At 37.4% G+C, this 232,109-nt stretch overlaps 13 protein-coding genes and 1 long non-coding RNA gene across 30 annotated transcripts; 7 read left to right on the top strand and 7 right to left on the bottom strand.

The window, feature by feature from the left end:
* Nucleotides 1-4,841: 4,841 nt before the first annotated feature.
* On the bottom strand, nucleotides 4,842-23,038 carry LOC125138327 (MORC family CW-type zinc finger protein 3-like). Its single transcript, XM_027141876.2, has 19 exons — nucleotides 22,882-23,038; nucleotides 21,027-21,099; nucleotides 19,308-19,440; nucleotides 18,889-19,112; nucleotides 18,476-18,632; nucleotides 17,997-18,141; nucleotides 17,754-17,882; nucleotides 17,499-17,618; nucleotides 16,901-16,998; nucleotides 15,709-15,810; nucleotides 15,153-15,281; nucleotides 14,430-14,501; nucleotides 14,293-14,335; nucleotides 13,807-13,917; nucleotides 12,255-12,315; nucleotides 12,113-12,140; nucleotides 11,399-12,032; nucleotides 5,538-5,752; nucleotides 4,842-5,365 (listed from the first exon to the last, which is right to left on the bottom strand). Exons 1-19 carry the CDS (start codon nucleotides 22,918-22,920, stop codon nucleotides 5,308-5,310), a joined length of 2,571 nt encoding a protein of 856 aa, XP_026997677.2. The 5' UTR covers nucleotides 22,921-23,038; the 3' UTR covers nucleotides 4,842-5,307.
* Nucleotides 23,039-27,661: 4,623 nt separating this feature from the next.
* LOC113639782 (MORC family CW-type zinc finger protein 3-like) lies at nucleotides 27,662-41,227 on the bottom strand. 4 transcript variants are annotated; one of them, XM_047814995.1, is made up of 19 exons: nucleotides 39,218-39,307; nucleotides 38,965-39,037; nucleotides 37,571-37,703; nucleotides 37,156-37,379; nucleotides 36,768-36,924; nucleotides 36,287-36,431; nucleotides 36,044-36,172; nucleotides 35,790-35,909; nucleotides 35,194-35,291; nucleotides 34,062-34,163; nucleotides 33,712-33,840; nucleotides 33,007-33,078; nucleotides 32,879-32,921; nucleotides 32,183-32,293; nucleotides 31,525-31,582; nucleotides 31,383-31,410; nucleotides 30,366-31,308; nucleotides 28,449-28,726; nucleotides 27,662-28,271 (listed from the first exon to the last, which is right to left on the bottom strand). In XM_047814995.1, exons 1-19 carry the CDS (start codon nucleotides 39,296-39,298, stop codon nucleotides 28,112-28,114), a joined length of 3,084 nt encoding a protein of 1,027 aa, XP_047670951.1. In that variant the 5' UTR covers nucleotides 39,299-39,307; the 3' UTR covers nucleotides 27,662-28,111. The 4 variants fall into 4 exon arrangements, with proteins under 4 accessions (XP_047670951.1, XP_026997700.2, XP_047670950.1 ...); XM_027141899.2 differs by lacking the exon at nucleotides 39,218-39,307 and adding an exon at nucleotides 41,042-41,227 and having other exon boundaries at nucleotides 31,383-31,582; XM_047814994.1 differs by having other exon boundaries at nucleotides 31,383-31,582.
* Nucleotides 41,228-41,858: 631 nt separating this feature from the next.
* LOC113636633 (MORC family CW-type zinc finger protein 3-like) lies at nucleotides 41,859-61,934 on the bottom strand. Of its 2 annotated transcripts, none has more exons than XM_047814997.1 (18): nucleotides 61,819-61,934; nucleotides 55,738-55,810; nucleotides 54,155-54,287; nucleotides 52,766-52,989; nucleotides 52,407-52,563; nucleotides 51,930-52,074; nucleotides 51,687-51,815; nucleotides 51,435-51,554; nucleotides 50,977-51,074; nucleotides 48,641-48,742; nucleotides 47,647-47,775; nucleotides 46,953-47,027; nucleotides 46,823-46,865; nucleotides 46,039-46,048; nucleotides 45,878-45,923; nucleotides 44,850-45,798; nucleotides 42,934-43,211; nucleotides 41,859-42,781 (listed from the first exon to the last, which is right to left on the bottom strand). In XM_047814997.1, the coding sequence occupies exons 1-18, from the start codon at nucleotides 61,855-61,857 to the stop codon at nucleotides 42,622-42,624; spliced, it is 2,910 nt and encodes a 969-aa protein (XP_047670953.1). In that variant the 5' UTR covers nucleotides 61,858-61,934; the 3' UTR covers nucleotides 41,859-42,621. The 2 variants fall into 2 exon arrangements, with proteins under 2 accessions (XP_047670953.1, XP_047670952.1); XM_047814996.1 differs by having other exon boundaries at nucleotides 46,039-46,096; nucleotides 61,819-61,933.
* Nucleotides 61,935-64,170: 2,236 nt separating this feature from the next.
* On the bottom strand, nucleotides 64,171-90,762 carry dop1b (DOP1 leucine zipper like protein B). 5 transcript variants are annotated; one of them, XM_047814989.1, is made up of 41 exons: nucleotides 90,572-90,760; nucleotides 89,749-89,795; nucleotides 85,993-86,059; nucleotides 85,147-85,321; nucleotides 82,891-83,072; nucleotides 82,157-82,327; nucleotides 81,439-81,628; nucleotides 81,189-81,287; nucleotides 80,950-81,073; nucleotides 80,736-80,845; nucleotides 80,353-80,464; nucleotides 79,060-79,177; nucleotides 78,613-78,732; nucleotides 78,418-78,526; nucleotides 78,024-78,233; nucleotides 77,582-77,901; nucleotides 76,682-77,088; nucleotides 76,519-76,592; nucleotides 76,182-76,379; nucleotides 75,166-75,318; nucleotides 74,598-74,698; nucleotides 74,320-74,510; nucleotides 72,352-73,987; nucleotides 72,155-72,254; nucleotides 71,869-72,036; nucleotides 71,635-71,760; nucleotides 71,413-71,547; nucleotides 71,280-71,338; nucleotides 71,009-71,113; nucleotides 70,186-70,252; nucleotides 69,862-70,015; nucleotides 69,585-69,667; nucleotides 69,399-69,508; nucleotides 69,161-69,310; nucleotides 67,906-67,967; nucleotides 67,453-67,581; nucleotides 67,187-67,323; nucleotides 66,958-67,013; nucleotides 66,488-66,622; nucleotides 66,266-66,398; nucleotides 64,171-66,131 (listed from the first exon to the last, which is right to left on the bottom strand). In XM_047814989.1, the coding sequence occupies exons 4-41, from the start codon at nucleotides 85,285-85,287 to the stop codon at nucleotides 65,889-65,891; spliced, it is 6,918 nt and encodes a 2,305-aa protein (XP_047670945.1). In that variant the 5' UTR covers nucleotides 85,288-85,321; nucleotides 85,993-86,059; nucleotides 89,749-89,795; nucleotides 90,572-90,760; the 3' UTR covers nucleotides 64,171-65,888. The 5 variants fall into 5 exon arrangements, with proteins under 5 accessions (XP_047670945.1, XP_026997846.1, XP_026997841.1 ...); XM_027142045.2 differs by lacking the exon at nucleotides 85,993-86,059 and having other exon boundaries at nucleotides 72,155-72,251; nucleotides 90,572-90,762; XM_027142040.2 differs by lacking the exon at nucleotides 85,993-86,059.
* A 1,836-nt stretch (nucleotides 90,763-92,598) lies between these two features.
* Nucleotides 92,599-106,407, top strand: LOC113639761 (dynein regulatory complex protein 1). 3 transcript variants are annotated; one of them, XR_007140805.1, is made up of 17 exons: nucleotides 92,605-92,669; nucleotides 92,753-92,864; nucleotides 94,599-94,686; nucleotides 94,761-94,873; nucleotides 97,362-97,545; nucleotides 97,629-97,766; nucleotides 98,255-98,341; nucleotides 98,538-98,660; nucleotides 100,200-100,339; nucleotides 100,450-100,584; nucleotides 100,713-101,070; nucleotides 102,314-102,403; nucleotides 102,541-102,621; nucleotides 102,746-102,852; nucleotides 104,806-104,969; nucleotides 105,116-105,218; nucleotides 105,303-105,322. XR_007140805.1 is itself a non-coding variant. In XM_027141852.2 (17 exons), the coding sequence occupies exons 1-17, from the start codon at nucleotides 92,639-92,641 to the stop codon at nucleotides 105,345-105,347; spliced, it is 2,085 nt and encodes a 694-aa protein (XP_026997653.1). In that variant the 5' UTR covers nucleotides 92,605-92,638; the 3' UTR covers nucleotides 105,348-106,407. The 3 variants fall into 3 exon arrangements, 2 of the variants coding, with proteins under 2 accessions (XP_026997654.1, XP_026997653.1); XM_027141852.2 differs by having other exon boundaries at nucleotides 104,806-104,955; nucleotides 105,303-106,407; XM_027141853.2 differs by having other exon boundaries at nucleotides 92,599-92,864; nucleotides 104,806-104,955; nucleotides 105,303-106,407.
* Nucleotides 106,408-107,040: 633 nt separating this feature from the next.
* Nucleotides 107,041-117,878, top strand: LOC113639956 (dynein regulatory complex protein 1-like). 2 transcript variants are annotated; one of them, XM_027142241.2, is made up of 16 exons: nucleotides 107,041-107,279; nucleotides 108,418-108,487; nucleotides 108,583-108,695; nucleotides 109,067-109,250; nucleotides 109,332-109,469; nucleotides 110,012-110,098; nucleotides 110,341-110,463; nucleotides 114,254-114,393; nucleotides 114,513-114,647; nucleotides 114,758-115,088; nucleotides 116,427-116,516; nucleotides 116,626-116,712; nucleotides 116,837-116,928; nucleotides 117,266-117,415; nucleotides 117,626-117,726; nucleotides 117,822-117,878. In XM_027142241.2, the coding sequence occupies exons 1-16, from the start codon at nucleotides 107,176-107,178 to the stop codon at nucleotides 117,854-117,856; spliced, it is 1,980 nt and encodes a 659-aa protein (XP_026998042.2). In that variant the 5' UTR covers nucleotides 107,041-107,175; the 3' UTR covers nucleotides 117,857-117,878. The 2 variants fall into 2 exon arrangements, with proteins under 2 accessions (XP_026998042.2, XP_026998041.2); XM_027142240.2 differs by having other exon boundaries at nucleotides 107,042-107,279; nucleotides 116,834-116,928.
* Nucleotides 117,879-118,780: 902 nt separating this feature from the next.
* On the bottom strand, nucleotides 118,781-122,423 carry atp5po (ATP synthase peripheral stalk subunit OSCP). Of its 2 annotated transcripts, none has more exons than XM_027142243.2 (7): nucleotides 122,315-122,423; nucleotides 121,753-121,803; nucleotides 120,721-120,831; nucleotides 120,470-120,599; nucleotides 119,709-119,821; nucleotides 119,508-119,594; nucleotides 118,781-119,012 (listed from the first exon to the last, which is right to left on the bottom strand). In XM_027142243.2, the coding sequence occupies exons 1-7, from the start codon at nucleotides 122,336-122,338 to the stop codon at nucleotides 118,902-118,904; spliced, it is 627 nt and encodes a 208-aa protein (XP_026998044.1). In that variant the 5' UTR covers nucleotides 122,339-122,423; the 3' UTR covers nucleotides 118,781-118,901. The 2 variants fall into 2 exon arrangements, with proteins under 2 accessions (XP_026998044.1, XP_047670979.1); XM_047815023.1 differs by having other exon boundaries at nucleotides 121,753-121,809; nucleotides 122,318-122,393.
* Nucleotides 122,424-124,386: 1,963 nt separating this feature from the next.
* LOC113639831 (sodium/myo-inositol cotransporter-like) lies at nucleotides 124,387-144,759 on the top strand. 2 transcript variants are annotated; one of them, XM_047815001.1, is made up of 3 exons: nucleotides 124,387-124,424; nucleotides 125,986-126,084; nucleotides 140,429-144,759. In XM_047815001.1, exon 3 carries the CDS (start codon nucleotides 140,689-140,691, stop codon nucleotides 142,828-142,830), a length of 2,142 nt encoding a protein of 713 aa, XP_047670957.1. In that variant the 5' UTR covers nucleotides 124,387-124,424; nucleotides 125,986-126,084; nucleotides 140,429-140,688; the 3' UTR covers nucleotides 142,831-144,759. The 2 variants fall into 2 exon arrangements, with proteins under 2 accessions (XP_047670957.1, XP_026997772.2); XM_027141971.2 differs by lacking the exons at nucleotides 124,387-124,424; nucleotides 125,986-126,084 and adding an exon at nucleotides 138,194-138,490.
* On the top strand, nucleotides 126,083-129,816 carry LOC113639832 (sodium/myo-inositol cotransporter-like). Its single transcript, XM_047815002.1, has one exon. It carries the CDS (start codon nucleotides 126,241-126,243, stop codon nucleotides 128,374-128,376), a length of 2,136 nt encoding a protein of 711 aa, XP_047670958.1. The 5' UTR covers nucleotides 126,083-126,240; the 3' UTR covers nucleotides 128,377-129,816.
* Nucleotides 144,760-181,981: 37,222 nt separating the features above from the next.
* On the top strand, nucleotides 181,982-182,849 carry LOC113639796 (potassium voltage-gated channel subfamily E member 2). The gene is made up of 2 exons (XM_027141918.2): nucleotides 181,982-182,053; nucleotides 182,475-182,849. The coding sequence occupies exons 1-2, from the start codon at nucleotides 181,982-181,984 to the stop codon at nucleotides 182,847-182,849; spliced, it is 447 nt and encodes a 148-aa protein (XP_026997719.2).
* A 2,157-nt stretch (nucleotides 182,850-185,006) lies between these two features.
* On the top strand, nucleotides 185,007-194,076 carry casq2 (calsequestrin 2). Of its 2 annotated transcripts, XM_047815015.1 has the most exons (12): nucleotides 185,007-185,153; nucleotides 185,239-185,556; nucleotides 187,057-187,141; nucleotides 187,526-187,626; nucleotides 187,744-187,855; nucleotides 188,335-188,408; nucleotides 188,681-188,811; nucleotides 189,006-189,051; nucleotides 189,774-189,828; nucleotides 189,915-190,015; nucleotides 190,124-190,198; nucleotides 191,430-194,076. In XM_047815015.1, exons 2-12 carry the CDS (start codon nucleotides 185,320-185,322, stop codon nucleotides 191,652-191,654), a joined length of 1,242 nt encoding a protein of 413 aa, XP_047670971.1. In that variant the 5' UTR covers nucleotides 185,007-185,153; nucleotides 185,239-185,319; the 3' UTR covers nucleotides 191,655-194,076. The 2 variants fall into 2 exon arrangements, with proteins under 2 accessions (XP_047670971.1, XP_026997716.2); XM_027141915.2 differs by having other exon boundaries at nucleotides 185,039-185,556.
* vangl1 (VANGL planar cell polarity protein 1) lies at nucleotides 193,202-213,726 on the bottom strand. 3 transcript variants are annotated; one of them, XM_027141888.2, is made up of 9 exons: nucleotides 213,592-213,726; nucleotides 208,216-208,403; nucleotides 206,432-206,564; nucleotides 200,234-200,668; nucleotides 199,148-199,323; nucleotides 198,247-198,380; nucleotides 195,429-195,564; nucleotides 194,975-195,209; nucleotides 193,202-194,459 (listed from the first exon to the last, which is right to left on the bottom strand). In XM_027141888.2, the coding sequence occupies exons 2-9, from the start codon at nucleotides 208,275-208,277 to the stop codon at nucleotides 194,199-194,201; spliced, it is 1,572 nt and encodes a 523-aa protein (XP_026997689.1). In that variant the 5' UTR covers nucleotides 208,278-208,403; nucleotides 213,592-213,726; the 3' UTR covers nucleotides 193,202-194,198. The 3 variants fall into 3 exon arrangements, with proteins under 3 accessions (XP_026997689.1, XP_026997690.1, XP_026997691.1); XM_027141889.2 differs by lacking the exon at nucleotides 213,592-213,726 and adding an exon at nucleotides 212,833-213,025; XM_027141890.2 differs by lacking the exon at nucleotides 213,592-213,726 and adding an exon at nucleotides 212,827-212,939.
* A 5,599-nt stretch (nucleotides 213,727-219,325) lies between these two features.
* On the bottom strand, nucleotides 219,326-222,840 carry nhlh2 (nescient helix loop helix 2). The gene is made up of 2 exons (XM_027141868.2): nucleotides 222,369-222,840; nucleotides 219,326-220,701 (listed from the first exon to the last, which is right to left on the bottom strand). Exon 2 carries the CDS (start codon nucleotides 220,682-220,684, stop codon nucleotides 220,310-220,312), a length of 375 nt encoding a protein of 124 aa, XP_026997669.1. The 5' UTR covers nucleotides 220,685-220,701; nucleotides 222,369-222,840; the 3' UTR covers nucleotides 219,326-220,309.
* A 124-nt stretch (nucleotides 222,841-222,964) lies between these two features.
* Nucleotides 222,965-231,811, top strand: LOC113639771. Its single transcript, XR_003439897.2, has 3 exons — nucleotides 222,965-223,214; nucleotides 223,407-223,519; nucleotides 231,663-231,811. It is a non-coding gene; the product is annotated as an uncharacterized LOC113639771 (long non-coding RNA).
* The last annotated feature ends 298 nt before the right edge of the window (nucleotides 231,812-232,109 follow it).

Genomic DNA, 232,109 nt, shown 5'->3' with positions numbered 1-232,109 from the left:
AAGTAATATTTAAACAAAGTAATAACCACAAGTTTTAAATATTCAGTGAGATCTGCAAGTTATATAAATTTTACATAGTTTGTTTAAGGTGCATTTTAAATTCTGTATATTTCATGTGTATGACTATTTTATCTGTTTACATACAAGCACCACATAGTGTTTCCCCTAGGAGTGATTATTCAATTCAATTCAATTTATTTGTATAGCGCTTTTAACAATTCCCACTGTCTCAAAGCAGCTTTACAGAATTATGGAAACAGAAGACAGAGAAAAAAGAAATAAATATATAATAATGAAGAAATTAATTTGAAAAGTATTAACTGCAAATTTAAAATACTATATATATATATCCTTAATGAGCAAGCAGGAGGCAACGGAGGCAAGGAAAATCTCCCTGAGATGATATGAGGAAGAAACCTTGAGAGGAACCAGGCTCAGAAGGTTAGTAATCCTCATTTGGGTGACACTCTACAGTAAATAATGTCCATGTAAATAATGTCCTTTTTAAAACTTTATAAAAAATATATAATATTATATTATATGTATTTTATAATGGTGCAACCTAGCGATCCTGAGGAACTAATGGGTCATCGAAAATTCTGAGTTCAGGGCAGACCTGATTGCTGATAAAGACCAGACCATACAGATGACTGACACAACATTGGTTCAAAGAAAGCATGACCGTCTCAGTGCGTCTCCATCCACAACAATCCATTGAGACACTGGCTGACCAGGCAGATCAATCCCTGGCAGGGTGACCACCGAGCGCAAGACTCCAACCAAGAGTAGAATGATTGTAATCAGGTGATGGACAATGTAAATTAGTGCAAAATTGTTTAAGCTCCTACTGGTACATCGAGACAATAAAGCATTACAACCTAAAGGTAACATATCCAACCTAGAGGTAACAAATGGATGTGACTAGTCTTTCTGCATCATGTATTGACATCATATTTCTTATCGGCAATATTTCTGAGATGAAAGAAGGCTACCCTTGTGACATTATTTATGTGAGCTTCAAATGTGAGACCAGTATCAATAATCACACCAAGGTCTTTTACTGCTGCACATGACGGAATAAAATGACCATCCGGATTAACTCAGTAATCAGAAAGCTTACTTCTGGATACCTGTGGTCCTAGTAAAAGCACTTCTGTCTTGTCAGAGTTAAGCAGGAGGAAGTTAGAAGCATCCACTGTCTAATGTCCTTCACACAATCTTCCTCACATCTGACTTAGCTGTGTGTTATCAACATATAGCTGTGTGTTATCAGCATAACAGTGGAAGCCAATACCATGTTTATGAATAATTACACCAAGAGGTAGCATATATAGGGAGAAAAGTAATGGGACAAAAACAGAACCTTGCGGAACACCGAACATTACCTTAGCTTGTTTAGAGAGTCGCCATTTAGATCTACAAACTGATATCCATCTGTTAAAGCACCTTGAATTGACTTGACTTGAAATGTAGTTCAACTTTAGATCACTTACATCTGAAGCACTTACTGTTAATGAAACTTACTTATCAGGAGATTAATGTACTGTTTAACAGAAATGTGGATTAATGAGTATGAGTAATGAGTAATGAGTAATGAGTACCTAATGAGTATGTATTATTAAATTAATCTAGTCCTTTGAGTACAGCAGTCCATCCTAGATTTAGTATGGTTAATTTAGAATAAAATAGTACTCATTCATAACAGTGGTCACTGAGCATACAGATTAAATATAGAAAATATAATCACATTACTATAGTCAAGCTCACTCAGACCATTATTTCCTCTCATTTAAAATGTGTTATAGACGAATAATATTTGCACTTTACCACATTATCAGGTCAAACCATTCATTTATCCCTGATTGAATCACCATCTGGCCCCACAGAACTTGATCAGGCGAATCAAAGTTTCATACCTAGATAATGTAATTCCAATTCAGGGAGGAAACCTAGCACCCTTGTATAGTGATCCCATGTGCACTTTAAAACAGATCACCAGAAAATTAGAACATTAATGGTGTCAAAGCAAATTTGTAGTATTATAGCATAAGTGACTTCATTAATTATTTTAACTATCAGGCAAAAATTTTATTTAAAATCAGATAATATCCTGCAAGGGAATAACATTCATGCAATTTATTCTCCTTAATAAGCTACAACATATTGTTGGGGTTAAAGAAACAGCACTCCCCTGGCTCAGGTCTAATTTGACTGATTGCTATGAGTCTATGTAATGTAGATGTAAATGATAATAAGGTGCATAAGCAAGCTCCAGTTATTCCAGAAAGCTGCAGTTACGATCCTAACAAGAACCAGAAGATACTGTATGAACACATCACTCCTATCCTACAGTGCATTGACTTCCAGTCAAATTTCACATTAACTATAAAATTATACTACTGACCTATAAAGCACTTAATGGTCTTAAACCACAGTAGGTCACAAGCAGATTGAGGTCTTTTTTTACACTTCTGTGATGGTGCACAAGCAAACAGGAAGTCAGCAACCATAGTGAAGGAAACCACAACAAATAGTTTCCAGGAAAAAAAAAGAAGTAAAACAATAAATAAAAACTAAAGTTTCTTTTTGTTTTATTTAAACATTACATGTGTACTGAATCCTCATTTATGAATAGACAATTACAAAAACAGACCAGGAGGATAATAATATAAGAAAAAGAAAAAATAAAATGATGAATAAATTAGGCATTACAAAAAAAAAAATAGATTTGTAAAGTTCGTCGCAACAAATATTGATGTTGGCTTTGACGGTGCAAGTATTCGCAAGTGGACATAAGGGTTAGTGTTGCTTTTGGAGGCAAGTGGACAGAAAGTAGAGACAAGCATGTCACATCATCCAAACACTCTTGAGGAAGTTCCCCTCATTTGGCTGAGTGTTTTGATATGTCACATGTCCATGTTGTGCTCATTTTTGATTTTCATGTGACATCACATGACATCATGTGACGTGAGCAGAATCGACATGAGGTAGTTCCCCCATTGTGCTGTGTGTTTTGATATGTCACATTTCCATATTGTGCTAATTTTTGATTTTCACGTGACGTCATCAGAATCAGGGCCGGCCCTGTGCATAGGCAGAATAGGCAAATGCTAAGGGTACCGCCCACCACTAGGGGCATTCAAAATTATTATTTATATATTTTTATCTATTTGTCTATATATTTTATTACCAATACAACTTAAATATTATGGATTAAAAAAAGCGATCGTCCCACAAAGACAAAACTCCACCCCGGTCCGACTGAGTGAGTGACGCATCAATCTCCCCCGCCCTGCTGAAAAAAGACATCAGTTGGATGGATGGCCGAATTCACTGAAACTGATAATTAAGTGATAATTATGTCAAAAAGACAGAAGCCATCTGGTGCCCAGGGAAGAAAAAAAAAGAAGAGAAGAGGAAGAAAAACACTAATTTAAATTAGCTTATGACATAATTAGTTCAGCTTGTATTTTATGGTATATTTATTTGAATTGGCTAAATTAGTATTGTTTTATATATATATATATATATATATATATATATATATATATATATATATATATATATATATAAACAATACTAATTTAGCCAATATATATATATATATATATATATATATATATATATATATATATATATATATCTTTATTTAAAATGAGTTCTACTGTACATAAAATGTTGCTACAGAAACGTAAATCTTTATTTAAAATTAGTTCTACATAAAATGTTGCTATAGAAACGTAAATCTTTATTTAAAATGAGTTCTACATAAATTGTTGCTATAAAACTTAAATCTTTATTTAAAATGAGTTCTACATAAAATGTTGCTATATAAACGTAAATCTTTATTTAAAATAAGTTCTACATAAAATGTTGCTATATAAACATAAATCTTTATTTAAAATAAGTTCTACATAAAATGTTGCTATATAAACGTAAATCTTTATTTAAAATGAGTTCTACATAAAATGTTGTTTATATATATATATATATATATATATATATATATATATATATATATATATATATATACGCTCCTCGTCAAGTGTCTGCCCTGCCTTCCTCTGCTCCTACCTGTCTACACACCTGTTTCCTATTGTGATTACCCTGTGTATTTAACTGTGCCGCGTTGCCTTGTGCAGCGCGGAATCTACTGTTGTCTTGTCCTGTCTTCAGTCCGTGTCCTGTTTAGTGTTTTTGTTATTAAACCTCGTTTGTTTTGCTATCCTGCGTTTGGGTCCGTATATATATTCTGTGTAAGTTTATGAACAAAATGATCGGAACACAATTGTCTGTTATTCAAGGTGAAATCTTGCCTAGGGCAGCAAATTGGCCAGGGCCGGCCCTGATCAGAATACCCGCAAGGCAGTTCCCCTCATTGTGCTGAGTGTTTTGATATATCAAATGCCCATGTTGTGCACATCTTTTATTTTCATGTGGCATAATGTGACATTATCAGAATACACGTGAGGAAGTTCCCCTCATTGTTCTGAGTGTTTTGATATGTCACATGTCCATGTTGTAAAAAGTTTTTTGATTTTGCATATTTTGTGGGCGGGGCTACAGCACAACCAAAAGGCCAGTCGGTACACCAATTAAAAACTTTGTTCAGAATATCACCAAAAAGGAGTTGGCCGAGTTTGGTGTAGATAGTTCGAAAGCTTGCCAAGTTATAAACCTCCAAAATTATTCTGGGAGTCTATGGGGAAAAGCTCACTTTGAGACCCGGTACCGGAAGTACCGGTACTCAGATCACTTAGAAAAGTAATAGCAACAAACTTCAGACCAGGGTCTACAACATATCCCAATTTCATGGTTCATGTGGCTCGAAAGCCCTAGGAGGAGTTTCTCTTGATATATTTTTGTCTAAGTTTAAATAGGAAAACAGAATGTTGGCTTCTACAAAGCCAACATAATTAACCTTTTTTTTTAATTCCTAATTTTGAATCTTTAAGAAAACATTTATAACAAGATCACTTGTTTTGCTTGATTGTATGGACAGAGGAATTAATTATATAAACACAATTAAATGTTATTAATGGTAAACTTGGGTCCAAATCAATTTCTAACAGTCCTCTGGCTGCACAATATGCAATAGCTTCCTATCCACTTAATCAAGGCAAGTAATAAAAATCTTCATGTTTTGTCAAAAACAACAGTGTATGCAGTTATTTATGCATTAAAACAACCAAATGATTAATGTGACTTAAAAGATTTTGCTCTTCTGGTCACCATCTTTTCTATGTAGAGGCTGTCTCTGCAGGGGAGATCTCATTTACAACCTGAACGAGAATCTCATCAATGGCATCAATGGTAATTCACCTGCTGACGGTCCAGATCAGGGGTGAGTTCTCTTAATTTGAGCCTAAAAGAGGAGAACCTCTATTTGAGTTATTTGTGTTAAGTCAAGGCTATGGGTTCTGTCTGAAAAGCCACATAATTACAGTTACCATTTTGAACTGCACAAATTGTATATTCATACAGCTATATAATACAGATATTATTTGTAATGTACTGCTATAGAGTAGAACTCTTACTTCTGCTGTATACCAAGATCTGTCCCTCTTTCTGAGTTGGAGGCTTCTGCTGATGTTGCTGTAATTTCTTCATCGAAGGAAGTAGGGAAATCTGGCTGGACAACTTGATCTTCTGTACGTACCTTGACCTTTTCACTTTCTCTCTTCATCTCCTCTAAATCTTTCTTCAGGCTCTCACAGGAGGTCGACAAAGAGCAGTTCAAATTTTCTAGACTCTTTTGTACAAAGACAGAAGAAAAAAACTGTAGTTAGAGGACATGACATGTTCATTTTTATTATTGCCACTGTTAATTATTTATTTGGAAATATTTACTTTAATTTGGTTAACAATTTGCTGAGGCTAGTGCTTTCATGCATGAATTATTAAAGACTTTTTTCTCTGTGTTTTTACTGTTCTTTAGGCATGAGAAAATTATTTGTTTCGCTTTTACATACATTTTTCAACATGTCATTGAAATGTCCACTTCAGTAGACTGCATGCATTAATTGTGTTCAAATACAAGTATTGCTTGAAAAAATTGCTAAAAATTGTTTAAAGAACCACAAAAAGCTGCATGCGAATGTACTTGGTTCTTCATGTGCAAGAAGCATCCTTTGCCATTTTTTGCATTTAGTGATTTGGGGCCAGTGGCTTCCAGGGCCAACCTGAATTCAGTGCCATAGTTTATAATCTATCAACTGATTGAAATTCTTCAGGATCTATCAAGATAAGTTTTATCAAGAGTATCTAACTGATTTTAAATAACTTGTTATTGTTTCCTGGGCCATGAGAATAATTATCAGGCATGGCATTTGCTCTCAAATCAAGACAAAGGCATTCATCTGATGACAAGCACATTCGTGATCTTGGGTACCTGAGATATGACAATCATATCTATTCCAAGAGATGTCTTGAGTTTTTCATTTGTTAGGTCAGATGTTTTGGTGTACATACAGACTGGTGTTTACTGTAATATATAACAGGTGACTTGAAAATGTGTAAGTCTATTTGATCCACTCCCTCAACATTCAGAGTACACCCTCCTAACAAAGGGGGCATGTTGTGAAAAATCTTAGTAAAAAAAATTAAGGTATTATTCCTTACAATACTATAACCAAAGTAAAGTATTAAGCCTTGCAAAATATTACAAGTGGTGTCATATGACATATGTAGGCGATGTTGTAGGCCAGATGTAAACAAGAAAAGATGTTTATTGTAATCATAAACTTAGTAAAAGTAACCAGACTCAGTGCTGTCAGGCCTAGTCAGTCTGAGCTCTCTGATCAACAATGTGTGAGGAAATGAAAATCAAGAGTTCAGCTGACACAGGCCTCATGAAGGGAGTAGGGCGAGACAGCTGAATCAGGCGACCAGCTGGACAGACCTGCTGAATCTAAGATTGAGGGTCTAAGGGGAACCTGACATTTAGTGGAAATAGAGAAACTATGGCTTAAAATATGCATGTGCGTGCAAGCCCAGTCTGGACAGGGACAGACTGAGATCATAACAATGTTCAGCTCATAGGTTTCGTAAGCTTAAGGAGTCAACATAGAACTCCACTTATATGCAAAGCAACATTATAACAGCAAAGGCTTAGCAAAAACAGCAATACAACATAACCAATATAATCAAGAACTTTTATCATAATTCAAACTCATAAAGCTAACATATAATCAATCAATTATATAATCAGTAGAAATCATATAGATAGACTAATAGACTTACACATTTTCAAAAACCCTTTATGAAGAAAATTATAACAAGGTCCGTGACGTCGCCCGGTATGGCGCAACCGGGGCCCCACCCTGGAGCCAGGCCCGGGGTTGGGGCTCGCATGCGAGCGCCTGGTGGCCGGGTCTTACCCCACGGGGCCCGGCCGGGCTCAGCCCGAAGGAGCGACGTGGGGCCGATCTCCTGTGGGCCCACCACCTGCAGGAGAAACCGTAAGGGGCTGGTGCAATGTGGATTGGGTGGCAGTCGAAGGCGGGAGCCTCGGCGACCCAATCTCCGGATACGGAATCTGACTCTAGGGACATGGAATGTCACCTCGCTGGGGGGGAAGGAGCCTGAGCTGGTGCGGGAGGTTGAGAGATACCGACTAGAGATAGTTGGGCTCGCCTCCACGCACAGCTTGGGCTCTGGAACCCAACTCCTCGAGAGAGGCTGGACTCTCTACTACTCTGGAGTTGCCCGCGGTGAGAGGCGGCGGGCTGGTATGGGCTTGCTCATAGCCCCCCAGCTCAGCAGCCATGTGTTGGAGTTCACCCCGGTGAACGAGAGGGTCGTTTCCCTGCGCCTTCGGGTCGGGGAGAGGTCTCTCACTGTTATTTGTGCTTATGGGCCAAATGGCAGTGTAGAGTACCCGACCTTCTTGGCGTCTCTGGGAGGGGTGCTAGAAAGTGCCTCGACTGGGGACTCCGTCGTTCTACTGGGGGACTTCAACGCTCACGTGGGCAGCGACAGTGACACCTGGAGGGGCGTGATTGGGAGGAACGGCCCCCCCGAACTGAACCCGAGTGGTGTTTTGTTATTGGACTTCTGTGCTAGTCACAGTTTGTCCATAACAAACACCATGTTCAAGCATAAGGGTGTCCATCAGTACACATGGCACCAGGACACCCTAGGTCGGAAGTCGATGATCGACTTTGTGGTTGTTTCATCTGACCTCCGGCCGTATGTCTTGGACACTCGGGTAAAGAGAGGGGCGGAGCTGTCAACTGATCACCACCTGGTGGTGAGTTGGATCCGATGGCAGGGGAGGAAGTTGGACAGACTTGGCAGACCCAAACGTATTGTGAGGGTCCGTTGGGAACGTTTGGCAGAGTCTCCTGTCAGAGAGATCTTCAACTCTCACCTCCGGCAGAGCTTCAACCAGATCCCGAGGGAGGTTGGAGACATTGAGTCCGAGTGGACCATGTTCTCCACCTCCATTGTTGATGCAGCCGCACGGAGCTGTGGCCGTAAGGTCTCCGGTGCCTGTCGTGGCGGCAATCCTCGAACCCGGTGGTGGACCCCGGAAGTAAGGGATGCCGTCAAGCTGAAGAAGGAGTCCTATCGAGCCTGGTTGGCTCGGGGGACTCCGGAGGCAGCTGATAGTTACCGGAGGGCCAAGCGAGCTTCAGCCCGGGTGGTTGCAGAGGCAAAAACTCGGGTCTGGGAGGAGTTCGGTGAGGCCATGGAGAAGGACTATCGGTTGGCCTCGAAGAAATTCTGGCAAACCGTCCGGCGTCTCAGGAGGGGGAAGCAGTGCCCTGCTCACACTGTTTACAGTGGGAGTGGGAATCTGCTGACTTCGACTGGTGACATCCTGAGACGGTGGAAGGAGTACTTCGAGGATCTCCTCAACCCCACCAACATGTCTTCCATTGAGGAAGCAGAGGCGGAGGGCTCGGTAGTGGACTCGTCGATCCCCCAAGCTGAGGTCACTGAGGTAGTTGAGAAGCTCCTCAGTGGCAAGGCACCGGGGGTGGATGAGATCCGCCCTGAGTACCTTAAGTCTCTGGATGTTGTGGGGCTGTCTTGGCTGACACGCCTCTGCAACATCGCGTGGCGGTTGGGGACAGTGCCTCTGGACTGGCAGACTGGGGTGGTGGTCCCTCTGTTTAAGAAGGGGGACCGGAGGGTGTGTTCCAAAAGTCTATGCCAGGGTACTGGAGAGGAGAATTCGGCCGATAGTCGAACCTTGGATTCAGGAGGAACAATGCGGGTTTCGTCCTGGTCGTGGAACACTGGACCATCTCCATACCCTCACCAGGTTGTTGGAGGGTTCATGGGAGTTTGCCCAACCAGTCCACATGTGTTTTGTAGATCTGGAGAAGGCATTTGACTGTGTCCCTCGTGATGGCCTGTTGGGGGTGCTCTGGGAGTATGGGGTCCGGGGCCCTCTGTTAAGGGCTGTCCGGTCCCTATATGACCGGAGCAGGAGTTTGGTTCGCATTGCCGGGTGTAAGTCAGACTTGTTCCCGGTGCATGTTGGACTCCGGCAGGGCTGCCCTTTGTCACCGGTCCTGTTCATTATTTATATGGACAGGATTTCTAGGCGCAGTCGGGGGCCGGAGGGAGTCAGGTTTGGGGACCACAGGATTTCGTCTCTGCTTTTTGCAGATGATGTTGTCCCGTTGGCTTCTTCAAATCAGGACCTTCAGCATGCACTGGGACGGTTTGCAGCCGAGTGTTAAGCGGCGGGGATGAGAATCAGCACCTCCAAGTCCGAGGCCATGGTTCTCAGCCGGAAAAGGGTGGCTTGCCCTCTTCAGGTTGGTGGAGAGTTCCTGCCCCAAGTGGAGGAGTTTAAGTATCTTGGGGTCCTGTTCACGAGTGAGGGAAGGATGGAGCGGGAGATTGACAGGCGGATCGGTGCATCTTCCACAGTGATGCGGTCGATATACCGATCTGTTGTGGTGAAGACCAGTCGATCTACGTTCCTACGATCTATTTACCAGTCGATCTACGTTCCTACCCTCACCTATGGCCATGAGCTTTGGGTCATGACCGAAAGGACAAGATCCCGGATACAGGCGGCCGAAATGAGTTTCCTCCGCAGAGTGGCTGGGCGCACCCTTAGAGATAGGGTGAGGAGCTCAGTCACTCGGGAGGAGCTCAGAGTAGAGCCGCTGCTCCTCCACATTGAGAGGGGTCAGCTGAGGTGGCTCGGGCATCTGTTTCGGATGCCTCCTGGACGCCTCCCTGGGGAGGTGTTCCGGGCATGTCCAACCGGGAGGAGGCCCCGGGGAAGACCTAGGACACGCTGGAGGGACTATGTCTCTCGGCTGGCCTGGGAACGCCTCGGTATTCCCCCGGAAGAGCTGGAGGAAGTGTCTGGGGAGAGGGAAGTCTGGGCATCCCTGCTTAGACTGCTGCCCCCGCGACCCGGCCCCGGATAAGCGGTAGAAAATGGATGGATGGATGGATGGATAGAAATCATATACAATAGCAAGAAATGAAATGAGGAAACTTGCTCATTGTAGCTGTAAAAGAGGATTAATACACAAGACATCTGTGTTACGGAAGATTGAGTTGCAAAATAACTCAAGAATAAGAAGAGACAAGAAGATCTCTGGAGCACATTTTTAACAACATTACTTAACAGTGAAGCATATTTTTTTTTAATAGCAATGCAGAAGTAAGGCAGGAAAAACAACAGGGCAGACTTGTTTTTCTGATAAATTAAAAGGGCAAAAGGGCAGACTTGTTTTTCTGGGAAATAAGGGGAGGTCTTACTGAGTATTTTGCAAAATAAGGGGAATTTAGAAAGGAGGGATTACCTGAATGTATAATAGGCACAGAGGTGCCAGGGTATATATTGAGGAGATTTCCTTTGGAGGGGGCTCTTGCTTGCTTGCTTTTTTTGTGCTCGTACTTTTTTTGGGTGGCAAGGGGATGCTCGCTTGGGTTTTTTCATTTGATTACTTTTGACTTAGAAATTTTTCCTTGAGCTCAATGGAATTGTTGGCTGATTGGCGGCAATAAAGAAGTTTGCTCATTCTCATCCAGGTTTGGAAAGTCTTCTTATTGTTTAATTCGTATCAATTATAGTGTAACAGTAAAATTTAGTTTACATAAATTGTTTAATAGTTAATTTAAATAGTATTCAATATTCAATATTCAATTCAATATACAATATAAAGTCTAAAAGTGTGGTTCACCCTGCGATGTGACCACTCGGAGGCGGGCTCTGAGTTCCGACAGGCAGGCTTGCCTTAAATCATATGTTTTTAGTTTTCTGCTATTGAGCATCCTTTTTAAGTCAATTAAGAAGCTTTTATTGTCACAGCTGACAATAAAACAGCTAACGCAGTTCATACTGAAACGAAGCAATGTTCCTCTATGACCCTGGTCTCTGTCAATCATTATTCTGATCACCACAATAGGCTTCACCCACCTTAACCTGTAGCTCTTCTCGCTCCTTGTTTCTGTGATCAATTTCCCTTAACAGAATGTCCATTTGACAAGCCAGATCATCATCACACTCTAACATAGATTGCTGGCCTTTTCTCTCCCTCTCTTTTTTTCCCATCTTCAGCCGACTAAGCTCTTCTTGGAGCAGCTTTATATCTTCTTTTCCCTGCAAGTAGAGCATTTTGTAGTCTTGTGCCTCCTCTGGGCTGGTCTGTGTGTAATTGTGGCTTTGTTTCTTCTTCACAATGCTTTGGTTGAGCTCCAGAATCTTGCTCCTCAGCTTATCCACTTGTGAGTTGGAGACAAGCAACTGAGCGCGGCTCTCATCTCTCTCCTTTTTCACTTCCTCCAGGAGTTCCAGCAGGTTATCCTGTTGCTTCTTGTCCTCCAACACATCAAGAACTGTGTTTTCCAGTTTTGTTGAAGTCTGACCTTCTTGCCTTATATCATCATGATCACAAACATCAACAGAATTGTCTAGGATTTTTGGGGAACAGAACTCAGGTGAGGCTGTGGATGTTGATGGCCTGTTTGGTGAGTTTCTTCCAAAACTGTCTCCTTTTCTGGCTCTCTTCCTTTCTCCATTCTCTGGGCTTGGGCCCATGGGTCTCTTCTTCCTGAAATTAAGCATAAATGCCATGTAATTGTGAAGGAGCAGGAGACAGGGTATGTGATGGAGAGATGTCTTGAGAGATACCTTGTTGAAATAGGTGAGGGAGCGGGATCTTGATGAGACCAGAAACATGTACAGTTAATGATAGATTCACACTGATAATACTTGAATCCAATAAATAAAGAGACATACTGTATATACACACACATGAAAAATTGGTCCTCACCTGCATGTCTCTGGGGATGGGAGTTAGGTGTCGGGGAGTCAGGTGTTGCTTGGACAGGGCTCTGTTGAGACAGTGAGTGTGGCATAAAAGCGGTTCCTACACTGTGGGGTAGGTTCTAGGATAGGGCTGGGCGATAAAACGATAACGATATGTATCGCGATAGACACGTAATCGATATCCATAAAAAATGTGTTTGATAAAATGTTCAATATTTTTTATTCTTCGTCGGAAGAAAACAGGTTGCGAAGCACGTTTGGGTGCATTACCAAAAGCACTCATTCTCTGGTAACCTAGCAATGTATTGAGTGAGACGCTAACAGCCAATCATGTAACAGTATCAAGTTTGGTTGCGCCATGTCGTTGTCTCGTGCTGGTCTGCTGGATTCCTCTTCAGTATCCGGTGACTGATAAGCAAAATGAGTGCCGATGAGTTACTTTTTCATTTTTCTGCAGGTTTTATATTTCAAACAATGTTACTGTACTGTATCAGGTTTGTTTTTTATATTACAGATGTATCTCAGTCTACCTTAGTTTTATTTATGTTTACAAAACACTGCACATATTTTAAAACACTTTATTCACCAGAAGGTGAACAGCTACTGAACTTCCTAGCACTAAACTTGCACTAAATTCTTAAGTTTCTCTATGTTTATGATTAACACTTTGCACTATTTTATTACACTTTATTAAGCATTTCTTACATTTTCTTTCATTTTACACCTTAAATGTTAAGAGATAATTGTTAAGTGTTCATTGTGACTTTAGACTTATGTTTACATTTTAATTATTTGAGTTTTCCTGGTTGTTGACATTTCTGTCTTAATAACTGAGGGGATTATGATCAGAGGAAGTTTAAAATAAAAATGTTTAAATGTAATATATTTTTCTCCTGGTCCTTATTTTAAATGGGTCATAAAAAATATCAATAATTATCTATATCGACCGATATGAAACACTGATATCGTGATACAGTTTTCAGTCATATCGCTCAGCCTTATTCTAGGATATTTGCATATAGTTGCATTAGCCTGTGTTTTGTGATTTTTGCCTGTTAATCCATCAGTACTTTTACTTTTCATCATAAGCAGTCCTCAGCATAGCCTAGAACAAACTAAATTTATTAGACAAACTTACTGCCTAGGCAATGCAATGTGTTTGTTCAGTTTTTCTTCTGACAATGATGTGCACATTCAACTTATGTCCTAGGAATTAAGGCCACTTGATCACTATGAACCCTTTATATTGACAAATATGACAAACACACAGACTACAGCCTACACAGTGTATCTGATTTGTGTGATGTTTAACTGAACTTATTTCTAGCAAGTGAGTGAAGCTTCTGTAATTTTGGACAATGCTAGATTTTTAAAATTGTAAAATGTAAAATTCATTTTTATCCTCTCATTTAAAGTAAAAAGAGCTCTTATTGCAATGTGTGTGCAATTATCATGAACTGCAATACAAGGTTTCTGAAATGGTGTATAATACAATATAATACAAGTCTTGGAAATGCTGCATTAATTAAAAAAAATTCTAAAATAAAAGTTCTCACGCCACGTTTGTGCTGGCACATAAGGTCCTTTTGTGTCTTTGAGACATCAGCTGTATCTTTGGTCAAAGCTAACATCAACTTCTCATTTGCCTCTTTCTGCTCCAGCTCTATCTGTAACAGACATCACACTACTCAGTTTATGGTGCATTTAACACAGACAATATAATAAAAAAGTAATCAAACTGATTCTCAAAACCAGAGTGGTGAAGTAATGGTGACGCTTTCAGTTCTGCTTAATGGTAGCAGTTATCTGCTATATTCTGATAAACATCCTTGTGGATCTGAAGATTATACTGAGAACAATGGGGGTGAGGTAAGAATACACAATGGATGGGTTCTCAGTCCATTTGTGTATGATACCATGCACACATGCATTCACACAGAGCTCCTATTTCATTGTACCAACTCTTCCATTTTAGCAATCCCAAAATGTGAAGTGCACTGAGCACAAAGACACTTAACAAATCAAGTTAAAACATAACCCACTTGCTGTCTTTTGTGTTCCATCTGCAACTTCAGATTTTTCTCACTGTTTTGATACACATATGCAAGATTTTATATATATTACATTATATGAGCATTATATATTTATTGTAAACAACAGGATGTACAGTATTACTTACTCCTGTTTGTAAGTTTTCTGGTATCTGGGTTCATCATCCTCATCCTCTGGCTCCTCTTCAGCTGTACAAATCCTGAGGGAATCACAATTCATTTTGAACAAATTATTGCAGTGCACACTATCCTTGTGACTTAATCACAGTTTTTAATATATTATGTATTTCAGATTTATTCCCCTCTTTGTGTTGTAATAACCCCCACACTGAAATAGATTTCCACTATATTTTGGAGAATGGCTATGATTCTCATTCAGCCCAAAAAAGCATTAGTAAGTTTAGGCCTGACTTGCAGTCAGCTTTCAAATTCATCCAAAACAGTTCTGTGGAAGGCCAACCATGTCTTCATGGATTTATGCCTTATGAACAGGGGCATTGTCATGCTGGAACAGGTTTGGGCTAGACTCCTTAGTTCCAGTCAAGGGAAACCTTAATGTTACAGCATACAAAGACATTCAAGACATTCTAGACAATTCAGTGCTTCTTCGTGGGAAAGTTTGGGGAAGAATCGCATACTGTATGACTGTGATTTTAAGGTGTCCAAATAGTTTTGGTCATGTATTGTCAACCATGATCAAAATGTACAGTATTATAATCTTTTTTCCCTTCTACATTATATAATATTATGCACACACAGACACACAAACATAAAAAGACAGAAACACTCACATGGAAACAGGGAAACACACAAAAATAGACATACACAGACTTATGCAGACACATACACACCTGAACTGGGGATCAGGGTTCAAGTTGCAGAACCACTGATCTGGAAGCTTAGACAAATCAATGCCATCAGGAAGTTTTCGCCAATTCATACAATGGTCACACTGCACCCAGTTTTGATCTGGATTCTCCCTGCAAGTCCACACATACACACAGATTTTTATGCAGCAACTCATGTTCTCATAAACCTCAACCATCCTTTTATCAGTCTTCCACTGATCTATTTCAGAAGACCTGTGCCCAAATAGACCTATCAGCACAGTGCTTGCATAACATTGGGTAAATCAGGTAAGATTACAGTTTATGTGCACTAGATTACTACATGTCTTTTTCATGTTCACCAAGAACACTGAATGTGAAGGGGAAAAGCACCCAGAATAGGAACATACAGACATTGCAACTACTGGCACACTGTGTGTGTGTGGTGTGTGTGTGTGTGTGTGTGTGTGTGTGTGTGTGTGTGTGTGTGTGTGTGTGTGTGTGTGTGTGTGTGTGTGTGTGTGTGTGTGTGTGTGTGTGTGTGTGTGTGTGTGTGTGTGTGTGTGTTTTAATTACTCACACATCTTCTTCAACAGGTACACTACAATTGGATTTCTGACGTCTGTAGCGGACTTCCTTCCAATATTCCTCAAGCTTAATACTTACATTTTGTATAGTTTTTCTGCAGAGAATAAAAAACATTAATTACACCAGATTCACTCCCATACACAAAACACCTATAAATCACATTAATAAGCTAGGAATTTGTGCCAAAACTACAGTTTCACAAACTGCATCCAAGACTCTGTATGTGTGTAACTGGAGACTCCACCAATGAATGCTATAATACAGTACTATAGTTGTACACTTGAAGGCAGAACAGAAACCAGTGTAAACGGCTGGTTTGTAACAGCAGGACCTGAACATAATCCCCAAACCGGCAGAGTGAACTACTATTTAGAGTTAACAACTATTTGTAATTAATGCAACCTGCTCCAACTTAGTGAATTTGAGCTAGGCCATGGGATTGAGAGATGTTGAGGTATTGACCAATAGAATAAGAGAACAATCCATAAATCATCACAAGTACAGTATAAGAAGTAGAGCATCTGAAAAATTGCATTGTGTGCAGGGCAGGTGTTACATCCTGTCAAGCCCAAACTCAGTCTGGGTGCTCTGATACTTCACCTCGCCAATATAGATAAGATAAGATAAGATAAGATATACATTTATTCGTCCCACAATGGGGAAATCTCTCTGTTACAACAGCTATATATATATATATATATATATATATATATATATATATATATATATATATATACATATATATATGTATATATATATATACATATATATATATATATATATATATATATATATATATATATATATATATATATATATATATATATATATATATATATATGAAGAATAAAGACATAATATAATATACATAATATACAAAAAACAAAAATGTATAAAAAGAGTAGTGGTCACACTGAAGACATATTGCACATTTTTCAAAATTGCACATGTTTAAAATACTTTGTTATTGTTTATTATTGCATAGTAAATCCTGTCTAGACAAAAATGTCAATTTACCTCACGATTACTTGTATACTATTACAAAATGTGATTCTATTCAATACTTAGTCTTTTCTCAGTGGACAATGTTATAAGTACTGTTGCTTTTTAATTATTATGGCCTCTTTTGTGACTTTGATTGTGGACCACAAAAACTACACACCTGAAACAATAACTATACACACCTGTATTCTTCTGTCATCTCAAAGTCCTGCTTGTTGTGCATTGGCGTAAGGTAGTCACACTCTATCACCCCAATAACTCGCACTCCTGTTTTGTTGGCCTGGTCACAGAACACAATAAACATTGTAAACCTTATGTGGATTATGTGGTATTATTAGTCTAGTGAAAAATTATCAATATTTTTATTGATAAAGACTTTTGTAAATATGAATGTAAATGTGCCTATATATAAAGGATAAAATAACCTAGATATATCCTTTCTTAGAACCTAAGTCATCAAATATCTCTAGAATGTGGTGCATAATGGGTAAAAACATGGTTTACCGCTGACTGCTAGGGTCCCTATTTGGATCCTGTCTACTCCCATGTCATTGGTGGTAGGTGGATTTGCTAGCGTCTTGCTGTTGATAAGTGTGTGCATGGTGGCTATTCATACAGTACAACCATTAAAATGTACCATCATTCAATATAGTTAGCTTTCTTTTTTCTTCCCAACTTAAGAAAGTACTCCAGATATCTTCAGATGTTAATCTGGCACAATTCAAATATAGAGTGCTGCTGAAAGTTCCTGTTAGGAACCAAAAGCTCTATTATCCTCACCTTACGCTGGCAGGCAGCAGGTTCATAGGCTTTGATGAGGCGGTTTTTGTGGTACATCATCAATCCATAATGTTCTTTACTTTTAGTGTTGTAGCCAAAGGTGATTTTAATTCCCTTTTTCTGAGACAAAGACTTAAGAATCATGCCGTAAAAATATTAAATCTGTTTCATTATACAGTAATAATATCTTAGTCATTCAAGAGATATCATATAACACACACTATATATTATACCAAATATTTGGCAAAAGGATACGAGAAATGTGGGTTTGTACGTGTCCTTAATGCTATATGCTAGGCTTCTGGAGATGAGCTGAGTTTTTACCTTCTGCCCACGTATAATAATCTGCATTCTAGGCTTTAGGTACAAGATACTGCTGTATGCCTGAATTAAAAGAAAAATAAACACAAATGTGACTATGCGGTCAGCACTGATATTTCAGTGAGCTGGCAAACGAGGAAAATGAATGATTTTAATATTCAGTGGTTTAAATCTCACCCGCAGTGAATATTCACTCTCAGGTGGTGATATTTGGCTCTCTGGCCCGTTGTTTGGCTCTTTGCTGACTTCATCAACATCAACAGGGAGCCGAATATCATAACGATCCTTCAAGAAGTCAAATTCCAATTCACTTGAGGACATTCTAAGGCACAACAAAGGTAATTATCAGAAAATCCAGTAAAGAGCACCTGACATTTACAGAGCACCTGACAACCAATTACAAACATATAATAAACATATCTGAACTATAAATGGAATGATGATATAAAAAAATAATGGTGTGATAAATGTATAATTTAACCCAGAATCTTCTTACTGCTCATTACTCTTTATCAATCAGTGTGGTCTACAATGTATTCAACATTACTTTTGTAAACTAAACATGACAAAGATCTAAACTACAGTGCTTCTGTACTTTCTATTCAATTTTCTGTGTTTTATCCCCTATTTCTTTCTCTCTCTTTCATCATGGTTACTTGCGAAGGTTCCAGATGATGATGCGAGTTCCAGTGGAGTTGGTGCCGCATGGGCCATTAATGGCACTGAACTCAGTTAGCAGTTCTTCCTTAGTGCTAAACAAAGAATGGGTGAGAATATCATGGAGACACTCTTCATACTTCCGTGGACCACCGAGTGAGCAAAAAGGTTAAGGACCAAACTATACAGAAGAACATTTAAACTCTCAGAAAGCATTTAAATATTCATAAGTGATACCATGATATTAGTGCATGATGTGAAAACCTTGTTATATGCAGTTACTGTTTTCTATTCATTACTTCATTCTTCTGTAGTAGTAAACATTTCTGCTTTATGAAATTTTTGTTCAATGCACATATCCACTCACATCACCAATCAAAAGTTCTCTTTAATCTCTCTATAAATAGGATATCAGTCTCTCCAGCTTTTGTGAATGCGACAATAGGCACTATGACATTCTGTGCTCCTGTCCTCTCGAGGTAAGTCTGTGATAGAAGACCCACACACATGGTGTTGTCTTTCTTCGAGAACACGATGGCATCCTTTCCCAAGCGCATGGAGCCGGACTTAAACCCGTTACCATAAAGACCAACTGGAACATGGCCTTTTACCACTTGTTTATCACTGAAGCCAAAACTGAGTGAGAGAAAGAGAGAGAGAAAGAGAGAATATGAATGATTGATATGTATACCTGTAATTAAAAAAACAGCAGTTAAAGGAAAAACTTTATACATATGAACAAACTGCATCTTCAGATAAAGTTTATTACTTATGTAGATTATCTAAAAGACCTCTAAAGGATAATGTAGGCTTTAAAAAAGACTCTCCTACCTGAGCATTTTGTGCATCTTGTCATAATCCATGCCTTTTCCATTATCCATGAAGCTGAGGCAATCCTGGTCTTTGATTGCTGTTTTATCTATCCAGATATGCTTTGCACTGACATCAGGGTCATAAGCATTGTCTGTCAATATAGAAGAAATACAGAATAAATCAAGTACTATCACTGATACTTGACTGTTCACCACTTCTCAAGAGTAGATTCCTAGTTAGCTGTAAAAAGCATTTGAAAAATGCAAACAAATCCCAAAACAAACAAATCCTGGTCCCTCTGGAGTCTGACTGGATCGACTCAGTTGTTGCTTCTAATTTCCATAAGAACTTTTATTCACCATGCTGCAAATTAGTTTCTTGACACACAGCATCTCAGAATCCATTGCATATTTTTATGACTACTATTACTGTTAAATGAAAATAAATGGGTGCAAAATATTGGATAGTGAATATACTGTATGTTCAGTGTATAGGTAATGCTGCAAACGTGTTCAGAATTACAGATACACAGAAATACCAGAATAGAATTCCAATTAAGTCCTGATATTGATGGGCATTTAGAGGAGAAAAAAAAATACACAGCATTATTTTTCTGTAATGGATGAATTGAATGTGTAAAGCCATCAATAAAGCTAAAGCAGGAAGTAATGAATCGAAGGGGGGAAGGCAATTTACAAAATCCAAAAACATTTGCTTAAAAAGTTTATAAGTTAGATTGTTTGCTTTTATGTTAATATTACAATTGGTCATCTTTAACATAAATATTTTTAACTCTCAGTTGAGCCCCGTAGAGTATATTAAATTTCAATTCAACATGAATTGATGGGCATTTAGAATAGAAAAAATGCACAGTATTATTTTACTGTTAAATGAGAGTTTTGATGTCAATCATGCCCTCTCATGTAGTTTGCTCTCGTGCCTTTTTTGTTCTTCTGATGTTAACACTTGTTTTTTACTATATTTTCATGTCTCTGAAAGCACTCCAAGGACAAATACCAATGTAATTAAATCAACACCAATGTCAACCATCCGGGGAAACAAATCAACTCAAGACCACAACCCTGGCAGCTGCTTAATGTTTGGCTGCCCACATATCTTGAGAAAAACAACATATCTGCAGAGAGAGATAGTATTTTACATTTCAACAGAAAAATAAAAATGTCATCAAATGGGAGTCAATGCCTTTTCTAGAAAATAATATAATAGCATAGTATTTGTACATTTACTACTTTTAAAGGTTATACAACAACACTGAAAGGCTACATATTAAAATAAAAATCAAACAAAATATTTATAGTTAAATTATAGGCTAATAATAATAACAGAATACTGGAAAAAATGTAAATGTAAATATGAATAAGGAAAGAGAAACCAAGTATTTACATTAGGAATGTTTGGTGGAAATGCATGCATGATATAGAGAGGTAAAATGTAGATCTATTTATTATCATAAAAATATTGTTTAAAATTCTCATTTAAGCCCTGTACTGTATCTGAAATTTTAATTGATTAAATGTCTTTTGATTAGAAGATTATATTAATGCATCAGGATAAAAAGGGGAATTGGAGTATTTACAAAAAGGCAGGTCTCTCTTTCAGAAAATACCAAAGTTATATGACTTATTAACATGCAGGCCAATTATAGTTTTGTAAGAGTAAGAAATTCCTCAAACAGACATTTAAAGAGTAATAAAACTTGAATGAATGGTGACTCACCAATCAGCTCTGCTATAGCGCTGAAGGGCCCAGTGTGGCTTGTAGAGTTTGTATGCAAATAACGTGGACTAACCTTTAATCAGGGAAACATAACATGTCAATGAAGAAGCTATAATTACACTCCTAGACTTATAATGTTAAAAATATAACATAATACAGATGAAGAAAACACATGAAGCATGTATCAATGTCTGTAAAGTTAACCCCTTTAAAAAAAAAACGGTTTTAGTTATCACGCTTAATATACTTTGCTTTCCTTTTGGTATTCGAAATACAAAAAAGACTTCAGAAAAAAAAAACCAATTAAAAAAACAGAGATCTGTTTCATTTTCATTTACACTGGAACAATTTTCTGGTCCACCTTAAAACAACAAAGTCTCTTCATCAGAAATGAAACTGTTCTCTAGAGAGTAATGAACAGAAACTTAATAGCAGAAACTGTTAGAGCTTCTGTACATGAAATATAAGGATTTTGGATTTCTTTTATGCTTGTTGAAACAGAAATGCTCCTTAGAGAAAACACCTTGAGAAAATGTGTCTTACATAAAAAAACTTCTAAAAATCTAAAAAATCTATTAAAATTATTAATATTACTGATGTACATCTGCTTCTTACTTATAAAACCTGAAAACTGACTTTATAAACTGTCTTTATTCTTTGTAAAAGTTAGAAGAAAGAATATGCTCTCCAGATTTAGACATTTAGAATTTATAAATCCCACTGTTAGATTGTTAAATTTATAAGTATAAAGATGCAAACCAATAAGAAAATAAAGGTAAAGGCTGAAATGCAAACGTATAAGTTATTTCAACTGGAAATGAAAAATGAGGATACTGCATCATCAACTTTTGTTCTCCGTCATTAAGATATCTCTTGGTGAGGGCATATCCTCATATGGGTTTTGATACCATTGTTACCATTGCTAACACTCAACTGAACTGTTGTTCAATCCATTTAGTTGCATAAAAATGAATATTTCTCCTTTGCAACAAAGATTTGTCTATTTCTAACCAAACATGCCACACAGGTGCTTGTTCGCTTATCTTTTTGAGACTGTACTACTGCAACATGACATGGTCTACCTGTACATGGCATTAAACCACTGAAACTGACCCAGAACACAGACGAATGACTGGTTTTCAACTTTCTTATGTTCTCCCACACCATCTCAAAACTAAACTCCCCAAATGGCTTCATGTGATTTAAAACACATCTAAATGCTGTAAATGTAAACGTAAATACTATATTGTTATAATAACAACAACAACAACAACAACAATAATAATAATACTAATGCTAATAATAATTATAATAATAATAATAATAATAATAATAATAATAATAATAATAATAATAATAATAATAATAATAATAACAATTTGTGAAATAATATTTCTCAGCAGTTCTTTTATTATTTTATATAAGAACTGAACATATACAAATTATGCCTTTGCATTACAGAAAGTATAGCAATATTTCTATTTTGAGCACTCACAGTGTTTATTATACACTAACTATAGCCATCTACAGGTGACACACTGCTACTTCATTTGCATTTTAAGGTGGATTAGAAATATTTCACAAACAAACCAGACAATTTCAGGTGCACAGTGTTATACCAAGAATGTTCATCTGTTGTTCAACAATGTCCTTTAACAACATTATGTCACTGACACCTTTACTTGATGCTTGCCAAATAAGGACAAATAAAGACTGTGTGTATCACCCAAATATGTATACTCAGGGACGTATGAACATGGACTACACATCGCTTTGGTATTGTTTTGCACTTCTCGGCCACAGTATATATGTTTTATAGTTTGCTGCGTAAAGTTATAACATGAAGTTTACTTACTGCGCTTATAGGTATTCCTCCCTCTTTCTGTGCTGCCATGGTTGTAAGGGAATGAAGCAGGTCTGAGTGGGTGGAGCCAGCATCCGTTTCATTTCATGTACGTTCGTTGTGCAAACACCCCCATCACCTGTGAGGCCTGGCACATTTGCATTTGTTCACTCAGAGTAACTCAGATCCAAGGCAGGCCAAACCTGTGTTTGTGACATGGAAACCTTCAGAATTCCAATCTATACAAGCCTATCTAGACATGGAAACCTTCATGGCCTATCTATGCAAGGAGATGCATTGCAGACATACTTGGTCTCCAAATCCGTGGCAATCCAGAACTCGATCCCAAATTTGTCTGACTTGGTTGCGATATACTGTGTGAATGGACAACGAACCTTGGTAGGGAACAGCTGTTCATCTATGGTCATGTGTTTTCCTGGAGTGAAACTCTCAGCACAGTTCTTGTTGAAGCGTGTCCAGATGTCAGAGATAGCAGCAAAGAGATTGTCTCTTAGAAGGTGTTGCATAATTGAAATGAATCTATCTCGGGGCATTGTCTCTTTGAAAGCCAGGAGATTGGATAAGGGTGTCTGCCAAATGCTGTAAATGTAAATGTAAAAAATTGTTTTGAAACCATTTTGACCATTTTTAATGTCAGTAAATAATAAAACCTGTTTTTTTCCGGGTCAAATTGATTTGAATGCTTATAAATCAAAAATTCTACAATGATCACCGTTCTGTGTGATCAACTTACATTTGTGAACATTTTACACTTATGTCTATTTTGCCTAACGATGCCATCTGATCACCCAAAAACGGGCTACACACACACACACACACACACACACACACACACACACACACACACACACACACACACCACACAAAAACATGGCATAATTTATTGTGAATAAAACTTCCTTTACACCTCTTATGCTTTTTATTATATTTAATTTATAAACAATAAAATTCATGAAATTATTAAATATTATTTTGGATAACCACTGGCTGTGTATGCTGACTGAAGCAACTAAATTCATAAATAAGAGAGAGAAAACAAATATGATTTGAATATGAAAAGACAACATGTGTGTGTGTGTGTGGCATCATTTCGGTAGATCATATTTTGCCCTCTGCTAGGCAAAGGCATATCAAAAGTGTGAAATATTTACAAATGTGTAGCTTTTTTTTTCTGGAGGCCTAACGAAATGCAATGCTCAATTTGTGTGTAGGTGTGTGTGTGCGCATGTGTGTGTGTTAGTGCAGTGGTCCCCTTTTTTTCGCCAGGGACCGGTCAATGTTTGATAATTTTACCGTGGCCCGCTGGGGGTGGGGGCTATACAATTAAATTAAAATTAATAATTTTAATTTAATTGTATTTAAACATGCGTTTTAACTCACTACAACACTAAATCAATGAGAACCCTGAGCATGTTTCTTTACAACGAGACGGTTCCACACCCTAAAGACTTCTGGGTTGAAAACAACCCAATTTGTTATTTTAACGCAGCTAGTTGGGTTATCGTGTTTAACCCAGCATGCTGGGTTGTGATTTTAATCCAACTATTAGTTAAAAATGACTACACTGCTGGGTTGAATTTAACCCAAAATGGGTGAGAAATTTAAGTGATTAAAATAATGAATCTACAGCAATACTTACTTCGGGACTCCAACCCTGCCCAAGGGAAACAAGACTTCAATTACTTCCAATTAAATGTGTGAAATATGAAAAGTTAAAGAACATGGAATCCAATGAAGCAATCAGGTCACATTAATAATAATAATAATAATAATAATAATAATAATAATAATAATAATAATAATAATAATAATAATAAAAGTTTATTAACTATACACAGTTTAATTAATAATAAAAAAATAAAATAAAAAATAAGTTACAGTTTGTCTGCAAAAATGAATGCAGGCAGAACTCTTACTGCTGGTGTCTCCTCCCCAGGAAGTCCATTCATCAAACTGCCACACCAGGGAACACTGCTTGCTGCCATCGTCTAATTACATAGAAAATATTAATGTCAGTCAAAAGGCATTTTATCAAATAATTGCTCCTAAATTATCCTGGGTGTGTCACAAATAAAATGGCGGTCGAACATGTTTAGTTTCAAACCTTAACTTTATTTAGCCTGAGCTGACCTCAGACATAAACTTCGCCATATCAAAACCGTATCTAACACAGAAATCATTTATAATAAAGTAGATTTAACATGTACAAAAGTAATATTTAAAAAGAATTTACCTTTTTCCTTCCAAGCTCTGATGAAGATGCCGCACGCTCTCCTGTTCACTGATCTGGGATCTGGTGTGAGTCGGAGCACGGCTGTCACCTGGCAATCTGTTTAACTGACTGAAAGCCTAAATTGCACATATAACATTAGTTTGCACAGTAAAGCAGATTTTTTTATGGCTATGAACATCGTTAAATACATATTGAATAACGTAGGTTTCAGACAGAATTTCACTCACTTTTATCAGAAGACGCAAAGATGGCAGCTTCTCGCACTTGTGTCGTCCGATTTTCACGTTGACGTGCATGCTCTCTTTAACGTCCGTGTTCCCAACCCAGCGCCGCTGGGTTAGAGCTCAAGACAATTTTCAACCCAAACGGGTTAAAACGGCCCAAAGTCCTACACAGTGGCCTCAAACCAGCATTTGAGTTGAAAAAACAACCCAACGTTTTTTAAAGTGCATCTGGGGTAATAGGAGACAATGACACCCGAAGTGTGTTGCTTATGTCCAGTTTATTCCATTTTTTTGTTTTGGTTGCTGTCACTGCAAAAACCCCCGCTTCAAACAGATAGCATGTAGGAAATGGCAATAGGGATTTAAGTGCTGTGGTGGCAATCTCAGGGTATTCCGCCATGACTTTAATCCAGAACACCGGCAGAGTTTCTAACTTTCTAACGATGTCTGTTTCGTACTCATTGTTGCTAATTTGTGGGTTCAATCTGAGCAAACAGAATATACACGTACACCAAGCACTGTTAAACATGACAAAGTACCGGTGAACAGAGAGAAGAGCGATACACACCTTCTCTCCACCAAAGCCACTGCCGCTTGCAGCCGCTCAGCTCCAGACGTCACCTAATCCTGGCCCGATATCATGATATTTTGCGCATGCGCGGTATTGGTGCGGCTTTAGGTGACGTCTCTCAGCTCCCGGTTAACCTCTCGTCCATGGAAAGTTGCACAAACCCGAGAGAAATACAGCACGTTAATAAAATGGAAATAATTGAATGTTCCTTGGGCGGCCCGGTACCATTTGGTTGCGTGTTAGTGTGTTAGTGGACATTTTATGTGTGCATTTTTGTGTCTGTATGTATGTTCATTGCGCTGAAAAGGGCAAAGGTGTGACCTATTGCCCCACTAAATGTGGCCGGGTGAAATTGACTCAGGAGGACTTGAGGAGGAAAGTATTTATTTTACGAACACATAGTTCAACAAAAATAGACAAAATTAATTTTATATGCAAATTTCTTAATTTGGAACGGTCCTGGAAATTTTCAGGCAAATATGTGGAAGGAAACCCAAGTTATGACACATTAAACTTTCCAGATGAGTCAAATAGATCCCAGGTCTGCACAAGGGTTATATAAATATGATATGTACTATGGCAATGACAAACCTTAGCACACAATTTTTTATAAATAAAACAGACTATTTTGTATAGATAGGCCGTGAAGGTTTCCATGTCTAGATATGTTATAGATGTTTCCATGTCACACACACAGGTTTGGCCTGCCTTGGATCTGAGCTACTCTGAGTGAACAAATGCAAATGAGCCAGGCCTCACAGGTGATGGGGGTGTTTGCACAACAAAAGCAGCGCTGAAGAACTGTGAAAATCTCAACGGGGGGAATCACACCTCGGGACCCGCACCAGAAAATAAAAAAGTCAGTAAATCTAGTGATGAATGATTTATTTCAGGTGCACAAATCTTATTCTACAAATCACAAATTAAGAAAGTCTTACTTTCACATTTCTTTCGCAAGAGCTGCTTTGAATATGGTGCAAAACATTCACAAGCAAATGTGAAGCTAAAGTAACCTAAAGTTAGCTTTTACCTTTCGGAAAGCATGAGGAACTAACCTAATTACAAAACGCCTATTAAATTGTGCTAGGTTTATGCATGATCAAAACAGCAAACACATCACTCCTATCCTACAGTGCACTGACTCCCATTCAAATATCACATTAACTGTAAAATTCTATTACTGACCTATAAAACTCTAAATGGACTTGCGCCACAGTATGAGGTCACAAGAATCAATATTGAGGTCACAAGAGGCAAATACTTTTAGCAAAGACCACAGACAGGGGCTATATGACTAAAGATAGGATGAGGTCTTCCTTGGCATTGAATGCCTGTGGATTTGGATACAGATGTCCTTCAGTTTGGTGGATCTCAAACATGAGATGATGAACGAATACATATTGGTCAAAATGTTTTTTTTCTTTTTCAAACATGAACAACAAATCATTTAAAAATTTAAATAGGTATAATTTTTCTTGATGGAAATAGTCTTAAGAAATTATGCATCTCAATAGAAGTGGCTATAGTTGTTGATAATATTTTGCACAAAAATGATTAGTATTTAGAATGTTTGTAGACATTACACGAAACTTTTGAATGATAATAGGATATATTCTACACTGATGTGCATAACAAGGGACACTACTGTGATGGTGCACAAGCATACAGGTGCAAACAGGAAACCATAATGAAGAAAACCACAACAAATAGTTTCCTGGAAAAAGTAAAACAATAAATAAAAACTTAAGTTTAATTTTGTTTTATTTAAACATTACATGTGTACCAAGCCCTCATTTATGAATAGACAATTACAAAAACCAGGAGGATAATAACATAAAAAAAATGAAACAATGAAAAAATTAGCCATTACAAAAAAATGTATCTTTAATAAACCACTTATAATAAGATAATTTGTTTGTATACACACAGGAATTAATTATATAAATATAATTATATGTTATTAATGGTAAACTTACTTTTAAACATCCCTCAGGCAGTACAAGTTGCAATAGCTCCCTATCCACTTAATCAAACATAAGGCAAGCAATAAAAATCTTCATGTTTTGTATAGTTAAATTTAAAAATGTTAAGAAAACAATGTTGTTTATGTAGTGTATGTAGTTATTTATGCATTAAAACAACCAAATGATTAATGTGACTTAAAGGTTTGTGCTCTTCCGGTCACCATTTTTTCTATGTAGAGGCTGTCTCTGCAGGGGAGATCTCATTTACAACCTGAACGAGAATCTCATCAATGGCATCGCTATCGTAATTCACCTGCTGAAGGTCCAGATCAGGGGCGAGGGTGACCAGGAGACGGGCCAATGTTTGTCTGAGTTCTCTTAATTTGAGTCTAAAAGAAGAGAAACTCTATTTGAGTTATTGTGTTACAAGTCAGGGCTTTGGGTTCTGTTTCAAAAGCCACATAATTACAGTTTTATATCAATTTGAAATGCACAAATTGTATATTCATACAGCTATATAATACAGATATTATTGGTAATGTACCATTTTAGAGTGGAACTCTTACTTGTATGTCTGTTGGTTATTGTTGTCTTGTCCAATCTCTGGTCTGTCCTGTGTCTCATGCTGCTGTATACCAAGGTCTGTTCCTCTTCCTGAGTTGGAGGCTTCTGCTGAATTTGTTGTACTTTCTTCATGGGAACCTGTAGGAAAATCTGTCTGGACACCATGATCTTCTGTATGTACCTTGACCTTTTCACTCTCTTTCTTCATATCCTCTAAATTTCTCTTCAGGCTCTCACAGGAGGTCGACAAAGAGCAGTTCTCATGTTCTAGACTCTCCACCTGTGTGTGTGTGTGTGTGTGTGTGTGTGTGTGTGTGTGTGTGTGTGTGTGTGTGTGTGTGTGTGTGTGTGTGTGTGTTAGAGAGAGGATTAAGAAAATGTTTTTAAAAACTCCATTGAAGTGTCCACTTCAGTATTAATCATGTTCAAACAAAGGAGCTGCTGCTAAATAGTAGAACAGATATAACAGTCAATTATGTAAATAATATAAATATTGTGTACTGTAACGGTAAGGATATGAAGAACAGAGTATTAAATATTAACGTTGATTTTTTTTTTTTTGTATTTAATTTTTTTGAGTGCTACAAAGAGAGTCTAAAAAAAGTTAAAAAATTATATATACAAACAAAGAAAACTATTTTATTACATTTTCAGAGTTTCCATAATGATGTATATTAGTTTATTTTTTAATTTAGGAAAGTATCCAGGGAACAAAGCCACAGGAAGCAGGAAGCATCCGTTAGCATTGTTTGCATTCAGTGACCTGACTTTATTGGGAGTCTGTTAATTCTGCATATTCTAGTGCCACAGATTACAATCTATTTATCAACTGATTGAAATCTATCATTGAAGAATAAGTTTTCTGAAGAGTATCTGACACTGATCTGATTTTATAGAGCCTGTCTGTGTTTCCAGGGTCATGAGAGTAATTATCTACAAAGTGAAGGTATGTAAGGATTTGTATAAACTTTGTATTGGAAACCCATTTAAAAGTCCTTAGCTCAACTCTCACTTGATCGTTCTTTACCCACATACACACACACACGTATCGTGTTAATCGTATTAGAATATCGTATTAGAGTCCATCCCAACAATGGACTCTTATTTGTTGAGTTCAGGGAAACGCTTTCGCTCCTTGAAAGCGAACACAGAGAGAATGCGGAGAAGCTTCTTCCTGGAGGCCATTCAGAGTTTTAACCAGGAAACACCCAGGATCTAGTACTGGTCCTCTCCCTCCATCTTCACTTTTTTCTGCACAACCTTTTTTTTGCACTATGACACTTTAAATGAATAGGTTTTAATGATATATGTATATATTATGTATCTTTATTTATCTACCTTCTTTTGGTTTTATCTATCTATCCATCCATCCATCCATCCATCCCTCCCTATTGCATTCCTTTAATACTTGAACTCTGTATGTATGTGTACGTGACAAATATAATTTGTTCTGATTTAATTTGATTGGAAAATATTTTTATAAGTTGATAGTAAATAGTTTCATAAGTTGACTGGGTCATGATGTCTAGGTAATACATGACTAATAATACTGTAGGTTTCTTTGAAATCTTTAAAAATACTGAAAAATATTCTGTCCGAAGAAATATTGGTCATTTCTTATTGATTGAAGTAGAATAGAAGTGTAGTGCAGATATTCCTGAGGCAGATGAGTTTGCTGATGTTTTGTTGGACATCATGGGATTTTTTTGTGGTAATTATAAGTAGTACTGAATTAGCATCCTCTCTAGTAGCATTTATAAATCTATACTATTGAAACCCTTTCAAAAGGCTGTAAATGTATTTTGCGTAGTCTCCACTGTGCATGAAACGGATAACTATGCAAACTATTTTTTCTATAGTATTTTACAAAGCAATGTGAATGAAAACTAAACTTCATACAGCAAAAAAAAAATACCCACCTTAAGCTGTAGCTCTTCTCGCTCCTTGTTTCTCTGGTCAATTTCCCTTAACAGAATGTCCACTCGACAAGCCAGATCATCATCACACTCTAACAGAGATTGCTGGCCTTTTCTCTCCCTCTCTTCTTTTTCCATCTTCAGCCCACTAAGCTCTTCTTGGAGCAGCTTTATCTCCTCTTTTCCCTGCAAGTACAGCACTTTGTAGTCTTGTGCCTCCTCTGGGCTGGTCTGTGTGTATGTTCTGTGGCTTTGTTTCTTCTTCACCATGCTTTGGTCGAGCTCCAGCAACTTGCTCCTCAGCTCATCCACTTGTGAGTTGAGGACAAGCAACTGAACGCGGCTCTCATCTCTCTCCTTTGTCACCTCCTTCAGGAGTTCCAGCAGGTTGTCCTGTTGCTTCTGGGCCTCCAACACATCAAGAACTGAGTTTTGCAGTTTTGATGAAGTCTTACCCCCTTGACTTATATCATCTGAGACCTCCATATGCTTTAGTTCTTCTTCTGACTCAACTGAACTTGGAGATAATTTTGAGCTTGGTACACTATTCTCTTGAACTCTTATTTCCTTATTTCTTATCTGTTGTTTGTTTGTATTCCTCTTGAGATTATTTTCAGATTCAGAACAATTGATAACATTTTCTCCATCTGTGCTCCCATTTTTTTTTCCCATCCTTTCTGTATCCCCCTCTTCCTCCGTTACCTGTTGAGTCTGGGTTGCAATGCTGGTATCTCTGGAAGATACAGGGGGCAAAGTTGTTTGATTATACAGACGTGTTACTTGATCACAAACAGCAACAGAATTGTTTAGGATTGGTGGGGAACAGGATTCAGGTGAGGCTGTGGATGTTGATGGCCTGCTTGGTGAGTTGCTTCCAAAACTGTCTCCTATTCTGGCTCTCTTTATTCCTCCATTCTCTCTGCTTGGCTCGGTGGGTCTCGTCTTCCTAAAATTGAGAATAGATGGCATGTAATTGTGAAGGAGAAGGAGACAGGGTATGTGATAGAGAGATGTCAATACCTTGTTGAAATAGGTGAGCGAGCGGGATCTTGATGTGACCAGAAACGTGTACAGTTAATGACAGATTCACACTGGTAATACTTGAATTCAATAAATAAAGAGACATACTGTATATACACACACATGAAAAATAGGTCCTCACCTGCACGTCTCTGGGGACGTGAGTTGAGGGGGGAGTCAGGTGTTCCTTGGACAGGGCTCTGGTGAGTGTGGTATAGTGAGTGAGACAGTGAGTGTGGTATAAAAGCGGTTCCTACACTGTGGGGTAGGTTCTAGGATATTTGCATATAGTTGCATTAGCCTGTGTATTGTGATTTTTGCCTGTTAATCCATCAGTGCTTTTACTTTTCATCATAAGCAGTCCTCAGCATAGTCTAGAACAAACTAAATTTATTAGACAAACTTACTGCCTAGGCAATGCAATGTGTTTGTTCCCATTTTCTTCTGATAATGATGTGCACATTCTATTTAAGTACTAGGAATTAAGGCCACTTGATCACTATGAACTTGTTTTTCTCTTGTCAAGTTACCCTTTATATTGAAAAATGTGACAAACACACTGACTACACCTACACAGTGTATGTGCTTTGTGTAACGTTTAACTGAACTTATTTCTAGCAAGTAAGGGAAGCTTCTGTAATATGTGGACAATACATATGTAAAATTCACTTTTATGAATTTGTGTGTGCAATTATCATGAACTGCAGAAAGAGGTTTCTGAAATGGTGCATAATAAAATACAATACAAGTCTTGTAAATGATGCATTAGTTCTAAAAAATTCTGAAATAAAAGTTCTTACACCACGTTTGAGCTGGCGCATAAGGCCCTTTTGTGTCTTTAAGAGATCAGCTGCATCTTTGTTCAAAGCTAACATCAGCTTCTCATGTGCCTCTTTCTGCTGCAGCTCTATCTGTAACAGACACCACACTACTCAGTTTATGGTACATTTAACACAGACAATTTAATAAAAGAGTAATCATTTTAGTATTCATATTAATTTACTGTCACATTATCATTATTATACAACTGATTATCAAAACCAGAGTGGTGAAGTAATGGTGACGTATTTCAGTTCTGCTTAATGCTAGCAGTAATCTGCTTTATTCTAATAAATATCCATGTGGATCTGAAGATTATACTGAGAACAATGGGGGTGAGGTGAGAATACACCATGGATGGGTTCTCAGTCCATTTGTGTATGATACCATGCACACACACATTCACACAGAGTTTCTATTTCATTGCACTTTTCCATTTTAGCAATCCCAAAATCTGAATGCACTGAGCACAAAATAACAAAATATACACCACCAATTCCTGAAAACAACAACTTATGCAACTGTAATAATAAGCCAATTTTTATAATCACTCTGATTGCTATAGGTGTTATGTGGCTCAGATTGAATACAAATGCCAGATAGAAAAAGTTTTTACTGAATCTATACAGGGAGAGAACAAAAAGACACTTAACAAATCAAGTTAAAACATAACACACTTGCTGTCTGTTGTTATCCATCTGTATCTTCTGATTTTTCTCACTGTTTTGATACACATATGCAAAATTATATACAACATTATATGAGCATTATATATTTATTGTAAACAACAGGATGTATTACTTACTCCTGTTTGTAAGTTTTCTGGTATCTGGGTTCATCATCCTCATCCTCTGGCTCCTCTTCAACTGTACAAATCCTGAGGGAATCACAATTAATTTTGAACAAATTATTGCAGTGCACTTTCCTTGTGACAATCCCAGTTTTTAATATATTCTGTATTTCAGATTTATACCCCTCTTTCTGTTGTAATAACCCCCACACGGGAATAAATTTCCACTATATTTTTGAGCACAGCTATGATTCTCATTCAGCCCAAAATAGCATTAGGAAGTGTAGGACTGGCTTACAGTCAGCTTTCCAATTCATCCAAAAAATTGGGAGTTCTGTGCTTTTACAGTTCTGTGGAAGGCCAAGCATGTCTTCATGGATTTATGCCGTATGCACAGGGGCATTGTCATGCTGGAACAGGTTTGGGCTAGACTCCTTAGTTACAGTCAAGAGAAACCTTAATGTTACAGCATACAAAGACATTCTAGATAATTCTGTGCTTCTTCGTGGGAAAGTTTGGGGAAGAATCGCATATGACTGTGATTTTAAGGTGTCCAAATAGTTTTGGCCATGTATTGTCAACCATGATCAAAATGTACACTATTATAAGCTTTTTTTTGCACACACAGACACACAAACACAAAAAGACAGAAACACTCACATGGGAACAGGTAAACACACAAAAATAGACATACACCGGCTTTTTCAGACACAAACACACCTGAACTGGGGATCAGGGTTCATGTAGCAGAACCACTGAGTAGGGAGCTGCGACAAATCAATGCCATCAGGAAGTTTTCGCCAATTCAGACACTCATCACACTGCACCCAGTTTTGATCTGGTTTCTCCCTGCAAATCCACACATACACACAGATTTTTATTCACCAACTCATATTCTCATAAACCTCACCCATCCTTTTATCAGTCTTAGGACTGATTATAGAAACATACAGACATTGCAACTACTGGCATACTGTGTGTGTGTGTGTGTGTGTGTGTGTGTGTGTGTGTGTGTGTGTGTGTGTGTGTGTGTGTGTGTGTGTGTGTGTGTGTGTGTTTTAATTACTCACACATCTTCTTCAACAGGTACACTACAATTGGATTTCTGACGTCTGTAGCGGACTTCCTTCCAATATTCCTCAAGCTTAGTACTTACATTTTGCATAGTTTTCCTGCAGAGAATAAAAAACATTAATTACACCAGATTCACTCCCATACACAAAACACCTATCAATCACATTAATAAGCTAGGAATTTGTGCCAAAACTACAGTTTCACAAACTGCATCCAAGACTCTGTATGTGTGTAACTGGAGACTCCGCCAATGAATGCTATAATACAGTACTATAGTTGTACACTTGAAGGAAGAACAGAAACCAGTGTAAACAGCTGGTTTGTAACAGCAGGACCTGAACATAATCCCCAAACCGGCAGAGTGAACTACTATTTAGAGTTAACAACTATTTGCAATTAATGCAAAATTCTCCAACTTAGAGAATTTAAACTAGGCCATGGGATTGAGAGATATTTAGATATTGACCACTAGAATAAGAGAACAATGCATAAATCATCACAAGTATAAGAAGTAGAGCATCTGAAAAATTGCATTGTGTACAGGGCAGGTGTTACATCCTGTCAAGCCCAAACTCAGTCTGGGTGGTCTGATACTTCATCTTGCCAATATAGATAAGATAAGATAAGATAAGATAAGATAAGATAAGATAAGATAAGATAAGATAAGATAAGATATACCTTTATTCGTCCCACAATGGGGAAATTTCTCTGTTACAGCAGTAATATATATATATATATATATATATATATATATATATATATATATATATATATATATATATATAATGTATAAATAAATATATATATAATGTATAAAAAGAGTAGTGGTCACACTGAAGACATATTGCACATAGGTAATATTGCACATTTTACAAAATTTCTGTTATTGTACATGTTTAAAATACTTTGTTATTGTTTATTATTGCATAGTAAATCCTGTCTAGACAAAAATGTCAATTTACCTCACCATTACTTGTATACTATTACAAAATGTGATTCTATGCAATACTTAGTCTTTTCTCTGTGGACAATGTTATAAGTACTGTTGTTTTTTAATTATTATGGCCTCTGTTGTGACTTTGATTGTGGACCACAAAACTACACACCTGAAACAATAACTATACACACCTGTATTCTTCTGTCATCTCAAAGTCCTGCTTGTTGTGCATTGGCGTAAGGTAGTCACACTCTATCACCCCAATAACTCGCACTCCTGTTTTGTTGGCCTGGTCACAGAACACAATAAACATTGTAAACCTTATGTGAATTATGTGGTATTATTAGTCTAGTGAAAAATTATCAATGTTTTTAATTGATAAAGACTTTTGGAAATATGAATGTAAATGTGCCTATATATAAAGGATAAAATAACCTAGATATATCCTTTCTTAGAATCTAAGTCATCAAATATCTCTAGAATGTGGTGCATAATGGGTAAAAACATGGTTTACTGCTGACTGCTAGGGTCCCTATTTAGATCCTGTCTACTATGTCATTGGTGGTAGGTGGATTTGCTAGCGTCTTGCTGTTGATAAGTGTGTGCATGGTGGCTATGCATACAGTACAACCATTAAAATGTACCATCATTCAATATAGTTAGCTTTCTTTTTTCTTCCCAACTTAAGAAACTACTCCAGATATCTTCAGATGTTAATCTGGCACAATTCAAATATAGAGTGCTGCTGAAAGTTCCTGTTAGGAACTAAAAGCTCTATTATTCTTACCTTACGCTGGCAGGCAGCAGGTTCATAGGCTTTGATGAGGCGGTTTTTGTGGTACATCATCAATCCATAATGTTCTTTACTTTTTGTGTTGTAGCCAAAGGTGATTTTAATTCCCTTGTTCTGAGACAAAGACTTAAGAATCATGCCATAAAAATATTAAATCTGTTTCATTATACAGTAACAATATCTTAGTTATTCAACAGATATCATATAACACACACAATATATTATACCGAATATTTGGAAAAGGATACGAGAAATGTGGGTTTGTATGTGTCCTTAATGCTATATGCTAGGCTTTTGGAGATGAGCTGAGTTTTCACCTTCTGCCCACGTATAATGATCTGCATTTTAGGCTTTAGGTACAAGATACTGCTGTATGCCTGAATTAAAAGAAAAATAAACACAAATTTGACCATGCGGTCAGCACTGATATCTCAGTGAGCTGTCAAATGAGGAAAATGAATGATTTTAATATTTAGTGGTTTAAATCTCACCCGCAGTGAATATTCACTCTCAGGTGGTGATATTTGGCTCTCGGGGCCCTTGTTTGGCTCTTTGCTGCCTTCATTAATATCAACAGGGAGCCGAATATCATAGCGATCCTTCAAGAAGTCAAATTCCAATTCACCCGAGGACATTCTAAGGCACAACAAAGGTAATTATCAGAAAATCCAGTAAAAAGCACCTGACATTTACAGAGCACCTGACAACCAATTACAAACATATAATAAACATATCTGAACTGTAAATGGAATGATGATATAAAAAAAAATAATGGTGTGATAAATGTATAATTTAACCCAGAATCTTCTTACTGCTCATTACTCTTTATCAATCAGTGTGGTCCTCAATATATTCAACATTACATTTGTAAAATAAACATGACAAAGATCTAAACTACAGAGCTTCTGTACTTTCTATGCACTTTTCTGTGTTTTATCCCCTTTTTCTTTCTCTCTCTTTAATCATGGTTACTTGCGAAGGTTCCAGATGATGATGCGAGTTCCAGTGGAGTTGGTGCCGTGTGGGCCATTAATGGCTCTGAACTCAGTTAGCAGTTCTTCCTTAGTGCTAAACAAAGAATGGGTGAGAATATCATGGAGACACTCTTCATACTTCCGTGGACCACCGAGTGAGCAAAAAGGTTAAGGACCAACCTGTACAGAAGAACATTTAAATTCTCAAAAAGATTAGTGCATGATGTGAAAACCTTGTTATATGCAGTCACTGTTTTCTAGTCATTACTTCTTTCTTCTGTAGTAGTAAACATTTCTGCTTTATGAAATTCTTGCTCAATGCACATACAGTACACACTCACATCACCAATCAAAAGTTCTCTTTAATCTCTCTACAAATAGGATATCAGTCTCTCCAGCTTCTGTGAATGCGACAATAGGCACTATGACATTCTGTGCTCCTTTACTCTTGAGGTAAGTCTGTGACAGAAGACCCACACACATGGTGTTGTCTTTCTTTGAGAACACGATGGCATCCTTTCCCAAGCGCATGGAGCCGGACTTAAACCCGTTACCATAAAGACCAACTGGAACATGGCCTTTTACCGCTTTCTTATCACTGAAGCCAAAACTGAGTGAGAGAAAGAGAAAGAAAGAGATAATATGCATGATTGATATGTGTACCTGTAATTAAAAAACAGCAGTTAAATGAAAAACTTTATACATATGAACAAACTGCATCTTCAGATAAAGTGTATTACTTATGTAGATTATCTAAAAGACCTCTAAAGGATAATGTAGGCTTCATGAACACTCTCCTACCTGAGCATTTTGTGCATCTTGTCATAATCCATGCCTTTTCCATTATCCATGAAGATGAGGCAATCCTGGTCTTTGATCGCTGTTTTATCTATCCAGATATGCTTTGCACTGACATCTGGGTCATAAGCATTGTCTGTCAATATAGAAGAAATACAGAATAAATCAAATACTATCACTGATACTTGACTGTTCACCACTTCCCAGGAGTGTTTGGATTCCTAGTTAGCTGTAAAAAGCATTTGAAAAATGCAAACAAATCCCAAAACAAACAAATCCTGGTCCCTCTGGAGTCTGACTGGATCGACTCAACTGTTGCTTCTAATTTCCATAAGAACTTTTATTCACCATGCTGCAAATTAGTTTCTTGACACACAGCATCTCAGAATCCCTTCCATATTTTTATGACTACTATTACTGGTAAATGAAAATAAATGAGTGCAAAATATTGGCTAGTGAATATACTGTATGTTCAGTGTATATGTACAGGTAATGCTGCAAACGTGTTCAGAATTACAGTTATACAGAAATACCAGAATAGAATTCCAAATGAGTCCTGATATTGATGGGCATTTAGAGAAGAAAAAATACACAGCATTATTTTACTGTTAAATGAGAGTTTTGATTTCAATCATGCCCTCTCATGTAGTTTGCTCTCGTGCCTTTTTTTTGTTCTTCTGATGTTAACACTTGTTTTTTTTTACTATATTTTCATGTCTCTGAAAGCACCCCAAGGACAAATACCAATGTAATTAAATCAACACCAATGTTAACCATCTGGGGGAAACAAATCAACTCAAGACCACAACCCTGGCAGCTGCTTAATGTTTGGCTGCCCACATATCTTGAGAAAAACAAAATATCAGTAGAGAGAGCTAATATTTTACATTTCAACAGAAAAATAAAAATGTCATCAAATGGTAGTCAATGCCTTTTCCAGAAAATAATATAATAGCATAGCATTTGTACATTTACTACTTTTAAAGGTTATACAACAACACTGAAAGGCTACATATTAAAATAAAAATCAAATAAAATGTGTATATTTAAATTCTAGGCTAATAATAACAAAAGAAGACTGGAGAAAATGTAAATATGAATCAGGAAAGCAAGTATTTACATTAGGAAATCATAATAAAAATATTGTTCAAAACTCTCATTTAAGCCCTGTACTGTATATGAAATTTTAATTGATTAAATGTCTTTTGATTAGAAGATGATGTTAATGCATTAGGATAAAAAGGGGAATTGGAGTATTTACAAAAAGGCAGGTCTCTCTTTCAGAAAATACCAAAGTTATATTACTCATTAATATGCAGGCCAATTATAGTTTTGTAAGAGTAAGAAATTCCTCAGACTTTTAAAGAGTAATAAAACTGGAATGAATGGTGACTCACCAATCAGCTCTGCTATAGCGCTGAAGGGCCCAGTGTGGCTTGTAGAGTTTGTATGCAAATAACGTGGACTAACCTTTAGTCAGGGAAACATAACATGTCAATGAAGAAGCTATAATCACACTCCTAGACTTATGTTATGATATGTTAAAAATATAAAATAATACAGATGAAGAAAACGCATGAAGCATGTTTCAATGTCTCTAAAGTTAACCCGTTTAAAAAAAAACGGTTTTAGTTATCACACTTAATAGACCTTGCTTTGCTTTTGGCATTCGAAATACAAAAAAGACTTCAGAAAAAAAAGAAAACTTTCAGAGATCTGTTTCATTTTCATTTACACTGGAACATCCAGTTTTATTCTAGAATTTTCTGATCCACCTTAAAACAACAAAGTCTCTTCATCAGAAATGAAACTTGAAATACATGAAATACAAGGATTTTGGATTTCTTTTATGCTTGTTTAAACAAGAGAAAACACCTTGAGCAAATGTGTCTTACAAAAAAAAATTCTAAAAATCTATATATATATTACTGATTATTTTATAGCATGAGAGAAAACCAACAAGCACAGAACATATTAATTATTTAGTTATCTATTTATACAAGACATATGATGCCAGCCACCCGAGGATCCTGAGAATGTTTTTATATTGTACCACTTGGGAACACCTTTTTTTAAATTGTCCAGGAAATTGAACAGACCGTGTCTACTTTTACAGACACTTTTACAAAAGATAGAAGAAAGAATATGCTCTTCAGATTTAGACATTTAGAATTTATAAATCCCACTGTTAAATCGTTAAATTTATATTTAGCCTCAAAATTCTACACGAATAAGTATAGTGATGCAAACCAATAAGAAAATGAAGGCAAAGGCCGAAATGCAAACGTATAAGTTATATCAACTGGAAATGAAAAATGAGGATACTGCATCATCAACTTTTGTTCTCCATCATTAAACTATCTCTTGGTGAGGGCATATCTTCATATGGGTTTTGATATCATTGTTACCATTGCTAACACTCAACTGAACTGCTTTTCAATCCATTTAGTTGCATAAACATGAATATTTCTCCTGTGCAACATAAAGATTTGTCTATTTCTAACCAAACATGCCACACAGGTGCTTGTTCAGTCGCTTATCTTTTTGAGACTGTAGTACTGCAACATGACATGGTCTACCTGTACATGGCATTAAACCACTGAAACTGACCCAGAACACAGACGAATGACTGGTTTTCAACTTTTTTATGTTCTCCCACACCATCTCAAAACTAAACTCCCCAAATGGCTTCCTGTGATTTAAAACACATCTAAATGCTGTAAATGTAAACGTAAATACTGCAAGGCAGAATACACTTTTATGCCACTAAAATATTTAATAGCATACAAAACTAACAGTAATAAAACTAAAAAGAAAACAAACAACAAACACTGATAATAAAAGCAATACTAATACTACCTCTTGTACTACTACTATTACTACTACTACTACTACTAATAATAATAATAATAATAACAATTTGTGAAATAATATTTCTCAGCAATTCTTTTATTCTTTTATACAAGAACTGAACATATACAGATTATGCCTTTGCGTTACGGAAAGTATAGCAATATTTCTATTTTGAGCACTCACGGTGTTTATTATACACTAACCATCGCCATCTACAGGCGACACACTGCTACTTCATTAGCGTTTTAAGGTGGATTAGAAATATTTCACGAACAAACCGGACAATTTCAGGTGCGCAGTGTTTTACCCAGAAGGTTCATCTGTTGTTCAACAATGTCCTTTAACAACATTAAGTCACTGATGGTTGCCAAATAAGGACAAATAATGACTGTGTGTATCACCCAAATATGTATACTCACGTTTATCACCCAAATTTGTATACTCACGTTTATCACCCAAATTTGTATACTCACGTTTATCACCCAAATATGTATACTCACGTGAAAGTTTATTTAATCTCACATGGACTACACATCGCTTTGGTATTGTTTTGCACTTCTCGGCCACAGTATATATGCTTTACAGTTTGCTGCGTAAAGTTATAACATGAAGTTTACTTACTGCGCTTATAGGTATTCCTCCCTCTGTCTGTGCTGCCATGGTTGTAAGGAAATGAGCAGGTCTGAGTGGGCGGAGCCAGCATCCGTTTCATTTCATGTACGTCCGAATTTGACAGCTACTAGAAATCAGTGTAAAACAATTGCGCCAAGTACAGAGGTTTTGATGGTGCGAGACAATTGAGCACGTGACAATACGCAGAATGTGCAGTTGCGCATCAGGACATTTGAAGTCACAGAAAAAAAATGTAGTACTTTTCTCGCCCACAAACAAGACCACAATCACACCTTCTTAAATGATTTATTTCAGGTGCACAAGTCCTATTCTACAAATCACAAATGAAGAAACTCTTACTTTCACATATCTTTTGCAAGAGTTGCTTTGAATATGGTGCAAAACATTCACAAGCAAATGTGAAGCTAAAGTAACCTAAAGTTAGCTTTTACCTTTCGGAAAGCATGAGTAACTAACCTAATTACAAAACGCCAATTAAATTGTGCAAGGTTTATGCATGCTCAAAACAGCAAACACATCACTCCTATCCTACAGTGCACTGACTCCCATTCAAATATCACATTAACTGTAAAATTCTATTACTGACCTATAAACCACTAAATGGACTTACGCCACAGTATGAGGTCACAAGAAGCAATATTGAGGTCACAAGAGGCAAATACTTTTAGCAAAGACCACAGACAGGGGCTACTGTATATGCCTAAAGATAGGATGAGGTCTTCCTTGGCATTGAATGCCTGTGGATTTTGGATACAGATGTCCTTCAGTTTGGTGGATCTCAAACATGCGATGATGAACGAATACATATTGGTCAAAATGTTTTTTTATTTATTTTTCAAACATGAACAACAAATCATTTAAAAAATTAAATAGGTATACATTTTCTTGATGGAAATAGTCTTAAGAAATTATGCATCTCAATAGAAGTTGCTATAGTTGTTGATAATATTTTGCACAGAAATGATTAGTATAGAACATTTGTAGACATTACACCAAACTTTTGAATGATAATAGGATATATTCTAAACTGATGTGCATAAGAAGGGACACTACTGTGATGGTGCACAGCATACAGGTGCAAACAGGAAACCATAATGAAGGAAACCACAACAAATAGGTTCATTTTATAGGTTCAACAAATAGGTTCAAGTTTCATTTTGTTTTATTTAAACATTACATGTGTACCAAGCCCTCATTTATGAATGACAGTTACAAAAACAGACCAGGAGGATAATAATATAAAAAAAAAAACTTAAAAATTAGGCATTACAAAAAAAATAAAATAATCTTTAAGAAAACACTTATAATAAGATCATTTGTTTGTATAGACACAGGAATTAATTTTAATGTTATTAATGGTAATTGTATACATTCCTCAGGCAGTACAAGTTGCACTAGCTCCCTATTCACTTAAACATAAGGCAAGCAATAAAAATCTTCATGTTTTGTATAGGTAAATTTAAAAATGTTAAAAAAACAACAACAGTGTATGCAGTTATTTATGCATTAAAACAACCAAATGATTAATGTGACTTAAAGGTTTGTGCTCTTCCGGTCACCATTTTTTTCTATGTAGAGGCTGTCTCTGCAGGGGAGATCTCATTTACAAACTGAACGAGAATCTCATCAATGGCATCGCAATCGTAATTCACCTGCTGAAGGTCCAGATCAGGGGCGAGGGTGACCAGGAGACGGGCCATTGTTTGTCTGAGTTCTCTTAATTTGAGTCTAAAAGAAGAGAAACTCTATTTGAGTTATTGTGTTACAAGTCAGGGCTTTGGGTTCTGTCTCAAAAGCCAGATGATTACAGTTTTATATCATTTTGAACTATATAATACAGATATTATTGGTAATGTACCATTTTAGAGTGGAACACTTACCTGTATGTCTGTTGGCTATTGTTGTCTTGTCCAATCTCTGGTCTGTCCTGTGTCTCATGCTGCTGTATACCAAGGTCTGTTCCTCTTCCTGAGTTGGAGGCTTCTGCTGAATTTGTTGTACTTTCTTCATGGGAACATGTAGGAAAATCTGTCTGGACACCATGATCTTCTGTATGTACCTTGACCTTTTCACTCTCTCTCTTCATATCCTCTAAATTTCTCTTCAGGCTCTCACAGGAGGTCGATAAAGAGCAGTTATCATGTTCTAGACTCTTCACCTGTGTGTGTGTGTGTGTGTGTGTGTGTGTGTGTGTTAGAGAGATGATTAAGAAAATGTTTTTAAAAACTCCATTGAAGTGTCCACTTCAGTATTAATCATGTTCAAACAAAGGTACTGCTGCTAAATAGTAGAACAGATATAACAGTCAATTATGTAAATAATATAAATATTGTGTAACGGAAAGGATATGAAGAACAGAGTATTAAATATTAACATTGATTTTTTTTGTATTTAATTTGAGTGCTACAGAGAGAGTCTCTAAAAAAGAGCTAAAAAATTATATATATTGAAGGCATTGTTTGCATTCATTGATTTGGGGCCAGTGGCTTCCAGAGCCAAACCTGACTTTATTGGGAGTCTGTTAATTCTGCATATTCTAGTGCCACAGATTACAATCTACTTATCAACTGATTGAAATCTATCATTGAAGAATAAGATTTCTCAAGAGTATCTGACACTGGTCATGAGGGTAATTATTATTTCCAGGGTCATGAGAGTAATTATCTACAAAGTGAAGGTATGTAAGGATTTGTATAAACTTTGTATTGGAAACCTATTTAAAAGTCCTTAGCTCAACTCTTTCTTGTTGATCATTCTTTACCTACACACACATTATATATATATATAATATAATATATATATAAGTTAGCTAATCACATTAGAATGTCGTATTTGAGTCCATCCCAAAATGGACTCTTTTAATTGTTGCGTTCAGGGAAACTCTTTCGCTCCTTGAAATCGAACACAGAGAGAAGCTTCTTCCTGGAGGCCATTCGGAGTTTAAACCAGGAAACAACCAGTATCTAGTACTGGACCTCTCCCTCCTCTTCACTTTTTTTTTGCACAGCCTTTTTTTTGCACTATGACACGTTAACTCACTCTAACTCTGGACTGTCATGTTATTTTTCACATATATTTTCATATTTTATATAGTTTGTATATAGTTTATACTTTTTATTTATATACCTCCTTTTGGTTTTATTTATTTATTTATTTATTTATTTGTTTGTTTGTTTGTTTGTTTGTTTGTTTGTTTGTTTATTATCCCTATCGCATTCCTTTTATACTTCAATACCGGACAGATGTAAAAAGCATTTCCCTGCATGTCGTACAGTACTCTGTATTTATGTGTATGTGACAAATAAAATTGGTTTTGATTTGATTTGAATGGAAAATCGGGCAATTGGTAAATCCGTAAAAAATAAATATTAAGTTGACTGTGTCACGATGTCCCCTTTAGGTAATACATGACTAATAATACTGTAGGTTTCTTTGAAATCTTTAAAACAATACTGAAAAATATTCGGTCTGAAGAAATATATGTAATTTCTTATTGATTGAAGTAGAATAGAAGTGTAGTGTAGATATTCCTGACGTGGATGAGTTTTCTGATGTTATGTTGGACATCATGGGATTCTTTTTGTGGTAATTATAAGTAGGATGGTGTACTGAATTAGCATCCTGTCTAGTAACATTTATAAATCTATACTATTGAAACCCTTTCAAAAGACTGAAAATATATTTTGCGTAGTCTCCACTGTGCATGAAACAGATAACTATGCAAACTATTTTTTCTATAGTATTTTACTAAGCAATGTGAATGAAAACTAAACTTCATACAGCAAAAAATACCCACCTTAACCTGTAGCTCTTCTTGCTCCTTGTTTCTCTCATCAATTGTCCTTAACAGAAGTTCCATTTGACAAGCCAGATCATCATTACACTCTAACAGAGATTGCTGGCCTTTTCTCTCCCTCTCTTCTTTTTCCATCTTCAGCCCACGAAGTTCTTCTTGGAGCAGCTTTATCTCCTCCTTCCTCTGCAAGTACAGCACTTTGTAGTCTTGTGCCTCCTCTGGGCTGGTCTGTGTGTAATTGTGGCTTTGTTCCTTCTTCACCATGCTTTGGTTGAGCTCCAGCAACTTGCTCTTCAGCTCATCCACTTGTGAGTTGAGGGAAAGCAACTGATCGCGGCTCTCATCTCTCTCCTTTGTCACCTCCTTCAGGAGTTCCAGCACGTTGTCTTGCTGCTTCTGGGGCCCCAACACATCAAGAACAGAGTTTTCCAGTTTTGATAAAGTCTGACCTCCTTGCCTTATATCATCTGAGACCTCCATATGGTTTTGTTCTTCTTCTGTCTCAACTGTACTTGGAGATAGTTTTGAGCTTGGTAAACTCTTCTGTTGGACTCTCATTTCCTCATTTCTTATCAGTTGTTTGTTTGTATTGCTCACCAGTGGAGGGAGATTATTTTCAGATTCAAAACAATTCATAACATTTTCTCCACTTTTGCTCCCATTTTCTTTTCCCATCCTTTCTGTATCCCCCTCTTCCTCCTTTACCTGTTGAGTCTGGGTTGCAATGCTGGTATCTCTGGAAGATACAGGGGGCAAAGTTGTTTGATTATACAGACGTGTTACTTGATCACAAACAGCAACAGAATTGTTTAGGATTGGTGGGGAACAGGACTCAGGTGAGGCTGTGGATGTTGATGGCCTGCTTGGGGAGTTGCTTCCAAAACTGTCTCCTATTCTGGCTCTCTTTATTCCTCCATTCTCTCTGATCGGCCCCGTGGGTCTCGTCTTCCTAAAATTGAGAATACTGTAAATGGCATGTAATTGTGAAGGCGCAGGAGACAGGGTATGTGATAAAGAGATGTCAATACCTTGTTGAAATAGGTGAGGGAGCGGAAACTTGTGGAGACCCAAAGCCTGTACAGTTAATGACAGATTCACACTGGTAATACTTGAATTAGGTACTGACATACATACATACATACATACGAGACATACTGTATATACACACACATGAAAAATTGATCCTCACCTGCATGTCTCTGGGGACGGGAGTTTAGGGGTGAGTAAGGTGCTCTTTGGACAGTGCTCTGTTGAGACAGTGAGTGTGGTATAAAAGCGGTTCCTACACTGTGGGGTAGGTTCTAGGATATTTGCATATATTTGCATTTCTGTGTATTGTGATTTTTGCCTGTTAAGCCATCAGTGCTTCTACTTTTCATCGTAAGAGGTCCTCAGCATAGCCTGGACAAACTTACTAGCCTAGGCAATGCAATGTGTTTGTTCCTAATAGTAATGTGCACATTCTACTTAATTCCTATGAATTAAGGCCACTTGATCACTATGAACTTGTTTTTCTCTTGTCAAGTTGCCATTCATATTGACAAATGTGACAAACACACTGACTACAGCCTACACAGTGTATCTGCTTTGTGTAACGTTTAACTGAACTTATTTCTAGCAAGTGAGGGAAGCTTCTGTAATATTTGGACAATGCTAGTTTTTTAAAATTGTAAAATGAAAAAAAAATCACTTTTATCTTCTCATTTAAAGTTAAAAGAGCTTTTATTGTGATATCTGTGCAATTACCATGAACTGCAATAAGAGGTTTCTGAAATGGTGTACAATACTAAGGCTTGGAAATGTGCATTAGTCCTGAAAAATCTGAAATACTATTATATATTATTATCATTGCTTCAGGTGCTATGTGGCTCAGATTGAACCCAAATGCCAGATAGAAAATGAAGTGTTTTACTGTATCTATACAGGGAGAGAACAAAAAGACACTTGACAAATCAAGTTAAATAATAAACCACCTGATTTCTGTTCTTCTCCTTCTGCAACTTCTGATTTTTCTCACTGTTTCAAAACACATATGCAAGATTATATATATATAACATTATATGAAACTTATGTTTATTGTAAACAACAGGTTGTATTACTCACTCCTGTTTGTACGTTTTCTGGTTTCTGGGTTGTTCATCATCTGAATCCTCTAGCTCCTCTGCAACTGTACAACTCCTGGTAGAATTACGCACTCACATGAGTAAGCTGATACACTGCATATTACTGCATATACCCTATAAATATCAAATTCATTCATTTTCTACCGCTTATCCGAACTATACTCAGGTCACGGGGAGCCTGTGCCTATCATCGGGCATCAAGGCAGGATACGCCTCGTGTGTGTGGAGTTTGCATGTTCTCCCCGTGCCTCGGGGTTTCCTCCGGGTACTCCGGTTTCCTCCCTGGTCCAAAGACATGCATGGTAGGTTGATTGGCATCTCTGGAAAATTGTCCGTAGTGTGTGTGTGAGTGAATGAGAGTGTGTGTGTGTCCTGTGATAGGTTGGCACTCCGTCCAGGGTGTATCCTGCCTCGATGCCCGATGACGCCTTAGATAGGCACAGGCTCCCCATGACCCGAGGTAGTTCGGATAAGCGGTAGAAAATGAATGAATGAATGAATGATTGCAGTGCAATCTTTCCTTGTGACTTAAACTTAGCTTTTAATATATTCTACATTCCAGTAACGCCTATGCACACACAGACACACAAACACAAAAAGACAGAAACACTCACATGGGAACAGGGAAACACACAAAAATAGACATACACAGACTTATGCAGACACAAACACACCTGAACTGGGGATCAGGGTTCATGTAGCAGAACCACTGAGCAGGAAGCTGCGACAAATCAATGCCATCAGGAAGTTTTCGCCAATTACTACAATCGTCACACTGCACCCAGTTTTGATCTGGTTTATCCCTGCAAGTCCACACATACACACAGATACTTATGCACTTATATTTTCATAAACCTCACCCTTCCTTATCAATCTTCCACTGCTCTATTTCAGAGAATATATGCCCATATATTCCTATCAGCACAGTGCTTGCATATAATTGGACAAATCATGTAAGATAATAGTTTATGTTCATTCCATTACTACATGTCTTTTTCATGTTCATAAAGAACACTGAATGTGGGGTGGGAAAGCAGTCGGAATAGGAACATACAGACATTGCAACTACTGGCATTCTGACATCCCACTTCTCCAACTGGCATATATTGAGAGGTGAAGGGAAACCAGCCAACTTGGAGAAAACTTCTCTTCTCTGTTCTGGTACCAAGGTGGTGGAATGAACTTCCCCTAGAGGTCTGGACAGCTGAGTCACTGGATATTTTCAGCTGAAGACCTACTTATTCAGGAAGCACTTCAACTAGCACTTTTTTCCCTATCTTTTGCATTTATTTAAAAAAAGAAAAGAAAAAAAAGACACTTTTGTAACTTGAACAATGTTTTAAACTCATGGTATCTTAAGTATGTAACCTAGTGAGCCAGCATTAATGTATCCAATGATAGAGATTTAAGCACTTATGTACGTTGCTCTGGATAAGGGCGTCTGCCAGATGCTGTAAATGTAAATGTAAAACTTATGCGAACAGAAGGAGAAAATGCAAAACAATGGAGGACCCTGGAGCTGTGTTCACTATTAACAATTTTCTCCACAACGAATAATATATGCAAATAAAGCACCTGTGCACAGATTTTTTGGTGACAAGTAGATTTGACAAAGTCACAATTGCGTGTGTGTGTGTGTGTGTGTGTGTGTGTGTTTTAATTACTCACACATCATCTTCAACAGGTACACTGCAGTTGGATTTCTGACGTCTATAGCGGACTTCCTTCCAATATTCCTCAAGCTTAGTACTTACATTTTGTATAGTTTTCCTGCAGAGAACAAAAAGCATTTACTACACCAGATTCACTCCCATACACAAAACACTGATCAATCACATTAATAATCTAGGACTTTTGCCTAAAACCACAGTTTGACAAACTGCATCCAAGACTGTGTGTAACAGAAGACTCCACCAATGAATGCTATAATACTACAGTTGTACACTTGATGGCAGAAGGGAAACCAGTGTAGCAGCTGATTTTGGAGATACATTTGGAAATTCTTGTTTTGAAACAAGGTCACACCAAGACACAGCCATTAGAATATCTTGTTAACGTGCACTTATTACATTACATTATTTATTAAAGTACAAATTATAATAATCTAGGTTTAGCACTCTCATCCCAGAATCCCTACACATAATTCCTAAAATTCATGAAGGCAGAGAGGCAACTTTCTCCTTGTTTCACCAATTTTTATGACATCTCTACATTAAAATGTTTGTTATAAGGCAGAGGTACCCTACAGCTATGCAATACAAAAGGTATGAGTGCAAGATGGCGGCAAGCATGGCAGCCGTGTTGCGAGCTCCGAGGAAACTTTGCAGTTTTTCATTTCAGTACACTGTGTGTACTGACTATGTATGAGCACATTGCATCTTTTCCACATTTGCACATTTCACCTGGTACTAAGCATTTTGCACATTTTTCACCTGTATGTAAATTGTTCTAATTTCTGTTTCTTAACCACTGTATTTAAATGCTTCTGCAATTTCTGGGGCTCGCTCCCAAGAATTTCACTCACCATGGCACATGTGCTGTGGTGATGTGACAATAAAGGTGACTTGACTTGACTTGTATGCAATGAAGATACAGAGGAACAAGAAGAAGAAAGAGAGGGAACCAATTCTTACATATTGTACAATTATTACAATATTCTTACAGATATGTAGGAGAGGTGGTGATCCCAACTGTAGACACTGGAATATGTGCAGTCAGACGTGAAGAAGAGTATAAAAGGTAGTAAAATAAATAATAGCTGTTTGTTAGTGTGTGCAAATGAAGCAGCATTACAAAGTAGCATTTACAAATAAAAGTATTTACTTGTAGAATTATATGCTGTGTGTAGTGTAGTGTTCAGGAATTAACACCCTAATGAAGAATGAAATAAGTGAGTGCTAATAGCACAAAAGGAAGGGAGTCCACTAACCTTAGTGGTTGTGGTAGTCATTACTAAAGACTGGGCTGCCAGACATAAGGCAAAAGGCCAAAAGATTCTCCAGGTCTCAATTTGATTTGAGACATCATTATGGCAAATAAACTGTTAATAAAAACCTTAGCAACATGAGGTAAATAGATTTTTAGTGAGATGAGATGACAGATTTCAGGCTTGCGAAAAATTATCATTGGACATCTTTAAACGTAAACCATTACACCAATCACCAATCAAGTAACATGTCTCCAACACATGCGGTTTGGTTAGGTGTAGGAACACGGGACAACAATGTCATAATTCAAAAAAAGGATTTGAAAGTTGTATTGTTCCTCAAGGGCAGTTAAAAGCTACAAAATCATTCCACCACTTAGTTAATCCTAATTATTAAAGTGAAAGTTTGTGCTTATTTCTGTTACAAAAATCAAAGTAATGCACCAAAATGATATCCGTCAGTGTAGTTCTCTCTCTCAAAATACACTAAATAGGCAGGGCCCTTCCCCATGTTAAGCAACCATTGACCTTTTTATCTGTCTCAAAATTTGGCCACCCAAAAACCACTTTTCCACTTACTTTGTGATTGACTTGACACAATCAAAACTTAACAGGACCTTTTTTTCATTTTAGTTGCTTCCTTTTTTAAAAAAATTATAAAAAATGTGGCTGGTCCATTGTGTTTAACCTGCCTTGTGCTCCTGATTATTCATCCCACCATTGTTCATGTTCGCGCTCTGCACGGTTTTGTCTTTGCCTGTTCCTGGACCTTGGTTCTGCCTGCTCTATGCCATGCTTCTTTTTTTGACCCTGTTTAATTCCCGCTGTTTTCTGCCTGCCCTGCATTGCTCTGTTTGCCCGTGTACTGGATTACTGGACTGTTTCAGACTCTGTTTGCTGTTTGTTCTGCTTTGTCCCTTTGTCAGTGTTTTGGATTTTGGACTATCTGTTTCACTGAACTGTGCCTCCCCTGTATAAGCCAGCTCATAAGTCAAGACTCTTAATTTGAAGTCTGGTCTATGTCTCACATCTAGTCCTCTCCTGCCATTCCTGACAATACCCTTGAAACTATACACACCTGTATTCTTCTGTCTTCTCAAAGTCCTGCTTGTTGTGCATTGGTGTGAGATAGTCACACTCTATTACCCCAATAACTCGCACTCCTATTTTGTTGGCCTGGTAACAGAACACAAAAAACAATGTAAACATGTGAATTATGTGGTATTGTTATTCTGTGAGACAAGTGTCAATGTATTTATTGGAAGAGACTTAGGTAAATGTTCCTATATATAAAAGAACCTAGATGTATCATTTGTTAGAATCTAGTCATAAAATAACTCTAGAATGTGGTGGATAATGGGTAAGAGCATGGTTTACTGCTGCCTCAAACACTCCAGGATCCATATAGTTAGCTTTCTTTTTTCTTCCCAACTTAAGAAAGTACTCCAGATATCTTCAGATGTTAATCTGGCACAATTCAAATATAGAGTGCTGCTGAAAGTTCCTGTTAAGAACTAAAAGCTCTATTATCCTTACCTTACGCTGGCAGGCAGCAGGTTCATAGGCTTTGATGAGGCGGTTTTTGTGGTACATCATCAATCCATAATGTTCTTTACTTTTTGTGTTGTAGCCAAAGGTGATTTTAATTCCCTTTTTCTGAGAGAAAGACTTAAGAATCATGCCATAAAAATATTAAATCTGTTTCATTATACAGTAACAATATCTTAATAATTCAAGAGATATCATATAACACACAATATATTATACCGAATATTTGGAAAAGGATACGAGAAATGTGGGTTTGTACGTGTCCTGAATGATAAGTGCTAGGCTTTTGGAGATGAGCTGAGATTTCACTTTCTGCCCACGTATAATAATCTGCATTCTAGGCTTTAGGTACAAGATACTGCTGTATGCCTGAAATAAAAGAAAAATAAACTCAAATGTGACTATGCGGTCAGCACTGATATCTCAGTGAGCTGTCAAACGAGGAAAATGAATGATTTTAATATTTAGTGGTTTAAATCTCACCCGCAGTGAATATTCACTCTCAGGTTGTGATATTTGGCTCTCTGGCCCCTTGTTTGGCTCTTTGCTGACTTCATTAACATCAACAGGGAGCCGAATATCATAGCGATCCTTCAAGAAGTCAAATTCCAATTCACCCGAGGACATTCTAAGGCAGAACAAAGCTAATTATCAGAAAATCCAGTAAAGAGCACCTGACATTTACAAAGCACCTGACAACCAATTACACACATATAATAAACATATCTGAACTGTAAATGTAATGATGATATGAAAATAATGGTGTGATAAATGTATAATTTAACACAGAATCTTCTTACTGCTCATTACTCTTTATCAATCAGTGTGGTCTACAATGTATTCAACATTACTTTTTTAAACTAAACATGACAAAGATCTAAACTACAGAGCTTCTGTACTTTCTATGCACTTTTCTGTGTTTTATCCCCTTTTTCTTTCTCTCTCTTTAATCATGGTTACTTGCGAAGGTTCCAGATGATGATGCGAGTTCCAGTGGAGTTGGTGCCGTGTGGGCCATTAATGGCTCTGAACTCAGTTAGCAGTTCTTCCTTAGTGCTAAACAAAGAATGGGTGAGAATATCATGGAGACACTCTTCATACTTCCGTGGACCACTGAGTGAGCAAAAAGGTTAAGGACCAAACTATACAGAAGAACATTTAAACTCTCAGACATCATTTAAATATTCATAATATTCAATCATGACCTTCTTTCTTCTGTAGTAGTAAACATTTCTGCTTTATGAAATTCTTGCTCAATGCACATATCCACTCACATCACTAATCAAAAGTTCTCTTTAATCTCTCTACAAATAGGATATCAGTCTCTCCAGCTTCTGTGAATGCGACAATAGGCACTATGACATTCTGTGCTCCTGTCCTCTCGAGGTAAGTCTGTGACAGAAGACCCACACACATGGTGTCGGCTTTCTTCGAGAACACGATGGCATCCTTTCCCAAGCGCATGGAGCCGGACTTAAACCCGTTACCATAAAGACCAACTGGAACATGGCCTTTTACCGCTTTCTTATCACTGAAGCCAAAACTGAGTGAGAGAAAGAGAGAGAGAGAGAGAGAGAGAGAGAGAGAGAGAGAGAGAGAGAGAGAGAGAGATAATATGCATGATTGATTTGTGTACCTGTAATTGAAAAACATTTGAACAAACTACATCTTCAGATAAAGTGTATTACTTATATAGATTATCTAAAAGACCTCATGTAGGTGTCGGAACTTAGAGCCCGCCTCCAAGTGGACACATCGCAGGGTGACCTCCACTCTTAGACTTTTGGTTAATAAAGACTGTTTTAGTTAGACTTAAATGATAACTTTATAATTACTACAAATAAAACACTGAGAAAACTCCTCAGCCCTGGATGGGAATGAGCAAACTTCTTTATTGTGGTCAATCAGCCAACAATTCTCTAAGAGAAATTGCCAAGTTGAAAGTAACAAATGAAAAACCCAAAAAGAGCATCTTTATGCAATCAAAAACAAAACTCTCAAGACATTCTTGCAAAGTAAAGTTTTTACACCCACGACCCTCAGAAAACCTCCTCAATATATATCCTGGCACTCCTAGGCACCTCCTCTTTGGTTCCCAGTATTTCTTAGAGTCCCACGGTGAAGTTCCACCTGGTGACCTTCCTCATAACACCTTTTTTACCGGCATCACCTCCTATGGTTTCTAAATACACTAACATCCTGTTCACTAATTTCCCCTTATTTCCCAATAAGGTATTAAAAATACCTTTTACCCATATGCCCATTTATGGATTTTCCTCCCCCTAGTTCCCAGGACCTAGGTCTGCGAACCATGGTCTTCTTCATTCTACATAACAATTTATGAGATACGGTCTGTGAACCATGGTCTTCTTCATTCTACATAACAATTTATGAGCTAAGGTCTAAGGTCTCTCTCTCCCACCTTGGCATCTTCTTCCTCCGATTCTGGCCCTGGATCTACACTCCTACTACCCCCATTTACCAAGTTTTTATAATAAACATTTCCTCTTTTATCCACCCTCTGACCCAAGTGTGGTTATTTTATTCTCCAGTTATATATTACCTTAAGATTATTACAACATCTGGGGTTTATTCCCATGTGTCTTATGACTCCAATCCTAATTCCCTTAAGGCACATCACTCTGCTTTTAAGGCATTCCTGGGTTCAAGGATTTTTCACAACATAGGCTTTATAAACACTCTCCTACCTGAGCATTTTGTGCATCTTGTCATAATCCATGCCTTTTCCATTATCCATGAAGGTGAGGCATTCCTGGCCTTTGATCGCTGTTTTATCTATCCAGATTTGCTTTGCACTGACATCTGGGTCATAAGCATTGTCTGTCAATATAGAAGAAATACAGAATAGATCAAGTACTATCACTGATACTTGACTGTTCACCACTTCCCAGTAGTGTTTGGATTCCTAGTTAGCTGTAAAAAGCATTTGAAAAATGCAAACAACTGACAAACAACTTTTATGGTAACCCTTGCTTAAATCTAATTGGAAAAAGATGTGTACTTTCTACATTGTTTGTTTTAAAACTTGGAGACCTCTCTAGACACTGAACTATAAAAATATGGCAAATTAACGTGTGAGAACATTTTGCCTGATAAGAAAGCCTGGAAAATAGGATCAGTTCAAACCATTTCATGATATTAAATAATCAGTATATTTTAAATGCTGTGACATTTGTAACATTTTTTAAACACTGGCAATGAACTGAATGTCATCAGATGCAACATGCATTGCACAGAAACTACAAAAAAATACTTTTTCCATAATGCATCTCTTCGCAAGCAACCCAAGAACAGAAACCAATGTAAGAAAATCAACACAAATTGAACCATTGTTGTGGGGGAAACAAATCAACACCAGACCACATCCTTGGCAGCTCACTAATGTTTGGATGCACACATATATAGAGTAAAACTAAATATCTGTAGAGAGAGCTAACATTTTGTATTTGTTAAAATAACTTGCAAAAAAAAAAAAAAAGATTGCTGCACAAATGTCATGAAATGAAATTAATGCCTTTTTTTTTTTTTTTTAGAAAAGAATATAATAGCATAGAAGTTATAAAAATCCTAATTTTAAAGGTTATACAATTATGCTCAAAGGGTACATATTAAAAAATGAAATAAAACATCTATAGTTAAATTATGGGCTAATAATAACAGAAGAAAAAATAAATCTTACTAATCTTTTCTTTAATCAGTTCTCATACAATCAAATAGTACAAAATACTATAAGCAAACAAAATTGAATTTGGACCACACAGAAAAGAGGACCAAAGTGAAGGAAGTATCGAATGTAGTAGGAATGTGTGAAGGAAGTGCTTGAATGATAGGGTGGTAAAATATAGGTGCTTGTGAGTACTGTTTTTTATTCTGTGACTCTACTCGAAAGATAGCTGTAGGTTCAAAAATTTTATTTATTTTAGAATAGACAATTTCAATTTAAGACTGATTGTTATAGTACTTATGTATAGGACTTATGTACAATTATTCATCTTTTTTTAAAACAAAATAATGTTAACTCTGAGTAAAGCCCTGTACCGTATATGACATTTTAATTAACATGTGTTTTAATTAGAAAATGATGTGAATAATAGAAAAAAAATGGGAATTGAGGTATTCACAAAAAAGCAGGCCATAAATAGTTTTCTGTTAAAAAATACCAAAGTTATATTACTCATTAATATGAAGATCAATTATAGTTTCGTAACAGTAAGAAACTGCTTAAACAGGCATATAAGTTGTAATAAAACTGGAATGAATGGTGACTCACCAATCAGCTCTGCTATAGCGCTGAAGGGCCCAGTGTGGCTTGTAGAGTTTGTGTGCAGATAACGTGGACTAACCTTTAATCAGGGAAAAATAACATGTCAAAGAAGTAGCTATAATCACACTCCTAGTACTTTTAATGTTGAAAATTTGAAAATAATAGTGTTGATGTTGCAATAGAGGATAGAGGATATTGCAATGCTCTGATGTCTCCAAAGTTAACCCGATAAAAAAAAAACACGAATCAAATTATGTGACATAAATTATCATTTAATTATCCAATATTACTATTATTTTTGGCTACAGCAATTATGTTCTATATAAATTACTAAAATATGCATACTGCAAGGAAATAATTATTCTGTCAGTCATGCCTAGACAGGGCAGCATGAAAAGCTGAAATGATTACAAAACGCTCTAACCCAAACATTTTCTACTAAATGATTAACAAGACTGTCTGATTTTTGCTTTTGGCTTAGGAAATATGCAAAAGGTCTTTGAGGTCTTAATTCTGATTGGTCAGAAGGTTGCTGATTAAATGTTTAAAACAGCAGAGCTATTACTATAGAGTTCTGGTTACATGTCAAGTCACAGGTTTAGATTAAAATGCTCATTCTAATATGTTACCATTTCTATGGCTTATGAAATGTCTAAAAGAGAGGTGGGAATAGAGGTGGGAATAGATCAGGCCTAGCCAACCTGCGGCTCTCGAGCTGCATCCGGCTCTTTGCCCGCTTTCATGTGGCTCTTATGTTCATATGGAAGTTTGTATTTGTGTTTTTTTAATAAGCGTGTTCGTTTCCCTTGAGTTCAATACGGTATTTTTGTCAAACGTGCATGTGAGTGGGATGAAAATACCTCAAAGTTTCCTAGTAGGAGCAAGATCATTTGAGTAAACAATTTGTGTCAAGTTCGCTCTCAAAATGGCAGGGTAAAAATGCACAGCAAAGTGGATTTGAAGAGGATTGTTCAAGGCAAGGAATGCCAGAAGTCCCACTAAGTAACATGCATGTTAAAAGAAAAACGCTATTGTAAATTATTATATTTTTGTTTGTGGACTTGGTTGAACTGAGAGTTTGTCTGTGTGAGACAGTGCACACAATGTTCATTGTTGAAAATAACTGGCCTATGGTCTTAGTAATGTGGGAGTCAATTCCTGTAATGTTGGTGTGTGACATTTACAATAAATTTGGCTGAGTAATGTGTGTGTGCGAGGAAGGGATGTTTATATGTGCCCATGTGTATGATGTGGCTCTTTGCGGTAACACAGTAAAAAATGTGGCTCTTGGTCTCTGACTGGCTGGCCACCCCTGGAATAGATTAATGATCGGGCAGGGGAAACGCATGTGAGCACAAAACAAAAACACAGACAGATGACACAAGACAAAGCCTGCCAAAATTTTCCTTTGGTGTTCAGGCAGAGAACAGTCCAAGCTGTCCATGACAGTACCCCCACCCCAAGGCATTGCTCACGACAGGCCAACCCAGAACCATAGCTGAAAATCCAAAGGGCAGTGATCCCCCGGCTAGGACCAGGGAAAAACAAAGACGTGGGGGGAAGCGAGGAACACAAAGTGGAACATAGGGTGAAACGAGGGACACAGTGAGGCACGTGGGGGAGGCGGTAAACAATGTTGTGTTTTGTAATGTGATGGGTAATCCCTGCTCTGAAAGTTTTCAGACTTGAAACACTATATGTGTCCAGCAGTAGTCTGAACAGAGGCATGAACCTCTTGCAATGTCACATTAAGCATTCTTTAAAATTATCCACTTCATCAAATTCACCTTGTGACTCGGCCAAGTTACCAAAGTTGCCATGTTCACCATATAAGTTGAATAGCATTCAAAATATGAATATTAGAATATTATTGTGTATAAATCCATCATTTGTACAAATTGTGAAGAGGCAAATGTCATAGTCATAATCATATAGTCAAATCATATAGTCACTGGTAAAAGGGGGCTAATAATGTAGCTGGAAAACAAAATCAGCAGGACCTGGAGTACTTTTCTGAAGAAAAGTCAGGACAGGGACTAAAACTAATATTAAAAACAATCACAAAATATAAAAACAGACATTAATCATCCAGATAAGAATACAAAGTGTTCAGAATCAATAACTGGTTCAATTGTGTATATGGTTAGTTGACGTGACATGGCTTTTTCACTGTCACAGAAGATAAAACATAATTTATTTCACATTTTCATAATTTAGAATACTGTAAATGGTTAAACATTTTCTTGTTTTATATGAATTTGTTGTTTAATACCCAAGTTATTGTTAGTTTTTTAGAACTTTGAGCCAAATCAAAAAATTGTCCTATGGTGTGACGGTAGACAACATTATTTCATAAATATTACATTTTATAAATAAAGAAAATAATGTTTAAAAATCTTAATGAACACTCCTGGCATAATTGTGCAAGTGTCTATTTTACTAAGTGGCCATCACTTTTCATATACATACATTTCTAAAAGTGTAGGAATTTCATAAAGTTTGTCACAGAAAAAAATGTCCTTTGGTGTTATGCAAAAACCTAATTTTAATTTGGGCAATATTATGGACAAATACATTTAATTGAAAAGACCCCACTCAAGGTCATGTGACTGAAGACCCCTATGAAGGCCATGAGAAGTGCACATGGTAAGTATTTCTCTCAGAATTGTTTAAATATTTAACTATGTTTTAAGACCACTGAAGTTGTTAAGTTTTTTTGTCCTTTGGTGTGACACCATTCATCTATTCAAGGTGAAAATGATTCTAATTAGTACTTTCATGAAAAATAAATATCAATTTAAGAAAATAATGTTTTAATAATGTGAACAATTATGTCTCAAGTATTTATTTTATGTTATTTAATATAATTTCTTAGTACTTTTTAAATGTCACACCACAGGACACATTTACAGTATTGTTGAGTGAAAAAGTGAAAAAAATATGTGAAGTCATTGACAAAACGAGTGACCAGTACTATTTTCTGAAACTGCAGTTTTCATACTCCACAAATATATATGTATTTATATGTATTTTTTCTTAAAAAGTTATGCTTTCCAAAAAAAGTACTTTTTCTTGGTCATTTGTCAACTACCCATATTCAGTTATCATTCTGTTTTGTGGAATATACAGACACACACACACAAAAAAAAACATTTATTAGGTTATATAGCGTTCAGGGTTAAACTACATAAGAACAAAAGGCAATTTTATGATCTTGTTTTATTTATTTAATTAATTATTAACATTTAGCAGATTCTGCAAATCATCTGTAAACTAATGACCTCAGTGTGATTATATATATATATACAGACACAGAGGAACAGAGAGCAACAGAGAGGGGGGGGGAGAGAGAGAGAGAGCGAGAGAGAGAGTCCCACTTGGTGTTGATTAATGTTTTTAGATGTCGTAAACAATTTGGCCCATTTAAATAACTACCAGGAAGTTGGTCCTTTTCCTATGAAACAAAACTGAGACACGCTTCTCAGCACTACAGAAACCACACAGGAACAGCAGTCATTTCATTCCTAGAATTTTCTGGTCCACCTTAAATCAAAACTGTGTCTTCATCAGAAACGAAACCAGCGAAGAACAGAAACTAACTTAATAGCAGAAACTGTTGGAGCTTGTGTACGCTAATTATGGGGATTTTGTATTTTTAATGCTTATTTAAACAGAAATGCTCTCCACTTTTACCGTGAATCATGATCAGATCAAAATTATATATCCCAATGTCCATAGAGGTAAAGGCTGAAATGCAGAAATGGAAGTGAGTTCAGCTGCTTCCTCCTGTTCTCCCTCATTACACCATCTCTTGGTGAGAGCAGATCCACATCTGGGATTTGATACCACTGCTATGATACCACTGCCAAGGCTCACACTCAATTTGGAACATTATCACTCAATATGGAAGATTTGTCCATTTCTATTCAAAAAGGCCACTGAGATGCTTGTTCAGTTGCTTACCTTTTTGAGACTGTACTACCACTACATGCTTCCTACATGGTCTACGTGTGCGTGGTATTTAACCCCTGCAACTTGAAGGATTTTGTGTCTAGTTCTTTCATGCATAATCAACGCAAATTCCTATGCAATCAACATCTGATTTTCCCGTGCCCCACCTGTAATTAACATCTAACTGTAAAGGGGGAACCAAATGCCTGATTACATTGTGCCTGTAGTTAACATAATGGCCTGTCTGTAAAGCAATCAACTGATCAAAACACGAGATGGCCCTTCTTTCCTGTCCATTGTAAGTTCTCCAGTAGGAGGTCCTAACTGTATATTTCTACTCTTTGAAGGCCATTTGTTACCAGGTATAATGTCTGGTCACACAGACTGTACCTTTGGGTTAAGTTCCAGAAGACTGCTATGCTACACGAGCATCTTCAGTAAACTGAACCTGAACTTGTTCCAGCTTAATTTTCTGTTACGTATTAGAAAATTTATAGTAAAAAGCGAGCCAGGCAACGACCGCTGCAGCCGAATACAAGGAAAATCTAACAAACTGATCAACAATAGGGCTGCATGACTGGTTTTCAACTTTCTCATGTTCTCACACACCACCCTGATACTAAACTCAATCCACTGGCTTCCTGTGATTTAAAACAAATCAAATCAAATCAAAACACTGATGCTTGCCTACAAAGACAAAACTGGACCAGCTCGACTGGACCAGGCATCTCTTAGGAGACAAGTAAGACATAAATCGAGACTCTTCTCTGTTCAAGCACCTTGCTGGTGGAATGAACTTTCCACACATATTCGACCAGCTAAGTCTGCTCTCCGTATTCAAACAATGACTAAAGTCCAACCTCTTTAGTCCTAAATAAAGATTTACCGTATGTAAATTATGTCTACATAAAAATATTTTCAGATGTTTTTCAGAATATATTACCTTCCAACAGGGTTTTAGACTGATGGCACATTTAGTTCATCACCTTGTAAACTAGCATGATGATGTATTTATTATTAAAGCCTTAAAAGCAAAATCTCGATAAGGGCTGTGGTGGAAGTTTTGAGGTTCGAGAGAATTAAAGCATAAAATATGACACTGATAGGCACGGGCAAGATTATAAAGGTTTCACGGTTTATTGCTTTCAGCTTTGCAGAAGGTCCCAACACTCTACATGTAAAATCAGACAGGAAGGGCCTTGATTATTGATAACATCAGGATTTTATAGACAGGAAAAAAATGAAACAGGACATGTAAAACCAAAACATCATCCGCCATTGGCGTAGAAGCATCACCTGCTCATCTTCTGACCAAACTAATCCCACGGGAACAGAAAAGGTCTCACGGGAAAGGTCTGATTAAAAGCAGTTTTAGGAAGAAACAACTGAAATCTCTAGTCACAATAACTACCAGCCATGGGAAATACAGAAGCATAGAAGGACAGATTCATGTGAACATCTCTAAAGTAGAAATTTCCACTACAGGGCATCTACCAATGGCCATTAATGTAAACATAAATATTGAAAGGCAGAAGACTCACTTCTATATGCCACTAAAAATATTTAATAGCATACAAAACTAATAGGAATGATACTTAGAATAAAATAAAAAATAAAAATAATAATAATAATAATAATAATAATAATAATAATAATAATAATAATAATAATAAAAGCAATACTACTACTACCACTACTACGAAGAATTTGTGAATGAAAATTCCTCAGCAGCATTTTTTTAAAAATATAGCAATATCTCTATTTGGCGCGCTCACAGTATTTATTATACAGTAACTATCGCCATCTAGCGGCGACACGCTGCTACTTCATTAGCGCTTTAAGGTGGATTTTAAATGTTTCACTAACAAACCGGACAACTTCAGGGGCGTAGTGTTATGCTGTTTATCATAATTTTATCAACTGTCGTTTAACAATGTCCTTTAACAATATGTCACTGAAGCTTTTATCTGATGGGTGTCAAATAATTACAAATTTTGTATTTGTGTATATCACACAAATATGTATAACCTGTAAACATGTATATATAATTTCACATGGAATACACATCGATTCGGTATAGCTATATTCTTTACTGTTCTATCATAATGTATAAGTTATAAAATGAAGTTTACTTACTGCGCTTATAGGTATTCCTCGCTCTGTCTGCGCCGCCATGATTGTAAGGTAAAACTGGTCTAAGTGGGCGTGGCCAAGCGTAATGCGGCCAGCATCCGTTTCATTCACGTGATTGTATTACGCTCGAATTTGTGAGCTAATAGAAATCTGAATGTTGCCTCCAGTACAGAGGTATTGTGCAAGACAACTGAGCACGTGACAATAAGCATGTGCAGTTGTTAATAACAGTAACATTTGTGTATCAGGACATTTGGATTAAAAAAAAAAAAAAACCTGTTCAGAGAAAAAACTTTGCAATCTGTTTTTTTGTTTGTTTGTTTGTTTTTTTTCTCCCACAAACACAAGACAACACATTTTAAAATTATTTATTTCAGATTCACATGTTCTATTCTATAAATCAGAAATTTAAGAAACTCTAACGTTTATATCTTTTGCAGAAGTTGCACTGAATATGGCGCAAAACACGTTCACACACCCGGATCAAAAGGTCAATTCATGACCAAATTGTGCACATCAGTATGTGAATCCCGGAAATGAATGGCACACCTGTCGAATAGTGTTTTCTTATATTATTTTTATAGCTTAAACACACTACTAAATGCTCTCATTTTTGCACTACCTTTGTCAGTGAAATATGTAAAAGTAATTAGTGCCTGCAGAGATCAGACATATTCTGACCAATCAAATGAGCCCGGGTGGGCCGGAACAAAATCCAAACAGTCTCGCCCTTCTGAAATAGCACCAGATTTTCTGATCTAACCTACCATTAGGTAGACACCCCCTCATGCACAGATGCAGTGAAACATTATGTATACATTCTTCACAGAACTGATTCGTACACATTTATTCCCAATCTATCAGAAGAAGCCGTATTTGCATAAATAAATGTAAATATACAAAAGCATTCAAATACATAATACTTCTTATAATATCAGACATTGTGATATAGGTTGTTTAAAAATGTTTTTAGCATCATCATTAGGTATGATAATAGATTAATCCATAGTGTGGTGTGTTTGTGGAGCTCTGGTGTCTCACTCACTTATTCACTGCTTACTTATACAACAGTAGATATACAGGCACCAGAACGGCAGCAACAATTAATGAATGAAGACATGTTATTGTCATGTGCACAAAATATATAATCTAAAATCAGAAATCATATGCAGCTTAAAACTATAAAATCTGTAGCCTAGTAAATTAAAAAAATACAACTGCCTGACAGGTTGTGTGTATCAGTAGACATTTCCCCCCATTTTTCCCCCTTGTATTTATTTAGTTTGGTGTCTATGATTACCGAGTCATCAATGAAACCAACTGCAAAATAAACCACAAACTCTTTTTATACATAATCTTTAAAGTCCAGCATCACTGACAAATGTATTGTAATCCAATTACAATGAATGTCATTATCCATACCATCTAAACAACAGTTTACATTTATGGCATTTAGCAGACACCCTTATCCAGAGTGACTTACAACTGAGCAACTGAGGGTTAAGGGCCTTGCTCAAGGGCCCAGCAGTAGCAGCTTGGTGGACCTGGGGTTCGAACCCATGACCTTCCAATCAGTAGCCCAACTCCTTAGCCACTGAGCTATCACATCCCCAGCCTAGCTCAACAATACAGTAATATAATAACAAAGAAATAATCATAAATCATTAGGACAATTATACCTCAGTATAAATAGCAAGAACAAGTTAATAGCTTACATGAATGTAAATAGTGTTTACAGTCCCTACTGTTTTATATCTCCATTTAAACTCTGTGATACTAAGGAGTTCTGAAGTCCATGATCCTTACACCATGATCCTTTGTTTGACTATATATTACAATCACACCCCCAGTGTCACCCATATGAGGATGGGTACCCCTTGTGTCCGGTTCCTCTCAAGGTTTCTTCCTTTACCAATTTAAGGGAGTTTTTCTTTGCCACTGCTGCCTGAGTCACCTCAGACTTGCTCATAACGGGATAAATACATACCGATTGTGAACTATATATATATAGATCTAATAATAATCTTGAATTTTTATTCTGTTAATTCTTTTTCTTTTATTATTCGTCATTTCTTTTATTATTCCTTATGTTTACCTTCTGCTCTATGTTTATGTTCTGTAAAGCTGCTTTGAGACAATGTTTATTGTAAAAAGCACTATACAAATAAACTTGAATTGAATTATATATACATATAATCTGCAATTTTACATATTTTGTTTAAGAGGTGTTTTAAATTCTGTTAATTTCATGTAAATGGCTATTCTATCTATTTACCTACAAGCACACCATAGTGCTTCCCCTAAAAGTGATTATGAATGATAGCCCCAAATAAAAACAACTTAGGTATAAAGTCATAAGGGCAAAATAAAATATTTATTTGAAAATTACATAACAGCTTACCCCACTCAAACTCTCAATTCACATTTAAGCCTTTAAACACCATGCATTAAGTGTTTATATTTCAGTCATTTCCACATACATGTCTGAAATGTGTCCACATACTACAGAGATTTTGGATCAAAATTAGGTTGTTTATATTTAAATCAATCACTTTTCTTTAATATTTATTCTAAGATTGCATGATTCTAAAAATGTATGTATTGTAAGAATACATAATACTGATAATAAGCATTATTTTATTCTCTTATGTTCATTTAACCTAAAATGTTCAGGCAGTAAGAAAACAATTGCCTTCTATAAGAAAATAAGATAATAATAATAATAAGAAGAAGAAGAAAAAGAAACCTTCTTGCCTTCTTCCTAACCATAATAACAGTTTGTGTGGCTCACATACATGTCTGTTCTTCCACTTGGAATAAAAGCCTGAGATAATCTTAGTTATCAGACGGTAGAAGACTTACAGAACAGAACAAATGGACATGGTATGGTATTGCTGCAATCCTGTATGCTAGGGGCTCGCTACAGTCTACTGATGTTTCTGCTCTAACACTCCTAATCAATATCAAGTATATAGGGGAGGGAAAGGTCCTTTCTGATTCACAATCATTGAAACCTAAATGGACAAAGCACAAAAGCTAAGTGTAACTCAAGGGAATGGTCCTTCATCAGTTGTTCCAAAGAGATAAATAAATAATGAAAATATTCTTCAATAAAAGGAAGACGGTGCTCTTAAATGCACCATATACTCTATAATAAGATAACATGTACTTCATTCTAGATTCCTGATTCTTGCTTAAGGACATACTGTAGCAGCATCCAGAATATTCCATTTGTGCCATTAATACTCGTTAAACCACCTACATATTAAACACTATGAAATGCCTTTTATGCCAAAACTGAGCTTTATGTGCTTTTCCACTACATTACATGTGTAGCTCAATTTAAATCCAATGTTATGGAATGTTAGGGAAAAACTCGGTCACAAATAAACATTATCTAAGATTTAGTTTCATTATAGTGATATCCACATGCTACAATGTTGTTCTTTTGACTGCTCTTTGTTCGGGGGTCATCAGAGCGGATAATCTGGTCCATATATTTGAGTTGACATAGGTTTTACTCTGGATGTCATTCCAGAAAAAAAAACTCTTTTTATTCAGGTTTGGGATCAGCACTGATAATTAACCTGCTCAGAATAAACCCTTTAGTGTCTGGGTCAGTTTCCTACCCGGGGATCTAACTCAGGCCTAGGAAGAGCATGCAGGATCCTGCCGTTGGACCAACAGGGGACCTTATGTACCTGCTGCAATGCAAAACTTGCTTCAGGCATGCTAACTGATTAATTATTAATATCTGAGACCTCAAATTTGAGCAGTATTTTTGACTGGAAAAAAGAAAAAAGAACTTATTTTTGTAGCCTTTTCATCTTTATTAAATTATAAAAAATTCCCATAAAATCAATTAACTGATGTAACGAGCCTGAACCCTTCTGTGACAACTGTACTCAAGCTATAATATTACAAAAATAAACCAATTTGTTCAATTACGACAGACACCACAGTAACATTATGCACATAAGCAAATTACAATGTCTTTCCCTTTCATGCTCAAGCAATTAAGATAGACTATTCTAAAATTGAATGATTAGCTGAAAGCCTGAGATTTTAAATTACTATGTATCCATACCATCCAAAAACTCTTGCTCTGTGATTAGCTCTAAGCGCTGCAACACTCTGTCTGCACTGGATGGTGGGTATTCAGCAGGAGGATGAGGAGAGGGTGTCGAGATGCAGAAAGAACAACACAGGGTTTGGAAGAACGGCACAAGCTGCATGATGGATGAGAGTGAGTGGAAAGTAAGAAGTGGAAACTCCATACGCTCGGTTTCAGACTCTCCAACCGTTCCATTTAGCTCCTGAAAAATGCAGGTCAAGCTTAAGGGATCAGTGAAAACTTTAAATAAGTTACAGTTCCAAAATTCAGTTCAAAAGCATGCTGAAATGTGAGTGTTTGAACATGTGCTTATAACATATTTTTTGTCATGTTTACCCCATAGCGATGGTGAAGGCCTTCCAGTATCCTCACCACGTGGGGTTTACACTCCTGTTCACCCTCCAACAGAGTGGTGCCTGGACCATCATAACTGTCTACATCTACTTCGGGCACAAATGCCCAGCGATACCTATGTCAAATTAAACATAGTTTTAATAACACAAAAACACTCTCTCACTCACACACACAATATACAGTAGAAGCTATGTAATTCCTTACATTTGGAACAAAGGCATTTGCTCAGGGGGAAAAGACACAGCAGTGTCCAAGAACTTGCAGGCTGACAGATACATGTCCAGTTCTGCCCGTGGAAAAGACTTCAGGCTGTTCTTCTCTTGACCACCTCGCTTATTCCTGACAGATACACACATGGATTGTGAGATATAGAGAGCCAGGGGAAATGATTAAAAAATTTCACTAATCAAGTTATAGCTAAAAGAATGATCTTTATTGAGTGTGATAATTCAATACAATATTTAAACATCTAAATCATATAAATACTTAAAAGTTTAAACAGTAATCTACACTGGCACAGTAGCTATAATAAATAAATAAACAATAATATATAAAGATAATTTAAAGAATGTTTTGTGTTTAGGTTTTTAACCCCCCTTTTTCACCAAAACATGAGCTCAGGTTGTTTGCACAATTGTGTTATACTTGACAAAATTCCCTTGTACAGCACTCACTTTGAAACATCTTTGTCCTCCAGCAGAGCCTTTTCAAGCCTTGCAAAAATACGAATCTGCAGAAAGCAAAAAAAAAAAACTCAATTATGACCAATAGCTTCTGCTTAGCGGATTACAACTAACTGAAGTAATCTATAAACACAATAAACATTAGAACAAACCTGCATGTTAAATATCAACAGTAGGGTGTTCTGAACAATTACATTATTTACAACTGTAAGTCCCTCACCAGTTCAGTGACCATGATGGGCCACAGGGAGATGAGGTGCTGTGGTGAGATTCTCAACAACAGAACACGGAACATAAGGAACATCTGAGCTGATACTGCTGGGGTCTGTCCCATTCGCAGGTTCTCTGTCAGACGCTCTGGTGAGTGCGTATAGAACACGGGATTGGATTAAATGTTTAAAACTTCCTTTCTAATCAAACTTGTCACAAATTGTCTGTACAGTATAGTCTGCCACACAAACTAACATCCATATTGTTGTACTGTACCTTGTATTAGAGGCAGGTAGAGGTGGTACTGGTCCAGCTCTCCACTGAACATGGCGAACGCCTGGCGCTTTAGTAACATGGGCTTCTGCTCAACACTGTTAAACAGCTTCAGAGAACTGCTCTGCATGCCTGTACAAACAGGTAGATTGTCTATAAAAAATACTGTACATTTTGAACTGTCACTTTGTGCACAGATGCTTGAACATGTTTGGGTCACTCAATTTCTAATGCCAAAGCATACAAAGACAATCTAACCAAACGTGTATGGCAACAGTTTGTGGAAGGCCCACGTATAAGTGTTATGGTCTAACCACATACAGGCTATGTGGGCTAATCACATATGGTTTCTGTATCTGCATCTCTCACTCTATCTATCCACTGTACATGCTGATTCATGCACATATTCGGTAAATACAGAAGCACTTATTGTTCCAACAATGACTTAAAACTTACTCATCAAGTCCTTGAACATGGTCTTCTCGTGTGTGAGCAAATGGTCTATGATGGATTTCCAACTAAAAACAATAATACACAATTAAATGAATACACGCTGAAATACACTGAATAAAATAAACATAAAATCCACTCCTATGGTTCTAAACTTCAACAAAGTTTACATGTATATTTACAGTTGTGGTCAAAGGTTTGCATAACCTAAAAGAAACTGTTAAACATTGCCATTTATTTGGAAAACATGACTGATAATGCAAAATTATTTTGACTTATTTAAGGATAGTAGTCACATTCAGTCATTCATTTTCACAAAGTTGTTTGACTCATTTTTAAAACCTAGTAATAACTGAAATCACGTAAACCACCCTGATCAAAAGTTTACATATCCTTAAAAGTTTGGCCACATTATGAACACACAGTGAACATAATGAAACACACAGATGTTTAAATGGCTATAATAGAGAAGTTTACGCACTATATCTGTTATATCTATCTAACTATATAACTATAGTTTATCCACTCTGGATAAGGGTGTCTGCTAAATGGCAGAAATGTAAATGTAAAGATGTCACTGTGCCCATGCCACAAAAAGGCCTCACAGCTTCTGAAGCAGAGTTATTTGGAGTGATAAGACCAAAATTGAACTTAGTAGTCACAACCATAAATGCTGAAATGTACACCATCCCCACTGTAAAGCATGGTGGTAGATCTCCAGTGTGTGACCTCCAGTGTCAAAGGAAAGTTAGTAAAAACTGATGGCAAGATGAATGCAGCATATCAAAAAATACTGGCATTCTACAGCATGAAAGCTGCGCATGGGACACCCTTGGATGTTCCAACATGACAATGATCCAAAGCACAAGGCAAGATAGACCCTCCAATGGCTACAGAAGATAAAGGTGAAGCTTCTGTAGTGGCTTCATCACAGTCTCCTGACCTCAATATCATCGAGCCACAGGAGAGATCTCAAACATGCTGTTGTGCAAGATAACCAAAACATTTGAACAGGGATTATTTAACTATTTTCTTTTTTATGTTCTTTTTGATGATTGTGCCATTATGTTATGCCTTACATATTAACTTGTGTCCTATAAGAAATAAAATAAATTTGTTTTGCCTTCTCACTCATGTTTTTTTTTAAAAAAAAAGAAAAGGGTACACAGCTTGCAAATTCTCCCAAGTCATGCAAACTTTTGAGTAACTATACTGTCTCTACGGTCACCAAAACAAAAGTGAGAAGGAAATTAAGGCTTACTGGCTGACACAGGACATCTCCATAGTGAAGAACAGAGGATCCATGAAGAGCTCCAGCACTTCCTTTTTCCAGGCACGCTTAGTGTAGGCATAACCACTCAGGCTGCTCAACAACTGAGCTGCGGCACTGAAACTGGGCATATTATAGGCACTGACGGAGAGAAAACAGGGAACATAATGAATTTAAATAGAATATATACACAGAAGAAGTAGAAAACTGAGTATCAGTTAATACTTACCTGTGATTTTTCATGTAGGGGAAGACATAATACATGAGGCGGGAGATGAGTGGCACAGCTTTTTCCTTCTCATCACTGCGATACACCATATCCAAAAGAGGGGCTAGAATCTGAAGGAGAGCAAACATGATGATTGTGATTTTCTTGTATATTTTCCTGTGCTATACATGTGGGATGATGTCTTACCTCAGCCAGCAGAGCCAGAGCCTGAACACTGAACACAGATGGAGCTGAGGATGACACCATAGCACTACCTTGGCCAACAGACTCTAAGTGGATGTAAGAGAGAAGTAGAAGAGCTTAACAATATACATTGCACCCTATTTAAATACCAATAATTCTTTATCGAATACAAAAACAATTTTAGCACTTTGATATCTATACCAACAGAAAATATTTGGAATGTGGTTTAAGAACTGTGTACTGTGTTCATAGACACAGCATTTATGTATAGTCCTCTAACCATAAGGATCAGTGCCTTCAGGCTCATCTTCATCCTCCTGCAGGCAGATCTGAGGCTGTGCCTTCACCTCCAGGTTACGGCTCAGCCAGCTGGTCTGTTCCAGAGAAGATCCAGCAACAGCGCCTACCGCCTCCAGTATTCTCTGGGTCACTTCCTGTTTATGCGAACAAGCAAAAAGTGTTAAAGAATAACAGACTGCAATATTTGTAATGCCTGTATACATAATACATAAACACAGCTCCACAATCAGGGCAAACCAGTGAAAATGTTTAAGACATTAACAACCAACACTGTGTGGGTATTTTTTTAAACATGCTATCATACCTGCAGTTCTCTTGAATCTCTTTTGTTGTCCATGGTGGGGAGTCTATTCACAACGTCATTCAAGATGCTGTAAAGGGAAAACAAGTCAAACTTTAAACACCTTGAGTGTACATTGAGGTTTGATTATCAGCCTGTGAACTGCTGTCCCCAAAACCTGTTACACATCAAAGAAGTAAGTGCCTTCTCCAGGCTTCACATCACCTGATATATCAGTCTGGGTTTTTTAAGACGTTCAAAAACTTGTGATAGTACCATGTCCCTTTCTACCATATACAAATTGATCTCATGGCTGCAAGTCACTACATTTTAACCTAAAATTTAAAGCTGTGTCCCATACAACATAATGCACATTAACCATTTGTTAAAAATAAGCCTTCATTATACTAATGGTATGCTGGCAAAGTACTTATTGATCATCAGTCCATGATGCCTGAATCCTTTTTCCATTTATAGAATAATGTTAAACATTATCTAAGATTCTTCCCCCTTTTCCTGACTGAACGCCAGCTCCTGTCCGTCATTGTGCATTCAGACTTTATTCAGGACTGAAATTTAACCCTGAGATACTGTTCATATTTCATGCCTTCACAGAATTCTCATTATAAAAAGTGTGTTTACCAAATTTTGAGCTACACATCTATTTAGAATCTATAAACATTGTAAATTTGACTAAAAACTTTACAAAAAAAATTGTTTTTTAAATGAAATGTCTACTATAACAAAATATCATGTCCTGTTTTATTAAAGGTGTTGGTTTACATATCTGAGCTGCTGTAAGTTATATGTGTACATTCACAATCACCATCACTGAGGGTAAGCTCACCCAAGAAGTAGGAAATGGCCAGGTGGGGCAAGATTAAGCTGCACAGAATCTTTAAGTAGAGAGAGGATAGCCATTACATTTTCTTGAAGATCCTGAGGAGGAAGACTACAGACAAAAAGACAATATGAGCAACCTGAACAGAACATTTAACATTGTAAAATAAAATTCAGCTAGCAGTAACATCTATCAGAAAAAATAGATGTGCTTGAATAGAGCACATTTTATAAATGAAATTAAAGGGTTGGTGGATAAAATGGACAAGATAAATTACCTGTTTATGTAGGAATAGCAGAACTGCAGCATAGGTACATCGACCAGGGTTGGCTTTTCCTGAAGAAAGACAAAATACAAATGTTAATATTTGATATGCTTGTTTATCGATGTGAGTATTTGTCATTTTGTACCTGGTCTCCTTTGATTTGGTGGGGTTTCTTCACCACCTCTCTAATCAGCTGCAAAATGGTTTCAGAGCGGAGTGTGTTCACTGACTTTACTAAATCTACAATCGTCATTTGGGAATCACTGGCTACTGGCAGAATCTGCACACACACGGATACAAACAATTTTCATGAAATACACTTTAACATATAGCCATTAGGACCGCAAACCTAGTCAGTAGATCTCACCTTGTTTTTGGAGCGTCTCTTACGGCTCCGACTACTGTTCCATATAGCAGCTACAGAGGCCATGACTTGTGCCCCATACTGCTGAGCCAATGGCGTCAGGAGCCCCAGAACCTTCTGTTTTAGGATCTATGCAACACAAGACATGCTTTGGGGTTAAATTATAAACAGAGTATGGTACAATTTACAGAGTGCATGTACAATATATAATGTACATATAGAAGATTATGCACATGCCTTTGTGCTTTTAAAATATACAGAGGTGGAGGAAGATCTGCTGATGTAGGCTGAGTCAGCACCCTTGACTACACCCCAAAGTAAGGCCATAGTGCTGACCATATGAGGAAACTCCTCTAGAATAGCATTACAGGCATTTCGCATGTCTGTTGCATCACAACCTGCAGACTAGAGAGAGAGAGAGATCTTTAATAATGCCATTCCCTACTCAATTTGAAATACATTTTCTTAATGAAATGGTCAGTTATATCTGTCTTAATCTCTAAGTGTGCACCTTTATGTTTACCTTTTTGTGTTCTAGGAGGCAGTAGTGTGTAATAGCAGTAAATCCCTCCAGCAGAGTGAGAGGATAATCAGGTGCAATGTTCTCCTTCTTCAGGTTGCTGCTACACCCACAAATAACACATTCATTGAATTCATTGTTTCCTTTAACAAACATTAGTCTTTTCTACACTAAACAGACATATACAAGACTTTTATTACCCATGAGTAGCCTTTAATCCGTCATGCTCATGCTGTTTAACAAGCTCGTTTAGGTTTCTGCAGATCTGTGTGATGATGGGAGCCACAATAATAGCAAGTGAGCGGCCAAGGAAAGGTAGAATCTGACACAGCAACGTCACCCAAGCTGGGTGCATGGCAAAGCCATATTGCGGGCACAAAGCTCGGGCTGCTGCTGACACAAACATGCCCTGTGCTGTAATTGGTTGGCTGGCCACATAGCGAGCAGCCTTGATGGACTGCTGGAACATAATTGTAGTGTGCCACTCTCGTGCTAAAGCAGAAGAAGGCATGTCCTCCAGGGGCTGCTGCAACAGGTTATCTTGGGAAGATTTCTTAGTGTTTGTTGGCGATACACAATGTTCTAGTACAATTAAAACCTTGACCAGTTTCAGGAGGGCAATCTGAATTGGATGTTCAGCCCAGCTCCCATCTCGCCCACAATGAACCAGCCTCTCCTCAGAGACTTGTCCTACATCATCATCTAGCTCATCCTTGGTCAGTGGGTGATGGACAGGTACATCTGCACGCTGGCAGACATACATGGAGTTGGAGAGCATAAGTAGGACATAGTGCTGCAACTTGCTGCCCCATAATAGGTTACGTATGGCTTCTAACCGTCCACTGGCACTTGTCTCGCCTGTCTGGGCCTGCTGGGCCACAGTACCTAGTTGTTCCACCAATGCTGTCAGTACTTCCACGCTCTTGACCTGCACTTCTCGGTTTGCCTGGACATGACGAGCATTCACATTAGCATAAGAAGGGAAGTGGGAGCGCAGGAACCGCAAGCAGAGACATATCAGTATCTCCAGAAGGAAAGTAGGAGGAGAGTTTGAAGGAGAGGAAAGAGGAGAGGAGGGTGGCTGCTCTGGGGTGCCAGCTTTAGGCGGGGTAAAATTCTGGAAAGGGCCATAAAAACTGCCACCTTCCTGAGCTTGCCGATGTCTTTGTAGTAGGTTCTGGATGAGGTTCAGGTGGGCAGTGGAGCTGCAGTCCAAAGCTGTGCTACTTAGTGCCTCCACAAATGGACCTGCACTGCTCCTCAACAGCGTTTCCACAACAGCAAAGGCATACAGAATCCGTCCACTCTCGTAGGCCTGCTGGTAAAGCAGAATATGTCGGAATAGCGAATCCACTGCTTCCTGTCTCTCACGTTGCTGCTTCAACTGACGGGATTTGGCTAGGGCCTCAAGCTGACCATCATCCTCATCACTTGATAGCGAATCAGAAGCTTGCGTACGCTCTGAGTCCCCCCGCTGCAGGCCATTGACCACAATGCCATCAGCAGGCTGCTGCAGGTAAGAGATGGAGCCTGAACTCAAAGTCTCTGTGGAGTTCTGGGCTCCACTTGTGTCAGCTGACTCAGTGTGCTCACTTTCCTCTTCATCTTCTCCGGCCTCATCTTCCCCATCTGTCTCCTCGCTTTCACTGTGAGACATCACAGGGGAATCTGATGGCATTCCTGGAAGCTCGGGATCACGCTGCAAGTCAAGCCATATAGCTTCACGGTCTACCATAGCAATACGAGTCAACATGCTGTCCTCTGGTTGGTTCATCATAGCACCTCCAGTGCTCTTAATGCTGGTCTTGTCTCTGTAACTTAATGTACTCCAATTACCTGAGGAGAAAACATAAATAAATATGCTAGCAAGACTTTGCTAGTCATCACTAAAAAATCTGTTTCAATCCAATTTTCTAAGCAAATGTGAATAGGGTTCATTTGTAATATCCCTTTTAAGCAGCATAAACCAAGCTCAGTTCTTAGTAATGCCAGATCCTTCTCATAATACATTTATTCCACAAGAATGTCAATGACAAAATATAGATACAGGTAGTGAACAATATTCTAGTTCTAAACATTGTTCCAGGTGAAATAAACATGCAGTCATCACAAATGATTTCGCCCAAATTTCCAGAAATTATATCTACAAACTTTAAACAAGTACAGACCAACTGAAAGATTGTGCTTGACGTTCTGAATGGCTGTTCGCTTTGTCTTTGGGTCCAGCAGTAAGAGTAAAACAGGTTCCAAGATGCGGACAACATCACCAAGAGACAGAGCTCGCACCAGCCAGCTCTGCCCAACAGCACTGACGCTACCATCTTGACAATTTAGACTGTCCAACACTACAAACAGAGACCTAACACAAAAAGAGAAAAATGTGAGGAGATTTTTAAAATCGTTTGATGTAAAGAATTTTAATTTATTCTGAAGAAACATGTCTGACCTGTCGAAAGAGCGATTCAGAGAAGTGCTGCGATTCATCTGAACCTCTCGCATCAGGTGCCACAAAATAGAGAATCTGTGAAGGGCCTCCAAACGCACAACCTGTGCAAATAGAACATATGGATACATGCCAATATTGTAGTCTGAAAATATACACAGAACGTGTAATAAGTATGATCCACTATGTAAGAAGCACTAGTACCATTTGTAATTCTCTGTTTCTCTTTTGAGCCTACCACATTTAATAACGTCTACCGTTTGGTCATTTTTGTAGACGTGCTGAAAAGATGAAGTGCTAAGGATCTTACTCAAGAACAGTTCCAAGTGAAGTCTGTAATTTTGCTATGTCTCTTCCAAAAAGGAAAATGGTAAACAAAAAACTGCCACCTGCCTTTACCTAGCCTAGCCATAAGAATGCAAAACTTCACATAATTGCATTACATGAGACCAGCAGTGGGCTGCTGGTTGTAAGTTAATTGCAATAAGTTTCACAATGGTAAAAAATACATTATTAGCAAATTTGTCATTTATATGTATAAGCCAACCCTTCCTATTCAGTAGTACTGTACCTTGTCTCTGCTCAGCAATGCCATGCAAATTATATCCTCACAGATGGCTGTGGATGGAGCCAGACAGTGCAGACGATAGAAAAGCTCCACACAGGAAATATGTTGCTCTTTGCGTTCTGTGTCCAGCTGAGCCCATAGCACCTGAGCTGCCCTCTGAGTGGCAAAGAAAGAAAAGGAGAATCCTGTATATAAAAGTTATATATAAATATATATACAATTTTAAATCTAAATTAAATCTATTATTATAAACGCTAAACATTTTATATATAAAAAATGTTATACTAGTTATACAAGTATTTTTGGCTTGAGATTGAAAGAATTAGACAATAGATCAGTATCTCAGTTTTTATTTCCTAATATTTACATTTATATGTGTTAAAAACAATTTAAAACATTATACTTTAAATCCAACCAATTCTCAAATGATCAAAAAATATTGGAACATGTGACTAACTGGTGATTTTGGTGTGCGCAATTAGATTGCTTGTTTAACAGTTGATTGCACTGAATGTCTATTCTTGGTTTCAGAGCCCTGGGTTTAACCTGTGAAAACTGCATTAGTGATTAAACCATTGCACAAGTGTGTAAGTCATAACCAGTGCAACGTACTGAAAAAGAAAGAAACCACTCCTGTGCAAACAACTAGTCACTGAACATGTCAGCTAAGGAAAACAATAGAATATAATAATAGAAATGTTGTGAGAGCTGTTGACCTCTTCCACAGGGAAGAGGTGAAGGGATAACAATACACCATTTAAAAAACACTTTAAATCAAAAGGCCAGGCTGGATATTAAAAGATGAGCCACAGATCTTTGGTAATCAAATTTAACTTCTACCAAGTAACAGAAAAGTCTAAAGTGTAGAGAAAGAATGGATTATAATACAAACCATATGAGCACATCTGCTCTGTGATATTTCTAGAACAGACTTACTAATCTTTATTGATGAGGTTATATATATAACATATTTACATTTAATTGATATTGATTACGCCATTGTTTATTTTCGCACTCACCTGGTAAAAGTCTGTTTGTAGCTCCATTGTTTTAAGCACTGCTGGGTAAATCGGAGGCAGGGTGACCATCTGTAGCTGTCCACTGATAGGGCTGGCCTCTGTTCTTTTATAGCGTTGGTTCTTGTCCTGGATGACTAGTGCTAAAGACTGAGAGTGATTTATCAACTCCAGAATAGAAGAAATAGCCACATGCTGAACCTACATGAACACAAGGGTAAAAAAACTGTCAAAATGCTATCCAAGACAAGCAGTATTATTGCAGTAGTGTACACACTAATGATCTACATTCCACAAACACATAAATAAATGTTGAAAAAATTAACTACAACACTCTCACCTGGTAGTCTTTTGAAATACAACATAGACTCATCAAGGATCTCAGCCACTCAGGAAGGCTGCCCACTTCAGTGTCTTTAATTTAATAAGGAAAAAGACAAGCATCAGTCTCAGTAGAACCCAGACTCATAATTCTAGTGTGCTGTAAGTGTTTCTAAAAGTACCTGTAGTGTTCTCAAACATCTGGCTGTAGAGCTCTTGGCTCTCCTTTTCTGTGTAGTAGACAGGGAAAGTTGTGCTCTCCAGCAGGAGATGGCAGGTAGCAGTAAATGCATGTCGACAGGACTCTGTGATCTCTCCTTTCCCCCTTGGCTGGAATCCTTTTGTCCATTGAATGAGTGCATGTCCAGAGCTTTTCCCTTTATCATCATTAAACATCTCCTGAGATTGCTCTCGCAGCTTACCAGGAATAAAAAACTCAGCCAGTCTGTCCCTGATCAGGCCCAGGTCTCGGCTGCCTTCACGCACAGATGAAGAGTGTGTCCTGCCCCGCTGTGAAACACGCTGCGAGGCCTGATTCACCTCCTCCTGTCCCTTCTGCTTTTCTGGATCTACAACCACCAACAAGTGCCTGAGAAAACGTAAGGAAATAACTTTATTTATGTTATATAACATTGCCCTCCACCACCCAAAACTGCAGACATTATACTTACAGATGCAACATCTGTGCAATTCTATAAAAAAGCTTGAGTTTAATATTGAATATTTGGTATTTTACTCTAAGGCTGATCAGCAAGACTGATCAGCAGGTGTTATTTCTAACAGCACAATACTTTAGTCCCAATAATGATGTTAATGTGCCTATTTCAATACATTTTTACATATGCAGAAGTACAGAAAATCAGCTTCATATCCAAATTTACAAATGTAATTTTTAAAATATAATTGTAAGTGTTGCAATGTTGAAGCATTCTGCAAGAAGGTATCTTATCATTACCGAATGGCATCTCCAGTTTCCTTGCTTTGTAACATTTATAAGTTTTCCATCACAACAAAATGTTTGTAGTGCCTCAGTTAAAAAAAAAATTATATATAAATGTACATGATAGGGTGTATTTGTGCACCTTGTAACAATTGATGCCAGTATATTCTGTATGCACTTGTACATGTTTTCCATGCCCCCTCCTTTCCTCCACACATCCACTGCCTTGGTGCACACCCCTGTAGTAGAGCTAGATAAGTTGCGACCAGGAGAAAACTGCTGCTCAGAAGGTGAGGCGCTGAGGCCCAGTCCGCTGTCTTCAGAACTCCGAGACGGGATTGTGGTCACTTCGGCTCCCACCTCTTGTGCATCATGTCCATTGATGGTTACTTCGTCTTCTTGAATTTTTTTGTCACTGGTTTGGTTGTCAGTTTCATCATTCTTGATGTCTGTCACTGCAGCCTGCAATGGCAAAGAAAGAATGTGCACATGGTAAGAAGCAGTTAAAAAACAGATAAGATCAAGCAACGAGTCTACAGATATGAAACAACACTGACATTTATAAGAAGAAAAAAAAAGCACACCATAGTTTTCTTTACATCCTTTGTCTGTGATTCCACATCCATGTCCATATAGCTCACGGGCATCTGGATCTTACTCAGAACTTTAAAGCATGCTCTTAGGGCATGTGTAAGCTCCACTAGGCTGAGAGATTTCATGTGAGAACACAAAGACTGTAGCATGCTACCCAGCATTTGGGGCAGCAATTGTGTTTGGATTTCAGCATATAGCTCCTTTGGGAAAATGGTTAAGAAAAAAGATTAAATATATAGAAAGAGCAAAACAAATGTTGTCCAATTATCAAGCAGCTAAATTATGAGGGTAACAGAGTGGGAGAGAATGTGTAGAGCAAAATAAATGAAAAAACAAAAAAACAAAAAAAAACAAGAACTAATCAAACACAAAAGTGACAAATACCAAAGGGATAACATCTAGTAGGAAGATGATGAGGGTTGAAAGCTCAGTCACTGATGGAGGAGGACTCCAGTCTTTTGCTGAAGACATCTCTGCATGGTCACTTAACCCACTGAAATACAGGTTTACATAATAATTACCAGCAAATCTGATATATAATGCCAAACTTTTAGTGTGTGAGTATGTGTGTATGTATACCTGAGAGAGGTGTGGAAGCGCTTGGTCATGTAGTCCAAAAGGTATTCACTGCTCATGGCACCCACCAACATATTGACCGTCTTTATGATCTCAGAAACATTTTTGTTCTCTTTGATTTTACTGCATAATCAAAAAGACAGACAATAATATTCAATCTTGCACTCTAAGAAAAACAAGGTACAAACTGTGCGTTTCCATGTTGATCATGTGATACCATTAAGGGTGTGTGTATTGTTCACCTGGAAACATGAATATTGAATCCCTTTAAAAAATAATTTAAGTTGTTTCAAAATAAACATGCATCATTGTTCTCCGTTATTTGGAGACAAGTTACAATTGTAGGAATTTGCATGTGCATACTTTTACTACAATTTAGCTAATCTTTGTCTCAGTCATTTATACAATCACTCCTATCATCATCATCATCATCATCAATATCATCCAGACCTTGTGAGCTGGTTGCCAGAGTAACTGGAGTTAAGCGATTCCTCTCCAAGCAACTCTCTACAGTAACTATAAAAGGCCCTGATCACCTCCAACAACACATCAGACACAACCAGTGGCCCTGAAAGAGAGCAAAAAAGAAAGAAAGTGTGAGAGAGAGAGAGAGAGAGAGAGAGAGAGAGAGAGAGAGAGAGTGAGAGAGTGTGGGTGAAAGAGAGAGAACAAAGAAAAGTTAGCATAATACAAGTATGGCAGCCTAAGAAATAGTATTGTGCAAAGGTTTTAGCACCCCATTTTTTTCCAAACGTTAATTATCCAACAAAACAGTCGGAATCTCCAAAAACACTGTGACGGACTCCCCAGGAAAAAAAAATCAATCAAATATGATAATCAAATGCTTACTTTGTTTATCTTATTACTGTTTACTGATTTTTAGCTACATGTAAAAATGTTTAAAATGTTTTTACAGCATTAAAGCAAGATTTATTTTTGTCAGCTCTAATAAATGAAAAAATAATTAATTATTATTATTTTAAATATTCACAGTATTTATTCACAGTATTCATACTGCTTTCATTGAAAGTCATTGTCAACAAGACTGCTGCCAGTATAGTGTTATATGACATCTGTCCTAAACATGAATCACAGTCTGACCTTGCTGTAAAAGAAAAAAACAAATGATGTACTAAAAGATATCAAACCATGCAAGCATGAAATTCCAAGAAGCCGATGATCTTTTTCAATGTAATTATATTTTACTTTTAATTGGCATTCTAAACAACACATTATTATCACAAAGCAGCTTTACTGAAATCTAGAAATAAATGTAAATCCCTTGTGAGCAAACTAGAATCATGAGTGAAAAATGAAAAAATCCCTGAGACAACATAAAGAAGAACCTTTGACAGAAACTAGAATTAAAAACGAGCTCATCGTCTTCTGGTGGACTGTTTATAGTGACATCAATCATTGCTCTTCTACTGTATACTATAAAAACAATGTTAATAGTGTTAAAAAAATGATCAATAAGAATAACACAGTCTTTATGATCACAGAAAAAGTACCCAGATGTGAAATTTACAGTATCTACAAATAAGGTTTTGGACGTAACGGCATTTGGTGGCTAAAATAAGTAAATTGTACAAAGCAACAAAATATAGTCAGTAATTGTATGTTTTCAAACTACAAAAGTGGCTAAATGTGTTTTTTGTGTGTGTGTGTGTGTGTGTGTGTGTGTGTGTGTGTGTGTGTGTGTGTGTGTGTGTGTGTGTGTGTGTTTATGTGCATTGTCCTTACCAATTTCTGGTTTGTCCAGTAAGCTGATCATGATTCGGAATGGTCTGAGATAGTTAAGCACATTATCTGGGTCTTTCTCTATATCTTTCTGCTGCAGGATATTAACTAAGGCCTGTTCAGAGAAAAGATTACACAATGCATACACATTACACATCAAGAAAAAATGTGCATCATGCTTATAAAAAAAACATAGGGTAAACTCTGAGTGAATAGAACACTTAACAGAATCTAGCATTTTGTTGTCCAGATATTAAACACATTCCTTTTACGAGTGTGTGTGTGTGTGTGTGTGTGTGTGTGTGTGTGTGTGTGTGTGTGTGTGTGTGTGTGTGTGTGAAAGAGAGAGAGAGAGAGAGAGAGAGAGAGAGAGAGTTCAAGGGTACCTTCACCAGTAGCTCTCTGGAATGTGTGTTAAAGTAGTATGCAGTATGTTCTTCAACTGTAGTGTATAGGGTTGTATCTGGAGCCACCATTCCCCCTTTAATATCTAAGCCTAAGAACATACACATGCATAAAGGTTAATGCAGTATTAAGTTATATGTACATTTCTTAAATATGTGATATGTAGATAGCATAAATACAAAGCATTTGTGTTACCTAGAAGCCATGCATAGAGGCGCCGGTTGAGTGACATGTCTCTCCTGAGCAGAGTGAGAGATGCAGCAGAAACCAAGGTGATCATCTCTTCATGGTTAAGAGGGACAGAACACATCTCTGGATCCTACAGAAACATCAAGCACGAGAAAGACTCAACAACATGGGCATTCACTAATACAATGCAATAAACAAGGAGCGAGGAAAGAAGGAGGGATGAGTAGAGATGGAGGCAAACTGACCAAACATGCCGCGAGGGGAAAGAAGTAGAGAAGAATCTCTAGCATGTTCCGCTGGACCAGTACATTAGTGTCCTGTAGAGAGAAACAGATTGCCTTCACCTGAAAAATTGAGAGAGAGAGAGAGAGGGAGCACAAAAGAGACAGTTAGTTTATTTTCATGAAAAAAATAAAGATTTACTGTTTTGGATTTAACCATTTATATCTCACATCATTAAAGAAAAAATGTTTATTTCTGAACACAAACACTCACAGCTAGTCTGTGGTCATTGCCCAGCATGTATTTCTGCTCACGGCTGGTGGTCATGCGGTCAAAGTGTGTAACGATGAAAAGTGAAGCAGGAAGCCGCACCAATGGACACACAAGGGCTGAGCCCCACAGTGCCCCATAAAACACTGACTGGCCCACCAACAGGGACAACTTCAACAGCAGTGTGTCTGTCCTGAGACAGAAAGAGGGCATGAGAGAGAAAGAGTGAGTAAGTGAGTGAGTAAGTGAGTGAGTGAGTGAGAGTGTGAGAGAGTGAGTGAGTGAGTGAGTGAGTGAGTGAGTGAGTGAGTGAGTGACATACAACATCCAGGATTGAAGGTAATAGTTAGTTGCATGCATAGCTGTTTTGTATAGAAAATGTATTTCCTTAAGCTTTTTGAATCTCATCATATTACTTAAAATTAAAAATATCAAAAAAGTCAAAATGCAAAGAGCACAAAAATAGTACTCCGGCCTACAAGTATGATGAAAGTGACTTAAAAGACTTTCAAAATAGCTCTGAAAAACTAGTAACAGCAACTTTTCGATTTTTTTTTTTCATTATGACTGGCTTTTCATTTGAAAAATTCTTCTGCTAATTTGATAGAAATCTGTATAGTCTTAAAGCATCCCACCAAAAAAAAAGTGTACAGGTTATTACCCTTTAACCTCTCAGTGATTCACAATCACTGTAGATGATCATCTGACCCATGACACCTACCTGTCATAAACTTCCAAGCCCTCTTCCAGGCCAGGCAGCAGGCCTATGATGAAGGCCTGCAGGCTTGGCAGTAAAGCTTTCTGCAAGGGCAGGAAGTACCGCTCGTATTGAGTCAAGACAGCCATTTTCACGGACATCGCTGCATGGCCGAGCAGGGGAAACAGTCCTGAGCTATATAAACACACAGTTTATTTTTCAGAAGATGGTATAATACACCCACAAAGAGCAGAGAAATAGTGAAGTGAAGTGACATAAGGCTAAGTATGGTGACTCATACTCAGAATTTGTTCTCTACATTTAACCCATCCAAAGTGCACACACACAGCAGTGAACACACACACACACACACACACCCGGAGCAGTGGGCAGCCATTTATGCTGCGGTGCCCAGGGAGCAGTTGGGGGGGGGGGTCAAGACTCAAACCCACAACCTTAGGTTTTGGAGTCAGACTCTCTAACCATTAGGCCACGACTCCCCATACAACCAACCAAAGAAGATAATGTAAGATTATGGTATACAGTTTTCCAAAAAAAAAAAAAGGGTTTTCACAAAGCACAGCACACAAACTGTATATCACAACATACAAGGCTACGAGATATACGATCTTCTAAACATTTTCACTATTGGATAAAAAGTCTATGCCGAGACTATGATTCTTTTTCTGACAAGGTTTACCATTTAAGAATCTCACATTGTGAGAAGAGTAAAATGTCTTTTAGCTTTTTGCACCCACCTGTAGATAAACAGATCCCTTGCTAGCCATTTTGTCCCAATGATTTTGAAGATGACCTCATAGGTCTCCAGTGCTTTGAGATGGACGCCGCTGGGCAGAGCCGGGTGCAGGCATTGAGCCAATCTCTTGCCGATAATCAGCCGCCTCGGCAACAAAGAGTACTTCAGATTACTCTGGAGGGCCTAAGATAAAAGAAGGAATGGACAGTCTAAGTGAAACAAAAAAAAAAAACAGATGCAAAATAATAGACTGAAATTTTTTACTTTTCAAGATTAAAACTTTATTTAGCAAGCAACACTACTGTAACTGCTACAATGACAAGACAACTATATAAAGAACTGTTTGAATACATACAGTTTTGAATGGCATTTTAATGTTTCTTTACTGGGTAAACCCAATCAATTCAAAGTATATAAGTTATAAGAATCAATGAGAGGCACAAGCGAAGAAAACAAAATTCAGGAAGAGGATGCCCTGCTGTAGGTTTCTGCTTATGTTCACTGCATTTTTGTGAAGTCATTGAAGTAAGAAATTGTATGTTATTTCATTACAAGGGCATTATTAAAGAAGTGTGGAGGTGGAATATAGTTTGTAAAATTCATTCACTCATTCATTCATTCATTCATTCATTCATTCTCTACCACATATCTGAACTTCTCGGGTCATGGGATCTCAGGCGTCATCGGGCATCGATGCAGGATACACCCTGGACAGAGTGCCAAGCCATCACAGGGCACACACACTCTCTCATTCACTCATGCAATCACACATTACGGACAATTTTCCAGAGATGCCAATCAACCTACCATGCATGTCTTTGGACCGGGAAGGAAACCGGAGTACCCACAGGAAACCCCCGAGGCACGGGGAGAACATGCAAACTCCACACACAGAAGGCGGAGGCGGGAATCAAACCCCCAACCCTGGAGGTGTGAGGCAAACGTGCTAACCACTAAGCCACCGTCACCCCTCGTTTTTAAAATTCACTTCTTTGAATTAGATGACTGTAAGCCAAGTAAACTTCCTTCTGCAAAAGGACTGTAAACTAACACCACAGAAATTCAGAAACTCACATTGTTCATGTAGGGAAGTGAAAAGGCACTCAAACGAACAGTCTCATGTTTTCTCTTACTATTTCACAAAACTTGGTCGTACTTTAAATATTTCACAAGGAAGTCAGGGAAGCATGAAATTTGAGCAAATTTATAACTGATTATATTCATTTCCATTTAACCATGTACTATGAAATAAGTGAAAAACAATGGGTTGGTCTTAATCAGAACCTTCACTCTTAAGGTGATGAAGTCTGCACTGGTATGTACCCTGGCTCACTGCATAATGGGACACTAAAGACTCTTACTCACTTTGTAGTATAATCACCACTGGCATCTTTTCAGATATTTTCCAGACATTTTGTTTTATGTTGGATGCTTTAATTATACTATACAAAATGGTGATTTACTGATTCTGTTACATTTTTATAGATAATGTATTTATTCAAACCATTCATTCATTCATTCATTCATTCATTCATTCATTCATTCATTCATTCATTCATTTTCTACCACTTAACCGACCTTGTCGGGTCATGGGGAGCCTGTGCCTATCTCAGGCTTCATCGGGCATCGAGGCAGGATACACCCTGGAGTGCCAACCCATCACAGGACACACTCACACTCTCGAGTCACGGGGAGAACATGCAAACTCCACACACAAGGCAGAGGAGGAAATCGACCCCCCAACCCTGGAGGTGTGAGGCAAACTTGCTAACCACTAAGCCACCGTGCCCCCCTTATTCCAATCATTAAACACTTAAAGGATGTTATACTCAAACAATCAGAATACAAAACATAATGTAAATAAAAGCCAACATAATCATTCAAACTACAACAAGGATTTGTCTGACATTTCTTTTCCAATCTGAGAGGATTTTGTAAACATGACATCATATCTACTAAGGGAACATAGTGAGCACCATTGCTCAGTGGTATCAGTGGCGCATTGTGGGATTTAATTATTTATATATTTTTCTGGAAGAATTGCGCTTTCTATCCATTACATACAGGAAATTATGTATACAAATATTTTGTACAGAATCAATTACATTTTCTAATTGATGGGATAGTCCTTTATGCTGAAAATGCTGCCCAGGCCTGCACAGTTGCATATTTCGCAATTGGTGACCTGATTAATTATATTCACTCAGACTAAAAGAAACCCGAGGAACCTCACTCCTACCTTTAACCTTCAACCAACCTTGTTGAGTTTTCCAAGACAAGAGATGAGGTCAGCCCACTCGCTGGAAGACTCAAAATTGCGCAATGCCTTCTCAATGACAGCTGCATAACTTCGGTAACGGTAGTCATTCTGGAGTTCTGCCTCCTCAGGGTCCATCATGCCTCAGTGCCCTCCCAGCATGCTCTGTATACGTCTGTGAAACAAGTCAGAGTTGCATTTGTTTACGATAATTTATTAAAAGGAATGACATTAGATAAATAAATTCAAGTCTATGCAAAATGCAAGTAAAGGAAAAAAAAAAAGATGCAGTAAATGCACTGAATGACCAAGTGAAAGAAAGAGAAAGACAGAGAGGGAAATGTATATTATTTGTATGCTGTACAAAGTGCAGCAGAACCAGAATCATTGTATTTACAACATACACTGATTTGTATTACTTAATTAATTAATATTCTATAATAATAATAATAATAATAATAATAATAAACAATAACATGTAATTGTAGTAGTAGTATTTTTTACAATTTTGAAGCACATTATTGAAGCACATTTGCGTACATGACAAAAAAAAATATTATTTAGCAAGTGTGTAAGCAATTAAAATAATTGTTTTTATCCTCAACACACAATTCAATATGGCCAACTTCGTAAAATTGACTATTCAATTCAATATGCCTCACTGAATCCAAGATATCACTTCACTGATTTCAAGAGAAATTATAAAGAGGTTATAAATCAAAAATAGCAAATTCTCATATCTCATGACCAGTAAGTGTCACTGCTCATGCACCCTCAGTTCATTGTTGTTATAAGACACAGTTTATCAATTAAGATTGCTGTATCACCATCAGTACAGAAACGTACATAATGTTCCGTTACCAAAGTAGAAACTTTCCCCAAAAAGTGGTAAGTCACAAGCCATTCAGTTCTTCTAAAAACAGGGAACAGAATTACAGAATTACAGACTGACTGACATGCTGCAAAAATACAACTTTTAGCTCAGGCCTCCTCATTGAATTGATTTGAAGGCCAGGAAGTAGCGAGAGGTTTAAAGAGTGTTATCACATTTTATACATTTTTAAATCCATCTTTTAAACATAGAAAAACACTCTTAGGCAACTGATGCAGCCTTTTAATGTGTAAAGTTAGACAACTGCCTCACATGTGCCTGTGGTTTCTGACCACTGTAAGCCAGGGTGTTTTTAGGTTTCAGGAAGTTTACATGCAACACAACTGTGTGTGCTCAAATAAAGTTCATTAGCTTGTTAGAAAACTTATTATAGTGGCACTAGAATACAAGAATGACATAAGCTATATGAGATAATCTGTAAAAATAAGAAAAATTCACAACTTTCTATTCCATAGAGTGTCCTTTTGTAGTGGACCGGGCAATGAGTGTTTCTGGGTGTCTAGCAGCCAGTAAGACAAAAGAAGCGATTCTATGGGGTTCAAAGCTTGTTAATTTGATGGTTACTTCTAATATAATAATGCCTCATATAACAACTAAAGTAATCACCCTAGCTGTCGAGCTATCATCGTCTCCCATTCTTACACACATCTGAACTAGCAATAACAAAAGATTATTGTTTGTTAAGAAATGGGAACTTAGCCATGGGTAAATACCATGAATGATTCCGTTTCTCTTTATTTCTCTCTCTTTCTTTCTCACACACTCCCACACTCACACACAGAGTTGTGTCCTGTGATGTATACATGTCTTAGATTTATAAATGTAGATTAGAATTCATTTGGAGAAGAAACAACTCCTAAAACTGACACAGTCACACAAAATCCAATTAAAACCACACAGACTTTAGACTTTTAGGTAGACTTTAAAAAGACCTTTGACAAAAGATAAAGATACAGAAATCATTCTCATGGATGGATAGAGAAGCTGTCACAAGCTTGTAATGGACTATAAGAAGAAAAATGACAAGCACATCACGCGTGACACTGCGGCAAACTCTGTGTTCGTTTTTTTTTTTTTTAAAGAAAAAAGTTACATTCTGTTTATAATTTCTGCTTTATGTATGGAGAGTTTTGGGACACCCTGTAGTTACCTGCTGACCATCTGTGTGTCACCACAAGCAGGGCTATGAGGTTTACACTGTGACAACATAAACACAAACTGCATGACTGACTCACACAGAAACACAAACAAAAGAGCTGGGCAGCTGAACAGTGGTCCATTAACTGGATCCAGTAGGCATAGTCTAATGTCGGACACTGTAATGTTCTGTTTTATAAAATAAAAATCGTTGCATCATTTTCATATTCAGCACTTCTGCACCTTTTCAAGTCACACTAAAAAGATACACATACAGTACACCATTTTAGATCAGAAAGATTGTGTTTAGAGCGAGGTCATGTGAAGGAAAAATAAGTAAAGCACTAAAAGTGAACTGATGTTGTTTTGTTAAGCATTTTTTATCCCAATCTTCTACTTCTACAAAGAATATTATCCTCAATTGAGCATTCTTGCGACATTAAACAGTTGGTAACGTTACTGCTGTATCACAGCATACTTTCACAATATGGTATGCCACACACTGCACCTTAACTTCGGCCTATCCACACTCGACTATACAGTAAATACTCACTGAATTATACACGATGGACTAGACATACAGTATACACTGCATTTAATACCATAATCCATCTGTTACCACTAGATTCCATCCGATGCACATCCATGTCACTTCTGTACCTGTACAATCTGTTGCACCTTATAGTATTTTATATATTTACACATATACATATAAGTACATATTGCATATAATGTGTAGTGCTACTGTAAGGATGCCCAATAGTACACTGTGTGTACTGACTATATGTATGAGCATATTGCACATTTCGCCGTTGATTTCATTATGTTTGTTAATTGTACATATTGTACACACATAATGCACTAACTATATGTATGAGCAAATTGCATATTTTCACATGCCAACTCATTATCTATATCATTATCTGTATAACTGTTCTGCAATTTCTGGAGTTTGCTCCTAAGAATTTCACTCACCAAGGCACATGTGCTGTGGTGATGTGATAATAAAAGTGACTTGACTTGACTTGACAGTGTGCAAAGCAACCTGGGATGTCTTACAAAAAATGACCAGGCTTAGTCTAGAGGGCTCTACTTAATGGATTTCTGTATCAGATATCTCCAGCAGGACTGACTATTCCATCGCCTTCAATACAAACTAGTCAATGAAAGCAAAACTATAAATGAGGAGTCTAAAATATGGATGACGAACAATTTACACAGGTGAGAGAGGAAAATGGGAAGGCATACGAATGAGGAGAAGGCTTTTATTATCTTGGATTGGGTTTAAGTGTGCTATCTCCTTGGCCGTGTTGACTTTAGTTTTGTTGACTTTAGTATTTCTAATATGTGTCTTTTGTTATTATGCTTTACCGACTCGCCTTTAACTCGACAGGTACCTGTTTTTATTTCAAGCATGTTTTTTTTTTTTTTTCAAGCATATTCTATGAGAGTATTTGAATTTGTAATGTAATTGATGTTACTCCTGTTGTAAATCATGTTGTCTAGCACAAGAATATATATTTGATAGAAACCATTAAGCATTTCTCTAATGCTCCTCTTGATAAGGACATAAAGATATAAAGCCAAAAAGATAAGCCAGAAGCAAATGAATAAGACAAGGTCAGTCTGCAGGCTTTAGTCAGGTATCAAATGACATATGCGCATGGACACACACATACAGTGTCGCTTGAAAGTTTGTGAACCCTTTAGAAATTCCTATATTTCAGCATAAATATGACACAAAACATCATCAGATTTTCACTTCATCTTTCAGATTTTCATGTACCAATCCTCTTAAATTTCCTCCATTTGTACATAATCTACAGTATATGAGTACGAGTCCATACTCTTAAAAGAGGATTTTGTAATCTTTTCCAGCCTGATGAGCAACATAGAGGAACCTAGAGGTTAACATACTTTTGCCTTTCACAGACATTTAATATTGGAACTGAATTTTCCTGAATAAAAAATGACCAAGTATAAAACATTTGTCTGGTCAGATTAATTGGGTTCACTTTGTCTGTGTTTGATGATGTTTTGGGTCATATTTATGCAGAAATATAGAAATTTCTGAAGGATTCACAAACTTTCAAGCAACACTGTATTTTATAAAGGTATATCAGCTGACAGGTCCACAATTTTTCTTTTTTATTAAAGTACCTGTAAAGTTCATTTTGACTAAAAGTATTTCTTTAGGTGTCTATATTTAGATGTCATAGCATTGCTGCTTTATAGATTACACAGCAAAGCAATTTCACCATCTAGGTGACTTGTGCACAGTAAAAATGTTTTTTTAAGCATTGGTTGAGAATCAATCAGAATATACGCTAGCCAAATGGCCGTAAAATACAGAGAAATTTGTGCCTTTAATACAAACACACATCCTAGTATGTTTTATTCCTTACTTAGTGATTGAATGATGATAACTGAGCTAAAGGTAGATACACATCAGATGCTATTTGTACACTTCAGAAACTATTTGTCTAGTAATTTGTGATTTTTTATTTATGAGTTATGAGTTGTATCAGGTTCACTCCTGTTTGGATAGAATGGAAATTTGCAGTCACACTGACCTTTTGAAGATAAAACTGGACATCATGACTGGAATAAGGAGTACATACTGTGATAACAAATAACAAACAATACATTATATCACCCAGTAGTCTGGAGATATAACCAGCATTATGAAACTACCTTTTAATTGGAAAACGATACAAGCTTTTACAGCTACACATCCTACACTACAAAACCTTACAAGAAGGACAACACAATTAACAATAAACACACACAATCTGGACAGCAAGAAATCCTCAAAATAATTAAAAGTACAGTCATGACAAGTTGTAAACCACTTCCTGAGATCATTTTCAAAGAAAGGAGCTTCACAGTAATCAGGGCAATCATTTATTTGGCATATGGCGTATGAACACAGAAAAGAAACTTACAATCAGACCACAAGGAAAGTGAATTGTTGTGTTGTATTGGCTTCTGTTACTATTAATCTGGAGCCAGCTGAAATGAGCTAGGACACATGTTATCTCCATCACTATTTGAATTAATCCATCAGTATTTTAATTAATACTAATACTAATGATCTGATATTAACTGGAACTGCGACATGTAGTCTGTGCTTATATCTCAGATATATTTAATAAATGTATATAGGGTATTTAGGGAATCTATACGCATATGATGACGATGATGATGACGATGATGATATGATGATGATGATGAAGATCACTAGCCGCTATTGACATTCAGTTAATAAATGGATCAAATTTTTGACACTGACAAGATCATGTATTGTTTTAATCCTAGCCGATAAAGTGTGCCAACATGCAGATAATAACACAAACATTATTGGCTCATGTGTGATCTCAAAGCAGAATGACTCACCTACTGCAGGAAAACAGGACCTGAGCCCGAGCACCGTTAAGAATACGTTTCTAGATGCAAAATATACGTGGTAAACGAGGGTATAAATATATTAAGACACGACGCATTGAAACGCGGACAGAAGATGATTTCCAGGCAGAAACACTTCACAATACATTGAAATCCGCACTCAGCTGATTTTACACTTCCTCGTGGGCGGGGGAGGGACGACCAAAGTGAAAAAACAGGGGTGTTTTAACGAACTCGTTTAAAATACAGCTTTATTTTATATTCTACAAACTCACGTTGTTAATGATAAATCTACATAGTACACTTTCAAATAAGAATTATATGTATTTATGACAGTGAACAGAATAAACACACAGACTCCATTTATCTGTGATGCCCTCTGCCTGCTCTTTGGTACGTTCCAGGATGTTATGTTTACAAAGCTCACACCTAGCTGTCATATAACAGTAGCTGTTACTAATGCCTGTGCCTAAAGCAAATAATAATAAATAATAAATTACGGTGTGTCCACCTGCAAATTCGTCTGCCTCGTGGAGGTCATTTTAAAGGAAGATTTCTGCTTCCATTAAATAATAATAACAAATAACCATAATAAATAAATAAATAGAAAAAAAAAGAAGAAGAAAAGATGTAGTTTTATATATATATATATATATATATATATATATATATATATATATATATATATATATATATATATATATATATCAAAGTAGCCCTGAAGCTATGAAGCTTAATGAAGCTAGCATTTAATGAAGCTAGCAAAAGCAATCACTAGTTACTCTGAGTCCTATACATTTTATTGGTGTATAATCACGTGCACTTCCAAAAATATACACTATTTCCCACATTAATAGGCTTCTATGCCAATTTCATAACACATAACACACTATGGACTAAGTCAAGTTATGTGTAAATGTTTGGTAAAAGTCATAACCAAAAATAAATTCAGCCAGATATACAAATGTTTTTGAAACAAATTTAATAGCACTCATGTGTGAATGTATTACCCATGTGATTGTACCCATGTTTACATTTACAAATGTAAAGCACATTCTCAACATGGTTTGTTTGTATATAGTGATGCCCTCAAAGCTCCATAAGGTAGAGAGCAGAAAACACTTATTGAAAGCTGAAAACACAAAATGACTACTTGACAATGTAGGAAAGGGCACAAGGACAGACGTAGAAGACCTTTGGACTCAATTCTATGCCTATATAAAAGAGCAATGGATAAGTAAAAATGTAGACATAAATTACAGAAAAGGTGAACTAGGTTTAATGTATGCAAAGTGAAAAGAAAATGGTGAAAGGACATGAATGGTGAATTTACAGACGGGAATTTGTCAGCTCAGCTGAGATGGCACATTGCATCATAAACTGCTTCACCTAGCAGATATAGATAATCAGTGTCAGGAGCTACAGCTCCTAATATACATGATACAGAGACATGTTGTCTCATTTCACTGTGTACTGCAAACAGCTACATATGGTTGAAATGACAATAAAAGCTTCTTGACTTGACTTGGAGTGTAGATAAGTCGGTTTGTTTAATCAAGTCAGTCAGTCAGTCAGTCAGTCTCTCTCTCTCTCTCTCTCTCTCTCTCTCTCTCTCTCTCTCTCTCAGCTTCAGCTTGTAGGAACTCATTTCTGCATGTGAAAAAAAATATAAATAAAAATAATATATATAGTCAGGTCCAATAAGTGGCATTAAAAGTAATCACATGTTTTAAGCCATATTATTATGGCTATAGTAATAATTTCAAAATTATGAAATGGAGCAATGAATTAAGTGATTACAATTAAAGGTAGTTTACAAAGGCCCTGTGTAGAATAGGTTCAAGAGAATACTGTCTTCTGATGTAGATGTAGTTAATAAGTAAGTACTTAGCACTTAGAAGTTTGGCAATTTTGTATGATATAAACATAAAGGATCGTTTATATATGTACAATATATAAATTTTAAAAACATTTTTGTTTGTTTTATGTAGTACTCAATATGATCAACAGGAGGCGATGATGCGCGGCATCCTGGGTTGCTAAGCTACAGAGACTCACATGCCAACAAAAAGCCCACAGGCTTTATTAAGTAGGTGATCTTATTTTTTCGGTTTAAAAATAATTTATTTCTGAATTTATTGTACAACTAAAAGAAAATGCTACAAACTGAAGTTTTGAGTGAGGGAAAAGATGAGACTGGACCGTCTGTTGAGGCCGAAAATCCTGATACCAGAATTGAGGCTCGTCGAAATCGTATTGCTGCTCGAGTCCAGGCCAAGAGACGGTAAACTCATGTCTCACTGTCTGTCAGGGGGATTTATACAACTCAGTGGGTTTAAAAGCTTTTGCCAACAGGTTGTAAGGGGAAAAATAACAATACACACAATCCAACAGTTATGAACTTAATAAATGTAAGATTCATTATTTAAATGTATGTAGTAATATTCTGATTATTAATTGGAGCTTTTATTTTTTTTACTATGATAATAAATAAGTTAACATTTTTTTAACAAAGCTATTATTTATCTATTTATTTATTTATTTATTTATGGGGGGGGGGGGGGGGGTTAATAGTATAATGAATATAAGAACCAGGGCCATAATCAGAATCAAACCTGAAATGTATTACAATAAATGCATTTTATGGCCTTAGTGATTAGCAGTAGGAATTTAGTGGGGCATGGTGGGTAGCACGTTCGCCTCACACCTCCAGGGTCGGGGTTCGATTACCGCTTCCGCCTTGTGTGTGCGGAGTTTGCATGTTCTCCCCGTGCCTTGGGGGTTTCCTCCGGGTACTCCGGTTTCCTCCCCCGGTCCAAAGACATGTATGGTAGGTTGATTGGCATCTCTGGAAAATTGTCCGTAGTGTGTGAGTCTGTGAGTGAATGAGAGTGTGTATGTGCCTTGCGATGGGTTGGCACTCCGTCCAGGGTGTATCCTGCCTTGATGCCCGATGACGCCTGAGATAGGCACAGGCTCCCCGTGACCCGAGGTAGTTTGGATAAAATGAAAATGAGTGAGTGAGTGAGAGAATTTCCTTCAGGTATTCTGGTTTCCTCTCCCTATTATAAAAACATGCATCCTAGGCATGACTAAATTATATAGTCTGTGAATTGTGCACTGTGATGAGTAGGCACCCTTTCGAGGTTGTCCCTTGTCTTGTGCATAAAGTCTCCTATGATGGACAGATGGCCTCTATGTGGACACCTGACCATGATCTCTATATACGTGGGCCTTACCTTTGCACAAAGATTCAGTCACATGATAGTCTACAAAGTTTTTGAATGCTGTAGCATAAAGATTTTCTTTCACTAATTCAAATCTGTACCAGCATGACAATGCCTCTGTGGTTAGTTTGGAAGAACGTAAGTGGTATGCACTTCAACCCTACTTTGGGATGAACTAGAAAGCTGACTACACCCCAGGCCAACACATCAAAATCTAGTGGAGCATAATTTAACAGCAATGGAGAGGGCCAACTCCATATTAGTGTCCAGGGTTTTGGAATAAGATGTTCCAGCATGCACATATCGGTGTCATGGTCAGGTGTCCACATATTTCTGGTCATTAAATGTAAAAAACAATGTGAAACATTTACATCACTAGCTAATTAATACATTTCACTTTATTTCTTGATGTACATCAATTGCAAATTTCTAATCTCTGTTACTTTTACTTGTAACCATCAGTACATTAGTGATTACACACTTTATCATGCTTGGAGTAGACTACATTACACTGGTGAACCTTGGTGTCCTCGTAGCTATTTTTATTTTATAGTCATGATAATATCCCAATAATAAATGCAACTTAATAATGTTGCATTTGTGTTTACAGCACTGTAACAAAATTCAATTCAATTCAAGTTTATTTGTATAGCGCTTTTTACAATAGGCATTGTCTCAAAGCAGCTTTACAGAACATAAACATAGAAAACCATTGCTCTAATTAATATTATCTTACTGTTCTTATTTTGATTATTGTCATCTGTATATTTTTCTTTAATGACAAACTGAAGACAAGCCGTTGGAGATGACATCCAGAAGAAGGCAGAAATTAAAGAGGAAGCTCGGCCAAGTCAAAGACAGATGGAAGAAAGTGAAAGAGTAAGGAGTTTGATATAGCTATGTTTACTGCATTCAATGTACTGATTTATATTTGTAAACTGTCCTTGTTGCAGCACATGGCTAAATTAAAAGCAGATGGCACAGAGAGAGTGACCAACATTCTGGTGGTGGCTGATTCCAAGGAGTTAAAGAGGAGAGAGGAAATAAGGGAGGCAAACAGACTAAGGTGCAAATACACACAGAGTGATCCATGTTTCTACATATTTCAGTTCAGAGGGTTTTTCATTCCTACCACTCAGGACACTTAATTAAAGCTAGATTATCTTTATGTGACTTAAATTACAACTTAGACATTAAGTGTCTGAGTATAAACTTCATGAATATATGAACCTTTTGTAGAATTAAACAAACAAACAAAAAGGATAATTTAGATAATCAAGAACAAAAGTGTCATTTTGATGTCAATGTTTTATTCAATATATAAAGTAAAGAATAATTTATGATTGGGCATGCTGTCATTGCTGGAAAAAGAAGCAGTGGTGTGATGTGACCTGACACAAAGGAAGTTATTGTGAGGTTGTTCCTCTAGCATACAGACCCAATAAATACCCTCACGAAGTTCACACACTAATACAGTTCCAGTGTGAGCCAACAGAAAGTCTAAGGCAGAATACTAGGTCAAACAGTACAATAAATCCAGAGACACAAAGCGAACTAAAAGAGACCTCTGACAAAGAAATAGTGATGTGTCATTCACGAATGAGCCGGCTTTAAGATCCAATTCTTTGTGGCGAAGAAAGAAGAGTCGACTCCCATCGAGGAAGAGCCGAATCTTCAGCCTCTCCAAATCAGCTCTGATGAGAATTCATGCAAACAGGGGCGGGACTTTATTTTGATGGGCACACCATGCAGCCAGTCACATGCACGGACAGACTCGGATCATAACATTATAAGAATAAGAATAAGTATGTACTGTATAAGAGTGTAGTGATACAGGCCAGAGTCGGGGAGCTGGATTTAAATGCAAGCTCGCTGGAAAAAAGGGAAGATATGAGCGAAAACCAAAAAAGAAGAAGCTTCTCCTGCATTTCAGTGATATTCAGAATTAGTTTGCTGTGGCTCTCTGTTCAGTTATTCATTTAAAGCTTTGATTAAAATGTTAAATAATAATAAATGTGTATTTCTTGTAACGGAAAAATGCATAAAAGCGTGGCTTTTAGAAAGTAAAAACATTTAGAAAGTACTAAGTAAAATGTACTTACCACCATACAAACAATCCCTAAGTGTTCAATTGGGCTAAAATAGAAGGCGCCGAGTGATGAAGAGCCATTTGAAAGCCTTGAGAGCCGGCACTTTTTGTGAGCCATGCCAAAAGAGCCGGACCTCCCATCACCACTGCTGTGGGTGGGTTTAAATAGCGCATAAACTAAAGGTTAGCCCCGGTTCTCTGATAACATTAAGTGAGGTGTCTCACTGTGGAATGGAACAGAAAGCTCGATCGTTATATACTGTGTGGGAATTAAAACACTCTTTTAGGTGGTTAATTTTAACCATGATGCAAACCTGAGGTATTTTCTGTAGGTTGGATATAATTGTATGTAAATAGTCATGAACCAATCAGCTGGGCACAACAATTTCAGGACTGTGAAATGCATTCTGAACTTAGGTATTTTAGTTCTCGTGTCCAGTCTTCAGGACCAGTAAATCATTTTTTTGGAACCAGTCTTATTGCCCTCCCAATAGGGAGGAAATTTCCTCCTGGAGGACATGTTTTAAATGTAAGTGCACCCAAGAACAACCTATCATGCTTTTAACCTGTTTTAGTTATGTTTAATATTTTGGAATGTCATTAACTTATGATAGATTAATATTTTGAATGATATAAACTCATTTTGTCATGCTATCAAATAACCAGAAAGTCTTCTGCCCTGTTGTACAAACCCTGCTGTCTGTTATAAATATTGCGGAAAATTCAAATAAATATTTCCTTACAGACCACTTCATCATGTTAAGTTATTTTTAAAAATAAATATCAACCCATTTTTTTCTATTTATTATTAATTTTAGGCTATGCATGCAGCATTTCTGAACGAGCTATTTAGTATAGAAATATGTGCATTAATAAAAACTTCAGATCAGATCCGACTATTCGGTATGTTATTTTGTGGTGAGGTTTATGTATGCTGATATTGAAAGCATTTGTACACTGCTCAATTCGTTTCTTTCAAACACAGCTGCTAAAATCCAAAGCCTTGACATTACTACTGTGTCCAAAACATTTCAAATACATACACAGGTAAAAATACACATGGTGTTGAATTAAAAACACCACAAAAACGAAACTTACTGCACCTATTTCTGTAAACCCTTTGCTAAGTTATATATTACTATATTAGGTTTAATATTTTTTTAATATTAAATATCATTAATATTTCCTACTCATTTCAAGGAAATTTTTAACCTTGGGTAATGTGACTTTCATTATTTTTGATTTATTGCAATTCACCTCTGCATACTGCTTCTTGACTTTCTTAGATTTTGGCATAAGCTAATATTTTATTGGGAAGACATCTGGTGTTGTTTATATGGGTGATTTTGGTAGCTATAGTATATGTAGGCTAGGTTGTAGTATATTGGACACACATTTGTTCAGCCTTTGCCTAATCTCTTTCCTATTTCCTCATTCTTCCCAAATATGCAATGTTCGTGGACAGATTGGAAAAGCTGGAAAATGAGGCCAAGTCCAGCACTGAGAAGTTCAGTAAGATCTTAAACAAGTGGACTGAGGCCAAGACCAAGGTGATCCACCAGGAGCTGAGAGACGATCTAAGAAAGCAGCAACAGCTCTGTTGTCAAATCGTTGAAGACAAGAACAAACTCATCAAGGAATTACAGCAGGTGTGCATACACAGACACACACATAAGAATACACACATTAATACATACACACACACTCAACAGAAGTTTCCTTTTGTTTGCAGGAGCTGAAAGGAAGAGATGATCATTTTGTTAAAGACCGTAAAAGGGATGCAGAAGAAGTAGATCTCCTAATTGAAAGGATGCAGGAACAGATATCAAGTCTGAAGAAAGACTATAGAAAAGAGCTGGATTTAATTGAGGTGTAGTACCTATGCTTTGTTTTTATATTGTTTAGGTATATTTATTATATTCATTCTTGTATGATGTAATTTATAATGGATTGTAATCCATTGCAAAATTGCATTGTCAGGATTATAGATGCTTGTTATACACCCCAGAAGGAAAAAAAAATTATTCAGACCCCTTTAGTTTTTGTTGCAGAATTTATTGTGCAATAGAATTAAATTTAAAATGGATTCTGTTTACTCTTTTGGCCACCAGGGTAAAAACAATAGCCCATTGTGACAGCATAAACAGGATTTAAAAAAAGCATACATTTATTGTAAGTGAAAAACTGAAATCTCTCAATACATATGTATTACAAACCTGGGTTTTGACTATGTCTACCATCAGGAAATTATTTACTATTAATAGTATTAATAATTTTCTAGAAGATTCTATGACAACATTCATGCATCATCAAGCAAATGCATTTTTGTGCTCATTTTGTTTCCTGTTTGGGTTACAGAGCTCCTTCGGTGATGAGTGGAAGGGTTTACTTACAGACAGCACGAGCAAATGGGAGCATCAGAGAAATGAACGAAGCAACAAAGAGGTAGAATGTACTTATTTTATGTACTCAATTTTTTTACATTCACCAAATTTGTACATCATTGCTCTGTTAAGTTTGCATGTTGTACTACTACTCTGTTCTGTTGTGTATGTTGTACATCTCGATCTTATGTTTGCGTGTGTGCGTGTTGTACATCACTGCAAATCATTGCCCTGTGCCTGTGTTTGTTTGTGAGCAGCTGGAGTTCTTGCTGCAGAGAATGAAGATGTTGGAGGAGCACGAGACCGTGCTGGATCGTCTGAGAATGGAGAGCGCAGAGGAGTACAACAAGCTCAAAATTAAACTAGAGACTGATGTTCAGGTACACTGCATTATGCTGATCACAAATCATCCTCAATCTCACTGAATGTGAATTATTTGCCTGTTGCCAAGAACATATTACACTGTATTGTGTAGTCATTTTATTCTTTCTATATTGTATGTAGCTGTATTGTTAACTGTTTCTTAGGCAGAAATATTTTGCATGTTTTAGCACATCATCTGACTTCAACAGATGATGCAATCATATTTATAATACGATGCAAACTGTGTAAAATCTAATTTAACTATCTAAACAATAATTTATTATGTGTTATACTTTTTTAAGTAAATGGGACTCCAAAGATTAGACTGGCCACATTCAAAGTTGTTATAAAATCCTGGTATGAAATCCTTGATATACAGTGTCACCGAAGTTTTGTGAACCCTTGTTGTGAAATTTGCATAAAAGCAGACAAAGTGAACCAATCAAACAGATCAGACAAACATATTATACTTGGTCATTTTTATTCAGGAAAATGTTCCAATATTATGTTTCTGTGAGAGGCAAAAGTATGTGAACCTCTTGGTTTAGTACTTAATTTAAAGGACAAATTGAGATGACAATGAGATGACAATCAGTTCTTCATGAGTGTCCTATTTTATTTAAAGAACAGAGATATATCGAAGTCTGTGTTCATGGCGTGTGTTTGTGGAAGGGATCATTGCAAAAACAATGGAGATTTTTGAGGACTTCAGAAAAAGAGTTATTGTTGTTATCAGTTCTCTCTTAAGAGTTTGGATTCAAAGTCATATACATGTAAATTCTGTACAAATGGAGAAAATTTAAGACTATTGGTACATTCCCAGAAGTGGTAAACCAACAAAGATCACTACAAAAGCAAGACGTGTAATAGTCAGATGTTGGTTCAGAATGGAACCCAGAGTAATTTCTAAGCAACTAAAGGCCTCTTTTACTTTGGCTTATGTTAATGTTCATGAGTCTCCCATCAAGTGAACACTGAACAACCTTGTTGTGCAAGGCAGAGTTGCCACTAGGAGAAAGCCACTACTCTCCAAAAAGAACATTGCTGCCCCTGAAGTTTGCTAAAGATCATGTGGTCAAGCCAGGACTGTTCAAAAGTTACCTGAAACTTTACTTAGTTATTGCTGCACACACAAGGGCTCACTGAAATCAAATGTTTACATACTGCACAGATATGTAATGTCGGATCATTTTTCCCAGTAATTAAATCAAATAAGTATATTGTTAGCTCATTTGTTTGATTGTGTTCACTTTGTTTATTTTTAGGATTTGTTTGAAAATCTGATGAAGTTTTGGGTTATATTTATGCAGAAATATAGGACTTTCTTTTTTTTTAAAGGTTCACAAACTTTCAAGCGAGACTGTATATAGATTTTTGACCACAACCCAATATAATTTTGTATTAATTGTATTAATGTGGCAGTTTTTAAAAAAGGGAAACTACAGCAATTGTTCTGTCCAGAAAATACTATCATCTCTTTACAGTAATACAAAACATTATAACATCGAGCAGGATCCTCAGACATCAGTATATTTCTTTGTGTGTTTTATAAATAGCGCCTAGAGCGTGACCTGCAGGAAAGGAAGGCTACCTACCAGCTTAATCAGGAGAAGCTTGACTACAATGTACAAATGCTGAAGAAATACGAGGAAGAGTATGCTGTTAGTAAGGCTCAGCAGTTAAGGAAGATCACCAGGTACAATAAAAATCTCTTATCCTTAACTATTTCCTAAACTCCTACATACTGTATATGCAGCAAGCTGGAAAGTACTGCTATATATTTACATTTGGGTCACTTTGTTACAGACTGCAGGATATGCGCAACAATCTGAAGAAAAAATGTGCTGTTCAGGAAAAACAATCCCGTGAGGAGATACAGTCAGTGACTAATAAGTATAACCGCCTCATGCAGCAATACAAAGATCTTCACAAGAGGAAAAGGTGGACATTAACACCCATTCACACCAAATACAGAACACACAGAATAACCACTAACTACTATTTTATCTCTAGTTCTCCAAAGGCTTATTATTGATAATATTCATCACTTTGTTCTTGTTCACGTGAAGGCATTTTGCGGGAGTTTACGGCAAGCGTTACGAGGAGGTTTGGCTGATGAAAGAAGACGAGGCCAAAGGGTTAGTGAGCAGAGCTGTGGACTTGGATAGAGTTATTCATGAACAGATCCTGGGCCTGTCCTGGAGTCCTCCAATACTGCCCTTCATGGACCATTCCATCCCCAAGCAGCCTCAGCGTTCAGCTCAACAAGTTGTCGCACAAGTTTTGGGAGAGGAGGACGAGACACAAGATAAGACAGAGCAAGAAACAGAGCAAGAGAAAAGTAGATTGGATGAGTCTTGCAGTCTGATGACTTGGGTGGATCGTAAAACAGTAAAGATTGTGCTGGAGCTTCTGTGTGACGAGATGGTTGGTACTGTCTATGTTTGTCTGTGGATCAGTAGTGTTTTCTGTAGTTAGTTAGTTAGCCAGTAATTGCCTAATGAATGTGACATTTACAAATTTACCCTTGACATCTACATACAAGTTTCATATCAGTTTTTAAGACTACAACTCTTTTTTGTAGTTCAGTTTGACACATATGAAGGAACACGCCACTGCCTTAAAGGTTCAACTTAGCCACAACTTCAAGAAGATGCGCTCAATCTAAAAAGTGAAAGAAATGAAAAAATCAACTGCAGTAATATTGCATAAAATATCCCATTTGATTCAAATGAAATGGGGAAAAAACAAACACTGAGATGATTTATCATTTATTGTAAACAGACAGCAAACCCTGTCTGTTTGTAGTTTAACATCTTCTACACATGATTGCATAGATTAGCTTTCCTGACAAGTAGGCGAATTCACTACTCTAAATTTCCCCCAAGGTGTAAATGAGTATGTGTTTATGGTGCCCTGATTGGCATCCCACATAGGATATAATCCCACTTCACACAAAGTGTGTACTGGGTAGATGTCTGTTACACTGTGACCTGGTTACAGAAGATAAATGAATTGTGGACTAATTATTTGTCCTTTAGAATTCAGTCAACCATATAAAAATTATTTGTAACCTATTTTTAGGCAACTGGACCAGGACTTAATTTCTTAAACAATATTTCTTAATTATATTTAGAATTCTACCATTAGGGTGCATCATTAGATTATAGCATAAGATATAGCTGAGGTTGCGGAAATCACAGACCATGCTGAAAGAACTAGCATTTCTACCTCTGTTTATTTCCCAGTGGTCCATTATCCAAAGTTGAGTTAAAATACGAATATAGAAACCTGAAATCGTATTGTTTCCGGGGTGTGTGGTAGCCAAGTGGTTAAGGTGTTGAGCTACCAATCAGAAGGTTGTGAATTCGATCCCAAGTCCACCAAGCTGCCACTGTTTGGCCCCTGAGCAAGGCCCTTAACCCTCAGTTACTTAGTTTAAAAAAAAAATTATATAATGTAAGTTGCTCGCGCTAAATGTGTCTGCCAAATGCTGGAAGGTAAATGTATTGCTATTATATTATTACATCAAAAATGTGTATACGGTGATTATACTGTGGTTAAACCACAACCTGCATGTGAGGTTAAAGTTTATAACAGCCAAATGTGCTACTATGTGTAAAATGTGAACACATTTTTTAATAATGTTTTTAAAATTCTGATGTTGTAGGGATTTCTAATAGAAAGTAATTTACGCGAGCTAGTCTCAACCATGGAGAAGAGCGAACAGACTGCTTTGAAGCTGGATTCCATCTTTTCTGTGAGTAGATTTTGTTCTGTAATTTCCAAATGTATCAAATTCTTCTATTATAATCAGAAACTGCATGCCTGTTGGTCCCCTTAAAACTGTTTGAAAACCTATTATTGTATATTAATATCTTGTGCGATTGCTTTCAGGCCATGGGGATTAAGAATGAAGAGGACATAAACAAAATGACTACGTTCATCTTGAGATATAAACTTCCCCACACAGAGAAGGTAGAGTTAGGATGAACTTTGTGGTTCATTTAGTTTTAACATGGAGTTTATTGTTTATTTCTCATGTAACCCAATACATTTCCAGCTAATTATATCTAATGCTGATTGTTGGGCTTTTTCCTAGGAGGACATGTCAGTGAATGACCAGGCAGAGAATGAGTGCAGTCTTATCCACCCAAATGACCTATTGAGAGCTCTCCGAGCCTTCACTGCCCAGTACTGTAAAACCAGGTGCGTGTGTGTGTTTGTGTGCACGTGCATGCATGCGTGCGTGCGTGCGTTTGTGTGTTTGTGTGCGAGAGAGAGCGAAAGAGAGAGGATGACATGGTGACAACTGATAGTGTTCCCAGTGCTGGGTTTCCTACTTGATCCTGAGGCCAGGTTACACTCTGTACAGAGTTTCAAATGTTCACTATGTGTGGATTTCCACTGGGTTCTCCAGTTTACTCCCACCTCCCAAAACCATGTTTATGTTAAATATGTGTGTGGATGGTGCGTATTCCAGACACAAGATGACATTCAGCTATATAATGCAGATTCAAAACTACAACTGTTATAGTCTTAAGGTCATAGAATGAGATAGATATAATGTAGTGATAAGTGTTAGGATGGAGTCCCCCCCATCATTCCAGTTATTTACTTTCCCTATTGTTACAGTATATACATTGTGAATATGCAAGACCTGATGGTGTCTGTGGGTTTCTTTTTAATATTGTATATTTAACACATGCCCTAGTGCCGGTCCCAAGCGTCAGGTAAGGCATCCGGTGTAAAACCTGTGCCAAATCAAGTATGTCGTGGAAACTGTGCTACTGTTGGGTGAAGAAGAAGAGGAGGAAGGCGTCTCGAGAGGCAGTAGGAGGGGAGGAAGTGTAGGAGTGTGTGGGTTAGAGTTTGAACTCTACATGTTGCCACTACAACTGGTAAAGGAATAAAGCCAACAGAAATCTTTTCTATATATACATGTGGGTCATGAATGTATGGGAAAGAACAGCAGAGGCAAGGCTGAGACAAGAAGTGATGATCTGTGAGCAGCAATATGGTTTTATGCCATGGAAGAGCACTACAGATGCTTTGTTTGCTTTGGGAGTGTTACTGGAGAAGTATAGAGAAGGAGTTCCATTGTGTGTTTGTGGGTTTAGAGAAAGCATACCACAAGGTACAGAGTGAGGAATTGTGGTATTGTATGAGGAATCAAGATCAGCTCTTAGCCCTTTAACTTTTTTGCAATGATGATGGACAGATTGAGGGGTGGAACCAGACGGGAGCTCCCATGGAGTATGACGTTCGTGGATGACGTTTGATCTGTAGCAAGAGTAGGCAAGGGGTTGAGGTGAGCCTGGAGAGATGGAGGTATGCATTAGAGAGAAGGGGAATGAAAGTCACAAGAAAATTGATTGAGTACATTCATGTAAATAAGAGCGGGGCAACAGAATGGTGAGGTTGCAAGGAGTAGAGGTGAGGACGGTGGATGAGTTTAAATACTTGGGGTCATCTGTCCAAAACAATGGAGGGTGTGTTAGAGAAGTGAAGAAGAGCACAGGCAGGGTCGAGTGGGTGCAGAAGAGATTTGTGATAGAAAGGTGTCTGCTAGAGTGAAAGGGAAAATCTACAAGACAGGAGGCAGAGCTGGAGGTTGCAGAGCTGAAGATGCTGCGATTTGCTTTGGGAGTGACAAGGATGGACAGGACTGGAAGTGAGTATATTAGAGGGACAGTGCAGTTATGACGGTTTGGTGAGAGAGTTGAGATTGAGATGGTTTGGCCATATACAGAGGAGGAACATGGGGAATATTGGAAGAAAAATTGTGTGGATGGGGTTGCCGGGCAAGAGAAGAGAAAGGCCAAGGAGGAAGTTTATGGATGTGGTGAGGGAGAACATGCAGGTATGGTAGGTGTGACAGAGGAAGATGCAGAAGACAGATCGTGATAGAGAAATATGATATAAATTTATAAAAATTTTATATATATATATATAATTTTTTTTACATTACTGAATGTAAATTAAATAGATTTCTGCACTTTTATCTGCTTCCAGCCCCATAATGTGAGAACGCACATACTAACAATGGAATTCTTGTCTGTGCTAATCACACATTAGCTACAGTTGACAATGAGAAGTTGTAGCTGTGAAGTTGTAGCAATGAAAAAAACTTGATTATTCCTTTAATCACTTTTATAATAGAGAAATGCCTCGAGACAAGGGAAGTGGTCTAATGTTGGAGAGGATGAATGACTGTGAGGCCAATGCATACTGGGAGAACATAGCTAACATCATCCCTGAGTCCAAACTCAAAGTCTGGAGGGCGTTGGAAGCAGGTCTCAAGAAGTACCAGTGAGTATGTGCATGTGCGTTAACAAGGAGGCTTTCTTCATATAACCACACATAATAAATAATATTTTATTCCAGTGTGCACTCACTCCTTCTCATCAGTTCCCCAGTGAAATTCCACCTTTTTTAAATAACTAAGTGTATAATGTTATTTCTTTCTCAGTACTGAACTGACTAAAAGGTCCAAGCTTCTGACTGAAACCCAGCAACTCAAACAACAAAATTCAGAGCTCCGCATGCTCCTGCAAAAATACCAGAACTCAAAGGTGTGTGTGTGTATGCATGTGTAAGCCTTTTCATGGTTTGTTCTCCTCCAGTATCAAATTATCTTGCATTGTGTCTTCTGATAGGTCAATGCTGAGCTGATGTTTCCACCCATGCAGATGAGGCAATGATGAGATGCAATCATCAGAGCAGATGTAATCAAATGAATGAAAATCAATTTAATATGTACTGTATTCTAATATTTCTAGATAAATATTTAGTTTAGCTTCATTTGTTTTTATTGTTTTGTCATCAAAACCATGATGGGGTTTTACCTGTGCATTTAGTCCATTTGTAAAATTTCCTCACTACTAAATATTCCACGGTCAACTGTTTGCAGTATTATAACAAAGTTGAAGCAATGAGAAATAACAGGAACTCAGCCACGAAGTGGTAGGCCATGTAAAATCAGTGGGGTCAGCGCATGCTAAGGTGCACAGTGTTCAGAAACTTTCTGCAGAGCCAATAGCTACAGACCTCCAAACTTCACATGGCCTTTCAATAAGGTCAAGAACAGTGTGTAGAGAGCTTCGGATGCAGTGGTGTAAATCACTGGATGCCACAGGACTCTAGATCATTGGAGACGTGTTTTCTGGAGTGACAAATCAGACATCTCTATCTGACAATCAGATGGGTGAGTCTGGGTTTGGCGGTTGCCAAGAGAACAGCACTTTCCTGACTGCAATGGGCCATGTTTAATGTTTGGTGGAGGAGGGATTATAGTGTGGGGTTAGTTTTCAATGGTTGGGCTTGGCCCCTTAGTTCCAATAAAAAGTTACTATTGAGTTGATGATATGTCCTGTCCTGTGTTTAGTTAATATACTTTCAGAGAAAATTCTGTGTTGATCCACATTTGGATGAACTGTACGTTTGTCAAAAAGACCTGATGTCATTTTCTGTGTTCTCAGTGACAACAGTTGCATTGTTGGTGTACAGATTATTTGTTGTGGCTTTTAGGGCCAAATGTGCCTTACACTCCTTTTCTTTGGCAGAAACGGCCCATTTTTGACATTTGGGTGAAAGTTCAGTGAGACATTATGACACCATTATTTTGCATTATGGAAAAACGGACATTGCGCTATAAGTCAAATAGGTCCACTTCAAATTAACATCATTTTATTATATGAAATGGCACAGAAAACATCAGGAATTCCACAACATGCACATGTATGTATGTATGTATGTATGTATGTATGTATGTATAAAAAATGTATACATGGCTCTCAAGTGTCACGCATTGATCTTGAACAGTCACTCATTTCGGTCTTTTGTCACGCTCTCCCTCCACACATTTCTCACGCAGAAAAGCCTTTTGACTATATCATATATTTATATTTATTTAGGCCGCACTGCTGTCTCTATGGAACCGAGCAGGAATCAAGCGTGTCTTTCCTGGAGTTTTTTTTAATATTTTGATTAGACGGTTTGATGCTAGTTTACTTAGAAAAAACTGAGTAGTGCGGTGACTGAAGCTAACCAGCTAAAACACACCAAATAAACAAATTCCAAAAACTGTTAGTATACTTTGTTATTTAACCCCCATCTGTAGATATATGTTCCGTATATGGTCCAAAATGTTCCTCGCCCAAGCAATACATTATTAAACTACCTTCTATGTAGAAAACCATCTCAGACACAACCTTACAGGAAGGTAAACGCAATAGCAATACACACACAGTACAGTATTTATTCGACAAATATTTGTTAGTTGAAATACTAATCTGCTAACTGATGTGAGGTGAAAAGAAAATGGTGTGTGTGTATAGACATATAGACTCATTCAACGCGCGCACACACACACACACACACACACATAAAAGTCCGTGTATTTTGATGCACATTCTGATTCTGATTCTAGAATCCTGCTGCATCTTGCGTTGCTAACTGAAATTTACCTAGAAATTTTACCTACACAATACAACGTTGTGGGTGGACAATTTACCTAGCAAATCTTTAATCATGGATAAAGTTGAGGATGAACAATCAGTTGAGGCTGGAGAATCTGCTGAGGCCAGAATTGAGGCTCGTCGAAAGCGTATTGCCTCAAGAGTCCAGACCAAGAGGTAAGTTCACATCTCTCACTGTCTGTCAGGGAGAAAGCTGCTTGCAGGGGCGGGTCTAGGATTTCATCTTTAGGGGGGTTTAGCCCTCAGAGAGAATTTAAAACAAGAAGAGTTTTATATTATATATTTTATGACAACTCTGGTAATAAGAATAGTGACATTTCACTGCTTTTGGTTGCCGTCTTTGCGTCTTTCCGCCGATTAACGTTATAGATAAACGCCTCCAGCTCTGACTGCGCGTGCACGCTGCGCGTACCCTGTGCTTCTCCGTTTAATTAAAGCAGACAGCTGAAGACGCTCTTTTGAAAGACTACAACGCACGCGCGTAAAAGCAAAGTAAAAAAAAAATCGCTCTTGGATCAAACTGATAAATAATTTTCTTTCCCATCGACGACATGTCCTGCATTTTAACGTAATTTTTATTGTTTATGAAAATAAAAATTATCCTTATAGTTTTAGGGTGGCTGAGATCACACACAGGGGGGCTGAAGCCACCCTAAAAAGGTCTAGAACCGCCCCTGGCTGCTTGTGATTTTCAAATGTTTTCCAACAGCGACCCCCTTCGGCTGTAAAGGGGAAAACAAATCCCAGAGTCCCACAGTTTTTTTAAAAAATAAACTATCCCAGTATTAGATAAATAACTTCATAATTAGCAGTAATATTCTGCTTATTAGTTAGAGCTTTTCATTTCATCTTTTCAAATCAATTATTTCCAAGTTTTTCAATATTTTAAGTTTTTTTTTTAGTTATTTCTACAATTTTTTTTAGTTATTTCTTTTTGGATTTAATTAATTTGTTTTATAACATAATAATTATAAGAACCAGGGCCATAATAAAGATCAAATATGAGCTGTATTATAATACATTTACTTTATGGTCATCGTGATTAGCAGTGGGTTTGATTGGGGGTTAGTAGGCTTGTTATGTTACACTGCTGAAACGTGGGGTCCTAGCTATGTTTTGGTCATGATAAGATACAACTTGATAATGTTGTGTTGGTATTTACAGCACTGTAAAAAAAAATCCATAATGTAACTGCTTCAAGGACCCCACTTGCTCAGTTTGCTTCTAGATTTTAGCTAGCATTCATATTCTGACTAATATCTGTTGTATATTTTTCTTTAATGAATAACTGAAGACATGTGGTTGGAGACGACATCCACGAGGAAGCTCGGCCAAGTCAGAGACAGGTGGAAGAAAGTGAAAGAGTAAGGAGTTTGATATGGCTATGTTAATTACAGACCTGTTTTCCTAGCTGTATTCTATGTACTGGATTCATACTGGTCACCTCTCCTTGTTGCAGAACATGACTAAATTAAAAGCAGATGGCACAGAGCTAGTTACCAACATTTTGATGGTAGCCGATGAAAGGGAAATAACGAGGAGAGAAAAACTAAGGGAGGCAAACAGACTAAGGTGAAAATACACACACACACACACACACACACACACACACACACACACACACACACACACACACACACACACACACACACACACACACACACACACACACACAGGTAAACAGCATAGAGTGATATTAGCAACACAACATAGAAAACACAATGACTCAATTTCTTTATAGATAGCTAATAGTCAGAAAACCTGCACAGTGATGCAGATTGTTTCCTCATACTTCTATTATCTCAGATTTGATTCCGAGCTTGAGTCATGTTGTTTCATGTCTTTTAACATATTTTTTTACTTTGGACACAAATTGGGAAAGCTTTTGCATTTTTGGTTTCTTAATTCACAATTGTTCCCAAATATGCAATGTTCTTGAACAGATTGGAAAAGCTGGAAAATGATGCCAAGTCCAGCACAGAGAAGTTCAGTAAGATCATGAACAAGTGGACTGAGGCCAAGACCAAGGTGATACCTGAGAATCTGAGAGACGATCTAAGAAAACAGCAACAGCTCTGTTGGCAAATCGTTGAAGACAAGAACAAACTCATCAAGGAATTACAGAAGGTGTGCATACACAGACACACACATAAGAATACACACATTAATACATATACACACTCAACAGAAGTTTCCTTTTGTTTGCAGGAGCTGAAAGGTAGAGATGATCGTTTTGTGAAAGACCGTAAAAGGGATGCAGAAGAAGTAGGTCTCCTAATTGAAAGGATGCAGGAACAGATATCAAGTCTGAAGAAAGACTATAGAAAAGAGCTGGACATAATTGAGGTACAGTGCAGATGCTTTGCTTTTACATTGTTTAGATGTGTTTATTATATACATTCTTATGTGCTGCTATTTAAGATGGTTTATAATCATATACAAAATTGCATTTATAAATGTTTCTTATACACTCCAGAAGGTACAAAATGTATCCAGACCCCTTTTAGTTTTTTGCAGAATTTATGGTGTCAGAATGAAATTTAAGATGGATTCTATTTACCCTTTTGGACATCAGGGTACAAACAATAGCCCATAGCGACAAAGCATAAACAGGATTTAAAAAAAATCATACATTTATTGTAAAAAGTGAAAAATGGAAGTTTCTCATTACGTATGTATTCCCATTCCTATTGTACATGTAGTTCTTATGTGAAAGCACCATTGGCAGTAATTACAGCTTTGAGTTTTTGAAATGTGCACATGCTTCTACAATTCAGATGTTATTTGCTATCAATATTAACAATTTTCTAGGAGATTTTCTGACAATATCCATGCAGCATCAAGCAAATGCGTTTTTGTGCTCACTATGTTTTCGTTTTGGGTTACAGAACTCCTTTAGAGATGAGTGGAAGGGTTTACTCACAGACAGCATGAAGACATTGGAGCAGCAGAGAAAGGAACGAAGCAACAAAGAGGTAGAATGAACTTTTACATATTTTACATTTTTAATTCTTTTACATTCACTAAATTTGTACATCATTGCCCCGTGTTTGTTCTGCAATAAATCATTGCATTGTGTTTATATTTTGTACTACTAAACTGTTCTGGGGTTGTGTGTGTGTGTGTGTGGGTGCGTGTGTTGTACATCACTGCAAATCATTGCCCTGTGTTTGTAAATCACTGCAAATCATTGCCCTGTGCCTGTGTTTGTGAGCAGCTGGAGTTCTTGAAGCAGAGAATGAAGATGTTGGAGGAGCACGAGACCCTGCTGGATCGTCTGAGAACGGACAGCGCAGAGGAGTACAACAAGCTCAGAATTAAACTAGAGACTGATGTACAGGTACATCACATTTCACTGATCAAAAAATCATCTTAAATTCTCACTGAGTGTGAATTATTTGCCTCCTGCCACCAACGGATTAAACTCTACTGTTTAGTCATTTTATTACTATATTGTATGTAGCTGAAAGTGCCATCCATCCATTTTCTACCGCTTATCCGAGGCCGGGTCGCGGGGGCAGCAGTCTAAGCAGGGACACCCAGACTCCCCTCTCCCCAGACACTTCCTCCAGCTCTTCCGGGGGAATACCGAGGCGTTCCCAGGCCAGCCGAGAGACATAGTCCCTCCAGCCTTGTCCTAGGTCTTCCCCGGGGCCTCCTCCCGGTTGGACATGCCCGGAACACCTCCCCAGGGAGGCGTCCAAGAGGCATCCGAAACAGATGCCCGAGCCACCTCAGCAGACCCCTCTCGATGTGGAGGAGCAGCGGCTCTACTCTGAGCTCCTCCCGAGTGACTGAGCTCCTCACCCTATCTCTAAGGGAGCGCCCAGCCACCCTACGGAGGAAACTCATTTCGACCGCCTGTATCCGGGATCTTGTCCTTTCAGTCATGACCCAAAGCTCATGACCATAGGTGAGGGTAGGAACATAGATTGACTGGTAAATAGAGAGCTTCGCCTTACGGCTCAGCTCTCTCTTCACCACAACAGATCGGTATATCGACCGCATCACTGCAGAAGATACACCGATCCGCCTGTCGATCTCCCGCTCCATCCTTCCCTCACTCGTGAACAGGACCCCAAGATACTTAAACTCCTCCACTTGAGGCAGGAACTCTCCACGAAGGGGGCAAGCCACCCTTTTCCGGCTGAGAACCATGGCCTCGGACTTGGAGGTGCTGATTCTCATCCCCGCCGCTTCACACTCAGCTGCAAACCGTCCCAGTGCACGCTGAAGGTCCTGATTTGAAGAAGCCAACAGGACAACATCATCTGCAAAAAGCAGAGACAAAATCCTGTGGTCCCCAAACCGGACTCCCTCCGGCCCCCGACTGCACCTAGAAATCCTGTCCATATAAATAATGAACAGGACCGGTGACAAAGGGCAGCCCTGTCGGAGTCCAACATGCACTGGGAACAAGTCTGACTTACTGCCGGCAATGCGACCCAAACTCCTGCATATAGGGACCGGACAGCCCTTAGCAGAGGGCCACGGACCCCATACTCCCAGAGCACCCCCCACAGGTCACCACGAGGGACACAGTCGAATGCCTTCTCCAGATCCAAAAAAACACATGTGGACTGGTGGGGCAAACTCCCATGAACCCTCCAGCAACCTGGTGAGGGTATAGAGATGGTCCAGTGTTCCACGACCAGGACGAAATCCGCATTGTCCTCCTGAATCCGAGGTTTGACTATCGGCCGAATTCTCCTCTCCAGTACCCTGGCATAGACTTTTCCGGGGAGGCTGAGGAGTGTGATTCCCCTGTAGTTGGAACACACCCTCTGGTCCCCCTTCTTAAACAGAGGGACCACCACCCCAGTCTGCCAGTCCAGAGGCACTGTCCCCAACCGCCACGCGATGTTGCAGAGTTGTGTCAGCCAAGACAGCCCCACAACATCCATAGACTTAAGGTACTCAGGGCGGACCTCATCCACCCCCGGTGCCTTGCCACCAAGGAGCTTCTCAACTACCTCAGTGACCTCAGCTTGGGGGATCGACGAGTCCACAACCGAGCCCTCTGCCTCTGCTTCCTCACTGGAAGACATGTTGGTGGGGTTGAGGAGATCCTCGAAGTACTCCTTCCACCGTCCGAGAATGTCACCAGTCGAAGTCAGCAGATTCCCACTCCCACTGTAAACAGTGTGCGCAGGGCACTGCTTCCCCCTCCTGAGACGCTGGACGGTTTGCCAGAATTTCTTCAAGGCCAACCGATAGTCCTTCTCCATGGCCTCACCGAACTCCTCCCAGACCCGAGTTTTTGCCTCTGCAACCGCCCGGGCTGAAGCTCGCTTGGCCCTCCGGTACCTATCAGCTGCCTCCGGAGTCCCCCGAGCCAACCAGGCTTGATAGGACTCCTTCTTCAGCTTGACGGCAACCCTTACTTCCGGGGTCCACCACCGGGTTCGGGGATTGCACCACGACAGGCACCGGAGACCTTACAGCCACAGCTCCGTGCGGCTGCATCGACAATGGAGGTGGAGCACATGGTCCACTCGGACTCAATGTCTCCAGCCTCCCTCGGGATCTGGTTGAAGCTCTGCCGGAGGTGAGAGTTGAAGATCTCTCTGACAGGAGACTCTGCCAAACGTTCCCAGCAGACCCTCACAGTACGTTTGGGTCTGCCAAGTCTGTACAACTTCCTCCCCTGCCATTGAACCCAACTCACCACCAGGTGGTGATCAGTTGACAGCTCCGCCCCTCTCTTTACCCGAGTGTCCAAGACATACGGCCGGAGGTCAGATGAAACAACCAGAAAGTCGATCATTGACTTCCGACCTATGGTGTCCTGGTGCCATGTGTACTGATGGACACCCTTATGCTTGAACATGGTGTTCGTTATGGACAAACTGTGACTAGCACAGAAGTCCAATAACAGAACACCACTCGGGTTCAGGTTGGGGGGGCCGTTCCTCCCAATCACGCCCCTCCAGGTGTCACTGTCGCTGCCCACGTGAGCATTGAAGTCCCCCAGTAGAACAACGGAGTCCCCGGTCGAGGCACTTTCTAGCACCCCTCCCAGAGATGCCAAGAAGGCCGGGTACTCCACACTGCCATTTGGCCCATAAGCACAAATAACAGTGAGAGACCTCTCCCCAACCTGAAGGCGCAGGGAAACGACCCTCTCGTTCACCGGGGTAAACTCCAACACATGGCTGCTGAGCTGGGGGGCTATGAGCAAGCCCACACCAGCCCGCTGCCTCTCACCGTGGGCAACTCCAGAGTAGTAGAGAGTCCAGCCTCTCTCGAGGAGTTGGGTTCCAGAGCCCAAGCTGTGCGTGGAGGTGAGCCCAACTATCTCTAGTCGGTATCTCTCAACCTCCCGCACCAGCTCAGGCTCGTTCCCCCCCAGCGAGGTGACATTCCATGTCCCTAGAGTCAGATTCCGTGTCCAGAGATTGGGTCGCCGAGGCTCCCGCCTTCGACTGCCACCCAATCCACATTGCACCCGCCCCTTACGGTTTCTCCTGCAGGTGGTGGGCCCACAGGAGATCGGCCCCACGTCACTCCTTCGGGCTGAGCCCGGCCGGGCCCCGTGGGGTAAGACCCGGCCACCAGGCGCTCGCATGCGAGCCCCAACCCCGGGCCTGGCTCCAGGGTGGGGCCCCGGTTGCGCCATACCGGGCGACGTCACGGACCTTGCTTTAATATTCTTCAAAGAGGTTTTTGAACCGCTCTTTGTCTGGCCTGTCACCTAGGACCTGTTTGCCTCGGGAGACCCTACCAGGGGCAGAAAGCCCCAGACAACATAGCTCCTAGGATCATTCAGGCACGCAAACCCCTCCACCACAATAAGGTGGCGGTTCAAGGAGGGGTAGCTGAAAGTGGAATTTATGAATTGTTCTTCTGCTTCAAGGGGATTTTCTTACATTGAAGATCCTACAGGGAGCAGTTTTAAATATTGTCAGCTGATTTTAAATAAACTATGATTTGATATCAAGCATTTTACAACAGTTTCAAATGTTGCATCTTTGCTCTATGCGTATGAGTACCTTTCCTTGCAATTTGAAAAAGTTTTCACATAAAAACAAGAATATGTGAGCCTCTTTACAGTAATGATAAACAGTATAACATTAAGCAGGAACTTCAGACATCAGTTTCCTTCTGTGTGTGTTTGTTTTCATAAATAGTGTCTAGAGCAAGACCTGCAGGAAACGAAGGCTTCCTACCAGGTTAATCAGGAGAAGCAGAAGTACAACGCAGAAATGCTCAAGAGACATGAGGAAGAGTATGCCATTAGTAACGCTGAGCAGATGAGGAAGATCACCAGGTACAATTAAAATCTCTTATTCCCTAAAGTCTAACCAACAAAAGTAAACTCCTACAAATACGTATGCAGCCAATTGGAAGGCACTGCTGTATATTTACGATTGGGTCGCTTTGTTACAGACTGCAGGACATACGCAACAACCTGAAGAAAGCATGTGCTGTTCAGGAAAAGCAGTCCCGTGAAGTGATCCAGTCAGTTACCAATAAGTGTAACCGCCTCGTGCAGCAGTACAAAGATACTGACAAGAAGAAAAGGTGGACACTAACACCGATACACACAAAACACCCAGAATAACCAGTAACTCCAGATGTATTTCTAGCCTTATTATTTATTATACTGATAATTTTTTCTTGTAAATGTAAAGGCATTTTGAGGCAGTTAATGCCAAGCGTTACAAAGACATTTGGCTGATGAATGAGGATGAGGCCAAAGAGTTAGTGTGCAAAGCTGTGGACTTGGAGCGAGTTATTCAGGAACAGGTGCTGGGCCTGACCTGGAGTCCCCCAACACTTCCCTTCATGGACCATTCCAGCCATAAACAGTCCCAGCGTTCAGCTCAGCACCTTCTGGGAGAGAAGGATGAGTATTGGTATCAGACAGAGCGAGAAACTGAGTCTGACAGTGTGGAGAGTAGCATAACCTGGATGGATCATAAAACAGTAAAGAGGGTGCTGGATCTTCTGTGTGATGAGATGGTTGGTACTGCTTTTTTGGCCTGTGAGCACTCCGCTGCATTAAAAATGGGCATTTCTGCATAGCCACTTTAGATAGCTGCACTCAATCTCCAGTATGAAAAAATTTAAACGGAGATCATTTGTCATGTATTGTAAACAGATAGTAAACCCTGTCTGTGTGTACTTTTACATGTTCTGTTGTGTTTTATTGTTTAATTTTCTTAACAATAGGTAAATTGACTACTCCACATTGTCTTGTAGACACAGATAGTGTTATAGTATTATTTATATATATATATATATATATATATATATATATATATATATATATATATATATATATATATATATATATATATATATAATATGACTTGCTCATTAGGGATAAATACATACACATTTAAATATATCTAATATTAATCTTGACTTTTGTATTCTATTAATCTTTATATTATTCTTTATATTAAACCTTTTGTTCTATGTCTGTTCTGTAAAACTGCTTTGAGACAATGTCAATTGTAAAAAGTGCTATACAACTAAACTTGAATTGAATTGAATATTTGTCTTTTTTCGATTTGCAATTTGCAAATCGAAAATGCATTTTTAATAATACCCACAATATCTGTGACAAAACATAAACAGTAACTAAAACTACACTGGAATATAAATATATTTCATATTCAGAATAATATTCACAACTTAATGTTACATACAAAAATATTGGAAAATTAATACATAGTACTCGCTAACACACACACACACACACACACACACACACACACACACACACACACACACATATATTTATATATATTTTATTCTCAGCTCCCTTCAAGGATAAATATAATTTAAAAATATATATATATATATATATATTTGCAGACTTATCTTTTTAATGCTTAGGATTTAACCTGTTTTATCCAAAGCACAAACTGAAAATATAAATTGACTCTTAGAAGAGGCAGATGTCTGACCATGGGCCATAGTTCAGTGAGCTAAAATGAAATTATATATATATATATATATATTTATATATATTTATATATATATATATATATATATATATATATATATATATATATATATATATAAACACCATATATATAAAATAAATAATACTATAACACTATCTGTGTCTACACATATATAATCTGATTATTATTATTATTATTATTATTATTATTATTATTATTATTATTATTATTATTATAGTATTACACCACAAACATACATATGGTTATTAAACTGTGGTTAATTCACAACCTTTGTGTAAGGCGTCTACATTTCTAATAGCCACTATATGTAAAAATGTGTAATTTTTTAAAATTAAGTTTCAACATTCTGATGTTTATGTTGTAGGGTTTTATAATACAGAGTAATTTTGATGAGCTACTCTCAAAAATGGAGAAGAGTGAACTGAATGTTATGAAGCTAGAGACCATCTTGTCTGTAAGTAAATTTATTATCACGTCAAAGTGTATCAACTGCTGCTATTATAATCAGAAACTGCATGCCTGTTGGTCCCCTGTATGTTTATATCTTGTGTGATTGCTTGCAGGCCTTGGAGATTGAGAATGAAGAGGATATAAACAAAATGACCAAGTTCATTTTGAGATATAAACTGCACCACACAGGGAAGGTAGAGGTAGGATGAACTTTGTGGTTCATTTGGCTTTAACATAGAGTTCTCTTTATTCATCATGTCACCCAGTAGATTTCCATCTAATTATATCTAATGTTGACTGTCTTGTTGACGTTTTTCCTAGGAGGACAACGAGGTAGAGGATGAGTCCAGTCTTATCCACCCAAATGACCTTCTGAGAGCACTCCAAGCCTTTACTTCCCAGTACTCTAAGGCCAGGTGTGTATGTGTGTAGAATGGAAGTCTAAACATAGTTACCCTCTGTACGGAGTGTTTAACAAAACTGTTAGTATGGATTTTACCCCCCATCCCTACAGTTATTTACTTACCCTATTGTTATATCCACTAAGACCTGGTGGAAACCAAGGCATGTCTGTGTGTTTCTTTTTTATTTTGCATTTTATTCACTTTATTTATTTATTTATTTATTTATTTATTTATTTATTTATTTATTTATTTAAATCAAAGGGGAAATGTTGAAATACTTAGCTTACAATGAGTTGAAAAGAAAGTTGAAAAAAAAACTTGATTGTTCCTTTAATTACTTTTATAATAGAGAAATACCTCGAAACAAGGGAAGTGGTCTAATGCTGGAGAGGATGACTGACTCTGAGGCCAAAGCATATTGGGAGAACATAGCTAACATCATCCCTGTGTCCAAACTCAAAGTCTGGAGGGCTTTGAAGGCAGGCCTCAAAAAGTACCAGTGAGTATGAGCAATAAGTGCTAGCAATAAGGCTTTCTTTACATAACCACACAAATAATTTATGACTGCATATGTTGTCTTACTCCTGCAAATCAGTTCCACAGTGAAATTCCACCAAATAAATAATCACTCCTCAATCATGACTTTAAGAATTAATTCACAGTTTTTTCTTACTTAATAAACATGTGTATAATTTAACTTCTTTCTCAGTACTGAGCTGACTAAAAGATCCAAGCTTCTGACCGAAACCCAGCAGCTCAAACAACAAAACTCCGAGCTCAGCATGCTCCTGCACGAATACCAGAACTCCAGTGAGTGTGTGTGTGTGTACGCATGCATGTGTAAGATAGATTTCATGGTTTGTTCTCTTCAAATATTAAATCATCTCACATTGTTTTTTTTATAGGTGAATGCAAATCTGATGATTCCACCCATAAATAAATAAATTAAATTTATGAGCTCATCTGAATCTTTCCTTCCTGTAGTTCTTAAACATACTGTAGTGTCATGGCTCTCAAAATATTATTTCCCCCAGAATCTGTAATATGTCCTCTGTATCCTACAAATCTCAACTAAAAACGCATCCTCTTTCCATCGTTATTGCTGCACGTCAGTCTTCTTTCTCTTCTAATTGTTTTGTTTCTATCATCCAACCACTTGGTTGTTACCACCTCTGCAAACCCTGTGTGTTTGTATGTTCTCCCTCTGCTCTGTGGTTACTACAATTTCCTCACTCGGTCCAAACGGGTGTCTCAGGCTGATTGGCACCTCTGAACTGAGTATGCTCAATGTTTCCCCTGCTTCATTCTGCAAGTCCCCTGGGATAGACTATAGGTTCCCTTTTTAGGGTCAGTGGTACAGAAAATGGATGGATGGGTATCTTTTTCCAGACCCCTCCAGTATTAAAATTCATTTAAAGCTATTAATCCATCACAGCATAAGATGTTTATGACTACAATAAATTTGTTGGAAACTGACAATTTCTAATAATAAAAAAAATGTACTGATTTCCACATGCATATGCAGCAGCAAGAGAATTTTTCTTCCATGTTATTTAATTTGTTAATCTTCAATAACCACTTTAGCCCCTCCCCCTTTTTGGATAACCACAATCAAGTTCAGTCATTCAAGTTACCCAGCCATCTTGTCAGCTCAAACCAGTTGTGTCATTCAAGGTGTTTCACCTGCAAAATAACGATATTTTTTTGCACCATTCTTTATAAGTGCTACAGCTGGTCATGTGTAAAAGGCACCATGTTTTTTGGGAAAATAATGGATATGGTTTCATGTTCCCATAGTTTAATTACTACAACATATCTGAAATGCTGCTTTAACAGAACAGAAGAAAAACCCTTGACACCAGACTAAATGTTACAGATTATTTAATACCAATACAAGAGGACACAATAGTTCAATCACATGTAAAATGGGGCAGAAGCTCCACCCCTCAATCTACATCTGACTGGTTCTGGTCAGTCCACAGGACTTAAGTCTCCCTGATCAGCTTGGTGAGCTTCTGGATCTTTGTCTTGGTGGACATGTCCACGTATTTATCACCGATACTGACAACCATACCGCCGAGAATGGAAGGATCACACTGAAAACAGAAATATTCTTATTAAACATTATTTATACAAAGACAAAACTTGCTACAACACTGCAAAACAGTGAGAATTCCACCACATAACAAAAAGCACTGTGCACTATTCAACTAAACCTGACTGAAATTCTGCCAATATCATTTCCATAAAATGCTTTTTGCACTTTTTTTTACCCATCACAGATTTGTAGTATACATACTCCTAAAAATAACATTCCAAATAGTTAAGTAGCTATTTTGTACATTACTCACAAACTGATAGACTAGGGCTCCTAAAAAGCATCAAGACAGCAGTAATTTATTTCTCCAAAAAAATTCTCTGCCTTTTCATATTTATTACTATAAAAACAGTGACTGGTATGAGAAATCTAAGAGCCTGACTGCTTATTTACCTTCACATTCATTCGCCTGACGGAGTCCTTCAAACTGTTTTTGTAGTAAAACAATTTCTCTTTTCACAACATTATTTATGGAAAAGTACACAACACCCACCTTGGTCACAAGCTTGATAGTCTCTCCCTTTGCCAAGAACCCATTGAGCGCTACTTTCAACTCAGCAAGGTTAGCCTCACCAAGGGGCTGAATTCACAAAACAGGGGGATTGAGATAAACATCACACACAGATCCTTGTTCTTTGTGCATATTGTCAAACCAAATGCTTGCTAGAACAATAGAAAAATCAGGAAATCTAACCTGAGCAGTGGTGACTGAGCAGGTGACCTCTCCCCTGTGAGCACTCATCATTTTGCCAAAAGCATTAATGACATCAGAGGTCAGGGATAGACGGCCATTATCAGCCAGCACATCTACGGTGGAAAGAAAATCACAAGACTTATTCTACATGAAGCGAGGATGCTCACAGTTGCCAAGAAAACATTCACTGTACAGTTTACTGTTGCAAAGCTTTCCATTTCTGACAGCAAATTCAGACACATGCCCAAATGAATTTCTTTTCAAGGTCATAGTTAACAATAGTCCTGACACAAGGACCATACTGGAGATGTTACACAGAGAAAACAAAACACACAGGATCGACTTTCTAATAGTCACGGAATGAAAATCTCAGTTGATTAACTGTTTAACTGTAAGATTGTTGTTGATCAATAACATGGCAATGCATGCTTATAATAAATCTGACAGTACAAATGTTTGCATAGTATATTTACTAAACCAATGAATAAATAGACAGAAATCAACACGCCATATGACACCAGCATCCAGTGTGCAATAAAAAGCCTGTATTACAGACATGCCTATGTAATCTTATGTAACGGCCATTTTAATTAGTCAAGCAACTGGACTTGTAAAATCTTGTACTTTTAAAACTAGTTAAGTTACCATCTATGGCAAAATATATGTAAGAGACTCTCTGCTACTTTTCTCATAGTGTCATGTAGACTTGAAGTTTTACCACCATCCAGAATAAGTCTGGGTGTACAGAGACAGATACTCACTGATGAAGTTGATTGTGATTGGAGAGAACTTGGCCTTGTTCAAAGCATCATTGACAGTCTTCTGTTTAAGGCTGCGTTTGACATGTGGATTCAACACAAGACTAGATAGTTTAGGATCTTTAATCATAGTCTGGAAAGAGAAATAAAAAAAAAAGTATGAGAACATGGTACATAGAAAGACAGGAGGTCCTTCTGCAGAAGTTCTTCAGCACATGACAATACTGTAACAAGCCGGACAAAGTGACACTCACAGCCACACGGCCCAGCTCCTGCTCCACCTTGTCCAGATTCTTCTGCTTGCTGGCTGCAGAATACAGAGCAGTGGCATAACGGCCCTCCACTCCATACACCTGAATGGGGGGCTGGGGACACAGAGTTCCAGGTTAGATTCTTTACAAAATACTACATCCCCTGTAGAAGATTTAGCATACTAAATATATCCAACACGAAGTAAATGACAACTTGTATGTTTTTGACACACTATGCATTTAAATGCCAGGTTGATAAACATGAGGCTTGACAGAATGCATGATCTTACTGCTTATAAGTAGAGAAAAAAAAAAAACCTATTTAATCGATTAGTAAAATAAATCCACAGAGAACTTGAACTTTGGCTCTGATATATTTATAGGGGGTCAGTTGATTCTACCAAAATTGCAGTTATTGAATCTGATTGGTATCGTGAAGCTTTCTTGTTAGGAGATGGCTAGATATCATTTATGCACTTTGTAGGTTTTCGGTAAGTTTTCTGCCACAATAAATGCCAGGGTTATTTTCTGATAAATATCAAGAAAGAGCAAAAGACAGTGTGAGGAGGGAAACAACTATTTATAGCTTCTATAACATAAGTGTAAGTGTACATAACTTGTTTTGCAGATGTACTTTAACATTAGTGAAACTATAAATGGTTAAAGAGTAAATATTGGGAGTAATATAACACTTAAGGATTGTAAATGAATCACACCACAACTTGTGGATTATTTTCTTGTTTTATTCCTTACTTCAGCAAGCGGTCACTTACTTTATGTTGAGTTTTAGTCATAGACAGAATCACTATTAGTTACTGCATGTTTATTATGTGGATAACATCTAAACAGACATTAATGAAAGGTTTGTGGCATGTACATTTAAGTCAACAAGACTTTAATAAGGTGCACCACTGAAATCTCTTCTGTTCGTGTGATTTTACTGCTCTCCTTTAACAGACAGGTGTTTTCATTTTCATATAAACTTGACAGTAGGAACACAAATCGACCAGAAACCGCTTTGTGCTGTATTTTTACCTTAATCAGCCTTGCTGCAGGTCGGACAACCGACGTGCTCAACTGACGCACCTGGAGAGAGAACAGTATTTTAATTCTCAGAGTAACACTAGTGCCTTTATTATTATCCCTTCTAACAATAAACCTAATATTATAACACAAAAACACAATGTACAAGTTAATGAACTACCTCGATTCATAACCTTCAACGTTCACCACAGCGCCTTATGGCTAACTGTCTCAACATAGCTAATAGCTAATAATGTGGGTAATTAAAGAAAACTAGTTCTTCGAGACAATCGTTCAATTCAGTTCAGCTCAGTTCAGTTCAGTTCAGTTGTTATTTAATGGAAAAAATACTAGTATGTCGGTAAAATTCTATAATTGAAAGGAAATATCTGGCTAGCAAAAGTGCTAACGCTAAGCTATACATTGACTAGCCGGCCCGTGTGTGGTCTTAAGTTAAATTTACATTCGATTAACAAGTAACTATTTAGATGTTTTTTTTATACTGAAACAAAATGTCACTCACATTAGTGTCGTGGTATTGCCAATATATAAAAAAGTTTTCAGAATGTCATACCTGCCCCAGTCCAAGCGCTGCCATTTTCTCCTGCTACTGTGTAGGTCAAAGCAGCTGCGCATGCGCGAAAGTACCTCACAAAATACGAAAGCGTTGAGGCTGCAGCAATGCATTATGGGTAGAGTAGTTAATTATGAATTGTTTATCTGCTACGTCAGAGCCATTGCACAAATTTGCTTTATAACAACAGGGCCCAAAGTAAAACTGAGAACTCTGAGAAAGAATGCAGCGTTTATACTTCAGATTTACCCTTTCAAAAAGGTCCTGCAAGAATTTAAGATGTTGGGAATTGTGCAGGGGTTTAGAAAATCCCACTGGTGTACCTGCAAAATTTTGACAATAGTGTAATTATTCTTTCATGTGTGGAAAAACTGAAGGATGACACCTGAAAAAATCAGTGCTACACAACAGGAAATCCTAGATTTGGATTTGAGTCCCTTCTTGTCTGCTATGGTGATGGACAGGTTGACAGATGAAGTCAGACAGGAATCTACATGGACAATGAAGTATTCGGATGACATTGTAATCTGTAGTGAGAGTAGAGAGCAGGTGAAGGAACACCTGGAAAGGTGGAGGTCTGCTCTGGAAAGAAGAGGAAGGAAAGTAAGACAGAATATGTGTGTTTGAACTAGAGCGAGGGAAGTAGAACAGTGAGGTTACAGGGGACTGAGGTCAAGAAGGTGGAGGAGTTTAAGTATTTGGGGTTAACCGTCAAGTGCAATGCAGAATGTGGAAAAGAGGTGAAGAGGAGAGTGCAGTCAGGTTGGAGGGGTGGATAAAAGAGTCAGGAGTGTTGGGTGTCACAGAAGAGTGTCAGCAAGAATCAAATGAAAAGGTGTAGAAGACAGTAGTGAGAACAGCTCACTTGGTTATATTAGTAGAAGGATGTTGGAGATGGAGCTGCCAGGTAAGAGATCAAGAGGAAGGCCAAAGAGGAGATATATGGATGTGTTGAAAGCTGACAGAGTTAATTTTGGTGAGAGTAGAGAATGCAGAGGATAGAGCTAGGTGGAAAAGAAGCCCACTAGTGAAATGTGGTCAACTGATTACTGTTTACATGCTGTCTCACATTTCAGTTGATTATTGTTTTGCAAAGTACTTTAGAATATATCATGCAACTGCTGCTATAATACTATGTGTTCATTCCATTATTTATGCACACATATTGTTTGAACATACAGTATTTACACTGATCGGTGCTGTTTTTGTGTCTTTTGTGTAATGTTTTGTATTTTTTGTCCTGCACTATATTTCTGCTTTGTCCTGCACTGTTTTCACCAGGTCACATAGATGCACTTTATGTGTGTAGGACTAACTTACTTAAGTCTTTAGCTCTGTCTTTGTTTTATGTAAACAAATGTTCCTGTAGAAACGTTGTCTCATTTCCTCACTACGTACTGCAACAGCTATATATAGTTGAAATGACAATAAAAGCTTCTTGACTTGACTTGATCAGCTGTCTTTGTGTCCCAGCCATATTTTGCTTGTTTCACTTAATAAATCAACCGGGTTATGTTCTGAAACCCATAAGGGCAATAAAGGTTATATCATGTGTCATTGTTGATCTGTTTACACAATGTATGAATAAATGAATCTGTGAATGAATTTATGGAATAATTAATCAATAGAATGAATCTACTTGTAATGTAGAAATGTCATGAATCTGCTTTTTATCGACATGTACAGCTTTATTCACACAGGGTTTTGTTCTAATCCTAAACTTGGGAACTAAAAATTCATATATTTTTTTTGAACATGGCTTGTTTATCAGTGCAGGGGATTTCTGTCTCTTTTTATTTACTATTTCACTTCCTTTTAGAATATTCTCTCATAAGGGGCCGAGGTGGCAGATTTCATGGCTGGTTCCATGCTAATAATTCAGAATCACGGTTCTCAATTCACTAGCGATGTGATAGACAAGTGAAACTTTGGCAAATTTGATCCGCGCAAATTTTGAACCAAATTATGAAGCAGTCACGTGGTTCTGAGTGGAGGCGGTGCTTCAGGGCGAAACGGATCACGTTGAAAACGGATCAACCTCCGTTACAGAGCTTCGTTTTTATATTTCAAGCATCGTAGGTGTTGGACGTTACATCACTAGGTGTAAGCGGTAAGTTCTGATTGAAATGTGATGCTGTATGGATGACAATACAAGATGCTGCTCGTTGTTGTGTTTTGATAACATTCAGCTGAGTGACAGGACTGAAGTGTCGCGCTCTCTTTTGTATGTTTTCACAGTAAAAGACAAGATTTCTTTCTGCACAGAAGCATTGTCAGGGTATTGTACTGTACTGTAATTCATGCGATGTTTTGAGGTTAATACATACGTTAAGAGAGAGAGAGAGAGAGAGAGAGAGAGAGAGAGCGAGCGAGCGAGCGAGCGAGCGCAGGTCTCCGTTCTGGAAAATTCCACGCACTTGCTTCTTGGTGATGCTCGCGTTTGTCTGTGGACATGGAATAGCAGTGTGATTAAAAACCCTTCTACCCACTCGATTTCCGATTGATATCACTGCCTTGGTGTTAACGTTTTTAAAGAAAAAGTATGTTACGAATGTTAATTTTACCAGCACAAAGCTGTATTCTATATTTAAGCTCTTTCTTGCTCGCTTTGAAAGTTCAGTAGCTGCCCAGCTGTAAATAATCAGAGTCATGAGGATTCTAAACGTGCACAACATATTATAAGACAATATGTCTTGATGACCTTGATGCCATCTTCTGTCATGAGTCTAGGCAGCTGATCTGTTGTCAAAGGTTACTAGAGCACATCCAGTGAAGAGCATGAACATGACATTAATATCAAGATCATTTTCAGCTAAGAGGAAGAGAAGAATTTTAGATTAGATCAGCCTGGTCTGTTCAGGCTTACATATCTGATCTCAGCATCCGTTTTTGGCTTTGAGTGAATCCTGTGATAGTGAAATAGTTTGGAAGGAGAATCTGACAGGAAATAACACAACAGCTTATCAGTATTGATGCAACATGTGTCTGCTTGGTAGATCTTACTAGAATTAGAAAATGGAGAGTATCTGATATTTGTGCACCAAGTAGAATGAAGTATAGCAAGGCATTGTATTTCTATATTTGTATTAAGTCTCTGCATAGAGAGAAATACAGTTTTTTAGTCCCTGACGCGTTATAGGTCTGAGACTAGAACTTGACTCCAAACTCTTCTGTAATAATTTATGCAATACTGCATATTCACCAAGTGAGGGCAGCAGTAGAGATGGTGTCTGTTCGCGAAGAACCACGGGGCATCATTTTCAGTAATTACTCTTTATGTTTTTTATTAGTTACTACTAATGTATTGTTTTTGTGTAATTTGTGCGTAACAGCAATATGTGTGCATTAAAATGTGAAATGGTGGAGCAGAGAAAAGAAGTTGCAAATTTACATGAATAGGTTATGCAAATGTAAGGGCATGTAAATATATTATATTCTCTGCGTAGATCATGATGTACAAAAAGTAATCATAGTTTGGTTGAGTGACTTACACTTATAGTGCTGGACTTGGTGTTTTACTTTTACCATCTCCTTGATACATCGGGGCCACACCTACACACGTGTATGTATAATAAATGATTAAAATTATTTTAGCACTACCAGTGTGAGTATATGTACAGCACTTAATCTAATGCATTTCTTTTATTTCTGTCTGTCTCTCTGTCTTGCAGAATGTAACGTATAGCCTTTAGTAGAGGAGAAACCAGAGACGTCTTCTGCAAAATATCCTCTTCAAGAGGAGCATCGGATGGATTATTTAAATCTTAATGGTAAATCAAAATAGAAATTCCCCTGAGACTTGGTGGATGAATCTGTTTTTATATATAAAAAAATGCCAAACCAAACTTTCTTTTTGAAGCAAACATATTAGTTAAAATATTATAGTTAGTACATATTATTAAAATTCTACCAGTAAATATTTAGAAATGGCAACATCATTGGAGGTAGCAGACATTGCAATTGTTGGACTTTATTTTATCCTTGTGCTGGGCATTGGATTCTTTGCCATGTGGAAGGCCAACCACAGCAGTGTAAGTGGTTACTTTCTGGCTGGTCGAACTATGAACTGGGTCTTGATTGGCGCTTCACTGTTCGTCAGCAACATTGGCAGCGAGCACTTTATTGGCCTAGCTGGCTCGGGAGCAGCAAGTGGTTTTGCTGTAGGCGCTTGGGAGTTCAACGCCATCCTTCTCCTTCAGCTTCTGGGCTGGGTGTTCATTCCAGTTTATATCCACTGTGGGGTGTACACAATGCCAGAATACCTTTCAAAGCGCTTTGGGGGAAAACGGCTTAAGGTTTACTTTGCTTGTCTTTCCCTTTTACTCTACATCTTCACCAAACTGTCAGTTGACTTGTATGCAGGAGCTCTTTTCATCCAGGAGTCCTTAGGCTGGAATCTCTATCTTTCAATCATCCTGCTCATTTCCATGACAGCACTGCTGACAGTAACAGGTGGCCTGGTTGCGGTGATCTACACTGACACTATTCAGGCCATACTTATGATCAGCGGAGCTTTGAGCCTTACAGCCATCGGCCTGATCAAGGTGGGTGGACTAGATGGTTTAAGAGAGAAATACATGGAGGCTGTTCCAAATGTCACAGCTATTCTTGCCAGGTACAACTATAGTTTTGAGTACACCAATTCCTGTCGCATCCACCCAAAGTCAAATTCCCTCAAGCTCCTACGAGGACCCCTTGATGAGGACGTCCCCTGGCCTGGGTTCCTGTTAGGCCAGACTCCAGCCTCCATCTGGTACTGGTGTGCTGACCAGGTCATAGTACAAAGGGTACTTGCAGCTAAGAACATTGCCCATGCAAAGGGCTCAACCCTAATGGCAGGCATACTGAAAATTCTTCCTATGTTCATCATCGTTATTCCAGGAATGATCTCCAGAATAATGTTTGCAGATGAGCTGGCATGTATCGGGCCTGAGCACTGCATGGCAGTGTGCCACAACCAGGCTGGCTGCTCTAACATTGCCTACCCTCGACTGGTCATGAGCATTATGCCAGTGGGTCTGCGTGGACTGATGATGGCTGTTATGATTGCTGCCCTCATGAGTGACTTGGACTCTATCTTCAACAGTGCCAGCACCATCTTCACCTTGGACATCTACAAGTTAGTGCGCAAGTGTGCCTCCTCGAGAGAGCTGGTTTTCGTAGGCCGAGTGTTCGTGATCGTCATGGTAGGCATCAGCATTGCCTGGGTGCCAGTTATCATTAAGATGCAAGGTGGCCAAATGTACTTGTACATCCAAGAAATTGCAGGATATCTTACACCACCTATTGCTGCTCTCTTTCTGCTTGGCATCTTCTGGAAGCGTTGTAACGAGACAGGTGCCTTTTGGGGTGGCATGACTGGCTTTGTTCTGGGTACCACACGTCTTATCTTTGGTTTTGTCTATCGTGAGCCCCGCTGCGATCAGCCAGATGAACGACCTGCCTTTATCACACGTGTCCACTATATGTATGTAGCCGCTGGACTCTTCTGGATCTCCGGCCTGGTAGCAGTGGTCATCAGTCTTTGTACTCCTCCTCCAAGCAAGGACAAGATTGTGCGCACCACAATGTGGGGATTACGCAATATGGAAAAGTTGCCTCTGACTGATCGGAAAGAGATCTACAAGTTGGCCAATAAAAGTTCTGCCTACTGTAATGGAGGTGGCACCTGCAAGAAAAACCTGCCTGTAGATGTTCAAAAAGAACAAGGTCTTGATGGAGCTGATCTTAAACTCCTCATGCCTTGCCCTAGTGACCAGGATCCTACAACACCCAGTACAGAGGCACCAACCCCAGTGGAGACATACAGTAATGGGCGTGCAGAGTTGTCAGGACAAAAGAATGAAGACAAACACAAGTGGGGGCCTTTCTGGTGCCTATTTGATTGGTTTTATAACCATAAGGAAGAAACAGTCACATCAACACAAAAAGTGATTGAAGAAAATAAACGTGTCATTCAGGAAATGCTTTATGAGCCCCCTAAAATCAAGCTTTTGCTAAACTTTTGGCTGGTAATAGTCTGTTCTGTGGGTGTCCTCATGTTTGTCTACTTCTCCCTGTAACATGTTGATATTCTCACTGTAAGCTGTCTGGATTCTCAAAAAAAAAAAACCAAAAACATGATTTTCTTTATAGTCTTTCTAACATGGACCTTCTGTATATTCTGAAAAAAAGATGTTTGTTCCATTGTCTTCAAATCAAATCACAAATTGTGTGAAAACAAATTGTCAAATTGAATATACCACAACCAAAGGCACTACTGATACAGTTGACCTACATATATTTAAAATCTGTGAATTCTACCTTATTTATTGTAAGCCCTTTCTTATCAAAGCATCAAATATGGGGTGGTGGTCTAGTATATGCATATATATTCGTTGTTTTTCCATTGCAATGTGTAATATCATCCACAACTCTACAAAAGTAGTGAATTTGCCACTGATATTGTCTAGTTAGTTAAAATGCTGAACCATTAGTAAATGTTAGAACATTTGAATTTGAATTAAAGACCATTTTTTTAGATTTAGGCCATATAGGGAAAGCATAAATAGGGAAGCACATGTTTATGTACAATTATGCTTTTCAGTGCTGTTGTAAGTGTTCTGAAATCTGCCTAAACATAACTCTCTAAATGCTAGTGAGTATTCAGTCACTGTATCTCAATTTCGCTTCTTTTAATAAGAGTAATGTTTAGTGCACAAATGTTCACCAATAAGCCTTCTTTTTAAGTAGAAATCCCCAATTTGGGGATTTGATGAAATTATGGTGAATAATTAATAAACTTTCACCACTGAAACATAAACTATATAAGCACAGCTAGTTTTCCTGGGGATGTCACATGACTGACCACCACAGGAAAACACCAGCTAGAAACATCTGCTTAAATCATAGTGAAGTTTCAATTTGAGTACATGTGAAAGCATATCACTTATCCCATGTCAGGTCCACTAAGCTTGGGATGTCCAATTTTGATTGCTGTGCAAAATATTTAGTTCTTCTAAAGGAAGAATTTCATTTTGTGGTTGTTGTGAGAACAGACATTGCCTTTTATACTGATATTGAATACACTGTTTAGTATAAGTGCAAATTAGTGGTTGTTTTTAGGGTAATATGAAGGTTTATTTACCAAAACTGACTTTTGATTTCAGTAATTGGCATTATATTGCCAGTTAAAGCTTTGCAGATTTTGCTCTTCATGAATGTGTTGAATCAAGTTTCAGAACCTGGAAGGATATTTAGAATATTATTGTGTAGATAAATGATAAATATCATGCCATACCTTGATCCTAAGAATGAGTAGGCTTAAAAATTATGTTATGAATCCTTGTTTTGGCAATCCCAATTAGTTAATGAATTAAATGTAAGATCTGCTATGTTATCTAACACTGACACATATCTAGAAATAATCTGGATTAGTTACAATTTGGGATTATTCTTAGTGTTGTGGTCCAGCAGAAATAAGTTATGTGAATGAATGACAAAATAAAAAACAAATCCTTGGATTTTCCTTCTTGTGGTTTTATTCTGCGGGGAAAAGAGTGATAAACTGCATAGTTACATACTGCTCAGGTTTATTCTTACTTTATATATATATATATATATATATATATATATATATATATATATATATATATATATATATATATATATATATATATAATTTCATTTTAGCTCACTGAACTATGGCCCATGGTCAGACATCTGCCTCTTCTAAGAGTCAATTTATATTTTCAGTTTGTGCTTTGGATAAAACAGGTTAAATCCTAAGCATTAAAAAGATAAGTCTGCAAATATATATATATTTTTTTAAATTATATTTATCCTTGAAGGGAGCTGAGAATAAAATATATATAAATATATATATATATATATATATATATATATATGTGTGTGTGTGTGTGTGTGTGTGTGTGTGTGTGTGTGTGTGTGTGTGTGTGTGTGTGTGTTAGCGAGTACTATGTATTAATTTTCCAATATTTCCAATGTTTTTTGTAACATTAAGTTGTGAATATTATTCTGAATATGAAATATATTTATATTCCAGTGTAGTTTTAGTTATGTTTTGTCACAGATATTGTGGGTATTATTAAAAATGCATTTTCAATTTGCAAATTGAAAAAAGACAAATATTCAATTCAATTCAAGTTTAGTTGTATAGCACTTTTTACAATTGACATTGTCTCAAAGCAGTTTTACAGAACAGACATAGAACAAAAGGTTTAATATAAAGAATAATATAAAGATTAATAGAATACAAAAGTCAAGATTAATATTAGATATATTTAAATGTGTATGTATTTATCCCTAATGAGCAAGTCTGAGGTGACTCAGGCAGCAGTGGCAAGGGAAAAACTCCATTAGATGGGAAGGAAGAAACCTTGAGGGGAACCAGACTCAATGGGGAACCCATCCTCATATGGGTGTGATTATAATATACAGACTGACAAATGTTGTATTGATGCAAATGATCACATGGAGTTCACAGCTCCTCTATATTATCGCAGAGTCCACCTGTAGCTGGTAGATCTTAGATGCCTCAGGATTCTCAGAGTCGGCCTCATCTCAGTGGAGGTCCAAAATCTTCATCGCACGGAAGACGATCGGAACTGGTAAAATTTCTGAATGCCTCTGGATGGTAGAAAGAAGCAGTGGAGAGAGATTAACATATCAGCTGTTCATAATATTTGCAAGTCTGATGTAATAGTGCACAATATTATGGGATGTATTATGTACTATTCCAAAGTTTGGGCGCTAAATAAGAAAACGCTCTACCACCTTTAGTAGACTTAGATATTCTGGGAGCTACCAGAAGTCCTGAGTTCTTTGATCTCAGGGAGCATGAAGGATTGTAACGTGTTAGAAGACTAGTTGGATACATGGGAGCTAAACCAAGAGCCTTGAACGTAAGTAGCAGTAGTTTGTAATAAATTCTAAACTTAACATGTAGCCAGTGTAGAGATGATAAAATTGGGGTTATACGATCATACTTTCTTGTCGTGGTAAGAACTCTGGCAGCTGCATTTTGGACTAACTGTAACCTATTTATTAAAGATGCAGGACAACCACCTAGTAACGCATTACAATAGTCCAGTCTAGAGGTCATGAATGCATGAACTAGCTTCTCAGCATCAGATACAGACAGGATGTTTCTCAGCTTGGCAATGTTTCTAAGGTGGAAGAAGGCTGTTTTTGTAATATGGGCGATATGATTTTCAAAAGACAGATTGCTGTGTAATATAACACCCTTCCACCTAAGTCTTTCACTGTCATGCTACTAGTAAGAGAACATCCCTCTAAATGGAACATCCCTCTAAATTGTGAGAGTTTCTGTGTACTGGTTTTTGGACCAATGAGTATTTCTATCTTATTGGAGTTTAACGACAGAAAATTACAGCTCATCCAATCGTTTCTCTCTCTAATGCACTGAGTTAATTTGGACAATTTAGCTATTTCGTCTGGTTTTGATGAGATATATAACTGTGTATCGCCAGCATAACAGTGGAAGCTAATCCCATGTCTTCTAATGATGTATATCGAGCATGTATATCGAGAAAAGCAGAGGTTCTAGGACTGTTCCCTGAGGGACCCCATAGTTAACTGGTGATAAACTGGGGGATTCACCATTTAATTCTACAAAATGGTATCGATCAGACAGGTAGGATCTAAACCAACTTAAAGCCCATCCATGAATGCTTGTGTAATTTTGTAAGCAATCTAGGAGAATTGTGATTGTGTGTGTTGTGATCTATAGTGTGTTGTGATCTATAGTGTCGAATGCAGCACTAAGGTCAAGTAGAACTAGTAAGGACATACAGTCTTGGTCCAAAGACTGTACTCACAAGTACAGGTTTTGTGCTATGATGGGGCCTGAAGCCTGACTGAAAAGATATCATTCTCATGTAAGAAGGAGCTCAGTTGAACAGACACTTTTCTAGTATTTTAGACATAAACCGCAGATGTGAAATAGGTCTTTAATTTGATAGTTCATTTGGATATAAATTCTGTTTCTTAATGAGTGGCCTAATAACTACCAACTTGAAAGACTTAGGGTTGTAACCCATAGATAACGAGGAGTTAATAATATTAAGAAGAGGCTCATCAGCTTTATATAACACTTCTTTCAGTAATTTAGTTGGAATGGGAACTACTGAACAAGTTGTTGGTTTAGCTGTAGTAATAAGCTTATCTAACTCTTCCTGTCCTGTGCTTATAAAGCACTGTAGTTAGTGAGTGTAGAGCTTTAGGTCAGACTGGGTCAAAAGGTGCTCTCATACGTTGAACATCAACTATTTTGTTCCTGACGCTTTCAATTTTATCAGTGAAGAATCTCATAAAGTCCTCCCTACTGAACTGAATAGTGTGTTTGGATTTCTGTTTTTTTTGTTAATCTAGCCACTGTACTAAAAAAACCTGGGATGTTCTGGTTTTTTTGTATGAATTTGCTCAGGTGCTCAGCATTAGCAGTTTTTACAGCCTGTCTCTATTTATAAATAGAGAGGTACAGGTTATCCTGTTTCAGATTTTCTGTTATATTTGCTTGTTTCAGTCATGGAAAATCCTATGAAATTTCCCTGAATACATTGGGTGTTTTGCATTGAATTGCTAGGTTTTGATTTGGTTGGACATTTGACAAGGTTCAAAATTGTGGAAAGGTATTAAGGGTGGTGCATAGCCATTAGGAAAACTGCACATCATTGTACAAAGTTCATTAGAAATCCCTTGATTCTTGACATTATTTTTGTCAGTCACTTTTAAGTTCCATTAGTTCTCCCAGTGCAACGCCCAAAATGTATTGAAAAAGTGAGACATTCTCAGTTGTAATATTCCATTGTTAATGACAAAAGTGACCTCTGAATATATATAAATATCTCCTCACCGACTGTGTCTCACTTTAAAATTGTTCATCTTAAAACTTTGTTGAACATGCACATCATACAGCGTTTTCAGAATAATTAAGATGAACAGACATTCCGATTTCATTTCTATAGACCGTCATTTTTTGCTGCAACAGAGAAAGTGTTAAATGAATACTTAGCTTTCTTAAGCTTAGCTTAACAGATATAACATTTGATTCTTTTAATTTTTTTTAATGACTAAATAAAAAGAAACTTGTTTAAGCAGAACCACATTCATTGTTCATTTGTATCTGTATTTATTTGGATTCATAATCATCATATTCAATCATTTACAGTAACTGCTTTGTCCTTATTAAGCGTGCAGTAGACCATGACCAATGTTATGTACAGCAATGCTGGCATATTGAACATAAAGCTATTTTCTATTGCCTTTATGGTTTTTAGAATACAAATTGGTTGATTTATTGAATGAAACACAAAAAAATGGCATCTGCTGGAATGCAAAGGCAGCTATTCAACGTTTTGACCACAAGATGTCACTAGTGTACACCGTGTTAAAAAGCCTCGAGTAATGAACCTTTGCATGATACAGTTGAGGGGAAAGCGTCATCATCACTAGTTTTTAGAATGTCTTACCTACAGCCCCAGTAAAGTTTCTGCCATTTTCTCCTGTGACTGTAAGTCGATCAGCTGCACATGCAGGAAATTATCTTGTGTAAAATATGAAAGCACTGAGGTATTTATGGGTAGATTTGTTAATAAAGTGGTTGGCATGGAAATTACAGTCAGACAGCTCGAAGATGAATTGGATAATGAAGTTGAAGGCACAGACTCTAGACAACTACATAAATTATGGATTTTATTATTTAATTATTTCTTCTACTACAAAGCTACAAACACAAAAAACAAAGCCAATTCCTTTGTTTTGCTTTGAGATAAAAAGAGGAATAGATGGCACAAAAGAGGAACAAAGGCACAGGTACAAGACATAAAAACTGCAAGAATGTCCCCCCAAAAATTGCATCAGTAGTGCTCTTTTTGAGCATGAAGCCATACTGCTGCTCATAAATATCCACTTACTTTCTTAGCCTAGCTTCCACTACTCTTTCCCAAAGCTTCACTGTGTGGCTTATCAACTTTATACCTCTGTAGTAACTCTGCACATCCCTCTGTTTCTTAATGATCAGCACTAGAACACTTCTCCTCCATTCCTCAGGCATCTTCTCATTCTCTAAAATACTGTTGAACAAAATTAGATAGAAACTCCACTGCTGTCTCTTCTAGACACTTCCACATCTCCAAAGGTATGTCTCCTGGACCAAACAGCCTTTCCACTCCTGATTTGCCTCAAAGCTTTCCTCACCTCATCCATTCTAATCTTTGCTATTTCCTCCTCTACAATATTCACCTCTTCCTCCCATCTTTCCCTCTCATTTTACTCATTCCTCAGCTCCTTAAAATACTCCTTCCATCTCTGCACACACTCCTCATGTGTTAGCACCTTTCCATCTCTAACTTTAATCACCCTTATCTGTTGCACATCCCTCCCATCTCTATCTCTCTGCCTTGCTAATCTGTACAAGTCCTTCTCGCCTTCCCTCGTCTCTAACCTGGCATACAACTCATTCTGTTTGACCTTTGCCATGTCCCTCTTCACTCTGTGCTGTCTATTTTTTTGGTCTTTTCTATGTCCCACTTCTTTTTAGCTAGCCTCTTCCTCTGAATGGTGTCCTGTACTTCCGTGTTCTACCACCATGTTTCCTTATCTTCTTTTCTCCTTCCAGATGACACACCTAGTGCCCTCTTACCTGTCTCCTTGATCACTTTTGCTGTAGTTTCCCAGTCATCTGGATGCTCTTCCTGACCACCCAAAGCCTGTCTAAGCTTCCGTCAGAATTCCTTTCCTCTACTCTTCTTCCTGACCCCCAGAGACATCTAACACATCACCATCCTGTGCTGTCTGGCTAGACTCTCTCATACCACCACTTTGCAGTCACTAATCTCTCAGATTGCCTTGTCTACATAGGATGTAGTCTACCTGTGTATTCTTACCTCCACTCTTATATGTAACTCTATGTTCCTCTCTCTTCTGGAAATAATTGTTAACTATAGCCATTTCCATCCGCTTAGCAAAGTCCACCACCATCTGTCCTTCTAGTGTATTTCTTTAACCCCAAACCTGCCCATTACCTCCGTTCCCCTCAACAAAATGCCTGTTGAAGTCTGCTCCAATCACTACTCTATCCCATCTGGGAATACTCTCTATCACCTCATCTAATTCACTCCATAATCTCTCCTTTTCTAACTCACAGCCTACTTGTGGAGCATAACCACTGACGACATTCAACATCACCCCTTTAATTTCTAACTTATTTCTAACTTCTATACAAACTGGTTACCCTGTCTGACGCTCTTTACACCTCTAAAACATTCCTCACAAACTTGTCCTTCAGGATTACCCCTACTCCATTTTTCTTCCTATCCACACCATAATAAAACAGTTTTTATCCCTCTCCAATACGATGTACTTTGCTCCCCTTCTACCTTCTCCATGTCCACCAGCTCTCTACCTTTACCTGTCATTGTACCAATGTTAAGAGTAGCTATCTATGTGTGATAGATCTAAAAAATGCATTGCCAATATAGTTGTTTTCTATGTTTGATGCATTGTCACGTCAACAGTTTTTGATTATTAGATCACAAACAGATGATGTGAAAGCAAAGCACAAGGACACAGAGCTAGAAAGGCTCTCTATCTGTAGCTAGAGACCCAGAGCTAGAAAGGCTCTCTATCTGTATTCCTCTTGTTTTATAGCACATACACACAAAAGCCTGATGTCACAGTAAGCCATTGTATGAAATGCTAAGCTGAAAAGCAGGGTTGCAAATGCTGAGTTTCAAATACAAAAACTTTCTGTTGTGTGGGAATCCCAGAGAATAGATAAAGGTCATGCAGTGTTTTAAGGAAATTAATCTTTACTCCCACATTCCAAATTTGCTTGTGTTTGACTGAGAGCCTTCACTGTATATTTCTCAATACTTTACTCTTTACAAAAACTGTCTTTGTACTTTTTGTGATTGTCATATTCAGCTTATTGACACTTCCACATCCCAGTTGGTGTTAATTTTCACCTGCTTTATAAATCATGTTATCTGCTGCTCAGCAAGGAGCAGCTGAAGGAACATATCTAAGTTTACTTTGAGAATACTGACAGATTGACACAGAAAAGAAATCAGTTCCACAACATAAAACAGAAACAACTAGTGTTGCTGTGGAACAATATACAACATATATAGTCTTAGAATAGTCAAATAAATCAAGTAATAATTTAGTAAGCATTAACACGTATCTAAACAGAAGTCATATTTATTATATTTGCCATAGGATGACTGGCAAGTAATTAATTTATTTTCCAGAACCTCTGTGTAAGTACTTGAGAAAGTACATCATCACACAGCTTAATAAGACAGCCAGCTGACTGCGAATGGATGCATATTAGAGCTTTATCCTTCCTCATTTTACTCCTGTTTATTACACTGTATTAATGTAAAGTTAGATATTCAAAAGAAAATCTGCTTTGGCTATGATGACTTGCTGTCTGAAAGTTATAATTGCATGTGATGTGGCTTTAATAGTAATCTATTGATAAACCGTACAGAATAAGTAATGTTGATCTGTAAAACTCTACATAGTATTAAGCATTTTATCTTGCCAAAGGTTGTATTTGGCAGAGCGTATTCAAACCAAGAGCCAGGGTAATATTCCACTGTTATTTAACCAGCAATTCCAAAAGCCACCAGGCAGCTTAAGAGGATCAGATTAAGTGCACCAGAAATGTTCTTCATTAGGCTAGTGATTGTGTCAGTCAGCTGTATGGTCTGGTCTTTATCAGCAATCAGGTCTGTGCTGAACTTAGAGTTTAAGATGACTCATTAGTTCCTCAGGAGCTCTCTGTTGCACTGTTATAAACTGTTGTAGAAAGGACATTATTTACTGTAGAGTGTCACCTGGTTCCTCTCAAGGTTTCTTCCTCATATCATCTTAGGGAGTTTTCCTTGCCGCTGTCGCCTCCGACGGGGGCAAGGAATATACAGATACCTATATATATATATATATATATATATATATATATATATATATATATATATATATATATATTATTATTATTTATTTATAGTATCTCTCTCTTCTTTTTCCAAACTTCTGTAAAGCTGCTTTGAGACAATGGGAATTGTTAAAAGCGCTATACAAATAAATTGAATTGAATTGATTAGCTTTCTGATTTGATTAGCAGAAATTAGTGGGTGTTAAATAACTGCCTAGAAGTTACAATAATGATACACTGTCATTATCAAGATCATGATTATGCAATAAGTTCTCTTACAGGATTAGGGGATGCCTGTTTGTAATTATTTTGCTTTTAGGACCAGGCTAGGCTAGGGCTAGGCTAATGAATGTGGGTGGGAGATAGAGGGAACATTATATAGTTTAACCCTTAGAGGGGCTCAACCCTCAATAAGAATGTGTACGATAAGGAGAATTAATAGAAAAGACCTCATTTCATAAAAGTCAGTGTATATATTCAGTGTTTGTCTATATGGCAGATTTCACCTACTGATCTCCCTCACACACTCTCTCTCTCTCTCTCTCTCTCTCTCACTCACTCACACACACACACACACACACACACACACACACACACACACACACACACACACACACACACACACACACACACTCATTTTACCAGCTTCCTGCTCCCTTGTGTTTTTACTAACACAAGACCACTTATATATTTAGTGATTTTCCAAAAAGTTTGCAAAAGAGAAAAAATATATATTATTTTGTTGTTTTTTTTAAATAACCATTAGAGCAGTATTATTATAATTTTAAGTAATAGCAGACAATTTGTGGGGCTAAGAATAATAGAGGGTGTTCTGTAGAGCCCGTAGAAGGTGGGCGAGGCTTTAGACTAGAGGATATAGAAGCGTGTGTGTGTCCGCGCTCCTCCCACATGTACACACGCTGCAGGGCGGAGACAATAAACACAACTTACCTTTTTAAAAGCGTCTGTTGTATCGCTTATAACTTCTTCTAGTCACTTAGGGACTCAGACAGAAGCTGATAGACAAAGACCTCATCCTGAGTTAATTGGTTACCGACTTAAATTCGGTTATCTACAGCGACTACGTGTTGAGGACGTGGCCAAGTGTGAGCGCTGTTGCCGTGCAAATAAGTAGCACTATTACTTCCGGAATTCAATCAATGGGCTCGCGCAGTTACAACTTTATTTGTTTTTAAGTCGTACCTGTGTGCATGGTAAGTCTTGATTAACGCCTAATTTGATAAGCAGGGCTGAAATAGGATGTAGTATGGGTACCAGGAATAAGGGATAGAAGCGCTTGTGCTTGTTGTGTTGTCGGCTGAGTGACAGGACATATTGTCGTGTTCTCTGTTGTCTGTACAATAAAAGACAAGTTTTCTTCTTACAGAGAATCTGTATTGTTGTATTGTACTGTAATTCAGGGGATGTTTTCAGGTTAATTCATACGTTAATCGAGGTTGAAACTGGGAAACAGGAAAGAGAGAGAAAGAGAGAGAGAGAGCGCGCAGGTCTCAGTTCTGGAAAATTCCACGCACTTGCTTCTTGGTGATGCTCGCGTTTGTCTGTGGACGTGGAATAGCAGTGTGATTAAAAACCCTTTTACCCACCCGATTTCCGATTGATATCACTGCCTTGCTGTTTACGTTTTTAAAGAAAAAGTATGTTACGAATGTTAATTTTACCAGCACAAAGCTGTATTCTATATTTAAGCTCTTTCTTGCTCGCTTTGAAAGTTCAGTAGCTGCCCAGCTGTAAATAATCATAGTCATGAGGATTCTAAACGTACACAACATATTATAAGACAATATGTCTTGATGACCTTGATGCCATCTTCTGTCATGAGTCTAGGCAGCTGATCTGTTGTCAAGGGTTACTAGAGCACATCCAGTGAAGAGCATGAACATGACATTAATATCAAGATCATTTTCAGCTAAGAGGAAGAGAAGAATTTTACATTTTTTTCTGGCCAGACAGTAACGCTATAAGGGGATTAGATCAGCCTGGTCTGTTCACAAACCTGGACCACAGGCTTGCATATCTGACCTCAGCATCCGTTATTGGCTTTGAGTGAATCCTGTGATAGTGAAATAGTTTGGAAGGAGAATCTGACAGGAAATAACACAACAGCTTATCAGTATTGATGCAACATGTGTCTGCTTGGTAGATCTTACTAGAATTAGAAAATGGAGAGTATCTGATATTTGTGCACCAAGTAGAATGAACTATAGCAAGGCATTGTATTTATATATTTGTATTAAGTCTCTACATAGAGAGAAATGCAGTTTTTTAGTCCCTGACGCGTTATAGGTCTGAGACTAGAACTTGACTCCAAACGCTTCTGTAATAATGTATGCAATACTGCATATTCACCAAGTGAGGGCAGCAGTAGAGATGGAGTCTGTTCTCGAAGAATCACAGGGCATCATTTTCAGTAGTTACAGAAGATACTTTATATGTATTTGTGCACATAAATAATCTGCCTTCTAATTTGTGGGTATTTTTAGTCTTGTGTGTGCATTAAAATATGAAATGGTGGAGGAAGTTTGCAGATTTACATGATAAGGTTATGCAAACATAAGGGAATGTAAATTTCATAGTCTTTGCTCTGGCTCATGATGTACACCTGCTTTAACAAGGTAGTATATGGAAAATCTATGTATATAGCAAGTGTTTAAATAGTTAAATGAATTTGTATGAAAATATTGTGTTATAAATATCAGACAATAAAAATCAGTTGTGACAATGTAAATTAGAAAGGAATGCGGTAGTTTTGTATTCATTCACTTTGTTTATTAACTGTTAACAAATAAAAATAATTACAAATTAGTTAGGTTAGACTTACTGTGCTGGATTTACTTACTTTTGTCATAGTCTTTTAAATAGGGACAGTTCAATCAACCAGTTTCGTGGTTAATATGCTCAGATTATCCCAACTGACTATAGTGAGAGTGTGTAACATTTTGAATGATACACTTTCTGGTGCTAGAATGATAAAATAAGCAACATGAGGGTTGGAAATTTTGTTCTTCTTCACACACCCACACACACACACCCACACACACACACACACACACACACACATATATATATATTATACTCATTATTATAAACATTGTATATGCTTATTCTGTGTTTGTTTCTCTGTCTTGCAGATTGTAAAGTATAGCCTTTATTAGATGAGACACCTGAGACCTCTTCCACAAAATATCCCCTTCAAGAGTTGCATCGGATGGATTATTTAAGCCTTATCGCTTAAGCCAAACTGAAATCTCCCTGAGAGATGGTGGATGAATCTGTTCTCATCTAAAAAGATGCCAAACCAAATGAGATGTTTTTTTGTATAATTTGCCAAATTTCTTTGAATTAGTTATATGTTTGGATTATTTAATATTCTACCAGTAAATATTTAGACATGGCAGCAACAATGGAGGTAGCAGACATTGCAGTTGTTGGACTTTATTTTATCCTTGTGCTGGGCATTGGATTCTTTGCCATGTGGAAGGCCAACCGCAGCAGTGTAAGTGGTTACTTTCTGGCTGGTCGAACTATGAACTGGGTGGTGATTGGAGCATCACTGTTCGTCAGCAACATTGGCAGCGAGCACTTTATTGGCCTAGCTGGCTCGGGAGCAGCAAGTGGTTTTGCTGTAGGCGCTTGGGAGTTCAACGCCATTTTTCTCCTTCAGCTTCTGGGCTGGGTGTTCATTCCAGTTTATATCCACTGTGGGGTGTACACAATGCCAGAATACCTCTCAAAGCGCTTTGGGGGAAAACGGCTAAAGGTTTACTTTGCTTGTCTTTCCCTTTTACTCTACATCTTCACCAAACTGTCAGTTGACTTGTATGCAGGAGCTCTTTTCATCCAGGAGTCTTTAGGTTGGAATCTCTATCTTTCAATCATCCTGCTAATTGCCATGACGGCACTGCTGACAGTAACAGGTGGCCTGGTTGCGGTGATCTACACTGACACTATTCAGGCCATACTTATGATCAGCGGAGCTTTGAGCCTTACAGCCATCGGCCTGATCAAGGTGGGTGGACTAGATGGTGTTAGAGAGAAATACATGGAGGCTGTTCCAAATGTCACAGCTATTCTTGCCAGGTACAACTATAGTTTTGAGTACACCAATTCCTGTCGCATCCACCCAAAGTCAAATTCCCTCAAGCTCTTACGAGGACCCCTTGATGAGGACATTCCCTGGCCTGGGTTCCTGTTAGGCCAGACTCCAGCCTCCATCTGGTACTGGTGTGCTGACCAGGTCATAGTACAAAGAGTACTTGCAGCTAAGAACATTGCCCATGCAAAGGGCTCAACCCTAATGGCAGGCATACTGAAAATTCTTCCTATGTTCATCATCGTTATTCCAGGAATGATCTCCAGAATAATGTTTGCAGATGAGCTGGCATGTATCGGGCCTGAGCACTGCATGGCAGTGTGCCACAACCAGGCTGGCTGCTCTAACATTGCCTACCCTCGACTGGTCATGAGCATTATGCCAGTGGGTCTGCGTGGACTGATGATGGCTGTTATGATTGCTGCCCTCATGAGTGACTTGGACTCTATCTTCAACAGTGCCAGCACCATCTTCACCTTGGACATCTACAAGTTAGTGCGCAAGTGTGCCTCATCGAGAGAGCTGGTTTTCGTAGGCCGAGTGTTCGTGATCGTCATGGTAGGCATCAGCATAGCCTGGGTGCCAGTTATCATTAAGATGCAAGGTGGCCAAATGTACTTGTACATCCAAGAAATTGCAGGATATCTTACACCACCTATTGCTGCACTCTTTCTGCTTGGCATCTTCTGGAAGCGTTGTAACGAGACAGGTGCCTTTTGGGGTGGCATGACTGGCTTTGCTCTGGGTACCACACGTCTTATCATTGGTTTTATCTATCGTGAGCCCAGCTGCGATCAGCCAGATGAACGACCTGCCTTTATCACACATGTCCACTATATGTATGTAGCCGCTGGACTTTTCTGGATCTCAGGCCTGGTAGCAGTGGTCATCAGTCTTTGTACTCCTCCTCCAAGCAAGGACAAGATTGTGCGTACCACAATGTGGGGACTACGCAATATGGAAAAGTTGCCTCTGACTGATCGGAAAGAGATCTACAAGTTGGCCAATAAAAATTCTGCTCACTGCAATGGCAATGGTACCTGTCAGGAAGACCTGCCTGTAGATGTTCACAAAGAACAATGTCTTGATGGAGCTGATCTTAAACTCCTCATGCCTTGCCCTAGTGACCAGGATCCTACAACACCCAGTACAGAGGCACCAACCCCAGTGGAGACATACAGTAATGGGCATGCAGAGTTGTCAGGGCAACTCTGGGAGGATGGAGGCAAAAGCAAGTGGGGGGCTTTCTGGTGCCTATTTAATTGGTTTTGTAAACCTAAGGAACAGACAGCGGCATCAACACCAAAAGTCATTATAGAAGATGAACGTGTCATTCAGGAAATGCTTTATGAGCCCCCTAAAATCAAGCTTTTGCTAAACATTTGTTTGGTAATAGTCTGTTCTGTGGGTGTCATCATGTTTGTCTACTTCTCCCTGTAACATGTTGATCTTCTCACTGTACACATATATGATATATTTATGACTACAAAAGCTTTTGGATTCTTTAAAAGAACATGATTTTTTTTGTAGTTTTTATAAGAGGGACTTTCTGAATATTCTGAAAAAAGATTTTCGTTCCATTGACTTCAAATGAAATCACCAATTGTGTGAATATATTATAACCAAAAGCACTACTGATACAATGGACCAATATATATTATGTAATAACTGCAAAATCTGTGAATTCCGCCTTATTTATTGTAAGCCTTTCCTTATCAAAGCGTCAAACATGGGGTGATGGCTGTGTTTTGTATATGCGTTTCTATTTGTTGTTTATCCATTACAATGTGTAATATCATCCAAAACTAAATAATAGTAAATTTTCCACCTTATTGTCTAATATATAAAGGACATGGTAGCCTAATGTTTAAGGTGTTTGACTATTGATAAGAAGGTCATTAGATCGAATCCCAGGCCCACCAAGCTGCCACTGCTGGTCCCCTGAACAAGGCACTTAACCCTGTTGTATAAAAATGTAAGTCACTGTGGATAAGGGTGTCTGCTAAATGTGAATATATAAGTAAATAGGGATACATGTGTTTTATGTACAATTATGCTTTTCAGTGCTGTTGTAAGTGTTGTGACATCTGCCTGAACATAACTCTGTTTCTAAGTGCTAGTTCGAATTCAGTCACTGTATTTCTATTTAGCTCCTTTTAATTTGTTTTTTTGCAGTATCACATAAATCGTTAATGTCTAAGAGCAATGTTTAGTGCACATATGTACACAAATGCTTTATTCACCACTAAAATGCCTTCTTTTCAAGTAGAAATCCAAAGTTTGGGTATTGGATGAAATTCTGATTGCTGTGCAAAATATTTAGTTCTTCTAGAGGAAGAATTTCATTTTGTGGGTGTTGCAAGAACATGCATTGTTTTTATACTGATTTTGAATACACTGTTTAGTATAAGAGCAAATTAGTGGTTGATTTTCGCTAAATGCAGATATGAAGGGTTAGTTACCAAAACTGACTGTTGTAGATGACAGGAATTGGCATCATAAAGCGTTACCAATATATTGCTCTTTGGATAGTGTTGAATCAAATTTCAGAAACTTGGAAGTATAGTTGGAATATTATTATTTAGATCAAAATACCATGCCATGTGTTGTTGCTAAAACTGAGTAGGGTTCAAATTGTGTTATAAGGTCTTCTTTTGGCATTTTACCCTAAATTAATTAATTAAATGTAAAAGGTCTGCTATGTTCGGTGCCACTGAAAAACATCTTAAAACAAGCACAACTGGATTAGTTAAAATTTGGATTATTCCTAGTTTTGTGGTCCAGCATAAATAAGTAATGTGAATAAATAACAAATTAAAAAAAAATCCTTGGATTCTTCTTCTTGTGGTTTTATTTTGCAGGGAATTGATTGATAAACTGGGTATTTACATGTTCAGAAATAACTTATGCTGCCCTTACTTATGTTAATGCTTTTAGTCTGATCATTTTATTGTTAATATTTTCAGTTTAGGAAACTATGGCCCAGGTTCAGACATCTGCTTCACTTTATCTGTTTTGCTTCAGAAAGACTGAAATCAAATGTAAATGCTGCATTGCAATTCCACTTGTATTTCCAGTTACTGCTTTGGATAAAACTGGTTTGACTATTAGCATTCTAAAATAAATCTGCAAATCCTTTTCCCCCCTTAAAATCAGAACAGAACCGACATTCCGACTACATTTCTGTAGACCACTGTGTTTTGCTACAACTTCTCTGCAGTCAGAGAAAGTGTTGGATGTATACGTAGCTTGAATTAGCTTGATATGTTAATCACTTCTCAGATTAGTCATAAATGAACAGATTTATCAGTTTACTGCTTTGAATTTTTTATGACTAAATAAAGACAAACTTGTTTTGGCAGAACCAGATGTTGAAAGTTGCTCATTCATTCATTCATTCATTCATTCATTCATTCATTCATTCATTCATTCATTCATGTATTCAATCACTCGTTCATTCATTCATTCATTCATCCGTGTGTGTGTATGTATGTGTGTGTCTTCAGTAACAGCTTTGTTCTTGTCAAGCTTGCAGTAGACCAGGAGCTTATCTTGGGAAAAAGCAGCATGATGTTGGGATTCATCCCAAAGTTGATTCCATTCCAGTCTACTGCACATTTAACACATTTTGTTGGATGGAAACATACATAGAAAATAAACAGACAGTAACCTAAACTTAGGATCTCAAAGATGTCATTTTTGATAAAAATGTCAGACAAATAAAATGAATCATGTAAAAAGAAATTGCAGTTATACCCTAAAAGGTTTATTGAAACAAGTTGAAACCCAAAACAATTATTTTCAAAATTGAAACTGAGAGAATTAGATGATAACATTTTGACCATGTTGATTTGGTGCATATATGAACATTGGAAACAATGTTTGTGTGGATTAAAATTTGTTTGCAACCATCATTAGCTATTATCCAAACATCTCCAAAGCACCAATAGCCTATTTTATACTATCATGCATTTTCCTGAATATGCATTTCATACTTTTTTCACACTCAATCATTTGTTCCTCCAGCCATTCCCCTTTCAGCCTTTTCACTGTGTGTGTAAGCCAATAACCATCTGTTTTTTTTTTTTTTTTTTGATTGAAAAGAGATTACAGGTGCTCACCTTCATATACATACCTCAGTGAACCATAAACGGTCAATTATAATAATATCGTTCTGAACATCCTTATAGATGAGAAAGCACGTGTGCTGAAAAATGCTGGCATCTAAGGCTGTATTCTTATACAAAAAGGTATCAAAGCAAGTCTGTAAAGAATGTTGCACAGAACATACACTCACCAATGATACTGTAATTTCACCTCTCATAATGTACTTTTGGTGTTGGTCAGTGTTACTATGTCTTTAACTATTTCCTTGCAAGCACCTTTGTGGGGATGAGATCACTACCTTATAAAACAGCACAAACAGCAAGGCATCAAGCACTTTTTTACATATTTGAAATATGTCAACATTTTGCCTAATAGTATTATTTTAAGAATTTCTGAAGTTCTGGAGTTACTTGACTTTTATTAACCCTGAAAAAAAATTGTTGTTACCTTTTAAAATTACCCAGTCATTACACCACTAAAGCAAATTTGGTTAGTATAGTTAGTATAGAAATCTGCAGACTTTAGGATGGTTATGTAAAGTACATGACAATCTGAGAGCTCTGGTTGAAATGTGACATGATATAGAGGTGCTGGTCATATAATTAGAATATTTGGAAATCAGTGTCCCAGAGTCTGGAGGAAGAGAGGAGAGGCACACAATCCATGTTGCTTGAGGTCCAGTGTAAAGTTTCCACAGTCAGTGATGGGTGCCATGTCAACTGCTGGTGTTGGTCCACTGTGTTTTCTGAGGTCCAAGGTCAATGCGGCCGTATACCAGAAGGTTTTAGAGCAATTCATGCTTCCTGCTGCTGACCAACTTTATGGAGATGCAGATGTCATTTTCCAAAAGGACTTGGTACCTGCACACAGTGCCAAAGCTACTGTACCAGTACCTGGTTTAAAGAACATGGGATCCCTGTTCTTAATTGCCCAGCAAACTCGCCTGACCTTAACCCTATAGAAAATCTATGGGGTATTGTGAAGAGAAAGTCATGTGCCAGACCCAAGAATGCAGAAGAGCTGAAGGCCACTATCAGAGCAACCTGGGCTCTCATAACACCTGAGCAGTGCCATAGATTCCATGCCATGCATGTTCATACTTTTCAGTTGGCCCAGATTTCTAAAAATCCTTTCTTTGTATTGGTCTTAAGTAATATTCTAATTTTCTGAGATACTGAATTTGGGATTTTCCTTAGTTGTCAGTTATAATCATCAAAATGAAAAGAAATAAACATTTGAAATATATCAGTCTGTGTGTAATGAATGAATATAATATCCAACTTTTTGATGATATTCTAATGATATGACCAGCACTTGTATATGTGTGTGATATTAAGACAAGCAGAAGATAAGTTATGGCAATATTGACAACTTGTAAAGAAATCCACAAATGACTTGAGTTAGTTTTGAATTCTGTAAGAGTTTACAAAAAATGTTTTAAATAAACTTACATAAAAGTCATATTTTATTGCATCAATTGACAATATTGACTATTCTATTCTATTCTATTCTATTCTATTCTATTCTATTCTATTCTTTCAACTCATACTCCTTAGTAAATACCTTAGTAAAGATTTAGTTAATGGTTTTGGTTTATGCAAACTCCATTTATATTAATTTATTTGGCATATATCTTGTACTGTAGAGCTGAAAATGAGTCATTACTGTATGTGACTATTTGAATGGAATAATAATGAACTAATAAACAGAAAGTATAGCCTCTTTCATCAAAAAGCATCTTATGTAAAATTTCACACATCTAAAGCAGTGTTTTCACCTCCCTGTCATTGGCTTCTGTCTGACAATTAGTCCATATGTCTGTCACTGTCTCACATGTCTGACATACTGGATAAGTTTAAAAATCATATCATATAGACTAAAATGGTGACTAAAGCAGTGTATCTTTTGGACACATACAGTAAATCAAAATACAGCAACAGATAACATATATGATATAAAACATTTCTGCACCCACTCATTCCTTCTTATCCAATAATTGTCTGAAGTTTGACTTTATCTATGTGGTGAATAAGTGTGACCTTCTGTTAACAAATTAGATTGTGCTCATTGGGAGCAGAATAAAGCAAGACTAAAGGAATCTCCATTAAAAGTGGTTTAATAACTGACCCATATTTAATTTTTATGCATACACACATACACACGCACACTGCACACATTGTGCTGAGTTTATTTCTGGACAGAAAATATACTTCCTATTTTTAAGTTGTTTTCTGTGTGTCAGAGTGCTCTCAGGGTTTTTTTTTTGCCTCACAGTTTTTGCTTTTTATCTGTGCTTATCCCTCCCTTTACCCCACATGTCACACCCACTCTGATTCCTTCTGTTTTTCTCCGTTGCTCTCAGCCTGTCAATCCACTTCACAGTACTTTTCCACTAACAGCTTACATATGCCTCTAAATATCGAAATAGAAATGACTACATGCAAGTTTGAGTGGAACACTGATTTCTGCATGTGTGTCTTCACCACAAACTCAAACAAGTATTTTGACATGCAAAAGTAATCTAACACCTGTTATTATAATGATTTGAACAGAGGGTCTTCATGTAGGAAGTTTTGAATAAGATTTGAGTGTTTGATGAAATGATTAATTCATGGTCCTGTATCAAAAACAAGACCTTGTGGGCTTTAATCTGGGTTCAGTTACCCTTAATGCAATCACAGGATATCAAATTTGAGTGTTTTTAGTATTTTCAATTCTTGGAACTTTTGTTTCCATGAATGCTCGATCAAGTCTGTTAGGTTTTTTTTTTTTGGTGTTCTATTTGTGTAAACTGTCCTGCAGCATTTTAAGCATAGGAAAATTCACACATAAATTACCATATTAATTTTATTGGTCAAACTGGAATTATGAGTGTGCAACGTTCAAAAGTAGAATTTTTTTATTTTATTTGAATAAATAGCAAAAATAAATAAATACAATAAAATAAAAATGTATGTGAATGTGTCTTGCTGGGATTTAGAGTCATGTTCTCAAAGATTTTTCTCAAAACCCCTTGATCTGTATGCACTCATACTGATTTACTATAGATAAGCTAAATACTAATAATTGTACCAGAGAGCAGTTACAGTACCTGTCATTTTCACAAACCCTAAACTGGCAGATTTTAGTCTCCAGAATCTGTCTGTCTGTCTGTCTCTGTCTCTGTCTCTGTCTCTGTCTCTCTCTCTCTCTCTCTCTCTCTCTCTCTCTCTCTCTCTCTCTCTCTCTCTCTCTCTCTCTCTCTCTCTCTCTCTCTCTCTCTCTCTCTCTCCCTTTCTCTCTCTCTCTCTTTCTCTCTCCCTTGACAAGTGTGTCGGAGCGTTTTCATGGGTGGTGTCTGCTATTTTTGACAGTGGAAAAGTACTGGCAGTTACAAAGTGGGCTGCCTTTTGTTCATTGTAGCTGCACAATAAGAAACTGCAGAGGCAAAATCTAGGACTAATCTCTATGTACTAAACACTGTCCATCTGTTTTTTTTTTGTTTTGTTTTTTTGTGTGTGTGTAACTGAGACAATTTTACCATAGTTAATTCCACACCATGCTTTAAGTAAAAGTCAGTTATGGATTTTTACCTTCTTAATACCTAATAATAAAACAGCTGATTAACCTGCATGCAGAATATGCTCGTGTGTGTTTGTGTTCAACCACAGTCACAGAAAAGTTGCTTTTGGGGAATAGTAAACAGAATTCCTGGATTATTAATGGTTAAACATGGTTAATGTGGAACATTGCAAATGATTACCTTCAATACTTAGTTCCCATTAAGCAGCCATGCAGTAAATCAAGTAGGCAAATACAGTATACAATTTCACATATTCTACAGACATTTAATTTCCTGTCTCATAAAATTGTAAAGGGAGTATTTTGTTTTTAATGAAGCCAATAGTGAAGCAAAATTATGCAGAACATATCTGAACATGTCTGACCCTGTCTGATCTTCTTGTCAATATATATTGTGGTCTTTATTTAATCTGTATAGCATTGTCTGTAAACTAAATGTATAGTGTTGTTATTTATGTCTGTACTTTTGAGGGTCACCAACAGCCAAATATCTTGTATAATGCAAAACAAATTTGGCCAATAAAACTAAACGAAATGTGTCTTTTAAGATTGATGAAGTTTACCGATGATTTAAAATATATCTCCAGACTTAAGTGTGACTTTAAAAATAAACATGAGGCATTGTTCTTCTCTGTGACAGAATGGTTGATGGATAAAATTATAAGATAAGTTAAAAGTGATCAGAAAGTGTCACAGATGAATGCTCAGTCATGACATTTCATTACTTCAGTTTAACATGTCATGGCATCATAAAGCTGTGTGCACAATAAACTGTTAGACAACATTTAAAAGTGCAAACTTATAGAATTTGCTGGACCAAGTGCTGATATTGCCAAGTTAAACCTAATATTTACTACTATCACTATTATTAGACACCAGTAAATTATTTACTTCAATACTTAACCACCTTTGTTTTTATTTATTGGTCATTTGATATCAAATGACTCATCTTCATGACTCATTTTTTATCCCATAGATAAAAGAAAGAAAACAATCCTGCCCTTCATAGTTTCAACTTCAACTGTCACATTATATTAGACAAAAAACTTTTCTTTAATCTTGTCTAAGCTTGTTTGGCCACTGAACTCAATCAACCCATTTATCTGCCAAATGTTATAGGGAATGCAGTCCCAATTATTCTCTATGCATGAAACGTGTTTACTTATAGTGCGTCATGGTTTGAAGGCTATTACCTTAATACTTAAATGCTTAACTACTAATGACAAAATGTATGCTAACATGGTCCAATTTAATACAGAGAGAAACACTGTAGATCAGTTTGTTATTGCTTTTATTTTATTTCCTCCCAATTAAAATGAATGCTAGAAGGATTCATTAATAATACTTTATAAGTTTGTCAGTTTATGCACTGACTGTCTTTTTCTTTTACCTCTCTTCTTTCTTAACAATTTAGCATGACAACTATATTCTTTTTTTTGTATATGATATTCAAAATTTACTTCTCTGACCCACTTAAAAAAATAATATTCAGTTCAGTGAAGATGATGTGTGTCAGGTCTTCAGGAAGATCAAGAGAAGAAAGGCTCCAAGCCCAGACAGCCTGTCTGAAAGCCTGTGCTGATCAGCTGGCCCCCATCTTTACGTGGATATTCAACATGTCACTGGAGCTGTGTGAAGTACCCTCATGCTTCAAAAGCTCCACCATCATCCCCGTCCCAAAGAAACCCAAAATCACCGGACTTAATGACTACAGACCTGTGGCTCTAACATCTCTGGTCATGAAATCATTTGAAAGACTGGTTCTGGCTTATCTGAAGGACATTACTGGACCCTTACTGGACCCTCTGCAGTTTGCCTACAGAGCAAACAGGTCTGTGAATGATGCAGTCAACATGGGGCTGCATTATGTTCTGCAGCATCTGGACAGACCAGGGACTTATGTGAGGATCCTGTTTGTGGACTTCAGCTCTGCCTTTAACACCATCATCCCATCACTCCTACAGCCCAAATTGACCCAGCTCTCCATGCCCTCCTCTGTCTGTCAGTTGATCACCAGCTTTCTGACAGACAGGCAGCAGCTAGTGAGACTGGGAAAACTCAAATCTAGCACCAGCGCCGTCAGCACTGGCGCCCCCCAGGGCTGCGTTCTCTCCCCACTGCTCTTCTCCCTGTACACAAATGACTGCACCTCTAATGACCCCTCTGTCAAGCTCCTGAAGTTTGCAGACGACACCACACTGATCAGCCTCATCCAGGACGGTGACAAGTCTGCTTATAGACTGGAGGTTGAGCGGCTGGCTGTCTGGTGCAGCCTTAGCAACCTGGAGCTGAACACGCTCAAGACAGTGGAGTTGATAGTGGACTTCAGGAGAAACCCCCTTGCTCTCCCCTCACTAACCATCATGGACAGCATTGTCACAGCAGTGGAGTCATTCAGATTAATGGGAACCACAATCTCCCAGGTCCTGAAGTGGGACATTCACATTGACTCCGTTGTGAAAAAAGGCTCAGCAGAGGTTGTACTTCCTTCATCAGCTGAAGAAGTTCAACCTGCCTCAGGATCTGCTGAAACAGTTTTACACAGCCATCATAGAATCCATCCTCTGCACCTCAGTGACTGTTTGGTTCAGCTTAGCCACCGAATCTGAACTCAGAAGACTACAGAGGGTAGTCCGACTGCTGAACAAATCATTGGCACGACTCTCCCCACTCTCCAAGACCTGTACTCCTCCAGAGTGAGCAAAAGGGCAAAGTCAATCACTCTGGACACCTCACATCCAGCACACTCACTCTTTGTTCACTCAGATCCCTGAGCTCCAGAACGACCAGACATAGGAACAGTTTCTTCCCTCAAGCAATCCATCTGATGAACAATTAACACCATTGAACACACAACACCTAATATGTGTACTATGTATAACTCAAATGCACATTTCATACTTGCACATCTGTACATACATACATACATATTGTCTACGTTTACTGTTTACTTCAACTGCACATTTCACAATTGCACATGTGTACATACAAATTGTATATATTGTATACCTCAATTGGACATTTCTCACACTTGCAAATTTGTACATACAATTGCCTATATTTGTATATGTATATTTCATATGTATATTTAAACTGCACATTTCACATCTGTAAATGTGTACATACAATTACACTGTATATGTCATTCTGTTGGACTGTGGAGCTTCTGGCACTAAAACAAATCCCTCGCATGTGAAAACATGCCTGGCAATAAAGCTGATTCTGATTCTGATTAAAAGATGTCATGTCATTCACATACATACGTAATCTCATTTTCATAGAGTGGAAATGAATATAATTTGTGTAAATGAAAACACACCCTGTGGTATACCTATATTTAAAACAAATAAATCTGAATAAACCTCATCCAATAAACTCTCTGACAAACTGTGGAAATCTCTAGAAAGGTCACACTTCATAGGCTATTCTATTCTATAAAACTATCATATTAAAAATATATACTGTACATACTGTTAGCCAGGTCATGAAACCAGGTACAAAACTTATCCTTAGAATTTGTTTTAAAATGAGCACTTATATTTGTCCAAAATAACATATATGAAAGATCATCAACTATGATTATGATACAACATGACCGTGTGAGACAGTTTCTATTCTGCAGGTACGGTTTTCTCCTTGATTCTCCTGTTTTAAGTTTTACATGCATTCACATAAACAGCAATAAAAAAAAAAACACTATTTAGTACAATTAGTATGTGGTTTTGTATTTGGATCAGTGTTTGGATTCATGCTTCTTTCAGAAATAATGATATGGCAAGCATCTGAGCTGCAATGATATGTGTTCTATGTTTCCAGTTTGAACCTAACAACTTTGAAAATTAAATTCTATGAATAATTATTGCAGTAACTCATGGAACCTTGAAAAAAGTACACATAATATCCATCAATTTTACTTTTCTTTGAATATTATTATGGACTCATTTTCAATTCCTGTTTGCTTTGTTTACATTACATGTGATATCTTTGTCCTGATTGGCATAGGTTCCTGACAGACACAATGAGCCTGACATCTTTTGTGCCTAAAGTTTAGGCATGAAGGTATTTTGTGTTTCAGCTGGAGTATGACACAACACTGGATGTAAATCACCATTACAGGATTGTCAAACCCCTAATACAATAATCATATATTTTATTTTTAATTTTTAATAGACACACTAGAGATTTTAAGTTATCAGTGCTTGATGTTTTATTATGCTTTTTATGGTACAATGCAAATCCATATACTGCTAAAGCAAGACTGAAGATAACTGGAAGCAATGAACTTTCCCATCACGTGTGTGTTAATTTGTGAATTTGTTTAGCCAAAACACAATGGACTCAGCTGTTTCACAGTGTATGTTGTGCCTTGGACAAAAACAATGCCATGATGTCAGTCCAAAACAAACACGCACACACTAGCACCAGCTTGCCTTGTGGATTCTCATGAGCCTTGTTTAACAGGCTCCTGCTACTGTGCTTCATGAGAACCCCTGGCTAAAGCTGTGAGACATAGAAAATCAGTCTGGGAGCTTATATGTACATAAACGAATAGTTAATGTGTCAAAATCATATTTGTTTAACATAACAATATTTTTTTTAAAAATATTAAAAATGAAAATAATTCTTTTTAAGGACATTTTTTTAAGCTTGCCTAGTTGGTTTATTTTCGATAGTCATATGCATAACTCAAGCTTCCCATAAAAAAACACAGTATGACGTTGTATGACTTGTATGACTGTCTTCCGATCAGAAAGAGTTAAAATTGCATAGAGTTACAGTAGATTTCTGAGGTATAGCTGTAAGGACAGATACATTTAAAATGAATAAAACTTAAAATTAAATAAAGTAAAATGTGAGGAAGATAAATAAAAATATACAAAGCAGATATGTTTCATTATAGATGCAAAATAGGCTCCGTGCAAATGAGCTGAGTGCAATAAAGATTAGATTTTGCAATGTGCAATATCTTAATTATCCAGTCTTTGTTCGGTTGTGTGAGTGTGTGTACATTAAAAACCAAATCCGATTGTTCCTCAATTCTTGGTGTTGGTGTTCATCTTTGATTAAAACTAATCAAAGATTATTCTAGGACTCCTACAGCAACATTAAAGCAGGTGCAGAAATATCTGACAAGTACTGGCAACTCTCTGAATATATCTCTCATGGTTCTTAACTTTCTTAGCTACGTGTTAGGGTGGTTGGTGGATGCCTTTTTCATTTTCTTTGCCTCATCAACCCAAATCATGTGGCAACTAAACAAGACATCAGTCGGGCCTGAAGATGAAGAAAACGTTTCACCTTCCATTACAACAATGACCCAAAGGTGAAAGTCAAGCTCAACAAAGAAATGACTTCAGAAGGAGTAGATCAGTGTTTTAGAATGGCTCAGTCAGATCCCAGACCTAAATCCTACCAAAAACTTGTAATGATTTACATGACAAGGGGCTAATTTGATTTATTTTAACATAAAATAAATTGTGTGCACGATATGCAACCATGTTTTTGTAAGCTTCTTAAATGCTTTTAGTTGCCACATCAATTTTAAGATTGAAAAAGCCTGACAATATTTATTTTGGTTTAAATTTTTTGGCACAAAAACCTTTTTATAAATGGTATGTAGTCTGTTTTAATAGTTTGTATTCTGCCAGTGATTTTGAGTTTTTGGTATGTTTTATCTGTTGAAACAGGTATCAAAGGTCTGGAGTTCATAATGCCCATGCCTTTAGAAATAAGTGTCACAAGAATCTTGTAGCACAAGTCGTCTCTAAGATCTTTCTGGTCACCCATGTGAGAAGAATGCATTGGGTTGAAAAGACATGGTCTTTAATGTAAGAAAGAATATACCTTCAGAATTTATTTTAAATGCATTGCAAGCACCAATACAATTGGTCCCCAATCAGAGCAAAGTGTCTGGTAGGTCCTTGAACAGCAGAGAATCTCTGTAAAGCAGTAATAAAGGATGAGGTTAGCAGGCTTCAATGTCTGCTCCTTGCAGCTGAATAGTATGGCCCAGCATTAATTTTCTGCAAAGACTCCTCCTCTGGTTCAGCTGAATACTTCTAACATTTGCGAATATTGGGGAACGTCAGTTCTGTCAGGTGGCATATCACAATTTCTTTGCTCCTTTGTTCATCTTGTTAGCTTTTTTTGAACTTCAAACTTGTATATGACTTATGAGACCAGGCCCCAGTATCAAGTAATCTATCCAGTATGCATCCAGTAATCCAAAAAAAACAACTGTAAAATGGCTCCGTTGGTGGGAAACACTTCTTTGTAGATTTCTCACTGTGCACTTCTGCTTATACTTAGCCTGTGTTAGCTCATCAGTTGTGGATATGCCATTGTTGTACCTTTCAGAGTAGGATCGGGCTTTGTCTATAGGCTTGGCTAGCTGAGGCTCAACAAACCTGCATTAATTTTTTGCAAGCTCAAAAGAGGTTTTGGTATTCAAAGAAACAACATGAGGACATAGTTCCACATCTATGGCTGGCTCAATCAGATTAAAGGTATCTGGCTGACAAGAGTCTTTAGAGAGGAAAATTGTTACTGAAAACCTGTTGGTAGTCTTTGATCAAATGATTGATATAGGACATTTTAAGCTGTCAGCTGGGATATGTTCATTACTGATCCAATGCTGTTGGTTGGGATTACTAAACTTACCATGTTGGGCAACTCTATTTGCTATGGACATATACTGTAGCACCTTTTGCATGTACAGTATTGAGAGAGTGAGTAACTAAGTGTGGAACTTCAATTTGTGAATCTCAAAGTCCCATTCATCTGTGATTACGTTTGATCATTTGTATTTTTTGGAGCACAACAAAATAAAGATATTAGTTTTGAATCTATGAGTGAATCTGTCCAGAGTCTTTGTTTAACAGCTGGTAAAGAGGAATCCCAACAATATTTTTAGATGAAAGTTCTCTCACTAGCACCTTTCAATTATAGGTGCTACAAATTCAAGGGGATAAAACATTCTACTATTAAAAGTATTGATAGAAAACCTCTTCTTATATCCTTTCTTTACTTTTATGTCTCTGTTGTTAGGGGGTGGAGCCTGTTATGTCTGAAAAGCAAGTTACCTGATCTCAAGGAAGATTTTTTCCTCTGTAGACTTGGATAATTTGTTATTGCATAATGTTTTCTGAATTGTCATGGGGCAGTGGTGGCTTGAACAGATAGAGAACTGTTCCTTGGCTTTCAATTGTTGAATTTTTTCTTTATTATCTATGCTCAAAACTCAAAACAAAGATTATGTAGATAATCAGTAGATTATGGGCTGATCTACACACTTCAATATCACCCAAGGTTAAGACATTGCAAATGAAGTATAATGTGGTCCATCACACTGCTTGTGAAATTTGTGAAACAATCGACCACAATCTCCCAGGACCTGAAGTGGGACATTCACATTGACTCCATTGTGAAAAAGGCTCAGCAGAGGTTGTACTTCCTTCGTCAGCTGAAGAAGTTCAACCTGCCACAGGATTTGCTGAAACAGTTTTACACTGCCATGATCGAATCCATCCTCTGCACTTCGGTAACTGTTTGGTTCAGCTCAGCCAACAAATTCGACCTCAGAGGACTACAGAGGGTAGTCCGGACTGCAGAGCGAATCATTGGCACAACTCTCCCCACTCTCCAAGACCTGTACTCCTCCAGAGTGAGCAAAAGAGCAAAGAAAATCACCCTGGACCCCTCACATCCAGCACACTCCCTCTTTGAACTGTTGCCATCTGGTCGGCGCTACAGAGCCCTGAGCTCCAGTACGACCAGACATACTGTAGGAACAGTTTCTTCCCTCAAGCAATCCACCTGTTGAACAATTAACACCATGGAACTCACAACACATAATATTTGCACTATGTATACCTCAATTTGCACATTTCATACTTGCACTCTGTACATACATGCATACGTATTGTCTGAATCTTTATGTTTACTTCAACTGCACATTTCACAATTGCACATGTGTACATACAAATTGTATATATTGTATACTTATTTGCATATGTATATTTCATATGTTTATTTTAACTGCACATTTCACACCTGTATATGTGTACATACAATTTAATCTATACTAAATATGTCATTCTGTTACACTGTGGAGATTATGTCACTAAAACAAATTCCTCGCATGTGAAAACATGCCTGGCAATAAAGCTGATTCTGATTCTTCTGATTCTGACCATTGTGTGAACTTGAAGAATGTCTTGACATAGGAGAATAAGGATAGCTGTCTTATCTGATTCTGACTTGAGATATTGTTCATCTATGTACCTCTGGTAAATGTATCTGATCTCTCAGCTGACAGCATATCACATTCTATAAAAGTGTAGAGAGAGCTTTATATGGTACTCCAACTGCCTTGAAGTTAAAGTGGTCAATGTAGTTACTCTGCTCATAAATAACAGTGTATGATTTAAGGGCTTGTTTTCTTTTTGACAAGACAGATTTTTTATGATGATATTACTTGGGTTGCTCTTCCACAATCATATTTTCCTGCTGGTCCTCCCTCTGGTCTCAGAGTTCCATGAACCAACCCTCAATGTAGTGTAGAGGGATGTTTGTCCCTATTACACTATTTGCACTGTACAGGCTACCTGTGCAAGAACAGGTTTAGCTGTTCACTATAGTAAACAATACATGTCCTTCTGTAATAGCAGCAGCTTTTTCCCACTGTAGTGTTGGCAGTTTTGCTTGAAGCACTATTTTCTTTTTGGCTGTTTCAGGAGCAGCTCTCTATTTCTCTTCTATGTACAACTGACCTTTTATCGATCTGATACTCACTGAGCAATGGCGACTTGTGCCTTTGTCTCCTCTGCTTTTTCCTCTTGATCTATGAGACCACTTGCATGTGAGGTTCTAGAACAGGGGTCTGACCATCTTTGTGAGCAAAAGAGCCATTTTGGCCTCTCCCACCAAATAAAGTTTACCTGGAGCTGCATAACATTTTTATTCTTTATACTGTATAAATAAAGCAATTTGTTGTAATATGCAGATGTAGTTTGCTAGTTGGCTAGTTGAACCACTAGGTGACACTAGTATAATTTCTAGTAAAATATAATTACTAGTATAATTTATACCTTTTTTCCCCTGGTAACACATGGATATTTTCTATTCATATCCAGCAGGCAACATATCACAAATGCTGTATGCTTCAATTGGAAATGTCTTTCAACATTACTTTTTTTTTTGTTTGCCAATTTTTAACCACATGTCAAACATGCAGACAGGGCAGCATTGTTGGCAGTGAAAGCTAATAAATCTGTCCACACAGAATTTTGCTCTCTGTTTTCATTTGAGATGCTTTGTTTATTAGATTTGTCCAGAGTTAACTAATGAGAGCAGGGGTCTGGACCTCAATATCAGATACTTGCGGATCAAGCAGGCAAGAACTGATATGTGGTTTGAAAAGGCTGAAAAGTTGCATAGCTGCTCCAAAGCTGTGGGTTGCCGGGAAGAAGCAGAGCAACATAAATTATTATCATGTTTTTGATCTATTTTTCCATCTACAAATTGCAAACTGATGGCTGAGTTGTTGTTGTAGCTTTAACTTTCCAAGTTGCTGTGGAATTTAATTTCTTATTATTCTATGCACTAATTTACTAATGTAATAATGTCATTTGGTTATATCACTGCAGTTTCTTTCTGAGACTATAAATAATAATGTATGATATCAACACTATAAACCATATCCTAGCAGACATAGGTTTCAAAACCTGAATAGAACAATGAACGCCTTTCTCCTACGAACTTATCAGCCTTTGTGACCATTTACAGCAGTAACTTCCACTTAGAAGTAAATAAACCTTTCACACCAGTGTCACTAATATAATAATAGAATGTTTCTAATAAAAATATTCATTTAAGTACAATTGCTCACATTTTTTCCATCATTGCAAATACTGACAATTACGACATTGTGTCTTTTTTAAAGCTGTTTAATTTTCCAGCCTTACCCACAGCTAGTTATTTGAGCTTGACTACTAGGGAGGTTTTATTCACATTAGTACTTGAATGGATTCACTAAAGCTAAAATCACTTTAACAGAGTTGGGAGTAATACAAGTCCTCCCACTCAGAGAGCAGAACTTCCTAGCCACAGATGGCTGTGCTGCTCAATTGGGCTTTTTGTTGCACCATACTAGAGCCTAAGTAAAAACATCTGACATTGGGTTAATATGAAATTATGTAAATCCCTCATGAGCACCTAATGATCTCTAGGCATATTCCCGCTATGACTCTCCACATCCAGGCCAGAGCTTCCTTATGCCTCAAATAATGTATTTGTTACTCAAATGAACCTCATTTAGGGCCTATAATTACCAGTGTTTTAACCCTGTTAGAGAGGTGTTTATACAGAAAGAAAACAAAAGGTTAAGTTTTTAAAAAAATGCTCATTATAATGCTTGATAGGAGGCATGGTGGCTTAGTGGTTAGCACGTTCGCCTCACACCGGATGGGGGTTCGATTCCCGCCTCCCCCTTGTTTCCTCTGGGTACTCCGGTTTCCTCCCCTGGTCCAAAGACATTGGTTGGTTGATTGACATCTCTGGAAAATTGTCTGTAGTGTGTGAGTGAATGAGAGAGTGTGTGTATCCTGCCTCGTAGAAGTTCAGATAAGCGGTAGAAAATGAATGAATGAATGAATAATGCTTTATAAAGGAGCAAGACTTTATTCTTTGTTTGAAGACTTTGTTTGAAGACAGCCAGGGGAAGTTTGTCTGGTGACAGTACAGAGATGAGTCTTAATTCATGTCTTCCTTGTACTGGGATAATGCACAAAAAGGATTGAGTTTCAAAAGGGAATTTAAAGCAAGGGTTGATAGGTGCCTTGAGGTAGGTAGAGATATACAGTAGGTAGATAGGTAAGTTTGGCTTTGTTGACAAGCACAACTTTATATTTATAGGACATATAACTATAGGAAATGAGTGGAGGAATGCAATGGGTGATGCTGTAAATCAAGTCATTGCAGAAATACAATTATCAATATTTTATTATGAAGTATCTGCATGCAAAATTGTAAGCATTAGCACAATTATACATCCTAAAAAATATGTTTATTGCTTTGACATGCCTTTCTTCCAGATTTGGCATGATCATGATGATCTTAAACTAGCCTTCTAGGTGAGGCTGAAGCAGAAATAGTCAAATTTTAGTCGAATTCTATAGTTTACATTGCAAACAGAAAGAAACTATTTCTTTGATATGGCTTTTTGTTATGGCTGATTATCTAACAGTTTTGTATGAACATGTTGATCTAGCCTTCCAGCTGATATTAAAGAAGCAGTAGTCAAATTGTATTAAGCCAACCAAAAGTAAAAATATTACTTTGCAAACCACTTTACCCTAGTTTCTATCAATTTTGTAACGTAAATCCATTAAAACCAGCCTAATGGGAGCACTTCCTCAGAGCTGCTGGAACAACTCTTCGTCACAACCACTGATTTACACAATTCCACACTCCCCCTTACAATTACATTCGGCGAAGGGAACCAAACATGGATTCCTCTCATTCCCTGGATTCCACATTGGCAGCTAGTAAATCTCTATCCCAAAAAGCCTATGATTCCCCTGTTAAAGCAATCATTCATCAGAAAATAAGCTGAATAGGAAAAAAATTAAATATGTTTTAGTGTTGGAAAATACATCAGGCTTTGGAATTATGTTTACAGTATGTTAAAAATTTTGGCAAAGATGAACTTGTGCTCTGAACTGCTCGGGATCTATACTTTACACAGAATACCACAGATTATAGCTATGTATGATTTTCCAGATAAAAAGTATTTTTCTCAGTGCTGCTTTTTGTGAAATCCTGTTGAAAATAGCTCTGAGCACATGTTATTAATGAAGATCCCCTCCTGCCTACATAAAAGGTCAGCACTCTATCTTTCAGACATTTATTAGATGAGACCCCATAATAGACTTACAAGTAAGAACTGTTTTTTGTCAACATAAGCAGAATTAAACAAAAAGCAGAAAATAGATAATGTTGAAATTCTTGAGTACAGGCTTCCACAAGCTTTTGTTTCTGTCAGCCCATTGTTGTAAATATCAAAAGTTTCATGGCATTTAGTAATCTGTCACACTCCCTTGAGTTAACTGCCCTTTTCTCTTTATTTCTTATTATCAAAAGATCCTTTACTATTTTATAATAGAAAACATGACACAGATCAAGGACCATGTGCTGTTTATTTTTACACCAAGATCTTTACTATTCCTTGTCACTTTCTGAGGTATCAGTTTGTTGGCCTGATAATGTGAAAAAACAGGAATTATAAGTGTCACATTGTTGCAAAGTCACACTAAATTGCTCAAGATGTATTTCTTTGCCGTTAGAAAAATATTGAAAACAGCACAGTCACAACATTGACATCTTATCATACAAACCAGAGGAGAAAGGAAGCATGGGAGTGTGGAGTGGAAAAGTACTGTATAAACATGGTGTTCTTCCACACAAGTGTAATGATATTCTTACTAAAGTCTTTTTCAAAATTTTCCCACACATTTTTTTCCATCTTTACTGGATTTCAACAATCTTTTCACTTAGACTGTGACAAAATGTTGCATGTAACACAGATAAAGCATAAAAAGTTCTATGTAGATTTACAACATTTGGCAAATGCTATATTGCAGCATTACTAATGCTTACTTGTAATGCTTACTTCACTTACTTGTAACTACAAGTATATACATCAATCATCCTCAACATCTTTTAGGAGACAATCCAGATCTGAAATGTCCCTGGCTGATAGTTTAGCACAGGGGTCGGCAACCTTAAACACTCAACCTTAAACACTCATTTGGACCCTTTTCCCACAGAAAATGAAACACAAGGATCCACAAAACCCTTTTAACATCTAAAATGAAGATAACACTGCATATATCGTTTTTTACCTTTATGGAAAGTATAGAAAAAACTGTAGTGTGTTGCATTAATGAATTCAATGAACTGCTACAGAGTAAACAAAATCTTATTTCTGCAGGCAAACAAAAATATTCTGAAAAATTCAAACTAACCTTAACAAAAAAGACGCTGGGTTGAAGGTTACTTTCATATAAAATGTCCACAAAACTAGCATATGTAGTTGAACTTCCAGACTGCATCCACTTCTTGAAATAATTTTTGCTCAGATCAACCTTCCACAACAGTTCGAAAGGTTTTTTTTTTTTCAGGTTTTTTTTTATTCCATCCGGATATTTTTCAGCAAAGGCTGTGTGTTTATTGTGGAAATGTCTAGCAACATTTGACTTTTTTGTTGTTCACCAATTTTTCACCACATATTAGGCATATTGGGAAGCCACTTTAGTCAGCAGTAAAAGCAAATGAATCTGTCCACATGTTGTTTTCTTCAGAAACTTTTCTTTTCTTGCATTTACCAATGTTTGCCTACCTGGGTTTGAAAAGCTTGATCTGAATTGAATGGAATTTTCAATTTCGCGCCGGTGGATTTCGGAAGTCGGCAATTATGACGCATATTTTGAGCGACAAAAAAAATTTAACACGGTTTATTTTAATGTTACAAGAGCATCATAATCTTAGTATTTAGAATTACATTTTTAGAATTACAAAAAATTAACTAAAATAAAATAAATTTAAATTAAATATTCATTCTCCAAATCTACAGGGAGACGCAGCAGAGGGATGAAAGAGCCACTTGCGGCTCCGGAGCCACGGGTTGCCGACCCCTGGTTTAGCAGTTTAATGTTAACTATTCTTGGGAAAAGATTCTGCCATTCTGTTGTCAATGTTGTTGATATGCACTAAAGTGTTCAATCTGCATTGGATTGTTTAGTCATATTGTGGTGTTTTTCTCTAAGCTGTCACAGTGTTCCAGCATCTTGCTAATGGCTTATTTGTCACCCTCTTTGAATTTTTAAAGTTGCAGACCCTTTGAGAATACTGAAATATAATCATACAGTTTTAAATGGCAAGTCAAAGTGGCCATGATGACCTGTTGTCTTGTGCTAGTGGTTTGATAAGTCCTTGTTTTGTGTGTTGTCATGACCCCTCGTTTCTGTTTTATCTAAGTTGTTTTGGTCTTTTACTTTTAATGTTATCAGTGTGTTTGTTGTTTTCTTCTTAATAAATCCCCTTTGATTTTTACTTGGATTATCTTCGAGTTTACATTTGAAATTTTTCCTTCTTACAGAGGTGAATACACTGGCGATAGAATCTTAAAAAAAACTCACATGAAATGCTTTTAGATATTGCTAAATTTTATTTGTATTCCCGGGTGTCTGCTTCTCATTAGCATCAATCACCTGCAAGCCTGGCTACTGCTAGTGGTCTACACCCTCTCACACCAATTATCTTTGTTATACTTGCCCTAAAACACCATGATGTCATTGTGTCTGCCTTTAAGAGCGGTGAGGACACGCTCGAGTTACGTACACTCAGTGGAACTGGACCTGGAGGCCATGGAGAAGCAGGTCCATGACCTACAGATGATGCAGGTGCAGCTGCAGGAGCAGAAAGCCATGCTGGAATCTTTACGGTCAGTTGCTCACCTGTCCCATGTAAATTCCCGGCATGAAACCCGTACTCTACTCCATGTATTTCTCTGTCCAGGCCCAGCACACCTAAGAACCAAGTGTCATTTACTCTGGCGCCAGGGCACCATGGACCCTGGGTGCAGCAGCAGTAGAAGATGCGAGTCTGGCCCTGGTCGAGGACCTCTTCCCCTCCACTGCCACCGGTCTTCGAGATCTCCACCAGGAATCTCTTCTCCACTCTTCGCGAGATGGAATGTGACACGGTGACTTTATCATCTGCCACACCCATGCTACTGTGGCTAAAGGTAAGGTACGCACTTGCTGTTTATCTGATGCTCATGTTCTTGGTGTCGCTGCACAGGTACCTGGGATCCTGAGAACACCAGAGCTGTCTTCCTTCATGATTGCATGGACGACACCAGAGGGTCCAGAGGGCTTCAATACCAGAGGGCTTCAATACCCTGGTGTAAATGGTTTGCAGCACATCACCCACAGCAAGGATCATCGTGTCTCGGCTGCTTTCCTTGTACCAGCAAGAAATAAAGAGATTCAGTATACCTTATACTTTAAATGAATGGTTAATCATGGTGTCATGATCAGAATCTACTTTTTATTGACAAATGGAATTTTTTTTGAAGCATCCTAGGCTATTCCATGCTGATGGCCTGCACCCCAAAAGAGTTGGAGCCAAAATCCTCCCGGACAACATCTCCAGGGCACTGCACACCATCTGACTGTCAAATTAAAATTTGAATCAAAATTTGATAGCTATACTTCACCTCACCTTCAAATTGATACAAATGTATACATAGCTTATCCTATAGAAAGTGTGTCTGTTCAACGAGTTGTGATATCAAAAAGTAAATACACGAATAGTTCTCTAAACAATCTTACTGTAATTAGACCAGGAAAATGTCAAAGAAACAAACAAACAGTTTCTAAGGTTTGGGCTTCTGAACATTAGATCACTTGCACTCATTGTACTTGCACTTATTGTAAATGAAATCATCTTGGAAAATAGCCTTACTGGACTCTGCCTTGCTGAAATCTGTCTTAAAACAAATTACATTGGTCTAAATTAGTCCTTATGTATGAGCATTATTTCCTTATGGTTACTCAGAGAACACATTATAGATTTAATTGTTTTGAAGTGCTTGTTCTTAATGTTGCACTTTTGGACATACACATGAAGAATCCCTGATGTCTCTTGCTCTAACAACTGTGTATAGGCCCTCAGGTCCCTACAATGATTTTCTTTTTTTCTTTCAAATAATTTTCTTGTTTTCTTTTAGATCTATTGGTTTGTTTTAAAAAAAGCATTAATTATATTGTATTTTAACATTCATATTGACAATAAAAATGATGCTTTAGGGCTCACATTTATGGACCTATTGAACTCATTTATGCTTAAACAAAACATCTCTAACAATTCACTGTTTTAATTATACGCTAGATTTAAATATATAACACAGAATAGGTGTCACTGATATAGATATCATACCTCAAAGTGATGAAATCACAGACCATTAACTCATACTGTACACACTACCTGCAGAACAGACAAACCATGTCTCACCACGTTACCGACTTGGTAGAACTACTATTCCGACTGCTAATGTCAGATTTACAAATAACCTGCCTGATCTCACTTACTATACCCTTAAACCCAAATTATCTAGATGTAATGACTAACTTCTTCACTAGCACATAATAAACTGTTGTCTCCATCCGATTAAAGAAGGTTAGAGACAAAACACCGGCACCGTGGTATGATAGTCATATTCACACCCTCAAGAGAGAAAACCGTAACTTTGAGTGAAAGTGGAGAAAAAGTAAATTAGAGATTTTGCTATAATAGTTTATTGTGTCTAATAAAGCCACTCCAGAAAACATTTTTATATTTTTTGAATGTCTAATTTTTTGTTTGATTAGACACTTTTTTGAACATCTACACTGGAAAGGTTATGTCAAGTCCTCATTCCAATTAAGAAAGAGTGATTACTCTAGGCAAGTTTAAACATTGTCTCCAAGCAGCTTTAATAAGACAGCATAAATACTTTTCGTATTTGTAATGCTAACACTACAGTTACAGTACATGTGCCAACTTGCATTAAATATATTTAAATATGAGATAATTATTAGTCAGTCATGCAATAATCGCAAGTAATTATAAGCTAACCATACATTTGACATGAGTCTTACTCATGTGTGAATGGTGATCAGTTAATAACAACACAGTTAGATCAGTTAATGTTAGCACATGTTTGTTAGTTACTGTGTTATGTAACATGTAGGGGTAAACTAAATCAATACTGTTCTATATGAAAGAATATAAACTGAATGTGCATAATTTCAAATAATTTACATTTGTGGGGAAGGAAGGAGCGCTACAGTATGGGCCCTTGCATCCCAGAGCACTTACTGTAGCACTACCACAGTGGGATTTGAGTAGAAATGGATAGAGGTAAGCTTAACTCTTAATTAGTTCATGGTTAATACATCATTATTTAAGTAATAATTAATTAGTATTTATGAATTTATATGAATGTTTTTTATTCATGTACACTTATTTTAAAGCTGCTCTTTTCATATTTTAGACTTCCAATGATTCAGTTAACTGTGTATCTTCTGAACAACTAAGTTATGTTAACTGTCACTATTATTTGGTAAACTAAATGGTTAATTTTACAGATCAAATTCAGAGGGAATCGTCCTGTGAACTCTCTTCAAGTCATTGCACATGTTTTCCACATGATTGGATTTGGGTTTGACTAGCCAATTTCAAAATCTTGATCTTCTTCATCTGAAGCCAATTAGGCCTGCAGGCATAATTCCCTCTATCCTGACAGGAGCCCTAGTCCCAGCTCAGCAGATGCAGCTCTAGAGCATGATCAACCCCATTCCTGTCAACCCCTTTCCTGATTGCGACGTTTCAGCAATGATATTCTGTAAATCCTTGGTAAGCATTTTGCAGATCATGGGTTCTTGAAACCAATATGTCATGCAAATCCTATAGAAACAGCTGATCTTTATTTGAGGTTAACCAGAATCACTTCATCAGTGACAGGTGTATGATAATTTCATTTGCTGTGGATTACATGTGTGAGAATGCTTAACTCTAAGCACAGAGTGATGCTCCATTATAAAAGTGTTTTATTACAACATTCCTCATCTCACTTTTCTGTTTTTAATGTCTTGTCAGCTGCCAAAAATGAAAGGCCTTTTGCTCTTCAGAATTTGCCACGCAAAAAGTGCTTTTGGCTTTCAAACGAAGAAGAAAGAAAAAGGTAAAAAGGCACTGACATATTATTTTCACTTTGTTGTGATATTGGCTGATCCTCAGGTGTCAGCGGAAAATTCCGTCTTTCTCTGCATAAGATAATAAACTTCAAGGTACAGTGATGATTAATGTGTTCAAAGAGGGTGTGAGTAAAAGAGAGTGAGAACACATGAAGGACATAATAACCTACTGTAATATCTGTCACTTTATTTGAATGAAGTTCAGAGGAAAGGCCTCTTTAAAAATGAGGCTTGTTAATAAAAGAAAAACTTTCACTGAAACCTAATAAAATCTGCTCCACTTGTATAAACACCGGTGCTGTATATTTACTTAAATATTCATATCAATATTCTAGCCTCATTGAACTCCACTTTGAGGTACGTTCTGAGCCAACAACAACAAGGATTATAGGCTCTGCATCAGATTATTTTCTTCTTAACATGTCACTTTCACTGAAATCATTGTCATTACACACTTGCACGCACACACACAAACAGAGTGTGATAGGTACAGTATGATATGTTTCGCATTTGTTTTGAAGCAACAACATTTGTTGCACACTATTGTGTGCACACTATTATGCCATGTTTTCATTAACCTCTTAATAAATGACAACTACTTTCTGAATATTTTCTCTATGTGTTTGTAAATATTATTAAGTTCATATTTGTCATATTATTAAGTTCGCCGATGACACGACTGTGGTGGGTCTCATCAACAAGAACGACAAGTCAGCATACAGGGAGGAGGTGCAAAAACTAACTGCCTGGTGTAGAGCCAACAACCTTTCTCTGAATGTGGACAAAACTAAAGAGATGGTTGTGGACTTCAGGAGAGCACAGAGCGAACACTCTCTGCTGAACATCGACGGCTCATCTGTAGAGATCGTCAAGAGCACCAAATTTCTTGGTGTTCATCTAGCGGAGAACCTCACCTGGTCACAACACCAGCGCCATCACCAAGAAAGCCCAGCAGCGCCCTTACTTCCTCCGAAGGCTGAGAAAGGCACATCTCCCTCCCCCCATCCTGACCATGTTCTACAGAGGGACCATTGAGAGCAGCTGCATCACTGTCTGGTTTGGGAACTGTACGATCTCGGATCGCAAAACCCTACAGCGGATAGTGAGGACAGCGGAGAAGATCATTGGGGTCTCTCTTCGCTCTATCATGGACACTTACACCACACGCTGCATCTGCAACGCCAACAGCATTGTCGATGACCCCACACACCCCTCACACACACTCTTCACCCTCCTGCCGTCTGGAAAAAGGTACCGAAGCATTCGGGCCCTCACGACCAGACTGTGTAACAGTTTCTTCCCACAAGCCATCAGACTTCTCAATAACAACTGTACTATACTGAGCACAACATACACACACATCATCTGTATGGACTGCATAGACCCTCACAAAACACAGACACTGTTTTGCACAATTTTATGCTGTTTTTGCACATACTGTCCAACATTTCAGCTGTTTTTGCACATATTGTATAATATCTCAGCCATTACGCACATACTATACAATATTTCAGTCATTTGCTTTTTTTTGCACAACTCTATATATTATCCAAAGGACCTGCTGCTAAGAAACTGTGTTCTTTCTAATGTTACTGCACGAAATATTGTTTGAACATTCAGTATTTACATACAGTATGTACACTGGTCGGTCGGCACTGTTTCTGTTACTGTTTATTGTCTTTTGTATATTGCATTTTTTGTACTTTTTGTATTGTCTTGTAACTTTATGTCTGCACTGTTTTTTGTCCTGCACTGTCTTTTGTTCTGCACTGTCTTGTCTGTCTTGTTTGTCTTGTCCTGCACTGTTTGTACCAGGTTGCACAGTTGCACTTTATGTGCCTAAGACTACTTTCATGTCCTTAGCCCTGTCTTTGTTTTATGTAGCACCTTGATCCTGGAGAAACGTTGTCTCATTTCACTGTGTACTGCAACAGCTATATATGGTTGAAATGACAATAAAAGCTTCTTGACTTGACTTAAATGTATACAGTGAACATCAGAATTACTGGCACCTTGGATGTAACTGAGCGATAAGAAATGTGCACCCAAAGATTCACCACATATAGAACTGAACTGAAACCCGATTCATTGATTCCACACTTTCTTGTTCACTGCACTTCCACTCACAGTCCCACTTAAAAGTGGCTCCTTTGCTCATGGATGTACAGCTTACCCTGTGTTTCTGTCGTTACCAAGCATTTGTTTATTGATTGTCTTTCTAGATCTTGTTTCTGGTTTTGTCAACTTGTTTTTGCTTGCCCTAGTGTTTGTCATATGGTCTGTGTCAGTTATTTTGACATTAATCTGCCTAGTAATTAGAACTTTTTCCATTGTGTTATAAAAAGTGCCTAAACCTGCAAATCCATCTCCATCTGTCTCAGTCGCTGTATTGTGAATAAACAATATTATATGCAATAAGTGATACTCTATGCATGATCTATGCAAAATTAAATTATATGTAAGTCAGTGAATAATTAATTTTGACTTATGTGGTAGAGATTTTAATTAATTTTATGATATGGTGATTATGATCTCTCTTGATGGGAATAACAGCAGTGAGACTCTTCCTACTATGTCTAACAAGCCTGGTGACACTTAAAGAGGATCTTGATTCATTTCTCCATGTTTAACATTTCAAGATGCTTTATATTGTGCATGTGGAAGTCATTCCACAGAATTTCATCAGTATGCTTATTCATCTAATTAAAAAAAGTTTCATTTTATTGTGCTCAAAGGATGTCATTGTGCCAAGTATTTCTGTTGCTTCTTTATTACTGTATCCATTACTTAACTTTTGTCTTTCTTGTTGGAAACTGATAAGACCATTTCTTTTATAACACAAATGAATTCGGGCTATGATCCAGAAAAATGCAAGTTTGAATCCTATATACATCACAGTCATCTGTGACTCCAAGAGAGCAAAACTAGCTGTGCCCAAAGAGCAGGTGAGGTAGCATATTCTCTTACATACATACTGTACAGTATGCAGGAGGTTTGCAGATATCGCTTTCCTTTGAGTGTTATGCTGCTCTGTGACACAGAATTCCTGAAGATTATGTATTAGAAATAATGCAATTGGCTGGCTTCATGAGTCTGAGAGAAACTGATGTTACAGTTCTCCAATTCAATTTGCCTATTTTCCTTAAACAGGCCCATGAGGTAATTGTATATGCTGACATGTATATGTGCTTATATATATTATATATATATATATATAAATAAAATAATCCTGGATTTAGGTGGCATCCCTGGATTTCAGTATTTATATCCATATGTTTGGCAGACACTTTATCCAACTTACAAGTGTGGAAAAATTCAATCTAATTATAGATAACACTGGCAATTATAGGTCCATTGATCAAGATTTGTCAAGATTAGGTCTCTAGCAATTATGTAGATATAGTTAAACATTACTGTTTTTTTTTAACCCTCCCAATTCCCACCCATGTACAGAAAACCATGGCATCAATTCTTACAGAAAGTTCAGTTGAGAGAGGTAATGACATCCCTTTTAAGTAAGGAAGTTTTTAAGGGACTTACTTTGTGATTTAAATTATAAAATTTCCCAATAGCACGGCCATATGCTAGTTTATATGAAAGGAAGATAAAAGAAGATCATACATCTCTTTATTGTATTTGGCAGTTTATAACATGTCATTACAGTTATGCACCCAGACTTATCATCAAATCGTGTTACCCAAGAGCTTTTGGTACAACAGTTTTTTTTGTCATCCTGGGCAGCAAACTCACATGTCTGACATGTCTCCAAGTTTTAGCATATTAGCATGACCATGCAAGCATGACATCTCCAAGTCCCCCACACACAAATAGACTAAAAGAAAGAGAGAAATGAAAACTATCATTTTTGATGTTTATCTGACTAAAAGTGACTCTTTCGTCCTGTGACCAAATACTTAACGACTACAGTGTCTAAGCAGACTGCACCCAGTTAACAAGCTGCTGTTAGAATTATTTTAATAAATAGATTTTGCCTTAAGATACAGTAGCATAGCTGAGGCTTCTGTCCAACTCTGTAACAAGACTAATGCTTTCTTCTTTACCTCATTGTCAGGGGAGTTTTTGGTTCACTGTTAGAAACAATACTGAAATTTAAAACACTTTTTACTTTGTTCTTTTTTGGTTCAAGTAATAGAAGTCATGGCAACCCCGGGCAATGAATCTACCTACCAATGTCTGATTTATACGCAAGTAAAGAAACTCTTGTTGACAAACTTATCAAGTAGTTGTTAGTTTTGTGTTTATTTCTGAAAAACATATTCATCCATCCTGTATTTTCATAATTTCTCATAGTCTGGTTAGCAGTATATCTGGGATATTTTGGCAGACTCATGTTTATAAAACATTAGTGTTCATCTCATGTAATTTGATTGTTAGCTCTGTAACAAAAATGGACTGTAATCCTATTTCCTATGACCTATAAAACCTGGTCCCCCTGACCTGAAAAGTTCGGATAAGCGGTAATGAATGAATGAATGATTAGAAACCTATCAACATCTAAATACTTTGGGCTCAGATGAAATATTTCTGCAACCACCTCACTGGGATATATCGCTTCTCTGAGATGCTTTTATCACTGCCATTCTTCCATCACACTTAAATCACCATTGATAAACTCTTAGTCCTTCATGGCTCACCTCCAAATGCTTGATGACACATATTTAATTTACATATTTGCCATTTTCACAGTCAGTAGATAATGAGCAGGACATAAAGTGCTCCAATTAGCATATGCTTGGGTGTTTTTAAGGTATAGTAAGGTCTTGTACACATCTGTTCACATCTTGTCACATCTGTTTGTACTTGTTTAATCAGATCATCTTGGGCTCCAGTCAACTATCTAGTGCAGCTCCAAATTGGCTTGCAGCCACACCAGCCTTTTGCTGACAATACAAAAGAACCCTGTTTTATTTGATCTAACTACAAAATTAAATACAAATAAAATTTTATCAATATCCATTTTGACTACATCAGGACTGTTTTCATTCATTTTCTACCGCTTATCCGAACTTTGGTCACGGGGAGCCTGTGACTATCTCAGGCATCATCAGGCATCGAGGCAGGATACACCCTGGACGGAGTGCCAACCCATCGCAGGGCACACACACTCTCATTCACTCACACACTCATACACTACAGACAATTTTCCAGAGATGCCAATCAACCTACTATGCATGTCTTTGGACCCGAGGAGGAAACCGGACTACCCGGAGGAAACACCGAGGCACGGGGAGAACATGAAAACTCCACACACACAAGGTGGAGGCGGGAATCGAACCCCCAACCCTGGAGGTGTGAGGCGAACGTGCTAACCACTAAGCCACTGTGCCCCCCAGACTGTTTTCAGCAAAAACTATAAATATGTCTATCCAGCATATTGAATCCATAAGAGTATTCACTGAGCACATTATTACAAACACCTGTAACCTACACATTAATGCAATTATTTAATCAGCCATTCATGTGCCAGCAGTGCAATGCATAAAATTAAGCAGACACAGGCCAGCATCTTTGGTCAATGTTCAACCAGCAGAATGTGTAGAAATGTGATCTCAGTGTTTTTGACTGTGGTATGATTGCTGGTGCAACACATGGGGCTGATTTGAATATTTACATAACTGCTGATCTAGAATTTTCACACACAGCAGTCTGGTGCAATAAGAAAAAATATTCAGTGAGCTGCTGTTCTAAGGACAGAAACACCTTACAGATCAATGGAGAAGGGTATGACTGTTTTAAGTTAACAGAAAGGTTACGGTAACTCAGATAACCATGCTGAACAATTGTCGTGAGCAGAAAAGCGTCTAAGAATGCACAACATGTCGAAACATTAAACGAATGGGCCCATGTCAGGTTCTGCTTCTGTCAGCCAAGAACAGAAAACTGAGGCTGCAGTGGGCACAGACTCACTAACACTAAACAGTTAAAGACTGGTGTATCCTGGTCTGTTGAATGTTGATTTCTGCTGAGGCACACAGATGGCCAGAATTTGACACCAACAGCATGAATCCATGTACACAGCCTGCCTTGTGTCAATAGTACAGTCTGATAAAGGTCGTGCAATGTTTTCATAGCACACTTTGGGTCAATACCAATTAACCATCACTTGAATGCCATTATTTGAGTATTGTTTCTGAACATGTCCATCCCTTCATGGTTAGATCCAGTATGATAATGCGGAATAATGAGGAACTTGTGGGTCAGAGCAAATTCTGAGTTCACCATAGACCCAACACTAATTCCTTCCCGCCAAAGTCTTCAAATAATTGCTGATAAATACCAGACCATACAGCTGACTGACGCAACAATGATTCAAAGGAGGCATGACATTCTCCGGGTGGCCCCATCCACAACAATCCCACGAGTCACTGGCTGACCATGCGGATCAATCCCTGGCAGTTTGCACACCGGGTTACGAGATTCAATGTTAGGTATAATTGTAATCATGTGAGGAAAATGTACATTATGTGCAAAGTGCAGACAGAGACTCGGGCAAGACAAGCTATGGCAGCATAACTAAAACCTGAGTGTCTTGCAAGGGTGGTAAGCTGTAGCCTTTTGTACTGGAGGCACTACCATAAAGCCTGCACCTTTTGATCAAAGTAGGTGTCATGGATCATAAAAAAAAAATAATAATAATAGATCGCTCAGGTACTGTGGCACGAGACCATTTAGTGCTTTATAGGTCATTAATATTATTTTATATTAAATGTGAAATTTGACTTGTGGATAAGATAGGGGTAATGTGTTTATCTCTTTTGGTTCTAGTTAGGATACTAGCTGGACTTGCTTATGCTCCTACTGGAACATCCAGCAAAGCATTACAGTAATCCAATCTAGAGGTAACAAATGCATGAACTAGTGTTTCTGCATCATGTAATGACAACATATTTCTTATCTTAGCAACATTTATGAGATGAAGGAAGGCTACATATGTGATATTATTCATGTGAGCTTTAAATGAGAGATCGGTATCAATAATCACACCAAGGTCTGCTGCACATGATGAAATAGAAAGACCATCCAGAGTTACTCTATAATCAGAAAGCTTACTTCTGGCTGCCTGTGGTCCTAGTAAAAGCACTTCTGTCTTGTCAGAGTTAAGCAGAAGGCAGTTAGTAAGCATCCACTGCCTGATTTCCTTCTCACAATCTTCTTCAATCTTATTAAGCTGGTGACTAACATCTGACTTAGCTGAAACATATTGCTGTGTGTCATCCGCATAACAGAGGAGGCTAATACTGTTTTTATGACTAATTGGATCAAGGGATAGTACTGTATATATAGGGAGAAAAGTACACCTTTATGGAGTACCATAGAACTGATAGTGATCAGACAAATAAGACCAAATAAGACAAATAAGAAGAGGTTAGAATGAGATCAAGAGTGTGACCTCCATTATGAGTGGGTCCTATTACTGATGTATATACTGTAACTGTAACCGGGCGGACAAGTTTTGTTTAATTCGACAAACTTGTTTGGTTTGACACACGTTTCTGTTAAACACAGAACACTAAACTTCTGATCAGTAAACATTTCATTGACAATAAGAGCTTTAGATGATATCTTATATTTAACATATAGTCTTACATGTAGCTTAAGATTAAAGGTGCTGGCTGTGCATTCACTAATTTCATGATTATTAATTTACTAAAACAAATTTTCTAAGTTTTTATAGATTTTTGTTTAGCACAAGAATCAGACACATTGTCTATATTGTGAACCATGGGTGGCGACTCAATTCACCTAGCAGACAGATGGATTAGCTTACTTGTCTGCTCTCTGCCCCTGACACTGGATTGTCACCAATTGACTAAGGCTGTTGTTAGGATATGTGCTATGCTGCAAGAAATGAGATAAGCGCCTTCCTTATTGGGATAGACCCCGTCCCGTTCTAACAATTCAGCGACCATAGCCTGCTGTAAGATACATTGCCATGCTGCATTGGGATGGGGCCAGAGCACACTACAGCATCGGACATCGTCTTTGCTAAATTACACACCTCTACAATATTACTCTTAGTAACCACTGACTGACAAAGGTGTACATCAGTAGCTCCCACATGAAAAACTACCTTTGAGTACCTATGCTTGCCTAGGACCTTAATGTGACCTGCTATGTCCAGTGCCCTGGCTCCCGGAATACATCTAATCAGTGCTGATGGAGCCCCTAAAGACCTAGCTACTTTTACAGGCCTTAATATGGAGTCTCCTGTAACCAGAGCTCTTTCAGGTTTCTCACTGAGGAAATCAAACCTGTTCGAGATGTGAAGTAGAGATGAGTTTGCTCTCGTGGGCAAGCCTTAGTGTTAGTTTTTGCTTTGCGACTATGCCGCAGAGTCGTCACCCATTCACCCGCTGGGGGGTTATTTACTCCTCCTAAGGCATCCAGATTTTCCCCTACAGAAACTACACTACTATGGCTATCGCTAATCCTCTCTAGTGTCTGGATGTAATATTCTCTGGCAGAGAGCTAACTAACATACTTATAAGTAAAATTAATGCTAATGACGGAGGAAAAATCGATAAACATCCTGCAGTTCACACACTGGAAAAACTGAAATTGCCATTTTTAATGATTACGTAGATTTGAGAATATTGTTTGCAGACAGGAAACTAAAAGCATCTCCGAAGAACAAGAATAAAATTAACCCTGATAAAACGGTAAAAAATATTAAAGTTACATTTTAAAATATTAACTAAAAAGAGAAAATAAAAACAGTATAATTTAAACACAGAGACAGGCACAAAACTCGTAGCAAACCTAGTACAACTATAATACACAATAGCTTTTGACTAATTTTGGCTTACAAAGTCAAACATTAGTTTATGATTTATCTTGTACTGTAATATTCATAAATGGATTTTTCAACACAAGTTTAATATACTGTATATCATACCAAGTGCATTATATTAACCATTATGTTTTTAAAAGCCTAAATTCACTAAGCTCTTCTTATCTGAAAATGATCACTGTTGGAATGAAAATTATTTGAAGTATGTAGCATGGATTTGACACATCTAAATCTACCACCAGATCAGCAAGCACGAAAAATCCCAACCAGTCTAACCATAACTTCACTCTTATTTACTAGATGAATTCACCTGTTTTCCTGTTGAACTTTATTTATCTTTGAGCGTTTATACTTTATACCTGAGTATCACACACACACACACACACACACACACACACACACACACACACACGCACGCACGCACACACACACACACACACGCACACACACACACACGCACACACACGCACACACACACACATATACTGTACACATACACATGCTAGAGGAAAGATGTCCTTTCAGATTAGCTTGGGCTCCTGTATTTGTGATTAGGGATGTATTTGGACAAGACACAGAAGGACCCTGGAGAGACACTCTGCATTCCTGCTAGAATATAAATAGCTTTTTGGGACAGACTGATTTCCCAGTGGGTTTTGTTGGCAATGGCAGATTTATTTCTTGTAACCTCTTACTTGTCCATCTGTTTATTACAGAAAACCACATTTTTTTTCCAGTTCTATAGGAACTCCAAAAAGTTGCAAAAACCACTCCTCTAGAAGTTCTTTTTAATATACCTTCATATTTGTTTTCACAACAGTGGACATTATAAATTTTCTTGTTAAAGAGTTGTCTGGAATCGTGTGTAAAAGTTTCCTGTTCTGCAGCTTTCATACAACAATAATTACTCAGCCCCCAAAAAACATGGTGCATTTTAAAAGCAAATTGTGTTGCATTTTTTTTTTCTTTTTGGGACCTGGAAACATACTGGCCTACAAACAATAATGTTCTCTCAAATTGTACAGCAAAAGGAAAATAAAAAACTGTAACATGTTATTCATGACCTGTGGAGATTATCAATCAGAATGATAGCTGGACTACAGGGGAAAACATCCACACATGTTAAAAATACTAAACAAAAAAGGTTTCCAATACTAAAGAGAGGAAAAAAAAAACATATATTTTTTCACCTCCACAAAAAGAATGAGATACATCAAGGCAATACTCAAAGCAAAAGAATTTGGGTGTAACACTTGACTCAGTGAAGCAGCAAGTTTTACAGGTGCTAAGAAGCTTGTGCTTGTCAGGTGCTAAGAAGGTTACTCATATTGTACTTGTTTTTTGTTTTTATTTCTGCTTGTGCTACAGTGGCACAATAGTCACATTTAAAAATAAAAAAAAAATAATAAATAAATGATTTTCTGAATTAGATACAGAAAAAAATGCAAGAAAGTCCTTACAATTTTAGAATAATCAAAAAATGCTACAGCCTGCATATGCATATTGTACCCTGATAGACCTGATATTTTATGACACAGTAACACTGTAACTTCCTACAGATTCTTAAGTGGGTGCAGTATCATTTCATGCCCTGGTTTTAAACAAATGCAGCAAAATCAATGTGGTGACAATTTTGTACACATGTACTTTGACCAGTCTCACAAATGAATATATAAACTCTGATGGATTTATTTCCTATGCAGATTGTATTCCCACTTTGTGTTTATGTTCCCTGGATCAATCTGCAGCAACCCTGACTAAGATAAAGCATATGTTTTTTACGTCATTTTACTTTTTGTTCTTTTATTTATAAATATTAACAAAAAAGTACATCTTTATAATTATAAACAAAGACTGGGAAAATTTTGTATTTAAATTTTTCAAAACTTCAAAGCCATACTTGTTCCTCTAATGAACTCGCCATTTCCAGATTCTTCACACAAAAAGTCAAGAGATTGGCTAGGTCTCTTTACATATTTTAGAAACTAGTCTTGCTTCATTTTGGTAAGTCTGGGGTTGTTGTCTTGTCGATGTGTTTATCTTCTTCCTAGATGTAGTTTCTTGATAGATGAGATTAAAGTCTTCTCTAATATAACATGTTACATTGCCCCATTCATTTTTATGAATACACCATATACCAATTGCAGATCAACATGTGATGATTCTCCCACCTGTGTATTTCCTTGCAGGTGTGGTGTTTTTGGGATTAGACACACACCGTCCTTTTTTAAAAATGATGGTCTAAATTGTTGCCAAAGAGTTTTATTTGTTTCAAAAGAGTTGTTTGATCTGAAGGTTTTTGGATCCACATTTGTGTGCTTTTCTAATAGAAGTGGGTTTTTTTGGGGGTGTAGAAACGTATATAATTGTAGTGAAGTTCATGTTTATTGCTCTCTGTGTAATTCCTTATTGCTTCCTCATTATTAGTCTGAGAGCGTGTTTGCACAGTACACCAATCTGGGGGTGATTTAGTTGTGCTAACATAAACTTTCCACCTGCATATGATTAAACCAATTGTACTGACAGGGATGTTTATCTGACTCTGTAGCTTTTTCCACTTGAGTATTATTTAGTAATGTCTTCCACAAGATTTGTAGGACCTTCTCTATGATTGCACCTTTTGTGTTGTATGTTATGTAAAAGCTTTCATTTGTCTTTTTGTTTATTTCTCATATGATAATATGCTATTTAAATGGAAAATAAACTGTTGAACTACTTACACAGAACTGTTAACCTACATATTTAGGCCAGCTACAAGGCATTCTTGCAGACACTCTTTCTCTGAAACTTAGTGCTGAGCTATAATTTAAGGAAATAAATGTGTCTCATATAATTAAATGTGAAGTAACATTGTTAGACTGCAAATCATCTGAAGCAATGCTTGTTCCTGTTACCACTTTAATTAATTGTACTTATTTTCTTTATTTATATTCATTGATTTAATGTTTTAAATGTTTTTTGCTTTGTTAAGATTACAGTATATCCTAGTTACATTATAAATACATTCTCTGCTACTTTGAATATGTCTCCACCTGGTGGTGAGAGTAATACTAACAAAACCTTTTCAAAACTCTCTAAACATATCTGTACACACACACACACACACACACACACACACACACACACACACACACACACACACACACACACACACACACACACACACACACACACACACACACACACGTGCATTCACATTCACCCACTGGAGAGTCCTCTGTTGAAACCCCTGAGGGACAAACTGCTTATTGGGAGGACACTCAGGATGAGGTGATTCTGTTAGCTGAGCATGCTAGATTTTCTCCATTATTATTCTATTAGTCTCGATGAATAGGCGCAATAATAATGGAAGGTTGGAGTATGGGTCCCCGGGCAAGTTGATTCATCGAGGTCATAGTATCTAGAGAATGCTTCAGCCGTGCAATTTTTAGGGTCTGGTCTGAATGTGACTGTGAAATGGAATTAAAAAAAAAGTCCTTGTCTCACTTGTCAGGTCTTTACCTTCTTACCACTTTGCATATACAGTGTCGCTAGAAAGTTTCTGAAACCTTCAGAAAACAGCATCAGATTTTCAGAAAATGTGAACCAATCAAACAGATCAGACAAATATATTATACTTGGTAATTTTTTTATTGAGGAAAATGTTCCAATATTATATATCTGTGAGAGGCAAAAGTATGTGAACCTCTAGGTTTAGTACTTTATTTCAAGGTCAAATTATAGTCTATCTGATTTCAGTCAATGAGATGACAATCAGTTCTTCATGAGTGTCCTATTTTATTTACAGAACAGAGAAATATCAAAGTCTGATGTTCAAGGCGTGTGTTTGTGGAAGGGGATCATTGCAAAAACAATGGAGATTTCTGAGGACTTCAGAAAAAGAGTTATTGTTGCTCATTAAGCAAAATGTTGCAAAATCCTCTTTTAAGTGTTTGGACTCATAGTCATTTAGATTCTGTACAAATGGAGGAAATTTAAGACCTTTAGTACATTCCTAGAAGTGGTCAACCAACAAAGATTACTCCAAAAGCAGGACATGCCTGTTGGGACAGAAAGAAATACAGGGTAACTTTTAAGCAACTAAAGGCCTCTTTTTCTTTGATTTATGTTAATGTTCATGAGTTTGCCATCAGGTGAACAATAAACAACCTTGGTGTGCAAACAGAAAGCCACCACTCTCCAAAAAGAACATTGTTCCCCATGGTTTGCTAAAGATTATGTGGACAAGCCAGAGGACTGTTGGAAAAATAATTTGTGGAGGAATAAGACCAAAATAAAACATTTTGTTTTAAAATAAGAAGTATTATTTTTGAAGAAAGGAAAATACCGAATTCCAGAATAAGAACCTTATACCATCCATGAAACATGGTGGTGGTAGTATCATACTTTGGGCCTGTATTGCTGCATCTGGCCAGGACAGCTTGCCATCATTGATGGAACAATGAATTCAGAATTTTGCCAGTGATCTCTAAATGAAAATGGCAAGACATCTGTCTATCAACTGAATCTCAAGAAAAAATAGGTCATACACTAAGACAATGTGTAGGCATAATAGAATTTGCAATTTTCAGCTGTATAAGTTGTGCTATAGTAAACGTGACAGAACAATTAATAGTGGCCCCTATTGGTGACAAAGTCAGTCTTCCATTCCTACACCTCACTAATCCATATCAGATTATAGGCACTCCACAAGTCCAAATTAGTTAATTTGCTTTCCTTCCTCAAATGTTCTAGAGCCACAAGGATTGAGTCCTCTATAATCGATGCTTGGCCTCAGACCCCATCCTTATTTTCTACAAAGAAAAATGTTGCTGTTTCTCCTCATCTGAAATATCGATATTAGGATCAATAGATTATTTAATTGAGAGAACTTTGTAGATGTTAAAAAATATATAAAAATTGTGAGATAGGGTAACAACACTGAGTGTAGAAGTACAGAAGTGCATGGTGGTTGACAATGGCATTCCACTGGGTTGGTCATCCATGAATATATATGGAGTCTTCAGAAGCTAGCTCCAGGTTGAGTTCTTTGGTTAGACCCTAATGGTTTAATTCTACACTACAAAGCCTGTAGAGACACCAGAGTGGCAATAAGAGAACAAAGGCTTAGAATAAATACTGAACTTCACCAAGAACTGGAATTTGGTGTGGGTATATGACGTTTGCTTTGTTTTAAGAGAAAACACTGATGCCCTTGAGGAAAGATGACTTTGAGGAAGGAGATTTGTTACAAATGGAGCTACAAGGAACTGATATGGAAACGCAGGACACACACACAGAGTTTAGTTAAATAGTCTAAGATGTAGGAGGTAGTACCTGGTACCTGGTATTTCTGATCACTGGTACTTTTGATCACTTTGTCCTGCATATGAGAACAGCACTGAAGCTAAAGATAGAGTAAGTTTAACATCACCTTCCCTAAAACCAGATTATTTCCACGTACTGTGATTACAGAAATGACTTACTGCTTATCTTACTAGTGTTGGAAAATATTTAAATATTTGGATATTTGAGTCAAGAATGTACCCAACTGAAGTGTTAAATCTAGAGAGGTCTTATATAACAAAACTCAAGGTTTAGTATTAAATTGCATTGTTTTTTTTTGTTGTTGTTTGTTTTTGTTTTTGTCAAATACTCACCTAATACTCACCTACTGTAGCAAATTCTGGTAGAATTGTAGTTTTAAATGAACTTGTCAGATGCCTTTAAATAAATAACCAGCTGGCGATTATATGGTAGTTAACATTACTGTATTTAACCCATTTTAGAAATAATAAAATGATACACTTCCTGGCTCAAAGGAACATACTGATAACACAAATGATTTATGCAGTCTATCTGTCAAATTAAAGGTACAGTAGAGGTTTGATCAACACAGACTCATCAGACTTATACTGTTTAATATATTGTACCTGCCTATTATTATTATTATTATTATTATTATTATTATTATTATTATTATTATTATTATTATTAGTAGTAGTAGTAGTAGTAGTAGTAGTAGTAGTAGTAGTTATTACTGCTTCTTCTCATTTAGTTTGAATTTAATATGTCGGTACATGATCATAAAGAAAAGGTTTTTTTTAGATGTTAACATATTGTACATATTAATATAATATATTTTATTACAGTGTTCTACTGCTGCATAACTGAAAATACTTCAAATAATGTCTTGTAAATATTCTAAGATTAAATACAGATTAATTTACAGATTAGTTTAAAAGTTGATACTTGATAATTTAGCACTCCACAAACTGTGTTACATACTGTAATCTTCACTCACCACTAACATTGTGTGTGTAGTGGAAATATGGCTGAGATCTCTAATCGTTGGTTTGTGCTTGTCTGCATTGAGAGCTTTCTTGCTCTCCCTAGGACTGAGGTACCAAGCCAGATTGTTATCTGGAATTGTAATCTGGAGCATAACAACATCTATAAATTAGCATAAATGAACTAACTATAAATTAATTATAAATTAATAACTAACCATAAATTACTATTACAGGCTCACTATTACAGGTCACAGTAGCTCAGTTGCAGATATTTTAGGATCTTTTTTCCTTCTTTGAGTTAATAATTATACATTTTGTGTAAAACATTCTCACCAAATTTTAGAAATGACAACATTGCCGTACATATTAGCAACACTGGTCCTGTATATCCAAGGCAAAACTAATGAAAGAAACTGCAGAGAGTCCATTTAGTTTTCAGTGAACCGTTCCTTTAAAATAGAAATCAACACTACACTCCAAAGAGAACAACATTGTTTTCTTCTTCCCTTCTATGCTGTCTTCCCTAATTAGATGACAACATCATCCGATTGGTCCAACCTGACCTTCCACCTGCAGGATTCCTTAACTCATTCTTTGACTGATTTCCTGAAGCAGTGGCAATGGAACAACACAAAGGCTGAACGTGATCTAAATGCCCGACTGGCTCAAGAAAACTTTGACAATGTTATATGGTATCTAGTGGTAATGATAGGGATATATGCCTTCATTGTGGTGGCCATTCTAGTGAGCACAGTAAAGTCCAAACGCAGGGAGCACTCCAATGACCCCTACCATAAATACATTGAGGGAGAATGGAGCTCCCAACCTCAGATTCAAGCATATAACCAAAGCTACATCATCTCCAACCCAAACACCGGAACCTTTGATGGCTCTGGTTCACCCTGACTCTAAGACTCTACTTGAAAAACACACATGGAAAGATGTGTCATGTTTAGTTTCTTGATTACTGTGATTATAAAAAGTCCAACAGCATAAGCATAAATGCATTTATGGAAAATATGCTGATAACCAAAGTAATACATCATTTCAGCTGACATTGTGATATTCCTAAATAAATAAAAATAATCATTTAACTGATCCAATGTGAAATGTTCTCTCATTCCAGCAAAAAATCTGCTGTTATTCAGGGTATCGCACATGCTCCGTAACACGCAAACGTTATCTTTGTACCCGATTTATCAATACAATAGCTTTAATCATCTATTTGTAATTTAGTGGCAAGGAAAAACTCGCACAGATGACATGAGAAAAAAACAAAAAACAGAGAGAACCATTTTCAACCAGAGAGAACCAGAGAGATCCCATTTTCTTCTGGGTAGCAGATAGTGATGTTATAAGACATTAGAGCATTTAATAAATTTAAACAGAAATAAGTGAGATACTAAAGATTTCCAGCATGAGTAGAGGAGTCTGGGATGTGCATGGGTCTAATTGACTTCTATATTAGTGTTGCTACAGTATTTAGAGTATAACCATTAGATTATCTACAAGTGAATAATTAGATAAATACATAACTAAATAACATCGTTTCTTTATTTCTTATGCATTAAAGTGTAGATAAAATAGCAACAAAAAAAGTTCAAAAAATGTAGATTTCAGCTAATTTGTCAGCAAAAAGAAAATCATGTTTTACAACAAATGGTTTAGCATCCACAAAGCCCTGATCTCAACATCATAGAGGTCTGCAGAGACAGAAGCAAGTAACAGTAAATGAATTGCAAAGAAGTTTGGAAATTACTCCAAAGTGCTTGGAACAACCTACACTGGATTGAATTCTAAAACTGCACTACACGGGCACCAAGAGACATGCAGCAGTTTTATAGGCGAGTATTGATTTGTTTTAGCTTCTCTTTGGCTTCTGCTCTTTACAGTAATTTTTGATAGTTTTGAAATTTTTCATTTTGTTATTTTCATTTTGTGGCTAAAATGGAAACTCACCATATTCTATAGCATCGGTGCAACATTTAAAGACTGGATTCGAACTAAACAGAATATATACAGTACACAGGGTTATATGTGTAGGTTTAACTGTAACACCTAGACAATAAGAAGAGTATCAGGTTTCCTGTGCTACAAATAACACCAGAAATATTCACCATGATCACTGACCACCTTTATGACAGTGATCATATATAAAAATAGCTATATATTTTTTTTAATGCTAAACCTTATAATACACTTAGTTGAAACAAACAATAAACCCTTTATTAAATTAATTCATATAGAAAATTTCATACATTTATACTAACTAGTCATTATAGTGTTTTGCAAAGTCTCCTTGGCAGAACCATATTGTTTTTTGCTTTCGCTAAGTTGCAGCTGTCTGCTTCTAATGTGCCAGTCTCTTCAGAGGGTTTCTCTGGGACTCTGTGGGTCATTAGGTTAAGGCAGCAGTCTTCTTGAGGAATGATCTGTGGCTTCTCCTCTTGCGCCTACCAATTAAGGAGCTAATTCACCAGCTGTCCTGTTTAAATGTCTACTTACAAAAAGAAATCTCTGTGTCCCTTAGTCAGTGTACACACTCTCACATGCATACTTACAGTTGCAGGGCTACACCGGGAGAAATGCCATTTGCTAGTGGGATCTTTGACATTATTCCATTACTAACACTGTCATTATCTGTTTGAAAAGAATGCTGTTTTGTTCCAATGAACTCATCAAATGTCTGGTTACATTGCAGTATGCAAATATACATTTTTCTATTCTTTCTTATTGCACGCACACACACACACACACACACACACACACACACACACACACACACACACACACACACACACACACACACACACACACACACACACACACACACACACACACCAGCATACACAGGCACTGAGCAGCACATTGCCAGGGTTGTATGCACTTAATTCTGACTACTTTCCAGTGATACTGCAAGTTATAAAATAGCGATGTTCATCTCATGATAAAATAGTGTTTGTATAAGCTAAGCCAGTCCCACACATTGTTCCTTCCTCTTGCAGTTTAGCTGGAGTATTTTTAGCAATGAAACAACTGGGCTCCTAAAAAAAGACCCGGGAGAGAGTCAGAGGGCTACTGCTATGTAAGGTATCCCCCCTCAATGCCCTGTGCTTTGTCTCCAGCCAAAAGAGAGACAGAAACAGTAAGGGAGACAGAGAAAGAGAAAGAGAACAAGAGGCTGAACAGAACTGAGTTTCCATTGGAAAGGTACATAAGACCATGAAGATTTGTCTTGAATTATATCTTCCTGCTTGAACTTTTTTAGTTATTTTTTTTACTTTTTCCTGCACAGCTTATCTGATCTGAGTGTGTGAGAATCCTAATAGTTTGTGTACAAGATTAATACCCGTGCACTTGTGTAGTAGTGACAGCCATGAGAACACCCTGGTTGGTAGTGCTTGTGTGTTTGAGCTTGGCAGCTCTTGCCTGGGCCAGGAAAGGCCTGGAGTTCCCCCGCTATGATGGCAAGGACAGAGTGCTGGACATCGACAACAAGAACTACCGCAAATCTTTGAAGAACCACCAGATGCTATGCCTGCTCTACCATGCACCAGCTCCAACCAGCAAGGAGCTGCAGAAACAATTCCAAATGACTGAACTTGTGCTGGAGGTGAGAGAGCAAGCCAAAGAGAGATATATATATATACAGAGAGAGATACTGATAAATGAGTAGAAGAATTGTAAGCTAATACAATATGTACTATGGGGAATCTCTTTTTTATGTGTATATGAAACATTATACTTGAACGGTAAAGCAGTGTATGACAAAAGATTCTTATCTGAATTAAATTAAACTCAGCTTACAATTACCAGAATATTCAATATAGAACGTATCATTTGCAATTAATTTCATATTCAGTTATGTTACGTGGAAAATAATGTTAGTCATTTTCAGAAGCGTAAAGAATGTTGAATAGTTGAAAGTTTATTTTGTGTGTGTGTGTGTGTGTGTGTGTGTGTGTGTGTGTGTGTGTGTGTGTGTGTGTGTGTGTGTGTGTGTGTGTGTGTTTATATGTTTATATTTTATTGTATTTGTATGTGTATTATTATATGTTTATATTTTATGGTATTTTATGTCTACTCATTTCATGACTATTTATTTGCACACAAATCCTTAATTAATTATCTTATATGTAGACGTGTGTGCTAAATGTTCTATTAGAAAATATTTGTCCATAACTGTCCACTCCAGTGCAAAATGCTACTGTAGCCACTTAGTAAAATCCAGGTTCTGCTACGATGTTGAAGCTGCCAAGTGTCGCTGTTTCCTGCCTCCCAGTGTCTTTCACCTCTGAGCTACAGAAAGGAATACTAACACATTTCTCTGCTATTCTTAATTGCTATTCTGATCAGGAACTCCAGCGAGTGCTGTATTTTATTCTTAGGGCCTCCTGAATGCTTTTATATACATGCTTTAGCTGGTAGATGTTGTGCCTAGCTACTCATCTGTCTGCCTTTTTCCACACACAAGCACAACTAACATTTTAAACCAAATTTGCACCAAACGTTTGGGGAGGAACGAGATATGGGTGTGATGCTCAGGTTTCTACATATGCATGGTCATGTAGTGTTTATTAGATTTAATTGGTATTCAGATTTATTCAGAAACTGGGCTATTGCTAGTATGTTTTGAAATCACATAACCATGTAATACAATCTACCAAGTCTGTACATTAGCCTAAAATGTTATAGTTGTGTGAAACGCTAGGACATACTGTATATTATATTACAAATACATTATAAAATAATTTTAAATGATCAGTTTATTGCAGATAATGCATATTTAAAATGAATGTTAAATATTATACATAGTAAATCTTATGGCTGACAGAATTTAGGATTTAAGACTATAAAAGAAGTATGTTAATGGTGAAAATAACATAAATCATTCTTTTTGGATAGATTCTAGAATAATTACAGCACAAATGACTGAGACTGTGAAATAGATGCATGTATTGTTTTACTATATATAAAATTTACTGTAAAATTTTGAGAATATTTTATAGAATAGAATAAAAGAAAACCTAGAAAATATAACAAAACAAATCAAAATTTGTTCAATATTTGTGCTAACATGACTTTTACTGCTACATATTCTGGTGATTTACAGATGGCTGCTCAGGTCTTGCAGGAAAAAGACATCGGATTTGGAATGGTTGACTCTGAGAAAGATGCCAAGGTCGCTAAGAAACTAGGTAAGACTGAACAAAGCCTGCAGGCACTATAATGATCTCACAAAGGGTTTGCAAGGCATTATTTCAAGTCTTCTTTAATTGGACAGTAAAAGATAAACCTGGAACCAGGGAACGTTCACAGATAGCTTGCTTGCTAATTAGGAAAATGCTTATTTTGTTAATGTTAATGCACATTTTAAAATCCAGTTTTCATGGTGATAAAGGTCACATACTGTAGTTCTTTCAGTTGCTGCCTGATCTAATCAGCCAACAAAAAAGGCTTTGTTGATAAAGCACAGGATGAAGGTTGCATAAAGGTGATAAGAGATTAATCACATGCTGAAAGAGTGGAGATTAAAAAAATGACCAAGTGTAGTATTAATATTTAATGACATTCAATTTCAGGTCTACAAGAAGAGGGCAGCGTCTATGTTTTTAAGGCAGATCGTGTAATTGAGTATGATGGACTACTTTCTGCAGACATCCTTGTGGAGTTCCTGCTGGATGTAAGGATTTAATTTCCTTCTTGCTGTTTCTATCATTGCATCAGTCCATTTAATTAGCCCTTCTGTAATGTTGAATGAGTGCAATGTGCAATGTAACACTACTCAAATTTTTTGCAGCTGTTGGATGATCCAGTTGAGGTTATTGATAATGCTTTAGAGCTGCAGGCTTTTGACCGGATGGAAGAGGACATCAGAGTAATCGGCTACTTCAAGAATCCGGAGTCAGAGCGTGAGTGTGTGCATTTATGTGTGTGTGTGTGTGTGTGTGTGTGTGTGTGTGTGTGTGTGTGTGTGTGTGTGTGTGTGTGTGTGTGTGTGTGTGTGTGTGTGTGTGTAACAGCTGGAGAAGTACAACACAAAGCTGGATAAGAAAACAAAAACATTACTTGGTTCATACACATTCACCAAATTAACATACACATATACTGTAAATAGATTCAAAATGTCCAGAAATGAAATTAGACTGTGTATAAGTACACATAATGTCACTTAAACATGATAATTTATAGTTGATATGAGATAAATATAAAAAATATGAGACCTGTTTTAAGTAGAGAAGTTTACTTGGCAGGAAGCACATAAGGAAATAGCAAAGAAATTGCCTTTTTATCAAATGTCTGCATAATTTACTGAGTACTAGCAGACCTTCTCTTCTCTTCTCTTCTCTTCTCTTCTCTTCTCTTCTCTTCTCTTCTCTTCTCTTCTCAGATTTTCTGGCATTCAATGAAGCTGCCGAGCAGTTCCATCCGTTCATCAAATTTTTTGCCACCTTTGACAAATCTGTGAGTGCTGTATATATGTCAAAACTTTTTTTAGCAATTTATTTTCTTTTCCTTTTTTTTTTTTTTTTTTTTTTTTTTAAACTTTTTTTTTAGCAAATACTTTTCCTGCCCCAGGACTTCTTCCATTAAAGGACTTTAATCCCAAACAAATGTTTTCAAAATTGGCTATGAAAACCTTTTATGAAGAGATTAGAAGAAATAAATTCTAAAGAAACATGGACATCTTGTACCTGTCTTGGGCCTGGTTTTAGTTTGTTTTGTCATTTTTTCAGGTAGCAAAAGAGTTGACTCTTAAGATGAATGAAGTAGACTTCTATGAACCCTTTATGGAAGAAGCAGTCACCATTCCAGACAGACCCCATACTGAAGAGGAACTTGTGGCATTTATCAATGAGCACAGGAGGTAATTGATCTGACTGGAAGGATGGATAGATAAATAAATAAATGGATGGATGTTTGTGAGTGTGAAGACATTTGGACACTGATTTAATGGCTGTAAGGGCATGGCTGTCTGAATCGATGGAAAGATGTGTGGAACAGACATCTTGACTATGTGTGAGTTAGAAGAAAGGTGACTTTCTTGTTTTACCTTCATAGATCAACACTACGAAAACTGAGAGCTGAAGACATGTTCGAGACTTGGGTGAGGATTATTCAAATAGTACATTTGAAGAAAGAAAGAATGAAAAAAGAGAGGAAAAAACTAAATAACATACTGCTGTAATAAGCATTGCTTTTGTTTTGTAAAGATGATTTCTAAACCAAAGGTTCCCAAAGTTTTTGTAGCCAGGACCCCTTTAACTATAAAATAAATTCCACTGACCCCCTCAGTACAGATTTATTTTTAACATAGCATAATCCAAATATTAAACTAATATTATGACATTATTTACATTTACATTATTTACTGTCCAGTGTCACCCAAATGTGGATGGGGATTTTCCTTGCCTCTGTCGCCTATGGCTTGCTCATTAGGGATAGGGATAGATAAAGATATTTAGTAACTTTATATACTTCTGTAAAGCTGCTTTGAGACAATGTGAATTGTTAAAAGTGATATACAAATAAATTGAATTGACTTGAATTGAATCAGGCTGTTTATTGGAGGTATAGAGCCTTTCATTCCTTTTGACAGGGAAAATATATTAGGACCAGTTATATATTTATGTTATATCTAAACCAACTTGTTTTTGATTATTGAATTAAAAAAAAACATTTAAGTGAGCAGTTGAAAACAAACTTTAAATATCATAAATATATATAATGGAGAGAGATTCAGCAGTATGTACAGTAAGTAGGCCGAGTGAATCATAAGCAAAACCTGTTGATTATTTCATCGGCTGACTGAAATGTGTTGTTCTGCAGGAAGATGACCTGGACGGCTTTCACATTGTAGCCTTTGCAGAAGAGGAGGACCCAGGTACATGTAAAACTTACAGTGTTAGATATTTAACTACTGATATAAACTTCCAGGTGCCATTATGTTCTATATTATTTATTTTATAGATGGCTTCGAGTTCTTGGAAATTCTGAAAGAAGTTGCACGAGACAATACACAGAACCCTAACTTGAGTATTGTTTGGATCGATCCCGATGACTTCCCTCTAGTCAGTACCCCAAAATCTTATACATTCAACAATTTTATGTGTGGCAGAAGCATTTCTGAGAGAAACGTAACTAAGACACATTCTACCATTTTATCTCTTTTTCCTCAGCTACTTCCATACTGGGAGAAAATATTTAAAATTGACCTCTTCAGGCCTCAGATCGGAATAGTTAATGTCACAGATGTAAGTGCAGCAACAAACTAACTAACACACATACAGGATGAGCACATGCACACTTTGAGCACTTTTTTTTTTTCAAAAAATGTAATTTAAATTATTGTGCGTGTAATAGAATAATAACTGTACAGGCTTTTAACCCTCCAATTGTAAAGTCTTAGAAGGCTTTAATTGACTTATTATTCAGGTCAAGAATTGTTATTATAAATGATCAGCTTAGCAAAACTCAAACAAACAAACAAACAAACAAACAAACAAGCAAATAATGCTTTCAAACTTTATGTTCAAACTACTATCATTGGTTAATCATCTGATTTGAATCTGAAAATGAATCTAACATGCCTGCAATGCGCAGAAAGATAAAAATATATGAGCTTGCCATTTCCACCTTCCAAAATGTCATTAATAAATTTTATATAAGGGGAACTGTAAAAGTCAGGGCAATGTCTGGAAGACCAAGAAAACTCTCAGATATGTCTGTCTGTATGCTGGGAATAAACACACTGCAAAATCCACAAATGACAGCAAGGACTTGCAGGAAGGTTTAGTTTACACAGGAATAGTGATGCTTCATTGCTTGCACAAACATGCTCGGCATGGAGGAGTCATTGGAAGAAAACTACAAAAAAAAAAAAAAAAAAATGAAATCTGTTTTGAACTGATGAATTGTGGAATTCTTATGCTACAATCAATAGATCAGCCAGTGGCCTAGGACACATATCAAAAATGTATTTCAAATTCTGAAAGCCAAGAAACTGATGCAAAACATACTTGAAAAAAAAAATCCATGAACCACGTCTAGAAATTCAAGACGAAGTCTTTCGCATAGTTTGCAGACTTGAACATTATTTAAATTCTTTGGATAAATCTTAAATTTCTGTGCATGCAAGGTGGCCCAAGAATATCTCTAGACATATCTAAAGTTTACATTTTAAACAACAACAGAGTAATTCCTTGCGTAAAATACAGAAGGATTGGGTATCAAAACATTTGCAAATTCAACAATTAGTATTTTTTCTGTTTTTAAATTGTACCAAAATATAGAATAACTTATTCTTATTTTTTAAAGCATATTTGGTACAGAATTTTCACTGCAAAAATGAACTAAATTTGTAATATGCTGATGGGTGCCTAAACATTTCCATACAACTGTATCTACATCCCTCTTTAAAAAGTTTAAAGTAAAGTTAAAAGTTTTTTAAATATGTAATATGTAACCTCTGTAATCCATTGCTAGGCGGACAGTGTGTGGATGGAGATGGATAGTGATGAGGATTTGCCCTCTGCTGAGGAACTTGAGGACTGGATAGAGGATGTGCTTTCTGGAAAGGTTAATACAGAAGATGATGATGATGACGATGATGATGACGATGATGACGATGATGACGATGATGATGATGACGATGATGACAACGACGATGATGATGATGATGATGATGATGATGATGATGATGATGAGTAACCTACAAACATGAATTCTGTTCAATCAAAAATTGGCTTTTACTCACTCAAGGACATCTATATCCTGTATGAACACCTTAGTACCATAATCATTTTGCACATTTTTGTGCACAATCTTACTAAATATCAAACTTTTGCAATGAACTGAACTCCGTGTCCAAAAATTACTGGCAGCATTAATATATCTGAAATATATAAATGTTTAATTTATAACATTAAATGTTTAATTAGGTTATTACTTGCTCAGGCTGAATTAAAAGAAATACTCCAAAATAAACACCATGATTCAGGGATCCTTTAGAGCATTAAATATTTTTAATGGTTAAAAAAAAATTGTGGCGATTTAAACTTGAAAATAAATCAATTAATTTTAATAATTATTAAATGCCATATATTCTGTTTATTGTTCTCTCGTATGTCATGCTGCTCTTTGTGAAATCTATACCTCTTTACCTGACGGTTACCTTATGTTCTGGTCCATTTGGAAATTCCTGACCAGACTGGAAGATGAATTGAAAAGTAAAACTAATTTGATTTCATAGTAGTTTTAAAATTTGTCTTAAAAAACATTGGTTTATTTTATTCCATGACTTGAAACATTTAAGATGACACAGACTCAACAAAACCTATATACAGTGTGATTTTTGTTCATCTTCAGCTAAAAACAGGAATTCGAGGCTGACAGGAGTAAAATCTGATGTTGTAGCCCACCCCCCCTCAATGTACAATATTTTGTGGATGCTGAGATACTGTTCTGCTTACCATGGTTGTAAAGAGTGATGATATAAATTACCATATCCATATGAATTGTTGGCCTCATTCGATAACTGCAAGGTGTTCCAAATAAAGTGGATGGTGGGTGTACATACTGTACACACTACATTAGCAACACCACTAAAACTGGGTAAAGACTCCTTTGCTGTCAGAAAACACTCAATTCTTCATGGCCTGGATTCTATGAGATGTTGGAAACATTCCTTCAACCTGAGATTCTGGTCCATGTTTAGATGATTGCATTGCACAATTCCTGCAGATTTTTCAGTTGAACATGTTCATGATCTACTAGATTGAGATTCAGTAACTGGAAAGAGCACTGATGAACCCTGCTATCATTGTCATGTTCACAAGACCAGTTTGAGACTACTTTTGCTTTGTGACATGGTGTATCATCATGCTGGATGTAGCAATTAGAAGATGGTAAATTGTAGCCATGAAGGGATAAACATGTTAAGCAATAATACTCAAATAGTCTGTAGCATTCAGGTGAGGATTATTTGTTATTAACAGACTTAACGTTTGCCAAATGTTCCCCACACCATCACCTCCACCAGCCTGGACTGTTGACACTGGACATGATATACTTAACACAACAAATTATAAAGTATATCCCTTATTTTTTCACAGATATTCAGTTTTATTAGAAACCAGGATGAAATTCTCTTCTAAGAGATGCACGTGATTATCAGAAGATGAAGGGTGTAAGATCTGAAAGGAGTTCATATTTATGATCTCAGAGAAAATGTCAGGTGAAAGGGCAGATAGCAGAAATAAAAATCAATACCTTTATATGAATATATACATGCAAGTTACAGTAAGATGTTTGCACATATATAAATTAAATTTACACAGACATATGTACACATAAAATATTAATGTAAACAATATAAAATAAACAGGTCAATTTTACAAAACATTTTTCCTATTGTTAGAGAAATTGGCAGGATAAGGTGATGGCTGCATAATTCTTCACAAATGGTCAACCCACAAACATGTCACATGTCGCATCATATACCATCACACAAAAAGGACACAGGGAATAAAACAAATTCATAATCCTATAAATACATGTATAAAAGAGTTTTATGGGCTGTAAAAGTTTATTAGGTAGTTGTAGTGCGGCATTCGATTTATTAATGATCCTTTTGGTGAAAAAGTTTTAAGCCCTCTTAAATCAAATGGTTTATCAAAACGGTTTAGGCAGCATTCCTGGGGTTGTGTGTCCTACATGGTTTGTAGTTTCAGCATAATGATTAAATTACAGAAATGACAAAAGTCTTGAGGAGTTTTTTGTGCACTATGATGACACTTGTCTCTTGTCTTCTACATAAATGTGGTATTAAAATCATTCACCGTTTCAAATACATTTGAACTGTAGGTAATGTTTCTAATGTCGCTCCTCCTTCCTAACTGTCTATATTGTTTGACTGGCTGGAAAGCTACAAGACATATACTGTAAGACAGCACTTCCTAATGATCACAGTTCTGGTTTTACACTTCTGCTTGATTCCTCCCTTAATAAACAGCAGCCTTTAGTTCTTAAACACTGCACATCACACATACCTACACACAAAACACACACTCTCACACTTGCAAATACAAGTATCTGTCTTGTACATAAATACTTTTTTTTTTCATTTTAAAAAGAAACACACTGCTGCATATCAAAATATGTCCAATATGAGAAACGTGATTTCTAAAAAAAGTGAAAAAAGAAACACTGTTTCTGAGTTTTTTTGTGTATAAAAGTGACAGACAAAGCAGAGGGTCAGACGGAGGTCTCTGACTGAACTTGTAGCACAAACTTGTGTGATTTTGGGTGGACGTATTCCTCGCTGATTCTGAGCTGCGGGATAGCCTTGCTGTTGACCACCAGGCAGAAGTGGCTGTTTTTGAGCTGGAACTCTGTGCCATGACGCAGCAGGCTGGTGACTGATGCCTCGCTGACCAGAGTCCATTGCAGAGCACGCCAGCACTCACTGTTGTACTGCAGAGTGGGACCAGGAGTCAGGTAGCTCTCCAGAAATGACTGTTGACAAAGCAGCACAAAAAAAGAACACTGAGCACAAACCAGAAACTACACGTTGCTGAAAACAAACACATTTTAATAGAAATTGGCTATTTTGTTTCCAATACTCTAATTCCTTCCCCATCAGAGTCTAATAATTTTAATGATTTTTTTTTCTATGCTTTCCATTTTTCTTTTCCTTTTCTTTGTTTCCCCTTTATGGTACTATCTTACTGCAAAGAGTGAGCCACATGGAGTGAATGCATTTCTTGATTTTTTCCCTTGTTTTTTTTAGCTAATCTGAAAATCAGTATAGTTTTGTGTTGAGAAGTAATTCTGCACCAAAAACACATCACGATTAAAAAGAAAATTATTTACTTTACTAACTTGAAAACACACACCATCACTAACCATTGAAGCATCCAATTTAATAGATTTAAAAATATTGTCTATAAACTTTTAATAATGAAATGAATGCTACATGAACAACACAGATTGGCCCTCTAAATAATCTGCCATTGTGTGTGTGTGTATACCTTGGGACTCATGTTGTTGGTAATACAGAAAGCAAGGTGGCTCTGGATGCTGTCCATGCTATGGCAATGCTGCTGACGAGTTGTTCGCAGGTACTTCTGAAGCGCACGTGCCATTGAGGGAAAAATTGCCTGTGCAGCCTCACGTGCCTCCATCACGTCTCCTGGTGGCTTCTTTTTTTCCTCCTCCTGCAACCGCCGCACATGTGTAAACGCCTCCTCTACTGCCACCACCAGCCTTGAGAGCACATGAAACAAATATTAATCCTGTTGCAAAGTGAAACCATAAAACTTACGGTTGAAGCAAACATTAGATGGAACTTGAAGCTGATTTAGTAATATACTGAAGTCTAGTCCTCTAGTTAATTCATTTCTTGTCTGCTTTGCTTTATCAAAATGTATCAAAATCTCAGTATAAATATCACACAGTTATGAACTCTACCCTCCTTTCTCTTACCTTGCTCTGCGCTTCCGGACTCTTCTCTCGTAGTCGGCTTCTTCATAGTAAAGCTCGCTGTGGCTGGTGTCTTTGTTTCGAGCTGCAGCAGCCATTTTGGCACGAGACTGACTCGCTGCACCATCACTGCCAGGACCTGACAAGATGAAGAACAGCATGATGGGATGTTAGAGCTTGAGCTCTTAAGGAGTTCTAATATGAGAAATCATTACATAGACACAATGTAATAGCTCAAGCAGCTGTATTCTCGATACGAAAGAAAACATTTTTGTGCTGTTTGAAGAAAATACTCAACGTGACAAATTTATACATTCAAGAATGATATATTATTTTCTGTTTATAGTTTTATTTAATTCAACTAAAACATACTGCATACACCATGCTGTTTAACTCTATCTATATATTATGTGCTGATTATCTTAACTGTTGCACCATAATTATTATTTATTTTATTTAATCTAATTATCATTTGCATTACACGTATGCTAACTGGACGTGGGAGCTCAGTGGTTAAGGTGTTCGATGACTGATCGGAAGGTCATTGGTTTGAATCCCAGGTCCACCAAGCTGCCACTCCTGAGCAAGGCCCTTAACCCTCAATTGCTCAGGTGTATAAACTGGGGGGAAAAAAAAAGGTAACTCACTCTGGATAAGAGTGTCTGCTAAATGCTGTAAATGTAAATTTATCTGTTATTTGCACTGGTTAGATGCTAATTGCATATCATTGCCTCTGTACTTGTACCTAACCTAACATTATGGGAAATCTGCAAAATGGTATATTTCCTGTACTTCTAAGTTGTTACAAAGCGCTGTTGTAGGTACTTCTCACTGAAAACTTCAACAATTGTTTATTCCATGTACAATCAAAGCAAAAACATTAGATAAAGTTCATTCATTCATATAAACCGTCCATTTGTCATGCATACTGCAAATACTATCCATGCTACTGTATTATAGATAAACAGTCAACACCTACGGACTAGATCAGAATCAAGATTTCAACAGTGCTGTTGTATAAACACTAATAGTTTTAGATACGTTGCTGATAAATAGCATAAAATGATAGAACCAAAATGGAAACTGAAGTGCAGGATACTGTAATACAATTTCATTTTAAAGAGCTCTGTTTACAGAATCCCATCTGCCTTAGTTATGTTACATAGCACTGAATATGTAGATAAGTAGCAGTATTAAGCCTCATTTCATTAGCAGCTTGTAGAGATAATGGCTCTTCTCTGATGGGAGGTCTAGAGACACTGTTTTAATCCACCTGGTTTTTGAAATTGACTCTCTGAGGGGGGTAGGGGGGTGGGTTACTGTTAGTAATGCAAATGCTGAACACATGAGGGCAGCACCGTGCCTGTATAAGACATAAGCATACTGTTTAATGAACTACCATTTACATTTGCATCATTTGGCAGACGCCCTTAAAGTGCTTTTAAGTCTCTATGTATACATTAGCACTAGTTCACTAGATTACACTGGACATAGTTTTGAACCCTTGAATCCCCAATCTAAGACATAAAACAAGCCTAGATAAAAGAAACACTGCTTGGGGCATGTGCCCGATGACGCCTGAGATAGACCCCGTGACCCGAGGTAGTTCGGATAAGCGGTAGAAAATGAGTGAGTGAGAGTGAGTGAGTGTTCTCCTTAAGCAAGTACTTTTCATTTAGGAGAAACAACCAAGTGCTCAGTCTAGTGGAACTTCAAAAAATCCCCCTGGGTCACACACACTCATGAAACTGGTTTAGAAGAAACATCTCTTTTAAATTTAGTTTAGAATGCAAAACAAAAATAGATTGATTTGGTCATTGCAGACTTCCAAATTTGTTATTTCAAGGTTATTTTATTTCTTCAGAATTATTCTAACATGGATGAAATACATTAAGAAAATTGTTTTCTTACATAAAAATGTTCGAGTGGTAGTTTATATACCAGATGACTATCAGTTATCCTCATGTGAAATTCACAAGATTGTGTGTGCACAATCTCTGAAATTCAAAGGGTAGGTAGGGTAGGTCCAGGCACAGAGTGGTTAATATGCCCTGTGTAGCAGCCAAATACCAGCTCAGTATCTTTGTGATGTTGGATTAATCATGTGAATACAGTGTGTGTTCTTGAGCCAGGGAAGTGATTTTTTTGTTGTTGTTGTTGTTGTTTTGCTTTGCTTTTTTTATCTATTTAAATCAGGTTTTCTTCAATATATAATGTATTCAATATAAACACCACTAATAAAGATGCTCTTAATGAATATGTGCCTTTTTAACTGAAGTAAAAGTTGGATGAACTCCTGATGGATGAAACTAGCTCCAGGGCAGAAGGGGACACACAAACCCACACCCATACACACACACACAGACCATGGGCACTCAGTGCATTCCATGGTTTTAGCTTACTGCCTAAAAGAAAGCTTTTGGGATTAACTTTAAATGTTGCAGAGAAAACAGAGAGGAACACACACCCACACACACCAAAAATATCAAGTGACAGACTAGGTAATAATATTCAGCAATCCCAAAACCACAGGAATGGAAGGAATGTGTTTGTTAGTATACTGTTAGTATAAAATAAAGACATATTTCTATTGTTATGAACACATTCAAACAACCACCATTTGTTGGCTATGTATACGATGACACAAACGTTCTGTACAAAGACGTTTGTTTTGTTTTAGCTAAATCTTTCTCTTCCCTCCGAAATTTCATTTTTGGTGTCAAACAGTCTTAGAATTATATATAGAAGGAGTTTTTATTAATTTGAAACATAAAGTCAAAAAAAATGCAATGGCATGAAGAAAGGAAAGTGCAGAACCCACCATCTACATTGTAGACCTTTAGAGCAGCCAGATGCTTGGCTGTCCGGGTTTTAGCAGCAGTTAGCAGTGCGGCATTATGTACCGAGAAATCCTTATAGTAGTGCTCCAGGACCACCAGAGCTGCCCTCTGAATACTACACACAGTAAAAGAGAATAATGAATAATGTTAGACTAAAGGTATAGTCAGTGGCATATTTTATATAGTGTATATAAGCAGTGACAATCATTAGCGCTTCCTATAAGATCACAGCAACGATATGCACAAGCAGCCATTAACAATGCTGGGACACCGCTATATTAATGTGAGAGGAGAATCTTTGGTGAATTAGAGAGTGAATAAAAATTTCAAATCAATGAAAAGAGGAAAAACAAAGATGCTACAGAGGTGAGAGAGAGAGAGAGAGAGTATAGTTTGTAAGTCAAACTATATCTGTTTTATTGTCACTGTACTTGTATGTCTCTTTTATATACATACATATATACATATACATATATATTTATATTTGTATATTTACAAATAAAGAGATATAAAAATACAGAGAGAGAGAGAGAGAGAGAGAGAGAGAGAGAGAGAGAGAGAGAGAGAGAGAGAGAGAGAGAGAGAGAGAGAGAGACAAAATAACCGCATGATTAATGTCTTCCTCATTCTTTGGTCTGAATCGAGTAAATGATTTATGCCTGGATCAAGAACTACACACACAGCACTTCTGATACAGGATTTACACAAAATAACGAATTTGGTGACCAAGAATGATAACATGAGCAAAACAAACACAACGACTGAAGAATAGAAGTGCATTCTAAATACACCTAATACCCACTATACAGAAAACATCATAATTGGTATAGAAAGGGTTTCTTTGATATTCTCTTGCTCTTCCTCACACACAGTGTGTGTTACCTGAGCTGGCCCAGGTTGTAGTGCCGTGTCTCTCCATCAGTCGAGCGTGTGACACACAGACAGAAGCATGGTTGCAGCTGCCGCACCTCCAACAGCACCACGGCCAGGTAGTGTGTAAACAGCAGAGTATCCACCAGCGACACAGCAAACTGCACTATCCCATGATAATTCTCATCCTGACACCCACAGACATAAACACATTGACCAAAGTTATTCTTTCTTTCTTTCTTTCTTTCTTTCTTTCTTTCTTTCTTTCTTTCTTTCTTTCTTTCTTTCTTTCTTTCAAGCACACTGCATGAATTTCTTCGAAATGTGAATGATTTCACTTTCTGGCTCTTTGCTTGGTTTCTTTACTCTAAAAGAAATAACACACAAGCTTATTTACCATATTCTCATTTGATTTTATATAACAGCACATCTCTTACAGTTGTTTGGGAAGTAATTTACCTATATTATATATTTCTATTAATGCACTAGTTCACGCAGCTTATTTAACAGTGTTTAATGTGTTTGCTGATAAAATGAAGCTTTTTATAAGGATGTTATTTTAAAATGTATGTCTCAACTGATATCTGATATAAGGACTGCTGTGGCATAAAATGAATTAGACACTTTTGGGTCTAGTGTTATAGGAAAATAATTAACATTGTGGTGGTAAATGCATCACACCGGACTGTGGCTGATTTTTTAAAATCTGTTAATTAAGTCAGATTGTTAATCTATTAGCCATCTTAAAACAAACATTCTTCTTCTTCTTCTTCTTCTTCTTCTATTGAACTACTAAGAATTATTTCATAACTGCAGTGTAAATGATGCAGCAGCAATAATGGACAATGTAAGTATTGATGTGCTGAGTCGTCGTAAGAGTTTAAAAGCTCTCATGACAACTCAGATGCTGGTGAGCTTGGGTAGAGAATTCTAATACCAACTGGCTACCGTTAGAAATATATATCAAATTATGTTTATATATAATAAGGGCTTAAAAAAACTTCTCTAATTTAGTTGATTTAAATAATCATTATAATCATCATTATAGTACACCTTTAATACAAATTATATGAACAGCTTAATCATAAACACACACACCTGTGTGTCAAGGATGCGCACTCCATAGAAGAGCCAGTAGGAGAGCAGGAGCAGTAGAGTGAGCACAGCGAGGAGTGCTCTGTAAACAGCCAGGCGAGGCAGGGTGGACCGGGGTGGACGCAGGAACAGGGCCCAGCCGGCCAGCATTAGGATCAGTAGTTTAAAGGCAAGAGAGAGGAAGAGGCCCTCACAGGCTGTTCCACATGACTGCACACGCTCAGCCCACAGCAGCTGTGGCAGCACCACAAAGGCTAGTGGTGTGATAAGAACCACCAGTCCAAGAAGCAGTGTCAGGGCCAGGGGCAACAAACGCACAAAGCTCTGCTTATGCACACTACCCACTGTCTCCTTCCCAAAACTGGCCAGCTCCTCCTGAGAGAGACTGTGGTCTGAGGTACCGGTCACGGCTGTGGTGGTCTCGGCCCAGTTATCATCCTGATAGGAGATAGCGAGAGAGAGAGAGAGAGAGAGAGAGAGAGAGAGAAAGAAATAAAGAGAGAGAGCATAATATTGTGGTGAAACACTGTTTCAAAATAGCTTGTTTCAATGCAATGGCATTGTCTTACATTTTCTTTGTAAAAAAAAAAAAAAGTAACTGTGAAAAGACTTAATGGAAAAATTTTTTTTTTTACATTTTAATTGAGACTGATGTTACAGATTTCTCATTCTAACTTCCTGTCATATTAGACTATATATTTGTTATTTGTTATTTGTCTTCAAGCTAATTATTCAATAAATACTAAAAATTATTTCGTTGTTGCAATGATACTATAAAATAAATGAAATATCCCTATCTTATGAAAAAATAATGCATAATGTGCATATTGTCGTGGAAGTGTTACGAGCTTTTATTTTGCTCAAATTAAATTTAAATGCATTAATTATCACGCATTTTTATCATTTAAAACCAAAATTTGCCAAAAGTGTAGTCCGGTCCAGAGAACCAATTTCCTCCTTGGCATTGTTTCCATCTATTTATGCAATAAAATCAAAAGGAAATAGCTATACAGCACAGTCTGTGTAATATTAAAGCAGTATAGAAATTGTAATTATTAATTCAGCTCTGAGCAGCTCCTTCCGCTACATCCTGTGTCTGAAGGAGCGATACAGACGGTCCTTTCTCCCTGCTGCTATTAGACTTTACAATCAAAGCTGCCCCCAGTGAACCAGTCACCATAATACACACTGTTATTATAGTATGTTTAACTGCAATAATAAACAATAACAAAGTATTTTAAACATGTGCAATAACAGAAATTTTGAAAAACATGCAATATTACCTATGTGCAATATGTCTTTCAGTGTAACTACTACTCGTGGTCTCTTTTTCTACATTTTGTTTTGTATATACTGTATATTATATTATGTCTCTATTCTTTTTATATATTTGCATTTTCTTACTCTTTGCTGCTGAAACAGAGAAATTTCCCCATTGTGGCACGAATAATAGTATATCTTATCTTACTGTTAATTTGTTGCCTAAATACCATGATAAATGTTAAATTCTTGCTGAGAAAAACTGTCACTCTCTAAAATGCATACTCTTATGTATGTGAGAGTTTGATATGTTGGATTTATTTTGCTGTGATTTTAATCTAAACCTAAATCTAAAACATCACTGGAGAAAGTGCAGCATAACGTGAGAGAGGCAATCTTTTAAGTATAAAATTGAGGATGGCTTTGATATTCTACCAAAATAGATAAGCAAATTTGCTATTCTTTATTTTGCACCACACAGATTAGTTTCCAGCTTAGGTGTGAATCAAATGTACTTCAGCTCAGCAACTGAGTTGTTGATATACATAAAATAATGAACTAAATGTACAAACACTATCTATTTATTAGGAACAGATGTCCAGCAGCACATTTATGCAGCTATCTAATGAATGCTTAACAGGTTAAGATCTTTAGTTAATTGTAAATCAGATCTCTTGTGCCTTTAACCATGGCAGGGTTGTTGGTACCAAACGGGTTGTGTGAGTGTTTCAGAAACTGCTGATCTCCTCAAAAAGAGGACAGTTCTATGGGTGGAAACACCTTGCTGATTAAAGAGGTCAAAGGAAAATGGCCTCTGCTTGGTTTGAGCTGCCAGGAAGGATATAGTAACTCATGTAATTACTCTTTCCATCTGTAGTGAGCAGAAAAGCATCTCAGTACACAAAAAATAACAAACCAATCCGGTCATCCACAAACATGAATATGAATCCATCAGACTCAATCAAACTACACAAGTTAAAGTAAAAAAAAAAGGCTTTATTTACATTACCTACAGTACATGATTTTTACGCTGGGCTGCTGCTACATGATTAGCTTATTAGATAACTGCATGATTGTGTAGGTTATACAAATAAAGTGGACAGTGAGAGTGTTTAGTTTGGGTGACATTTCCTATTTATGTTAAAGCTGGGTGACATAATAAACATCCAGTAAACTGGTTGTAAGTAAAGGGGAGAAGCTTTTATTGCTGAACTTTAATTCGGGTGGTAAGAAAATCACATTTCTGGACTAAAAAAGGTTAGAAAAACCCCACTGAGTCAGATGATTTAGCACATAACACCTCTGATATGCTGTCCACCAATGTCAGCACAGCACGTTCATTTATAACCAATGTGCAGAAGCAGAAAATTTGGTAAACAACAGAGAATCAATATCAGTTTGATTAAAGAACATAAATGAATTAATGTTTTAACATAAAGATAAATCACTTGAGAAAGTGTCTGTGTGACAAAGACAGACACTTATTTCCTCCTGGTTAGCAGAGGCAGACTGTGAACTTCAGCAGAGCAAAAGAGAACGACAGGAAGAGAGGGAGTGATAAACAAATGTGTGAATGTCCTGAACCTCTCCTCTTTCCACCATCCATCCCTTTTCCTCTCATTCTTTCCAAAATAATACCATGTTGCCAGGACAGAAAAGCTAAAACTGGCTGCCAATATAACTGTACGTGTGTGTGTGTTTGTGTGTGTGTGTGTGTGTGTGTGTGTGTGTGTGTGTGCAAACATTTAACACATACTGTATAAAACTCAGTGTACACTTCCTTTGCATACCTGGATTTCCTTAGATTTAATTACAGTTTAATCACTATTAGTGTCACAAACAAGATAAACTGCATGTAATGACAATTAAATAGTGACGTGACATACGGCTAAGTACGGTGAACCATACTCAGAATTCGTTCTCTGCATTCGACCCATCCAAAGTGCACACACACAGCAGCGAACACACACACACACACACACACACACACACACACACACACACACACACACACACACACACACACACACACACACACTGTGAACACACACCCAGAGTGGGCAGCCATTTATGCTGCGGTGCCCAGGGAGCAGTTGGGGGGTTCGGGGGCCTTGCTCGAGACTCGAACCCACAACCTTAGGATTACGAGTCAGACTCTCTAACCATTAGGATGAACATGATATGATGTCTTGGAGTACTTAATTTAGATTTTTGTTTTAGATACAACTGCTGAGGAATCTCTGTAGGGCTGTGTGCATTATTAGCTCACACACACTCCTTAGGCATGTAGAGTTAAACATCAAGAATGACTCTGAAGTGGAAGATGAGCTGCCTAATCCCTGAGTCTAAACAGACACACACACACACACACATTCCTGTTGCTGATCCTGTTGCATGCTATTCGTTGGATAGACTATGATAAATTGGTTGTAAGTGTGTGTGTGTGTGTGTGTGTATGTGTGCGTGTGTATTGACAATAAAGCAAATGAATGAATGAATGAATGAATGAATGGTTACTTCATATTTTCAATTATCTGAATTGTTTTCTTGTTAAGAGGCTCATTAAAATCTTCAGTGTAACCCTGGTTAAAAGACCTGTGGTAGGATTTGGAGCATGAAGGGTGTTTTTCTAGAATGTTTGAGCCTCTTGGTTGGATCTGAAAATGTTGACACTGGTGTCTCGTGAGTATTGAATCATATTCTGTATGACACATACAGTATAGGTTATTATTCAGGTTACTCTGGCTCAGTGAAGAGTTTTAAACACTGCCTCTCTGGAGATAAAAAAAAAACAGCCATAACAAAAATAAAACTGCTGAAAGGTTAAATAAATAACTTTGATCATCTTCTTAGAGTGTTATCTGTCAAGGGGTGGGATATATAATGCAGAAAGTGAACAGGCAGTCAGAGTCATGGATGTCCAAGCCTCCAAGCATGGTCTAACCCCACAAAACTCTGACAAGTAACATCTACAAAAGTATTGTTGCAGACTACAACCCCAACCCTTATTACAACCCTTCATGACAACAGTATTCCCTAATAACAGTGCCCTCTTTCAGCAGGATAATGCTCCCAACCACAATACAAAAATTGTTCAGGAATGATTAGAGGAGCATGAGGAAGAATTCAGGTTGCTGACTTGGCCTCCGAATTCCCCAGACCTCAGTCTGATCAAAATCTGCGGGATGTGCTGTACAAACAAGTCCAGTCCATGGAGGCTCCACTTCACAACTTATAGGGCTTTAGGAATCTACTGAAGAAACACAGCACACCTTCAGAGGTCTTGTGCAGTCCATGCCTCGAGGGGGTCAGAGCTGTTTTGCATGTCAATATTAGGCAGGTGGCCTTGATGTTATGGATGATCTGCCTGCATTTTTTTTCAAAAGGCATTCCTTTTGCTACATATATTACATATGTATTCTCTAAATAAATATTTTCTTAAAAACTTTCTTACTACTATACAAATTTCTTAATACATTTCCGCATTTTTAAATATGGCAGCTGAGGTACGATGTGCACGGCATTTAAAAGAATTCCTCTGCTTGTCTCCAGTTTCTTCAGGGTAGAGAGGATTTCACACACCCTCACTGTATGACAGATATAATAAAGGACATGTGAGTCAAACAGGCTGCATTACACAGAGAAGAATAGATCTTCAAGCCAGCATGACAATCAGTCATGGATTATCATTAGCCCTGTAGCACTGCTAGGAAACACATGAGACACTAAAGCACCAAGGTCCAAACATGGATTCTTATAATGATGCTCAGCTAATGTGTTCTTTTACTGTTGTATACATGTAGGTGTTTGCTGGATACCTTATTAGCAAGTCCTGGTTTAAATCAAGCGATACATGAGTACACAAAGAGCTTTAAATAGCAAAGTATGTCACCCTTTAATTAAATGGCACACTCCTAATTGAGTACAAAGAAGGAAAGTAACATGGACTAAAAATCCCATAATTATATTATCCATAATGACAGTAACTAAACAGTTAGTTCTTAATCATTCTGTGGTCAGAATAACCTAAACAGAAATCTATAATTTTAAAAGATATTATGCCATTGAGTGGAACACAAATAAATTGGAATAATTTTGTGCATTATTTTAAAGTTAAAAGTAAAAACCGGAATTAGCCTGAACAGACCGTTAAAATCATACTTCATGATACCGTATATTTATAGTACCCTGCATGGGAAGTTGTATGTCTCACATTTCACACACACACACACACACACACACACACACACACACACACACACACACACATGAAAACATGAAAAATTATGTGGCTTTTCCCACTGTGAGAAACAACTAGGTCAGAATGAACTGTAACGCCAAGAGCATCTCTCTCTCTCTCTCTCTCTCTCTCTCTCTCTCTTTCAGAAAGAATAGTCTAACAAAAGAACAAAAAGATTTCCTTCAGTCTCACTCAGCTGTACTGATTCACATTCTAGCCTAACTGAGCTATGATAGTATGTTAGAAACATTCCTTAGATAGATTCCTTTTGTTTGTATTAACAATATAATTAGAATATATATTGTCAAAATGTTGCATGTATGTTGTTAGAATGTTGTACAATGGAATGGTAAAGTACTCAAGTCAGCCTGATTACAGCTTCCTTTATTCAATTTCAAACAGCACATACCTTCAACTTTTACCAAGCTTCCAAGAAACTTGATTTCCTCTGAGCATTTTTATTGATGACCTCTCTCTCTCTCTCTCTCTCTCTCTCTCTCTCTCTCTCTCTCTCTCTCTCTCTCTCTTTATCTATCTGTGTGTGTGTGAGAGAGAGATTTTACAAGACAAAGTGACAAAGGCATTATTCCACAAGCATCTATATGCCTTATGTTTATAACACATACATTCTCACGCCTCTTCACAAACACAGCCACACCCATAAAACAACAATAACTACACTTGCTGTAAAATGGACTGACCTGAGGCTCTGTGCTAGCCGGAGTCTGCTCTGTCGCTCCTGTGTGCGCAGACAGGCTGCTGATGGTAACATTCTTGTCGGATCGATTGCTGCCATCATGACTGCGTGGTTTGTGCCGGTCTTTACTGCGATCGCTGCATGGCATAAACACACACATTGACATGGGTTAGGGAAATACAGCTATCTCTGCACAGACACACACTATGAACTATATACCCTCTTCCCTTTCTTACTTTTGTCTCCTTTCATAATACTGTCTCGCTCTTTTTTGAGGATTTCTTAATCACTTTTCTTCCTGTCCTCTTTTTACAACTGTAAGGAAACTGACATCCTTAATCCATAGAGGTCTTTATATTCTTCATTATCATCCTTGAGCTCATTTGATTATCTCTTTTTATTAAACGAAAATGGAAAATAAGTTGGCAGTAAAAACAGCATATTTGAATTAAAGCTGAATTTTCCTTACGAAAATTCCATCAGGACAGAAGTTTTCATTCGCATTAATACTCCATCAAGACAGCAAAATAAAAAGCACAATCTGGCTTCTTATGTTAGATTTAGTCAAACCCATGACAAATAAAGCAACAAAGCTTCTTGCTGTCTTTCTGGTAAGTGGAGCAACGTCTGTCCCTATGGCACAGTTTCTGGTGTAGCAGTTAAAACAAGCACACTGACACAAATCTGTCTCTCCCTCCTGTGGTTTAGCAGCTCTATTTGGGAAATTGGAACAGTATAGTCATCAGACTTGCAGACAGATGGAAAGGGATGAATTAAAAGTGTTGTTTTATTTTGGAAATAACAAAAGTGTACCAAGAGAGTTCATTTTAAGCATTTAATATGCACTTTCCTTTACACTTTAAACAGAAATTTAATCCTGGACATATTCTTTATGAGCCATGTGAAAAAGAAAAAGAATTGCTAAATATCTACAGTACATTTTCATAGAAATCTTCAATTGCTTTTTAAATCCCAGGACTGGTGGGTCCAAAATTACGTTTCTGGCTCTCATAAAACTTTCTGATTAGTTTTAGTGTAGCTAGTGTATATTTCATGGGAGTTACTAAAAAACATGCTCATGGCAAATCACTGAAAATATGACTTTAAAGGGTCAATCACAGCTGCAAGTTAACAACTTATAGCCTAGCTATAATCTTGCCTGCCATTAATGTAAATGATTAGTGGCGTAAGAACTGTGTTCTGCATTTTTAAGTTAATTCTCTCTCTCTCACTCATTTTCTACCGCTTTATCCGAACTACCTCGGGTCACGGGGAGCCTGTGCCTATCTCAGGCATCATCGGGCATCAAGGCAGGATACACCCTGGACGGAGTGCCAACCCATCACAGGGCACACACACTCTCATTCACTCACGCAATCACACACTACAGACAATTTTCCAGAGATGCCAATCAACCTACCATGCATGTCTTTGGACTGTGGGAGGAAACCGGAGTACCCGGAGGAAACCCCCAAGGCACGGGGAGAACATGCAAACTCCACACACACAAGGCAATTAAATATAATTTGCTATTTGCTATAATTTGTGTATTCACTGATTTTTTGACTTTATACGTACCTCATAACCACATTAAGCTGCAATCCTTTAGTTGTCATGTCATCATATACACATTTTTGTCATGACAGTAGACAGCATTTTTCTTTTTACTTCTGTGTAAGCTTCACAGTTTTTGATTTATTTAACTCTGTAACGCAAAACTCTGTAGAGCAACTGGGCAAAGTGCTATTTTATTAAAGCTGCTGAATAATGAGGGTGGAAGCCATTTACCTGTGTCTGTTTGATCCTCGAGAGTGCTGAGAGTGACCAGAGTGGACAGAGTCTGTGTCCATGATGATGACGTGTCTTTTCTATGATTGGTCCAGGGTTTTGTGTGGCTTGGCCTCACAAATGTTAAAGGCCACCAGTCAGGAAGCAGCCACCAAGTTATGGTTACTGTCAATTAATTTACTGTCAACCTGATAGAAAGAGAAAGAGAGAGAGAGAGAGAGAGAGAGAGAGAGAGAGAGAAGAAGAAGAAGAATATACAATTGGTCAGGGTGCAAAAATGCTGCTCGGCTTTACATACCCAACTACCATGCTACCACCATCACCAACTGCTACCACCCCAACCTCAGCCTCCTTTTCCAAGGTCATGACCCCAGACTTCATAACAAAACAGTGGAAACCAATCTAACCTAAGTGGGGGAAACAGCATGACTTTCCTCTGCAGATCGAGCTACAGTATATATTTGCTATTCATATCTTACCCCTGCCCACTTCCTACATTCCACCGCTCCTACATTGAACCCAGTCCTTAGCAAATTGTAGAACTTTACTGATATGTCCAAAAACAGTATACAGCCAAGGTTAAACATGAGAATTTGTGTTTACTTAAGAGCATGTATTTCTTAAATGTCAGTGGCATTTATTTAATTTAAGGTATTTGTCATGCTTACTAATCCAGCTAAGCTTGAATCTTCATCCTGATTACCGTCCTTCCCTAAACACACCCCCATCCACACACAGTGGATGATGGAGTGTGAATAGGGAAGTGTCTATCCTCATACCCTCTGCAGTCCTACAGTACAGTAACTGCTGTCAATATAGGAAATCTGAGCTGGCAGATACGCTTACACACACACACACACACACACACACACACACACACATACACACACACACACACAGACACACACACACACAATTCTTCTGGAGTTACCTCATGCTCTTGTGAAAAGCACACAAATAATTCCACTGAGATTACATCACGGACACTCAAAAACCAACAAACAAAATGCATGCATGGACCAGTAGCCATGCTGAATCTATGTAATTTAAGCAATGTGCCTGGCTTTTCCTCTTAATAACAAAGCTTATCTCTGCCCAATAGTCCCCATAAATATCATTTCTAATGGCAAGAATGTGTGGAGCTTAGATATACAGTCCACACTAAATCTCTAATATGGGCATCATGAATAGCTAAGGAAAAGACAACAGATATACTGAGCTACAGCAGATACCCGGTCCAGATGTCTCATTATGAAAAGGATACACCACTGCTGATTCCTGTGTGCGGGAGTGAGAGACGGAAGGAGAGAGGGAGGGGTGGCATACTGCTGTTAAAGAAACCCCAAGCTCTAAAGCAACAGGGATGGACTGGACTATCCTGACTAGCAGTTCACAGTATAAACGATAAACAAGGACAAAAAATTTTTTTTTCTTAAATCCACTTTAAACACAATATGTAACTAACAGCTCACATGTATATCCCTTTTCATTGTATTTTTTAAAAATGCCCAGTGGACCCACTGTGGGGCCAGATAAGTCCAACATAAACTGGAAGATGTGGGCAGTAGGAGAACTAAGGAGGTCATGCTGCCCGATTTCATTTGTAATAATGAATCCATCACAGCAGAGTACACTGGGGAATTGGAGCAAGAGAAGAGATGCTGCAGGCAATGACATTTATTCAGTCATTACACCTACCCAGTCAAGGCATTCACACTCACTCACTCACTCACACACACACACACACACACACACACACACACATACAGTACAGTACACACACAGTGCTTTCAAGCATTATAAACTCAAATGTATGTTCAAAGAATTAAGCAACATATTAAATGCTCTATACACATGCACACTGAAACTCTGAGCTGGGCTTTTTTGGTCAAAATAATGACAAAAAAGAGAAACAACTATTTATATATAATAGTAAGAAAAGCCTGGACAACAAAACAAGACATGAGACTGAAAAGGTTAAAAATTTAGATGAACAAATCTGTCCAGCATATTAAAACCCAAAGAAACAAAAACAAAAATGATACTTAGAAGTAAGAAAACCTTTCATTTAAAAAAAAAAATTATACTCTTTAGGGTGAGACAGATGACTCAGTTTTATAATATGCCTGTAATCACTGAGGTAAATCCTGACTAGGACTGATGTTCTTTTGTTTCTCTTTTCTTTTTTCTTTTCAACCTAAAAAATGTTCTTGAGCCATTTCACATCATCACAATATTTAAAATACTGACAGGTTAAAAGGCAACACACAAACACCTTAAGCCAGGCCTCTGACACGTGGCCTTGATGAGGATAATCTATCACTTTGCTGTAACATTGGGTAAATAAACAGCTCTGAAAATCACTGTATTTTCTAATACCCACCAGGTGTATGTATGTTTACAAGGAAAGTGAGGTGTAACGGATGTGTCAGGTTGTTAAGCAGGTGTGAAGATATGAAAATTGTTTTGCAGCAGATTTCTGGGATTTTGAGGTAGAAAAAAAAATCAGTGTTTTGTCAGGATGTGTGAGAGTACCAGAGTATTGCAGAAACCAATGATCCATGTTCTCCGACAGACAGAATTTGGGAGAGAGTGGAGTTGACTACTGATGAGAGGAGGTCGAGAGCTTTAGCTAAATACAATGAAAGAATTTGCTCTGTATACTGTTTTTCTTACAGGTATAAAGAAGTAAAGTGGCCATGGGACACATATCTGTTTCTGATTCACAGCTGCCCATTGACCAGGTTTAGTAATCTGTTGATACATCGATCATCAGCGAAAAAAAATACTGACTACTTCAGAGAACGTGGTCCCTTTTAATATGTCTGTTTAAATATAACCAAAAATATTATAAGATTATCTGCCTTATTGTCACCTAAGACATTATCAGGAAAGAATGTAGGAGAGTTCACCCCTCGTATGGATTCTTACTGTATTTTTCAGTCTGTGTTAATGCATACATGTCATACATGTTCAGTTAAAATACATTAGTAGCTGCTTTTCAGCCTATTAATCGTTGTTCTGGGAAGGATAACATGCAAACGCATTGGAGCTTTGATTTCCCCAGTGGACTTGTCAATGAATTTATGCTTTGCCTGCCCTGTTTTAGAGAGATAATGCTTTCTGAAGCATTCTGACATATAGCACAGTGGACAGATAATAGAAAACTGGACAGACATATTGCTTTCATTGTGGTGCACTTTGCATCCACCTCATCCATTATTTTCTAATGTCAGTTTGCTTTATGGGCCTTTTATATGTTCCACATCCTCTTGGATTTCCTCAGAGGTACCACATGCAGCTCTCAGGTGACCGAGGGAATATCATTGCACAAACATTAAATTATAAAGGGAAAAGTTCAACAGCAGCACTCCACAGATGTGACACAGACATGACTGTACTAAGATCAGGGCTTCACTTCCTAGGGGCGGGAATTTAGGTCAGTTGTGTACCGTGTGGTGTTCTGCTGTATTCCTAATTCCATGTATATGCTTGAGAATGTGACATTACATTCAATTAGTTTAAAACAATTCACTATTTGTCCTGCATGAAAGCTCACCAAATCTAGACACAAGACAGACAGAATTCACGGAGGACTACAAACCACAAAGATTGTTTTCTTCTTCTAACAGACCAAATCCAGCCAGTGAAGTCAATGATAATGAGCTAATGAGTTCAATCAAGCATGTTAAATGGGGTAGAATGATTAATTGTGCTTTAATGCGGGCTTCCCAGGCTAAGCTTCAGCTCACATTAAGAGCTCATCTGTTGTTTGAGTGTACAGGCACATTCTTCAGTCCTGCTTTACTGATTATTCTAATAAGCCATTACCATATCTGGTATGGCTACTAGGCTAAGAGGTTAAGGTGTTGGATTACCAATCGGATGGTTGAGCAAGGCCCTTAACCCTCAATTGCGCAGTTCAATGAAAAAATTAAGGTGCTCTGGATAAGGGTGTTTGATAAATACTTGCATATATTTTCGCAAGTTAAAATAATTAACTCAAAAATTACTTAAAACCAATCTTCTTGCAAATAACCTCCATAGATTTGGCTTCCAGATAATATTATGCTCAGATTCACTAACCACAAGTTAGTATTCAAGTGGTATTTGTGACCATTAAATTATATTTCGACCCAGATGAGATTTGAGACAGACAGTGGAGCTTAAAGAATTTTTTTTCATCAAGTCTGGAAACCCATCAGATTACATGCCACTTGATTTGAAGGGGAACATGCACCAGACGTGATCACAGAATTCTTGATGGTGGAGATTGTTAACACCCAAAGGCCATCAACAGCTTGGCAATGGCTTACATCACTTCGGTTTCAGCTTGGGGCAAAATTAGCACACATCTTGGTGGAAAATTACAGACCATCAAGCTTTGAAATGTGAGGTGCATTTTCTTCAGATGCAGATAAAATACTAATACTCTGCATAGTGCACTACCACATGTGCACTCTTTTCTTACAGCTGCAGAGTTTGATAAAAACTTGTCTTACGGAAAGATCTGTGATCTTTAAAAAGGAATGATTTTCCCTATGCTATTTCTGTAAAGGAATCAAAGAAAGAAAAAAAACCCTGAATAGTCTGCTCCCAGTTTTATGTTACCTGCACCTCATAGTCTTTTGGTGGTGGGATGGGAAGAAAGGGTGCCTCTTTTGGTGCCTGAGCAGAACTGAACATTTGCTGAGCAGTCAGTGTGAGCCTTTCAGAAGAGGAGACACAGAACATATCTAGTGATAAATTAATCTTTTGGTGTTCCCGGTCCTTGTGGACTGTAGCTTTTTTTTTCTCCCCGAGACGCAAAGCGCACACACCCAAATCCATCCATGCATTCCATGAAAGCATTGTTCTTGTGCACTATGATCATATGGATGTCTGTCTAGGGAAATGACCAGCGGATGCAGCGCGAGCGCGCGGCAGGGGAACACCCGATCTGCACGCGCTACACCCGCAACGGCGAAGAAAAAAAAAAACAAAAAAAAACAGCAAGATTGGCTTGCAACACAATTTAGAACAGGCATTTCTATTTATATACTTAACAAATGTATTTGGCATTACTTAGCGCGATAAATGCTTTTTGAGACGCACCAGACGGGGCCAAAAATTCCAATGATGCACAGTGAAAATCACGTTCATTACCATATTAGATTTCATGCAAAGCAATTCATTCACATTTCGGTAAAATTGCAGCGTCTTCGGCCACTGTATCTGCTGCTATTATACTAGTATCCGATAATATTATACATACAATAGGCATTTTATTCATTCCTTAATATGCCAAAGGTGTTTAGAAGAGAGAATGCTGTAACCAACCTACTGTAACAAACAAAGAACAAAGGCTTAGAAACGATTTAAGAAATCTACACTTACCTTCTCGTGCCAAAAGCATCCCCACAAAATAAACACAAATACGCTGAAAGCAGAAAACACCTCTGTATACACACATATGGACCGGACTGAAACAGCGCACCTTTTTCTTTCTGAGCAGATGGGCGGTGTTATACCTTTACTTCCCGCTAGAGGGCGATAACAGTGCTAAAAGAATTTAAATGTCTTAGTATTGTGAGTCTCATTGTGTCTCACAGTCGGGCTGTGTTGCTGCAGGAATGCTAGGGCAGGGATGACCTCTGCTGACCCCTTTAACTTGCACATGTCTGTGTTTTAATATGATCTAACACACCTACAGTACCTAGGATGATGAAAGGAATGATCATTGACTTATTAGATCATTTGGATGTAACACAACAAATGTGAAGTGCGTGTGATCATTTGCTTTTCAAAAAAAATACTGGTCTAGACTGCAATTTGTTCATGTTACATAGTCACAATGCTGTTTATCCTTACATTCTAAAGGTAACAGACTATATTTTAATTTGTCATTAGAATGACAGTCTTGTGTACCTTTAAATATCTTTAACTTAGAAACATGAATACTCTCTCTCTCTCTCTCTCTCTCTCTCTCTCTCTCTCTCTCTCTCTCTCACACACACACACACACACACACACACACACACACACACACACACACACACACACATATATATATATATATATATATATATATATATATATATATATATATATATATATATATATATATATATATATATATATGTTTGAAGAACAGGTTAATGACAGGGTGAGACTGCTCTATGCCATGAATGAGTAACTTGGAGAAAAAAACATTACATTTAATAAAACTACTGTGATCCCTCCAGTAGCTTTCAGTAGCTGCACACCAGATTCAAAACACTCCAAAAAATGGACCAGCTCCCTCTTACCTCAAAGCACTCAAAGCTCACTCCTCACACTGCATCTCGCTCCCTCAGATCTACCAGCACTGACTGGTCCCACCATCTCTCAGGGTAAGAGATAGGTAGTGTATACAAGGACCACTATGAGAACATAATCAAACAAATATGTTGGATGGGGGAATAGGGAAATAGAGGAAGGCAGGGCTTAAGGTTTGAGTCAGACTAGGATGAATAGAGTAGTGTTTGTGTGACCCTTAAGTTACTAGCCATTAAACTCAAAAGGTATTAAAATGTCAAACAATTTGCGGTGAAATTTTATTTTATTTAAAGCCTTATTAGGTCAGGGTTTTCATGCCCCTTTTACCAGCCCTGATCCTAAACTATATGATTAAGGTGCAGGAAAAAAATGCAAAAAAAAAAAAAAAAGAAAGGCAAGTGTGAATGTTTGGATGCCATTTGGAAACAACAAGTGAAACAGGGGAAACAAGAAGTATCATTTCCCAAATATTCTCAGTACTAAAGAGTGTATTATTTCTAACAATATATACATGTATAAATTGCATGAGGTGGTGACATCAGTTCAAGCACAGGGCAGCACAGCATGCACACTCATTTACACCTGAAGGCTTTTAAGTGTAAAACAAGCATCAGCCTGTCGGTGATACGACCCATCAATTAACAGTCAGTGCATACAGGAGTTGTGGGAAGAAGAAAGCCTTTGAAATTTTCTTAATTTAAATGCAGCAGGATGCAGGAAAAGGGTGCAAATTTACGTGAAACTAAATCTTAAATTTGATGATACATGATACACCATTTAAGATCAGTCTGACAGACAGATTTTGTGCTTTTTATTCAAGTGTCTTTGTGTGTAATGGGTTTTGAGAGGCTTTTTTTTATTATTTAGGTTTTAAGAGAATTTGGTTGGGTCTGCATTACAGAAGTGTTAATTCAGTTTCTTTGGAAATGTTGGACATTGGTGTATTATTTAAAAGTTGTCATTGTAAGTGCCCCTTATTGACAAGCTCTGACTTGTAGTAGGTTAAGTCATGTCAGTGCAACTGTGCAACCTGGTGCAAACAGAGCAGGACAAGACAAACAAGACTGTGTAGGACAAAAGACACAAGACAATACACAAAAGACAATACACATAAACAGCACCGACCAGTGTAAATACTGTATGTTCAACAATATTGTGTGTGTGTGCAGAAATACTGGAATGAACACAATATTATAGCAGCAGCTACCTGAGATATTGTAAAGGATGGTGCAAAACAGCAAAGGATTGAAATGTGAGACAGCATGTGCAAAGAGCAAAAAACAGTGTGCAAAACAGCATGTAAACAGTTATATATTGGATGTGTGTGTAGTTGGTGTAGGTCTGTACAGTCATACAGTTGACGTGCATGTGTGTGTTGTGCTCAGCACAATTCAGTTCAGTTATTAAGCAGCCTGATGGCTTGTGAAAATAATTAATTAAATTATTAGCTAATTAATAAGAACCAAACACATACACAAAAAGGAAGAAAAAAAAGAAGAAGAAAAACCCCTAGAAACATATATTTTTAGTTTTGCCAGACTTTTTCAGAGGTCAAAACAAATAAAACCCACTAAGGCCAGTTCCTTTTATTAACCAGCAGATGGAGCCATATAACACGCTGTAAATACGCCCCATCAACAGCTCTTGACTCGTTGCCCACTCTATTACAGCTCTGATGACAGCTCATTACTGCATAATCACATTTCACTGCGGGACGATTGAGGGGGGAAATGATCTCCCAGTCCTTCTTACTTATTCACCATATACAATTTCATACAGCCCGTTCACTGATATAGGACGATGTTCAGGCAATTTGGTTCAATGCGAATTTACATAAAAGAAACGGCGTGAGATAGGATGAGATATGAAGACAGTGAATAGTGCTGAAAAACGGTGACTTGATTACAATTTAAATCAGTACTAAGCGTGAATGACACTTCTTATCCAGATTCCAGCATAGCTCAGAAACACTGAAGAGAAAAATGGGTTCAGCATAAAAATATTATATGAATAGCACAGTTTTTTTTACTTATGTGTATCTGTATACACTTTACCGTACATTCTGCCAAATATTTCCCATTCGTATATGTGCAAGCTTTAAAAAAAATATGCAAGCCGAATAAACAAGTCCACTATATATAAAGTCCACTATATATATATATATATATATATATCTATATATATATATATATATATATATATATATATATATATATATATATATATATATACATACATACATAAATAGTGGACTTGTTTATTCAGCTCATCAATTTTTTTTAATGCCATAACAGTGTCTGCACATCTCTGCACTCTGCACTGCTATAGCCTTTATATTTATTTACTGTACATATATTCACATATATATCAATATATCACATACTGTACATATGCTACATATTTAGCACAATTGCTACTCTTTGCACTTCTGGTAGATGCCAAACTGCATTTCGTTCTTGTGTACCTATGCAATAACAATAAAGTTCTATCTATCTATCTATCTATCTATCTATCTATCTATCTATCTATCTATCTATCTATCTATCTATCTATCTATCTATCTATCTATCATATCAGAACTAAAAGCAATGGCGCTTCAAAAATGTCAAAATATGAAACCCTGTCACTCAGTCACTGACTCACTCACTCACTCACTCACTCACTCACAGACTCGCTCACTCACTCACTCACTCACTCACTCACTCACTCACTCACTGACTCGCTCACTCACTCACTCACTCACTGACTCACTCACTCACTGACTCACTCACTCACTCACTCACTCACTCACTCACTCACTGACTCGCTCACTCACTCACTCACTCACTCACTGACTCGCTCACTCACTGACTCGCTCACTCACTCACTCACTCACTGACTCACTCACTCACTGACTCACTCACTCACTCACTCACTCACTCACTCACTCACTGACTCGCTCACTCACTCACTCACTCACTCACTCACTGACTCGCTCACTCACTGACTCGCTCACTCACTCACTCACTCACTGACTCACTCACTCACTGACTCACTCACTCACTCACTCACTCACTCACTCACTCACTCACTCACTCACTCACTGACTCACTCACTCACTCACTCACTCACTCACTCACTGACTCGCTCACTCACTCACTCACTCACTCACTGACTCACTCACTCACTCACTGACTTGCTCACTCACTCACTCACTCACTGACTCGCTCACTCACTCACTCATTATTTTTTAAATAGCTTAATCAGTTAAAAAAAATCTAAAAAAACAACAACAGCAACAAAAACCCACCATGTATTAAATGTATTTTATCAAAATTTCCTGTTATTCATTCATTCATTATCAGTTGCTATTTTATCCTGGTCTAGACTGTAATGGATCCAGAGCTGTATCAGGTCTTAGGAACTCTAGACTTGAGGTGGTGACGCAACCTTAATGGGCAGTTCAGCACAGCGGATCATGCACATACTCATTCACACCTAGGACCATTAATTTTAACTAGTTCATCTATTAGCATGTTTATGGGCATGGGGATAATCAGAGAAACTGGAGGAAACCCATGTGGACATGATGAAAATGCTATTTATTGAATCACCCTTCTGACCAGAGAGAGAAAACCATAATAAATATTTTTTCCCATTCTGTCAGATAGATGATGTAGAGGTGTGTAGCTGTCATGAGGACACACACATAATAAAAACAGACACATCCTTAGGTTGTTTAATTGCATCTATTTTGGTACTTTCCCACATCATTTTCCATCAAAAGGGACTATGCTGAAACAGATTTTGGCTGTAGCCTGTGGGTCATGCAGGTATTCTTGAGGGGAGAAAGTGGTTAAAGGAGTTCGTTGGGCAATGCTGAAAAAAGGAAGTTGATAAAATATTTAAGTAGTCTGATGCAGCAGAAGGAGTTGGCAGGTGTTATCAGGTTTGCTGCTGTCTACACACATTCAACACTTCTGTACCAATAAAGCAACCACTTTTTTTTTAGGAGTGACAGAACAGAGGAGACAGCTGTACAGTATCTATATCTGGATATGGTCCTACTTCATACAGGCTAGACATGCCTTACAGTGTCATAATTCAACTGAGATGAAGATAAACATGACACTATAGGATTCCCACTGTCAAAATGTTGAGGAACATATGGATGATAAGATTAGTAATGAATAGGATTTAACAGTCTCACAGAGGGAGCAGATTGCCTGTTTGCATTTTGGGGTCATGAACACTGGCTACCTGCATGCTGCATGAGCTGAGGCCTAAACAGACAGACTGGCATATGGTGCTACAGCAGGGCACTGGGCCACAGCACAATCCCCACACACGCCTATACACACCTCCACAGGAACTCTAGCATGAAATGTCTGTGTATGTGTGTCTATTTCTTTTAGTGAGGTAGTTTGATTTCCATGTTAAATCAAAACTTTTTGTGTAATGTCTAACAAGCAAGAGAGAGAGAGAAAAAAGGTTTTTAAAAAAGGTAAACCTCATGCTCTCTCTCTCTCTCTCTCTCTCTCTCTCTCTCTCTCTCTCTCTCTCTCTCTCTCTCTCTCTGTGTGTGTCTGTCTCTCCAATGCATTAACATCATCAAAGTGTCAATCAAAAGCAATTTTTTTATTTCACCTGTACGTTAAATAAATAAATAAATCTCTCATACCTTGAGAACCTAACCATGACAAAGCACCCTAAATGATATTATGACAAATAATAATTTTTCTGTTTATTTTCTAGGGTATGCATACACATTTTCAATATATGCTGTATGTACTGAATGGATGGATGCTTTTTATATATATATACACACAATAAATCAAATGTTTAATTTTAATTAGCTTTTTTTCCCATCAAGACATTAATTTCAATTTTTTTCAATACAAAATGATACTTAAGGCCCTGAATTGGGCATCTTTGGATATAAAGCAGATATGAAACATTTTATACCATAGATTTAAGATCCACAATGCAAATGTAAATAAATAATATATAGAAAATAGCTTGTCTGTAAAAGAAAATAAATTAACAGCTTTATCCTTTGTCTGCTGCAGAGGATACATCTTTTGAATTTCCATAGTCTTGTGGTCTTAAATAAAATTGCTGTCTGATGTATTGCCCATTATTTAATATCAAAATCAACTATTTTTTCTCAACATTAGGTTGCTTATTCCCCAAAGAAAATTTTCTTAGGCTATATTACACAGAGTTATAGAAAGAAATGATCATGTATCCGTAAACAGTAAAAAGAGGAAGTGCATCTTGTTGCCATGTAGATATCAATTGCATGTGTAATCACGTGCTTCACTGATATCAAGGACCTAATTAAGCATTAACTCAACAAATGTGCAAGGTTAAACCAACAACAAAACTTCAAACACAATAACTTTACAATAAAATAACTGTACATTTTGTAAACACTGTACATACTGTAGGCGTAGCGTAAGAACACAATCAAACAATATATTAAAATAAATTATCCACAATTATAAGACAACCACGTAAAATAGACAAGTCTGCTTACAGTAGAAACATAAAATAAATAACAATTTAAAATAATCTATTTTAACAGGATGCTTCCAGAACTTCAGGCTGCCCTAATGAAGATTTCCTGATGCTATACCCATAATTCATTTGATGAGGCTATTTCCATCCTCAATGGATATTGCTCTATGTGAATCTACATCTAACAGGTGGTTTAAGATAACAACATTTTTATAAACAACCAAGATCTTATATCTGCCCTCATAATAGTCTTATAGATGTAAATGATCTTCAATGTTTAATATGTTCCCCAGGTCGTTCACACGTCCAGGACGTGATTCAGGTAAGATATGTAACATATAGCAAGACGAAGGATCTCTATCTTTGAGAGCTTTTTGTCCGGCGGAAGTGTAGGGAGTAACTTTCGCAGTTCGGCAAACGCCACGTTGAAAGCCTCGACACGGATGCGCTCGCGCGTTGCATGGGCAAGTCGGTATTTGGCAGTCGCGCGCCTCCTCCGCCGCTTTTCCTCACGGGTCAGTGCGGGAGGCGCGACCGCGCGCTGCTTCCCGTCTGCTAGCGGAGACTCTCCAGGCTTACACTCCACTTTAATGACGTCCAGGACCGTTTCCGTGTCTGACTGAGTCCACATAAGGTCGGAATCGCTCTGATCTGGACTCAGCATCATCTTCATCAAGCGCTAAATCACACCTGCCAGGATGTGTACATAAATATACTTTATACATGTAAAAAAGTAACACAACTCGTTTAATTAGAGAGAGAGAGAGAGAGAGAGAGAGAGAGAGAGAGAATGAGAGAGAGAGAGAATGAGAGAGAGAGAGAGAGAGAGAGAGAGAGATTAAGAATAATTGAATGAATGAATGAAATTTAGACCATTAAACTAGTTGTAAATAATAAAAGGTTGATAGATTAGCAAAGAAAGAAAGAAAGAAAGAAAGAAAGAAAGAAAGAAAGAAAGAAAGAAAGAAAGAAAGAAAAGGTTTAGGTTCCATAAAAGCTAACAGAAAAGCAATAAATTGTTAAAATTTATTTATCTATTAGGACAGAAGGAATTGAGGAGGAATAAAAGAAAGAAAGGCATAAAGAAATGTAACCTACTTGCAAGATTCAAAATACATAGCTATCTTTATTTTATTCTATTGCAATTTGTATTGCTTTAGGATATCGTTTTTTAAATAAGCACAGTGAATTGTTTTGTTTTGTTTTCTTTCATTAGTGTTGGTGATGTCCCTTATCACTTATTCCCATTAAATCTGACTTACTTTTAGTAGTTATATTTTCCTTGACATTACTAATATTAACTGCAAATACAGACCTAACTGAAGTAAATGGAAAACCAATTAGCCTCAGAGAGCTCAAAAGGACACTTGGCCATCTGTCATTATGGGTCACATCCTGCACCCACAGAGGCCATACATACATACACACATGCATACACACACATACACATACATACATACATACATACATACATACATACATACATACATACATACATACATACACACATGCATACATACATACATACACACATGTATACATACATACATACATACATACATACATACATACATACATACATACATACATACACACATGCATACAAACATACATACACACATACACACATACATACATACATACATACATACATACATACATACATACATACATACATACACACACATACATACACATATACATACATACACACATACATACATACATACATACATACATACATATACATACATACACACACATATACACAAATACATACACACACACACACACACACACACACACACACACACACATACATACATACATACATACATACATACACACACATATACATACACACACACACACACACACACACACACACACACACACACACACACACACACACACACACACACACACACACACACACACACACACACAAACACACACATACATACATACATACATACATACATACATACATACATACATACATACATACATAGTATGCAGCTGGATGCAATATCCAGTGCACTATTCAGTGCGGTAGCATGTGGTTTGGGATGAAGCCCTACCCGGTATGACACATATGACAGGTCTCCAACAAACAAAAGCTTCAGACTAAGATTAATGCTGTTTCTAAGCACAAATAAAAATCGAGGTTTTAAACTTTTTTTTTTTTTGTAGTAGTAGTAGTAGTAAAATTTTATGTCTCTGGGAATCAAGCGCATTGTGCGTTATGTAAGCTGATTGTTCCTTAAGTAGTACAATGACAGTTTTATCCTGAAGGGTATACAAAAATGGGTTTACACAGTTTTCCCAAATCAATTATTAGCCAATAATTTGCTCACCTTTGTTCCTCCACCAGCTGTGATATGATGCTGAATGTGACTGGAGGAAAGTGAAGAAAAGCAGGTGAATTATTAGGATGTTTTCAGTGGATCTTTATTTTCTTCAGCGTCCCATCCATTCCTTTTGGAATTAAGCATATGGCCAGGAAAAGTCTTTCCGATGCAAAGTTTGTTCCGTTTATTTATCACAGTCAAGCATTTGGGAGATCCTTACTCCGTGGACTGTCAGCTTTCAGGCAGGTTGAGAGATTATGCTTTTCTGCCGCTTGACCCTTCTGCGTTGACAACAAAACTAAATGATGTGTGTGAAATTGGATTCTTCTCAACTCCACACCTTGTTGTCTTCTTTCGGAGCGTGTTGTAGTGATGCGCGAGACGCCGCTTGGGGAAGAACACGGCGCGTGGCAGACTCGGTGTTGACGGTTCGGGGGAAGAAAATAAAGTGAGGGGTGACGGTAGATAGCAGGGTTTGAATACATTTGGTGCGCGCGACACACACACACACACACACACACACACACACACACACACACACACACACACACACACACACACACACACACACACACGGTGTCTCCACCCCCCACAACCCACCCCCTCGTGCAGACGCAATCCGACCGGATTTAGCTGTTATAGGCTGATAGATCCTCTGAGGATGTGCAAAAGGTTTTATAGTCCTTCAGAGAACTGTTCATTTAAGTGTTTTAATGTTCTACTTCGGAGTCTATTTTAGCACCTCTGTTTCCTTTGCCACTAATTATATAGAAGCACACCTGAGCTACAGGAGCTTCCTGCATTCACCATCACCTGAGCTCAGGTCATGGCCAGATCCACCTACGCTTCCGTGTAAATACCTGAAACTTTCTTTGGCTTTAAGTTTTTAACATAAAAATGATTATACATAAACAACAACAAGAACAACAATACTACTACTACTACTACTACTACTACTACTACTACTACTACTACTAATAATAATAATAATAATAATAATAATAATAACAACAACAACTTATTATTCTACTTATCCTATCTCAGTGGACTCAGGGATCAAGGCAGAGGTCAAGCCAATGCAGGAGAAAGCTACTGAAGTGCAGGAAGAACACACAAACTCCACACACAGGGCATAGAAGAAAAATCACACCACCAAGGTGAGTTTGCTAAAAAAGAAGAAGAATAAAAAAGTAAATACCACTACTTAGTATTTTGTAAAGATATTGTCCTCAAATAAAGACATTCCTGGTTAATTAATGGAGCCATAGATCTTTTTGTTGTCAACCTTTTGATATTATTTTTAAGCTTAAGATTTTTTTTTAATTTAGAAAGGTTTTAAGGAAGAATTAAACCCATTCCATTGAAATGACCAGCAAAATAGACAATGTTTCTTTAAGGCCGTGACACAAAAGAAATACAAAACAGTATGGTGCACAGGTACTTAGAGCTAGACAGGACAAAAGAACAGGGTAGAAGTAACCAGTGCAAACAACTGTGGGTATACTGTAGAAGGAGAAACTTTTAAATAGTAAAAAGTGTCTCATATCATATATGACACACAAAATCGTGAAGCGTTACCATATTTTTCACTTCTTTCCTTCTCTTTTGCATTAAAAAAAAAAAAACACACACACACACAACCTTTCGACACATTGTGACTTTGAACATATGTTTTAAACTCATGGTATCTTAAGTATGTAACCACTTAAGCACTTATGTACATCGCTCTGGATAAGGGCGTCTGCCAAATGCTGTAAATGTAAATATCTACCAAAGCATCTCACAGGAGCGTTATAACCTGCATGTGTGCAGTGATAGTTATACTGTATCTGTTGCAGACTAGTGCAAAAATATGCCAGAACTCAATTTTGCAAACTCTAAACACAGTTTCCTGAAGTTTAAACACGGATGAATCTCATTATTAAACTCCCTGTACACTATACGTAGTGCTTCACTTCTTAGCACTACTGTAGTTGTATTTGTCTACTTCTATTTAAACTAGCACTTATTTCCTTATCTTTTGCATTTAAGAAAAAACAAAACAAAACAAAAGAAAAACAACCATTGACATATTTCATTGTAACTTTGAACAAATGTTTTAAACTCATGGTATCTTAAGTATGTAACCTAGTGAACCAGCATTAATGTGTTCAATGTTAGAGATTTAAGCACTTATGTACGTCGCTCTGGATAAGGGCGTCTGCCAAATGCTGTAAATGTAAATGTATGTACATGTACTGATAATAATTTAAGGTATTACATATATTTGTAAATAACGTACATGCGATTCTATGAGAGTGAAGAAGCTTAGAGGAAAAAGACAGTATAGAGAAATGAAAAGATTAAAAGTGGATGGGTCTTTCCCACAGAGACAAACAATTTTGAATGAAATTGAGGTTACACTATTTCAAGTACTCCAGCAGATTTTACAGATCACAAAAGACCATAATAGTCTCTGTCCAAATGAGAGCATGCCAACTTTAACTGAATGACTGACCGATTGTTTGATTGATCGATTGATTGATTGATTCATTCATTCATTCATTCATTCATTCATTCATTCATTCATTCATTCATTCATTCATTTTTATCAAACATGAAATATTTTAATTTTCAAAATGTTTCAATACTAAAATTACAAAAAAATTCACACAGCAGTGAGCAATTGACAACTTTTCTATGGAATGTTTTTTTTTTATACCCTGCAAAACATAAGGTTACACATAAGGCCTGTATTTCTTCTCTTTCCAAATGCCATGAGAGGTACTGGATTTTGAATTTGAGAATATAAATAAGTAGTACATTTTCATGGTGTGTGTGTGTGTGTATGTGCTAGATTTTTTTGGAGGCCTTCATGTAGTAGTTTTACATATTGGGTTAATTATAAACACTGTTGAATTTTGAATCCATGTTGTACCATGTTTGATTGGTTACATTTGATTTGATTGTTCAACCAAACAATCACTCAGTAATTATAAAGTGTGTTGACATATTCCTGTAGTATTTGCGCCAGCAGAATTCACACATGTAAATGCTTCTTTCTTGGTCAAAAACATTTTTCCCAGATGTCAACAACACACGGCACACATTAGCACACAATCACCCCTCCTTCCACCTCCCCATTATGACATACGCGTACATTTTGTAGGAATCAGATGTGAGAAAGGAGCATATGGTGTCCTGAGAAATCCACCCCACCCCCTGTGTTACTCACGGGGCAACAGTAGGGGAAAGGAACAAAATTTTACTGACAGAATTAAGGCCTCCCTCTCTCTCTCTCTCTCTCTCTCTCTCTCTCTCTCTCTCTCTCTCTCTCTCTCTCTCTCTCTCTCTCTCTCTCTCTCTCTCTCTCTCTCTCTCTCTCTCTCTCTCTCTCTGTGACAGTTTGTGCATGTGTATGTGTGTATTGTGAGGCAGCTGGCTAATAGTGCTTAGAGGATAGGAAGATAGATATGTGGAAGGAAAGATGGATGTAAGCAGGATGCCTCACTCACTCTGCAACTGTGGATGGTTGTGAGAAGTGAAACAGGGGCACAAAGAAGGGGGGGAGGGGTGAACAGAATAGTAGAATAGTAGTTGATTCCAACAGGGAATCAAACCAAAATGTGACTAACAAAATGCAAAAAGTTTCATTTGAACAAAAACGGTGTAAAGAAAATCACTTTAAATTGTTCCTGAGCAAAAATGTGTTTTATTGTGTTTTATTTATTTATTATGTTAGTTATTTGCTTAACATTACTTTTCTGTTCCAGAGTCATTTCATATTTAAAGTATTGCTTAAACCTAAATATTTTCCCAATAGACCTAATTTCCTGTTTAAATGTTATCCTTTCCTGAACTATAGGAAGATGACCATAATGTTAATAAGCTGCTATATAGTTTTCCTAGATGAAGGCAAAATCCACTTCCACAAAGTATTTTCCCCTACGATTTTTCAAGCAACAAATCTCACTGCAAAGAAGAAGGATGCTCTAAAATGTTATAAATGAACACACACAATTCTGTTTAAATGCAGTTTATCTAAATTTATACCTTAGTAAGATTTGTATTTTGAGAACACTCTTAACTAGTCTTTTGTCTTTTATTTCATTCCATTTAGTTTTCAACTACAGAATGAAGGTGTGGAATGCTGGAGAAGGAATAAATGATTTCTAATCACTGATAGATAATACTATCAGTTTTTATGATTATAATCTGCAATGTGTATGCAATGTGAACAGCCATGCAGACTGTTTCCTTGTAACTTTGGAACTTGCTTGATATATAAATATTTAATATACAATATAAATGTCTCAACCCACCTTCAGTCTCCAAACATCCTTCATGTGTACACTAATTTAAACAGATTGTGCTCTTGCTATCCTCTTTGTGTACTGTTACAGGGCGGTTAGCTCAATCCTGACTTCCAGCCTGCACTAACATGACAACAGTGTGTGTGTGTGTGTGTGTGTGTGTGTGTGTGTGTGTGTGTGTGTGTGTGTGTGTGTGTGTGTGTGTGTGTGTGTGTGTGAGGTGTAATGTAGCTCATGTTCTCAGTTGAAAGGAAGTCTGCCTGAATCACGGCTATCGATTAGTGTTGTGACAGTTTGATTGATGGAATACTCTTTCACAACTTAATTCAGCTTAAGTACTAAATCAATAAAAATCCCTCCTGCCATGCTATACCATGACACATGGCCTTTTAACAAACATAAACGTGCACGCGTGCACTCGGCACACACAGATGTGCAACATATGGGCCAAACAACATGGAGCTTATGCGGCCTTTCTCCGAGTCCAGATTTAACATGAATATTTCATGTATTGGCCTTTTCAGCTTTACTACCCAACGACATGATTTTTTTTTCTGTAAAAATTCCTCTAATCCTTATCCATTCTTTTATTTAGGGCTTGCATTTTAAATTAGAGAGCACTTGGGGTCCTATAATAGTATTAAGGTTTTTTTTAAAAACTTTTTAATTATCTACATGTGATCTGTGATTCATCTTATCGTTTACAGTTTTAGAATCGGTGGACTCACACATAGCCCATTAAACAACCAATGTAGGTGAACGTCTCTTACTCTCAGTGTGAGGGAACAGAAGGAGAGCATGGGGCTCCACTAGCCACAGCTGGACGAGTGTGACCTTTGCACTGGACAGCAACCATTACTGTCCAGCTGAAGCTCATCAGCACCACACACCTGAGCTCAGTCTTGCTGGACACACAAACACACACACACACACACACACACACACACACACACACACACACACACACACACACACACACACACACACACACACACACACACACACACACACACATATTATGGAGTTTATGCGTCCATAGTCCAGATTTACTAAGGCTGGGATGTTATACTAAGTTAACATTATTCTTATTGGTGCCAATAAAAATACCAGAAGATAATGTGACAGTGAAATTTCTGATCTATAACCACATCACTTTATTTATAAGTCAGGAAAATCAGCATTTTAATCAGCTGATGTTAACAATGAAAAATACAATCATGTCTCTTTATATGAACATGTCATTATTTCTAAAGAAATCTTTTCCATTTGCTACAGGATTGAACTTAATTCTGTCCTTTATCTAGCATTTATTGCTCATATTGGCCAGACACACATCCTAGTGAATGGCCTTTAATGTACCACGATGTAGCCAATATGGTTGAATTTGGTATAAGGTTTTATATATATATATATATATATATATATATATATATATATATATATATATATATATATATATATATATATATATATATATATAAAGTTATTATTATTACTATACACTGAGGTTAATATGTCATATTTAAGTCTTACATGCAATAAATACATACAATACCCGAGAGCAGGCACACACACACACACACACACACACACACACACACATACACACACACACACACACACACACACACACACACACACACACACACACACACACACACACACACACACACACACACACACACACACACATTATCATATGCAAAACACACAGCAGAAAGAGAAAGAATGAGGTAGTGTGGAGAGTGAGTTTAGGTCAGAGCCTCTCTTTCCTTCCCTTCCCCTCTCTTCAATACAGCGGGCTCAGGTGGAGATCAGCTGAGCCGAATGGGGCGTGTGTGTGTGTCTGTCTGTCATAGTGATGATGAGTGCCAGTATAGGGTTGTGTGCCAGGGGCCAATGCTGCACCTGTGAGAGACCCCTAGAGAAACACGTGTTTGTATGTGTGTGTGTGTGTGTGTGTGTGTGTGTGTGTGTGTGTGTGTTCTCCTGTTTATGTTTGTTAGAGGAAACTATTTAAATACATATGTACAGAATGGTCACATTGCACCTCTATTTTTCTTTCTTTGTGTGCAGAGTGCAAGGTGCATTTACTGATCGCCAATGTTATGTGTGTGTATATATATATATAGATAAGATAAGATAAGATAATATATTCCTTTATTCATCCCACTATTTGGTAATTTCTCTGTTAAAGCAGCAGCACAAAAAAATATATAAATATAGAAGGAACAAAGAATAATAAAAGAATAAAGAACAAAGACATTATATAATATACAGTATATACAAAAACAAAAATGTATAAAAAGAGTAGTGAATGCACTGGAGATATATATATATATATATATATATATATATATATATATATATATATATATATATATATATATATATATATATATATATAACATTTGCACTACATAAGAAGAAAATGAAACATATTTGTAAGGAAAAATATTCTTAACTACACGTGATTTTTTCTCTCTCACTTTTAACACACACACACACACACACACACACACACACACACACACACACACACACACACACACACACACACACACACACACACACACACACACATCTGAAGTGTAAATAGTGCTCCTATACGCTTTCCCTCGGGGTCTCCATTGAGTTTAAAGGCCATCTGTTTTTTTCTAACAAGCATTCTGGTCTTTTGTTATTCTCTCCTCCTCTGCTGCTTTCTGAATGTGGGGTTTCACAGTGTTTTGGATGCCATCTGACCGGAGTGCTTATTAATATAAACAAGAATGACGACATGGTAGAAGCCAATTCCCACTATTGACATGGCACCTTTTTATTGACATTGAGCTCAAAGTTCTTTTTTTTTTAAATAATCACTTTTAAAGAGAACATTACATGGGAACACATCTTTATGTTTAAACATGGTGTGTTTAAATAAGATATGGCTTGACTGATGCTAGTACTGTATTTAAGTAGCTAGATTGCAGGAGCACAGATGAGGTAAAGGTGCAGTGACAGTGAATATAAGAGAGAACAGACAAAAATCTACATTTTTATTTCACTGATAAATTGCAAAGTAAAGACTCCATAAGAGCAGAAATACTCTGTACTTGAAGTAAGAATCAAACACAAAACAAATTTCCAAACGTTTACAAAGCATCATGAAACCTGAACTCTGGATGATCACAGTGTTTAATTTGAATACCACAAGAGTGAGCTTGTCATTTAGAGTCTTCTTGCATACAAAGATCAAAATGAAAAAAGAACCAGAGTTGTTCAACACACAACTGTGTATCATCTTTAACTCAGCGCCACAGATAACGCACAAAAATATTATGTGTTTTTCTAATATTACACAGGTACACAAACCTGTAGATATATAGCTATTTTATTGAGCCAGTCCTCATATGTCAACCCTCTTACCATCTTAGTGGTCACAACTTTCCAGTCTCTAATTTTATTTCATTTAACTTTTGAATTTCTGCTAAACACATACATGGTGTATCAGTATGGTGTATTAGATTCTAACAAATAAAGCCAAGAGAACAAAAAAAAGAACAATTTCAGAGACAAAATTTTATAATTCCAGAAATAAAACATTTTTGTCCAACTAATTGCTTTAGTTTTGTTTTGTTATTGCTGATATTCAGTTCTTATGTGTTGTGACTGTGCTGGCATCTCTACTCTACTTTCTGATCTATATTTATCAGTCTGCTATGGAATTGTCCTGATCTTTACACTACTATTAATTAGATAAATATTACCTGGACATTGAGTTTTTGGTGTATGGTCACCATGAGGTCTACTCTATCAGTGCAACTGCCTTACTATAATACAGGTGATATATCATTTTCATCACATCTGTCAGCTGTGTGTGTGTGTGTGTGTGTGTGTGTGTGTGTGTGTGTGTGTGTGTGTGTGTGTGTGTGTGTGTGTGTGTGTGTGTGTGTGTGTGTGTGATATGAGTGAAATAGACACATGCTTTTGAGGTACGAGTGTTTGACCCGAGGAGGTCTGTCATTGTAACACAGCTTCTCTCTCTCTCTCTCTCTCTCTCTCTCTCTCTCTCTCTCTCTCTCTCTCTCTCTCTCTCTCTCTCTCTCTCTCTCTCTCTAATTCTTGCTGTTGCTTTTCCAGCAACACAACATAATTTCTTCCCCCAAGCCACTCCCAGACCACTAGCCACTCCCTAATGAAAAGTGACAAGCCCCATGATGATGGATTCTTCCTTTAAATGAGTTTCTCTCTCTCTCTCTCTCTCTCTCTCTCTCTCTCTCTCTCTCTCTCTCTCTCTCTCTCTCTCTCTCTCTCTCTTTCTTTCTTTCTTTCACCCCATTTCCACCACACTCTGCCTCTCAGTGAGAGAGTATGAGCTTGATTAGATGCAGCTTCTGTGTTTATCATCTAGATGAGTTATCAAGAGACGGATGAAGCCATTCCTTGACTCAATAAGTTTTAAAATTACCCATTTCAGAGAACATGCACTCAGTGAGTGCAGACAGCTTTAATTCCAATAAGGTAGCCTCCAAAAATCCCTTTGCTTATCAAAGATGCTCATGGGAAGCACCTCAGCATCTTCAAAACATATGTTGCAATCTAACATGTGTATACGTGTGCACATGGGTGTGTGTGTTTGCTTGTCATCTGATGTCTTGTGGCCTCTGAGGCTTTGAGAAGGCTGGGTCACCACGGTAACAATGCTTAGGATAATACCTAGAGAGGGTAGTGAAGTGTAAATGATTTTATCACAGAATATAAAGTGAAACCTGGTGCAAGCCACTTAAGCTACAGAGAAAACAAGAGGAAAAAAGAAAGAGAGAGAGAGAGGGGAAAGAGTTGCACTAAAGCATGTCAGGGCATGAAAAGTACCCCTTGAGAATATGGCTGCAATTTGTCTATTAAAAAACATGTGCATGAGCATCACTTGCTCACAATACAAATTCACATTATAAACACACAGGTTTGTAAAGTGTTTGATATATTGATTAACTTTTTTTTCTTTTTTTTTTCTCTTTTGTACCAGATGCCAAAAAATGGGATTTCCGCCTGTTTTGGTGCCAATTTTCATCCGGGAATTTTTTCATTCCACATTCCACAGTGGTGGATTATGGCTCATATGAAAGTAGATACACTGGCAAAATTTTCATAGAAAAGTTAATAAATAAATAAATAAATAAATCAAACCCATTTCTGCTCACGTGTTTTCTTCAACCAATAAAATTCTGTATAAGGTTAAATCATATCACACTGAAAGCCAACAGTGCCCTAAGACTTCCTCTTGCTAGAGGAAAAAAGTGACATATTTGACTGAACAAGGTATTTTCCTTTTTGATGAAGAATAATACTGAATTACTAGCAAAATAACTATATGTGTGTGGAAATACTAGGTTGCTAAGTTTCATTCTGCAACGATCACTGGAACAATTTACACCACTGAAACATTTATTGAATTTTTATTTATGCAAATATT

The sequence above is a fragment of the Tachysurus fulvidraco genome, chromosome 6 (genome assembly GCF_022655615.1).
Source record: "Tachysurus fulvidraco isolate hzauxx_2018 chromosome 6, HZAU_PFXX_2.0, whole genome shotgun sequence".
Lineage (NCBI taxonomy): Eukaryota > Metazoa > Chordata > Actinopteri > Siluriformes > Bagridae > Tachysurus > Tachysurus fulvidraco.
This window is presented reverse-complemented; position numbering and strand designations above follow the sequence as displayed.

What these genes read in the sequence shown, in the direction of transcription:
- LOC113639831 (XM_047815001.1), top strand. Translation starts at nt 140,689, where the DNA reads ATGGCAGCAACAATGGAGGTAGCAGACATTGCAGTTGTTGGACTTTAT.
- LOC125138327 (XM_027141876.2), bottom strand. Translation starts at nt 22,920, where the DNA reads ATGGCAGCACAGAAAGAGGGAGGAATACCTATAAGCGCA. An exon ending in AGAGTGAATATTCACTGCGG is followed by an intron (nt 17,883 to 17,996) that starts GTGAGATTTAAA and finishes CTTTTAATTCAG; the next exon opens with GCATACAGCAGTATCTTGTA. An exon ending in TGGAACACAAAAGACAGCAA is followed by an intron (nt 13,918 to 14,292) that starts GTGGGTTATGTT and finishes TGTCTGTTACAG; the next exon opens with ATAGAGCTGGAGCAGAAAGA.
- LOC113639761 (XM_027141852.2), top strand. Translation starts at nt 92,639, where the DNA reads ATGCCAACAAAAAGCCCACAGGCTTTATTAA. An exon ending in CGAGTCCAGGCCAAGAGACG is followed by an intron (nt 92,865 to 94,598) that starts GTAAACTCATGT and finishes GACAAACTGAAG; the next exon opens with ACAAGCCGTTGGAGATGACA. An exon ending in GATCTTCACAAGAGGAAAAG is followed by an intron (nt 100,585 to 100,712) that starts GTGGACATTAAC and finishes GTTCACGTGAAG; the next exon opens with GCATTTTGCGGGAGTTTACG.
- LOC113636633 (XM_047814996.1), bottom strand. Translation starts at nt 61,857, where the DNA reads ATGGCGGCGCAGACAGAGCGAGGAATACCTATAAGCGCA. An exon ending in AAGATGCACAAAATGCTCAG is followed by an intron (nt 52,990 to 54,154) that starts GTAGGAGAGTGT and finishes TCTCTCACTCAG; the next exon opens with TTTTGGCTTCAGTGATAAGA. An exon ending in CTGCTGCCTGCCAGCGTAAG is followed by an intron (nt 51,075 to 51,434) that starts GTAAGGATAATA and finishes TTCTGTTACCAG; the next exon opens with GCCAACAAAATAGGAGTGCG.
- vangl1 (XM_027141888.2), bottom strand. Translation starts at nt 208,277, where the DNA reads ATGGACACAGACTCTGTCCACTCTGGTCACTCTCAGCACTCTCGAGGA. An exon ending in CGAGGATCAAACAGACACAG is followed by an intron (nt 206,565 to 208,215) that starts GTAAATGGCTTC and finishes TATGCCATGCAG; the next exon opens with CGATCGCAGTAAAGACCGGC. An exon ending in CGGCTAGCACAGAGCCTCAG is followed by an intron (nt 200,669 to 206,431) that starts GTCAGTCCATTT and finishes ATCTCCTATCAG; the next exon opens with GATGATAACTGGGCCGAGAC.
- nhlh2 (XM_027141868.2), bottom strand. Translation starts at nt 220,684, where the DNA reads ATGAAGATGATGCTGAGTCCAGATCAGAGCGATTCCGACCTTATGTGG.
- LOC113639956 (XM_027142240.2), top strand. Translation starts at nt 107,176, where the DNA reads ATGGATAAAGTTGAGGATGAACAATCAGTTGAGGCTGGAGAATCTGCT. An exon ending in TCATCAAGGAATTACAGAAG is followed by an intron (nt 109,251 to 109,331) that starts GTGTGCATACAC and finishes TTTTGTTTGCAG; the next exon opens with GAGCTGAAAGGTAGAGATGA. An exon ending in GATACTGACAAGAAGAAAAG is followed by an intron (nt 114,648 to 114,757) that starts GTGGACACTAAC and finishes GTAAATGTAAAG; the next exon opens with GCATTTTGAGGCAGTTAATG.
- atp5po (XM_047815023.1), bottom strand. Translation starts at nt 122,338, where the DNA reads ATGGCAGCGCTTGGACTGGGG. An exon ending in AGGAGCTGGGCCGTGTGGCT is followed by an intron (nt 120,600 to 120,720) that starts GTGAGTGTCACT and finishes TTCTCTTTCCAG; the next exon opens with ACTATGATTAAAGATCCTAA. An exon ending in GCTCAGTCACCACTGCTCAG is followed by an intron (nt 119,595 to 119,708) that starts GTTAGATTTCCT and finishes TTGTGAATTCAG; the next exon opens with CCCCTTGGTGAGGCTAACCT.
- LOC113639796 (XM_027141918.2), top strand. Translation starts at nt 181,982, where the DNA reads ATGGCTGAGATCTCTAATCGTTGGTTTGTGCTTGTCTGCATTGAGAGC. An exon ending in TTGCTCTCCCTAGGACTGAG is followed by an intron (nt 182,054 to 182,474) that starts GTACCAAGCCAG and finishes TTCCCTAATTAG; the next exon opens with ATGACAACATCATCCGATTG.
- LOC113639832 (XM_047815002.1), top strand. Translation starts at nt 126,241, where the DNA reads ATGGCAACATCATTGGAGGTAGCAGACATTGCAATTGTTGGACTTTAT.
- LOC113639782 (XM_047814994.1), bottom strand. Translation starts at nt 39,298, where the DNA reads ATGAAAATGAAACAGATCTCTGAAAGTTTTCTTTTTTTTCTGAAGTCT. An exon ending in TGGATAACAACAGACAGCAA is followed by an intron (nt 32,294 to 32,878) that starts GTGTGTTATGTT and finishes TGTCTGTTACAG; the next exon opens with ATAGAGCTGCAGCAGAAAGA. An exon ending in TGCGCCAGCTCAAACGTGGT is followed by an intron (nt 31,583 to 32,182) that starts GTAAGAACTTTT and finishes CACACTCACCAG; the next exon opens with AGCCCTGTCCAAGGAACACC.
- casq2 (XM_047815015.1), top strand. Translation starts at nt 185,320, where the DNA reads ATGAGAACACCCTGGTTGGTAGTGCTTGTGTGTTTGAGCTTGGCAGCT. An exon ending in TGACTGAACTTGTGCTGGAG is followed by an intron (nt 185,557 to 187,056) that starts GTGAGAGAGCAA and finishes GGTGATTTACAG; the next exon opens with ATGGCTGCTCAGGTCTTGCA. An exon ending in ATCCCGATGACTTCCCTCTA is followed by an intron (nt 190,016 to 190,123) that starts GTCAGTACCCCA and finishes CTTTTTCCTCAG; the next exon opens with CTACTTCCATACTGGGAGAA.
- dop1b (XM_047814989.1), bottom strand. Translation starts at nt 85,287, where the DNA reads ATGATGGACCCTGAGGAGGCAGAACTCCAGAATGACTACCGTTACCGA. An exon ending in AGGGATCTGTTTATCTACAG is followed by an intron (nt 82,328 to 82,890) that starts GTGGGTGCAAAA and finishes GTGTTTATATAG; the next exon opens with CTCAGGACTGTTTCCCCTGC. An exon ending in GCCTTCACCATCGCTATGGG is followed by an intron (nt 66,132 to 66,265) that starts GTAAACATGACA and finishes TGCATTTTTCAG; the next exon opens with GAGCTAAATGGAACGGTTGG.